The sequence below is a fragment of the Salvia splendens genome, chromosome 5 (genome assembly GCF_004379255.2).
Source record: "Salvia splendens isolate huo1 chromosome 5, SspV2, whole genome shotgun sequence".
NCBI lineage: Eukaryota > Viridiplantae > Streptophyta > Magnoliopsida > Lamiales > Lamiaceae > Salvia > Salvia splendens.
In genome coordinates this window covers 4,279,154-4,565,859 of record NC_056036.1, presented here as the reverse complement: position 1 = coordinate 4,565,859, position 286,706 = coordinate 4,279,154, and the positions used below count along the sequence as shown (strand labels likewise).

General features: G+C 36.3%; 27 protein-coding genes, 1 long non-coding RNA gene, 2 other non-coding genes and 3 pseudogenes across 56 annotated transcripts; 16 read left to right on the top strand and 17 right to left on the bottom strand.

The window, feature by feature from the left end:
• The first annotated feature begins 3,373 nt into the window (after positions 1–3,373).
• Positions 3,374–5,109, top strand: LOC121805587 (putative B3 domain-containing protein At5g66980). Its single transcript, XM_042205502.1, has 4 exons — positions 3,374–3,600; positions 3,894–4,287; positions 4,372–4,462; positions 4,674–5,109. Exons 2-4 carry the CDS (start codon positions 4,031–4,033, stop codon positions 4,929–4,931), a joined length of 606 nt encoding a protein of 201 aa, XP_042061436.1. The 5' UTR covers positions 3,374–3,600; positions 3,894–4,030; the 3' UTR covers positions 4,932–5,109.
• Positions 5,110–5,213: 104 nt separating this feature from the next.
• Positions 5,214–8,190, bottom strand: LOC121805586 (SUN domain-containing protein 1-like). Its single transcript, XM_042205501.1, has 2 exons — positions 6,999–8,190; positions 5,214–5,682 (listed from the first exon to the last, which is right to left on the bottom strand). Exons 1-2 carry the CDS (start codon positions 8,025–8,027, stop codon positions 5,389–5,391), a joined length of 1,323 nt encoding a protein of 440 aa, XP_042061435.1. The 5' UTR covers positions 8,028–8,190; the 3' UTR covers positions 5,214–5,388.
• Positions 8,191–29,704: 21,514 nt separating this feature from the next.
• Positions 29,705–34,916, top strand: LOC121804364 (protein ZINC INDUCED FACILITATOR-LIKE 1-like). The gene is made up of 16 exons (XM_042203859.1): positions 29,705–29,950; positions 30,349–30,389; positions 30,918–30,978; positions 31,047–31,149; positions 31,226–31,328; positions 31,429–31,482; positions 32,172–32,234; positions 32,610–32,659; positions 32,752–32,827; positions 33,192–33,392; positions 33,475–33,562; positions 33,790–33,875; positions 33,961–34,068; positions 34,280–34,324; positions 34,414–34,502; positions 34,590–34,916. Exons 1-16 carry the CDS (start codon positions 29,800–29,802, stop codon positions 34,726–34,728), a joined length of 1,458 nt encoding a protein of 485 aa, XP_042059793.1. The 5' UTR covers positions 29,705–29,799; the 3' UTR covers positions 34,729–34,916.
• Positions 34,917–38,884: 3,968 nt separating this feature from the next.
• On the top strand, positions 38,885–42,973 carry LOC121804366 (protein ZINC INDUCED FACILITATOR-LIKE 1-like). Its single transcript, XM_042203860.1, has 17 exons — positions 38,885–39,079; positions 39,240–39,280; positions 39,453–39,513; positions 39,582–39,684; positions 39,770–39,872; positions 39,972–40,025; positions 40,153–40,215; positions 40,593–40,642; positions 40,734–40,809; positions 41,095–41,295; positions 41,378–41,465; positions 41,732–41,817; positions 41,903–42,010; positions 42,226–42,270; positions 42,350–42,438; positions 42,532–42,575; positions 42,677–42,973. The coding sequence occupies exons 1-17, from the start codon at positions 38,929–38,931 to the stop codon at positions 42,769–42,771; spliced, it is 1,458 nt and encodes a 485-aa protein (XP_042059794.1). The 5' UTR covers positions 38,885–38,928; the 3' UTR covers positions 42,772–42,973.
• Positions 42,974–47,135: 4,162 nt separating this feature from the next.
• On the top strand, positions 47,136–53,612 carry LOC121805165 (probable protein S-acyltransferase 23). Of its 2 annotated transcripts, XM_042204952.1 has the most exons (13): positions 47,136–47,524; positions 47,608–47,748; positions 48,302–48,414; positions 48,551–48,630; positions 49,630–49,793; positions 50,340–50,478; positions 50,563–50,662; positions 51,251–51,302; positions 51,416–51,487; positions 51,619–51,717; positions 51,986–52,064; positions 52,631–52,779; positions 53,277–53,612. In XM_042204952.1, exons 1-13 carry the CDS (start codon positions 47,279–47,281, stop codon positions 53,463–53,465), a joined length of 1,623 nt encoding a protein of 540 aa, XP_042060886.1. In that variant the 5' UTR covers positions 47,136–47,278; the 3' UTR covers positions 53,466–53,612. The 2 variants fall into 2 exon arrangements, with proteins under 2 accessions (XP_042060886.1, XP_042060888.1); XM_042204954.1 differs by lacking the exon at positions 53,277–53,612 and having other exon boundaries at positions 52,606–52,742.
• A 957-nt stretch (positions 53,613–54,569) lies between these two features.
• LOC121802903 (inositol-pentakisphosphate 2-kinase-like) lies at positions 54,570–60,044 on the bottom strand. 6 transcript variants are annotated; one of them, XR_006050875.1, is made up of 10 exons: positions 59,733–60,044; positions 59,194–59,361; positions 58,259–58,462; positions 57,669–57,816; positions 57,180–57,226; positions 56,945–57,055; positions 56,190–56,789; positions 55,587–55,758; positions 55,067–55,272; positions 54,570–54,867 (listed from the first exon to the last, which is right to left on the bottom strand). XR_006050875.1 is itself a non-coding variant. In XM_042202596.1 (10 exons), the coding sequence occupies exons 2-9, from the start codon at positions 59,302–59,304 to the stop codon at positions 55,259–55,261; spliced, it is 1,407 nt and encodes a 468-aa protein (XP_042058530.1). In that variant the 5' UTR covers positions 59,305–59,361; positions 59,733–60,044; the 3' UTR covers positions 54,570–54,867; positions 55,254–55,258. The 6 variants fall into 6 exon arrangements, 4 of the variants coding, with proteins under 4 accessions (XP_042058530.1, XP_042058528.1, XP_042058527.1 ...); XM_042202596.1 differs by having other exon boundaries at positions 55,254–55,272; XR_006050876.1 differs by lacking the exon at positions 54,570–54,867 and adding an exon at positions 54,869–54,885.
• Positions 60,045–61,098: 1,054 nt separating this feature from the next.
• On the bottom strand, positions 61,099–61,872 carry LOC121802954 (transcriptional regulator SUPERMAN-like). The gene has a single exon (XM_042202651.1). It carries the CDS (start codon positions 61,870–61,872, stop codon positions 61,099–61,101), a length of 774 nt encoding a protein of 257 aa, XP_042058585.1.
• A 5,116-nt stretch (positions 61,873–66,988) lies between these two features.
• On the top strand, positions 66,989–67,855 carry LOC121802950 (zinc finger protein 1-like). Its single transcript, XM_042202646.1, has one exon. The coding sequence runs from the start codon at positions 66,989–66,991 to the stop codon at positions 67,853–67,855; it is 867 nt and encodes a 288-aa protein (XP_042058580.1).
• An 888-nt stretch (positions 67,856–68,743) lies between these two features.
• LOC121805425 (cytochrome P450 98A2-like) lies at positions 68,744–71,256 on the bottom strand. Its single transcript, XM_042205268.1, has 3 exons — positions 70,726–71,256; positions 69,804–70,201; positions 68,744–69,660 (listed from the first exon to the last, which is right to left on the bottom strand). Exons 1-3 carry the CDS (start codon positions 71,210–71,212, stop codon positions 69,016–69,018), a joined length of 1,530 nt encoding a protein of 509 aa, XP_042061202.1. The 5' UTR covers positions 71,213–71,256; the 3' UTR covers positions 68,744–69,015.
• Positions 71,257–75,442: 4,186 nt separating this feature from the next.
• LOC121805775 (cytochrome P450 98A2-like) lies at positions 75,443–77,472 on the bottom strand. Its single transcript, XM_042205769.1, has 3 exons — positions 76,886–77,472; positions 76,307–76,695; positions 75,443–76,217 (listed from the first exon to the last, which is right to left on the bottom strand). The coding sequence occupies exons 1-3, from the start codon at positions 77,367–77,369 to the stop codon at positions 75,570–75,572; spliced, it is 1,521 nt and encodes a 506-aa protein (XP_042061703.1). The 5' UTR covers positions 77,370–77,472; the 3' UTR covers positions 75,443–75,569.
• A 12,729-nt stretch (positions 77,473–90,201) lies between these two features.
• LOC121802252 (WAT1-related protein At5g07050-like) lies at positions 90,202–92,500 on the bottom strand. The gene is made up of 6 exons (XM_042201877.1): positions 92,167–92,500; positions 91,907–91,969; positions 91,712–91,828; positions 91,110–91,521; positions 90,679–90,830; positions 90,202–90,605 (listed from the first exon to the last, which is right to left on the bottom strand). The coding sequence occupies exons 1-6, from the start codon at positions 92,358–92,360 to the stop codon at positions 90,380–90,382; spliced, it is 1,164 nt and encodes a 387-aa protein (XP_042057811.1). The 5' UTR covers positions 92,361–92,500; the 3' UTR covers positions 90,202–90,379.
• An 8,794-nt stretch (positions 92,501–101,294) lies between these two features.
• On the top strand, positions 101,295–109,136 carry LOC121804363 (annotated as a pseudogene).
• A 290-nt stretch (positions 109,137–109,426) lies between these two features.
• Positions 109,427–111,200, bottom strand: LOC121803247 (mavicyanin-like). Its single transcript, XM_042202930.1, has 2 exons — positions 110,936–111,200; positions 109,427–110,017 (listed from the first exon to the last, which is right to left on the bottom strand). Exons 1-2 carry the CDS (start codon positions 111,117–111,119, stop codon positions 109,638–109,640), a joined length of 564 nt encoding a protein of 187 aa, XP_042058864.1. The 5' UTR covers positions 111,120–111,200; the 3' UTR covers positions 109,427–109,637.
• Positions 111,201–112,697: 1,497 nt separating this feature from the next.
• On the bottom strand, positions 112,698–116,480 carry LOC121804836 (vacuole membrane protein KMS1-like). Its single transcript, XM_042204530.1, has 8 exons — positions 116,127–116,480; positions 114,921–115,132; positions 114,637–114,715; positions 114,165–114,464; positions 113,851–114,008; positions 113,577–113,693; positions 113,299–113,478; positions 112,698–113,215 (listed from the first exon to the last, which is right to left on the bottom strand). The coding sequence occupies exons 1-8, from the start codon at positions 116,188–116,190 to the stop codon at positions 113,021–113,023; spliced, it is 1,305 nt and encodes a 434-aa protein (XP_042060464.1). The 5' UTR covers positions 116,191–116,480; the 3' UTR covers positions 112,698–113,020.
• Positions 116,481–119,007: 2,527 nt separating this feature from the next.
• LOC121805742 lies at positions 119,008–120,635 on the bottom strand. Its single transcript, XM_042205724.1, has 2 exons — positions 120,332–120,635; positions 119,008–120,220 (listed from the first exon to the last, which is right to left on the bottom strand). Exon 2 carries the CDS (start codon positions 120,193–120,195, stop codon positions 119,302–119,304), a length of 894 nt encoding a protein of 297 aa, XP_042061658.1. The 5' UTR covers positions 120,196–120,220; positions 120,332–120,635; the 3' UTR covers positions 119,008–119,301.
• Positions 120,636–127,171: 6,536 nt separating this feature from the next.
• Positions 127,172–130,397, bottom strand: LOC121802401 (phosphatidylinositol/phosphatidylcholine transfer protein SFH12-like). Of its 2 annotated transcripts, none has more exons than XM_042202066.1 (7): positions 130,243–130,397; positions 129,962–130,079; positions 129,672–129,760; positions 129,534–129,580; positions 129,365–129,453; positions 128,330–128,463; positions 127,172–127,830 (listed from the first exon to the last, which is right to left on the bottom strand). In XM_042202066.1, exons 1-7 carry the CDS (start codon positions 130,327–130,329, stop codon positions 127,360–127,362), a joined length of 1,035 nt encoding a protein of 344 aa, XP_042058000.1. In that variant the 5' UTR covers positions 130,330–130,397; the 3' UTR covers positions 127,172–127,359. The 2 variants fall into 2 exon arrangements, with proteins under 2 accessions (XP_042058000.1, XP_042058001.1); XM_042202067.1 differs by having other exon boundaries at positions 128,330–128,445.
• Positions 130,398–132,849: 2,452 nt separating this feature from the next.
• On the bottom strand, positions 132,850–137,016 carry LOC121805122 (5'-nucleotidase SurE-like). Of its 2 annotated transcripts, none has more exons than XM_042204912.1 (10): positions 136,776–137,016; positions 136,022–136,116; positions 135,792–135,856; positions 135,244–135,287; positions 134,718–134,795; positions 134,423–134,576; positions 133,998–134,171; positions 133,459–133,518; positions 133,288–133,384; positions 132,850–133,133 (listed from the first exon to the last, which is right to left on the bottom strand). In XM_042204912.1, exons 1-9 carry the CDS (start codon positions 136,910–136,912, stop codon positions 133,292–133,294), a joined length of 900 nt encoding a protein of 299 aa, XP_042060846.1. In that variant the 5' UTR covers positions 136,913–137,016; the 3' UTR covers positions 132,850–133,133; positions 133,288–133,291. The 2 variants fall into 2 exon arrangements, with proteins under 2 accessions (XP_042060846.1, XP_042060847.1); XM_042204913.1 differs by having other exon boundaries at positions 132,850–133,122.
• A 5,452-nt stretch (positions 137,017–142,468) lies between these two features.
• On the top strand, positions 142,469–145,135 carry LOC121805710 (annotated as a pseudogene).
• Positions 145,136–146,313: 1,178 nt separating this feature from the next.
• On the top strand, positions 146,314–153,536 carry LOC121804362. Its single transcript, XM_042203858.1, has 8 exons — positions 146,314–148,704; positions 148,997–149,129; positions 149,245–149,324; positions 150,098–150,333; positions 150,914–151,000; positions 151,380–151,479; positions 151,648–151,840; positions 151,978–153,536. Exons 1-8 carry the CDS (start codon positions 146,632–146,634, stop codon positions 153,150–153,152), a joined length of 4,077 nt encoding a protein of 1,358 aa, XP_042059792.1. The 5' UTR covers positions 146,314–146,631; the 3' UTR covers positions 153,153–153,536.
• Positions 153,537–154,736: 1,200 nt separating this feature from the next.
• LOC121805674 (imidazoleglycerol-phosphate dehydratase 2, chloroplastic-like) lies at positions 154,737–157,955 on the top strand. 2 transcript variants are annotated; one of them, XM_042205621.1, is made up of 9 exons: positions 154,737–154,833; positions 154,923–155,058; positions 155,129–155,253; positions 155,568–155,672; positions 155,885–155,977; positions 156,687–156,761; positions 156,960–157,022; positions 157,443–157,552; positions 157,688–157,955. In XM_042205621.1, the coding sequence occupies exons 2-9, from the start codon at positions 154,995–154,997 to the stop codon at positions 157,713–157,715; spliced, it is 663 nt and encodes a 220-aa protein (XP_042061555.1). In that variant the 5' UTR covers positions 154,737–154,833; positions 154,923–154,994; the 3' UTR covers positions 157,716–157,955. The 2 variants fall into 2 exon arrangements, with proteins under 2 accessions (XP_042061555.1, XP_042061554.1); XM_042205620.1 differs by having other exon boundaries at positions 154,752–155,058.
• A 17,860-nt stretch (positions 157,956–175,815) lies between these two features.
• On the top strand, positions 175,816–182,417 carry LOC121804360 (fanconi-associated nuclease 1 homolog). The gene is made up of 14 exons (XM_042203851.1): positions 175,816–175,914; positions 176,068–176,218; positions 176,310–176,791; positions 176,869–176,973; positions 177,893–178,154; positions 178,251–178,313; positions 178,583–178,657; positions 178,763–178,881; positions 180,255–180,325; positions 180,404–180,491; positions 180,579–180,719; positions 180,790–181,013; positions 181,195–181,468; positions 181,559–182,417. Exons 1-14 carry the CDS (start codon positions 175,816–175,818, stop codon positions 182,237–182,239), a joined length of 2,835 nt encoding a protein of 944 aa, XP_042059785.1. The 3' UTR covers positions 182,240–182,417.
• LOC121804361 lies at positions 182,400–187,106 on the top strand. Of its 13 annotated transcripts, none has more exons than XR_006051130.1 (6): positions 182,400–182,856; positions 182,926–183,064; positions 183,455–183,540; positions 183,676–183,822; positions 184,652–184,757; positions 186,630–187,106. XR_006051130.1 is itself a non-coding variant. In XM_042203857.1 (5 exons), exons 1-4 carry the CDS (start codon positions 182,533–182,535, stop codon positions 183,820–183,822), a joined length of 696 nt encoding a protein of 231 aa, XP_042059791.1. In that variant the 5' UTR covers positions 182,400–182,532; the 3' UTR covers positions 186,630–187,106. The 13 variants fall into 13 exon arrangements, 5 of the variants coding, with proteins under 5 accessions (XP_042059791.1, XP_042059789.1, XP_042059790.1 ...); XR_006051127.1 differs by having other exon boundaries at positions 186,472–187,106; XR_006051128.1 differs by having other exon boundaries at positions 186,461–187,106.
• A 1,695-nt stretch (positions 187,107–188,801) lies between these two features.
• Positions 188,802–189,421, bottom strand: LOC121802873 (preprotein translocase subunit SECE1-like). Its single transcript, XM_042202564.1, has one exon. It carries the CDS (start codon positions 189,384–189,386, stop codon positions 188,913–188,915), a length of 474 nt encoding a protein of 157 aa, XP_042058498.1. The 5' UTR covers positions 189,387–189,421; the 3' UTR covers positions 188,802–188,912.
• An 11,623-nt stretch (positions 189,422–201,044) lies between these two features.
• Positions 201,045–206,255, top strand: LOC121802237 (ethylene receptor 2-like). 2 transcript variants are annotated; one of them, XR_006050750.1, is made up of 4 exons: positions 201,045–201,622; positions 202,065–203,903; positions 204,041–204,753; positions 204,974–206,255. XR_006050750.1 is itself a non-coding variant. In XM_042201857.1 (3 exons), the coding sequence occupies exons 2-3, from the start codon at positions 202,164–202,166 to the stop codon at positions 204,584–204,586; spliced, it is 2,286 nt and encodes a 761-aa protein (XP_042057791.1). In that variant the 5' UTR covers positions 201,045–201,622; positions 202,065–202,163; the 3' UTR covers positions 204,587–204,851. The 2 variants fall into 2 exon arrangements, 1 of the variants encoding a protein (XP_042057791.1); XM_042201857.1 differs by lacking the exon at positions 204,974–206,255 and having other exon boundaries at positions 204,041–204,851.
• Positions 206,256–209,740: 3,485 nt separating this feature from the next.
• TRNAG-GCC lies at positions 209,741–209,811 on the top strand. The gene has a single exon. It is a non-coding gene; the product is annotated as a tRNA-Gly (tRNA).
• A 5,404-nt stretch (positions 209,812–215,215) lies between these two features.
• Positions 215,216–216,846, bottom strand: LOC121802411 (AT-hook motif nuclear-localized protein 20-like). The gene has a single exon (XM_042202081.1). The coding sequence runs from the start codon at positions 216,241–216,243 to the stop codon at positions 215,428–215,430; it is 816 nt and encodes a 271-aa protein (XP_042058015.1). The 5' UTR covers positions 216,244–216,846; the 3' UTR covers positions 215,216–215,427.
• Positions 216,847–222,104: 5,258 nt separating this feature from the next.
• On the bottom strand, positions 222,105–224,822 carry LOC121802449 (bet1-like SNARE 1-2). Its single transcript, XM_042202125.1, has 6 exons — positions 224,572–224,822; positions 223,671–223,827; positions 223,014–223,070; positions 222,860–222,919; positions 222,676–222,761; positions 222,105–222,455 (listed from the first exon to the last, which is right to left on the bottom strand). The coding sequence occupies exons 1-6, from the start codon at positions 224,583–224,585 to the stop codon at positions 222,428–222,430; spliced, it is 402 nt and encodes a 133-aa protein (XP_042058059.1). The 5' UTR covers positions 224,586–224,822; the 3' UTR covers positions 222,105–222,427.
• A 5,491-nt stretch (positions 224,823–230,313) lies between these two features.
• Positions 230,314–232,625, bottom strand: LOC121805609 (protein PSK SIMULATOR 3-like). The gene has a single exon (XM_042205529.1). It carries the CDS (start codon positions 232,235–232,237, stop codon positions 230,549–230,551), a length of 1,689 nt encoding a protein of 562 aa, XP_042061463.1. The 5' UTR covers positions 232,238–232,625; the 3' UTR covers positions 230,314–230,548.
• Positions 232,626–248,788: 16,163 nt separating this feature from the next.
• Positions 248,789–248,914, bottom strand: LOC121806049. The gene has a single exon (XR_006051587.1). It is a non-coding gene; the product is annotated as a U11 spliceosomal RNA (small nuclear RNA).
• LOC121804359 (TNF receptor-associated factor homolog 1b-like) lies at positions 248,913–258,401 on the top strand. 5 transcript variants are annotated; one of them, XM_042203848.1, is made up of 13 exons: positions 248,913–249,022; positions 249,785–250,014; positions 250,701–250,812; positions 251,495–251,583; positions 251,668–251,736; positions 251,815–251,944; positions 252,506–252,664; positions 253,613–253,961; positions 254,120–254,232; positions 254,903–255,023; positions 255,462–255,922; positions 256,006–256,213; positions 256,614–258,401. In XM_042203848.1, the coding sequence occupies exons 2-13, from the start codon at positions 249,828–249,830 to the stop codon at positions 258,180–258,182; spliced, it is 3,567 nt and encodes a 1,188-aa protein (XP_042059782.1). In that variant the 5' UTR covers positions 248,913–249,022; positions 249,785–249,827; the 3' UTR covers positions 258,183–258,401. The 5 variants fall into 5 exon arrangements, with proteins under 5 accessions (XP_042059782.1, XP_042059784.1, XP_042059779.1 ...); XM_042203850.1 differs by having other exon boundaries at positions 248,932–249,155; positions 256,006–256,177; XM_042203845.1 differs by having other exon boundaries at positions 248,932–249,155.
• Positions 258,402–266,172: 7,771 nt separating this feature from the next.
• LOC121803519 lies at positions 266,173–266,906 on the bottom strand. Its single transcript, XR_006051043.1, has 3 exons — positions 266,790–266,906; positions 266,654–266,710; positions 266,173–266,299 (listed from the first exon to the last, which is right to left on the bottom strand). It is a non-coding gene; the product is annotated as an uncharacterized LOC121803519 (long non-coding RNA).
• Positions 266,907–270,346: 3,440 nt separating this feature from the next.
• On the top strand, positions 270,347–279,496 carry LOC121802937 (annotated as a pseudogene).
• A 5,260-nt stretch (positions 279,497–284,756) lies between these two features.
• LOC121802933 (polygalacturonase inhibitor-like) lies at positions 284,757–285,556 on the top strand (the record flags this gene model as incomplete). The annotated part of the gene is made up of 2 exons (XM_042202629.1): positions 284,757–284,866; positions 285,040–285,556. Coding segments are annotated over 2 exons (627 nt in total), but the record flags the coding sequence as incomplete, so codon positions are not given.
• Positions 285,557–286,706: the final 1,150 nt, after the last annotated feature.

Here is a 286,706-nt window from a genome sequence, read left to right as displayed (position 1 = left end):
TCTCTTCGTCCATATAGCGACGTGTTTGGCGCAGCGGTTCAGGTGCTTCAACTTGCGATATGATGCCACCGGCCGACCCGGCTTGTCGACTTTCCAGAAGTGTACGATGGCAATTAGACAGCTTGCCTATGCCGGGCCCGCTGACATGTTCGATGAATACCTACAGATGGGCGAAACGACTGGACTACAGACGTTGAGGCAGTTTTGCAGGGGGATCAAGGATATCTTCAAAGGGGAGTATCTACGGAAGCCATCGGCCGATGATTGCCAGAGATTGATTGCTATGCACGGGACTGCACATCATTTTCCGGGGATGTTGGGGAGCATCGATTGCATGCACTAGGAGTGCAGGAACTGTCCAGTGGCTTGGAAGGGGCAGTTCACTTCTGGCTTCAAAGGCAGACATCCCACGATGATTTTGGAAGCCATTGCTGATTACCGCTTGGTAGGGGCAGTTCATTGCTGATTTTGGAAGCCATTGTTGGTTTCCGGCTTGTTGTTTTTAAATTATGTCACTTTCGTTGTATAATTTTCCTATTTCAATATAATACAACGAAGTTATTGTTACATGTTTTCTAGGTTGTGAATTTTCTAATTTACAATCCACATTATTTTACTTTAATTAAATTTATAAATATTATAAATTTAAAACTAATAAAATTTATTAGACTTAAATTAAAAAATAATATTAAAAAAAATAAACAAATTAATTTTTTTTAAAGAGGGCCACATTTGGTGGCCCTTGTTATTTTTGATAGTTTTGTTGACTTTACCATTACGGAAGCCACATGAGAGCCACAAATGGTGGCCTTCAAGGGCCACCATTGTGGACACTCTAAGCCAAGGGCCACCATTTCCTAATTAAAGCATCCAATTAAATGCTGATTCTATCGTCAAGTTAGTGTATCGAAATGTTTGCGAGGAAATTAGCCTTTGTAGTGTAAACAACTATATATTGGGATACTTGTTTCTTTAAAATAATGTACGTATATATTTCATGTGAAAATCAACTTTCACAAATCGTGACAAGTTACAAAGTCATGAATTTTCAAATTCGTAATTAAAATCTACCCATCTAAGTTACTACTTTTGAGATCTTATTTAATACTACTATAAACCTATTAACTTCAACACAATTTCAAAGCATAATATAGTAACTAATATCGTATCCTCGATTTTTAAAAAAGATATGTTTCCATATAAGTCGAAATAAGTCAGTCGGTCACGTTACACTCCCAACTATCGAAAAATTCAATAGTATCCAAATAAAAAAAAAATTGCATTTACCAACACGTCTATTGCTTACGAGTCTATGTTTATGTGGTGAATTTCATCATACGATGATTTCCAAATACTAAGAAAATTACATAAATACCATATGACACGAGTCCATATGTCTAATTTAGTACTTAAATATCTAAAAATGCAACATAATTTGAGTGCAACAATCCTGCATGGAAAGGAATATTGGTAGAAGGCAACCAAGCAAGTATCCCCCATTGTAAAATTAAGAGCTTGTGTAGCCAGGCCAATTGACTCTCATGCTTGTTCCGGACCCCGCTCCATAATTCTGATACTCGCCTGCCTGCAGTCGCTGATCAGCTCCAGGTACTCCGCGCTCAGGAGCAGCTTTCCGGCGACGAAATCGGCGATCCAATTGGATAATTTGCGAGAGTGATTGAGGCATTGGTTTATCAAGATTTTGGCGTAGGTTTGGGGATTGGGCGACGGCGAGAGGCGGAATGCGGAGAGGATGGAGAGGCAGAGGTTGCGGTGAGGGCTGGAATTGCAGGCGGCGGAGAGAGAGAGAGGGGGTGATGAGGAGGAGGAAGATGAATATGGGCTTTTTCGACATTTTGGTTTGTGAATTGAGAAGAGAATTTGAGACTATATCTCATTTGATTTGAAAATACAACTTTTGTAAATTCATGATGTTACTATATGCTTTCCTATGTATACATTGGTTCAAGACTTTAAGGGTATCACCACATCATGCTCAATACTTAGATCAGCAAAGCACGCTATTGTTAGAGCACTTTATGAAGTGCTCTCTCCGTCCCATAGTAGATGTCACACTTGGGAGATGACACAGAATTTTAGGAAATGTTATTTTGTGTGTTAAGTGGTGAAAGAAAATATAATTTTATAATCGATTTGAGATGTAACTTTTTCTAATAGAGGTGACATATATTGTGGGACGGAGGAAATACTACTTCGCATTTTATAGAGTGTAAAATTTATGAAATAATGTGAAGTCAAAGGACCAAATTAAATATTTTGTGAGTCACTCTTATCATCAATTGATTTTGAGTTTTACCCTAGTTTATTGCAAGGGTGAAATGTGGGAGGAGTAAATTAGGTAATAAAAAAATGTATGATGCAAAATATGCCACAAGAATGATCGAACTAATAAAGAAAACACAGGAACCGTAACTTCATGAATTTGAAATGTCTTAATAATGATAAAACCCGAATGTCAAACAATGAAAGAAAAGTGATCTGGAAATCCATGACAAAAGGAAATAAAGAAAAATTACAAAATTATAAAAAAGCCCAAATATCCATTATACACAATGCCAAAGGCAATGAATTTGACCCATTAGCCCGTTTTCGGCATCTGATAATGGGATTGCTTCAAGTTGCCTAATTTTTTTCTGAGATAATTCTACCAACCACAGTTCTTTCTTACTCACCTTTCGAAGGTGAAGCACCAAATATTTGTTTCGACTCCCATCAAAATATGATTATCTTTTTGTTTATTTTTGCTTCGAGGGATACTAATGATGATAATGATAAAATGCAAACTCTATATATTGTATAAATTCCAAACTCTTCAATATGGTGTCAATACAACGTCAATACGATGTCAACACAGTGTAAAATTTCAAGATTTTGATATCAACACAATGTCAATACGGCGCCAACCATTGTCACTTTATTAATATTTTCTAACGGTCCAGATCATAATTTGAAGTTTGTATAAAGCTTGCATTTGATTACGTCCCTATTGATAATAGTATATCCTAGTCTTACTACAAAATAGAGCAAGATTCGTTGTATTGTCTCAATAAATTTACTTAACGCTTTTGAGAATAAATAAAAGGGTAGGTTATTAAAAAAAATCATAAATATTGGTTTTATCCTCGAAATTCTAAAATTAATCAAGAAAACATGAAGTTTTGCTTATTTCAACATTAAATTCTGAAAAGATAGATGATGTCGTTTAACCATACAAAATAAATAATGATAAGTAGTAATTGCGAACAACTCCAAACCACTTAATTTTTTGAATATTTTTCAAAATTGTGGAGTACTCCATCAGAATTAAACCAAATTGTCAGTAATTTGGCCAAACTATAAAGATTACTACATTGAAATGGGAAGAGAATAGGCATCAAGACTGACTTTTCCTTTCCCATCATAGTCATTGTCAATTCTTCATCATCATAATTCATACACACAGTGACACTGTAGTTGTGGGTGGATTTGAAAAGAATGGCTCGGCGAGGAAGAGGAAGAGGAAGAGGAAGGAGTTTTGCTAGTGTAGAAGGTGCAGATTTCTTCAAAGTGTATCTTCCTAACCTCAGCTCTCACCAACTGGTACTACTCTCCTCTGCTTCCTTTGCATGTTTCTCTTTATGACTAAGGTCAATGATTATGATTTAGCCTCACCAAAATAATTCATCTGTTTACAATCTTCCAATTCTATACTCAACTTTTCATTTGATTTCAAATCTTGACATTTAAATTTAGTTTTTAATATCTTTGCATGTTCATATCTCCTTGCTCATGAAGAAGCCCCTTTCTGTCTAATTATTATGAATGTGAGTAAATTGAGTTTAATTGTGGATTTTGTAAATTAAAATGCTGCATTCATCTCTGTTCTTGGACAGCTGATACCACCAGATTTCACCAAGGGTTTTAGAAAGACACTGAATGAAAAAGTGATACTGAAAAACAATGATGGAAAACATGGTCTGTGGAAGTGAAAGAAACTCCTGATGGGATTTTCCTCAAGGATGGATGGCAGATGTTCGTTGAGTATCACGGGCTGAAGGTCGGGGAGTTCTTGGTGTTCTGCTATCGCGGGTCTTATTCGTTCCTTGTAAAGATATTTGGTATAAACGGTTGCAAGAAGGACGCTTTGGGTCCCGATAACATTGTTAAATCTGAAGAAGAAACTGATGAGGAGATGAAACCAAACCGGACTTCTAGAAAGCGTGCGTCCTCACAGGGCAGGGATCATTTGTCGAATGTTGGTAGAAGAACAAGTAAAGTTTCAAGGAGGTTAGGTGTTTTGTAGTGATAAGTGATATCTCTCCATGGGATTGTAGAGTAGTAGACTGTTTTTCATTTTTGGAGATATTGCAGGTTTAGAGAAGTAAACAAAGTTGAAGAACAATCTGAAGTCGTTCCAAAACGCCCATCTTTTGTTTCGCCTCCTAGTCGTTCCAAAACGCTGGTGAGTGTTTATTCTCATCTAGAGTTTGGGGTACACTAAGAAACATTTCAGTACTTTTCGAAATTATGATCAGAAATGGCTAGAAGTTTAGGTTAGTTGAGATGTACCAACTCACATTGACATATCCATCTTGATCTCTTCATTGATATGTCTTCATTATGTTTCCTTCTATTCCTACTTCAGTTTATGTGATGTTTTTGGTTGGTTACAGAGAATCCCAGATGAAGTGACGAATAACAAGAGTGTCCATTTGGAGGCAGAAATGAATATGCGCAATGTAAAAGGGAAGGAGTGGCCGGTAAAAATCTTCGAAATGCACAATGGTCCATCGTTTCTTGGCAAGGGGCTGTATGCATTCCAGACAGACAACAACATTGGTCCTAAAGATTGCTGCAAATTCACATTTGGGGCTCAAACAACAATTGATGTCAAGATCTTACGCAACTCGAAGAAATCAGCTCGTTCATAGCTTAGACACTGCCATCTTTTGGAGTCTGTTCATCTATCTTTTGTGCCTAGTGCAGAGACATTAGCTGTTTTCTTAGTTCTGGACCTTGACTGATTTCAGTGTACTAACAAGACATGTATGTTGAATGATTTAAATATAAATTAATCAGAATGTGTAACTCTACAATTAATTATAGTAAGACATTTAGATCGTGTCAGCTACTGATATAGTCATGTGTATACAATAAAAAAAATAAAGTAAAATAAATAAAACCAGTGAAATTATCACCAGAGAAACACAGCATAAGGGTCAGAATACAGATTCATAAACACATTAAATTATCACCAAAGAAATTTATACAACGTTTAGACATTGAAGGAAGTAAGAAACTCCTGCACAAACATTAACGAATACATATAGCAAGCCAAAGAAAGAGTCGGAACTTGTGCTTTGCACTTGAGGATAATAGATTGATGCATCAAGATTGTGTTTCCAGTGCTGGAACAGGGCTGGGTTCACGGCCATGTACCCTCAGCCGGTAGATGCACGTATGAGAAGCACTCCCATGGTTTGAAGTGAAATCAAGCCTAATAGTGTCGACAAGATTAGAGGCCGATGAATCCACCTTGTAAGTTTGAGCATTGCTCTTCTGAAGGTCATATGTGAATTCAGTCAAGAGGAACATCTTCTCAGTAACAATTTCAGGATCAGTCTGCAGCCATCCCGATACTCTACAGTGCTTGGGCGCACTGGACCTATCGTACGCCACATTCTGTTCATAGCAGACAAGGTCAAAATGTAAGTGGACATACTTTCTTCATCTCAGATTTTCCACAATGAGAAAATGAATTAACTTTGCAACCTAAAGGAAACAGATATGATAGCTGCTACTTTTCTGGAGCAACTTTTTTTTCCAAAAACTACACTACATACATTACAAAAATACTACATACAGCATTAGATACTGACTCTTGTCCTTAACAAGATTAGTTTCAGCATTACGCAAAACAAAAAACAAAAAAGGCAAAAAGCTTCAGTAAGTCTTTCTCCCAACAAACATGATGTTATCCACACAATAATATACTATATTTTAGTGGTTAAGAGACTGCACCAATCAAAGCTATTGAATCAGAACATATAGCATTAAATAAGGCACCGTTTCTATGTTTCAAAACAACCAAATAAAAGCCTATCAAGCACTTATTGGTTATTGTGGTTCCCAAAAGTATGAGATAACCACAATGTTTCAAACATTAGTTATGTATAGATGAATACACTCCAAAGTTGAGTTAGGCCAAAGAGAAGGCAGGTGCTTTGGAGTTCTCGGAGGATCTTGTATGCCTTAATTCCATAGATTCATGCAATCAAATTAAAATGATACTCTGAACAAGGTTCACATTTTTGGCGTGGGGAACATTTTCTGGGGTTGGGGGATGGGGTCATGAGGAGTTTTTTGGGTGATGTGTTATACCTTTGTTTCCGAATACCTACAATCATGGACTCATGGCATAAACTAAGCCAATAACTCTTCATCCCAAAAAACTATGAAAGGCACAAAACTACTAAGTTATAGCGTAGCCAATTGCAATTGCTACATCAAATGATATATCCTAGACGGCTATAATAGTGTTACATCGTCCAGCATAAAAAATTGGTACCACATAATATCAAAATGATGTATATGTAAGCCAAGTAGACAATCTCGGGAAGCTCTTCATTTCAAGGTTAATAAAGCATGGGTCTTGAGATAATTTTTCGTCTATTCTCATATTCTGTCTAAAACGTATATTACACGGACATTTTTTTCGTAATGCCTTCAGGTACAGTGAAGTCAACCATATAACAATAAAGTTCAAATTCTTTCACTCATCTCCACTCCTAATTTCTTTGAGAATCATGTATTTAGCAGTGAGGCAATATTATATATCCAACGTCCTAAAAAAACTTGACACCTTTTTCTTCAGCACTAATTACTGTCTTCAATCAGGCTAATGATAATGGCATGATATGGTCATACAGATCTAACGGATAACAAACTAAACTGCATAAACTGATGCTAATTCAAGTATGAGATGAGACAGTGATTACCTTAGCAACATGTTCGAGAGTCACGGCTTCAGGTATAATGGCAGTCCTAAGCCTGATCTCAACAAACCCACTCCCCCCTTTAAGAGCAAAGCATTGACCAGGCTCTCCAAAGCTTGGCTTAATCATCCTCTCAGCTTCAGCGCTGACCCTACTCCGCTGCAACAACCAACTTGCACTGCCACCAGCTTTCCCACCATATGGCTCCGAATGCTTCACTACCCTCGCACCACCAGACACCAGTGCATAGTCCACCATTCCCAGACCGTCAGCGGCGTGCTTCTCAATTTCCTTCAACACAACTTCCCTTGCATAATTTCTTATATCATCAACATTAACTTCAGTCTTATCGCCTTTCCTGGTCTTTTTGAATTCCTCAAAAAACTCACTGAACTCTTCCTTCGATAGCAAGCTTTTACTTCCAAACCCATCCATAAACTTCTCAAAAGCATCAGACCTAACATCCAACGCCTTCAACTTCAAATCAACTTCCGCCTCCTTCCTTTCAAATTTTTCGTCGAACTCCTTCCTCACCGAACTAATACCATCCTCGAGTTTGTGGTCTAGAGCATTCATCTGAACTTGCATCGCCTTCATCGTCTTTGTAACAAATTTCTCCACCTCTGACAACTTCCCTTCGAAATCCCCAGACATTATCGATAAATCTCCAACATCACCACCGGAATTCATCACTGTCCACCGAACCATCTGCACGAAACCAAGTAAAACCACCACCAACGCCAGATTCTTAGTGAGAATGCTGACCACAGTCAGCCAGCGTGGCTTCGTCGCCTTTTTGGCCGCGCCGGACTTTTTTGCCTGGATTTGGGCGGATGAAGTCTTCCTCGCATCCCTCAAAATCGCTGCTGCAGTGTCTCCAGCGTTGGTGGGTCGAGCGTCAGAATCGGTGATTACTGCGGCGGCGGCGGCGGCGGCGAAATCGGAGCCGCCGCTTGGAAGATTTTTTTCAACCGCTCGGCGGCGAGTGATGGGCCCTTGATGAGCGCTGACTGAAACGGTAGAGGCGGACATTTGGGCGATCTCGAATCCGATTGGAAGTGAATCGGACTTCCGAGTCGAATTTGTGAGGATTGATCGATGAATTTTGAGCAGTGCGTAGCGTAGAACCCTAGAGAGAAAAAAGAGGGAAAACGAAATTGAAAACACACTGTGCGTATATGTGTGTGTGAGAGAGAGAGGAATGTTTTTATATGTATAAACTCTGAGAGCGGTTTCAAAATTTGAATTATTCCTAGTATTTTCTAATTTTCTAAGTACATCCGCGGTCACTTATCCGTCCCTTAAATTACTATTCATGGGCACACAATATTTTTTTACTCCATCTCTTAACTAAGGAACGGAACCTGCAACCCTCCATCTCTTATCCGTCACTTAAATTACTATTCATTCAATTTTATTTTTTATTTTTATTTCCAACAACTTCAATTAATAAAAACATGTTTCATTAAAAATAAAATAAAATTACAACATAAAATAAAAAATACAACGTAGAATTCAAAAAAAAACAAAAAAAACACATAATTAAAATCCAAAAAAATAAAAATTAAATAATTTAAAATATAATTTTATAGAAAATAAAAAAAACTACTCCATCGGCGAATCATCCCCCGAATGCAGTGGAGGTGCACTGAAGCCACCTGGAGGCGGAATACCAAGTTGTCTTGCCATAAACTCAATTCCGGCAAGGTAGGCTTGGTATTGTGGAGGCGTCACGCGGAAAGTGTCCGCCCTTGTGGCGGTCATGTACATGGACATTAGGGAGTTCGAGGGTGCCCCCGAGCCCGAGCCCGCCTAGCTTGATTCTGCTCGGCCCCTCCTCCCTCTAGCCGCCTTCGCCGCATTTCTCGCTTGCGGCCGACGGCGCCCACGGGAGGACCCCTGGCATCGTCTGTGGTGCCCTCAACCTCCTGTGAGGCAAACTCTTGTGCGGCGCTGCCTGAACCGCCCTCACTAGACGAGTATTGGCCACCCGCCGTGTGCTTCGTGCGCTTTGAGGTCGAGCCCGAGCTGGACCGGACACCTCCGACCCACCTTTCCTCGTCTTTGACGACCTCCCAAACATCGACATATTTAAATTGTTTGGCGGTGTCGTCGTAGTAGACTCGCAAAGCCGACCTTAGAATGTCGGCTCCCGTGGTTCCGCTTTGGTAAAGAGTCGTTTCACTCTTGTAGATGGCGCATGATTTTTTGACCTATATGTCGACTCGGTCAAAGTGAGCGTGGAACATCTTATATGTGTGGCGGCAGGACCCCTTCGACTTAATCTCGTGGCAGGCCTCGGTGACCTTTTCTCAGAAGCACTTCCAGGGTTGTTGATTCCCGGCGATGGGATCGTACGAGACGCTGATACAGGCGTTGTACACCGCCAGCGTTTCTTTGGGGCTATACGGATGTCGGCCTAGATCCTCCTCCTCCTCGTCCACCTCCGCCTCCACCCTGGAGCTTCCCCCGCCTCGGCCTCCTCCCCCGCCTCGGCCTCCTCCACCGCCTCGGCTTCCTCCTCCGCCTCGGCCTTCTTCCGGAGTGGGTTCAACGGAATAATCCTCCCGAATCTGGTATAATCCCTGCGAATACCTCGGGGTCGAGGGACAGCCGTATGCATCTACATCAAAATGGGGTGGTTGGTACCCCCTCGGCGTCGACGAACCGGATCCACCACCAAGGACATTGTACATGCCCCTAGAGGTCCCCAATCCGAACCGAACCGGACGAACCGGCCCGGAACCGTCACCGGCGGTTCCAAACCGGAACCGTCGGCGGCGGTTCGAACCGGCACCGGAACCGCCGGTTCGGCCGGGCCGGTTCCGGTTCCAATTTTTCGCTAACCGTAACCGGCGGTTCGGAACCGCCGGTTTTGCCGGAACCGCCGGTTCGGCGGTTCCCGGCACAATTTCAGGCCTACTCCTAGCCTTTTCAGAAACCTGGCCCGCGGCCGCCGGATTTGACCAAAACCATGGGCGGAAACCGCCGGTTCCGCCGAAAACCGGCGGTTCCGGCGGCAAACCGGCGGTTCCCGCAGTTTTTTCCAAATTTTGAAAATTCAAACGGACGCCTAAACCGCCGGTTTCCGCCGAAAACCGGCGGTTCCGGCGGTAAACCGGCGGTTTCCGCCGTGTTTTTCAAAAAAAAATTTAAAATCACAATTTTCCCATATAAATACCTCCCAATCCTCTTCATTTCTACTCACCCCATTCTTGTGTAACTGTGTTAATAAGAATTTCTCTCTCAATCTCAATTTGTCTATTTTCCATTTGATAAGTATCTTATTGGTGAAAAAAGTGAGTATCTTTGGGGCAGATGGTACTGGAACACAAATTTATATATGGAATCTGGATGAATGGGGATCAGATTATAGTTTAAAATGGGAAGCTGGGTTCACTGGCGGGAGTTCGTTTCATTAGGCCATCAGGGTGGTATATTCATCTGAGTCCGACGATGAAACGAACTCCCGCCAGTGAACCCAGCTTCCCATTTTAAACTATAATCTGATCCTCATTCATCCAGATTCCATATATAAATTTGTGTTCCAGTACCATCTGCCCCAAAGATACCCACTTTTTCACCAATAAGATACTTATCAAATGAGGAATATCTTTTAATGATCTTCCAAGTCTTTTTTGTCAACACTTGTAAGTTGTAAATTTGTAATTGTTGTAACTTGTATTTAAATTTTTCGATTTGTAATTGTTGTAACTTGTAATTGTTATAACTTGTATTTAAATTTTTCGATTTGTAATTGTTGTAACTTGTATTTAAATTTTTCGATTTGTAATTGTTGTAACTTGTATTTAAATTTTTCGATTTGTAATTGTTGTAACTTGTAATTGTTGTAAGTAACTTGTATTTAAATTTTTCGATTTGTAATTGTTGTAATTTGTAATTTTAAAGTTGTAATTTGTAATGTTAAGTAATAAGTTGTAATTTGTAATTTTAAGTTGTAATTTGTAAATTTTAAGTTGTAATTTGTAATTTTAAAGTTGTTTGTAGTTTGCAATTTTAAAGTTTTAATGTGTAATTTTAAAGTTGTAATTTGTAATTTTAAAGTTGTAATTTGTAAATTTTAAGTTGTAATTTGTAATTTTAAAGTTGTAATTTGTAATTTTAAAGTTGTAATTTGTATCAATAAAATTGCATTTGAACATCGCTTTATTCTAATTTTATTTATGCAAATATATCTACATATTTTACTTGAATTACAAATTTAAAATGCAAAAAAAATAAAAATAAAAACCGCCGAACCGGATGAACCGGCCCGGAACCGGGCAAACCTAGGCGGTTCCGCGGTTCACGTGAACCGGTGGTTCACGGTTCCGGAACCGGAACCGCCGATCCTTGGCCGGTTCGGTTCCGGTTTCATTTTTTTTTGAACCGGAACCGGCGGTTCCGAACCGTGAACCGCCGGTTCCCGAACCGTGGTGACGTCTACATGCCCCCAGTCGCCGAACGAGTTGATGTCGAACCCGCCGGAGCCGCCACCACCAGAGTTTCCATCGCCGGACATTTTGCGATAAGGTTAGATGAAAATTGGAGAGGAAATGGAGATGATTTGGGAAGAATAGATGTGTATTTGTGTGTAAAATGAGGATGAATTAGGAGTATTTATAGAGCAAAAAAAAAAGAAAAAAACGGTAATATTACCGTTTTTCATTTTTTTTAAATTCAAATTTTTTTTAAAAAAATAATTTATTGTGTCAGCGTGACGATGCTTACTCGCGAGCCGGTGAGTGGGCGTCACACATGGGGCCGGAACGCGCCACGTCGCCTCGGCGCGTGGCGAGACATCTCGATATTCGTCACGGCGGGACGGAACGCGGAGCCGGCTGGGGACGAGACGGGGCGCTGCAACGCGTCACGCCGCCGTCTCGTCCCTTAGTGACGGAATACGGGCCACCCGCGTGACGCGTTGCGGGTGGCATAATAAACTCTCATTAATTGCCAAGAAATTGTCTGCGTGCTTACTTCAATATCAAAAAAATCAAATAGATTATCATTAGTATGATTTTTATTTTACACACATTGTCGTCTTTATTTATTGAAAACGACTAAACAATTTAAATGCAAGACGCGTATAGAATTATAAATTGGTTGAAAAAAATAATTTTCCAAGAAAATGTTGTACAGTACTAGAAAAATGTGTTGAAGATCTTCTTGATTGCACGACACCGGTATGTTTGGTATGCATAGAAATGGAGTCAAAACTGGGTTGTATGCATGTTCGTTTTAATTGATTCATTTCTGATATGTTCGAGAGTTGTCTCAAAGCTCGTACTATTAATCTAAAAAAATATGCATTTTCAAATCTGCAGTGCTTGGTGGTTTTTATTTCTGACCTCGAAAACCGCACCCAGAAATGAATTCGAAGTTACAAATTTGCCCCCCCCATAGCGAATGAGAGGTGTGTTTTAAGGCCACCCGCAACGCTGTCTCTTATCCGTCTCTCATCTGTCTCTTAATCGTCTCATCTCTTCACTATTCATGGGCCTCACTGTACTTTTCGTCCAATTTATTAACTAAGAAACAACACCTGCAACCCTCCATCTTTTAACCATCTCATCCCTTAACTATTCATTCCATTTCATTTTTTAATTTTATTTCCTACAAATTCAATTAATAAAAACACACTTCATCCAAAAAAATAAAATTACAACTTAAAATTCTAAAAAAATAAAAAAATCACATTAATAAAATCCTAAAAACTTAAAAATTACATAATTTAAAATCTTCCGCTCACTCTCTCTAAATTCAAAACCTTAAAACTCAAAGAAGCAGAAGAAAGAGTTGTCTAATGGCGATCATGTGAGTCTACTGGTTGCCAAATGTGCTCCATTAGATCCTCCTGGAGTTGGGCATGGGCGGTAGAATCACGCGTCCTTGCCCGAACGGACAACCGATCTTGCATAGACGGATGCACTCCACTGTTAGGCGGACTACTTGCGGTAGAGCTTCCCGGGGTTTCAGGGTCGAACCGATTTCCCGCCTCAGGTCCTTCATCGGCGACAATCATGTTGTGCAAGATTATGCACGTATACATGATGTCGACCATATTCTCCATAAACCACGTATGAGCCGGGGCTTTGATAATGTTGAAGCGAGCTTGGAGAACCCCGAACGTTCTCTCCACATCCTTGCGAGCAGCCTCTTGCTTCTGCATAAAAATTGAGACGTTCCCTATCTGTGCACTCCATAAAATCGAATATACGCTCGAGGGCGCGTATCCAAGCCTCTGCCTTTGGTGGCTCTCCTAGTCCATCAAACTGTGGGGGGTTTTGCTTCAAAAAGGTCTTGATGTATCCTTTTTCTTGAGGTGGGGGTGGGGGTGGGGGTGGTGGAGGTGGAGGTGGATGCCCAATTGACCCCTCGGACTGTCCCCCTTCATTGCGCCTTGGTTGTCTATTACGTCTTGGCGGCATTCTGATCCAACACACACAAGTTATCTCAATCGCTAATACTAACTGTCATGAAACCTAGTGTTGATGGTTCTTGTTTCTACCTTACCACTATGAAGTGCATCGTTTAAATCTAGTAGTAGCCTAAATATCTCAGATTATTAAACATGCAAAAACACATAACATCTCACGTCTCAACATCATACCATTCATACTTCAAGATAATCAAGTATAAACTCATAACACATTTGCATCTCATACAAAACACTCATGCACTTCACATATATGTTTGAAACAAACATTTTTAAATGACTCACTTTTTTCTCAAAAATTTCAAATTCACAAAACAACTCATCAATTTTCATCTTTCATGTAAAACACTCCATCATTCCTCTTAAAAATTCGCTCTTTTCTTAAACATCAGAAAATACTATTCTCAATTTAAAACCAATCCCTCGCGGAAAGATTTTACTTCCTCGTTCTTATAAAAATTTTCTCCTCTTTCATTCTCAAAATTCTCTCATTTTCCTTTCTCCAAAACTTTCTCATAAAAACATTCTAAAAAAACATGTTACCTTTTTCTCGGTTGAGTGTGACGAGTCGGGATGTTGAGCCTTCAATTCACAATTATCATTATCATTATCATTATCATTATTATTATCATTATTATTTTAGTCTAGCGAAACAAGTCTAGACTAAGACAGAAAAAGACTCTCCGGTCCAGAGCGGGAAGAAAAATTTGCTCTGATACCACTTTGTCACGCCCGCATTTTCTAAGGATAGAAAACATGGTTGATCGCGACTAGGGGAGGGTTAAAGAAGCGGGGAAGAAAGGGGAAAAACAACAAAAAGACCATAGCTCGAAACAAATCGGAATAGCTTGAATAAAATCCGAGTATCTCAACAATCAACAACTCATAAGAAACAATATTTAGCGGAAACATTTCGAGAGGAGAATAATGCTATGTATGAAGACACAACATATTCTTGACATTTGATAGACATTATTCACTTTTATGCTCAACACCCACCGCGCCCGTCACGCTCAACCTACAAATTTTTAAAAGAAATGCATGGCTGAGTACTTGATGTACCCAGTGAACACATGCCAAAATAATTTTCATAAAATATTGTGTCAGCATTTAAAAGTGAACTCGGGGTTTTATAAAAGACCAAGTCACCCAAAACATTTTCTCGCTCAAAAGTATGGCCGCGCAGCCTATTTTTCTCTCTACTCGTACCATATCTGAACCTCATATGTGAAACGAGAACGTGACCACATTCTCGATCACCGGACCGGCCAACTCGAAAGCTAGCGCACGATCCCCTCGGTGTACACTAGCTTGAATAGGGACTCGCTCCCTAGACAAACCCGAAGTCGATTAAACTCATAACTTCTAGTAGGGACTCGCTCCCCAACTCAGAACTTCTAGTAGGGACTCGCTCCCCACTAGGCGATCAGATAGGCACATCCTCAAAAACAAAATACGGCATGACACAATATATTTGGAATTTAATCACATAACTCGTACTTGAAATAAACTGCTTAGGACATAGTCCTTATTTAAAAAGAAAGCCCACAAAATACTTAGTTAGAAAGCCCACCTCGTTCGCTTAAATTTCTTAACTTGAAAATTCTCACTACGTCCTTAACTCGCTTGCGAAAGAAAACCCTTATGAAATAATATGATATGCTAAAATTAGACTTGCAAAATAAAACAATGCGTGCATCCTAGGTGTGTGTGCTCAAATTATTCTTCGTTCTTTCATAAAGAAAATATACATATAAAACAGATTCACCATTCAACATAGAAGTCCCCAACATGCTTAATATCTCGGTGAACACTAAAATTGGCCAAGTATGTAAATTTCCAAAACATATAAGTTTAAAAATTCTTAATAAACTAGACCAACTCAAAATTTATATACTCCCAAATACTACACGTAAATACTCCCTACCCAACACATATCTATTTACTAAAGGCCCAAAACTTGAAGGGAAAAATAAATGGCCCAAGCCATTAAATAAATGAACTAAAATTTATTAGAGGCCCAATCATAAAAGCTCAAAAAGAAAAAGGAAACAAATCATTAAAAGAGTAAAAAGTTATACTCCCTGCCACCAACACGGCTTCCTCACCAAAATCCTATCAGCAAAACTCTCTCTCTAGTTCGCAATTCTAATCTCTCTCTTCCGCCATCCTCCTACAAATTCACAACAAAAACAATTCCCCCAACCAGGCTCAAATTCTCGTCTCTAACTCTGCTTCACAAAATTGAGAATCTAGTTACTTCTCGTCCCTCTCACTCATCTGTAATTCGCGCACTCACTCTCTCCCCTTTTCCCATTCTTAACTTTTTATTAAATTCACATTGTCCGATTCCAATTATTAGTGGGTTTCCAAAATTTTGATGGAAGAGCAAACAAAAGGCAGTTTCTAACACCTTAAAGATCGAAACTTTGGGAGAAAAGTGTCATTCAACAAATTGCATAAATTCAATTGGTGGACTACCGTGAATGTATATACCATGGAAGATTTCATAAATAACAGGGGATATACCTTTTTGGAAGGGAGAAAGATTTTGCAACTGCAGGAAGGAATCAATAAAAGTGGGAGACGAGTGGGATGGTTGGATATATATATATATATAGGGATGTATTCATTTCCTTTTCCTATATTTCCTCCTTTTTCCTTCTTAATATCAGCCATTAGATTAGAGAAATGGACGGTCAAGATCAACATTGGGTAATTAATCCCGTGTTGCATTATTTGTCCTATTTTGTGCATTATGAGGGTACAATAGTAATCTAATAATGGCTGGAAACCGCTACGAATAATGCACCACATGGTCACGAGTAATGCATATAATTGCCTATATAATGCACAATATGTAAACTGCAATGCATACGAACAAGATGTGTTGTGTTATGATGTTTGACACACGTTTCTTGTTTCCCCTAAGGGTTTAATAAGCTTAGGGGCTAGGGTATAGTACGTACGCATTAATAACAAATTATAAAACGATACGAATAATTCACCAAATTGTCACGAGTAATGGATGTTATTAACTATATAATGCACAATATGTGAACTGCAATGCATACGAATAAGATGTACCATGTTATGATGTTTGACACACGTTTCTTGTTTCCCCTAAGGGTTTAATAAGCTTAGGGGCTAGGGTATAGTACGTAGACATTACTAACTGCACGTATGTAATCTTCAATCCGTTGATTAACCCATATACATAATACCTTTAATAATGCATAATATACTGAGATAATGACAATTAAGAGCTACATAATGCACTACCTAAACCAAATAATGCACATACGTATATTCCAATAACAACAATTTGTTAGTAATGTCTACGTACTATACCCTAGCCCCTAAGCTTATTAAACCCTTAGGGGAAACAAGAAACGTGTGTCAAACATCATAACATGGTACATCTTATTCGTATGCATTGCAGTTCACATATTGTGCATTATATAGTTAATAACATCCATTACTCGTGACAATTTGGTGAATTATTCGTATCGTTTTATAATTTGTTATTAATGCGTACGTACTATACCCTAGCCCCTAAGCTTATTAAACCCTTAGGGGAAACAAGAAACGTGTGTCAAACATCATAACACAACACATCTTGTTCGTATGCATTGCAGTTCACAAATTGTGCATTATATAGTCAATTATATCCATTACTCGTTACCATGTGAAGATTACATACGTGTCTACGTACTATACCCTAGCCCCTAAGCTTATTAAACCCTTAGGGGAAACAAGAAACGTGTGTCCAAACATCATAACATGGTACATCTTATTCGTATGCATTGCAGTTCACATATTGTGCATTATATAGTCAATTATATGCATTACTCGTGACCATGTGGTGCATTATTCGCAGATACCAAAATGTGGCAGTTACTTTTCCGTCTAATGTCAATAATAACCCTGTAATGCATACAACCACCTTCTATAATGCAACACGGAACCAGTTTTATAGAATCAATCTGATCCGTTGATGCCTTAGATCTAACGCGTAATATTAAGAAGGAAAAAGGATCTAAGATGTGAAAAGGAGAATAACGCTCCCCTATATATATATATATATAGGGAGATGATCAAAATAAGTATGTGTTTAAATCCAGAAATGCAGACCAAATCTTGGCCATAGGATTAGATGATCTAATGGTCAATAATTAACCAAAAACACGGAAGGTCATAATTAAGCAATTTTAGGTCATATTATAATATTTGGGTTTAATGTCATGCTAAGATCGTTTTAGGTCATGCTTTGTTAGCATGACCTAAAAATTACCTAATTATGACCTAAAAGTGACCTAATTATGATATTGTTCTGCGTTTCTGTATTTAAATCTAGTTTTGCATAGATCAAAACCCTATATATATATATATATATATATATAGGGGAGCGTTATTCTCCTTTTCACATCTTAGATCCTTTTTCCTTCTTAATATTACGCGTTAGATCTAAGACATCAACGGATCAGATGGATTCTATAAAACTGGTTCCGTGTTGCATTATAGAAGGTGGTTGTATGCATTACATGGTTATTATTGACATTTGACGGAAAAGTAACTGTCACATTTTGGTATCTGCGAATAATGCACCACATGGTCACGAGTAATGCATATAATTGACTATATAATGCACAATATGTGAACTGCAATGCATACGAATAAAATGTACCATGTTATGATGTTTGGACACACGTTTCTTGTTTCCCCTAAGGGTTTAATAAGCTTAGGGGCTAGGGTATAGTACGTAGACACGTATGTAATCTTCACATGGTAACGAGTAATGGATATAATTGACTATATAATGCACAATTTGTGAACTGCAATGCATACGAACAAGATGTGCTGTGTTATGATGTTTGACACACGTTTCTTGTTTCCCCTAAGGGTTTAATAAGCTTAGGGGCTAGGGTATAGTACGTACGCATTAATAACAAATTATAAAACGATATGAATAATTCACCAAATTGTCACGAGTAATGGATGTTATTAACTATATAATGCACAATATGTGAACTGCAATGCATACGAATAAGATGTACCATGTTATGATGTTTGACACACGTTTCTTGTTTCCCCTAAGGGTTTAATAAGCTTAGGGGCTAGGGTATAGTACGTAGACATTACTAACAAATTGTTGTTATTGGAATATACGTATGTGCATTATTTGGTTTAGGTAGTGCATTATGTAGCTGTTAATTGTCATTATCTCAGTATATTATGCATTATTAGAGGTATTGTGTATATGAGTTAATCAACGGATTGAAGATTACATACGTGCATTTAGTAATGTCTACGTACTATACCCTAGCCCCTAAACTTATTAAACCCTTAGGGTAAACAAGAAACGTGTGTCAAACATCATAACATGGTATATCTTATTCGTATGCATTGCAGTTCACATATTGTGCATTATATAGTTAATAACATCCATTACTCGTGACCATGTGGTGAATTATTCGTATCGTTTTATAATTTGTTATTAATGCATACGTACTATACCCTAGCCCCTAAGCTTATTAAACCCTTAGGGGAAACAAGAAACGTGTGTCAAACATCATAACACAGCACATCTTGTTCGTATACATTGCAGTTCACAAATTGTGCATTATATAGTCAATTATATCCATTACTCGTTACCATGTGAAGATTACATATGTGTCTACGTACTATACCCTAGCCCCTAAGCTTATTAAACCCTTAGGGGAAACAAGAAACGTGTGTCCAAACATCATAACATGGTACATCTTATTCGTATGCATTGCAGTTCACATATTGTGCATTATATAGTCAATTATATGCATTACTCGTGACCATGTGGTGCATTATTCGTAGCGGTTTCCAGCCATTATTAGATTACTATTGTACCCTCATAATGCACAAAATAGGACAAATAATGCAACACGGGATTAATTACCCAATGTTGATCTTGGCCGTCCATTTCTCTAATCTAATGACTGATATTAAGAAGGAAAAAGGAGGAAATATAGGAAAAGGAAATGAATACATCCATATATATATATATATATATATATATATATATATATATATATATATATATACCAAGCATACAAAAGTAATTTTTAGGTCATTGTAAGCTTATTTTTACGTCATTATAGTAAGGATGACATGAAATGATCTTAACATGACCTCAAATCCAAAGTTTATAATATGACCTAAAACTGCTTTACAATGACCCTCCGTGTTTTTGTTTAATTATTGACCATTGGATTGTCCAATCTCATGGTCAGGATTTGGTCTGGATTTTGTATTGAGATCAAGTTTTGTATTGATCATTTTCCTATATATATATATATATATATAGGGTTGTGATCAATTGAGATTTTTTAGCCTAATTGAGAATTGAGATGCATTATTAGCCACTCATTTTTATTAAATGAGTGGTCCAGAATTTACCACATGAAAAATATTTTTACATTAATTAATTGTGAAAGGGCAGAATGGTAATTTCATCATACATTTTATTTAATAAATATTTTTTTTATTTTTTTAAAAAAAATTAATTTTTTTTTTCGATTTTTTATTTTTTTTATTATTTTTATTTTTTTGTCAACTACATATACAATTCATGTCAACTACACACATATAATGTCAACTACATATACAATTCATGTCAACTGCACATATATAATGTCAACTACATATACGATTCATATCACCTATACACATATAATGTCAACTATAACCTGTTGACATTTGATGTGCAGGCTATTGACATTTGATGTGCAGGGCTATTGACATTTGATGTGCAGGCTACACATCGTAGTTGACATCGCGTGAAAATTAAAAAAATTAAAAAAAATTTAAATTTTTTTTAAAAAAATTTTAAAAAAATAAAAAAAAAATTAAAAAAATAAATCTTTTTTTTTTTAGTTGTTGACATTTTAATACGAGTTGTTGACATTTGATATTCTGGCTATTGAAATGAAATGACGATAATACCCTTAGTTGATATAATCTACTTGTAGTTGACATTTAAAAATGAGTGGCTGAAAATACATCTCAATTCTCAATTAAGCTAAAAAATCTCAACCTAACAAGACCCTATATATATATATATATATGGTTGAAGTTGTTACTTAATGTCTCCTAATTCTCATGGGAAAGATTTGAATGGAAGATTTGAGTAGATTTGCACATATCTACAGTTGGTCCAATATTGAGTTCTCCAAAAGTAGTTTCATATAACGAAAAAAAATTTGGGCTGGGTGCTTAAAAAAATACATGATAGGCTCTAAAAATAATAATAATTCTATAAACTCTCCAAAATAATTAAATGATATTCAACCTGATTGTCATCCAAAAACTAACTTAAAAGAAATAGGAAAAGTCGGGGCGCCACAAGAGGTATGCAGTTCCAACTAATATTCAAGAGGTATGCATCTATGCAACTAAATGGAGGATATCGCGTTCATCAAGTTCCGCGCGACCATTTCTCGACCACCCGTTGTGAACCTCGTTGAACTTAGCAATGTTGTGCAATACCATCTTTGGAGGTGCGTTATGGGCACTTGCGTTTATAATTGTTTTATATTTATATAAAAAAAATTATTATTGTTTCAGGTTTTTGTACACCACGTAGATAAGAATTAGAGACATTCAAAACATATATTACAGAAAACACAGATGAAACTATTTTTTCAATGTTTTATGCAAATTTTAAGCATTTTGAATATTAAACAAGTGTGAAACATTTTGTATAATAATGCAATTACTTTTAATGAATAAGTATTGACGGATCTACATACTAACAAGGGGTACAATTATACGCCAAAAAAATTATATTGTTATGCTATATTCTAATGCATGAAGAAATAAATGGTGGTTCTGCTAAAAATGAGGAGCGATTGAATGAGAACTTAGGGAGACAAATAGAGAACTCGTAAATGTGATGAAGAAAAGAAAATTGAAATAAATTGACATGTTAATCCTATTCTAATACAGAACAATATGCAGCTTCTTTGCATCACATTTCTAAATTAAAAATTCTGGATTCGCTTCCGTCTATAAAGGCAAATAAGTTTCTTTTTGTTTCATATGAAGGGATCTGGATAAACCAACAACTTCATTTAATTTTAACAATTAATGCATTAAATTTAAAATTTCAATGCAATACTTTTACATTTGTTCAATAAAAATACTTTTATTTTAATCAATATGTATAATATAATACTCTCTCCGTCCCATAATAAAAGTCTCATTTTGCCATTTTGATATGTCCCATAATAAGAATCATATTTCACTTTTACCATAAATGGTAAGTATGCTCAACATTCCACCAACTTATTCTACTTACATTTTATTATAAAACTAATATATATAAGTAGAATTCATATTTCACTAACTTATTCAATCCATTTTTTTACATTTCTTAAAATTCGTGTCATAACTAAATATGACTCTTATTGCCGGACGAATGGAGTATAATATAAAAAAAAAATCATTAAAATAATATAACAGGTATGATTGATCATGAATATCCCATGAGATTTTTTCTAAAAGAATAAGATTAAAGTCCAATATTCACCGCCATCATTGCACTTGCATTAAATTCCAATCACACAGACGTATTCAAATTGTTCCACGTGAAAGGGTATCAATAATCCAAATCCAACTTGACATTTTTGTACCAATCGGGTGTATTTGCCTTGAACGTGATCAACAGGCATGTTGTAACCATTTTTGGTTGAATTAACGTAAATATTGTAGCAAAATAGTACGAGTAGTAATTTAAATACAATTTCATTACACCTCCAAATATGCTGTCACTTATGCTATGTCCCAATCATACCCAACAATCACATGATCTAATTCGGATAATCCTTTTTAAAAAGGTAGTATACTATCGTCTAAAGGAAAAAAAAAACACACACAAACCTTTTTTCAAGACTATTTATAATAAACAGCGGTAAATAAAAAATAGAAGAGCAGTAAATCGAAAGTAGCAAGGGGTACGCAAACACGATCCAAACACTAAAGTTGAACAGATAACTGATAATCCTACGAAAAAATGAGTAACAAAAAACATGTTTTTAGTCTCCAATCAAATCTCTTATAACATTTCATTCTTTGATACTTTCTTCTCCAAATTTGAGTTAGGTTTGAATCCTTGAAGGATCATTATGTTGTGAATATTTCAGTATCAATCAAATAAGTCTGCTTCAACGGTAGGTTTACCAGTTTAGTATCGATATCTTCCGTGAACATTTAAGATAAAATATTTCTTAAAAATTAAAAAGTGAACTTCATAATTAGTTCCTAGAAAATGATGTTTGTTTGTACCTTTTAGATTCTAAAATAGTAGGAGTAGGAAAAATCGAGTCAATGGATCTAGAAAAGGAAAAATCACATTTGAAGTTTTTATGGTGACCAATGGCCATTTTACCCTTTTAGACCATAAAGGTTGTATGATTTTTTTTTATTTCGCATTATTGTATTATAATGAAACCATTATCACTGTAATTAATATAGTACTACTCCACATGTCAGATTTATTCATTATTGTTTTTACTCCTATTAATTTTTAAATTTTCAATAAATGACTCCCCTCTCAATATTTCAAGGATTCCAATGATACACATCATTTTCTAAAGAATTAATCATGAAGTTTTAATCATTATAGTGAGATAAAGTGAACGGGGTTGGAATTATCACGTGTGTAAAAATGTTTTGGTGATGCATTGAAAAATTCTTCAAGTTTGACTCGGTGGGCCATCTGTGCATGAAGAATCAAAATTGAATTTGAGATTCACCTAAAATCAAACCAACGGCTTGTTTGCAATATATTCCACACCTTACTATTTGCATAGTGTTTTTTTCTTGTTCTTGTCTACCGAATGAATTATGACAAATTAAAATTCGAGGGAATATTCCACTGTACGATTTTTTTTGCATAGACATAACAATTACTCCTATTAATGCAAGTTGATTACTATTACTTATATTCCAAAATGGTACTAGGGAACATCCACAATGGCGCCCGTCCCGGCAGACGTCCGGCCGGCGTGCCAGAGTTCCGCGCGGGATATCCGCCATTGTGCAGCGGTGACGCGGATACGGACGTCTGCTGCGGACATCAGAGTTCCGCGGTGTTACCGGGACGTCCGTCGCGACGTCCTTGCGGACGTCCGCTATTGCGTTGACTCCACGGACGTCCGTCGCGACGTTCTTGCGGACGTCCGCCATTGCATTGACTCCACGGACGTCCCGATTATTTTATTATTTCTTTTTTGAAAATTCTATAAATACGGCTCGTTAAACTTCATTTCATTCGCACCACTTGTATTAACGAGTATCTCTCTCTAAATACTTTTTTAACTATGTAATTTTTTTAATAATTATGTATGTTTTTTTTGTACTATGTATGCTTTTTTTTAAATAAAGTGGTTGCAATTCTCTGTATTTGTGTCTAAATTTTAATTCCATAAATTATTTAATTTGGTGAATTTGTAAATTTTTATTATTGTGGGAAGTCCGTCGAGATGTCTTTGGGGATGTCCGCCACTGTGCAGTGGGATGTCCTTATGACGTGGCAGTGTAGTGAGAAGTCCTTATGACGTGGCAGAAGGTGTTTTTGGGATGTCCACAGGATGTCCGCCGGGGCATCCACACCACCGTGGATGCTCTTAGGAGAGAATTAAATGCAATAGGTTAGAGCACGTATCATTATACGGACAAACACTTTTGTGTATTCAAAATAACTTTTTTGGAAATTCTGAAAATATTTTTTGACATGATTGAAAATGATGTTTAAGGATGATTTTATTGAGACTTAACTTGTGCACTAATAAATGTTTTGGGGGTATTTTAATTATTTTTAGTAGGTGACCTATTCCAGCGTGCGTATATAGTACTACGTCTCATCACAATATAAATACTACTACTATGAATGAGAAAGGAGTTAAACTTACAAAGGAATTTTCGCCACCCGCAACGCGTTGCACGGGTGACCCGTATTTCGTTCCTCCGTGACGGAACGGTAGCGGGACGCGTTGCAGGGTCTCGCCCCGTCACCATCCCACCGGATCGCCCGTCCCTCCGAGACCCGTTGCGAGACGTCTCGCCACGCCCTCCTGCGAAGTGGCTAGCTCCCATGCCATGCGTGACGCCCACTCGCCGGCCCGCGAGTGGGATTCATCCTCATTGGCAAACAGTAATATTAAAAATTAAAAATTGGCAAACAGTAATATTACCGTTTTATAGCTGTTTTCCTTTTTTTTTAATTTTTTTATTTTTTACTCTATAAATACTCCTAATTCATCCTCATTTCACACACAACTATAGATATATTCTTCTCAAATCATCTCCATTTCCTCTCCAATTTTCATCTCAAATCATATCTCTTTTATTCTTCCACCAAATTTAATCGATCTCATGGATCCGTATGAGCAAATGCGTCGAATAATGGAAGAATCACTTGAATAAGATCGACGTCGGGAGTCGGAGGAAGTCGCGCCGCCCCAAAGACGCTCCCGGACTTACATCCATCGTAACCGGGAGGAAGCCGCCTCAAGGTTAGTCCGCGACTATTTCTACGATAACCCGGTGTGGGGAGATACCTACTTCCGTCGCCGTTTCCGCATGCGGCGACCACTATTTCTCCACATCGCAAATACATTGGCGGCCCGGTGAAGAGTTCTTCCAAGAAAGGTTCGACGCCGTCGGCCGTCCCAGTCACACGACGCTGCAGAAATGTATTGCAGCAATCCGTCAGCTTGCGACTGGACAAACGACGGATGTGTTCGACGAATAACTCCACATTGGAGACAACACTAGGAGAATGTGCTTGCTCCAATTCTGCAAAGGCGTCCGGGCATCCTTCACCGATGAATTTCTCCGGAAGCCAAGCACGACAGATTGCCAGTTCCTGCTCCGCCTTCACGAAGAAGTGCACGGGTTCTCCGGGATGCTTGGCAGCGTCGATTGCATGCACTGGCAATGGAAGAATTGTCCGGTGGCGTGAAGGGGGTCGTACACGAGCGGCCACAAAGGCACCCACCCCACCGTTATACTCGAGGTCGTCGCCGACTACCGGCTATGGATCTGGCATGCGTACTTCGGGGTCTCCGGCTCGAACAATGACATAAACGTGCTCCACCAATCCGACCTCTTCGCCGATGTTTTGGATGGTAAAGCGCCGGCCATCAACTTCACCGCTAACAACCGGCGCTATAAAATGGGGTACTATCTTGCCGATGACATCTACCCGAAGTGGCCAACCTTCGTGAAGACGTGCACTAGGCCTGTGGAACAAAGCAGACGCTTTTTGCGCAGAAGCAGGGGGCTGCTCGGAAGGATGTGGAGCGGGCGTTCGGGGTTCTCCAAGCGCGCTTCAACATTATCAAAGCCTCGGCTCGTACGTGGTTCATGGAGAGCATGGTCGACATCATGTATACGTGCATAATCTTGCACAACATGATTGTCCAAGACGAAGGATCCGAGGCGGGAAATTGGTTCGACCCTGAAGCCCTCCGGAAGCTCAACCGCAACTAGTCCGTCTCGAAGTGGAGTGCATCCGTCTATACAAGAACGGTTGTCTATTCGGGCAAGGACACGTGACTCTACCGCCCACGCCCAACTCCAAGATGATCTAATGGAGCACATTTGGGCAAACTTTGGCGGATGAAATTAAATTATGTATTTTTAATTTTTTTAGGATTTTTAATTATGTTTTTTAATTTTTTTCGAATTTTATGTTGTAATGTTATTTCATTTTTAATGAAGCGTGTTTTTTATTAATTGAATATGTTGAAAAAAAATAAAAAAATGAAATTGAATGAATAGTAATTTAAGGGACGGTTAAAGGACGGATAAGTGACGGAGGGTTGCAGATTCCGTCCCTTAGTTAAAAGATGAAGTAAAAAAGTACAGTGAGACCTATGAATAGTGATTTAAGGGACGGCTAAGAGACGGATAAGTGATAGCGTTATGGATGGCCTTATTACTTATCTCTACAATATTTTATTTTAATTATGCGCCTATTGATGCAAATTAATTTCTTTTGGGGTGTGCTTTTCTGAACTATTTTTTCAATTTTTGGCATTTACTCTCCAAACATGAATACTCAACTCCAATTTTCAAATCATCACTATAATTAATAAAAAGTAGATATTCTAAGCATGTTGAGAAAAAACCAATACCGGTTAGGAATTTTTTTATACTTATCTAGAAATGAAAAATATAATTAATCTATAATTAGTACTCCCTCCGTTCCATAGTAAAAAGATGTTTCTTTTCAGCAGGGACGGAGATAGCATAGGCCAAGCCACCACTCTTGCAGGGCTTGGCCATTGCTTTCCTCCCAGAGACCGCGTATGGAGGAAGAAGATGAGAGAGAGGAATAGAAATGACTTGTATAATTACTCTATGACATAGTGGACAGAGCCAACTTTTATTTCCCTTTATTGATTTATGCGATTAAGAGCATTTGGTAATTTCATTTCTTATTTAGCGTGATTATTAGTTTAAAAATATATTACTATTTTTCCTATCTCTAAAATTGTTTAAAGAATCAATTACTACTAATAAAAATAATTATTTGTCTCATATTTATTTTCGATCTTTATGCCAATACATATTGATTTACTGATAAACTCACGGTACACTCATATTTTATTATAAAATTAATATATAAAACGATTCATTATCTACTAACTTTTCTATTCCTTCCGTCTGTCATTAGTGGAAAATAATGTTTACCTAGTACTTATTTATAGTAAAAGTGAACTAACACTCCTAATGACGGCCGAACTAAAATGGTAAATCGGGACTCCTAATGACGGACGGAGGAAGTACCATTTTGAATTTACATTTTTAATATTTGAAACGAGTAAAAGTAGGATAAGTAATCGCAGATGGTTGGAGTGCCATATTTAGGTCAAATTAATAATTTTACAACTCAATTTGCTAACTATTAGGATATCAAGATACACTATGATATATGAAGATATTAATATACTTGTATATACTAATATTTTCTTAGAATTCGCAAATCAAAAATCCTAGATACACCACTGCGGACCACTAGAAAAGGCAAGCAAGCCGCTATTGGAGATTCTAGGAGCATCGCGCGTCCTACCGTACTTATCGTTACATTTAAGCACCGGCTCAATTCAAGTTCTGGTTCCATCCCTGTTTTTCGGCATTAAGAAAAATTGTATTAAGTGAGGTAAGAAAAAGAAGAATAAAATAGGAAATGAAAATGGTAGATAGATAAAGAATGAATAATAAAGAGTAAAGTAATTGAGAAAAAATGTGTTGACTTTTACTAAAAAGAGAAATGACTATATAACTATGGAACGTACCAGAATGACAAAATGACTCCTTTACTATAGAACATACCAAAATGGTAAAATGACTCCACTGCTATGGTACGGAGGGAGGAAAGGGACAATCGAACGTGACAAACGGCGCCGTAAGGATATAATTAGGTGTGTGTTCGTGAACCGTGGAAATGAAAGAAAATAAATTATTATTTGACCCCGTCACGCCGTGTACTTACAATCTACAACCGCTGAATATCAAATATAAATATTCCTACATCCAAAAATAAACACTGGTTTAAATATAACAATTCCAAGTCATACATGAATCAAGAAAATATACTTATCATTGTTGTGTCGAATCCTACTACTTACATTAATTTAACACAATTTAAACCATGTGTCATTTAAAGGCAGTTAAGGTCGGCCATCCAAATAAGTCACATACCAGTTTTAGAAAAAACTCTCTTACATTAATATAAATATACTATTTTCTCTCTCCACCTAACACACAAAATAACATCTCCTAATGTGTTATTTCTCCAGTATGCAATCTATTATGAGACGGAGGAGTAGTAAATTTATTGAAATTCTGATACGTAAAAAATTAAATGTCATATTTATGTTCAAGCTAATGTTTTTTTGGAAATAAATGTAAAGAAAACCAAAATAATTATTTTAAATAATAACTATAACATTTTATTTTGAGCATTAGTACTAAAAATACTAATTTCATACACGGATAAATTAATTGATGAAAAATAAAACTTTGTGAAGTTATGTTCTGTCTTCAAATATGATCAAATTTCGCTATTTAAATTCCTAGTATTATTCTTATAGTGATAAAATGCAAACTCTATATATAGTACAAACTCAAAATGCAAACTCTATATATGGTACACGCTCTAAAATATGATTCGACAACTATAAAATGTCAATTAATTACAAAATAACAGTAACAAAAAATATCAATACAGTGTCAACACAGTATCAACCGTTGACACTGTGTTAACATTTTTTGTTGCTATTTTTTGTCATCCATTATCATTTTCTAATGATCAAGATCATAATTTAAAATTTATAAAATATTTAACTGATTGCATTTAATTACCTCCTTATTCTTATATCTAAATACCTTGTACTATGATTTATATTTAAAAACCAATGATCTATTACGTGGTAGCATCATCTATTCATCATTTATCTAAGATTATCATTGCATCGAATGTTAGCGATCAACAGTCGATGACAAAAATAAATAAATAAACGTCGTTATATAAGTATATGTATAATGCCATTGACTTCATCATAAGTCATAAATAAGGAGCTCAATTCCAATTTCGTTACGTACGTATATCAACCCCATAACCAAACAAATTATATGTCACATATCAATTCTAACTACATTTGTGTACGTTAGTTTATATTTTTTTCAAGCTTAAATAATTACTATAACTTTGATTTGAAGATGTTCGAATATGATAACTTTGACTTTGAGACAATAATCTACGAATTAATATTATTTCCCTTTTAAATTATTATTATTTGCTGACTAAAAGGCCATGAATGAAGTTAGGATTTTGTAGAATGATCATTTTTCTACCACAAATAGTATCGATGGTAAAAGATTCAAGTTTCAATATAAAATAGGTAAAATATAAAAAAAATAGAGAAAAAATATTATTGATGTATTACTAACTAAAACTTTACTAAAAACATAAAATGACTAATTTTGCCGACCACCAATAATGAAAAAAACATAAATATTGATTATAGCCTTTTTAACAAGTTTATCAGTTTTTAAATGTTTTTATTTCAAAGTACCTTTTTTTTAAAATAATATTATTGGTTGTAAAAGCATACAAGTATAAGGAGTAATAAAAACAAATAAAATTGGCCAATTTTTTCAGTATCGTTAACTTGAGGTGCTCGTCTTTTTGTAGGATCACACAAGATGGAATATCATTCATGTGCTTCGCATGTACGTATTTATGCGTGTATATATAGCTGGCGTGGCTCTCATTTTGAGCGAGCCCAATCAAACGCGCGAGAGAGATAGAGATAGAGAATGGCTGCGATTGATTATGCAGAGAGCTTACTGCAAAAAGATGAGTACGTGGAGGGTTGCCCAGGCTGTGCGGTCGATCGCCGCAAACAATTGCAGAGAGGCATGCCTCTCAAGCAAATTCTCACGGTCTGGATGATCGTGCTCGCCACGGGTAACTGAACCCTTCCTCTGCGTGTGTGTGCGTGCGCCGTATGGTTAATCGAAGAATCCAGAAACCTTCGCGATTGTTGTTTTTCTTAATTATCTGTTTCATTTTCTATTCTGCCGCTTCAATTTCCATATAAGAAGCACCTTTTTTGTGGTAATTCATCGGCATGAGTAGTAATAGTTTGAATCAAGGAGAGTGCGTGTGTGTGAATCATGACTACTCAAACATTTGCTGTTTGGTCGTGTCAGGGGTTATGTTTCACGAATTGCTTAAATTTCCGTCATGATTCCAGCGATGAACGAACTTAGTTTCATTTGATTGCTTTAGCATTTGCGAATTGCGACCTCCATCACTTCCTTGGTACTGAAGCTTCTTTTCTCTGTTCCATTGCTTGTCTACAGCTCTGACAATAGCATCTCTCTACCCGTTCCTCTATTTCATGGTAAGCATATGACTCTTTTCCATCATCTGTCTGTTTTAGGATGGTATGTGTTGTTTCCGAGTTGAACAGTACAATTTTGGTAGGTCTAAAGGGTCATTAACTGAAGAAAGTTGAAAATATGTGTTGAAATCAAATTCTGGTTTAATAGGTCTGAATAAGAAGAATGAAACTTACACTTGCTAAAAATACATATCTGCCGTCTAATTTGATGGAAATTCTTATGATTTTATCCGGTAACGAGTTACCAATATAAAATTACATACAGATCCTAGGAAATTTGAGGGCATCTTAATTTGTTTCATGGATGTGTACTTTCACTGTTTTGATGAATTTTGTATTCTTCTATACTGTTTACTAGCCTGTTTTTTATAGTATGAAACATGTTATCTGCATTTTCTCCTCCTATATCATGTTAAACTGTGAAGATTATCGGAATAATTTTTTGCCTAAAGTGGAAACATGTGGTCTGGGCTGATGGCAGAGTAGCAAACTTAATTGTGTATCATTTTTCCTTTGTCACTGTTCCAGATAAGGGATTTTCACGTTGCAGATAGAGAAGAGGATATTGGTTATTATGCTGGTTTTGTAGGTAGGCCAACCTCTTTTCTTCTTAATATTCTTAATTACCTTCCTCTACTTATTCTTCACTTTATGAAGGATGCTCATACATGATTGGAAGAGCTGTGAGTTCTACATTGTGGGGAGTAATTGCTGATAGATATGGTCGGAAACCTGTCATAATTATAGGCTGTGCCTCAGTGTCAGTAATCGATTTCTTTGTTTTAAGCTTCTTATCATTTTAGGCATCCAAATAATTAGGTGTTTGCTGTTTTCAGGGTTGTTTTCAACGCTCTGTTTGGCCTTAGTGTGAATTATTGGATGGCCATCATCACGAGGTTTCTTCTTGGTAGTATGAATGGCTTACTTGGACCAATAAAGGTATTAAGTGGTAATTTATATATCAACTAGTTGTTGTTTTTTTTACTTATTTTTCCCTGTTGGATTCCTCATTGTATTTATGGCTTCACTCTATGACCAGGCATATGCATGTGAAACGGTTCGTGATGAATACCAGTCGTATGGATTGTCAGCGGTAAGCCGTTGCTGTATGTTTTATAGTAATTTATTGTGTGTGCAGTGTGTGAATTGTGATACCAACAAATATGCTATCATATGGAGCAACTAACAGGATAATACATAATGGAAGAATACCTGCTGAGAGTGTGTGTGAAACCTCATAAAAATTTGAAGATCAACAATATCATCTACTCCATAAGATTGCATTGATTAAGAAAATAATGACAGGAATGATTTATACCTTAACAACTAAAATCTCTAGAATATAAATATACTCGTTTTTTTTTTTGTGACCACAATTTATTCATCTGCAGTAGTTGCAAAGACCACACTTCCACCATATTCCAATTAAAGATCTTCTCTCTTAAGCTTGTTTTAAAGAGCTTATATCTTCTACAGTGTATAAAATGTTACTGAAAAAACTGCAGTTACATCTATTAGATATGCATCGCTCATCTTCTTCCACACGGCCATTTGCGTTTTTGTAAAGGACTTATCAGATCCAAATGTTTTGTTTTAGCAGAAAACAGCAGCTTTGTTAGAAATATTGTCTGACACTTTGAAGGAACTTATAACCCTTAAAAACATCTTAGTAACTCTTCAGAAATATTTTTAAGAAGGCCTGAAGAGCTGACCTATTTTTGTTTCTCAAGTTACTCATTTTCAAATAGCGATTCCTGAGAATTCAAATTCAATTTTCCATAGGTTAGCACAGCATGGGGTACCGGATTAGTCATTGGACCAGCGCTGGGAGGCTTTCTCGCTCAGGTACTAATATATGGAGTATGAGTTTGTGTGTGAGCAAGTGAATTTGATCCTAAGTATGTTTTCATGTAGTGCAACAGCCAAATGTTAGATATGAATTTTCCATTCCGTAACCATTTTGAATTTATAAGGCCAAGGGGGAAGTTCTACCTATTCAACTACAGTTCATAAAATATACTGTAAGTAATAAAAAATACCGAAGGAACTTCAACCTGTAGTTTGTCTTTGGCAGTGATTGGTGACATATCTTTAAATTTTCAAAATTTTCTGAATGACAATATGTCTGAATATGTACATGTATGTGCGTGCGCGCACGCCTGTGCTTGTCATCACCAATTTAACAGTTCTTTTTTCCTTTGGTTCAATATTTGGACTAAGCCTGCAGAAAAATTCCCTGGAATATTCTCGTCAGATTCTTTTTGGGCGAGGTGCATATAGTGATAATCCATCGTATCTATTTCATAATCATTTCAGCTTTAGATTTCGTTTTATGTACTCTAATTCAATCACATTATGATAGATTCCCATATTTCCTGCCCTGCCTGATAACCTCAATATTTGCGGCAGTTGTGACTATCGCTTGTTTCTGGATCCCGGTACGTTTCTCCATCTCTCATGCTATTTACTTCTTGAAAGCTTAATGTGTTTTTTATGTTATAACAATATTAAGTTGATGACAAGATATATATCCATCTGTGAGCATTACCTGTTCTGGCAGTGCTCTGTGACTGCCAAATGTTTAGACAATGCAGTCAAGTAAAAGTTTAACTGAGCAGAGACCTGAGAGCCGTGTGAAAAGAAATCAATAGACGAATTAGGATGTTGTACTATGTGCATGTGATTCCAAAGAGTAATTGATATGTTGCATATCTCTTGTTTATATATAGTCATAATTATCTTCATCTAGAATGCTTAGATTTTCAATGTCAATTTGATCTAATGAATTTTTAAGAGATGCAGGAAACACTACACACACACATTTTAGTGAGTACATCTTCTGGAGGTTCTTATGATGCTTTGGAGGCTGCAACTGAACAGTCTGACATTAATGAGATGAAGGAAAATAAGGCTTCTAAGAAAAGCCTCTTTAAGAACTGGCCACTTATGTCATCCATCATAGTTTATTGCACTTTCTCACTCCATGATATGGCTTACTCCGAGGTAAGTACTAATATTTGATTTAACTTTTTAACTCCCTAACTTGCTTACCATCATGACAAGGTTCATTTTTATTCGTACGCAGATATTCTCATTATGGGCCGAGAGCCCCCGAAGACTCGGAGGGCTTGGTTACTCAACCGAGGATGTTGGATCAGTTCTTTCAGTCTCAGGTACGGTTGAACAGTTCCAGCTAGAGTATCATATATGGTATCCTTTGTGTAGTTATGAAGGTATTGAACTAGGTCAAAATATATTCTTTCATTATGTCAGCTTTTTCATAAGCCTATGGACAATCTATACTGTTCCACATGCTTACTTAGCTTCTGTGCAACAATATGTCATGCCTTAATAAGTATAGTTTTCCTCACTCGCTGTTGTCTATTTGTACAAATTTCAGGTTTAGGCCTTCTGATCTTCCAATCTTCCTTGTATCCGATTATGGAGAAACTCTTGGGTCCCATCATGATTTCTCGAGTTCTAGGAGTATGGCCTTGGAACTAGACATATGCTATATGATTTGAATATGATCTCCAGACATTATTTTGTTGAGGTTTCTTTTTGAATGCAGATTGTTTCAATTCCTCTGTTAACAAGTTACCACTACATAGCCATGCTATCAGGGATCACACTATCCATAGTGTTGAATATTGCATCTCTGTTGAAGAATGTCCTATCAGTAAGTGATTACACTCCTCCCTTTCCTCTTTGAAGGAATATAATACTACAAAACTATACCTTCTCTAGTTGTATATGCCCTTTTGCCACGTGAGTTCATTGCTTCATTATTTAGCAGACACAAAATTTACGTTGTGCAAGTAAGTAGATCTAGCGGAAGCATATTCATTAATACAATGCTGCACCTAATGGATTCTTTTTTGTTTGAGCAGATCTCCATAGTGACGGGGCTCTTCATATTACAAAATAGAGCTGTGGTAATTCTCCAATCGTTTCACACATAATAATTATCGAGCTTTCATGATTGTGCCTCTGATAAATGAGTGTATCGACTAAATGATCGCAGGACCAAGACCAAAGAGGTGCAGCAAATGGTCTGGCCATGACCTTTGTGTCACTTTTCAAAGCTGTTGGTCCTTTAGGAGGAGGAGCACTGTGAGTTTCTATTCATAGTCGTATTCTACGTTTGATCGGGTTTGCAGTAATGACTTCACAGTGTGCATATTGTCTCGATTTATGCAGGTTTTCTTGGGCAGAAACACGCCTAGGTGCGGATTTCCTTCCAGGAGATCAAATGGTGTTCTTCATCCTCAACATTATTGAGGCAATTGCAGTTTTGATGACATTCAAACCATTCTTGGTTGAACGACGAAATAGCTGATTCAACGCTTCACTGTAATTCTTTGTAAGCCATTAATCTTCGCAACCAAAGCAAATATTTGCACGAAGATTGTCATGTTGTAACCAAAACTCTAATTCTTTTTGTAATAGAAATATCATGGATAGAGTTTGTAACTATGTAAAAGTTGACGTCAAAATTCATATTTTACTGTTGCGAATGTTTATTTATTTAGCTTATTCATACTCTATTTTCATCAATAATCAATAATATTAACTATATATAAAACCATCCACAACACTCGTCTTAGCCGGGTCCAATTTTACACACACAATAGGATTGATTATACTTGTAAATTATTATCCTATTTATTTAATTTGAAAACCTAAATTGAGTCATTCTCAAATAAATGGTCACAGTCCTAATAAAATTTGAGACCATGAAAATTCATGCGGCTAGGTTAGTAACTAGGAAACTTATAGTACATCTTTGCATATTTTAATAATTAGATTATATGGAATACCAGTGAATGAAATATAAATAAACAACTAAAAAGTGAAATTAAGAAGAAATGGGTTCAGCGGTTTCAACTCGAGTTTTGCGTTTTTTTGACCTGCTTTATCTCCCAAACGATAAAAAACTGACTTGAAGTGGAGTCGATTGACAATGATTGCAGGAAGAGAAATCAACGTCTATTTAGTTGGTAAATATTGCACGCCCAAATGTTTATTAAATCAATTTAATTGCACCAAATTAGCAAATAAGTACAAAAACAGGCACTTGTAGCAAGATGTCGGACTAAATTGCGTAATTATACATTATTATTGTCTAAAGAATATATTGTCGAAATGATCACAAAATGATTTTGGCTAGTGAGCAACCCTAAACTCTTTGTTTCTCTTAATAAACAAAGAGTCAGGAGCAAGAGAAGGAGATTCAAACAACGATAGGATATCCTAAGTCAAACAACGATACGATATTCTAAATCATTCGTTCAAACATAGCAGCAATAGCCAGCAAACTAAGAGTCGGGAGTAAGAGATGGAGATTCAAACAACAATACGATATCCTAAATCAATCGTTGATCACCATCTTATATCATCAGCCCATTCCTCTGCTTATCGTTCGAATCGAACGATTACAACTAGAAAACATAATTTATAGTAACTCAACCTAAAGGGAAACAAAGCATATCCACCACAACTTTTTCATGAGCATTCTAAATCCAGCTTTCAGAAAATTAATCTTTATCCATATCGCCCAATTTCGACACAACTTCTTCTACTATGAGCAAATCACCAGTAGAGAAATTGAAAGAACAATGTACACAGTAGACTCACCATCCGAGTCAGCACCATCTTCATTCACCCCTCTAGGAGTAGTACCCTCCTTCACATCACCGTCAACACCCCTACTCTCTTCTATATTAAATTGTTTTAAATAAATAAAGCCAATTATGTACATTAAAAATAGACTTGTAGGAGATTGACAATGATTGCAGGCAGAATCAAAATTGAATTTGAGATTCATATAAATAATCAACGGCTAGTTTAGTTTGTCAAATATTGCACGCCCAGTGTTTATTAAATCAGTTTAATTAATCGCACCACATTAGCAAATACTAATACAAAATCAGGCACCGTAGCAAATGTCTGACTAAATTGCATAATTATCCATTATTCTTGTCTGAAGAATAAATTCTGAATTTCAAATAAAGGCGACAATGCAAGATGAAGCATATAAACGTATTACGTTTTATTCCCTTCTAAAAGAGCCGATTCTTAAGTTTTATTCTTTTGAATATCATCCAAGACATCATATTCTAAACGTATGAATCAAAGCACAAAAATTTGTAATTTAATATATTATTATTAAATTTTATACTACTATAATTGACCAAAAAATGTAATTAAATGTATATTATCCATATATTTAAATATATTAGATTGTTATTTGTACTATTATTTAATCGGTATGCCATTTAATATCTTATATTATCAACTTAAAATATTTATCATTATATATCTTATTTCAATTTTACTATTATTAGTAAATAAACATCATATTTCATTAACTCACTACTCACTCTTACTTATACTACTACTATTCAAACTTTTTTACTAAAATTAATATATAAAGTTGAATTTACATTTTACTTTTTTAATTCATTTTATAGTACTTTATTAAAGATATGTGCCGAAATAAGATAGAGATATTTATTTATGGTTTGAAGGAGTATAGGACTATTTTATAAAAATAGAAATGATTTGGAATTTTGGGGCAAGGGAGTACCATCGTATTTGTCATTTATCAAGTACTCCATATCCAAACAAATTTTACACGTCGATTTGTATGTATATTTCCATTTTCATTAAGTATACATCAACTCCATATCCAAACAAATTTTACATATTAACTCAAATGACGAGTTGAATTACAAACCACATAACAATTTTAAATTCAGTCAGTATATTGTTTTTTTTAAAGTTAATTAATTTGAAAGAGGGCATGAAGATGTTCGATTAAGAACACTTAGGTATGAGATATAAATCTTCAAATTAACTCTAACAGCATTTCCAATAAAGATGGCAAATTGAGAGATAAAAGAGAAATAATTACCATATTTTTTTATAAAAATTATTTTTTTAGTGGAAAGATAAGATATTAAAAAGATAGTACTACCTTTTATTTACACAAAAGTAAAATATAGGAGTAGTAGTTATTTTTTTATACATTTTTCAGTTGACCATATTCTATTCAGTTGGAATTCACTAATACATATATTTAACTTTTTGAAGACTTAAATAATGTTGGTTTTTCTTTGAAATCATATGTGATACAAAGATACACTAACCGAGCGTAATACAACCCAAATGAAGAATAGAGATAGAAGTACAATAAACTGAATTGAAATAACAAAACAATAATCGAAACTGTAAGCCGTAAATAAGTTGTAAGCCGAGTCGATGAGTCCTCTTTCCGCAAGACGAGATACGTCCCGGTAGTGCTCTCGGATTGGCGTGTCGTCCCCAAAGATAAAATGGTTTCGTCTTGTTCGCTGCAGCACCGCAGACGGAACAAGCTTCGGCGAACTGGATGATGGCGATGGCAAAACTTCGATGGAAGACTATGCAAAGAGAGGGAGAGAGCTATGCAAAATGATATGCAATATTATTGTGTAGAGAATGGAATGGATGCATGCCTTTTTATAGGCCAAGTCCACTTATTTGAATTGATGGAGTCAACACCCATTATGTGTGTCATGATGGCTTGATTGTAACCGCCGGTGCTTACAAGCCGTTACGGACGTTACAAATGTCAACCATGGAACATGAACCTGGACGGATGTACCTAGACACCTCTCACGTAGTTGTTCATTCCAGAAATGTATCTGGACTACCCAATCAATGTGCACGCATTCTACGAAGCTTTCTCCGTATGCCATTTGCCACATTATTTTATCTACGTGTCCAAAATAATATTAATTAATTAATTAATTACATATCTCCATATATCGTGACATATTTTAATATATTATTTCTCACTCACCGGAATCGGCTTAGAGAAAATGAATATATCACAATCATCTACTCGGAACGTAGATCGATTACAAAATATTTAATTATTTTTAAAATTAAATAATCCGTCACTTGTACGACCCGGTCTATTGCATTGACCGGACTAAGATTCCAACAAATAAAAAATATACATTTTCAATTTTTCTTGGAGAAGCTCTTAATAATGTTATTAGTATATCAATAACGAGGTGAATGATCAATATTAATATTGTTTGCTTGAAAGAGATTTTTGTAATTCGTATATTCCATGTGTCCACGGCCAATATAAGTCTTATCAATGAATGATGTGAATTTCAAAACAAAATTGGAAATTGTAAAACATTAATAAGAAAAAGGTAATGAAGCCATTATTAGTGAAAAGTGAGATGTATATAAAAGTATGGAGTATTGAAGTTAAATAGAAGCAGAAAATATAAAAAAAACATGAGAAATAGAATAAAATAAATAATTAAAAAAAAATTTAAAGTACTACTCCATATATGTAGATTTCTTATTATTGATTCAATTATAATAAAATGAATTAATAAATATTGACAGTTATTCGAAGCAATGCACTCATTCATTCATGTGCTTCGCATGTGTATGCATTTATGCGTGTATATATAGCTGGTTTGGCTCTGTTTTGACTTTTGAGCAATACAGATACAAACTCAACGTAGAGAGAATGGCTGCGGTTGAAAATTCGGAAAGCTTACTGCAAAAGGATGAGTTCGTGGAGGGTTGCCCAGGATGCGCGGTTGATCGCAGCAAACGATTGCAGAGAGCTGTGCCTCTCAAGCAAATTCTCACTGTCTGGATCATTGTGCTCGCCACTGGTAACTAAACCCTTACTCTCTCTCTGCTTAATCGCAGAAACCTTCGCGATTGTTGTTTTTCTTTATTATCTATTTCATTTTTTGTTATTTAATTTATTTGACGCATCTATTTGTGTTAATTCATCGGCATGAGCACTGAACCTTCTTTTTTCTGTTCCAGCTCTAACAATATCGTCTCTCTACCCCTTCCTTTATTTCATGGTAAGCATTTAACTCCTTTTCCATCATCTGTTTATTTTGGGATAATATACGTTGTTGTCGAAGTTGAACAGTTGAAAGTATATTACAGTTTTTTGGTAAGTCGAGAAACTGAAGAAAGTTACCAATATGGCATTTTAAATTGTGTATCGTTTCTCCTTTGTGTCTGTTGCAGATAAGGGATTTTCACATTGCAGATAGAGAAGAGGATATTGGTTATTATGCTGGTTTTGTGGGTAGGCCAACCTCTTTTCTTCTTAATATTCTTTGTAACCTTCCTCTACTTATTCCTCACTTTATGAAGGATCTGCATACATGTTTGGAAGAGCTTTAAGTTCTACCTTGTGGGGAGCAATTGCTGATAGATATGGTCGGAAACCGGTCATAATCATAGGCTGTGTGGCAGTGTCAGTGATTGATTTCTTTACTTTAACTCTTTAAGCTTTGTATCAATCTGGGCATCCAAGTAATAAGGAGGTCATCTGTTTTCAGGGTGGTATTCAATGGTCTGTTTGGCCTTAGTGTGAACTATTGGATGGCCATCATCACGAGGTTTCTTCTTGGAATTATGAATGGCTTACTTGGACCAATAAAGGTACTATTTAGTAGCAATTTATACATGCTAGTTTTTGTTGTTGTTCTTACTCATTTTCCCCGTTGGATTCCTCATTTTATGGCTCCACTCTATGACCAGGCATATGCATGTGAAACAGTTCGTGATGAATACCAGTCTTATGCATTGTCAGCGGTAAGCTTTTGTTGTATGTTTCTTTAGAAAGATCTTAAGAGGGTCTGATGTAATGACTTAATTTTGTTTCTCGATTTATTCATTTTCATAAAGCCATTCCTGAGAACTCAAATTCAATTTTCCATAGGTTAGCACAGCATGGGGTACCGGATTAATTGTTGGACCAGCGTTAGGAGGCTTTCTTGCTCAGGTACTAATATATACGTATGTGAATTTCATCCTAAGTATGTTTTCATATAGTGCGACGGCCAAAGGTTGGATATGATTTTACAATTCTGTAACCATCCTGAATTTGTAAACTGTATATAAGGCCAAGGGGGAAGTTCTACCTACTCCACTACAGATCATAAAATATAATCAAAATTACCTAAGGGCCTATAAACTGTAGTTTGTTTTGTATTTTCTTTTGGCAGTCATGGGGACATATCTATAATTCTTCAATATTTTTCTGAATGACTATAAGTCTAAGTGTGTATATGCATGTCTGTGTGTGCGTGTGCGTGTGCGTGTGCTTGTCATCACCAATTTAACAGTTTTTTTTTTCCTTTTGATTAAATATTGGACTAGCCTGCTGACAAATTCCCTGGAATATTCACGTCAGATTCTTTTTGGGCGAGGTGTGTTAGTTATACTCCATCTCATGTCTCTCTTAACCATTTCACCTTTAGATTCTGGTTTTATGAACTCTAACTCAATAACATTTTGAAGATTCCCATATTTCCTGCCCTGTCTGATGACCTCAATATTTGCGGCATTTGTAACTATCGCTTGTTTCTGGATCCCGGTATGTTTCTCCACCTCTCATGCTAGTTACTTCCTGAAAGCTTAATCCAACTTTTAAAGTGAGTATACTCTGAAAATCTATAAAAGTTTAACTGAATGGAGACAAGAGAGTCGTGTGAAGAAAAATCAATAGATGCATTAGGCTGTATGACTATGTGCATATGATTCCAAAGAGTAATTGATAGTATGTTGCATATCTCTTGTTTACATATAGTCATAATTATTTTTAAAAAATGTATTGATTTTCCAATGTCAATTTGATCTAATGAAGTTTTAAGAGATGCAGGAATCACTACACACACACATTTTAGAGAGTACATCTTCTGAAGGTTCTTATGATACTTTGGAGGCTGCAACTCAACAGTCTGACATTAACGAGATGGAGGAAAAGAAGGCTTCTAAGAAAAGCCTCTTTAAGAACTGGCCACTTATGTCATCCATAGTAGCATATTGCACTTTCTCACTCCATGATATGGCTTACTCTGAGGTAAGTAATGATAGTTGATTTAACTTCTTAAGTTCCTAACTTGCTTACAATCATGACAAGGTTCATTTTTATTCTTACGCAGATATTCTCATTATGGGCTGAGAGCCCCCAAAGACTTGGAGGGCTTGGTTACTCAACCGAGGATGTTGGAACAGTCCTTTCAATCTCAGGTATGGTTGAATGGTTTCCTGCTAATAATATAACATATATACATAGAAGTAGATTAAAGTATATTCTTTCATGACATATTTCACTGTCACTTTTTCATAAGCCTATGGACGAGATACTGTTCCACGTGATTACTTAGCTTTTGTGCAATAATATGTCATGTCTTACTATGTTTACGACCTTGGTAATGTTAGTTTTCCTCACTCACTCATGTCTGCTGGTAATATACTTCTCTCTCTAATACAATTCTCACTTATACAAATTTCAGGTTTTGGCCTTCTGGTCTTCCAATCTTCTTTGTATCCTATCGTGGAGAAAATCTTGGGCCCCATCATGGTTTCTCGAGTTCTAGGAGTATGGCCTTGGAACTAGACATATACTATATGATTTGAATATGATCTCCGGACATTCTTTTGTTGAGGTTTCTTTTTGGATGCAGATTGTTTCAATTCCTCTCTTAACAAGTTATCACTACATAGCCATGCTATCTGGGATCACACTATCCATAGTGTTAAATATTGCATCTCTGTTGAAGAATGTCCTATCGGTAAGTGATTACACGCCTTCTTTTCCTTTTTACACCACAATGAGGGAGTGTAAGTTTAATGTATTGAAGGTATAGAATATGGGACTTGTCTCCATAACATTATACCTTCTCTAGTTTTGCGACAGTCGTATATGTCTTATCGTTAATAGAATCTAGTGGAAGCATATTCATCAATACAATGGCTGCACCTAATAGAATCTTTTTTGTTTGAGCAGATCTCCATTGTGACAGGGCTCTTCATATTACAAAATAGAGCTGTGGTAATTCTCCAATCGTTTCATACGTAACAATGATTAAGCCTCCGATAAATAGTGTGTGTTGACCAAATAATGATCTCAGGACCAAGACCAAAGAGGTGCAGCAAATGGTATTGCCATGACCTTTATGTCACTTTTCAAAGCTGTTGGTCCTTTAGGCGGAGGAGCACTGTGAGTTTCTATTCCGAGTCTTATTCATATACCCTTTTTTTAAAACTACGTTTGACCCTGCTAACTTGCCTGTGTGTAACTTAATTTGTGCAGGTTTTCATGGGCAGAAACACGCCTAGGTGCCGATTTCCTTCCAGGTATGTGTGAATGAGTTTATATAAATAAGGTAGTTAACTGGTTGAAGGAAGGTTGAGTTGGTGTAAAAGTGAGTATATGGTTGTGTTGTGATGATATGCAGGGGATCAGATGGTGTTCTTCATCCTCAACATTATTGAGGCAATTGCAGTTTTGATGACATTCAAACCATTCTTGGTTGAACGACGAAATAGCTGATTCAACGCTTCACTGTAATTCTTTGTAAGCCATCATTAAATTAAAACTTTGCAACCAAAGCAAATAGTTGCATGAAGATATCTTATCATGTTGTTGTAACCAAAACTTTTAATTCATAGAACTCGCATGGATAGTGTATGTAAAAGTTGTAGGTTAAAAATCATATTTGAGTGTTGCGATTGCTTATTTATAAGCTTATTCATAGTTTGTATCTTGTAGATTAATATTGGTAGATTAATGTTGTACACACCACAAGACAAGACAAGAGGGGATAACTCTCATTTTAACGAGCCACCTAACCACTGACAATATAATGTGTATGCATTTTAAGGCATTTATGTAATTTGCACATGGGCATGCCCATTTTCGTGCGGGTCCTTCATCTGCTGGAATTTGCACATGGGCATGGCCATGGCCATTTTCGTGTGGCTGTGTGTGAAACACTTTATAACTCAACAGAAAGGAACACTTTGAAATGCTTTTCCACTAATATTATTATTGATTATATTTCACAGTGTCACTATATTCTGGACAATGAATGCTTTAGTTCAAGCTTGTTGAAGCAAGTGACTGACCATAGTCTATCGTTGCAGCATTTTATGTTGGGCATGTTAATTAAAATTATTCTGCTGCCTGTCCATTTCTATTGATTTTGATCTTTAATAATACCAGAACATCAAATATATTACTGAAATTAATTAGTTTTGGGGATTTTGAAAATCACCCCCCAAAATTTTGTTTTTGTAACAAAATAAGGGTAATTATTAAATATTCTAATAAATTAACTAATTAAATAGAAATAAATTAAAATATTAATTTTGTGAGTTTGATTAAAGGGCTGAAAATATTTTGCGGAATAAATAATGATGCAAATATAAGGCCCAAATTGTAGTCCAATTAGAAAACAAAATTAGAATTCATGATGAAATAATGAAGTCATGAAATAATGGCTAAATAGATTTTTCGTGATGAAATAATGAAGTCATGATTCAGCGTAAATACTTCCCCGTTCCCATAAAAGTAGTCTTCTTTTTCCATTTTGGTCCGTCCGACAAAAATAGCCCATTTCTATTTTTAATAAAGTATTTTCTCTCTTATAAGATGAGCCTCATTCTCAGCTAATAATACTTCAATCACTTTTTCTTTCCAGATCTCTCATACTTTACCAATTTCGCATTAAAACTCATACCGCCCCCAAAGTCCCTATTTTTATGAGACGGAAGGAGTAAGTATTATGGGTCACTATGATATTTTCCCTAATGAAATAAATTAAAGAAAAGTACTCCCTCCGTGATTTATAGTTACACTTTACCTTGACACTAGTTATAATAAACATAAAGAAAAGTGGTGAAAAAAGTTAGTAGAGTATAGGTCAACTTTTATATACTTTGTTTCTTTAAAATAGGAACTTTAAAAACAACACGAGTTTCAATGCAAAATTGATAAATTAAGAGAGATGAAGGAAAAAATAGATAAAGTAAGAGAGATGAATAGAAAAAATAGTAGAAATAGTGTTAGTGGACTGTGTGGTCCATTTCCTAATATGAAAAATTTCTATATTTAGTAAACGGATAAAAAAGGAAAGAATTTCTATTTTTAGGAAACACGGAGAATATTAGATTTATTGTGAAATATGAGTATAAGAATTTAGCAGAATGTGACGTTCAATTGCTAAAATAGAAAAAAAAATTAGTATGATTTTAAATTGTGGGCATCCCAAAATAGCACATTGTGACGTTATTTCATGGCCGGAGTGAGTTACAATTAAATACCATGATTCATGAAACATGGACATATATAAGGAGGTTGGTATTAAGATGACAACCACTTTTAAAATGACAATGTACCACCAATGAGAACTCTTAGATTTAGGAGTAGATTCAACCTTAGTCTGCCACCTGGCAAACTTGTTTGCCTATGTATCGCATATTGCTTTATTATCTCTGATTTCGTATTACGGATTGTTTGGAACCATATGCCAAATTGATTGCTTATATATTGGAGATTGTTTGCCTAGATTGTCATTTTAACTATGATGTCATTATAGTGCTTTTATTTCGAATTGCAGATTGTTTGCTTATGTATAACAAATTACTTGTCTATATATCGAAGGTTGTTTGCCTTGATTGTCATTTTAACTATAGTTTCACTATATATATAGTGCAACCCTATATGGGGATATACAAAAATGATTTGCATAAATTAAAGAACAAACAACAAACCAGTTGACAATACTTAGATTGAATTATTGGATCAAATTTGGCAGTGCCTATTGCCTAAATATGCATTTGATGAAAAAAAAAATATCAAAGTATGCATCCATTATTTGTAAATATGAATAATTGTAGTGTTAATTAATGAATAACCGAATTTCAAATTCAACGCATACATGTAAACAATACTACAAGATTGATTTAATTGCACTATAAATAATAGTGCATTCCCATAGATTGAAACACAGCAAATCAAAACAGAAACATAAAGATTTGCTCATAGCAAAGAAACAAGTAGCAATGGGTTACAAGCAATCCCCGGCCTTGATTGTGGCGGCTCTCCTCCTCTTGGCCACCGCGGCTCCTCTTGCCTACGGCCAATTACTACAGAACACTGGCTCCGTCACTGGTAGAATCTGTTGCACATCCAGCGGAAACTGCCCCCCTGGGTCGGTAGGGATCCCGGGAGTGGCGGTGAGGCTTAACTGCACCACTCTCTTGGGCAACGTGGTGACGCTCGCCCAAGGCGTCACCAACTCCACCGGTGTTTTTAACCTCACTTTGCCAAATTTAATTGGCTCGTTAGGCCCTGTCATCAGCACAGTGTTACCATGCAACGTCGTCGCTAACCTTCCTCTCAATTCCACAGTCTGCCCCATCCTCAGCGCTGTCAACGGCACCCTTACCGGCGTTCCTATTCTTGTGAACATCCTCCTTAGCTCGTTGCTCCGTCCGATTTTTTGTTTTGTTCTGCAGGTGTGGAGCATCGTGACCATCAGTTAGGGGGTGGTAATAGCATATCATCCTTAATAGTCTTCTCCATTTACTAATAAAATAAAATGTACGTAGATTTAAACAAGCACTAAGCATGCTTATATGCATGCATATATAATTAAGCTTGTTTTCATACCTCATTTTGTATCCGTTAAGTCCTATGATAAATAAATCATGGAGGAGATTATTTGTGCATTTTGATTTACAAACAACTACAATGATTGCATGCAACACTTATTATTTGGATGTGAGTAAAACGCAAAAGCATTGAAGACCATAATTCAAGAATCGAAATAAAAGTTGAAAGCTTAGGATTCAACGATTTTGTATAGTAATTTTCAACTACTATAAAATTTGACTTGTTTTTACCGGATTATAAACAATATTATGGATAACAAAAGATGAATATCATCATATTAGTATCATTTTAAACACACACTATATAATCACATCGATTAATGAAAATGATATTTTATAACATTGGGGCAAGAGCAGATCATCGGTGCAGAGGCACGGGCAAGGATCGACTCCTAATTTGGAAGCAGGGAGGATATGAATGAACCGAACCACGTATGAAAAGGAGGAATGTCGAAAATATGGAAATACATATTCGAGGAGGGATTAACAGATTTATAGGTGCTACTGTACCATCTAATTTTCCAGCATCGATCTCATAAGATGTCCAAGGTTAAAGCATGCATTGTCTGAGGAGATTTTGAGATGTGTGAGGCCAAGTAATTTTTTAAGAAGCATGTGAATGAGGAGACCACCACACATTCCAAAGACTTGTGTTTATATGTGGGATACTTAATTGCATCATGTTTTGGTGCAATTTGCTTATTGTACTCGCATAAAATTCACAACTACAATATGATGTGATTTATTTTAGTTAAATACTAATATTAGTATTCGAATTCGAATAATAAAATACTAGCATTAGATCGATTTTAAAAAGGTCTCATTGTAGTTAATTCTAAGGGTTCTATTCAAATAATAACAATAATAATAATTATAATAAAATAAAAATATTCTTTAGATATTTTACTACTAAAAGTTAAAATAAGATAAAAAAATACTCCCTCCGTCCCCGAATAAGAGTCGCTAATTTCCATTTTGGGCCGTCCCCCATTAAGAGTCACTCTTCATTTTTACCATAAATGGTAGTAGGCCCCACATTCCACTAACTCACTCCACTCACATTTTATTATAAAACCAATATAAAAATGTGGGTCCCACATTCCATTAACTTTTTCAACCAACTTTTCTTTACATTTCTTAAAACTTGTGTCCGGTCAAAGAGCGACTCCTATTAGGGGACGGAGGGAGTATAATTGTAGTTGATGCTCGTCAACTACAGTAGAATCAGATGCAGTTAAACTCTCAAGCCTCAAACCCTAAACCTCCATAAATAAAAAATAAAAAAAAACCCTAAACCTCCATAAAAAAATTTCGATCACAATTTATATTCATTTTGATGCGAAGAGAACACAGAAATTGAAGTAGAATTCGTTGATTCTCCAATGGCGTCTGAAATTGAAATCGAAATTGTTTCGGATTCAAGCCAACAGAAGCCTGCCAATGGGAACCCTAACGAAGTCCATATCGTCGACGTTTACTCGGCCGCAGCCTATGGAGACTTCGAGAAGCTGCGGAACTTCGTCGAAAACGAAGGCGTTTCTGTCTCCCATCCCGACGGCAACGGCTACTACCCTCTCCAGTGGGCCGCTCTCAACAACTTCGCCGACATTTGCCAATACATTATTGAAGTATTTTCTCAACTAATTGAGCTGCTTCCGGTTGAAATTGAGCTGCTTCCGGTTGAATTTATGCGAAATTTTCGGTTTGCCAGAGAGGTGGAGATGTGAATGCGAAGGATAATGTGGGACAGACGGCATTGCATTGGGCTGCAGTTCGTGGATCGATAGCAGCCGCAGATGTCCTGTTGCAGAATGGGGCTCGTGTTGAGGCTGATGATTTGAATGGTTATCGGGTAATGCAAGAATCTTGTTTTAAAGTAAAAATAAAAATTGGGGAATTATTTTGCTGATGCTCGAGAATCGATGGTTTTGGAGTTTTGTATTGTCTTATTATTATGTTAGAACTTAGAAGAGGAAGTGTAGAATGATGCTGGAAATGTAGGAGAGATTTCAATTGATGTCAATAGTTGTGATTTTCTCTTGGTCGGTGTATGTTAATCATGTGATAAAATTGAGTATATCATGTGATGAAATTGAGTATAACAAAAGTAGAAACTTGCCTTATATGCATGATGAGACCAGTTTTTAATTGTGGTTATGGCTGGAGGTATGAGCATAAATAAAGGGTTATTCATGTTGTTTACCTGCTTTGCACAACTCTCTTTCTCTCCGAAAGTTATGTTTTAATGTTAGTTTGTGACTTTTTTGGAAGTTCTGTTTCTATGCAATTCTCTTGGTCTATTTACATTGCATTCTCAGAATGTATAGTTAAAAAATGGAAACATTTTATTAATTGAGTTCATTCCTGTTCGTTGCTTTATGTTAATAATAAATATTTTAGAACAGGCAGTTCATGTTGCTGCTCAGTATGGCCAAACAGCCTTCCTCAATTACATTGTAGCTAAGTATCTAGCTAATTATGATGCACCGGACAGTCATGGAAGGAGCGCATTACACTGGTGTGTAAATAATCCTATGTCATTTATATAGTTACATTATTTGTTTCCCAAAATTCTCTTTTCAACCACTTTTGTTGCTTATTGGCTCTCCTCTTCGTGTAAAAGAGTGATCTTATCTTCTCTTGATTTTGAACAGGGCTGCCGTTAAAGGGTTTGCCGATACTATTAGATTGCTATTGTTTAGAGATGCTTCTCAAGGAAGACAGGATAAAGAAGGTAGGATGTAATGTATTCTAAGGTTCTCTGAGCTACATATGACGAAAACAGATTATATCATATAGTGATAACTAATAATTTCAGTTGACAAAATTGAATGATCCTTGGATAAAATTCACTGTTAATTTCGTCAATTATGCATTCTGTTGTTTATTCTTTATGATATGCACATGCAATCTGTTTTTTACCATCATGTGTTTGTTTTAGCCTTGTAGTTAAAGATTTTAGGATTCCAGACACACTTACAGTAGATAATTCATTTTCTCCATGCAACTTGGAATTGGGAGAAGGCTGCTTTTGTCTTTATATTTTCTTGTTTATGCGTCTCAGCGGCTGGGAATTTTTTTTATGGGGGAAAACTCAAGGAGGGTATTTTGTAGATGCCCCAAAGAGCTTTTTCGTGGAAAGTACAAGCTAATTGTTTCGAGGCATAGGAAAACATTTTGATTATGAAAAATATATTGATGTTCTGTTGTAAAACATCCTTCATGGACCTTAGGTGTCTAATCATTATTGCTTTGTTGTATTCAGTGGAAAACTAATGGTGTCTAGTAATTTTTTTGGATATTTAATTAGGGGAACCATGAACAAATGCTTGCTTGTTTTTTAATCTATGGAGAAAGAAAAAGAGTAGATGATAAAACCATACAGACAAGAAGTTTTTCCTCCATTTGATTTTCGAGGAAAATGTAAAGAAAATGTACATATAGTATACATTTTCTTATAAAACTCTGCTTTGTTTTATTTCAAAATATTAAGTAAAATGTATGATTTTCAGATAGATATATTGCTCGTTTCTCCTTTTTCTGTCTTCCATCATTGCCAACCAGTGGTAAAGTGTCTAAAATTTGCATTTAGTTTTGTGAGTAAGGGATCTATAGTATATTAGTAAAAAGTCACTATTTAATTTTCTCTCCTTTAAATTGTAATCCCCTTGTTTTGTGGCATTGGTAAATGGTCAATTGAGCAACTGAACCATCTACGTACTTTTTTGTCTAGGCTGTACGCCTTTGCACTGGGCTGCATTGAGAGGAAATGTTGAGGCCTGCAGTGTGCTTGCACATGCAGGTTCAAAGGAGGAATTATTGGTAAAAGATAAGGCGGGGAAAACTCCCCTGGAGCTTGCTTCTGATAAAGGTCATCGGCATATCGCTCTTTTCCTTGTATGTAACTCCATTGGTACTTGTAGTTGCAGTAATTTCTGATCACATTACTTGTGGAGAAAAATGAGTTGCCATATGGTATCTTTTTCAGAGATAGCATTAGAAATGAGTTTAACTTTCTGTATCGTTGCTGTTCTGAGATCTGTGCCATGTAGAGCAATGAGCTTGAGTGCTGTTCTGGTAGTGGCTACTGTGTTGACTTGGTCAAGCATATTCATATTGATCTTTGAGTTTAAAGATCAAGAAGTCATCAATCTATTGATATTTCTGTTTAGACTAGGCATGACAATAGTTTTGGAAATTAGTTCAGGTGGGGTTTGTAAATAACGATGAATTGGCTTGCTTTATTTCAATAATCATATTCAACTGAACGTTAGGTGAGTTTGTATAGACCTCTGGAGAGGAAACTGTATCCTCATCAGTAGCGACAAATACTGTTAACAAATGACAATCTCTTTTTGTAAAACATCGTGATGTTTCATCGTAATTTGTAGAACTTTTTCACACCATCATCAGGATGACAATAAATGATTTGTTCTGATGCAGTCAAATGCATTGAGGGCAAGAAGCAAGGATTGGAAACACAGGATATGCTCTAGACATGATGGAACAGTTGGTTATGCCCCAGTTCTTTTCTCATTAGTGGTTGTTAATGTGATACTGTTCATTAGCTGTGTCCTTTTTGGTAAGCCGACATGTGTTTTAATTTTTCCGAGAGCCATGTTAGCGTACCAGTTACCTAGCTGATCATTATTCTTTATTGTGGCAGCTCCTAATCTAACAAAAGTTACTGCAATTGTTGGACTTTGGGGATGGACAGGTGTATCTTTTGCTGTTGGCTCTTTAATCATGTTCGCCCGGTGCAGTAGGTTAGGCTTCTACTTTCATAGTATAATATAACTGATCTTGGAGAGTCCAAATGTATGTTATTGTTTGAAGTGAGGCAATGTACACTCGTATGCCATGAATAGAAGAGCCTATACTGCAAAGGAAGAGAAGTGTTACTTCTACCCGTGTTATGAATAGATTAAAAAAAATGGGGTTTTAGCAAAATTTTAGTGGAAGATGGGATGTTTCTGTTATACAGAATTGATATCTATTATCTATGAACACGGAAATAAGGGCTGAGTTCAAATCAAACAAAGGGAAAAAATATTTTCTGAGCTGTATTGTTTGGAAAAGTACATACTCTGAGTCTTGAAGTTTTTCTATAACTTTGAAACCTTGCATATTCTGAGTGCTGGACCCAACACTTTTTAGTGTAAATAAGAATACAAGGAAATTGCATTTATGAATGAGAGTAAATGGACCTTATCTAGTGTAACAAAATTACAAGGAAAGTTCATTCTTTCTTTTTATCCTCATCTTGTATGTTGATTGTTGAAACAATCTAACCTTGTTCCTATTGCTAAAGCTTTGATTGGACGTTAGTGATGATGTCTTACATTTTACTACAGTGAAGATCCAGGTTATATAAAAATTGGAACTGCTAACCATTCTGATGCTGAGGTACTGATCTCCTTTTGACAAGTCGGTTACAGTGTGATTTTTTAAGCTAAACCGCCCTTGTCATAGTGTTTGTTACTTTATTTGGAGCTGATTTGACTCTATATATCGCTCAGGATCCTTTATTGAATATTGATTTGAATAGCAACTGGAATGGAAATTGGTCTCAACTCTGCCCTACCTGCAAGGTTCCTCTATAATACCATACTTTGAAATCTGAATGGACTGTTAATTGCCGATCTCTTGGAATGATCTCTTGATGAATAGTGGCTTATATGTTCTGATAATTGGGTTATGTCTGATTGCATGTGCCTTCCAGATTATAAGACCAGTTCGCTCCAAGCATTGTGCCATATGTAGACGCTGTGTGGAGCAGTTTGACCACCACTGTCCCTGGATCTCAAATTGTGTGGGAAAGGTACATGATTTTAAATTTCTGAATAATGGGCTATTCAGCATCTTTGTTTTGTTTTAGTTTACTTATTTAACAGGATGTTGGATCTGATTTAACTAGTTTTCATTCTATCAATGTAGCAATTAAGACTTTCTGCCAACACATATACTCAAACCAAGATATCCCCATTCCCAAGCCTCTGTGGATGCATGAATTTCTATTGACTAGTTTTCTCTTTATTATTTGTCGTCTATGTGTTTTCATTCTTAGCACTTCATGTTTGGATTTGCAGATGAACAAGCGGGATTTTGTTGTTTTTCTCTGCTTCGGAACTATAACAGCATTGATTGGCGGGGCAGTTGCTTTACAGAGTATGTTCTACTAAATGCATATCTTCTAACTGTGAATTGTAGAGCTAGAGTTGATATTAAAATGTTCTGATGTTTGTTGTTTGAAATTTGAATTCAGCATTGGAGCATGAATAAGCCTTTCTTGATTTGGTTTTCTTATAAAATCTAAAAAATGTCAATTCTGGATGATAGGAGGATCACCCAGGACTTGTTTGAATAGGTTAGCTTCAATGAATATCAGATGTTTTAGCAGCCACTTTGAGTTACTTGCCCCATGATTGCGTTGGACCTCAAGTATGCTTAACACTTAAGTTCTGTGAAACCCTAGTTCCGTGGTTGCTTACCTCCAACACTCTCCATCCTCATGCACACTTATTGCATTGGTCAAAGTGCTTATTTGTAGCCATTTGATGTTCGTTTCCAGAACTTGTTTTAGCAAATACAAAGATGTTCGTCAAGTTAATGTCCAAAATCTTTTGCTTACACCTTGGGCTATGAGTATTTTCATGGTGATACCCTGACCATATTACAAATCGCAGAATTCTCATCCTGCTTCTTTCAGGAAATTAATTTATGTTTTGCAATAGGAATTCGGACATCTGTACTACCCGTGCCAACTGGTGAAAGCTGGAGCCATTTCATAGTATTTAACCATCCCGGTCTAATCGCGTTCCTGGTTATGGACACTGCTATCTTTATTGCTTCAGCAACTTTATTGTCAATGCAGGCTACCCAGGTGAAGGTTTTTTTATTGTCTCAGATTTTCATAAATCATAATGCATTTTATTTTTAGGAATTGCTTGCTGAATTTTTCAGTATGGCTGATTGTTCTACGTTTCTATCTTGACTAAATAACTTGCATTGGTCAAGAAGAATTGCAAAAATCACAAAATTCTTTTACCCGATACGGTTATCCTATTCATTCATTCATTCATCTACACTGCTACCAATCTGCTCAAACAGAAGGATGCCCCCTTGAACTAAGCCTTCAAATTCTCTTCCACATTACATATCTCTTTGAATTCTTTTTAGTGTATGATTAATAGCATGGTTGCCTACAAAAGTTGAATTTTGTTCGACCTAGATTTGTAATTGCCTGCAAAACATCCAATCTAATCCTCTTCCTTAAAAAAAGTAAATCATCTTTAGGTGTTGTTGCCGAAGTACATGAATTTATAATTTGTCAGCATTTGTTGCATTTGCTCTGTGGCTCTCAACCTTTCCTCTGTGTAGATTGCTCGAAATATCACCACAAACGAAGTGTCAAACGCAATACGCTATGGTTATCTTCGGGGGCCAGATGGGCGCTTCCGGAACCCATATAATCATGGCTGTTGGAAGAATTGCTCGGATTTTGTAATACACGGCTACACAGACGACAGCGAGATTTCTTGGCCTCCCCTGCAGCAGATGGCCAGATAGCATATGCGAATTATAGAGAAGCCCCATGTTGTCACATAATAGACTAATGTGTTTGATTGTTAATATCCTCTTGTATATTAAAAAAAAACAAGTTGATGTGAATAAAAATATGTTTTAAATAATTATAATGATGAATTGTTATCTGAATTACATTACTGAATTGTTTTAAATAAAAATATTTTTAAATAAAAATATTTTTAATTTATATTATTTTTTATCTATTTGAATTACATCAAAATCTAAATCAATACTACTTACTCCGTCCTATTAAATACTACTCCTATGAAATATTTGCTTTTCGGCATATGATTTTATGTAGTGTTATTTTATGAGTTAATGAAGAGAGAATAAAGTAAGAGAGTGGAGAAAGTAGAAATAAAGTTGTTTTCATTTTAGGAAACGTTTCATTTTAAATGAGACAATCTAAAAATGAGAAAAGTACGGCAGATTTAGATAATTAATCGGGCTGATTTGCATAAATAATGAAGTTGACTTGGGCTAAAAAAGAATAAGTGAAAGAATAAATGTAATATGCCCAAATGTGTATATTATTTTCCTTCTATTGAGTAAATGAAACAAAGGCAAAAATCGACTTAAATATTTGACATTCTTTTGGGAACAACTAGAAAGGATTCCAAGAACTAACTTCTTATATTTCTTCCTTCTATTGAGTAAATGAAACAAAGGCAAAAATCGACTTAAATATTTGACATTCTTTTGGGAACAACTAGAAAGGATTCCAAGAACTAACTTCTTATATTTCTTCCTTCTATTGAGTAAATGAAACAAAGGCAAAAATCGACTTAAATATTTGACATTCTTTTGGGAACAACTAGAAAGGATTCCAAGAACTAACTTCTTATATTTCTTCCTTGTGGCTGTGGTCACAAAATTGATAAAGTATTCCAAGAAGGCTGCAAAATATCCTGAAAAGAGAATGCTTCCGACAAAGCAGCCAACTAAGGAAACAACACAGAAAACAGAAGATAACGAATTGCTGCAAACCACATGCTGATTGCTGGCTGTTTACACAATTTAAGTTATGCATGAAAACTATTGAGTATAGCTTAGAAGTTAGAACTGAATTACAACAACAAAAATTGGTACACTTAATGTTGATGAGAATACTAAACTTTCATGAAGTCTACGAGTTAAATGTCGAATTACATTCCAGATTCAGTTAGAAGAAACTGGTTGGGGTTAACTTGTAGCCTAGAGAGCGCACGAGGAGTGGTCATCTTCCAGCGAGCCATATAATTAACTTCTTGGTCCAAATCGAGCTGCATAAATCCATGGCTGATGTTGACTGGAAGATACTGAAGTAGTAGTTGACACCCTTTCTTCGTAGAAAAGAAAGCTGATCTATATCTCTCTTCTGAGCTCCTCGATCAATTTGCCATTTCTGCAGAACCATGATACACTGCATGTTTACGTGCACCCAGAGATGAAAGAGAAAGCAAATGACAAATATGCAAAGCGAAAGCAGAAGTGTGATATAGCCCAAAATTGTTTTTTATAACCTGATGATTGGTCTCAAGCACATGCACCGTCACATTTTTCCAAAGTGTAAAGGTAGAGTAACCTAAGTGCAGTATACCAACCTTACTCTTATGTTTTGTGATGCTGAGTCACCTCTCAAAAGAGTGGCATTTGCAATGTTGAGGCACTGAGATTTGGAAATGGAAATGATGCTTTTTAAAAATGTTGAAACTGATTCAGTTGGAGACTTCTTTTCACTAACATAAATTTGGAGCTCTAGTCAAGGAGCAAATATGGGGCAGAATTCACCTTATTTATTGATGGGGTGCTGTATTTGACCCATGAATATCCACAAGCCAAAATCAGTTGCGCACGCACATAAGAGAGGGGGGAGGGAGAAGTATAAGCATGTTCAGCAACAGTATAAAAGTTAAAAATAGGGTGCATAATTTAAATTTTGAGTTTTGTAAATCTAGAAAAGGCAAAACATTTCAGTCTCTGTGCTTTTACTGTTTGTTTTAATAAGTTCTTGTACTAATTTTTCTGTTTTACTAGGGTCCTTGTTCTACTAAGAAAATGTTAATAGTATAGGGACCTCAAGATGTGTTTTTTCTTAGAAAAGAAGAAGAAGAAAGGACTTACCACCATTATTAATACCGGTACTTGTATTCAGTGACTCTTGGGTTGTCTCACCACAATCAAGCACATCTGTATCTTTTAACATTTGGACATAGTAGTTGACAATTTGTTGATCCAACTCGTAGTAATATTCCATTTTCTTCAATGGTTTCATGTCCAGGTCAATGAAAGATGCCTATGAGATTGTGGTCAGATTGCAAAAAGCAAATAGATAAGTTATCCAGAAGACAATATAATTCTCCTTGAAAACTTAACACAATCATGGATTTCCAGACAAGGTAGCAAAAGATAGAATTGTTAATAAGTGAATACTACAATGGACATGGAGATTTAATGCCAAAATGTTGTTTACATGCATCTGTGACTAACTTCACAAAGTGCAAGTGACTAACAGGAACTTCATACATAAAGCCAGATCCGGAAGCAAAGTCCGTGCTTCTAAATCACATAGCATGAAAGGCATCATGTTAGTAAATTTTGTTGCCAGAATTTAACAAGTTCATGCTTCTATATCACAAACAAACCTTTTCCTAAACTCCATACTGAAGACTATTGATTCCCAAAAATAATAATGCTAAAAGTACAGAAAGATCAATTGGTGTCCACCTTGTAATAAAAGGTTTGCTTGCTTGATTCCAGAAAGACAGCACGATGTAGAGATTCCTCATCCATATTTATTTTGGACTTGAAACTAATCATCATACTTAAGTCCTTTGCAGTGGCTGATATCAAGTAATCCCTCACAATTCTCACTTTATCATCCCTTAGCATTGAATGAATTGATGAATACCTTGCTGCGAATTTTTCCCCACCTATTTGCCGACATACCACACAAGGCTGAGAAATAATATCATAGTAGGAATGAATTGCACCTTCTATATCAATAGCATCAAGCTTCTGTACTTCAAGAAGCCGATTTAATAAGCCAGACTTAAAAATAGTTTCAGTGAGCAGATCTACAAAACCCTTGATGTGCATCCCATCTTTTGCTGAAATGACATGTTTAAGTCCGTCATGGAAAGATTGAGCAGCCGTAGAACTAGTGCTGTCTGCAGTACCACCCATGCCTCCAAAAATAATCGAACCATTTAAGAAAACCCGAAAATTATTCTGCGGTGTTAGAAAGAGGGCTTCAATTGCTTTTTGTATTCCATCCTTGGATCCAGAAAACAAATCTAGAGGATGATATTGACTTATTTGAGATATCTGCATATGAAGAATCCCATCAGTTATGCTCGAAGAAACACTTCTATAAGTAAAAATAGTCCATTAGAAGAGTCTAGTGTCATTTATAGAGTTTAAAAGCTGCAATGAGCATCAATCATAAAATTTTATTTCCAGGTTACATATCTAGGCATTACCTTTCCTCGATGCAATTTTAGAGCTTGATGCATCTTAAATTGAGTAATTCTCTTTTTGACTGCATTTCCCTCAGCTATAAATTCTGAAGTGGGAAGAAATCCGCCTTTGGGCTGTTTTGCAGAGTAAGAGAAAAAGAGAAAAACGTAATGAACTCCTATAAAAATTGTTAAGGAAGTGGGCATCTGTAGATGAGATATAGTGCATATAAGTAGGACAAAAGCACTAGGGAAGCACCTTTATCTCAACAGACACACAGAAATCCTCTCTGAGAGAATCTGAAACTGAAAGAAAAACCATAACCATGATCATCAATTCATCATGTTTTCGTCCAACAATTAGGGACTCACACGAAAGTACAATACCGTTAATCTATGCATCAATTAATGAACAGTGATCCTTGATAGATAGTCTATGATGGCTAGCATAAATTACAAATAAAATTAATGTGTCAAACTTAAAATTTTGCATTTCAAACAAATTATCCATGTCTGCCCTAATTTGACCCACTACCCTCTTACCATCAGAAATTCATAGCTCGACACCCAAATAACAATTCATTATGAAGAAAATTTTTAGCAACTACCAGTCTGCCACAATACATAGAAAATATGCTCCAGAATAGCTCAAGCAAGCATAAACTGAAATACATGTTCAATAATTCATCTTTAATCAGAGAACCATAGGAAAATATATATCCAAACAAACTTGAGATGCATCTCATACAATGAGGAAACACTGAATGATCAGAAATTAGAAGAACCGAGTCATGAAGGGGATTGATTCTGGCAGCATCAACACGCCATGATGGACGCTGACAAAGAACCTTATTGTCAACTGCCTCCAAAAATTCTCTTGACACAAGAACATGGATCTGCAGCAATTTGCATATAAATCCAATGTATCAGTTACACTAGAAACAAATATATGAGTCCTTAAAATGAAAATAAAATGCTTCACTTTTTCATGTGAAGCCAAGTCACCAACCCACTATTCTTCATTGTGTGCTGTGTTGAAAGTACTAAATATTGCATTTTAATAGTGTACATCCATTTAAAACGTCCAACTAAAAGAAATACACATCAACTAACCATTTATTTTGTTACAACATAAAAAAAATAGAATTGTAAACTAAGTACATGTACTCTGACATACAAGTGTTGGACAATGGGACGAACAAGCATAACATGCATGAAGATGTTATTAATAAAAACACTACTAGGATTCTTAGTAAGTAGAATCATATATCATGATCTTATAAACAAAGGGGGAAAATGATAATGCTCGCTCCAAACTTTTCTAGAAAAATATCTTACCCCTGCGTCAACATGCTCTGATCCCAAGAGTGGACACATTACTTTCTGTACATATATGTGCTCTGCAACTTCCCTTGTAGGTGCTGAAACTATGCCTTCAAATTTTCCCCACAAGAGGGATTCATGGTTGACTAGAGCTGAATGACCATTCTCACATTCAGGTCTATCATTTCGAACTTTTTGTATCCTTAAAACTTTTCCAACCTAGATGCATGAGAGAAAAGTGAACGCATTTAGACATTTTTACAAAATGTAGCATATACTAGTGCCATGGTACCATCTATGGATGTATTAAAAGTCTCTCTTTATATCTTAAGTGATAGAATTGTGTATCCCCTTCATAAGATTATTCTTTTAAGGTCTTCTACTTTCATCAAACAAGAGATTTACCCTTTTGATTCATAAAATAAGCCGTTGCCTCTTCATGCACATAAGTCCAATATCAATACTTCGATCACTCCAAACATGAATGTGTATGCATTAGTTATTTCATCCATTACAATTAATGATGATCCACCATAATATTTATGAAGGTAACTTACAGCAAGTCTAAGTTGAGGACCAACTTTCAAGAAATGTAAAAGCTAGGAAGGCATCAATAGTGACTTTATCATTTTTTTAAATAGTAAACCTAGAAGATCTTAATTCTTTGCACAAATAAAATCTACTTACAAGGGTGCAAAATTGAGTTTATTCCATTTCCCTCCTCAGCTAGTTTAAAAGGTTTAAAATAAAAAACACCAAAATCACACCAGGAGATGAGTTTTAATATCAATAAGTTGAATCTCAGATAAACAAGATAACAGCAAAAAATAAGCAATTGTCCTTATATTATTCACCTACAATTTTCTAGTTTCCAAAAAGAAAAAAAAATGTCAACTCTAGCAATCAACTTCAGAAGATCTAGCATAGTTGTAAGAGAGAGAAAATTGTACAAAATGAGGAGAGCTTCCACAATAAGCAAGAACTAGATTCAGAGCTCCTTCTCCTCTGTAAGTCCATTCCTCCGCATCTTTGTCTTGCAAAATTGCACCCATCCACTTCATTCAAAATAAAAACCACTTCTTTCCAGTTCCAATTTCGCACACAAGGAGGTCTAGAATCTGCAATAAAGCACTAATAACAGTAGTAGTATTTTAAACAATACCAAAGCCAACCTAGAAAATCAAATTGCCAAAAGAAAATGAACAGCATGCAAAACTATAATCCTAGTCAAGCTTCCTTCAATATGAAATGAATTGCATAAACTAAATACTGGACTCAGAGAGTCTAAGCAAAAAAAAAAACTGAAAACTCAATACGCAATTCAGTTGAACAATCATGTCATGATTCCACACATTGGCACATGCATTCATTCAACACATCAAAACATATATTATCTGCAGTAAATCAGAAATTATATCACACCATTCATTATTGGCATTTTTATAAGAGAACATCAAGGGAAAGGAGTGCAAATGCTATCAATACCAACCTCACTTATAAAGAACAGTGTAGCCCTTGAGTTTCCTCACACATGTGCATGGTAGAAAGATGGTGAGGACACGCTGCTCGCTGGAGGATGGAGAGGATTTAGGGGTTGTATTTTCTGATTTCAATGAAATTCAGGGAAAAGAGTTTGAGAGCGGAATTTATGAGCGAAGGGGAATGGGCGAAGAAGACGCGAAGCTGCTGTTCGGCAGTGTGGGAGAAGACGGACGGCGATGACATTCGCCGGAGGAGACAGTCGCCGAAATAGAGAGAGGATAGTTTAGAGAGAGAGAGAGAGAGAGAGAGAGAGAGGGCTGTTAATTTTGGGCCAAATTAATAAATCTTTGGGCTTTAATTAATTTAAAAGTTGGGCTAAATTAATAAAACTGGTTGGAAGAGGAGTATTTCTTTATGAAATAGCTACTACTTCTATTTCAAAATTCACAACATTAATTACATACAATATTTCAAATATATGAATTATAATTAGTAATAAAATGTTTGGCTTGATCCTAAAAAATCAATGATTGCAAGAGATAATCGACACAAGATTTTTTTTCAAGACAACCGATATACTTTAGAATCATGTACATTAGTGAAAGTATTATATTTCCACGTATTTCAGCTTAAAAGTGGATATTTAATCGTGAATATACATATTTTCATTAACTTCCCATCTACTATAGGTAATTTTGGTTCATTCGGACAATCCATTTTTCCTTATTTTGACTTCAATCCATTTTTCTCTTTTTTTTTCTATCTTTTCCACCTAATACAAACTGAGATAAAAAAAGATATGGGGAAAAGTAAAATGTGATAAATGTTTTCCATATTTTCTTATCCCTTTTAATGATAAATTTGTGCTACCACATTCTTAATATTTTAAAAACGTAAACATGCATATGATATGCCTAATTAAGTTCAAAATCAATACTTATGAATTCAAACCTTAATATACTTTTTTTAGGGCCAATCAATTTGCTACATTGAATTTGCGTCCGTATTTAAGCTATTATCCAAATTTAATTATTTCCGACTGCGAAGAGATTTTCATTGGTGACAAAATATATAAGCAATAAAAACTTGATCATGTCCATTAATAACGATATATTCGAATATGCAAAGTAATTAATACATGTTCGAATTTCAAAACTATGTACACTAAAATCATATTCTAATCATACGGCATAACAGCTATAACTCATCTCCTTCAATTTATTTATGGAATTACAATAGTAAAATTAAGTAGAAGAAGATGAAATTAAAAGTGCATAGACATATACCAACCATTGACACTTAAATCATGGAATTATAACTAATAGAGTACTTAACAAATCAGATCGAAATAAAAGATTCAGAAATGGAACTAATTAAAGCTTAAGATCCAAATCAAGTCCTAAATCATCCTTCCCATCATCAACATTTCCCAATCTGAGCCTATTATCATCACCCTCATTGGTCCTAGTAGAAGAATTAGGGTTAATAACTCCAAAATTAAACTTATAATCACGTGACGGAAAATTTTCCAACTTCAAAGCATAATCTGGTGTTGATGGTGATGGGTCAATTAGGTAGGGCCGGGGCATCTTCTCCCGAGGTACAGAGTAGGCGTACTGCGACGGCAACAGCGGCGGCGCGTGATGGTAGGGGTAGGGTTTAGGGTGAATCATATTAGATTGTGCCCTAAACCCATGTGACCTAAAGATAGGCATGTGTGTTGTTGACAAGGGGTAGTAGGAGTAGCCTTGCATTGGCGGGTGAGCGTCGGGGCCCAAATCAACCATGTTGTGGCGGTGTTTGGCCAGTGCCCTCTCTTGTTTGTGCGCGTTTTGGTGGCCTCCTAGTGCTTGAGAAGTCGAAAACTCCCTCCAGCAAAAACTGCAGGTGAAAGTTTTCGACCTTGATGGTTTAGGGTCGTCGCTAGGGTTGAAAAGATTAAGCTCGTGGAGCTTCGAATTTTTAGGGTTTCCTTTATCCCTCACCTCGTTGTTGGCCGGTCGGAGATCTAGCACGACACGCGACATGGTCTCGTGTTTCGTGCCGGATTCATCCTCCTCGTCCTCTTCTTCCTTGATCGTGTGATTATTTTTCGATGTCACGGAAATATTGGAGGCCTCCGAGTGACATGGCTCGAGGGATGCCATAGTGAATCAATATTCTTTTGTTTGGTGTTTGAAAGTTTGATTCAAGAGGAGTTATATATAGTGTTTGTTTGGATGATTAGAGAAATTAATTATGTATGGATCCTATGATTATGAAAAAAATATCCCAGTCTACCTTCAAAGCGCGGCGTTACCTTTTGACGAATTTGGAAAATAAAATAAAACTTTGTTATTTGCTAACTTCTTAATTAACAAAGCAATAAGTAGACATTACGACTAAGTTTTGAAATTGAAAATTTAATTATGATAGCTACCTACTTAAACATGCAAGTTTAGGCTTTGATACTCACACGGTTGAATCCTTTTATATTTATCCAGATTTTGTACAATTTCACTTAATATTTTTTATCTTAATTAGATTGCAAAACCTCTTTGATTGTTATTTATGAAAATTATCTTTCTCCATATAACATTAATATGGGTTAATTCCTCGAGGAGATATCAAACTTTGAAATTTCAAATTCGTGAAAATTTTCCAAAAATGCAATAGTGGAAAATAGGCACAATATAAGAGAGAAGTTGATATAATAAGTAAGAGTACAAGCTATGTTTGAACAATATACTAAACTAAAATGAACTAATTAATCTAGTTTGATCTAATCAAAACATCTTCGTTTTAATTGAAGTTCATGTATTTATCGACCAATATATTGTCTATGTTCAATTCATACTATTTTTTAAGTTTTATACTACAATCAAAACAAGTTTTTAATTGCCATGTACAAAATCAGAAGAATCTTATATTAATATATTTTTGTGGCTGCAAAAAAATGTGCAATCCCTCATAAGCTGACAAGTTATTAAATCCGGATATTTACACGCAATTATTTCTAATTTTGAAATATATTATTCAAAATCATCATTAATCTTAAAGGTTCAAATATTCGAAAGAATGGATGCATCATCCATATATACATTTCCTTCTTAATATCTTCATAAATTAAAGTACATATATAATATATTTACTATATAGGATATACTCCACTTTTTGGATAGTTAAAGCAAAATAAAAATAAAAATAGAATTTTCTAATGTTGGGAGTAAAAGTCTTTCTAATTTTGTGAAGGCTCATCCTCTCCAAGCCAATTAATCATGATATCCTTTTTCAAAATACAGAGAGAAATATATGTACTAATAAATGCATGAGCTACATTTTTCGATTGTGAAGCATGTAAACAAACTAAGACTTATTAACATGTTGCACGGTATTTGACTTCTTAAAGAATTAATTCAAGAATATAAAATAATTGATTTGATAGTTCCGAGTGAGGGAGACAAGATTAGGGATAGATGATCATTTGGTTTAATTAATTTTAATTTCCACTTTATTTGATTATATATTCATTAAGGATATTAATTATGTGAATAGTCATATTGTGGCTATAATTTCTATGTTTTAGTTTGTGTGAATGTATTTTCTCTTTTAGTTTTCAAAGTGGATAGAAACTACTGTTTCTATACGACTATATATTAGTAATACGGGGTGTGTAATATTGCTAACTACAATTAAATGATAGACATTAGATGTTCAAATCAAGATTCAAGATCATTTAGCCCTGAGTATACCATGCACAAAAATGTCTTAATATTAATATCAATTAACAATAAATTAGTTATAACTAATTTTTAAAAAATATCTCAAAACTTTAAATGCATATAACTATTTCGATTTAAATTATTTTTTTCGCACAACATATATCAAAGTAAAGATAATTTTATAAGGTATCCAACGAGATCCTACATACATATGTTTCGATGTCAAAATTTGATAAAATTTTCGTAAATATTTATAAATTTCGTAAAAAGCTTTATATGAATACATCTTACATAATATGTCAATACAATGTTTGTATAATGTCAATATGAAATTGTGTTGACATTGTCAAGTCTTCGTGTTAATATATTTTAATACACTATATTGACATTGTGTTTTAAAATATTAAATTAATAGTTATTAATTATTATCTTTTTTATATTAAAATAAAAATAAAAAAACAAAATACACATGGCAATTTATAGATCATTAGATCTCTAAAATTATATGGTCTTAAATTAGTTATAATTAGCAATTAAGGGATGAGTTAGCAATTGATCACGTCTCAATATAATTACATATCTGTAAGTCTCTGACTAAGTGTCTAACTAACCTTTTTTGTAATAGTAAAACTAGCCCACTTCTAGAACAATATAGTAAACATTTTAAAACTTAAATTAAACTTAAAAGGTTTGTTTGAATTCTACTAAATTTGAAGAAGCTCGTGAGCTTTGAAATATTGAGTAAATCAAGTTCGAAGCCCTAACTTAATAATAGTTGAATAAGTTTGAATACAATAATATTCGATTCGGATTGGTTCCTCCATAACAAGTGCTAATCATAAAAAGCAAAAGGAATATACTTTCTGGATAATAATTAATAACCAACAAAAATACAGTAATTGCAGCTGGAAAATAGTGTCATATTCAGGAAAGGAAAATTTTTAATCAAGGTCCATATTTATATGGAGAATTAAGAGATTGTATATATAGGTCTTATAAGTATAGTGTGTATGTGTTACCTAATCGGCTAATCTTATTCAATGAATCCAGTAATTTTTTTTATTTCTGACTAGTCACGTGATAAAGAATATCCAAATCTAGCATCTAATACATAGTAGTAGGATAAAATTGGTGTTTATCCATTGCATTCTAATTAATTTAATTGTCCCACATTTCTCATATCCTAACATCAAGACCCAATAGCAGATTTGGGCCACAAAGGGTGCGATACAAAGTCCAAATGAAGTTTATGAGAAAAATTAAAGTTTTTTACTTTTCAACTTGTCGCCCATGTCTTAATCAAAGTTCTTTCGTCAATTTAAAGTGTCAATTCCTTTAAGTTTCAGTCTTGCTTCCATACTTCTTCCAGAATTCAAATAATTCGATTTTTTCTTAGGTGTTGGCGTAGTCTTAAAAGCAACATTCGTCAATCACGGTTTGATACACTGCAAAAAAAAAAACTCGCCATTTAGAACGGATTTTTCCCGTCACTAAACAAGGTTAGTGACCGATTAGTGTCAATATAACCGTAATTAAAAAGGTAGTCACTAGAAATTTTTAGTGACGGACAGAAACATTTAATGAACTACAACAACTTAAATTCTCTCTTTGTCCCACAAGAATATGCACTTTCTAATTTTGGAAAATAAATTCTCTAATGGGGTGAGACTCATTCTCTACTAATGATACTTTAATTATATTTTCTTTCTACTTCTCTCTTATTTTATTAATTGTACATTAAAACTTGTGGCCAACACAAAGTGCATATTCTTATGGGACATAGGAAGTACTATATGTTATTCAAGCAGGAATAATCGCGGATACTGGCACCATATTTGTCCTCCAATATATACCCTTTAAGGGATTTTAATTGTACTCATTCCCAATTGTCAAACGTTCGATATTGTTATTTATTGATACTAAGGTCAAGATTGAGTCGTTTGTGTGTCTACCTTCCTTGGATATTGTGGCAGTCAGTTGAATTTCTCAAACTATAATTCTCCGAAATCGAACTGTAATTCTCCGGGATTGAACTCTAATTAATTAATTATAATTCTTAGACTTTGTTACCATGTGATGGGGTGCGTTATAATGCTAACTTTTCTTAAATTTGTAACTTGCTAACTCATCAATATAGTGTATTAAAAATGTCAATACGATCACATTAAAATATCAACACATATTCAATGACATTTAAATATTAATGTCAACACAATGTATTAAAATATCAACGTAAGTTTATGTTAACATTTCAGTATCATCGTGTTGACATTTTTAATACACTACGTTGATGAGTTAGTAAGTTAACAATTTAAGAAAAGTTAGCAACAGATCACAACCCATGTGATATAAATCTAAATATTTACTTCATCCGCCCCATAATAAATGTCACACTTTCTTTTTAATGTAGTCCCATAAAAAATGTCACATTCCTTTTTTGGAAAAAGATCCCTTTCACATTAATAAAAATATCTAGTACTATTTTATCTCTACACCTAACACACAAAACATCTCCTAAATTTCTGTGTCATTCCCCAAGTATGTCATCTATTATGGGACGGAGGAAGTACCCTTTATTGAAATATTAATAAATTAAAGTATTAAAATACCATAATTTAACCATGTTTTAAATTATGTATTCTAAAAAATAATATAAATTAATTGAACAAATTACTGTAAATATTAATACATTAAACTACCATACATTAGCAAATAATCTAGTAGTATAACCAAACAAAGTAATAATATCTTACATATTAATAGACATATAAATTAAACATATTATACCTTATCTTATAGTAGCATATTATATTATAATATACTATGGCGGTGTTCGGTTTCCTAGATAAATAATACTACTAAGATATAATATATAATTGAGTTATCTCTTGAACCAAACACATTACATACTTAATCCCAAGATACAATCTTGGAAACCGAACACCACTTATGAGATAAGGTATAATATGTTAGAATATACTATGAGATAAGGTATAATATGTTTAATTTATATGTCTATTATTATGTAAGATATTGATCTTTTGTTCAATACATCATTTCGACAGCATAGTTTTTTAAACATCGATTTCAAATTAGTTCAAAATCTCCGCCAAGAATAAACTAAAATAAACGAATAAGGATATTCTTCGTAAAAAAAAGAAAAGAGCAGTTGTTTCCATGGAGTTGAGAAAATTAAATAAAGATATTAAGTAAGTAGTAGTACGTACTATACTATTATAAAGAAGGAAATTGAATCTGCGTACATATAAAGTATATGAAATCATTAATTAAAATGAGAATATAATTATATATGAAAAACTGCAGCTATTTAGTTTGTTAATTAAAAACTTTCCTTTTAAAAATCCTTCCTGTCCAACTTAAAACTTTCCTTTCAAATAACCTTAATTTTACAAATCCGTTGTCGTGTAATAATATGGGAAGTTGTGATCCTGTCCATAATTACGACGTCGGTGACCACTATATATATATAACATACTTTGAAATTACAAACCAAACACAATACTCTCTACCTTTGAAACTACTTTGCTCATATTTTTCACCGATGGAATCCCTCGACATCAAGCCATATGATGTATTGCAAGCCCTCAGCATCGAGCCATGCCACTCGGATGGCTCGGTCACCTCGGTCGAATCTTCTACTAGAAGTTATTTGACCGAAGAAGAAGAAGGAACAGGACACGAGGCTCTCACGACTCGTGTGTTTCTAGATCTGAAACATGAAGGGCCGGAAAGGCCTACTTCAGAGGTAGAATGCACAAGATACGAGACTGACAATTCTTGTGTCTCGCTAGATCTCAAGCTAGCCAGTGATCAGGGCGAGGCGATGAGTCCTAGAGATCAATCCAACGACCTAGAGCCGTTGGCCAAAAAAACTCTCTCCTGCAAATTCTGCACGAGGGAGTTTTCTACCTCCCAGGCATTGGGAGGCCACCAAAACGCCCACAAGGTAGAGAGGGCGGCGGTCAAGCACCGCCACAAAATGGTGGACGCGGCCGTGGCGGGTCCCACGCGGCTACACCCATACTTACCCTACTTAGCATACCCTAACTTCAATAGATCGATTGGGGACTTCATTAGGGCAAAATCGATGATTCATAAACCCTACTCCCACTACCATCAAGCAATGGCGCGACGTCTCGCCCAGGAAAAGATGTCTAGGGCTTACTTGGTAAGGCCCTCACCATCAATGAAGGTTGATGGATCTCTGAATTTAAGAGGAAACCCTAATCAACGGTTGAGATTGAGGGATGGAGGATTTCTGAGTTTAGGAGGAAGTCATAATTCTGCCGCTATTAAGGATGTGGCAACTGACAACGGTCATCAATGGCTTGGATTGAGAGTTGGTGGCGGTGGCGGTGGCGATCAACATGAAGCTGCAGAAGGACTTGATTTGGAGCTTAAGCTATGATTTTCTGTTTTTTTAGTGTTATGACTTTTGATTTAATTTGATAGTACACTGTTGAATCTGGATTTAGTGTATATTATTACTTAATAATACACACTTTATCTTTTATGTTTTTTTTATTTACATGTTGAACATTGAAAAGTATGCAATATTCATACAAAAGTTATTTGTATATCACTTTATTTGTTTTTTTATTTACATATGGAACTATGCAATATTTACATGATATCGCCTTAACTATTTTAACCAAAATATATACACAATAAATCTAAATGAGGATAGACAACAATTTACGAAAATAACAATGTTGGGTGACTAAATATTTTAATCCAAATATATACAAGTACTTCTATGTGAACAGGCAATTAAATATTTTTAGTAGGACAATAATTTACGAAATTAACAGTATATTCAGAAGTCAAATATATTGAGAGGAAAAGTATATTATTAAATATAAATTTTTAAAATAAAAATAAATCTAAGACACAAATCTTACCAAATGAAAATAAAAGAGAATATAATGGCGATGGTACATTGCGCTATATCGGTTGTAACTTGTAACCCAAAATTTGCAAATGCACACTATAATTCTATATATTGTTAATAAATATTCTGATGCTCATAAAAAATTATGTGGTCAAACTATAAGCACACGTAAACACTTTAACATAAAAATCACCAACTCAAGCCCTACATTAAGATGGGAAAACTAGTAAAACCTGTCCTACTGATGGTGTGCATATATAATTTGAAAATACTAAATAGCTAGGACAGCAATTGTAAACTATGTGAACTCCATTTAACGTGTTACTCGAATTTCTATTTTAATGAAAATGCAAAGGAAAGAAACACTAAGGAGAGTGAGATAGAGAAAGTATTAAGTTTAGCAAATAATGAGAAACTACAAAAATATTGTAAATTCCAACAAAAGACAAATATAGTCATAAGTTTATAAGAAGTGGCAGAGAGAGACCTCTTTGAACCTACAAATCTATATTTCCGAGTTGAGATGAATAAACAAACTTCCCTCACACAACACACATCCAACCAAAACACATGGTTTGCCATTAATAATTGCTTTAGAGCTAAAATTCAATATGAAATATAACAAAATTTAATCGACACTTGTAACATAAGCTAAACCTTCATTCTCCATTCCAAAATCAAAAGTCCACTGCCACGCGTTGGTACAAGTTCGCCGGCAACCTCGGAGTAGCAGTAGCCTCCAACGGAGTGCCCATGAAGGTGACCACGCCAGGTCTCTCTGCAATGTTGATGTCTTCTGGGTTCACTCCTCTCGGAGGAGCCCAAGTGAAGTGGTGCAGAAGGCGGCCTAGCATTCCCGTCACCATATCGAGCCCCAGTTGCGCGCCCGGGCATATTCTCCTTCCAGCACCAAAGGGCAGAAGCCTAAAATCGTGTCCTTTTATGTCAACGTCATCCTCAAGGAACCTCTCGGGGCGAAACTCCAAGGGGTTCTTCCACACCTCAGGGTCACGTGCAACTGCCCACACGTTGACGTGCACGGTTGAGCCCTTGGGGATGTCGTAACCTCCGACCTTGACGTTGGTGCTGGCACGGTGAGGAAGCATGAGTGGGGTTGGAGGGTGTAATCGGAGTGATTCCTTGGCCACACACCGTAGGTAGGGAAGGTTCGCGAAGTCCAATTCTGTCATCACACGTTCAGTTCCAATGACGCGGTCGAGCTCCTCTTGAACCTTCTGTAGGACCCTTGGGTTTTTGATCAACTCTGCCATGGCCCATTCCACGGATATCGCAGTGGTGTCCATTCCAGCATGGATCATGTCCTGTAAGTTTATCAAAACAGAGCAATAAGTATAAAGGTTCAGCACCCACACAGGCACATTCCTTATATACTTAACTATGATCACTGTGTAAAAATATATCGTGCATCGGGACGTTTTGAGTACGAGGATGAATACGAACATACCCAGAGAAGGCCAATGATGGTGTCATCGGTTAGGTCATGTTTCTCCTTGAGTGTCAACAATGCATCACAAAAGTGCTGCTTGGCTCCTCCAGTTTTCTGGCGAGCAACGTTGTGGTCTTCCATGATTTCTCGTGTGAGGCGATCCCTGCGCGCTGCGTGTTTTGCAAAGTCCTCTTCATTCAGAGGGAACAACCACCGGAGCCATGGAACGTGCTCAGCAATGGGGCGGGAGGCACCGAGCCTCAACCTGTTGTCAGCAATGGACCTCATCTCCTCTCCTTGCTTGTGTATTCTCCCTTCGGTATCCACATATCTCTTCCCGAATGCAATTCTGGTAATGTTGTTGAATGAAACTGCTCCTAGATATTTTCTTAGCAGCAGGCTCTTAGCTGAGTTTCCTGCACAAATTGCACTTAACATTAAGCACTAGAGAAAACACTCAAAAGTTGAAGAAATCAATGCGTTCATCAATGTTGTTAGGATCAATATTAAATGTATCGCTCATCATATACTTGCCGATGGATCCATAATCTGAGACTAAGGTATGCTGCTGCTAAAACAATCAAAAGTAAAACGCGAAGTTCTCCTTTAATTTCTGCAAAATGTGATCTAAATCATACAGCTTCTATCTAACCAAGAGACTATGGTCGTCGAAGATTCAAACACCAGAAAGCAACTACTTAGATCAGCATACAATTAACGGTTCAGCATAATCAATGAACTGTGATGGTAAATCTAGAGCGAATTTAGCGATTAACTTCATATCAATCCAATCCAGATCCTAATCAGGTATTCACAATTAATTGATTCAGCATAGTCAAAATTGTTGACTTAGAACAGAACACTAACTAAATCTGGATCACCAATCCCAAAACAATGAAAATCGAAGGATCTAGGTTTACAAAGTCGAGCTGAGACATACCAGGGGCGGTGCAATCATTGTAGATAGACTCAACCATGGCGGAGACCTCATCCTCACGAATCGGCCGCAGCGACTCAAGGCTCTTAGCGGAGAAGAGCGCGACGGTGCAGACCTTGCGCACCTTGACGTAGTGAGGGCCATAGTCCGCCCAAATGAGGTCCTGGCCGTACTTGGTGAGCCTTGTGGCGGTGCGGCTGCGGTAGCGGTCGGCCAACTGCTGATCCTTCTCCTTGAGAACCTCCTTGGCGAGCTCGGTGCTGGAAACGACGATGTTGAGAGTGGAGCCGAACCAGACGGATATGATGGGGCCGTAGGACTGCGCCCAATCGGCGAAGCAGCGGAACTGGAGTGGCTTGACGTCGTAGAGGTTGCCGACGATCGGCCAGGGGCGGGGGCCCGGGGGGAGGCGGAAGCGGAGGCGGTAGTAGAGGGTGTGGAGGAGGAAGAAGAAGGGGAGGGAGAGGAGGAGGAGAGCGAGAGGCGCCATTGTTGAGGTTGGGGGAAATGATGAAGCGGCGGTGGATTTGTAATATAGTGGAAATATGTGACTATGTGAGCAGGTGTTGAAGGGTAGTTGGAAACTGTCATATAAATGCCCACGTTTTTGGTTTTTGCTGAACTAAAACTAAAGTAGTTGGGTAAAAGAAAGAAGCAAAATCAAATATGGATGTTGGGTTTGGGTCTTCTAATATAAATTAAATTGAATTGAATATTAATTAAATTGGTATTAAATATGCCGGTTATCATGATATAAAATGATCAACAAGAATCGGAGATTGTGATTAGGTGGAGCATGGCGAGTTAGATTTAGATCGACGAGTCAATTATATTTTTCATACTAGTATAAAATTAGATAAAGTACAACTATATTTGTAGTTACTCCATTTGTCCGTTGTTAGGACTTCCATTTCTTGACGACACTAATTTAAAAAAATATAAATAAAAGTGGATGGCAAAAAGTTAGTGAAATTGTATATATTAATTTTAAATATAATACTCCATATGAATTAAATAAGTTAGTGAAATGTGAAATCCTATTACCATTTATAGTAAAAATGAACCGGGATTTTTATTTGCGGACGGACTAAAATGGAAAAACGAGACTCCTATTTGCGGAAGGAGGAAGTTTATGTATTGTTCGGTTCCCATAATTTATTATTATATGATTATACATTTAAAATTAAATTATGAAATTATTTTAGTTGAAATACATACTATTATAATTTATTATTATATAATTATTTATTTATACTGTAGGATTTAATTTTATGAATTAAATATAATATTATATAATAATTTATTTAGAATTAAATTATACTGTAGGATTTAATTTGTAAGGGAGTGAGTTGCTTTTGACTGAGCAATGCTCATGCATATCAACTAGAATCTAAGAGCATGCGTAACGCAAGGGGCCGGGCCGCATCTCGCGAGTCCCGGCCCGTCCCATGCATTACACGGAAGGGCGGCACGGCTCAGGCCCGTCCCGGTGACGCGTGACCGGCCTGGGGAGCGTCCCGCGTCCCGCGTCCCGGCCCGGGACGGGGTTGCACGGTGACGGGCCGCTATTGTTCATCGATTTTAAATTTTTTTTTTTTTGCATTTTTAAGAAGAAGAAGAAGAGGGAGAGGGGGAAGAAGGAGGAAGAGGAAGAGGAAGAAGAAGGAGATGGAGAGGGGCGACGTTTTTTTCATCAATTTTAATTTTTTTTTATTTTTTGCATTTTTAAGAAGAAGAAGAAGGGGGAGAGGGGGAAGAAGAAGGAAGAGGAAGAAGGAGATGGAGAAGGGCAACGTGTATTGCAGAATTTTAATTTTTTTTTATTTTTTTTTTGCATTTTTTTTGTTACTCTAATTTTTTGTATATTTTTTAGTTTATAATTTATTATTTTTGTATTAAAAATGAATTGCTCGTGTTATAATTGCTCAACGTATTTTATTTTACGTTGAAAATAGGTTGGAGTTGTGAATAGTGTCATTTATTAGTTGCGGCCCGGGCCGCAACCTCCAGGGTTACAGCAGTTGGGGCCTGGGCCGCAACTGTAGAGGAATGATGACGTGGAGGGGACTTGGGGCCAGAAATGGGGACGGGGTTATTGATGCCCTAAACTCCTTGTAAAACACCATTGCAGTTGTTGTGGAAAGTTTAACCTCAAAAGTGAAGGCCTGGGAACTAGAGAGAGGAATGGCCTTCTTGTACAATAAGGTAAGGCAACCGTGTGTATTTTAATTAGTGTTGTATTAAACCTGGGTCACTTTTTCCTTATTTGTGTGTAAAAGGCTCCTTTATTACGGACATTGAAGCAAAAGAAGAAGATCTCGGGTATGTTTTTCCATTACCTTGTAGTACTTGAGAATTGGTCATTCAAATGTCTCTACAAAATCAAATAGCTACAGAACAAGAAGCCCTATTTGGTTCAAAGCCCAAAAAGGCTTTGGGTCAGAGCACAAACACTAATACAATGGCTTCCACGCCCAAAAGGGACTCCTGCTCGTTTTGGAGTCTCTGGCGGGAATGGCAGGCGAGACTGTGTTAAGGTGGGCGGCGTAAATCCCATCAACTACGTAGCCCTAGCTAAAGAGGAACGATAGAGGTCGTTGGAGTTGGACCTATCTTTCGCTTGTGCTCAACTGATGGGGCTTGGTATATAGATTCTGAGATGTCCATTTCTCTACTGATTGGTATAATTTCTATGGAAAATCGACCTTAATGGCTGGAATCCATCTTCATGGTTATGGCTATGGTTATGACTTGAGATTAATAAGTTAGTTGTGTAGCAGAAAAATGTGTATATCCTGCTTATATAACAACTAAATTTGACTGTAGTCAACATATTTCTTCGATTTACTTTTGCAGTGCTGATTTTTATGAGGAAGGGGTTTCACGCATCTCGGATACATGAAAATTAAGTGAAATCTGTTACATTTTCCTGAATATTAGAGCTCAATTCACTTTTGATTATTTTTACTTAAACATATGTTATTTAATTATAGTAGGACACGTTTTTCACACATTTAGGGCACCCGCAACGCTGTGCCGCCCCCGTTCCTATGCCGTTCCGGCGGAACGGTTCCGCGGCGGCACGCGTTGCAGCGTGCGTTCCGTCGCCATTCCGTGCCGCCCCCGTTCCTATGCCGTGCCACGTTCCGTTCCGGAGGAACGCGGAACGAAACGTTCCGCCACGCGCCTAGGCGACGTGGCGGCCTCCCATTCGACGCGTGAAGCCCACTCGCTGCCCCGCGAGTGGGCTTCGTCCCGGTGACGCAATAATTCAATTTTTTTTTAAATACGAATTTAATAAAAAAATTTTTTTTTGCAACTGTAATGTGACCGTTTTTTTATATCCGTTTTATATATTTTTTTATTTTTTATTTATTTATTTACTCTATAAATACTCATATTTCATACTCATTTCAATCACAAACACACATCTATTCCTCTCTATTTCAACCCCAATTTTCATCTCAAATCAATTCTCGTTTCCTTCTCCCAAATTTAATCAAACTAATGGATTCTTTTGAACAAATGCGTCAAATATTGCAACAATCACTTGAAGAAGATCGACGACGGGAGGCCGAAGAAGCCGCGCCGCCCCAACGACGCTCCCGTACGTACATCCATCGTAACCGGGAGGAAGCCGCTGCAAGGTTAGTACGCGACTACTTCTGCGATAACCCGGTTTGGGGAGATACGTACTTCCGTCGCCGTTTCCGCATGGGGAAACCTTTATTTCTCCACATCGCGAATACTTTGGCAGCCCGGGAAGAGTTCTTCCAGGAAGGGTACGACGCGGTCGGCCATCAACTTCGTCGCCAACAACCGGTTTTATAAAATGGGGTACTATCTTGCCGATGACATCTACCCGAAGTGGCCTACCTTCGTGAAGACGTGCAGTGGGTCTGCGAACCCAAAGCAGACTCTTTTTGCGCAGAAGCAGGAGGCTGCTCGCAAGGATGTGGAGAGGGCGTTCGGGGTTCTCCAAGCGCGCTTCAACATCATCAAAGCCCCGGCTAGTACGTGGTTCATGGAAAACATGGTCGACATCATGTATACGTGCATAATCTTGCACAACATGATTGTCCAAGATGAAGGACCCGATGCGGGAAATTGGTTCGACGACGAATCCCCCGGAAGCTCAACCGCAAGTAGTCCGCCTCGAAGTGGAGCGCATCCGTCTATACAAGAACGGTTATCTATTCGTGCAAGGACACGCGACTCTAGTGCCCACACCCAACTCCAACATGATCTAATTGAGCACATTTGGGCAAATTTTGGCGGATGAAATTATTAAAATTGTGTACTTTTATTTTTTTAGGATTTTAATTGTGTGCTTTTTATTTTTTTAAGTTTAAGTTGTAATTTTTTTTAATGTTGTGTGTTTTTTAATAAAGTGTGTTTGTTTTTTAAAGTGTGTTTATTTAAATTGAATTGGGTTTGAAATAAAAAAATTGAAATTGAAATTGAATGAATAGTAATTTAAGGAACGGTTAAGGAACGGAGGGTTGCAGGTTCCGTTCCTTAGTTAAGGAATGGAGTAAAAAAGTACAATGGGGCCCTCAAATAGTGGTTTAAGGAACGGTATAGGAACAACGTTGTGGATGGCCTTACCGTCAATGTCTAAGAGAGGACATTAAGCCAAATTTTCACTATTTCATAAAAGTATTTTTCAAGACTTATTTGGTGTTTCAATTAAGCTATAGAATAATAGCTAGCGATATAGTAGTAGTAGTAGTAGTACTATTATTCTGCAACAAGTGAAAAATTCAATAAATTACTCATAAACATAAAAACGTTTTGGAAAAAGCTAATGTAGAGTGGAAGGCAGCAACAAGCATGATGAAGAGACCTCAAATGGTGTCGACAGCAACGCGCCTGTACAAGTGAGGAGCTAATCTCGGCGTTGGAAGCGCTTCCACCGGATTCTTCATGTAGGTGACTGTACCGGGATTCTCCTCCAGGTTGATCTCCTCCGGCCTCATTCCGGTGGGAGGAGCCCAGCTGAATTGGTGCAACAGATGCCCGATCATCGAAGTTGTGAGGTCAATCCCTAGCTGCGCCCCCGGGCACACTCTTCTCCCTGCACCAAACGGCAGCACCCGGAAATCATGCCCCTTTATATCGATATCCTCCTCCACAAACCTCTCCGGCCTGAACTCCAACGGATTCTTCCACAGGGCCGGGTCACGCGCCACTGCCCACACATTGACATTGACGTTGGAGCCCTTGGGGATGTCGTAGCCACCAATCTTGACATTGGTGTTGGCTCGGTGAGGGAGCATGAGAGGCGTGGGAGGGTGCAACCTTAGTGACTCCTTCACCACACACTGCAGGTAGGGAAGGTTCGGGATGTCGAGCTCTGTCATGATGCGGTCGGGTCCAATGACGCGGTCCAGCTCCTCCTGCACCTTCTGCTGCACCCTCGGATTCCTGACCAGCTCCGCCATCGCCCACTCCACGGATATGGCTGGGGTGTCCATTCCTGCCGCGATCATGTCCTGTTTTTCGAAAGCACACATCAGTACCGGTGGTGATCACACAACCATACATTACAATAACATAATCAATCATTGATTCGAGGACTGACCCATAGGAGGGCGATGATGGTGTCCTCGCTGAGGTCGTACTCGTCCTTGAGGGTGAGGAGGGCGTCGAAGAAGTGGTTCTTGGTGTCCCCGGTCTTCTTGCGGAGAAGGGTGTGCTCTTGCATGATCTCCCGGGTGAGGCGTTCCATCCGAGCTCCGTGCTGGGTGAAGGCGTCCTCATCGAGGGGGAACGCCCACCGCAGCCACGGGATGTGCTCCGCCATCGCAAGAGACGCGCCGAGCTTCAGCCCATTGATGGCAATCGCCTTGAACTCCTGCCCTTGCTTGTCCACTGCTCCTTCAGCATTCACGAAACGTTTCCCAAACACCAGCCTTGTGATGTTGTGGAACGCCATTGATGCCAGGTATTTCTTAATCACCACACTCTTGCCTAAATCAATTTATATATATATACTCCACTAAATTAGGCTATCAAACTTCAATTAATTCACAGGCAAATTCAATTTGGGGGGAAATCTTCATTTTCATTGAATTGAAAAGACGAGAATTGAGAATTAACATGCAAATTCAATTTGGGGGAAAATCTGCAATCATGAGAATTTCGAAAAAGGAGTAAATACCAGAGGAAGCGGTGGAGTCGTGGTAGATGGATTCGACCATGGCGGTGATCTCATCTTCTCTAATAGGGCGGAGGAGCTCGAGGCGCTTGGGGGAGAAGAGGACGACGGTGCAGACCTTCCTGACTTTAACATAGTGCGGGCCATAGTCCGCCCAGATCAAATCCTGGCCGTCTCTGCTGAGCTTCCTAGCGGAGCGGCTGCGGTGGCGGTCGGCGAGCTGGCCGTCCTTCTCCTTGAGCACCTCCTTCGCCAGCTCGGAGCTCGAAACGACGACGTTGAGCGTGGATCCGAACCAGACCGAGAGGATCGGGCCGTAGGATTGGGCCCACTCGGCGAAGCAGCGGAAGCGGACGGGCTTGATGTCGTAGAGATTGCCGACGACCGGCCACGGGAAGGGGCCGGGCGGGAGGCGGAAGCGGAGGCGGTAGTAGATGAGGTAGAGAGCGACGGCGAGGGGGAGGGAGAGGAGGAGGAGAGCTGCCATGGCTGCTGCTGCTACTGATGAACTTGAGCTATTACATTAGTCACCGATAAATATACTCCACTTAAAATAATGATATCTAACCATCAAAATCATGACTACAAATGCAGATGGAGAAGGGTAGTTGGCGGTGGAGGAATGGTTGTTGAATCAACTTGGTTTACTAAGAGCATCCACTACGCGTCCCGTGACCGTCCCGCATTTCGTTCTGGAGGGACGGAACCGCAGCGGGACGCGTTGCAGCCAGGCGTCCGCGACCACGCGACGCGACGTCTCGCCACACGTCGAGGCGACGTGGCGAGCTCCCAGGGCATGCGTGACGCCACTCACCGGCTAGCGAGTGGGCGTCGTCACGCTGACGCAATAATTCATTTTTTTAAAATGAATTTTTAAAAAAATACTTTTATTTATAAAAATTATTTTTTATATTTAAAAATAACTTTTACAAATAAATGAATACAATAAATCCGTATTAACCCATATATATTTGATGGGCTTGCGAATTTATGAAACTCATTATTGGTTGTCTATCTTTTATAGAGACATCCTTGAATGTTTTATGTTCCACTTTCGATGTGGGACAAAGTCATTCTTGGTTGTCTCTCTTTATAGAGACATCCTTGAATATTTTATGTTCCACTTTCGATGTGGGACAAACTCATTCTTGGTTGTCTCTCTTTTATAGAGACATCCTTGAATGTTTTATGTTCTACTTTCGATGTGGGACAAACTCATTTTTGGTTGTCTCTAAATTATGTCATTTTTATTTTTTTAGGATTTTATTATGTCTTTTTCTATTTTTTTTTTAATTTTAAGTTGTAATGTTATTTTATTTTTAATGAAGTGTGGTTTTTATTAATTAAATTTGTTGGAGAAAAAAAATAAAAAAAAATGAAATTGAATGAATAGTAATTTAAGGGACGGTTAAAGGACGGAGCGTTGCAGGTTCCGTCCCTTAGTTAAGGGATGAAGTAAAAAAGTACAGTGTGGCTCTCAAATAGTAGTTTAAGGGACGGTTTAGAGACATAGCAGTGGATGGCCAAATTCAGTTATTCAAATTTTCAATTTCTCCATTCCCTCGTACTACCAAGAATCCTACTTTTCTAATGTTAAATATGGTGACATTAGATTTTTTTGAACTTTGTTTACACCTAATTAACGACTGTTCTGTTGGTGTCTCTCTTCTAATTATAAAATAAAATTAAGAGAGAATTGAAAATGAGCCGATAATATATTAGGAGTAGTAATCACTATTACAAATAAATCAATAATAGTAAGTGATTGGGACTTATGGGGTCATTTAATGTACTTCAATCCGTGTATCGTAGTAGATAGGATTCTATTGCATATTTTTTTTAGTTATTAATAGTAAATCATTAATGATAAATTTATTTCCTTATTGCTAGGAATGCTTAATGTAGCTGTACAGTTATTTTCACATTAATTTTGGAACTTCTCTTATATAGCTATATGTAGGGATGGCCAAGTGACATGGTTTTTTTTTTATTACACCAAATGTAACGTTTTATTCAACCAAATCCAAAGTCATTACATCACGAATAAAAAAGTGACATATTAACTAAATGATTAAGAGGCCGAATTCTACTTTCTAGTATAGAGCAGTTTTAAATATTTGAGTCAGTTATCTCATAATCATGACGTCACTAATAAATAACCTTTGTCTAATTAAAAAAACAGAAATGAAATCACTACTTTCTATTGAATCTAGCATACTTATATTTTATTCTTTCTCGGATAGTTTTATTATTTTTTAGTACTTATATTTTAAATTATTTATATTGCTAGCTGGTGACCTCGTCGTTGTTTTAGCTTGATAATTTAATATCATACTCCTATCAAATAAAATTTAGGTAGGTGGGCAAGGTAACTAAATTTATAGGTGTGATTAAACTTGTGAACAATGTGTTGGTAGGAATAGGACCATGACACGAATAACTGTCAATAAAATTATTACTGTTAGTCCATCTTTTTGGAATTCTTATTCACAAATGTATATGCGAAAATTAATGGAGAATTAAATACATTTAAACATCAGTACCAAATTGCCAAACGAAAGATGCATTATTTTTTAAAATTGCTCATTCTAGGTTCATGTGTATATTTCTGTTATAGTGTAAGTACTTCCTTCGCCCTAAAATAATTGTCACTGTTTAATTTGATGTAATAGAAAATAGATTTAAAAAGCTAATATTCCATCCGTTTCACCTTAAGTGATTGATTTTTTTGACATTGTTTTGTGAAGATATTAATAAATATAGTTAAGGTGAAGATAAAGTAATATTAGAGAGAGAATAATACACAAAAGAGTAGTACCTACATTATTCTCTTACTTACTTTACTTTTTCTCTATTTTAATTATTTATTGTTATTTTCTCAAATATGTGTTGTAAAACAGTCAATCACTTGAGATGGAACGAAGGAAGTAAGTCTTGCTTATATATTAACTTTATAATAAAATATGTAAGATCAACTACTTTATAATAAAATTTGTAAGATCCACTATTAATAACATGTGACAAATTTTGAAAATGAGTGAAAATAGAAATTGATGACAATTTTTTGGAGAAGGCCGCAATATATCTATACATATATAAAAAGCGAGTTTTGGCCTCTATTTTGAATATTGATAAGTTTTGGGCATGATTTTAAATATTTATGAGTTTTGGGCATGATTTTAAATATTTATGAGTTTTGAACTAAATTTCGAATATTTATGAGTTTTATACTAGATTGTGAATATTTATAAATTTTGGATAGTATTCTCAATAAATTTAAATATTTGTAGTAACTGCCAGGAATAAATATTTATATGTAAAAAACAGCACGGATCTTTAGATTTTAAACCCATTTTATTCATTTTTAATTGGCAACGAATTTTGATATAATATTTTTAATATTTTGATATTAAAAATATTTTGTGGGGAGAGAATCGTATGAGAGATGGTGAAAGGAAAACAACAATTTTTAATCCTATTTTGAGCATTCTCTATTTCGTTGGTGTTAGTTCATTTTAAGCTTTTTTAATATCAACTTGTTTTATTTTTGTTAGTTTTATTTAAATATTTTTTTGTCTTAGCTTATAGAAATTCTTTTTTCATAAGAAATCACGTAAGCTAACTAACTATCTATAATATTTTGAAGCTACAACTCTGCATATTTGTCGCCAACTTCATCACTTCCATATTTTTTCATGCAAAGAAAACACCCAAAGCCAACAAAATGGCAAAATGAAGCAAAGAAAACGAAGAACATAAAATTTCACGTTGTTGACCCACAAATTTATAAATCATCAATTTGGAGATAAAGGAGGAAAATAAGGTTAGGGCAGAGTAATTGTAGATTGAGATTTGTGCTTTACTATTTCTTTTTATTAATTTAGCTATTCTTATTATTGCACTCCTACTATTAAGGTTGTTTACAAATAAGTTTTTTCATAGTACGAATTATTGTTTTATTATTCCAATGTTTGTATATGCGTTTTTATTTGTTCTGTAGTTCATCATTTTATCTTTTAAGGTGATATCATTGCTCTCTTGATATTTTTTGTTGTATTTTTAATATTTCAGATTGATTTAATATTGATAGTATTTTAGTATGTATGTTATTAATAACAATATATTTATTTGTTGTAGAGACCTAATATCTATTTTAATTAACAAATATCTTCATGTTGGTTTAATTGAACACTTATTAATTTGATATTTATAAATTTTTAATATCTTGTCACTATAGTACATTATTTATTTTATGTAATAATGTTATTTTCATTTTATTTAATTTATTCATAATATCAAATTAATAGAATTTAGAGTCGTGCAAAGCTCGTGGGTTAACAATAGTTTATCATAAAAATTAAAGATTATAGTACAGGGGATAAAACTGACTTAAGAAGAAGAGTAGAAATTAATTGGGCCTATGATGAAGGGCAGCTGTAAATTGACAATCACCCGTGACAAGTAGGGGTGAGCAAAAAAACCAGAAACCGAATATCCGAACCGAACCAAACCGAAATTTTGAAATTCGGTTCGGTTTTTCGGTTCGGTTCGGTTTTAAAAATAAAAAAATTTCGGTTTTTCGGTTCGGTTCGGTTCGGGCGAAGAAAAAAACCGAAAAACCGAATTATATATATATTCTATTAATTTAATATATTATATTATATATAATATATATTCTTTTAATATATTCTACTATATAATATATATTATATGTATTATTAATTTTATATTATATATAAATATTCTATTAGTATATATAAAATAAAATAAAATACACATATATAAATATATATTTATATTATATTTATTTTTTTCAAGTATTTCGGTTTTTTTTCGGGTTTTTCGGTTTTGTTGGGGTTTTTCGGTTTTTTTAAGTTCGGTTTTCGGTTTTTCGGTTTTTCGGTTTCGATTTTTCGGGTTCGGTTCGGTTTAGATTTTGAACTAAATTCGGTTTTTCGGTTTTGGTTCGATTTTGGTAAAAAACCGAACCGAAACCCGAATGCACACCCCTAGTGACAAGTGACAACTCTCATCGCATGAGTTTTGAGAAATACCCAAAGGTTGATAAATATACCTTTCCTTCTTACAAAATGAATTCACGATTCACTTCAACAACGATCTCATAAAAAAAACACTCATCCTTCCTACTTTAGCAGCTTCCGGTTACTTTTCTATACTCATTTTATAAAAATAATAATAAATAATTAAAATAGATGAATGGTAAAAATAAGAAAGAGAATAGTACAAAACAAGTAATTTTTAGGTTGCTAACTCTGTTAATTCATCAACGCATTGTATTAAAAATGTCAATACGATAGACATTAAAATATCAACACAATATATTGAAAGCCAACAAAATTATGTGTTGACATTTTAATGTCACTATTTTGACATTTTTAATATACTGTTGTTGAGTTAGAAAAGTTAACGAGTTAAAGAAAGTTAACAATTGATCATACCTTACCAATTTAATGCCTAGACTAAAGAAGAAAGCCAAGTTAATTGGAACTGCATCGTCCCAATTCGGCAAATTTCAAAGGTGAAAAACTTCTCTTCACTAAGAATGAATCGCGATTCGCGATGGCTCCAACAAGATCTCATTGAAATTTAATGGACATGTTCAAATAACTTTAATTATGAAGTTTATAACAGTATTTTATTTTTAAGTATATGATTTTTGGACATTGGTATTTAAATTAGAGTGAAATATACTATTAATCCCTAATCTTGTCAAAAAATACACCAATGATCCATAAAATTTTTTTATAGTATTTTTGTCTCTAAAAATTACATTTTGAGTACCTGCGTATCTTTTATACCCTTGTGTATTTGAAAAATCCCCAAAATGCCATGGAGGGCATTATAGGGCTTTCAGAAAAGCGACTTTCAGTTTTGCAGGCTGTTCAGTGGAGGCGATGTGATGGGAGTTAGAGGATTTATTTTGTTTTTGTGTATTATTTTATTTTTTGTACTTGTTCCTTATTTTGAGTCAAAATATAGAAGTATATTCAACTAAGAGTTGGAATTAATGTATGAAATATTGTGAAAAGAGAATTAATTAAAATGATTTTAGATGATGTAATTAATTAGAAACGCAACTCCTAAACTGTTTGAATTTAATACATCTCTCTTGTATACTCTATAAAAGTGCCAATTAGTTTTATTTTTTATAATTATTTTTAAATTTGATGAAACTATATTTTAATGATAGGGTGAGGATCGAAATTATTAGTCATAAGAATAAGGTGTTATTATATGATTAAATGGTTGAAGTAGCTACAAATATATGTTCTAGGATTTGAATGGACATAAATTGCTTTAAATATTGTTTGAAAATCTAAATTTGGATTTGAAAATTGTGTTGGCCGAATTATGTGAATTTTATTTGAAATACTTGAGGTTGAATATATATTCTAGAATTGATTTAGTGCTTGTCATAACTTTTGCACAATACGTTTTTGATACAAAGAGAAAAAAGAGAACTACCTTCTAAAGATGAATGGTTATTTAAATGGAAGGAGAGAGATATAGGAAAGAAAGTGGTGAACTAAAGATTTTGCAAAAAGTAATGATTGTATAGATTAAAAGTCCAAAATATCCTTAAACCTTAAATTTTTACATTAGTGCTTCCTAGGGTTATTTTTGTATAGTAGTACTAAAAATGCTATAAAAGTTTCATTGGTATATTTTTTGACAAGATCAGTGATAAAAAAATGCAGTTCACTCTTTAAATTATTAATTTATTTCACTAGCTGTATTCCTTTTTCTATTATCTCATTATAATTGAATTATATTTTTAGGCAAAAGTAACACTAATATTTTTATTTCATTTTATGTAGTTTTCTTAAATGTATAATTTGTAATCAGTTTTTAAACTTGACAAGTATCACAATTTAAATAAATAATTATATAAAAATTGGAAAATAAGAATTAAAAAATTAGAGTTAGAGCATCCCCATCGGTGCTCTTTCGCAAGAGTACGGATGTGGGCCCGGACCCACTTTTATTACTTTTTTTACTTTATGCTCTTCCCAAGAGCACAACACCCACATTCATGCTCTTCCGCAAGGACATGCTCAAAGGTCCCACCATTCTATTATTCAATTTAAATAAAAACATTTTCACAATATTAAAATGCATTAAAAATACCCGGAATACTATTACAAATTACAAAAAAAATAAAAAATTACATAATTAAAATCTAAAAAATAAAAAATTACATAATTAAAATCCTAAAAAATAAAAATACATAATTAAAATCCTAAAAAATAAAAAATACATAATTAAAGGCTAAAAAATACCCCCGTGGAAGACTATTCCTCTGGCCCTATCCCCAATGTTCTTCGGAGACCCCGTATCATTGTCAAATGTGAATTTAGTTGCTCGAGGGTTATATTTGACCTATCGGCCATATTGAGTTGGGCCAAAAGGGTCCACAACGAGTTGGTGGGGGGTTGAGGTGGCACAAAGGATGCGGGGGCGGATGGAGTCGTGGCACGATGGTGGTTGGTCGTCGCCTTCTTCCTTCCTTGCAGCCGGCGTTGGAATTGCTCGGGCTGGCGTCGAGGCTATCAAGTTAGCTCCGGCAAGCTAGCTAGCCACCTCATCCTCGCCGGCGTCGGATGGGATACCGACCTCTACCGTTTGCTGGAGGAGCTGGAGGAGGATGATACGCCTCCCCTATACTTCGGATGCATACGCACCTCCTGCCAAACGCTGAGATACTTGAACGGTTTATAATTTAAAGATTGATAAGTCGCCAAGGCGGCACTGATGATGTCGAGCTCGCTCCTGCCGCTCCCCGCCGACCGCTATTCCTGGAGGTAATACCCCTGGAACTTTTGGATTTCTTCATTGGCTCTGAATATGGCATTGCGCACCATACTCTCATTGCGCTCGAAGGTTCCAGCCGGACGGTTTTCATTGTACCGGCGAGAGACGTGCCACCAAAACCTATCCCAGTTTTGGTTCGTGCCTATCTCCGGATCTTCGGAGATAATCAAATATGCTTTGAATAATTGATCCATCTCCACCAGAGTGTACGGGGTGCGGACACCACGAGGAGTAGGAAGAGGAGGAGATTGAGAGCCGCCGCTCCCTCCCGATCTGGGTTCGGGTGCCCACCCGTATCGCCCATCGGGGGCATCTTGGTCGTCCACCGGGTAAGGCCGGTAGCCACCCGGAACTTGAAAACCTTGGGTTTGAGGAGAGGCCGAAAATTGCTTTTCCGGACAAGGGAATGGTTGTGAGCCGAACCATTCGTGGTTCCAACCGCGGGAGTCGGAGGGGTGATCGCCAGAGCCGGACATTTTTTTTTGTAAGAGTGAAAGATTGAGAATTGATAAGAGAAGATGAGAGAATTTAGATGAGAATTGTGTAGTGTGGTGTGAAATTTTTGGTGTGAAATTGAGGGTATTTATAGATGAAAATGTGAGTTTTGGGAAAAAAATTGAAAAATAAATTAAAAGTTGGGAGAAAACGGATATAATTTATTGGGAGGTGGGAAAATATTTTTTTAATTTATAATTGATTTTTTAAATTAAATTCGATTTTTTTAAAAAAAACGAAAATGCCAACGACTTTGTTGTTGACCAATCAGAACGCGCCAGGTCAGCCTGCTCAGCGGCACGGACGTGCTCGATGTATCTAGCAGCGCCATGCCAGCGGCAAGAGCACAGCAGCGAGCAGCACACCGCCGTGACTGAAATGTGAAATGTTCATGTGGCAATTGAATAGTAAATTTATGATTGAAAATATGTGGTTAGCTAGAGATGGTGGAAAATGTACCGCGTTATATTGGAAGGGTGTGATGGAATCAAGAATATACTCTATACTAGAGCCCCAAACCAAATCCCAGTCACACGACATCCCCAAAAACATTAGTTGAATAACATACTGTATTAAAAAAAAGAGATAGATTTATTCCAAATGTAGAAGTGGTCAATCTTGGTTATGAACTTATGATTCCAAAAATGATAGACAACGTCTTATATGACATAGAGACTACAATATTTAATAGTTCTAGGATTGTATTCAATGTCGAACTAATTTTAAAGACCGAACTAGAGACCAAATCTCAGCCATCCGATTTTATAATCTTGTGGATATAATAAATCAACGAAATCTTATTATTTTAATTCCAAAAATCAGATGAAGGGTTAAATTGGAATACAAATACTGCAGCGGTTAGTTTTTTTCCTTAAATCATGCGACACAAATTTGGAATTTATCTTCAGAATCGATCGTCTTCAACCATTGCTTCACACCATCGCTCACACCTTCAATTACATCTCCATCACCAATTCACGCCTGCAAGTAGATGAACACGTTTCCATTATGCGGCTGCAATTAACGCACACCATGTCTTTAATTCAGCACCTGCAATTACATCTCCATCGACTGCAATTCAATATATGCAATTCAACACCTGCAATTACATTCACCATCTGTAATTTAATCTCCATTGATTTCACGCCTGCAACTACATCTCCGACTGACCTCGAGTCGGTTACCGCCCATAACTCGGCTCCCAACACCGCGCCTCGGTCCTCCCTACTCGCGGTTTAGCGTTGTTGTTCGGGCACCATCTCGAGGTCATTCCTAGGTTAAATTCACCCGCAACTCGCCCCCAATGTATTGTGCCACCGCCGCCGCTGCTACAATGTCGCCGTTCAATCACTTCATCTTATAATTACTGTACTTCATCTTATAATGAAATAACTTCATCCGAGAAATGGAAACATGTCGGTTAAATGAACCAAATTTTAACAGTCCAAAACAAATAACTTCATCTTATGATATAATTTCTTCATCTGTTTACGAAATGACTTCATCTTATAATGTAATTAATTCACGGTATATAGTTAAAATGAACCATCAAACAAATCGAAACTCAAATCTTGAAAATTAACTCACCACAAAATACACTAAAAATGAATCGAAATTAGAAATTAAGGTATGCAATCACTTCATCTTATAATCACATTATTTCATCTTATAATAAAATAACTTCACCTGAGAATAGAAACATTTCAGTTAAAATGAAACAAATTTCAACAATCCAAAATAAATAACTTTATCTTATTAGAAAATCATTTCATCCTATATTATAATCAATTCACCTTATACAGTTAAACTGAATCAGATTTGAACCATTGAAACAAATCAAAACTCATATATTGAAGATCACTAAGAAATCCCGAATTGAGAATTAGTTCCACAATACTAGCAATTTGATTCACCATAATACATAAACAATTCAAACCAATTGAAGTTTAGTAGAGCCAAATTGATAATCAGTGTGAACCGAATAAGATTTCAAATACATATAAAAAATCTTATTCGACTGAGTTAATATACAATGAAAATGGATAGTGTGTGCTTGAATTAATCTTCTTGTTTTGATTTTCGCCATCAATGCATCCGTTTTTTCCCTTCATATGCGGCTGTGCGCTTGGCCTTGACATTCCTCTTCGCAACAGGCTTCTTGGCATCACACTTCTGATTTAATACAATTGAAAATACACATATTAATCAAATATTCAAAATTTGAACCTCCCCAAAAAATAATATAATAACTTCATATTCTAATTTAAACCTTCCAAAAAATAACTTCATAACGTAACAATAATTTCATCTTATACTTTTTATTACTTCATCTTATTATTTAAAAACTTCATATTCTAATTTTAAATTTCCAAAAATTTAAAATTCGAACCAAATTTCCACACCTGTTAAATTTTTTGGAGAAATCCTATTGACAAAACTCATCAAACGGATAAATTAATCCATATTGTCCAGAAATCCCTTCATGTTATACAACAATCAATTCACATTACGAACTCATCAAACGGAAAAAATAATTCATACTATCTAGGAATCCCTTCATTTTAAGCAGGAATCAATTCACATTACAAACTTAGGATGAAGCATATTTACCAACTCATAGTTTCTAAGCAAAAAAAGTTGCAGAACACTCAGAAAATAAAAAATTGACAACTTAAACAGTACACTTTTTTTTTAAAATAAAAAACTTCTCTTGTGGATCAGTTCTAAATTCTTTTTTGTTACGATCAACACTAATCTCCTTAGGATGTGCCTATTTGTTTTCTCTATGTACAACAAGTTCAAAATAAAAAGTCATAAATCCATTAACAACACACATAAATCATAAATCAGAAATCAGAAAGAAATACATACCTCAGCTGATGTTGAACTAAATTACCATATGCAGTGAACTTTAAAACGAGAATCAGAAAATATAAAGGATGAACTAAATTACCATATGCACTAAACTTATTTGAAGAACTACGAGAATTCGAAAACACAAAATATAAACAAAATTAACAAATGCTTTGAACTCACTGACTCCAGATGAAGTTTTGGAGCGCAACATCCGCTCATCTAAAACCAAAATTTTCGAGGTTAGGTTGTAAGGTTTTCGTAGATTGTTGTTTTCTAGTTCTTGTCTCCACCATGTTGAAATTCCACAGATAAGCTGTGGTGGAGAATGCCGACAGAAGGAATTAATCGGTGAATGAGTGAAGAGAATGGGAGTAAGACACACCGCGTTGGGGGAGAAGAGAGTGGGAGGAAGATGAAACGTTGAGCAGGAAGATTGAAAGGGTGACTTTTGATTTTACCCTAATACAGTCTCCCTTGATTGACGCTAAATTCATTTTTACCTAATTACACTCATTTACAGAATGACTAAGATGCCCTTTGGCTGAACAATTTAATTCACAGGATGAATTACGAATTTAAGATGTAGGAGCTCTAATCTCAGCCACTAAATTAAAATCCATTGGCTAATATTTAGTCTCTAGTTCTACACTAAGAAAGTGTTGTGGGAATAAGGGGACCCTATATATATATTATAGTACTTGTTTCTCCTCTTCTAAAAAATAAAACTCTCCCTATTCAAACAAAAATTACTCATATCCTTTTTTTAGTCGGTCCAAATAAAAATGATGCATTTATAATTTAAACAAATTAAGAGAAATTAAATCTTAATCAATTAAACTAATTAATCACTAATTAACCTTACTAAAAAGGGTCTAATAAACAATCATTAAAAATACCCTACAATTTTTGTTTCTTCTTCATTAAAATATCCAATAACATTTATCTCTACTTAAACATTACTAAATAATAAAACTCCTAATTTATCATGTTATCCAAAGAAAAGGGTCATCTTAATTCAGAAGACGGAGTAGAGTAGGAGTATAATTTATTCTGATGATTAAAGCAATGCAAAGTTTTTCACAAAGCCTCTTATTAATTAAAGGGTTTCGTCGAGTTGGGCTTGATATTATAGGCCCAATTCGAACCGGGTCAAATGATAAAAAAATCACTACAATAATAAATTGACGGGTCATGCCCGGGTTTTGAGATATAGTCATATCGGGCCCGATCCAACCTTTTCTAATTTTCTTTTTAAGAATGATTTTTAATACAATAGTACGTCCTTAATTATTAAAATTTTAATTTAATAATTGAGACAATAGGCATGCTTGCTATCCTGTTTTAAAAATTGAATATAATTGAGACGCTAGGGGATTTTAAAAATAGGGGTGAAATCAAATATTTGTATTTAGGAATCCGAAACTACAATTTTATACATAAAAAAAAATCTAAAATACGACCTAAGGTAGAGTACTCGAAACTCATCAGCATTATGTTGTGTTGATTACATCAAATATTCCATCCCACTTGAATTGATTCCAATGCACAAATAGGTACACATAAAATTCCTCATAAAGATACAAGGAACCAAAAAATTCTAGGAATGTAAGAATAATAATCGAATTTTATAGATTTGGCAACCAAATAAAATAGTACTCCACTGTAATGCCCACTATTTATATAAGTAGTTGGCATATTTTACAAAGATTTGTCATATCTTCTATTCCAACTGCTTATTCATCTACAAAAGATTCTTATATATGCTTACATAATAAACTTGAGTATCCTATAAAGTGATCTTAATATAGTATCTAGATCGAGGTTGAGGTCGAGGTCGAGATCAAATATCATTTGGGGTATTCGGTTAGCAAGACTGTATTCCGAGATTACATTAGTAGTGTGTTTGGTTCATGAAATTTAATCCCCCAACTCAATCATAGATGGATAATAATTGGATAATTAGTCATAGCTAACCCCCTATAACTAAAATAATCTCACAACTTAATCCTATATTATATCTTAGTATTATTTTATGTAGGAAACCGAACACCACCTTTATAGTAAGATAATTACCAGTTCACGTGTTGTTTATTATTTTTTCGTGATTGTGTGTTACTCCATCTAAATTAAAATTGAAATAGGAAAAAGATGAGCCAACTCTAAAGGTTGCATAATATATCAAAAGTAGTACTTTACATAATCCAACCAAAATCGATATGTGTAAAACTCCAACAAATCAAAAAGAGTGAACCAAAAAGTAGAAAAAACTCCTCAAAAAGTTATAGATTAAAGAGGAGTAATTTGGTGTTCATTTCAAACTTGCTGAGTTGGTTTGACTGGTGAAGTAAATATGGGCAAATCAATTGCAACTGCTGCCTTCTCCTCTCCCACAATCCCATTATTATTGTTATTATTGTTATCTTTGACAATTTCTGGAATTTCTTGAATTATGAGTGTGTTTTTCTGTTCTTGATCTTCCTTGTACTTCCCCCACAGCACTGAGTAGAGCCCCACTACTATGATTGCTGATCCAATCACCCTGTTCATTCACCAGACAGTTAATATCGCGGACGAAGGGAGTAATAATTAATTAAGTAAACTAATTCACTCACCCTCCAAGATAGATCTTTTCCGCGAGGATAAAAGATCCCATGACCGCGACTATGATCATCATGAGTGGGCTAAAAGCCGTGGCGAAAACCGGGCCTTTGGACTTCATCACCAGCCCTTGCACGTAGTATGATATGCTCGATGTCACAATTCCCTGCTCATTCAAACCCGAACACTATTAGTATCTATAGAGATATACTCCATCCACTCCCCGTTAAATGTCTCATATTTCCTTATTGGGACATTCCCTAATAAATGTCTTATTTCATTTTTACTATTTTTAGTAAGTGGACCCCACATTCTGCTGACAATTATTATAAAACTATAGTACTATATAAAAGTAAGACTTATATTTCATAACCTTTTCCAACTATTTTCTTTCATAAAGTCAAATAGTCTCTTAAAACTCGGACCAGTCAAATATGAGACATACCGCATATGCAGCGGCGAGGAGGTTCATGTCCCAGCCGATTCTCCAGACGGAAGGGTCGTGTTCCATGACGAAGGTGACCGCGACGGCTTGAAGGGTGCCCATGAAGCAGACCATTGATGTGAGAGAAAGTTGGTGGTTCGAGTAGGTTTTGAGGGCGGCTTTCTGAAGGATGAAGAGGGACGCCCATGCTAGCGTCGCGATTATTAGGAGGATGCAGCCGATGAACCAGTCGCGGTCGCTGGTGTCCTTGCCTCCTCCTCCTCCTCCACCGATGGCGCGGCGGTGGGCCGTCCATGCCATTTCGACTAATGGGCCTTTGTATAATGTCATTAGCATCGCCCCTCCCACTGTTATCAATGTTCCCACCACTTTCGCTTGGTATATCACCTTCTTTATATTCACTTTCTCCATCCTTTAATTTTTTTTACGAGGATTAGGTACAGTCTCATTCATTAAAATATAAAGTAAAATTACCTAATTTAGAGTGAGGTTTCATTTTATAGTCAATTGGTGATAGAAGATGTAACTGATTTTTTACTTCACGATTTTGATGTTATGAACTACTCCATAATGGAGTAATTTAATTATTAGTATATATTTACCTGAATATTATGGCCATGACAAATGTCATGGCGGGTAGCATGTTGCTCATGGCACATGAAAATGTTGGTGAAGTCAATTTTAAACCAGCATAATAGAAGTTCTGATCAATCACGGGCCTAACACAAAAATAAAACAAAATACTATTAATTATTGCATGTATATATAATAATATGAGATAATTAATTACTAATTACCCGAGAAGGCCTAGAATAAAAATCTGCATGAACACCTGGAAGGATATCTTTGGCTGTGCTTTCCTGAAATAATTATCCAAACATTTATATTAATTAATTAATAATAAATCATAAAATTTCAAATTTCAAAATTTCTTTTATTGATATAAAAATTAGTGTTTAATCATAAGTGATACTAAAACAACATGTTTCATTAATACTATAAGAAAAATAATAATTATTATGGTAAAACAATGTTGTTTTTAGTGTTAACAAGATACCTCTCGAAGAAGAAAGCAAAGGGAGCAATGACAGCAGTGGCGATGGCGTGTCGATAAACGACAAGAACATAGTGACTCATCCCACCATTGAGAGATATCTTGGTGATGATGTTCATGCCTGCATATCCAAATTGCAGAGATATCATTGCAATATAGGGTTTGCAGATGCTGAAGAAGCTCCCATCACTCTTCATTTTCTTACAAATGAGAGAATTGAGTGAGTAGTTGCTTTCTGTTTAAGAGATGGATACCTAAGCATCCAACCTATTTATAGAGTGAAGAGGAATCATGGTGTGTTTGGTGTGTGGAATCTGATGGAATATTGGAAAAAGCAAATCTGTGTTATCCATGTTTTGGAGGGAATAATAAGATTATTTAGTTTGATTTTGGAAGCTGACGAGAAATATAAAGAGGTGGATGATGGATTACACGTAGTGAAAGAGAACAAGGTATCTGAGTCAGGAAACAAATGAAAAATAAGCAATAATTATTGTATTGCGTAAGACAATCCCATTATGAGAATAATCATTATTCTTGTCCCATTGTTTATATATAGTAAATATTTATTTAGTTTTTGTAAAACTACATTCTTGAACACAACCTATAAAGCAATTAATCATACACTCCAGTTACTTCATATAAAATGCAAAAGTTCCATAGTTTTTATGGAAAAACATATTGTTATATGCTTATTAAGAAAATTACAATTATGAACAAAATAATACGGCTATATCATACCGACTTACATGGTGTATCCAACTAATTATAATTACAGAAAGAGAGAGAGAAAAATGGAGAAGATAAGTGGTTTCATGCAATTATTATTAGTTAGAAACCGCACGTAATATATATAATTAGAAACCACACATAATATGTCTAGAGCACTGAATTTTTATGACTAAGTTAAGGGTATAAATGCCTCTTGCGTTACGTCCTATCGAAAAATATAGAATATTGATAAGATTTATTAATACTACGAGATTGGATTTATTACAGAAAAAGAAGAAAGATTCTAATTAAGTCTTCCTCTCATCATGTTAATTAATATATATACTACAGTATAAAGAAAAATAAATAAGTATAGTTCATGATCGAGAAGCAGAATCAAAACAGAGAAAATAAAGGTTTATATACGCATAAAAAAAGTGGTAAAGTGGAGCACCAAATACTAAAATGGACGTCTAATCATCTCCAATTTTCACATACATAAACATGTGACGCAGCCCTAAATATAATGATAGTTGATATTCGACCATTTATTTTACTACATCATGGGATCCTTGCAGCCCATTTGCACCACAATATATCTATCTTTTCTTTCTATTGCCAAATTGATCTACAACAACTTGATTTATCAATCAATCAATCTCTCCATATACTTGTGAATGGCTAAAGTGTAACACATAGCTAGCTTGGATTGAGTATCTTGGCATATGATTCATTAATTTTAAAGCATGCTTGCTGACATAGGTATATTCCTTATTATTATCTATATAGGGTAGCTAGGGGAAAATATTAAATCACAAAATCAGTAAAAAAAAATACTACTCCTACTTTGTTACTAGTAAAATGGGATTTCACATAGCTGAATAAAGAGAATTATCACAACTGATTTTGTATTAAAATAACTAAAATATGCTTCTAAGTTAAAAATTAATTTGTTGGAATGTTGGATAAGATTATCAAATGGAGTATCATGTACTAATATTATACAGTATATATTCATTAGATTGCCATATCATAGGATAGTTACTATACTTTTTTTTATTTTTATTTAAGATGTGATTTTCATTTGATCATACTTAATTACATATATATACACATCATTATATCATATATTCCTTGTTATGGTCTAGTTAAAGATTAGTATTAACTTGAATACCGACATACTATTACTAATAATGGCATGTTGGTGTATTTAATCACAATAAAATTTAATACGCTATATAATTGCAGAGCGTGTTTCACAAAAAAAGGCAATAACAACAGAAATTAGTGGAGAAAAAACAACTTCTTTAGGTGCAACGAGAATCTCATTATTTTCTTGATGTGTATTTTCTTGAATACCGTCGACCGACTTTTCCATCGATAATTCCGTTGGAAAATCGCTTTTTATTTTACTCGCCAATCTTACATGCACAATTTCCATTTTAATTTGAGATGATTTGAATGAGTTTTTTAAAAATATCATAAAATTTGAATATTGATATTTAATAGAATATTACGTGCGTAGATAGATGTTAGGCGATGCGACATTAATTTGGTGTGAATTTGTCGGTCTTGAGAATTTGTGTTTGGTGCAGAATCCACGTAACAAAAGAGTTCTATTATTGGATGGGTATGTTTTGTCACGTAATACATGCACCACTAAAATATTCATTTACTAATTATTCCAATCTTGATTTAGCGTAATCGTCTATAACACAATGTCTATGTATTGATCAAGATTTAATTAGTATATAGAAAAAATGAAAGATTCAAACACCAAATACTTGCACTATTAAATAAAGCACTCGAATAGTGGGGCTTCTTTAAGTTTATTTCCCAAAAGGAAAAGGAAATTCAGACAATTGTCATTGTTTAGTTATAAACTAGTACGAAATTGCAATATCTTTCTTTTGAGTTATTTAATTTCCTTTGACTGGAAAGTATAAAGGAGTTTGCATGATTGAATCTGTTAAAAATAATGACATAAAAATTCTCTAGCCGTGTACAGGCGGTACTCTAACTATTACAATTGAAAAGAAATTGACAATCATAAGTGGAATGAAAATTACAACGGAAATAATAAAACAAACCAACAATACCTTGTGCAATCATCTATAAACGTGATGAAATACTTTTTACCACCTCTTCTTTGTACAAATTTCAAATCACATACATCTATATGGATTTAACTCAAGAGGTTTTGTGTTTCGCTCTACCAAATGGAACGACAGCTTAGTCATTTTGGCTTCAGCACACACTTCACATCTTTTTTGTGAGTTAAACTTATCAACTTTTAGTAAATTAAGATTTACTAATCTTTTTATAGCATTTAAATTTACATGTCCCAATCTATTATGCCATAAATCAGAGCTCTCAAACAAATAAGAGGATGCATCATCTTTCTTATTGCTTATTCATTTTCCACGGTAAATGACCGTAACATTCAGCTTAAAAAGCTCATTCACTAGGTGACCTCCACATATGAACTTTTCATACTTGGTCAATATAACCTTTTCACACTCAAATTCTAGTGAAAACCCATGATTTACTAGAAGTGAGCCTGACACCAAATTATTTCGGATGTCTGAGACATGCAGCACATCCTTAAGGGTAAGAACCTTTCCATATCCTAATTTTAGGAAGAGGCTTGGTTTCCCACACCAACCACCTCAAAAGAGGCTTGGTTTCCCATGCGTACTTTTCTACCTTCAACAGATTTGTAAGTAGAAAAAAATGCTTCTCTCGGAGCACACATGACATGTGGCACCCGTATCAACAAACCATTCATTTGGATTATTACCATGGTCCACGTCGGAGACCATTGCGCCACCTCGTGATCTTTGTTGTTTATAAAACCACGTTCAAATAATTTGCACAATATCGTCTCCAATAATAAGTACACAATTATATTGAACCATATGTGCATTGGTATATTCAACACCACAAGCATCCCAATTATTACTACCAAGTCTAAATTGGTCCTGCTTGTCAAATGACAAACGATAAACACAATTCTCAAGAGAATAGATCTCAAGGAATTAACCACTTCATTGCGCATCAACATTGCGATTGTTCGTTGCTTCATTCCAACTTTTAATTTCATGTTTCCTCCAACTTCGATGGGCATAATCTTGTCTTAGAAGAGTACACTAGTTTGTCTTGCGATTGTTAAAAATAATGAGATAAAAATTTCCAAGTCGTGTACATGCGATACTCTAACTATTACAATCGAAAGGAAACTGACAACCATAAGTGGAATGAAAATTACAACGAAAATAATAAAACAAACCAACAATAAGTCGAGTCGAGGGAAGCCCTCTTTCTGCAAGACAAATTACTCCCCTGCTAGTGCTCACGGAATGACGTATTGCCCCCAAAGATAAAAATGACTTCCTCCTAGCGTGTAGAAGCACCTCAAACCCGCTAGGCACCGACGAACTTGATGGAGTTCCGAGAATTGAGCTAGACAATGCTCCTAGAATGCTCACTATGATGTAGAGAGGGTTGATGTATTTCATATCCCTCAAATCCACCTATTTATAGGATAAAGGATGGTGGTATGTGAAAAGCTTGGCATTCAAGATACAACATAAAGAAATTAGAGGTTACACAAGTTAAAAAAGCCTCCAAAATCCTCCATGTTTTACACGTTTCCAACATAATCTTAATTTTTGGAATCATTCATAAAGCTCAATGAGAGAATATTCAATTTTCTATGTAGGTCCTTAACAATTCCTCCATTCTAACAACTTTTTATAAGGAAAATCGATAACTATTACTTTTACAAAATTTATCAAAGATAATTAGATAAAAGAGTTGGAGTGAGATAAAAAAAATAGTCATCTTGATTAATTAAATAGTATTATTAGATTAATCTGAGAATAGCATATGCAATCAAAGACTTCCAATTCAGGAAGTATGAGATTATATATTATGAGATGTAACAAATCAAAAATTACGTACAAGTGGCTTTTGGTGAAATAAAAACTTACGTCAAACACTTTTTTGCAGAAAATGTTGGTATAATTTGGCCTTTTGTTCCTCTTTTTTTGAGGTTACGGGACTAGGGAGGGGAGATTTTTTGGAGATTTATTTTTCTCTTTCTTATTAAATTAATTACTAAATTTCAAAATTTTAAGATGATTTATATGGCTAAGAGTAAATTTTTCAAATTTTCGGTAAGAGTTTAAATCTAGTACTCGCTGAACCATTATAAAAATAGTGAATATTTTGATTTGCTATTTCGGAGCATCTCATAAAATAATTTGAACACTTTTTAATATGAAACAATGTTTGAGCATCGTCAAAAAATATTATTTTATAACTGATGAGAAATTTTGAAATTACGTAATGTAATACATTCTTCATCCAGAATTAAATATCTTATTTTGACTCTGTATAAATTTTAAAATAAGAGTTTATTGAGTCTGAATTCTACTTATATATATTAATTCTATAAATTTAATAATAAATATTAAAAAATAAGCCTCTGTGACAACCGATGAACACATTGATCAAATTCAATGATTTGTCACTTTTCCTTAACCAAAGCCCAAAACAGACGTCAATGATTGAATCCTTTTTCATATCATTTCATGCAAAAAGATTACTTATTAGTGGATGATTTTATATTATTTTATATTTAGAGTGCTCTTTTTTAGATCACCGCCCAATATTTCCAAAAATTAGTTACCAATATCTTTCGTTTTATTTATATTAAATCTCGACTTCAAGTAAATGCAATTGCCTTTTCGTACAAAGTAAAACTTTAATATCCCTTTAAAACATTTTATTGCATAAAAAACCATTTAATAATCTCTTCGATCATGAGGGGATCTCGGTTTTTAGTCTTCTATAGTTCTATTCTTTATTTTATTCTTTTGGCAAATTAAAGTAGTCGTATTTTATTTTATTTTATTGTATCGACATTGTATCTATGTTAATTATTGTGCAAATTAAATATATTTATATACAGAATGGTTGGTCTCCTCTGCGGCGGCGCATGCACGCTAACCCAACTACAATTAATTGGAGTTGGGTTAGATTTTCATTAATAATTTAATTAATATAATCACAACATAACTAATTTCAAATAAAATTCCATAATTTTAATTACTTTTATTCTAGAAGAGAGCTGCGAGTGACAGGCTAGGTGATTATTTAATTAGTATTGTAATAACATGTTTTACAAAGGAGGGATTATATAATTTGTTTCTATTAAAGAATCTTACGTTAGTACTATTTTTTATCGTCTTTAATTAATTGTTATTGTGAAAACGTGTTTTCTAACAAATTCTTATTAGGCATATATTTAATATTTAAGCCGAATAGCTTTAAGTATATGATGTATCGCATGTATCATTTGCTATCAAAGAGTATTAACCAATTTAGAACCTTCGATTTCGATAGTTTTTAAAATATATGACCTTATTTCTAATAAACTATACATGTTGAATTTCGCAAATTAAAAAAATTACTATATTGCATAAAAGAATGTCAAATATCTTAAAAGTTTCATCCATGTAACATGTTTTTACATTCAAGGTATCGATTATGATGCAAAAAATACATTATACAGATATTTATATTTATTTAGTACTACAACAAAATGAAACAAAAAAAGAACTAATAAAATTGAACTCAACAAATCAAATGGCAATGCACTAAGTGAGTGGAATACACATATCAAACCACCATATAATTAACTTAGCATTGAAGGATGAAACTGATTATCACTTTAATTAATCTCTAATTTGATGCTGACTAATTAATTGACTGTTCTATTTTGAAACCCCAGTTTAACAACACCCATCTCCACATGTAAACCAATCATAAGTTTAAAAATTCGTATAGAGAAGCTTTTTCTGCAAACAAATATCAAGGTGAGAAGATTCTCCACCATAGTTTTTTTTATTACTATTATTATTTGGATTATTACTTATGGTCACCTCTGTTTCTTCTACATTGGATAAATTCTTGTCACCAAAGACGACGTGCCAAAGTCAATCCCTGAATTATAAATTAAGGTTTCTATTTTTTTCATGCGAATTAAAAATTAAGGTTTCTATTTTTTTTCATGCGAATTAAACTAGGACATCGATATAGTTACTTGTTGCATATTTGGGTGCATCCATCTTAATTGAGTTCTAATTATGATTAATAAATTTAAAATTGGGCCTAGAATTAAGATTTGAAATGTGAAGACCAATAATCAACAAGCAATAAATATAACTTACTTGGGCCTTAAGAGTTTACGGACATAATAAGCCCATTGTTTTCAAAAATATTTCCAATCAACTCCGTTCTATAGTAGTAGAGAGTGAAGACGTTTCTTTTCGGCACGTGATTTAAGAAAAAATGTTTTAAGTGAGTTAAATAAATGAAAAATAAAGTATGAAATGAAAAAGGTAGGGAGATAAAGAGAGAATAAAGTACGAAAGAGTAAAGTAATGAGAAGAAATGTGTTGACTTTTACTGAAAAGAGAAATGACTCTACTACTATGAAACGTACCAAAATAGCAAAATAACTCCACTACTATGGAACGAAGGGAGTGGAAAATAATTGGGCAGAATGCAACCCAAAATTCGTGAATTGACTCGGATAGCCTATTACACGTAAAGAGTAAAAATTGCCTATTACATTTAGAGAGTAAAATGTAGAAATTTCTAACTGAATAAAATTTCAATTCGATTAATTTGCACTCGATTACCCTATAGAGTTGATCGACACCTGATAGGTTTACCCGATTGATATCTATAGTTTTAATATTGAATAATAAACACTAGGATAAACTAGAGCGCGCAACCTTTTGGCAATGTTTGGTTGTCAGGATTCTGTCTGGGAAAGTAATCTGATTCCTTAAGTGTTTGTTTCCGTTTTTAATCAAACTAGAAAAGTAATCAAAATCCTGAAACAAGGAAAGTTAGTACAACTTTCCAGGATTCTGAATTCTAACTTTTCTTAGGTATTCTTTTTCCCAATTTTAGGATTCTTACATATTTAATGCAATATATTACAGTTTATTATTATTATTATTATTATTATTATTATTATTATTATTATTATTATTATTATTATTATTATTATTATTATTATCATCATCATCATCATCATCATTGTTATTATTTATTACAATGTTTTAAAAATAATTGAAAAGTATAAACCATACTTAATTTCAGGATAATAAATAACTATAATTCAAATTATCATAATTATAACTATATTATTAATTTTTATTTTTATTTTTATTATCATAATAATAATAATAAATAATTAAATATAAATATAATTATAATTATATAATAATATAATAATTATTAATTTATAAAATTGTAGTGAAATTTTAAATTATAAAATTTATTCAATTAAAAATTAAGTAAATATAATGATAATAATAATAATCTTATTTATTATTATATTATTATATATTATGATGTATAATCCATATTTAAACTATCCATCGTAATAATAAATAAAATAATATAATTATTATCATTTGTAAGTAATAATTTATTAAATAATATGTATTATTATTTTTTATAAATAAAAAATGATAAGTATATTTTTAGTTTAGTGTTTAAATCAAATATATTCTTTCAAATCTTGATATTTTCCAAACACGGGAAAGTAAAGTTATTAGAAATCATATTCTCGGGATTCATTTTCCCTAGAATCATTTTCCTTGACAATTTTACTTTCCCGCCAACCAAACATGGCCTTTAGTGCATCATAAATTTTGTTATGGCTCTAAACTCACCTAAGCACTAAGAGTGTCCACAGTGGGGGAGCCGCGGCCCGTGGACACTCTAAATATCATGATTTTGCGTATGTTATTGTACTAAGTTGAATACCCCAACACGTTTTCCACGTTATACTTATTCCTATACGAATAATAAAATCTAAGTAATTTATTAGGCAATTTATCCAAATTGTTGGCAAATAACTTTCTCTAAATATGGCTTATGTATAAATTTGGTAGAGAACAAGTGATCAACCTAGTTTGAGATTCAAAGTTAGAAAATGAAAATATAAGCAAAAGAATTACAAAAAGCATGGAATATGCCCAATGTGGTGGAGAAGACATTTTTGTGCTCCTTTACCTAATACCAAAATCATTTTTTTTTCTGTTTTTAACTAAACAATTTATACCCACCGCGCCCTCATAAATTTGAAGTAACTCGAACTTAAAAAAACGTCCAACTAATTGAGGTATGCCTTTAAAGTAACTCGAACTTACAATAAACGTCTTACCAATTAAGGTGCAGATTGTCGTCGTCCAAAATCATTTTTATAACTAGCTAATCAATGTTTCTTAATGTAATGGAATAATTTGTATTATTATCCAAGATCGAACTATATTTTCCAATTTTAAAAATTAGGAATATATTTAAAACTCAGTATGCATTTAAGAAAGAAAAAGGGCAAACTCACGCAAATTATTAGCCTTCTTTTTAGCTCAAGAAAAAATATTTAATTCTCTCTCTATTCTTCCCTTTTCTTTCATCCTCTCTCACAATCTGCAGCCCAGATCTCAAGCAAGCTATCCGATAAATTTGATTTGTTTATAGCTTCAATTCAGCTGCGATTTTCGTTTAGATCCTTGCGTTACCTTTCTGTTCAGGTAAACTGAAATTGGTTGTATAATTATCTTCGATTTACGCTGTCAATTGTAACGGAACTTTTTCGTTTTCTGTTTGTGTTTTAATGGTGTAAATGAGCAGGTTTTGTGTATTTTTGGAAACTATTGCACGGAGTCTCATTGGAATCGGTTTGCGCGTTCACACCTTGCTGAATTTTCTGTTTATTTGATCAACTCGGAATCAGTTTTACTGAATTTCATGTTTTGATGAGCTAAATGGTAGTGTTAGATTTGTTTCAGAGTTTTGTTTATTTGCTTTGGTTAGGCAGCTTAGTTTTTCTCTTATGTTGTTTCGTTTAAAACTTGAATTTGTTTTTCGCTTTGGTTTATTTTTTCTGTGAGCTACTGTGATCATCTGCGTCGTATTCTGCATGTATATGATTGCCGTGCGTTTTCTTACTGAGTGAATTGGACAGGAATCATGTCTCTTGCACGGCCTCACTGGATGCGAGATGGTCATTTCCGAAGTGATGGTAGGTCGTCTTATGGCAGAATGAGAACAACAGCTGCTGCTAACTACGAGTGGAGCCACAATTGCCCCTCTGATTCAAACTTTTATACGAAGAATCACGGCTCGTCCAGTGACTTCTCTCGGGACTCAATGCAGTATAGACCAAAGTATGACCATGTCTGGCGTGAAGTCGTGCCACCTTCAAAGAGGTGGAAGGTCTCGGATTTCTCACATGAAAGCACTGGCAGGCCCTATCAACAATCCCTTATTCATGAAAATGTTTTGAAAACAATGCTGGCATTTGGCAACATGTACCTCCCTTATATGCCAATGCTTACCCTGGTGTTCCTTCAGTCTGCAACAATAGGTCAGCTACAATAGCTGGAACGAGGCCTGACGATGCCGGTGCTTATTCTTCAACTACCTCCAAGCGAGACCGCTCAAAATATGAGGATGGTGAAGAAGTGGTTTTTATGTCAAGAGATGAGATAGAGAGGCACTCTCCTTCAAGAAAAGATGGCATTGATTTGCTGCATGAGACACATCTGCGATATTCGTACTGTGCCTTCCTTCAGAATCTTGGAGTTCGGCTTGATCTGTGAGTTATAAACCACTAAGTTATCAATGGAGTTGGCTTTGAAGTACTGTTGTGCTATGATTAATTTTGTGTGTTACTTTGACACATTTTGAATTCTCATTTGCAGGCCACAGACCACTATAGGAACTGCTATGGTTGTGTGTCATCGTTTTTTTGCTCGTCGCTCTCATGCCTCTCAATTTGCCCTTTTGCTTATATCTTCTTTGAAGGTATTTATCATTCCATTGTATTACTAGTCCATTTTTGTTTTTTTGTTAAAAGAATGATTAGTGCAATTGTAGATAGACTGAAAATCAATGTTTCAGGAAATTGAATGGGGTTTAAGTTTGTTTTTTTGTGAATAAATTATTTGGGATTGGATGTATATGACTTTGGCACATTCTATTTTTTATTATCCTGATAGTTCAGTTTGTATTGTTAAATCACAGGCAAAAAGGGGTAAGGTTTATATGGCATATAGCGTGGTGGTAAAATGGCTTATGGCATTGCTTATTGGGATTGGTAAGTTTGCCACCTTCTTCTTTGTGTGATCTATTGGTTGATTAGACCTTCGTTTACGCGGAGTACATCTCCACCCAACAGATGGCCCAGAAATTAACTTCTTTCCTTGACTGTCCTGATATCTACCTTTAGGTACTGCACTAGCTGCCGTATTTATCAATATATCCGTTGAGAATTTCGCTGGATGGAAATATTCCTGGACATTCAATCTGATTCAGAAGTCATACTTTGCTGGATTTTTGGTCTATAGACTTATCAACTTGGCTTTAGTGTTATCCTCAGTTTATATAGTTACACAATTTTCACCAGAAGCTGCAGGATCAGGAATCCCTGAAATAAAGGGTTATTTAAACGGTAAGTTTAAATGATTTATTTTTCTGTTGATGGCTACTTTCTTGTTGAATCTCATGCCAGTCCTCCTACATGTACAGGAATCGACACACATGGTATACTTTTGTTCAGGACTTTAGTAGGCAAGGTAGGGCGCCTCGTCCCTGTTCTCTGCATGTTATTTGATAGTAAATGACTGTTGTGTCAATGCTTACATTGAATTACCCCATCTCTAGATTTTTGGCAGCATAGGATCTGTGGGAGGTGGCTTAGCACTTGGTAAAGAAGGTCCACTTGTCCATATTGGCGCTTGTATTGCTTCCATGCTTGGACAGGCAAGTGTTTGATTATTGTGTGAATTTCTTGAGGAAATTGTTTGCATGGCAAATTGAGGCCTTCAAATTTCACTCATTTCCTATGTATAGACCAGTAAAATAATGATCATGTGTTAAAAAAAAATTATCTATTGCTAAGAAACTGCTATGGGAAGATTAATTGCAGTGGCCACACCACATAAGAGCTCTCTTCTTTTTTTTTACAATGTGCTGAAGCTGACTAACTTTACTTTTTTTAACTTCCCTCTTGTTTGTTACTAAAGGGTGGATCCACAAAGTATCATCTGTGAGCAAGATGGCTAATGATCTTTACCAGTGAACGAGATCGACGGGATCTTGTGAGTAAGATTATAATGTGTTAGATATACTGGAAGCTGGATTTAATTTGGAACTTGTATTATTAGTTTGTGTTCTTTTTCCCCTTTGTTTGTGGATATTGGGTGAATCATAACCTTTTCTGCAACTTATGTGGCCAATTTAATGGCCTTTTTATTTTATTTTAGAAAGGGTATACTGTTATTGCGATTGAAGAGGTGACAAGGCTTCTCTGCTTTGCTCATTTGTACTGTTTTAATTTTTTTGAATAAGGTCACCTGTGGATGTGCAGCAGGCGTGGCTGCTGCATTTAGAGCTCCTGTTGGTGGTGTATTGTTTGCACTAGAAGAAGTAACATCATGGTAATATGCTCTCTTGATGCAAGCAACCGTTTTTAGTATGACCTTTCTTGTCTTCCTATGCTGGCGGCAATAATTATTATGGCTAATTTATTTCAATAATCTACTTGAATTTCCCAAGTCTTGACACTTTTCTGGATTGGCCAAGTATAATTGTTGCCTGAACCCAATGATTTTTTTTCTTATTCAAGGTGGAGGAGTCAGCTCATGTGGCGTGTCTTTTTCACATCTGCCATTGTGGGTGTGGTTGTACAGACAGCAATGGCATGGTGTAAGAGTGGAAAATGTGGACATTTTGGTTCTGGAGGCTTCATCATGTGGGACATCTCAGGGTGACAATCTATGAATCTAAAGCTTTACTTGATAATGAGTTTCTCTCTGATCCATCTATGTTGACATTCATTCTGACGAAAGGTTCTTTTTAGTGGTCAAGAAGATTACTCATTTCAGGAGTTGTTGCCAATGGCGGTCATAGGCGTTATTGGGGGACTTCTTGGTATGTATGAATAAGTAATTCATGACAAGTGCTAGAATGTTCCTTGGTGATATAGTCTTGCCTGAATGTTACCTTTGCAGGAGCATTATTCAATCAACTTACCTTTCACATAGCTTACTGGCACCGAAATTATTTGCATAAGAGAGGGAATCGTGTGAAGGTAAGTTCCTGAAATAAGATTACTACACTTTGGCAGTTGGCACTATTTTAATGAACTATAAATTGACTTTTCCCCTGCCCCCTCGTATTGTAGGTTATTGAAGTGTGCATTGTCTCTCTGATAACCTCTCTTATTTTGTTTGGATTACCGCTTTTTAGAAAATGCACTCCCTGCCCTGAATCAGATGCTGATTCTGGCATTGAATGTCCACGGCGCCCAGGGATGTATGGAAATTATGTTAATGTAAGATCTCTTCAGCTACATGCTTAATCTTCTTCTGGATGTAACCAATGTTGTTTCACTTGCTATAAAGTTGTGGCTTTTGCCATCATTTATCACAGATTGGTGGCATCTATGTGTCTGTGTGTTCTCCACTAGATAAACAAGCTACTGCTCCTTCATGGTTTTGTATGAACAATGGATTGATATTGAATCTTTAATGTTACAGTTTTATTGCGGTGACAAGGAATACAATGACCTTGCAACTATATTCTTCAACACTCAGGTCAATTACGATTTGCTGCAGTTCTATCTTTATGATGGTATAAATTTATAATATGATCTTTGCTAATGATTCAGTGATGCTTGCAGGATGATGCAATCAGAAATTTGTTCAGTGCTAAAACAATTCATGAATTTAGTGCACAGAGCCTCCTTACCTTTTTGGTATGCATTAGTACTTTTTTGAATGATACGTACTTCATTATGATCATACTGTATAGCATCTCTCTCTGTACTATTAATGCTATAATAACTATGTGATATTCTGACCATCACATGAATAATTCTATTTTTGGGTTCTTCAGGTCATGTTTTACTCTCTAGCAGTAGTTACTTTTGGCACGGCTGTTCCAACTGGTCAATTTGTTCCTGGCATAATGATTGGCTCTACTTATGGTCGGCTTGTTGGCATGTTTGTTGTAAACTTTTACCAGAAGCCCAATATCAAAGAAGGAACGTAAGAGCCCAATCCCACTCTTTGCTAGTTGACCAATTGTTTGATGTCGCTCTCAAAACTGAATGTATTAGAGCCATCAAGTTCAAGCTTCATAGTTTATGGTAACAAATATAAAGTAGAAACTACTGGATCCAAATATTAAAGTAATTGCATTTTTGGTGACTGGTATATGGGCCACATAAATTACATCGTTGATTACTGAAATATAAACAAGTGCTTGAGATGTTAGTTGAACAAGTAAAAGATGTTGGTATTATTTTCTGATCCTCAAAATTTTGATATATGCTCTGCATCACATTACTTTTCCTTATTTTGAGTTGAAGAGTTTAAAATTATTGTTATCATAATCAAGTTGAAGAGTATAAAATGACACAGTTGACACTAACATTATCATAGTTGAGTTTGAACATTAAGCGGCAATGATAGCTATAAAGTTTGGGGCGGTCAATGTAGGGATAAACCTTTGCATATGATTACAAATTTTCAGTCTCTTCAAAAAATCTAAGAAATTTTCATCTCTCTGGAATTTCAGGTATGCTCTTCTAGGTGCTGCATCTTTCCTTGGAGGCTCGATGAGAATGACTGTATCACTTTGTGTAATTATGGTTGAGATTTCCAATAACTTGAAGTTTCTACCTCTCATCATGTTGGTTCTCCTCATATCAAAGGTAAGATCTAAAAACCAATATACCTGAGAACTATCTGCTGCAATGAACAATACGTTTTTTGCTTCTTTCTTTTTTCAATTTGCTATCAATCATTCTCAGTCCCCTCATGTGTATATATGTATCTTTAGTGCAGTCCTAGAATCTTCTAGAACCTTACTTGTGCTTACATGTTTTCAAGAGAACATATGATGTGTAAAAGACAGTCTCTAGTTGCTTTCTTCCTTTCCATTCTTTAGATTTGGCACAGTTGTCTGAAGGCTGTTGGTGATGCTTTCAATGAAGGCCTGTATGAAGAGCAGGCTCGACTAAGGGCTATTCCTCTATTGGAATCAAGACCAAAATATCAAATGCGGAATATGACAGCGAAGGAGGCTTCAGGGAATCAACAGGTTGGTGGTATCATCCCCAGTTATCACTTATTATATGGGGTTCCTATCCCATTCCATTGCCTTGAAAGTGTTATTTCATTATTTTATTTATTTATTTGTAGGTTGTCTATTTCCCTCGTGTGGTGAAGGTTGTGGATGTACTTTCTATTTTAAGGAGCAACAATCACAATGGGTTTCCTGTAAGTTGGTGCCGTGTTTCAGTTCTCAGCCTCTACGAGCCGTATTTGATATATTTCCTTATGTGCCTTACAGGTCATTGATCACACGAGAAGTGGAGAGACGCTTGTCATAGGCCTCATCTTGAGAAGGTGGACTTTACAAATTTTTTTTTCAAAACTTGTACAATATCCTAAATATGTTGCTTATGAGCATACAAAATTACTTAATGTTCAACATCAAATCTTTTTCATTCTTGCAGTCATTTACTAGTACTTTTACAGTCAAAGGTCGACTTTCAACTTAGTCCGTTGCCCTTTAATTCAACAGACTGGCCTGTACCAATCAGGTGGTGGAAAAAAAGTTTCATTCTTCTTATCCATTTAGTTACACGAAGAATATGATAATTTTGTTGGTTGGTTGTCCACATAGCAGGCACAATCTAACAGAATTCGTCAAGCCTGTTTCCAGTAAGGGGATTACTATTGATGACATCCACCTAACCCCTGATGATCTGGAAATGTACATTGACCTTGCTCCATTTTTAAACTCGTCACCTTATGTTGTTCCAGAAGATATGTCATTAACGAAGGTGAAAAATCTATCACGGGTAATCTTACTCTTGTAGTCATTGTATTACTTCATTTGAAGAAGTGAGGTTGAAATAGTCGCCATGATGTCTCATGAAGACCGTGATGGTGATGGTGATGGTGATGATGATTTAGGTATATACTTTATTCCGGCAATTGGGGTTAAGGCATCTACTCGTCGTTCCACGTGCTTCTCGTGTTATTGGAATGATTTCGAGGAAGGATCTGTTGATAGAGGTATTTTAATACTGATATTCTCGTACTCAGTTGCATGTGATAACACTTTGTAGTAATCGGAAATATTTTCCCTCCTACTTTCCCAGGACCATGAAGATACAACGGCTGTAGAACTTCAATCCACTAGTGTTAAGGTCTCAAATCTGCTCTCTAACTTATTGCTCAAATCCACTGCATCGTACTCCATCCGTTCCCTCATAGTTAAGTCATTTTTCCATTTTGGGAAGATCCCTCATAGTTGAGTCATATCCTTAATAAACACTTTTTCTCACTATTACTTTACTCTCTCTTACTTTATTCTCTCTACTTTATTCACTCTCTACTCTATTCTCTCTACTTTTTTCTCTCGTACTTTTTATCTTGCTACTTAACACACTATATATCCATTTCTTAAACGCCGTGCCAAAAGGTTCCCCCTCAACTATGAGGGAACAGAGATAATGATTCTTTGATAATTGAGTGCTGGTTTTGAAACTACTATGTAAGTAAGGCCGATGCATTAGGACACGTTACCATCTTCTCTTAGTTTAGACCTTAGTCTGATCCTAATTGCTATCGATCTCTATACTTAAATCCTCCTTATGGTTCGGCAGGGATCATCAAGATGACAGAAGAGCGTTGAGGAAAGATGCCGAGCAACCTCTGCTTGATGGTCTTATCGTCTAAGTTGCAACAGGCTGCTCATAGTGGTTCGTTTGCATCTGTCGTTCAAAGAACAGGTTTTTTCTGCCTGCTCCAATTCTTTTTAACGAGAGATTAATTCCTTAGTATCTCTAGATTCATTATAGGATAGAACTGTGTGTTGTGTGTCTCTTGAGATCCTGATATATAGTATAAGATGAAACCAAGTGTTGGAGAATAGAAAGAGAAGACGACGAGAAGATGGTTGAGGTGATCCGCTCCGTAAGCTGTGTGGTATGTGATTCTAGATGGGGCAAGGCCCAAACTGTAATTTTTGTAATCTGGGAACTGTAGGAGTCATGAGTATAGGCCTTTGTATATTGAGATAGGAATGATTGCAGGTCACATTTCTCCTTTGATTTTTTCATTTCAATGTGAAATTTGAAAGTTTTGCTTCTACTTCGATAACCGTGTATTTTGATTATTGTGTTTAGACGATTCATGATGGGTAAATGCTTGATAGTGTTTTTTTAAGGGTGGATTTAGAATTAACTTATTTTTTAGATTCTAAATGTATAGAATTTTAAAAAAAACACTAAACTAAAACAACCTAAAAATTTCTACTTTGTATCTTTGAAATGGGATTTTTATCTATAGTTGTAAAGCAAAAATTTGTTTAGAACATATAAAAGTGATTTCTTGAAGAACAGCATATGCTATAAAGGGAACAATTATGAGCAACATAGAACTACTACCCACCCAAATTCAATATATTGAGAACACTAAAACTTGAAGTATCAAATTGAGCAAACATAATACGAAATTTTCTGTTACATTTAGGTGTTGCAAAACAGTAAATGTAAATAACACCAAAATGTAACAGATAAATCGAACACAAAAAAAAACACAAAGTCGATAGTAGAATTATTAGTAGATAATTAAAGATTGTAAGTAGCAAAGCTAAAACAATCCAACCACAATGCATGCTAGAAGCATACATCCCAATTTACCAAAAGGGATAGTTGGTGGTGCGGAGAGAGACACTCCGCTGCTCGGAGCCGGTGCTCCGGGTGCCAATGGAGGAGCCGGAGTGGCTGAGGCGGATCCCAATGGACTAGATGCTGCTACACGAGGTGCGCGGGGGGCGTTGATATCCACTTTCTGGCCGGCCTGGCAGTGCCCGGGCGCGCCACACACGAAGAAGTGGTGGCCGTTGGTGTCGATGACGATGGAGTCGTTGCCCGAAGTGTGAGTGGTGATCGGGGACGAGACGTTGCACGACTTGTACTCGGCGTGCGTCACTCGCATCACGTTGTGAAATTGAGAGTTGTACTCGAACACTGAGAGTTCGAAACATAAAACACAAAATCTCAAATTTTATGGTTAATTAACAATTCAATTTATATCACTAAAATGCCATTCAGTGTTTTTTTTTGCATTATTGAGTCTTTCCTTGAACTGTCATAAAATATTACTCCATCCGTCCAAAAAAGTCCAAAAAAATAGTGTCTATCCTTTTATTTTCATTAGTCTCGTAATACTATGTATAGTTATTCTCAATTTATTATTCACTTTTTATCTTTTTGTTTCCTACTTTATTTACATTTTTCTTTATTTCTCCCACTTTATCTATTTTTCTTGCGTAATTTACTAATTTTGCATTAAAATTTTTATCTTCGGTCAATAAGACTATTTTTGGTGGATGGATGGAGTAATAAAATTACAACTACTAAATTATTAAAGTAAATTTTGATTTTGCTCGAGTCACTATTCACTAGAAGACATTGATTATGCAATATGCATCGATTCAAAACAAGACATCATGGGCTAAACCAAAATGTAGGAGCTTTTATTTTCCAACAACCTCATTCTTCTCTGTGCTCCACTTCCTTGTCCTAGCTTCTTGAAAATAAAATTTACTTGTAGTAATATTTCAAAATTTTATATTAAAAAAAAGAAATATTTTTTAGGTAATTGCTACTAGTATTTAGAAACGGAGGGAGGGAGCTGTATAAACTAGTGGTCTGGTCTCTGCAACTACAAAGTGACATTAAGAATGGAAAACACCATCTTGACACAGAAAAACAAAAAAGGAGCCTTTTTCATAATAGAAACAACAAACTGCACAAACCAAGTGTTCAAAAATTTCATCTTTCAACCAAAACCAAATGTCTGAAAACAAAAATGATTATGCAAACATTACAACAACAAAAACTTGCATGCACACAGAGAGAGAGAGAGAGAGAGAGTATTTATACCTATAATATCACCAACTTGGAAAGATTTAGAAATAGCCCACTGTTTGTAATCAACATTGGCAATGGTGGTCCAACCAGCTGATTCTCCCACTTTGTGAACTGCTCCAAATGAAAACTGAGCCAAATTTGACACCAAAAACAAAAATACTACGACAAGAGATCTCTTTTCAAGAACTGAATCCATTTTCCCTCAAAGATAAAGACTCTTTCTTTGAGAACTCAAAAGGGACAATTTCAATGGCTATTGTTGTTCAAGTTTTGTGTCAGTTTTTATAGTGAAATATTTTGACATTTGGTGGTTTTGGAGGCTTCTCATAATGGGCCATTCTTAGGTGATGACTACTCTCTATCATAAATATAGTTAAAAACAATGAAAAAGTAGAATTATTACTATTATCTTCTTTTTTTGTACTCATTGGGTGGTGTAAATAAGGAAAAAAAGACAAATGAGGAAAACTCCATTTATTTTCCATAAAATTAGTACCTAAAAATGTACACATTGCATTGGATTCAAACTGAGAATTGTGTTTGCATGAAAGTAAGATTTTGAACATAAATATTATTCAAAGTTTAATAAAATTATCTTTTAAAGGTGATATGCCATTACAATTTACAATAATGATTATTTAGTGGCATGGTAAAATGCCATTGTTTATCAACTTGTAGTACACTCTAATTCTCAAGGAATTTCACCCCCAATTAATTATTAAACCGGGTTTTTATCAAACAACCAAGCTCCCTACTATAGGATTAATTAAATTGTGGAGTGTCAAGCATGAGATAGAGGCCAATCATTTTCTTGCAATTTCAAGAAACATACATTAACTATAACATAGTATATTGAAAACATATATTGGTAGGCATCATCAATATGCTACTTCATGGGCGTGGATAAAGAAGTTCAATTCGGAAGATGTCGAAATTCTAGTCATGAAGTCGTCACTCTATGAATAACGAAAACTAGATAAAAGCTAGGTAGTGATCAATATGGGTAGAGATCTCACATATTAGCTGTTGGCGTTAATTAACATGACAACAATACTTGAAAAACTTGTAAGCAAAGGATATATCTGAAATTATTTAGTAGGTTTGTTTGGTTTGGTGCAAAAATTATACTTTGTGGTGAAGAAGTCTTCAATTATGACATGTAGTTGTATATTTGCTTTATACTTTGACAATTGACATGATTTTGTTGCACTCAATCTCTGCAAAAGGATTTCAATTAATGAAACCTTATTATACAGTTTTTTACATATTTTTTTTCACCATTTACTATTTATAATCTTTCTACTTCATTTCACAGATAATAATATTTATCTAATTACAGGCATTTAACAACATAAATTATTGTTAATTACGGATAAGTTTTTCTCTTGATGTGTTAAAAATTGAAATAACTATCTCTTACTATTTTGTTAGATGATATTGCATTCTTGAACTAGTTTGATTGATTAAACTATAACAATCGATTTAATTATGTGCATACTGGTATTTTGTTGAAAGTGTTACCATTGACATTTTATTAGAAAAAATACTAATTCTTCACTATGATTTCTTTCGTAATTATTATCCTAAAACCATAATAATTGTATAGGAACTCATGATGCAGTATAATATCTTGCCCATTTAACCTAGCTATAAGTATAGAAAAAATCTTGGTTAAAAAATTGAAATTTCAATCGTACAACATTCTAGATCGAATTTGTTATACATAATTGAACTACTTACATTTAAAGCAACATCACACAATTTGGGGCACAAGTCATAAATCATGGTGTCATTGTCCTCGAATTCTGTTGTAAGAAAACATAAATCCATACAAGAACTAGAACATCAACTAGAATTATTCAAATTTCCAATTTTTCATGTTAAATCACTAGTATTGTATTCTGGACTTCCCACAATTCATCCCTTTCCCTAAACAGTTTCAAATTGATAACTTGCGGGTGCATTTGGTCGTTTACAGCGAATGCATACAGTCCTCACCTGGAATCCGAACCCCTATCCCTAATCCATATGAATCATGCGAATGCGAGGAAGTAGAGATATAGCTTAATGTAGGGTGAATAATCGAAAAAAAAAAGTTCATCTGGATGAAGAAGTATCAGAATCATCAGATTGTTTCGATGATTTATTCTTCATCGCAGCGATTTCCTTGTCGTGCTGCTTGTTCAGATACCGTTGTGCAGTTGCGTTCACAATCTTGACGAAGAAGTTCATCAGCATGAACCAAACCACTGTGTTCCAAATAAAAGCAGGAGAGAAGTCCCATTTCCTCCCCTGGGGTTGGAAAGAGAATTTGTGAGCAATGGGGTGATTATAGAAGGTGGACTATGGACTAGACAAGTTTGAACGACACGAACCTTGCTATCTGCTTGAGCGTGAGGTTTGGCAGCCATGTACTTGTCCTTCATCGAATGAAGCTTGGGGATGAGGTTGGATAGGATGGAGTCGAAGCCAGGTATGAAGCTGAGCACCCAAAGTAGTTCGTTTTCTACCCAGTGAAGAAGCTGGTTGTTGCAGATGGAGATGATGAAAAGTGACTGCAGATTATCGACATTTGTGAGAAAATATGTCGTGTGAATAAAGATTCGATTTTCATCTGTACAAGATGAGAGTGGAGTAAGCTCGAATCACAAACCTGAATGTGAGTCTTGATTATTGCTTTCCCAATCATCGTTGCTAGGAAGAACTTCCAGAAAGGAATTCCAAACTGTCCGCACATTATGCCCGCAAGATCAAACAGAGGATTGGGTATCTACAGAGCATATCGAGACAACTCATTAAAACAGACCCCAAAATGGACGCACTATGCAATAAACCGTAAGGGTTTAGCAATTTACTTCACATAGAGAAGATCATATCAAAATATTAACCAGGAAAAAAAAAACATCAAAGTAGACGAAGGAGCTAACCGAAGCAAGAACCAAAATGGTGAAGAAGTTCATATATTGGGCATGTGAAAGGAACCAACGCTTCATTCTATTCAGGAGGGAAGAAAGGAACCCTTCGTCTCCTGTCGAGGAAGCATCCAGTTCTTCCATGGCCGACACTGTACTTCCCGACAAGCTAGCTGTATAACGAATAGCATGTGTGAGGTCCTTCATATAATACATACCAACCACATAATTCCTGTTTTTATATGTCAATAGACAATAGATCTAAAATAACTAACAACTCCAACACAAATGCAAGGAATTCCAAAAAAAAACTTCGTGAATTTACATACCTGCCCTTGAAATGAAATACGGGGGCAGTTCGCCGAGTGCAGTACCAAGACCCCATAGTATTGCTTCTAACTGGACTTGGGGCAAGATGCTACTGATGGGAATTCGCACACCTTGTGAGGACGGAAATATAGGAGGCCCAAATTCGGAACAATCTTTGCCAAGCCATGAAGGAGTTCTCTTTAGTTGTATTGTGTCATAAATGGCACTTTTAATGTCTACTCGACCACACTGCACTGCTTTTAATGTGAAGAACGCAATATGGGGTCCTAAATAGAGGACGAAGGTGTGCAGCCCAGAACCTACGAAAATAAAGAACAACTTATGAAGCTTGGATAATAGGCTGCGAAGATATGCATGAGAAAGCATGTTTAACCGTTTGTTATCAAAATATTTTCCCAACAATCAATCATTAAATAAGTCATCAACATCAACATATCGAATAGAGGATCTTGTTAAGATAATTTTTCTTACCGAGTCCAATGGAAGATGCTACACCAAGAGCCACCCACCACAGTCCAAACCGCAAGTAACGTAAAACTTCCTCAACATGCTGAATTTCAATTAAGATACATGTGGAAAGACCCAAAATATGTCAAACTCTGACCAGAAAAATATAAAAAAGCATTCTCTCATTCCTAAAATCATAAATAGCGATATAAGAGAACTATCATTTTCTGAAGAATGCTTGGAGATCTGAATTTAAATGACGAGACGCTAACACCAAACTACCGATTTAGGATGACCAAATTAATTACCTTATCATGAGGACCATCAACTATAACTAGTAGTATCCCTGCAACCCCAACAAGGGCACCAAAAAGCATAAGCCAACCGCCATGTGACAAAACATATGTGAACGACCGTCTGAGGTAGAGTACAACAGCAAAAAGGAATAGCTTTAGTGTCTTGAACGGTTGGGTGGTTAAATTCAATTTTTCTAATTCTTGTTGGTGCTTCACTCGAAGTCCTACAAAAGCATATATTTTACAGTAAGAAATCAACATAAGATTCATAATTCATTAACCGGAAACTGAGATACGTAACCAAGTTATGGAATAGAAACATACTCCATGAGAATTTTCAGTATCATACACATGTCCATTTATCAAATAACTAGGTGTCTCCCGTTGCATACAAGTACTATAGCAAATATCAAGCACGGCCATCCCTCCCTCTCAATCCATACATAAGCAAAGTGGAAAACCTCCAACGTAAGAGGGGTACAAGTACAACACCAATTCAAATCTCTCTTCCCACAACACTATATTAAAGTTCCAACTCGACTTGCATCTTATACTTAGCAATAAGGGCACAGCTTGATTCCTCAAATTTTATTCGACAAACTTTTGGAACCAAGTTAAAAGACACTCGGACAAACTTGCATACGAGTTCTCACTGACCTAATGCATTGCAGAGACATCTCATCCCATTAGTCTTCAGAACATAGTATTATTTTTCTAAAAAAAAGCACACACTGCCATACATACATAGTAGTACTAACTAACTACACAGTGCACCTGGCTATTTGTGGCAGTGTCTTAGTTTCCTCCAAAAAAAAACATCTACTAAATCAGAAGAAAAATTAAAAATCCTAATAAAAGCAATGGCACCATTAATCATTAATCAAATAGTTAAAACCCCATGAATATAAATATAGCAGAAAGTTCAACACCATTTATGAATCTGCACATCACAAAAGCTTTCTCATCAACAAATCCTAAAATAAGCAAAACATAATAAAAAACGAGCATTCATCACACACAAAGCGTGGATACACAAAACTGAAGAATCATTAAATCAACTACAAAAATAAAGCTTTTCGCTCTTCCATTTAATGAAGCACATCCACAAAAACTGACGAATCATTAAATCAACTACAAAATAGATTTCTGCTCTTCCATTTAATGAAGCACATCTGTGAAATCCAACTCCCAAAAATCCGGGAAGAAGAAAAAACTTGCCTGAGAGTGATACGCCGCCGTTTCGACGACTACTGGTGGATTTCGATTTTTTCTTCGACCCCATTATTTAATTTTATACTCACATACACGCCATGTTAAACGGGCATTACACACACGCGTTTCTGTGCGTGTAATAGCTACTGTTGAATTGCAGGTTGAGACTAAAAGGGGATGCAATAACCTTGATTCAGCGCAAATCAAACGAGGAAAGATCGGATTTTGGAGAGAGATCTGAGTGTTTGTGGAGGCGATTGTGTTGGTTGAAAAATCACCTGATTTTGACGGAGGAGATGGATTTATCACGGTATCTCTCTCACACACACGCACTGGAAATTGGATAATTGAAAAGAGAATTACTATGCTTTACTCAATTGGACTACTATTTTGAATTCGAAGATATTTATTCATAATCATCAATATCCTTAATAGATTATGTTATATTTTAAATTTAATACTAATATTTCAAAATATATTATGTATATATATATATATATTGAATATTTGATGTCACTACAACAAGTAGAATATAACGTCAATGGGTCAATTGAGTATCCTGTAGTCTAAATTGTTTAATTTCTTATTTGTTGCGTAATTTTAGACGTTTGGCATCGATTTTATAGTGCAGGCATATTCCATGAAATTAGGAATATATTTGAAATTATTTTTGGAAAATTCAGTTAGGTGGAGTCACATTGAAGTATAGTGTCTACCTTATAAATGTTCATAACTACGTTCATATTTCATTTATATGTGCATAAGTGCAAATACATTTCAAACTATCATCATTTTATAAGAGGCACATATTTTTATATAATTGAGGCAGCGGTCAAGATCAATAATTCAATATCTCGTTGAAAACTGGTTATAATATATTTCAGAATTAAGTAATATTATGAAATTCTTTGGTATTTAATCAGTTTAAGCATGTATTAAGTCAAAAGAAAAGGAAAGAGTAAAGGGCCTCCACTTGTATTTAGGATTTATGAATAAATATAAAACATATTAATGAAAATGAATATTTGGATGAGAAACTGAAATCAATCTATTGCTCAAAATGGAATTTCATCTTAGATATTATCGTTATTATTTAATGTCATTAAATATTTGCTTCTTACTCGTGCCAACTTCACCATAAATGAATGAACTTGCTTATTTGAAGTTTGAACCATTCCATATATATGTTCGTATTTATACTATGCATTACATTTATTCATTTTGGAATAAATACTACTGTTAATAATAGCAACACTTGCAAAAAAAATCAATGTATCACGCTCTTGCTCCCCATCCCAACCTTTCGTATTTTATCACAACGAAGTGCAGTTCAATTGATAAAACTTTACTTCTTCAATTAATAGATCAGTCGTTCGAGTTATTTTGAGTTTATGTGAAGCTAGAGCGAACCAACAAAATGTAGTTTATACTTTTTATTTTTAATGTGGTTAATGGTCATGATCGTGAGGGTGTATTATATACATAAGCACAAAACTCCTATTTTTTTGTTATATTATATAAGAATATTGGCACCTAATATCATAGAACTTTCAAAAAGTTGGGTTTTTCCAACGAACTTTGAAATTGGCAAATAATATCACGAACTTTATCTTATGTTTGTTATTTCCCACCATTGAAAAAATTCCGACTATATTATTAGATTGAAAAACAAATTTGGAGGGTGTGCTTCAAGAAAAACTATTCTCAAATATTGAAAATCTTGAAACTCTCGAAGTTGTTGTCGAGAAATTACGAAAAAAGTCTGTATCATGATATTATTTACCGGAAATTTTTCAATGGTGGGAAATAACAAACTCGGAGTAAAGTTCGTGATATTATTTGTCAATTTCAAAGTTCGTAGGAAAAACCCAACTTTTTGAAAGTTTCATGATATTAGGTGTCAATATCTATATTATCTAATATGAGCTTGTAACACAAATAAAACCCAGTACTACTATTTGATGAAAAAAAAAATAAGGTGCTATATTTGTGTAGACTGTAGAGTTCTAATGAATATATAATAAAAAATACGCTCAAAAATCAAAATCACAAAGCGTCATCGGTTGAAACCCATATCTCCCAGTCCCAGATAACGATCACAAAATTCTCATCAAATAAATAGAATAAAAAACAATTTTACAATATTACTAAAATAAAAATAAAAAACCACGCGATCACACATTTCTCCTCAAATAACAAAAAATTAGTACATTTGTAATCACATATTACTAAAAACATGATGCTCAACTAATACTATATTTATAACCAAACTAGGACATGATTGAACAGACAGAATTTATAGTTCAACTACAAATTAACAATATCAGAATAGCTGTCAACTAACATAGTCAAGGCATTAATCAATTTCCTTCTTATAACTATCCATGTAAAAATTTCAACTTAGAAGACAAAACTAACATCACAATCACATTATATTCAAACCAGATGAAAATACAATTAAAATCCAAATCCAAACCAATGAAAATTTGCATATGAATATATATTTTACTCATACAACAAACCAAAACAAGGCAGACAGACAATCAAGAATCCCAATATCCTATGAAAAGCTCGTTTGAACGCGTTCTCGAAACGTAATAAATCATAGTTTTTCAGCTAGATGTGAACGACGACATACTGTATACTAGTGTTCATCTTTACCTCATGTTCGGATATGGAGAGAAGACAATATAGAGTTAATAGTGAACATGAAAATATTCAAGCAATAACAATACCACAAATGACACAATCTAAACCAACCAATTTTCCTTCTAATAAGGAAGAATAATAACTAATCTCCATCTAAGGTTATCATGTCTAGCAATGGAGTAGGTAGAACTATCAAGAAAATCGTTTGTTGAACAAGAAGATGTGATCTACAGACATGTGAAGCTCTTGTTTAATCTATCATCAACTAATGTATGGAAGAGAAATCACATTATATAAGGTTCTTATAAGTAAATTTACAACGTCGTTCTTTAAAAAAGACCGATGAATGAAGATGAAATTCTAAATGAAATAATTCAAAGACTCGAATTGAAGCATCATAATACCATTTTGCTAACACCCTATGGTGACAGAGTTATTAATTCTATGTAACAGAAGCAACCAAATTCGCCATCAAAGGAAAGCCGGTCAAATAACATCAAACGTTAGCAGCCAAGGAAGAATCAATAAATACCTATTCACTCTTCCAAGCATATAAAACTAGCGAAAATCCAAGGCTTTTCGATTTAGACTCCTTGAAACTATCCGAGCAGGCAGATGGATCAGAAACCGAAGGGCTGCTCCACAGTTTCTCTGCTGATAGACTCGAATGGAACATGAAAACCCCACTCCCCACACCCGAACCAAACAACCAGCTATGGACATCCCAAAACACCTCCACCGGCATCTCATCAACCAAGATTGTGCAGTTCCCACGGAATTTCCAACGCAAATGCTGCACTTGCATAACAGTTTTTGCATCAACACGAACCACAAGAAAAGGATCATCACTCCCCCTCGTGTCACATTCGATCTTGAGATCATGAACAGGGCCCTTATCGCAGAATCGGACCATGGCACCAAAAACCCTCTTCCCTGCAATATGTTCCCTCTTGGCAACAAGCATTGCATTAGAAACCGAAGCAGCTGCTCCGGTTTTCTTGAATGCCTCTTCTGCCAGATCCCCAATGAGCAAAACCATCTCCCCTCTACACACAACTCCTACATAATACGACTCCAACGGCTCCGGCCCTGATCCGAATTTCGCCACAGAGAGATCCCAAAACACTTCAATTTTACAAGAATTCAGCTCCAGACACTTGGAGCCTCTCCTCTTTGAGAACAAGGAGGGCTTCACATCCATTTTACATATAAGTTGATGATATGTGTCATCTATTTCAACACTAAGGCATTGCCCCATCAAATTCTTGTTCCAAACAATGCTAATCAAGCAAGATTTATCAAACACCCTACACCTATACATGCAAGTCACAGAATTCTGAGAGGCTTTACTCACAGCTACACTTGAACAAGAGGCATCAGCAACTTGAACTCCACTCTCGCCGAAGCAAGAAGGGAAATCCCTCATTTTCCCACCAAATTCAGAAGAAAACCTAGAAAAAAAAAACCCCTACCTTAATAAAAATCTAATCGTTATACTCCCTTTTGAAGAAGAGCAAGAAAGTAAAGTTGGAGAAATGGAAAAAGGTCAGGCGAAAACATACCAAATACTAATTGAATCTTTTTCAAGAAATTCAGCTTCTCGGTGTATTTCCGTGTGGGGGATTTGAATTCATGGAAAATGGAACTATTTTCACAAGTTGGGGCAGTGATGCAATGAACACTTGGACAAGCGAAGCGCTCTCTCTCTCTCTCTCTCTCTGAGTTTTATCTTGAAATACCAGAAATGGAAAAAGGGGAATAAATCTCTTCTGCTAACAGTGTGTAAGATAGATCCCTCTTGTCAATGCAAGTAAATCAAGGTTGAATATTTAACAGATCCATTTTTTTTGCAGTGGGTTTACCTTACCAAGATTGTTGACAATTTTTCAATTGTTTAATGATTACACAGTCTCTCATTGCTTTTATTACAAAAAAAATACATACGGCTAATTTAGACTTACTAAATTGTAGTTTAGTATTAGTTGTCGGAATCTCTTATGTAAGTAAAATATTTTTTCTCATTCCGGTAAATCATAGAGAGGTATATTGAGAATTTTATAAAATCACTATTTATTTTTTGATAATTGGCATATGATTTTGAAACTACATGTGTACTTTAATTAGGTGGAGTATAGTATAGACTGTGGACAAATATATAGATATCCACATTTTGGTCAAGCATTCATTTATGTGAAAAAGAAATATAATGAATGCTAGATGATGTGCCAACCGATACTAATAATTTTAGTTGTATTTATTGCACTGAATTTTATGTAAATATGAGTATATTATTTCAAAAAAAATTGTTAGGAGTATTATTTTTCATTAATGAATTGACAAAAAAAAGTGGAAAACGCGTGATATATTTTTACCTATTTAGTTTTCTTTTTATTTCACCGTCAATTCAAAAGTTGATTGAAAATGGAGAAAGAAAATTTAAATGTAGAGGAACCAACATTCTCGTTGATGATGATTACTACTACTATAAACTATAAAGCGTGTAACCAACACAAAGCAAAAGCGTGAAGGCAACAGAATAATGAACAAAAATATTGGCAATAACAACTTTATTGATAAAGTAGGATCCAAGGAAAAGTATTTGTTTTTGTTTAGGCCTTTGAGTAAAGATTGCACTTGTACAAATTTGAAGAATTAGCATCAATAACAATTACCCTCTTTTTTCTTTTTTAATTATATGGGTAAAATTCAAATAGTAATTTAAGATGTATACTAATTACTATACTAAGTATTTAGACAAAAAGTTGGGGGCGGTAGTGATCATTAAGGTCAAAAGGTAGATTTGTAACAGACAAAACATGCCCAAAATATGAAAATTATTTGATGGATTGTACCAGTAATTAACATCAATATATATTCGTCATGTATTATAGTAACAATTTTGATTAAATATTAATGCTTCATTGGCCAGCCAAGAAAAAAAAATGTTAAATGAAAGCAATAAAAAGTTGAAAGCTTTACAGCCATTCTGCCTTGTGATCTTCACCACTTTTAAATCTTTATATCAAAATTTTATTTTAAACTATATTCTGCACCGCCTCTGTTTAAATAAATGACTATAAATATTAATACTAGTATTTATTGTTCAATTTAGCATCCATTAGATTAATTATGATTATGCATGCCTTGATATCTTCAAATTATGAACTAAGGTGGTTGGATGAAGTTAAAGAAGCTTAATTAAAATTTGTGGGAAAAAAATTGAATCATTGTTGATTAATACTGATATGACGAGATATTGGGCTTTTAAACTGTCTCTGAGTTCTAATTCTCTTTAATCGTTTACTTATTACTTCTATTTATCTATTGATTAACCTATAATATTAATTATCATCAAATTAAATATGATCACATTAGGAAGTTTATTGTACTATACTTTTTTTCAATAATTATTTTTTAAAAAATTTCAGGATCCAATTGTCTTGGCCCAAGTAATTAGTTTATTTCAATGAGGCCCAACCAGAATATCTTTATTGGATCCAGGCCCGGCCACATGTTTGTAATTACTGGTAGTAGTACTTAATAGCCTACGCACTATTCTATGAATTACTTAATATATTCCACGTCAGCATTATTCCTTATTTTTCTCCTCATACATTAAAAATTGAGATAGAATTATCAAATTTACAATTGTATATAGAGGAAAAGAATATCAATTTATAAAATGAAATTCAAGTTTTGCACTACAAAAAAAGCGCATTATTTCACTTGGATCCAATAAAGCACATAATATATCTCAAATTTAGAGCATCCACAACCGTGCTCTTGCCAGCGGCACGGTTGTGGGCCCGGCCCCACTTTTTCTGTCTGCTCTCTGGCAAGAGCACAACACCCACAACTGTGATCTTATGCAAGGACGAGCACAATTAATTTAAAATTCAATTAAACAATAACATTTCCATAATAATAAAATTCATTAAAAAAAACTAAATAAAATTACAAATGACAAATAAAATAAAAACGACATAATTAAAATCCTAAAAATTAAAAATTACACAATTAAAATACTAAAAATTAAAAAAACAATACTCGTTGCCGAATTTCGCCCACATGTGGTTGATTAGGTCTTCTTGTAACTGAATGTGGGTTCGGGTATCGCGCATTGTGTGCTTTGTCTCGATCCTCTGGCCAACCGTCGTATGCTCACCTCGGCGTGGGGGAGACCTCGCTGTTGAGCTTCCGGCTTCATCCTCGTCGTAGAAGCTAGCCGCCCTCGGCCCTTCGTCGGCTATAATCATGTTGTGTAAGATAATACACGTGAACATGATGTCGGCGATATTATTCACGTACCACAGCCGAGCCGGGGCCTTCACTATGTTGAATCGGGCTTGAAGGACCCCGAAGGCTCTTTCGACGTCTTTCCGCGCGGACTCTTGACGCTGCGCAAAAAGAACCTGTCTCGGGTCGTGTGGGTTGTGGAGCGTCTTCACGAACGTCGATCACCTTGGGTAGATACCATCGGCGAGATAGTAACCCATGTGGTATGTATTTCCGTTGATGGTGAAGTCGATCGCCGGTGCAACACCATTCATCACATCATTGAAGAGTGGTGAAGAATAGAGCACGTTCAAGTCGTTGTTGGCTCCGGCAACGCCAAAATATGCATGCCAAATCCATAGGCGGTAGTCGGCGACCGCCTCAAGGATAAGTGTTGGGCCGCCGCCTTTGTGACCGCTTAAGTGTTGCCCCCTCCAAGCATTCGGGCAATTCTTCCACCTCCAATGCATGCAGCCAATGCTGCCAAACATTCCGGGGAAGCCATGGACTGATTCGTGAAGACGAAGCAACCGTTGGCAATCATCGGTGCTGGGTGCCCGAAGGAATTCATCCCCGAAAGCTGAACGAACGCCCTCGCAAAAATTCTTTAGACAAAGGATTCCAGTGGACTCACCGATATGCAAATACTCGTCGAAGATGTCGGCCGTTTGCCCAGTAGCGAGTTGTCGGATGGCACACGTACACTTCTGCAACGGCGTGATACTTTGCCGGCCGGCTGCATCTGGACCTGTTTGGAAGAATTCAACACGTGCAGACAATGTGTTGACAATTCGCATAAACAAGCGCTTTAACATGCGAAAACGGCGCCTAAAGTAATCTGCCGGAAACCGCGGCCGGTCGGCAAAGTAGTCGGCAACGAGCCTTTCGTGGGCTCCCTCCCGGTCACGATGGATGTAGCGGCGATTTGATCTAGTTCGTTGAGGAGGAGGAGCGGGGGTATTCGCCGCGACATATGCTTCGTAAGCGGCACGATGTTGTTCGTAGTATTCTTGTTCTTCGCGCTCCGCTTCCGCCATAATATGGGTGAAATTCATTTGAGGTTTTGAGTGAGGGATGAATGTGTTGATAGTTTGTATGAGAATTATGAATGAGAGATGATTTGATGTGATAAATGGATGATGAATGTGTGTATTTATAGATGATTTTGGGGGGAAAAAATAAAAAAATTCAAAAAAATAAGAAAAAACGGGAAAAAAACGGCCATATTTTTTGGATTTGGAAAATATTTTTTTTTATTTTTTATTATTATTTATAATTAAATACCGATTTTTAAGTAAAAAATTTTTTTTTGAAGGCAACGGCTATGCCGTTGCCCAATCCCGTGCCGCCACGTCAGCTGCTCGCTGGCGCGGCGCGAGCGCAGCGGCGGCGGTGCTTCGCCTTGCCAGCGGCGCGGACGGCGGTGGCGACCGTCGCCACCGTTGCGGTTGCTCTTATAGGGAGAAATGACTTTTTTTTACTAAGGTCACAAGTGAAATAAAGAAAATCTCAAAACATACAAAAATAATAGTCTTACCTATGTCCCTTAAAAATAGGAACTATTTTCATTTTGAACCGTTCTTTAAAAATAGAAACTTTCTATTTTAAGATATGGACCCTAAAATCAACTAACATTACTTCTACTATTTTTTTCTTCATCTCTCTTACTTTACCAGCTTTTCCCTTTTCTCTATTATTTTACCAATTATTTTCTCTAACTTTACTAATAGTTTATTAAAAATATGTGCAGTTTCAAAAGTTTTCCTTTTTCAAGCATGGAGGTAGTAATTTGATGTATTATTACAACCTGTGGGTGGGTGTATATGTGTGTAGTACTCACGTGGGGCAATTGTATAAAGTGTCATAAACAAGGCTCAATCAAAGGAATTTCAGAATTATTGTTGACAAGAGATCAAAGTAGTGAGTTTTCATTATCATGAAAACTCACACCAGATAATACATGGCTCCCACCAACCATCATAATATATGTATGAGTTTTCAAACGTCTTGATAACTCCTGACCATATATGTACACATTTGTTTTATATTGTTAGATGTGATAATACATCAATACATAACCAATCATACAAATCAAAATCAAAATCATATGATGCCATATTGATATATTGTGTGGGAAATATTAAAATTTAACTATAGACTATAGTGTACAAATTTATAGCCAATCTAGAACTAGAACTAGAACTAGAACTAGAACTAGAACTATTGAGATGGGTATTTGTGAAAAGATAGGTATACTGTAAGATATGCTTTATATATGTATGAAATCAAATAAGTTACACAAATTTATGACACATGCGAATGTCAATTTTGAAAATGAAAAGGCTGCAAAGTGAAGACTGAAGAGCAATGAACTCATAAACGACATTTGTAAAAGGCTGCTGCCAAAGTCATGGGACTGTGCCTTATAAAATTACAATCTACAAAATTCCAAGAGCCAAACAGTAGCTATCTATATACTAATGACCTACTATAATTTAATGAAATTTGAGTTCTCATAAGAGTATTCACAATAGGGTTCTTGTAAGAGTATCTATAAGAGTATCATAACAGGGAGGACACTTTCCTGGACAAGCCATTTTTTTTGTTCTCAGCCACTTCTGATTTGTCCATATCCACCAAAAAAAGTTTTCACGGCAATAGTGGACACTTTTTTTTGCCACATTTCACTTTATTTTATTTTTTGTATATTTTAATTCAATGAAGATTAAAATTATCAGACTGTAAATAATTAGAAAACGAGATAATAATAAAAAAAAGGAAAAAGTATTGGTGCCGGGGGAATCTTCGTCTTCACCGTGCATTTTTAGAGATAGAAAAATTAGAGAGTGAAAAGTGGATAGAGACTGAAATGGGTGTGAAGATGTGTGTGGAGTGAAAATGAAGATGGGAGGGGTATTTATAATAAAATTTATTCAGATTTCGAAATTAATAAAAATAAAAAATAAATTGGCTAATCCGCGGCGGCCTTAGCCGTGCAATAAGCAGCCGCGGGCACAGCCGCGGCTAAGCCACTTCCGTCGCGTCCTCGCCGAGTAGTCGGCGAAGGCCTTTCCGCCCCCTCCCGTCTGTCCTGGCCGCGCCGCCCGTGTCCTCCACTATGGATAGCCGCAGCTTAGGTGACTCCGGGGCGGCCGGCGCGCCGCCCCTATTGTGGATACCCTAATAGTCAGTTTGATGGAAGACGTGCACCTAATATTGACTTTTTTTTTTCGAAAAAAACGAAATAAGAAGAAAATGCACAACGGTAATTAACGCAAAGGATTTAACATAAAAAATTAATAATAATAATTCAAGCCACAACCCGCGAAATAAAAAAAATCTATATTCATAACATTACAAATACAGGCTTTTAAAATGAATTCACTCTTTCAATTTTACCATGGATAGATTATATGTTTGCACTTCTTGAATTAATTTTAGAGTTATAACAAAAATCCATATGGAGCTAATTTAATAATTTATTCTCTCTCCTCTTTTTTATACTATTGGCTAATTGTTAGCAAATGCATTAAAGCTTTTTAAGATTGAATTAAGTATATTTATCTATTTAAAAGAAAGAAACAAGTGCCAACCATTGATATTAAATACTTACTCAATAAAGATAAAAAATGACCGAATTAATAATAGAGTAAAACACTACAAAAATAACATACACGGATTTACCAATGCTCAGTTACTGGTGATTTTTTCGCTGGTAAATTCTCATACGGATGTTGGTGTGTATGCTTCCCACCAAATTTACCGTTGACTTTTATCAACAAACAAGTGTGTGTCTGTATTACCAACTACTACTAACATTTCAATTCCATCGACAAAACTATTTTAAATTAATACAATATTATTTAAAAATAGGAAAATAAAAATTATCAACGGAATATTCCGTTAGGAACTTTCACGACGAATTAATCTGCCATTTGCAAGATAAATTTTTCTGCATACACTTATAGTCAGTAGTCCATTGGTAAAATGTATCGACAAAGTTAACCACCGATAAATTTTTACCAACATTTTGATTCCCAATGTTTCCGATCCATTGCTAATCAACATAGTATTACATGTATATTTTCAGAGTTTACCGATACAAAAATTCGTTAAAAAGCTCCATATTTTTGTAGTTACGATTGACACATTTTATATAGTTCACTCTAATAACTAACGACATGATGGATTAGTACGTCACGTTAAATTAGTAACAAACCAATGATACCAAATTTTTTACTTTAACCAAGCTACCATATATATGAAATCAGAACCAAAACATGAAATCTGTATTGCTTATACAATTAATTAGAAATCAAATTTGCAACGAACAACGTTGAGAATGAGAGACTTGCTGTGAGCGCCTGATGATCTTTGACCTATAAATGATCTCGCAATAGGGCCGTCGGTAAAACCTGACAAACGGCGCAAACGATTCGCTGCTTCGCTCTGCTCGGCCCCGCCTCAAAAACAGTGACGACAGCATCGGCGTCGACGCGAACGAGAGGGACCCGGGAGAGATCGCGGGCGTTGATGCGAAGGAGAGAGACCTAGCGTTGAGGTGAGATATCCTCCGCCCGGCCGATGATTTTGACTCTGACGACAGCGAAAGATACCACGGTTTTCGCGCATCCAAATGATGGGAGACGGTGAAGGAGAATCTTGACGACGACGACCCTAGTCTTCTCGAGGGTGGTGGCGACGCGTCAAATCCGAGTGATTCTTCCCACTCTGCCGTTGATACCGTTATTGTGATTCCCGAAAGCTCCACGAAGGCCCTAACTCCCTGCAAAAGCCGCGTGTTAAGGTAAATATTCGATTTTGTACCATCGTTTTAGCATTTTACACGGAAATGCCACAATATTAGGTGACTGTAAAAATAACTAATAGTCAATTATGATTTAAAATATTTCCCGCCAAAAAAATTTTGGACCAAATTATCCCTGGAGCTTGAAGGGAAGTAGTTGAAATACTCCAAAAGCAATCACCTTAAAATTATAAACATTTTCGTTAAAACACTGTCGTTTTAGTGTTTTATGGCAACATATGTAATTACGAAAATATTAATGTTTCAAATTCCAATCATGGCTAACAAAATATCTTGTCCGGAAATTTTCGGACCAAACTGCCCCTAGAGGTGGAAGGAGGCGTTGAAATACTATAGAAACAGTTTTGAAAAAAGAAATTGGCGATATTTTTTCGACTGCTCTAAAATTAAATATATTCGTAGAAAAGCTAATATTACATGTCGAATATATGGAAAATAACATGATTTGAAGGTGTACCTTCCAAAAATACGAGAAGAGAGATGGGGGATCAATCACGAAAGCCTTGTGAAGCCTTCTTGGATAATAATCGGCTATGATTTTCAGACTTCCAACCAACATGTTCATAAACCCACCTGCTGATTTGAAAAAGCCTGTATGAAACAACTTATTCATCAATAAATTTTAATGATTAAATTTTTTAAAATAAAATATTTATGGAGTAATAAAAATGATTATTTAGGAATTTAAGTTGTTAAGTTATTAGGAAAAAGGTCAACAGAAAAATTCAAATTCGCTGTTGTGTCAGGTTGAAAAAAGGGGTATTATGGACACTTTTGCTTTTAAATAATTTTGGCCATGAAAATGACCTAATATACCCCTGCACCAACAAACTTGATCGCGAATTTTCATTTTTCCGGCACCTTTTCCGGTAGTAATTTTTTTAACTGATTTAGTTAGGTTGATATATTACTAGTAATTTATTGCAAAGGCGTGGCTTTGGAAAGATTAAATAGAGCATAATAAGATAAGACTAAAAATTTAGTGATCCGTGTGTGTAGCGTTCAACCAATCATAATTGCAGAAATAATCACTCTAGCATAAAGGCATTTTTTGAGGCGTGTTTGACTTTTAACACTAGTTTATAGTGATTTCCAGCTTGGAAAATTCTGTTACTTCACGAGAAATTCATGTGGTCTATAATTTTTTAATATTCGTACAGATACGAAAGACCCACAATATATATAAACATCTACGATCCAACGATGAACTATTTATTACTTTTTGTGGTATCGTAAAATATCTAGCACGGCCATTGGCATATGTAGTGTAGGTATATATGCATATTCATAATATATTAAGTGTGTATGTATAATTCATAAATTTTATGTGTATGTCTGAAAATAATATTCATGCACGAGCTAACATATTAAAGCAGTATGGGCTAGAATCGATGCAAGATTAAATTCAAAGTAGAGGCTCGTATACTTTTGCGATATCAAAGTATTAACTTTTAAAATTTTGTGACCTTAATACTATATTAGTAAAACTTACCTGCATCAAAGAGGATGACAAATTGCTCAACATTTTTTGCCATGGTTTGAATTGCCACTTCCAATGTAAACACTAGCAACCGATTAAATCTATAGAAAAATAAACATAAAATTCAAGTATATATAAAAAAAAGGTAAAATGAAATCCAGATATAGATAAATAGACGTACAGTTTCTGTGAATGGAATTTCTGGTAATCTTGCCTTATTCGGAAAATCTGCAAATAGGTTATAATAAGATTTAATATTACTTTTCTTGAAGAAATTAAAACTAAAAATAATATAATTTTTTTCTAAATAAATGTATACCATGACAGGTCTTAGTTCATGGTCATGACCAGCAACATAGGCCATTCCTTCAGCAAGCTCATGGGAGAATTCATCAGCCATCAAATGATCTTCAAATAATTCAAAAGTCAACAGTTTATATACTATTTCATATTTGTATTTACTTACCTAAATATTGGAGTACATCAGTTTCAAAATTTTTAAAAAAAAAAAGATTCCCAGCTGAAAACAAGAAAATTATGTTGCATGAAATAAAGGGAAAATAGAAAAAGTTTTAAATTATTAAATAGAAAGGAAAAGGGAGAATTTACCAGTGGCAAAGGAATCTCTCCAAGAAAGGCAATTTCTGAGATGTTTTGCTGCTTTCTTCACACTTTTGCCTTTGGCTTTGAGAAACCTCTCCACGCATGCAGTGTTGCAGAATTTCTCCTGCAAAAGAGAGACAGAGAGATGATGATGATGAAGAGAAGGAAATTAATAAGCGATACTGTATTATACACACACACACACACACACACACACACACATATATATATATATATATATATATATATATATATATATATATATATATATATATATATATATATACCTGTTTGAGAGAAAGTGGAGATTGTTTGTTGAGGAGTTGAAGAACACTTTGAACAGCTGTGTGATTATCTTCTCTGCCAAATCCCATTTTGTTGAAAGAGAATAGAAGAAATCAGTGTGTGTGGAGAGAGAGAGAGAGAGAGAAAGAGATTGGGATTGTGTGGGAAAAGAGGGGGGTTTTATAGGAGTGAATAAATGAAAGCTCAGGAATAAGGATGTTCAGCAAAACCGTTAAACAGTCTCAATCGCTACATTAAATTAAGTAATTAACACTCCTATTTAATAACCTGCATTAATGTTTTTTTAAAAGAGAAACATAATTTTATATCTCAATCTTTCCGTTTTTAGAAAATAAAGTGAATTGCAATAAGAAACAAAAATGGAATGAGAATACGACTAAACGGAAAAATGTTGGAAAAGATTGTTTTAAATATGTTGAATTGGATTTAAAAAATTAATACTAGTATAATTTGAATAACTAAAGAAAATTACAGTAAGGGGTTATTTTCGTAATAAACGAATTATATATGCATTTTAATAGTAAGGATTATGACTAAGCTTGTATAACTTCAGTATTTGTTGCATACAGTTAAAGAAAATTATTGCAACTATATATAGGAAACAAATTGAAATTCAAATTGTTAATGGGTCTATGTTAGTGGGAGGCATCGAGATTATTGGTGCAGTCCATTTAATGATGTTTCACACTCATGAGTGGATATGTAGAAGTAGTAAAACATTAATTATGCTCTTTTTTCTCAGAAAAAAATTTGTTGCTCATAGAGTAGATATAGAAAAAAAATTATCAATAGTATAATTCCAAAGCAGAAAAAAGGTTATTACTTACATTCCCCTATATATTAGTCACGGAATTATAGTAGTAAGTACTAACATACTTGGTGGAAGAGTGGAATCAGTAATTTCGTAATTTAGATTATAAATTTAAATTTGTCCATGTAAAGCCACAATTAATAAAGTCGTCGCTAGCGTTAGAAAGCATGTAGTTCAACTGCTGTCACTAGCAATAGATGTCTGATGAAGAATGGAACTGAAGTTAAGGCGGACCTGTCGTATACGGTAAAATTAGCGATAGCTCCAAAGATTGGATTTAATGTAGTTTTCTAACCCTAATGGGCCAATGGTGGGCTCGGTCGACTCCGGCCCACTAGATCCACCATTGGTCACAAGTCAAATAGTGTGTTTGTTCATATTCTTGCGTAATTATCCTATGTCACACGTACATATATAGTGATAGCTTTAATGTGTAAATATAGTACTGAATGATAGACAAAAACTGTGACGGGAAATTTGAGAGAATAGGAAAAAGAGAGAATTTGCGAAGAAATGGTAAAACTAAGGAGTTTTGACCTGCACACTATTTGTGTTATATTAAGATATGTATACTGTGTTTTTGTACACTTGTTCTTTGTAGTTATTTCATAAATAATGCATGAAATTGCGCAGCTTTTCTGCGTCAGTTCTATTGGTGTCTCTTTTTCTCTCTCAAAGCTATTTTCTACTACTTTAATAAAATATACAAAACATGACATACATAAAATAGTAGTAACGCATAATTTGATTTGATTTGAGCTGAGCTAGACAAGCAGCTTAATGATTACGTAATTTGGACTTATTTTTATTTTTGTTTAGATTTGATAATTTATGACGAACGGCCGAAATGAGAAATAAAAGGAAGTCCAGTGGTTTTAGATAAAAATGGGTGTGAAGTCCACATGCCCAAGGTTTTGCGAACCACCGGTGAACCAGAACCGGCTAATCCCTTGTCGGGCCGGTTATTGTTCCACCATTTTGGAAACCGGTGTGCATCTCTAGAGACTGACAAGTTCGGGAAAAAAAAGACATTTGGGAAGAGAAAATAGCTTTTGTTTATTTGTTAAAGGACTAAAACAAAAATAAGTGCTAAACTAAGTCTCATTTCCATAAACATGAGATTAATCATTCCTCCCAATACCTCACGGTATTCTCATTCTCATGTGCTTGTGTGTGCGCGCGCGCGATTGAAAAGAACTGCTTCTATTAAAAGAAAAGAGGTATGGCATAGACATTTCAGCTATCTAAGACTTGTGTGTGTTATTCTTGAGTTCTTAGGCGGAGGGATATATATATATCCTGTTCAAGGGCATAAAATCCTGCCCCGACGAAGATGTTCACGTACTAGGCTCCATACGACTGGAGTCTTGTGCACTGGCATTGCCAACACCAAAATGAGATCACTCCACATGCACATATATACAAACATACAAGAAGACAGCAAGAAACACAACAGCTACACACATCTACACTGTACATAAGATAGTTTTTTGTGACATTTTGGTTTCATGATCTATTTTCTCTTTCGAAGTCAAGAGCTTCTAATCTACCAAGATTATCTTGATTCTGTCTTATCAAGAAAGGTTCTTCAAAATATTCACAAGCTAGAACCTCGACTGGTGATAGCTACTAACGGGCTATAAAACTACGCCATTTCAATGTTCATCACCAGGAGTTTTAAATGTTAGCATAAATTTGACTGAGAAAATAACTAGTGACTTATTCCAGACAAAAAAAGGAGACCAAACTGATTTGTCAAGACATAATACACTTCTCAGGCAGAAACGAGCACTGAAATATTTATTAATCTCAATGAAAGTAAGATATTTTATAGTACATAGCTAATCAGATTTTGTCCCAACAGCAGAACTCATGAGAAGGATACCGTGATTAACTATTAAAGGTACTGTATAAAGGATGCGCTAGGCTGATAGGGAACAGTGATACGGTGATACCTCCAAACGGAGATTTCGTGATCGAAATGATGCTCAACTCTATGATAAGTGAACCATTTAGATCCTTCCAGATATCCCGAGACATGATTAGGAACCTTTAAGTAAACTGAATAGATTAGTTCAAGATTTGTTAATGTATGCAAGAAAAACTGTTGGGATGGAAGTACTAATATTGATAACATGAAACGACAAGTAAAATGCATCATGATTAAAAACTTTCATATCTTTATAAAAATTTTAAAAATGCGAAGAACTCTTACACTGTTATAGTGCCGAAACACCTGGCAACCACTGCTTATAAAAATCTCGGCTATCCATATCTGCAGGAGTTAAGGCTCCTAGAGGACTGACAGTTATCTGCAATAAACAAATGTCAAATTACACCAAACCAGTATTATTCTAACTATCTAGTAAGAGCAAAGGGGGCATACATATCCTTCTTTAAGGCAACTGTGGTCGGTATCACTATTGTCAACCTGTGATCCTTTCACCTGAAAAGGGATGCAAAGATAATTACCATTATAACATAAACAACTATTGGATAATCTTCATTGCATGTTCCACGATAGAAGGTGGACTGTAAACATGCCTGATAATAGAAGGAATTAATATTATAGAATGTACATAACCCAATGCAACTTCAAATTGCTCGAGATTTAATTCCGTTGTGCACATAAGCAGGTCCTTAAACCAGAATCAAATGTTCAGAAATAAGTACTAAATACCTTGCTAGTTAGAATATATTAATCTGATAATATAAACTTTATCATAAGATTCATAACACATTAGAACTTAAGAAAATATTGAAATCTTTATCAAGTAGTTGTATCGCCTAGATAGATGTCAAAGGAAAACTTAAACATAGCAAATTACTTGAGAAAATATGGCCATGCCACTGATCTTAATGAAAAGTTCGTGCAAAAGGCCATTCAGAAATACATTAGAGCATTTATAAGAGAACGAGACCTACTTCTCTTTTGAAAGCAAGGGCCTGCTTTAAATTCGGAGACTCTGATTCAGAACCCGATGATGAATTTGTCTCCATGGTCATAGTTGACAGAATTTTCCCTCCTTCAGATTCAGAAGTAACTTGTCTCCACCCCATTTTCACCATAGTCTTGCCCTGATTCGTTAGTCGATAACCCTGTTCAGGATCAGCAAACAAACATTTGATATACTTCTAATTATCACTGAAACAAGACAGAGAGTGAGACAGATAGGACCAGGGAGAATGACCACATATTTGTACCACCGTTCGTCAGAATACAATAAAATTAAAGGGATATGGCCATAACAGTTGCTCAGAAACCCAAGTTGGTCAGTATTATATGTATATAACGTTAACACCTTCTCATAGAAGTTCAAGTGACTTGCCAAAGCCTGTCCCAAAAATACCTTATGATTCACAACATCAGTTGGCACATCTACATTCAGAAAACAGTTTTGAGGGTATGTTTTCTTCTTGATTTCAGCCAACAGACTACAAATTATGGGCAAGCACACCTCTGCTGCAAGTTTAAAATCATTGACAGTACTTTTCCCTCCAACCCTGCAAATCTTGAACTAGTGTAAGTATCATTCTGAATCTCTATTATTAAGAGGAAGAAGCATTAAAGATTACAAAACTCAATAGAGATCCTTAGGAAACACTATAGACCAGGTTTTTTTAAGTAACATATTATATTCATACCAATCATATGATATTGAGATAGAAGGTACTCCATTAAAAAATTCTTCTCGAGCTCCTGCTACAGTCCCGGAATATGTTCTGCATTCGTCCAGATACAAGTGTCATTGAATTTAGTTTACCATGTAAACGTATTATTGCAGCAATATGTTTACATAGTAAACTAAATTCAATGACACATGTTTACCATGTAAACATATTATAATTACTTTGCTACAAGATCAAACTTTAAGTATAATAGAACTCAAAAATGTTGACATCTTTGTAATGGTTGGTCTCCTAACTTATTTGAAAGAATTACAATATCACTTGCATAAAGGCATCAAGGACAAGAATAAGGACACATACCAGTTAATTGACATTACTGCATTTCATATAGAAACAGATAAAATTACCGTGGTTCATTAGGTGCACTCTACTGAAGCTCAACATTGAAAAGTACATGGAATGAAGTTAGGAGCAAGCAATTTTACATCCACAACAACTTATCTAAAAGGATCGAGAAGTCAGATACAGAATTGTTACTAACATGTGATAGCCACAATTGCTACCCATATTGATCCCACTGATTACCTGCAGAAAAGAAGAAAAAGAATTGGAACTTGAAATTACATCTGCAAATCTTCTTACTGGAACATGCACACACCATGAACTGTAGAGAAGCCATTTTGTTCATATCAATTTTGAGCCACAATTCTACATGTGCTTGTTCATATCAATTTTGAGCCGCAATTCTACATGCACTTGGGCATTTTGTTCATATCAATTGTTGTACTTATTAAGTGATACACATATAGAGATATATAGATATATGTGTTAATGAATATAGTAGTACGGAGTATTATATATGAGTATATGTATTCAGACTGTGAATTTTCAAGTTAAAGTGGTGTAATGAAGTACACAGCACATGTTGCACAGCATAAAATTCTCCCTACAGTGTGAGAAGTGCAATTTGTACATAAGCTTGGTCATTTAGCAGGAGGGAACCTGATTGGAGTATAAGAGAACATGGTGCAACCAAAGCAAAATACACTAATCTATGAATGTCATTTCAAATACTGGGAAAGTAAGTACCAGATCAGGTACTAAGGGGAACAGAGCTTTGGAAACTCCTAATGATGTACAGTCAGCGGGAGTACCTGCAAGACATGGAATCAAGTGAAATGTGAACAAAATAACGAAAAGTGTTTAATTCATCCTTCCCACCTTCAAAGAAGAGAAAAATAAATAAAATAAAACTTCACACTGATATTTCACTCTTTTTCTATTTAATAGATATAGTTTCAAAGAACATTGCAACTTGCCAGAAACTGCAAAAGCAACTGTTCCGTCAATTTCCACTGGCCTGGCAACGAGAGCTTTTTGCCATGTGATGCTATGACTAACTGCAGACTTTTCTCTGAGAAGTATCAATGTAAGAATTATCAGATGAGACTTATTTTATCTACACAAAATAGGACGCAAATTAGTAGTACAAAGTCATAATCCTAAAATTTATATTCCTCAGCAAATTCAATCATAGTACTATAAAAATAGAAAAGCGACCATAAAATTCATGATCACAACCAAAAAAAGCAGAAACAGAGGCAAAAAAAACATGTTTCAAGTAAGCTGCATTTTATTTAACTAGACAGCAAACAACAATGTGCACAATTAAAGTGTGTGCTAATGTTCACAAACACACCTCCCTACAAAAATCTCTTCACCAATGGAACATGTAAAATCAAACACAATTGATGATTAGCAAGTTCTAATTACTTATCCAAGCAAGCATGTCGTATTTCTAGTTCGAGAACAATCTAGCTTACTAGTATTTCGACTTCCCACTGTCTACAGGCGTGTATCGCAAATTATCCTTCAGTCAGTTCGAACAATAATCCAAGATAAAGGAAATCAAAATATTGTGCATCACATACTGAATGAAGAGATAATTCTACTAAATTTAGCCTAGTTTGGTTCCTCTCTCTCTCTTTCTCTCACACACAGACACACATCGCTGATAACAGATAATTACACGCGGAGAAAACAAAGTGAAGCATATCTATGCTGAAAACATACGAATCAGGAGCGCAAACATAGACGTTAAATCGGTTGGAGGAGACGAGAACGTGAAGGAGAGCTCGAATTCCTGGAGCATCGATTCCGTCGTCATTCGTGACCATCACCGTCGGACGATCGCCCCCGCCGCTGCTCATTTTGGCTATTGATTTTACAGTTCACTACTTCACTCTCTTTGTCCTTTTCTTTTTCGGTAAAAGCAAAATAATTTGGATGAGAGCAATGAAATGGAATAATGGAATAATAAATTTTTTGTTCCATGGTTAAATAATGGATTGCATAATTCGCCGCAAAAAACATAGCGTATTTATTGGCGACCTAACTTTAGAGCATCCGCAAAAGGGCGCCCTAGTCCATCCTATAGGGCACCCTATGCTCCGTCGCATCAGTATTTTATCCTCCTATCCATTCACCTACAGTGGTATGCCCTATAGGCCGCCCTATAATCCGCCCTAAGCATTTTATTTATTTGAATATTTAAACCACTACAAAAATTGAAAAAAAAAAATTCATTGAAAGTTCAAAGGTTACAGTACGAAATAAAAAAACTACAAATTCTCAATAGCGATTACGATTCCAAACTTCTTCAATCATGTCGTTCATGAGCTGAGCATGGTCTTGTTGGTTGCGCATTGAGGCTTGTCTAGATAGAACCTCATTGAAGTCCATCGGTAATCCTCGAAAGTGGGGCGGGGTCGTCGTGCTGGAGCTAGATCCACCTTCATCATCGCCCCAATCGGTGACTCTTCCACCTTCGTGCTTCACTATCATGTTATGCAAGATGATGCACGCATACATGACATCGGCGATGACTTCCTTGTACTAGAAACGCGTCGGGCCTTTCACTATTGCCCACCGTGCTTGGAGCACACCAAATGCCCGCTCCACATCCTTCCGTGCAGCCTCCTGCTTTTGCGCAAATAAAACTCTCTTGTCACCCATTGGGCAGCTGATCGTCTTCAGAAAAACAGGCCACCTTGGGTATATGTCATCGGCCAAGTAGTAACCAATATGATATTGGCGTCTGTTGGCAGTGAACTAGATGGACGGGCCGTTGCCATTGCATTGCTCGGTGAAGAGGTTGGATGAGTTGAGGACGTTGATGTCGTTGTTCGACCCCGCTACACTGAAGTAAGCATGTCAGATCCAGAGCCGGTGGTCAGCGACAGCTTCGAGGGTCATCGTCGGGTGGCTGCCCTTGTATCTACTAGTAAATTGGCCTATCCACGTCGTCTGGCAATTCATTCACTCCCAATGCATACAATCGATGATCCCTAGCATTCCAGGAAAGCCGTGCGCCGCCTCGTGCATCTTCATCAAGGTCTGGCAATCCTCAGCAGTCGGCTTTCGCAAATATGTGTTCTTATAAGCCTCCACAACTCCCCTACAAAAATTCTTCAGGCACTCACGACCAGTTGTCTCCCCGACGTGAAGGTATTCGTCAAACATGTCCGCCGTGGTGCCGTAGGCAACTGCCGGAGCGCAACCGTGCACTTCTGCAACGGCGTAAGTCCGGGTCTGCCGATGCCATCTTCCCGATACTGGAAGTATTCATCACGTACCTCTAACGTTTGGACAATGTTGAGAAAAAGATCTCGCCGCATTCTAAAACGGCAGTGAAAACCGTCGGGCCCCACCGTGGTTGCTTGTCAAAATAGTCTGCGAACAGACGTTGGTGAGCTACGTCGTGCTCGCAGCAGACAAACATCCGATGTCGAATCGGCCTCGGGATCTGCACCACCTGGACCTGCTCCGATGCCTGGGCCTGCTCCACCTCTTCGCGCTCTATTTCGGCCAAGCATTCCGCCGCAGCCTCATGAACGCAATCGAATAAGGCCCGAGTCAAGGCCCGAGTAATGCCCTCCGAGGTATTCCAGTCGTCGCCGGGTCTCATTTTTTTAGTGAGAAAGATTGGGAGAGAAATATTGGTGTGTGGGGAAAGTGAGAGATGGGAGAGAAAATTTGGTGTGGAAAATGGAATGATAAATAGGGTTTAAATAGATAAAATTTCGGAAAAAAAAAGAAAACGCGTTGCATCGTCCGCGGTATCGTCCGCGTGACCCGTAGTGGGGCGGACGATGAGTGTTCCGACGCCATCGTCCGCTGACGATGTATAGGGCGCGGATGATGTATCGGGCATCGTCCACATGGCTACAGTGGCGGACGATAGTTCGCCCGATGCATCGGGCGGACGATAGATGCTCTTAAGGAAAACTAAATTAATTCACTAGACATATTCCTTTCTAGCTTTTGTGCAATTTTATTCACCTACAATAATTCTTTAAAAAAAGATATTCTTCCATTCGCCATTAAATATCTCATATTTTTTTGTCCGTCCCACAATAAATGTTTCATTTCACTTTTACTATATTTAGTAGGTGGACCCTACATTCCACTAATCCATTCCCCTCATATTTTATTATAAAACTAATATACTACTCTCCCGTCACTCTGTAGTAGAGACGTTTCTTTTCAGCACGGGATTTAAGAAAAGTTGTGTTAGGTGAGTTAAGTAATGAATAATAAAGTAGGAGAGGAAAAAAGTAGGGAGATGAAGAGAAAATAAAGTAAGAGAGAAGAAAAGTTGTTATTTTTTGCCAAAAAAAGAAACGACTCAGCTACAAAGGGACGAGGGGAGTATAAAAATTAGTCTCACCTTCCACTAACTTTTCTATCCAATTTACTCTATAAAGTCAAACAATTTCTTAAAATCTGTGATGATCAAATACGAGTTTTATACGTCTCAACCTAAGTGAGACGTGATAATTAACTCACTTTTTTCTCCTGATTTATTTTTTAATATCTCATACTTTATCATATCTTCTACTTTATTTTTTATTTCTCTTTCTTACTTTATCATCTCTCTTACTTTATTCTCTCTTTTTTTCTTTCATACTTTACTCTTTCTCTTACTTTACTACTTCTAATAATTTAATTCACTCAACACAACTACCTACATTCTTGTACCAAAATAGAAACGTCTCGCTTAAGCCGGAACGGATGGAGTATATATATGAATCAAGCATACTAATTCTTGAATTCGACATTGGATAATATGTGCCTAGCAGGATAAAATATGTCATGTATATGTGTCGAGTTTGAAAGATGATTCGCAGTGAAAAATTGACCATGGTCTTATAGTTCCATCCCGCTACAAGTGAGGCGCTCTAAATCGGACGTTGTTTTGCAAAAATGATAATAAATAGTTAGAGTAGAGATAAAGTAAAGTAAGTAAGATAATAATAAATATACAACCCTCTTCTATATTATTCTCTTTCTTACTTTACTTTCTCTTCACTTTAACTATTTATTATCATCTTCGCAAAACAACTGCCAAAAAGAAACGCCTCACTGGGACAGAGGGAGACCGGCTTTCGGAGTTCACATAAAATACCAAAATTCGCCCAAATTTATACGAGTAATTTTTTAGACTAATATCCCAATAAATGCCAGCAAAATAACTCTTGTTGTTCATAGAGAATACGGATGCTGATATATCAATAAGTTAGAAAGAAATTAACAAAATGATAAGTCGGGATTATATTTGTAAAGTTTTAAATACAGTATATTTGTTCGTTTTTCATGTACTAGCATGACTTGTCATTTAGATAAAAACACATACTACCTCGTTTTACTTCAATTCATAACATATTAACTTGTATTATCGCATGAATTATCAAACCAAGTTAATAGGTGTAGGGTTTTTTGAAAAATTAAAACATGTAAAATGTGTGAACTGTAAAATGAATGAATAAATTAATAAACATTAGATGTAGAACTATTTTAGAATAAAGTCCAATGACATGGCATTTTACAAATGAATTTAAAAGAACATATTATTGATGAGACGTATACATTCCTAGCATATATTAAAAATATTAAAATATAAGATCGCACATATTTTGAATTTAACCCAAAAAACAGTAGCTGTGTACAAGAAACAAACAAGCACTGGAGTATAAATTAGGTAAATGTCTATAAGTTTTTGGGATAAAATATCCAATTTTCAAGCGTCACGCTGTGTTCATGTTCACGCATGTGAGATTGCATGCGCGCAGACACGATATTTATTGAATAATTATGTAGTTGATAAATTAAATCAGATTCAAAATTTCACGTAACGAAAAAAATAAAGTACTACTACTACACTACGGTCATACTCGGTCAAATTCACGTCCAGTTATAAAAACACATGCTCGTCAAATAAATAAACTACTAAACGGGAAATTTTGTTATACATTTTAGTGTTAAAAATATTTAGTCGATTTCCATGTGTTTGCGGTTTTAGCACGCTATGTTTAACAACCAGGTCCAAAGACCGACGGTCAAGATCCAAGTCAAAAGCACCCAGGGCATGTGGTGGCCTCAGTGAGGCGGGGCATGCAGCGGTGTGTGTGAGGTCTACCGTTCATCTTAGTCCACTTTAGGGTCTCTCTATCAGTGTGGGAGGATTCAATCAACACTTGTTTAATTAATCAATAGGTATTTTTGTAGTTCTTTTTTGAACTAACTTTAATCTATTATTTCTCACTGATCGGATCGATTTAGAGAAAATTAATATGATCATCTATTCCGAACAGATTATATATCATTTAATTTCATAAATTAAATGTTCCTTCATGTTAATGATGCGGTGAAAATCCTTTGAGCGAACTCGATTCCAGTAAAAATACTACTCCAATATCAAGATGACGTTAATTAAGATAATTAGGTAGGATTTCTCAAGGCGAGAGAAATAATGTAAATTGACTCATTATGAAGGAAAAAAGTACTGTAGCTGGTAGCATGGTTGGGAGATTTAATTATAATAAACAAAAAATTTAAAATCCAAAAGCCCACCTTTCAGTTTCAACTTGATTTGCTAAAAATTTCTGCAGTGGTGGGATCCCAATATTAAAATGTTTACAACTATACATTCAAATATTTATATTTAAAAAAATTAGTAGTACTGTATTACTGATTTTGCTCATTTCACGAGTTGACTTGATGAAGGCACATTCCACATTGTCACGTAGATATTATTATTTTTTGTTTAAATTTTTTGAAAAATAATGAATAAGTCGATATTGTTTTTTAATTCAATCTTAGGAGTTTAATCGATCAATTCATTGAATAAATACAATTAAAAATGTCAAACAACAAAACATGATTATTTTATCTATTTTATTTAGGGAATCATCGATTGATATGATATACTTCTAGATAATTTATTATAATCATTCAAAAATTAAAAACGAATTGAGGCTCATAGCTGTATATAAGCATTCTTACTTTAAATCATTCTAATACTAGTAAATTGAATTTTAGTTTTTTACTATAATTTCCACTAGTAAATCAGCCTCCCCAATGCTTATCATTATCAATAACATCCAATAAGTACAAATTTATAGTTATAAACTTTCAAATTAATCAATGCATGAAATAATTAATGAAGCACAAAATAAATGGAAAATAATTCCATTCTGCACAAACACAATCTATAGATAGAGAGACAAAGGGACAAGCTGATAAGCTCAGTTACAGCAGCCTGCAATGATTTTACAAAGCATATTTCCATGGAGATGCGAAATTCATTTCCTTAATAAAATACACACAAAATCAGGAAAAAAATAGTTTTTGCAATAATTTATTGTGTCAGTGCCAGATGCCTCATAACCAATTAGATTAATTTAAATACACTGTTCCAATGTACGTTTTTGGTCCCTTTCTAGTAAGCTGTTTCACTCCATTCTGTCTTCGAACTATATATATACATGTATCTATCTATATATACACATTGGCAAGAAAAAGGTGAAGCTGTGGGTCATCCAGTGCGTGTTGTGCGTGTGTGGCTTGATAGAAAGTGATGAAGGAGGAAAGCTAGGAAAGGGAAAGAGAGAAAATAGGTGTCTTTTTGTGAGGATTTTGAGTGGAGGGATAGAGTTGGAAAAGGGGACTCTTTGTAAAGGTCTTATCTTTCTTAATAATCATTTGTTAAATCTTTTGATTTTTAGTAGCCATATGTGGTATATCCCCCTTGTGCTCGTGAGGAATGAATGGTGTTGTTGATCTTGATTCAGAAGATTCTGAGTTTGTAGAAGTTGATCCCACTGGGAGATATGGAAGGGTATGCTTTCAAACCCTTGATTTGGGATTTTCTTTATGATTGCAGTATAATGAGATTCTTGGAAAAGGGGCTTCAAAGACTGTGTATGATAGTATAAACTCATTAGCCCTTTTCTGCAGAAATTAGGAAATCATATTTACATTATTAGATTTACATCATTTGTTGCAGTTATAGAGCTTTTGATGAGTATGAAGGGATAGAAGTAGCTTGGAACCAAGTTAAGCTATATGATTTTCTGCAGAGCTCTGAAGATCTTGAGAGGCTGTATTGTGAAATACACCTTCTCAAGACTCTAAAACACAAGAACATCATGAAGCTATGCACTTCATGGGTCGATACGGCTAACAGAAACATCAATTTTGTGACTGAAACGTTCACTTCTGGCACCCTTAGACAGTGAGTGGTCTTGTCTTAGGTTGCTGTCCTTGATCTCTGTTAATTGAGTTGTTTAGTTAATGTTTCCTGTCGGTTTGGAATGAATAGGTATAGGTTGAAACATAAGAGGGTGAATATTCGAGCTATAAAGCATTGGTGCAGGCAGATTTTGCAAGGCCTTCTCTATCTTCATAGCCACGATCCGCCTGTGATCCACGGAGACCTCAAATGTGACAACATTTTCATCAACGGGAACCAAGACGAGGTCAAGATTGGCGACCTTGGCCTTGCTGCAATCCTAAGGAAATCGCACGCTGCTCGTTGTGTAGGTAAAAATATTTCCATGATTCTTGAAAATCTTTGTTGGTGGGCTTGATTTTTTAAATTTACAACGAACTAGTTGACATTTACTCGTTTGGAATGTGCATTCTGGAAATGGTGACATTCGAGTATCCATATAGCGAGTGTACTCACCCGGCTCAAATTTATAAGAAAGTGGTCTCTGTAAGGACTCAAAACCTTGTCGTTGTCGTGTTTGGAATGCTGTTTTCTGCATCGTGTAATGAAGTGCTATTTCTGTCAGGGTAAGAAACCGGATGCTCTGTACAAGGTTAAGGATGCTGAGGTTCGTAGATTTGTTGAGAAATGGCTAGCAACAGTCTTTGACAGGTTGTCTGCGTGGGAGCTTCTCAACGATCCCTTCCTCCAGATAGAGGACTACGTTTATGATCTGATGCCTCCGATAGGTTACCAGAAGGAGTACGATGAATTAGGCCTGATTTTGAGCCAGCAGAATCTGTTGAGTGCTCATCACAGCACCAACAGCTCTCTAGTCAATGGTTACAATAACTTTCTTGGCTATGAACCAGAGAATGACCTAGACTGCAACTCGGTGGAGTATGAGGGCAACGAGATTGATCTGTTCACCAGCCTGGAAGACGGCCATGTGGGAAACAACGTAGACGTGGTGATCAAAGGGAGGAGGACAGAGGACGACAGCATTTTTCTCCGACTTAGGATCGCAGACAAGGAAGGTACTGTAAAATAGTAGTAGTAAAAAGTATAGTTAACTTTGACGAATGTTTTAGTTATGGCCCGAGATTAAGATGAATAACCGCAGAATTCTTGTTTCTTTGGCCAAAATAGTACTCCAGTAGTTTGTGTTGTGATGATGTGTTGATGGTGAAAATGGATGCTGCATTGCAGGGCCCGTTCGCAACATCTACTTCCCGTTTGACACTGAGACGGACACAGCCCTGTGTGTGGCGACTGAGATGGTGGCGGAGCTGAACATCACGGACCAGGACGTGACTGAGATTGCCAAGATGATAGATGGTGAGACCGCCTCGTTGGTGCCCAAGTGGAGGAGTGGGGTTGGCTTTGAGGACAACAAGGCCATAAACTGCTGTCACATCTGCACCTCTAATGCTGAGGGTTGCTCCTTGCACGGCCCAAAGCACGGATGTGGGGCTGTGCACGGCCGTTTTGAGGAGATCACGTACCCGTTTGAAGGGGACGAGCAGCAGCAGCACAGCCTAGAAGTAAGCTCTGATGAGCACAATGACTTCGGAGATTAAATGTGAAAAAACAATGCAAGAAAGATCGCGGCTTGTCATTCGTCTCCACCAAGGCCGGAACAAGGGGAGGGTGGTTATGGGCCTGCGTAAGAAGTCTTGTAGTCTGTTGCAGCGCATGTCCTAGCCCGTTGCTCCCTCAGTCGAGGCAACGGGTATGTAAAGCTCGTCGTATACAGTGAGTTATGATAGTTTTTGTGCAGCTGTGTAGGTTGTGAAGGTGAGTTGAAGAAGATGAGTACATGTACATTTTACTAACAGATGGTATAGCAAAAAAAATTCATGCTTCAGATTTGATTTTGATATATTTATCTTGATTTTCTTGATATGAAATCTGATGTATTGTTTTTGGATATATTTGCAATTTTAATGATGCTTGGGCCTTGGGTTGTATTTGAAATTAATTAGTATAATTACTATAGGTGGGAGTTACTATAGAGAGAAAATGGAGATATATTTACCACACAAAAATAAACACTAACTGCAGCAGCTAATATATGAAAAAACAAATTAAATAATTACTAGTTCTTACTACACGGGCTATTGCGTACATAATTTTTATTCATGCAAACATTTTTAAAATTCTTATAAATTACACTAACATAAGTAGGTAGCAAAATAATGTCTAGTTCCTTTTTCAGGAAAAAACAAAACAATTTTAATATGACCATGGAAATTGTTTTTTTTTTACAGGAGTTTAAGGATTCTTTCCTATTTAGTTAACAATAGTAACTCAGTGAATCATAAGTCATGGTTTCCTTTTAGCTAATATTGACAAAAAAAAATCACTATTAAATCACTATTTCAGTCCACTCACTGAAACTGTACAACTCAAAATAAAAAAATAAAAACTACAATACAATTTATATTATTGTAAAAAAAGTAATTATTCAAACTCCTATGTATAGGGAGAATAATAGTACACATGCAAAATCATATGTGTAGACGTATATATAAACTGTAAACATAATTGAATTTTAAGGTAGCTTGTAATTAAAATTGGTTGATTAATATTAAATGATTACACACGAATTAGTATATTAGTTCGTCATTAAAATTATAATTTTTCGTTGGCTTCTAATCAATCTCACAACTTTCAAAACTGAAATTGAGTATAAAATTATAACTTTTTAATTACTCGTATTACCTCATAATGATCAAAATAAAAAATAATACATGACAAAATCAAACATGATGTATTAATAAAACGCCATTGTTTAGGATAGAAAGATGTCATTCGATTTTGAGTGTCAAAATAAATGTCATCAATTGATTTTATAATGTAATTTTGTGTAAGATCAATTTCGATTTTGACCATGAGATAATTACACAACGGTAAGTAGTAGTAGTATAGTATATTGGATTTGACCAAAAATCAAAGAAATTTATAAATTACTAAAAGATAATTAGTATTATACATTATGTACAGAGCATTTATTTTTAATTTTTTATTCAAATTACATATACAAACGGAATGCCAATTGCAAATTGTCTCTCAACGTTTATGTTTCCCAATTTCTAATTTCCTTTCGCTTTTGTATTGCTTTTGCCAGAAAATTACACAACGTAGTCAGAATTAATCTCGCCGCCGTCGGTCTCCGGATTTCCGGCGAGGTAAATTACCAGTTATTCTCGAGCGTGCTGCGTTCTTACTTTTGCTTCAGATCTGTCGAAGCTCCGCAGCATAATTGAGAAACCTGTTCAATTGAATTTGTTTCTTGAGAAATTCAGGTGAATTATTGTCCAGTTCAGCGCAATTTGCTTGGAATTGAAGGGGCTTGTTATGCATCTTATGTAGTTGATGAATGTAATGGAAGGGGGAGTAGGATCAGGAGTGTTGAAGAAGAAGAGCTCGTCTGGATGTTTGATTATTAAAAAGGCGAGCGCTAATAAGAGCTCTGGGGGAGGATTGGGGGGTTTTTGTGACAGCAGTAGTAAGGGAAAAAAGAGGGGTAGATTGGTTGCTAGTGGATCGGATTCGAGTTCGAGATCGAGTAGTGATGATGACGAGTCTTTGGAGCTTATGAGAAGAAAAATGAGTGAGAAGAGGTTGAAGGGCTCAGCGGGATGTAAGAGGAATGAGGAGGTTAGTGCTGAGAAAAAGAGAAGTAGGTTGGATTTGTTTGAGTTCGATGAGTATGATGAGTTTGAATTTGATGGGAAGAAGATGAGGAATGAGTATACGCAGGATAGATTCAAGAGGGTTGGGAGGAATGATGGCGGTGATGTGAAGGAGCGGAAACATGGTTCGTATTTCAATGGCTCCAGTAGTGGGAGGAGTAAGAATGCAGGGGGCAGTGGCGTGAGGAGTAAAGGATTTGGTTCGTCTGATGATGAAGCACACATGCCGATTTCTTTGTTGAAGACGAAATATCAGGAGACGGCTGGTGAGTCGATCAGACTGCAGGGGAAGAACGGGGTGCTGAAGGTTATGGTTAATAAGAAGAAAAGGATGGATGTTCCTTCTCAGCATAAGAATCTTGAACCTTTGGTGGCGGATTTACCTGTTTATTCGGATTCAAAGACATCAAAAAGTCGAGGCTTGATAGTTGGCAAGGAAAGAAGTGGTGGGAAGGGGAAAGAGGAGATAAAGTTGGAAAAGGTGAATCCTACTTCAAACAAAAAAAGGAAGGCTAGAGATTCAGGTGTCAATGAGACTGATGAAGTTTTGGCAACGCCCAGACCTCAAGCTTGTAGCTCAAAGAAAGCAGTGAAGAAGGAGGCAGAAAGGTCTCCTAGCACTGAAATTTCTCCTCCTGTTAAAGGCAAGGAAGGTAAAGAAAGCGGCGTAAAGCGTAGTGGAAATACTGAAAAGCAAATGTTGCGTGAGAAGATAAGAGGGATGTTGATCGATGCAGGATGGAGTATAGATTATAGACCAAGACGAAACAGAGATTACTTAGATGCTGTGTACATCAACCCTGGTGGAACGGCCTACTGGTCGATTATCAAGGCTTATGATGCGTTTAAGAAGCACTTGGGTGAAGACGGTGATAAAGTAAAAGCAAAGGTCGGTTCCCCCTCATTTGCTCCTCTGTCTGAAGATCTGATAAATAAACTTACGAGACAAACCAAAAAGAAAATTGCTGAAGAATTGAGAAGAAAGAGAAAGAAAGATAGCATGACTAAGAGTGCTAAGAAATCTGCTGTAAAAGAGGATGAAGACAGTTCAGACGATGATGATCAGAGTGAGGAGCGGTTAAGTTCTTATATGAAACAGAATCAGAAGTTGCACGGAAAGTCAGGTAAAGTGGATCAAGATAGTGACGATGATTTAAGTGATGATTCACTCGATAGGAAGCCAAGGAAGGTAAAATTTGGAAAACCTTCTGCTTCTTCCAAGTCTAATCCTGTACAGGGAAGAACAAGTAAAGTAATTGGGAGATGCACCCTCCTGGTCCGTGGCTCTGACCGGGGTGGTAACTCAGACTATGATGGATACGTTCCATATGGGGGAAAAAGGACAGTTTTGGCTTGGCTAATTGACTCTGGGACAGCAAAGTTAAGTGAAAAGGTGCAGTATATGAACCGCAGAAGGACAGAGGTTGTGTTAGAAGGTTGGATCACAAGAGAGGGAATCCACTGTGGCTGCTGCAGTAAAATCCTTACTGTCTCCAAATTTGAGCTGCATGCTGGCAGCAAGCTGCGTCAGCCGTTCCAGAATATATTTTTGGAGTCTGGATCCTCCCTTTTGCAGTGCCAAATTGATGCATGGAACAGTCAAGAGGAGTCCTTGCATCGGGATTTCTTCACTGTTGATGTGGATGGAGATGACCCAGATGACGATACTTGCGGCATTTGTGGTGATGGAGGGGACTTGATCTGTTGTGATAGTTGCCCATCAACTTTTCATCAAATCTGTTTAGGAATACAGGTACTTATTAGATATATCATGGTCTCATGGCACTTTAATTTAACATTGTCATGAAACTTGAATATTATAATTATTTCCTTTCCCTTTTATCTGTGAAATTAAATTATTCTTGTTCTCGTGCCTTCTGCTATGTAATATACTGGTACTATTGATGTTTCGCAATCTCCTTGTAAGGTATCAGTATTTCTTGAAACTTGAATATATCACCACTTCCTTGACCAGTATACAATCATCATCTCTAAAAATTGTTTTTCATTACTGTTCAGGTTCTTATTATCCTTCTTTATTGCAGATGCTTCCTTCAGGTGATTGGCACTGTCCAAACTGTATATGCAAATATTGCGGACTTGCCAATAAAAATATAGCTGGAGAAAATGATACTAGTTGCAGTGAACTTAATAGATGCAACGTTTGTGAGAAAAAATGTAATTTTGTTTCTCCTAGTATACAGCTCTAATTCATACCCCCCCCCCATCCCAACAATCATGTTCTCTAATATACCTATATGCGCAAGTTTCCTTTATATATTACTTTGTACAGATCACAACTCATGCATTGAGAGGCCACACCTGCAACCAAGTTCTTGCAGTGCATCTTTCTGTGGACCGAAGTGCCAGGAGGTATCAATAATTGTTTCTTTTTCACAATCAATAGTTAGAATCATGACATAGCGGTGTTCTATATTGCTGTTTCTGCATAAGTCTGAAAAATGCCAAGGGTTGCAAAAAGCTAACTATAGCTTACATCTGGAAGATGCAGTCTCGTCATTAGCCTGAAACATGAGGATGCCTGTACTATGATCTAATTTAATAGTATTTCATTCATTTTAGTATTATCATCATTATTGATGCACTTCTCGCTGTGGTTAAACTAAAAGGTTTATTTACCTTCTGCTTTGTAGTCCGAATTTGACTATTGTGAAATAGTTATCATATTTGATTCCTTATTTCTAAAATTATCAACTTAATCCTGACTAATTGGTATTGGGTAGAAATTTTACTGAAATTCCCATAATATCAACTTTATCCAATAAAGCTTCATTGTATACTCTATTTGTTTGTACTACTGACCTGTTTGGGAGAAAGATCTGCTGAAATACATCAACTTCTTTATCTCTCTTTCTTAATTATGTAATTCCACAAGTCATAAGGAGAACTGATGATCATTAATCAGTACCAGACTACCTGATATTCTTCACCTTTTGGCATATTTCATATTTTCATGGAATTTTGCAAGCATTATACTACTCTGTATTCATTATTTCAGTATATTGTTTTAATGTTTTATATATATAATGCTATATGCAATAAAGATCAGCTTCCTCTTATTTGCTCTTTTAATGACATGGAATAAATTATAAGCTTCCTCACATCTTGCCCTTTTGGTTTCCTAGATATATAGCCACATACAGAAGATTCTTGGAATCAAACATGAATTGGAAGCTGGAATAACATGGTCCATTATTCAACGATCAGATGTGTCAGATGCCTCGCAACGTGGATTTCCTTCAAGGGTCGAATGCAACTCTAAGTTAGCTGTTGCATTATCTGTTATGGATGAGTGTTTTTTGCCTATCATTGACAGGAGAAGTGGGATAAATATAATACATAATGTGGTCTACAATTGCGGGTAAGCAATTTGCAACCTTCTAATTTCAGATACACACAATACTATTTTCTTCATCATCCCATACTGTGACATCTGGATTTATTATATCTTACTAGTGTTTGAGAATAAAAATTTCAAAGGTTGTACGGGTATTTGTACAAACCTTGCAAATATTGCTATCATATATGGGAGCACATAAGTTTCTTAGTCAACTGCTACTTGTGGATAGTGTTGTGACTCTTGTCTGATTCAGTAATTCAGTAACCAAGTAGGATCAGGCTTGCATTTCTTAGTTCAGCCACTTTTTCTTGTTTGTATCAAATGAGAGCTTAAACTGAGCAAGCAAAACAACATGCAATTACTACGATTTTTATTTGTTTGCTCAAGCATTTAGATTTTTGCTTATAGATCTCTCACTTTAGTTTATATAAATCCAACTCTTCCTGTCTCCATCTTCAAATAGTTCATTCGCTTGCCTTCGTCCCTATTCTTTCATATTTTTCTCATTTCCACCTCCACCTGTAAAAATTACATATATCCTATACTTTGCCTTGGGCAGTCCGGCAGTGTAAATGATGATTATATGACTCTTATTCTGCAGATCAAATTTCAATCGTCTGAACTATCGTGGATTTTATACAGCAATATTGGAGCGAGGTGATGAAGTATTAGCCGCAGCATCAATCAGGTAAAGAAACAGCACATCAGATCTTGGCCCTGTGTATGATCTTCATAATGGAAGCATCCAACACTTAACCTTAATACTATTGTCTTCTTGATTATGTTTTGCGGACAGCTTTCGTTGTCCCTTGTGATAATTTGAAATCCACTATTATACAGCCAACTGGCTTGCAGAACTTAGCAACATCTGTAGTTGAGCAAGTACTTCTTTGTTTAGGATAAAATGAATAGATTTGTACATTATATGCAAGAATACAACATTGCACTATCTTACTTGGGTAATCAGAATCTTATGTTCAACATTGGGTTCCTTTGAATCTTTTCTAAACAATTCGTTGTCTATATCTATTTTGGCCCATCACTTGAAATTTTCATGTCACTGTTAGGCTCCATGGAGATCGTCTTGCTGAGATGCCATTTATTGGGACTCGTGAGATCTATAGGCGTCAAGGAATGTGTCGCCGACTTTTATCCTCAATTGAAACTGTAAGAATTTTAGACTCACCTTTGCAGTCTGCTATGCTCATGCCATCGAGTAAGGCTTCTCTTGGGTGTTAATATGAGATCTGCTAAAAATCACTTGGAAGAAACTTCAGTATCCACTGGGACTCTGTAATTGTTTCTGAATGCTTACATCAATTCTTGTAATTCTAGGAACTCAGTTCTCTCAAGATCGGGCAATTGATCATTCCTGCCATATCGGAGCATTTGAACACATGGACCGCTGTATTTGGTTTCGAGGAACTTGAGGGTTCCCTTAAGAAAGAAATCAAGTCCATGAATATGTTGGTGTTTCCGGGGACGGATATGCTGCAGAAACAGTTAGCAAAGCATAAAGGTTCCGATGGTAAAGCTTATCCTTCCTTTCTATCTGCAGCTAGAAGCGATTGAACTATTTTATTCACCTCAATATGTGTTTCGTTTCTGTATTACCTGGAATCTGTCACTTGGCCCGTGTTTTAACTATATTTTTCGTGTAAATAGGTGTCATGGTTTCTGAACCAACTACAAACCAACCTCCGTCGCCTGCTTTGGTTGAGAAATCTGAGGCTAGTTTGTCTGAGGAACAGAATAGACGGGCGAGCAGCGATTCTGGGGGATGCCCGACGTCCAAGAGCAGTGATGATGTTGATGCTTTGGTTTCAGAGTCTCCCATACCAGCCATTCCTTCAGATTATGCGTGTGAAAGCAAGCAGAAAGAGTGCTCTGATAATTTGAAATGCTCTCTCATCTCTGGAGATGGTAACGTCTCCAATGAGGGGCACAGATCGATAGAACCTCTTGAAGATAATGATTCCATCCCACCAGTGAAGGCTGTAGAAAAAGATGGGTGCAAAATCGAAGATTCTAGAACTCCAACTTGCTCGGAGAATGCTTCTGAAGATGCCCCCTTGTCAAAACCTGTCAAAAACTCCCCCCTGTCAAAAACTCTAAGTGGTGGTTGTGTTGGATCGTTTCCTTCCCCTATTTCGGATGTTTCTGCGGAAGTTAACAATGGAACTTCAAATGGCGACGACGAAGAAAGTGTTGTGCCATCAAATGCCAACTCGGATCATGAGGTGTTTGATGCAAAAACCGATGGTGTCGATCCAGGTGTCGTTCAGGACATCCCTGATCTCGCTGAAAGTGATAAACCCGATGCAGATGCCAAAACCGATGGTGTCTGTCCAAGTGCCGTCCAGGACACTCCTGATTGCACGGAAAGTGATAAACCCGAGGGAGATCCCAAAACCAATGGTGTTGATCCAATTGTCGTCCGGGACACTCCTGATTGCACGGAAAGTGATAAGCCCGACATTGATCCCAAAACCAATGGTGTAGATCCAAATGTCGTCCAGGACACTCCTGATTGCATGGAAAGTGATAAACCTGACGGAGATTGCAAAACCAATGGTGTTGATCCAAGTGGCGTCCAGGACACTCCTGATTGCACTGAAAGTGATAAACCCAACGGAGATGCAAAAACCGATGGCATTGATCCAGGCGCTAAACCCGACAGAGATGCAAAAACTGATGGGATCGATTCAGGTGTCGTCCAGGACACACCCGATCGTGCTGAAAGTGACCAACCGATCCAACCCGATGGTGATGCAAAAACTGATGGCGTCTTTGTCAAGGACACTCGTGATACCACTGATGAACCCAGCAGAGAAAGGTAGATGTCGCCTCAGGACGTTGCAGCAACGAAGAACCATGCCCGGTGATCATACCGTTGGAGCCACTCTGAAATCATAGAAGGTTTCAGGTCACATATGAAGATGATGATCGGAGCATGAGATTGAGGTTTGCAACATTTATATATAATGCCACTTAAAAAAGTGATGACAATAATAATAGGGGTTGAAGATTGTGGCCTTAACTATTTTTTGTGATAATTTTAGTAGTAGTGTGTGCATGTTGTAGATGATTTTTGGGGGAAAGCCATTTTTAAAGCAGCAACACCTAATTTTCGATACTGGGGGTCCTCTGTTGTTACATTTTGTGTTACGTATTGACTTTTTAAATAAACAAATACTAGTACTTGAAGATTTATTTTAGTGTTACATTACTTTGGTTATACTTATGATAAAAGTACATCAATTAATAATATTAATACGCATTCTTACAAATCATACAAAATTTCCATAATTATGTACGGCATAAAAGATATTTTATGTTTAATGTAATTTTATATATTTTTTAGGGGTATTTGATTGTAAATTTCAAAACTTTGTCAAGTTATGGATTTGTATACATATTTTAATATGTAAGCAAATTATTCAATTATTGATTTGTTCGCAGTATAAATATATTTTATTTTATCTAGGGGTATTTGATTGTAAAATTCCAAAATATTGTCAAATTCTGGTTTTGTATCGTACAATTTTATTCATTCAATAATTGATTTGTTCAACGAAATACAAATAATGAAATTTTTTAATTTAATATAACACCAATATAACACCATGTTGTTTTAGTGCCGTATGTGGCATTGTTTCAACTAATGTCACAAAGTAAGTTAGCAAAACATATCAATACCAGAATTTTAATTGGTTGCAAAATTAAAACAAACTACTAATAGTTCGATAATTTAAGAAACATTAATAATTTATCCAAAACTAAGATTAAATCTACACCCTTGGATTTTGAAATAAGTGGATGAGATTAAAGCTCACAAATTTCAATAAATAATAGACAAAATATCAATAAAAGGATAATATCGTCATTATGTTATCATATGATAAATTTCGTGAGAGATTTTTTATATCAACATAGTGTATTACAAATATCAACAATATGACATGAGAATATAACACAAGTACAAGAAAATATCAAGACAGTTTTATTGATATTTTACCTTGATAAAATCAGCTTATCAACATGTACGAAAATTGAAATATAATTTATCAAATTTTATCACCCGAACATCGTCGGAACATATGCAATTGAGATCTCGTTGGAATCTTTATAAAATTATCTTTAATTTGATATTTTTTTGCTAAAAAATAATTTAAATTGAGAGAGTTATGTAAATTTAAAGTTTTGAGATAATTTTGACGGGAGAGAATTGACAAGATTTAGTCTTAATTTATGATGGTTAATTAGTTAGTTAGCAATTGATTGATTCTCATACATTTAATTAGTTTATATTAATAAATTTACTAAAATAAAAAAATTATATATTATAAATCAAACTAATAAAACTCAAAATATAAATGCTTTTTATAACTATGAAATGAAATTACTAAACGCGACTCTAGTTTAAAAACATAAAATGTTGTACCTAACTCTATATCCCTCCCACCGCGCACCACCAGTCGTCGCCGCTCTCCGCCGTCCATTTCGCCCAGGTTCCTCCGCGTATGGAGCTCTCAATCCCTCACCGTTCCCTCATCCATTCCAATTTCTCTCACTCGCGTCTTCGTAACTCGCCACTTCATCCCTCGCAGCGTCTTCTCCTCCCCGTACACCTTCCGCAGCGGAAGGTACCCATCCTCTCCACTCACCTTCCATCATCTTCAATGGATCCCACGGTCACTCGCGCGGCCGACGATAACGGCTCGCCGGCGGTAACTACAGCTCAAGGTTAATTACTCCTAGTTTTTCAACTTGAATTTATGACTATTATTTGTGAATAATCGTTTGGGAACTGCAGGAGGAAGAATTGGAGAGGTTAAGAGGGTTACGAAGGAGACGAATGTGAGTGTGAAGATTAATCTGGATGGTGACGCCGTGGCTGAAAACAACACGGGCATTCCTTTCCTCGATCACATGTTAGATGTAAGTTTATAGTAATAATTATATGTTTGAGCTTTACGAGCAGAAACTGTTCAATTGTTGTTTAAAGTTGAATATGTTTAAGGAGCTGATTATCCTCTCCACTCATTGTTAGTTCAGTTTTGTAAAACATGAAGCTTCAGTAATGGAAGTAATTAGGGTGAATTGCTCCGGTTTTAATTTCAGACAATTTCTATGATTTTTTGTCAACTCCAGTGTTTGTTGAAGCATTTTTGATGATTTTCTTCCATATGTGATTATGGAATTGTTGATTAGTTTTGATGAAGGTTGACATTGTCTTTTCATATTCGTGTCAGCAACTTGCTTCACATGGATTATTTGATGTTCATGTGAAGGCTGTTGGGGATATTCATATTGATGATCATCACACAAACGAAGACGTAGCCCTTGCAATTGGGACAGTAAGCTTCCAATAACAGTTTCAAGTGTTTTAGTTGAATCATTATTGATCTTATGGCTTATGAGAGATACGTACACCGTGTTCTTTTGTTTCAGTTGCTACTATGATTTATTAACTCTTGCTTAGATTTTTAGAATCCTCTTATTGTTTGCCTGTTTATTTTGATTGTTTAGTTCTGAAAATTGACATCGGCCACACTGACTGTTCATGCAGGCTATGCTGCAGGCACTTGGTGATAGGAAAGGAATCAACCGGTTCGGGGACTTCTCAGCTCCTCTCGATGAAGCTCTAGTACATGTTTCACTGGTATGTTACTGCAATGGTTCTGACTCAGAAAGCACATGTAATAAAAGTAAATGCTATATATATAGGAATGTGATCAAATGCAAACTCTAAATATTGTACAAACTCTAAACTATGATCTGGACCGTTAAAAAATGTGAACATATGACAAAATGTTAGCAAAAAAAAAATGTCAACACAATGTCAACGGTTGATGTCAACGGTTGATGCTGTGTTGACATGGTGTTGAAATTGTGTTGACATTTTTTGTTGCTGTGATTTTGTTATCTGTTGACATTTTCTAACGATCGAGATCATAGTTTGGTGTTTGTACAATATTTAGAGTTTGCATTTTATCACTACCCTATATATATATATAGGTGCATAAACTTATCCATCCTATTTTCTAACATAAGTAGCAGACATTATGATTTGATTAAGGTCAGTAATGTCTTCTTAATTTTTTCATTGCATTAATCTCTTATGCATTCTACTATGCTCTTGCTACCAAAGTTTACAGAATTTGTAAGCATGCACCCCTTCGCCCCACGTCCTTGATTTTTACCTCATCGCCCGGAGCGCGCCGTGCTCCTGGAAATGGGTGTGGTTCATGAACACATCCTTTAGGCATTAAATTGTTTTAAGATTTACCATGTTGGAAATCTATTTTCATCTCAGTTAGAATATGATATTATATCGCCATTCTACAATTTTCATTCAAAATGTTTTGTAGGATCTCTCTGGAAGGCCACATTTGGGTTATGATCTGCATATACCAACAGAAAGAGTAGGAACTTATGACACACAGGTATTCTTTGCTCTGTATGTACTTGAATTCCCCTAGCATTCCATTACTCTGTTACGCAATCTGATCTTGCCTTAAACCGTTGCTTTGCACAAAATAATATGTTCTTGATGGCATAGCACTCCATTACTCTGCTACGCAATCTGATCTTGCCTTAAACTGTCAATTGATTCGAACATTTCGAACATTTTGCTTTTATAGCTGGTGGAGCACTTTTTTCAGTCCTTGGTCAATACCTCTGGAATGACACTACACATACGACAGGTAGATATTGTTCTTCGTATAGATTATCTTGAGTAACTGGTTTAGTGATTCAAATTGCCAGTGGTACGTTTCATGACACTCTTGACAGAAAACTGAATGCAATATAGTAGCTCCTAAGCAGGCTAATGCCTGCTTATCTTATGGAAACTGCTACATTGAAGAGCATACCTCTAGTTTGCTTGTATTGTATTTGCTTTCGTTTCAGCTACAAACTTTTGGTATTCTCACAAAATCTATTCCCCTGACATTGAAGATTATAAGTTTTATCTAAACCCATCTTATTATGAATTAATTCTTTGGACACTCCTCTATACGAAAGAATCAGACATGATGTGACCAAAACTTATTGAACCTTAGTAAAGGTGGTGTACAAAGTACACCTATTATTTCAGATTACTGAATTTGTTTGTTTGGTATTAGCTTGCTGGGAAAAATTCTCACCACATCATAGAGGCAACTTTCAAGGCCTTTGCAAGGGCTCTCCGGCAAGCAACAGAATATGATCCGCGTCGTCGTGGAAGTATTCCAAGGTCTGTTTTAACCCCCCCAAATTCAAACAAAAGTCTTCTGCAAAGTCTTATGAACCAGATATTGTAGCTCTGTTAGGTTCCCAATTATACAATACTTTGTGGGTCAATCTCAATGCTTCATTTCTCTGTTTGTAGCTCGAAAGGTGTTCTTTCACGCACGTGAATACTTCATCAATTGTGCCAAAAGCTTGACGAATGTCTAGGTACACACTCGAAACAATAATCCTCATTTTTTCAGAAAGGAAACTGCTTTAAGGTTTTGCTGTGTGTGCATCTCTATCTCATCTTTTGCAGCATTTTCTCATGCATTTTTGTAATATAAAGTCAAATGTTTTATAACAAAAATATTGAACCCTTGTGTTCTGATTGGTGTTTATATGTGGATTACTGTTTTTATTTCAAATGTTAGCCACTTATTGTTTTGTAAATGTGTGGGCCTAGAATTCCTTGAATAAATAAGAAAGATATAATTTGGAGTGAGGTCTTAGTAGAGTCAAATTCAAGTTTGATTTAGGATAAAATCAATGATGGTTATATAATGTGGAATCTTATACTACCAAGTAAAGAAAAAGTTGAATTTGAAAAGCAATAAACTTCACACTTGCCCAAATAGAGAAATTTTGTGTTTCTTTGTGTTATTTATAAATATGAGTACATAGAGAAATGATTGAAAAAAGAAAAATACAAACATTTTTAGCAGTTTATATTGTACCGTACGTGCATTTCAAATGCAAAAATACTAAAGTAGATGGAATGACAGACTTGCATTGACAAAGAATTTTGTATTTTTGTGTTCATTGTGACATTGATTTTGTGGAAGGCCTATTTCCTAGAAATGGACATAAAGGTAGAGCTAGGAAGGGTGGAGAGCATAAAATAATATTGCTACAAAACAAAATAGTCTCATAAGTTGGATATTTTAAGATTTGGGGTAGGATCAAATTTATGCAATGAGTATACTATCTTCCAAAACAATATGGCAATGCTAGTGACTCATCTTAAGATAAACTTTGCCATTAGTTTTCTTGCTTAATTGTACCTATAGCTTTAATATGTTTGAATTGGTTGATTAGGTTGGGTAATTCAATAATGGTACTCAATTTTGTAATTCTGTCTCGAACCTAAAGTTTTACCAGGACTGCCCATAGGCCTAATGTAAGTAGTTTTGATATAATTTTTTATGTGGGCCTGGTTTTGAGTTTTGCATGATTCCCAAAAAAAACAGCTTATGCATGTATTCCTTAGGTCGTTTTTTATTTAAAAAACACGCCGCTATCGAACTCAATAGGTACATGAATTATGATTCAAGTAATATCTAACTACTTGTACAAAAAAGGTGGCAAATGTCGTTACAAAGGCCCTAAAGCTACTAGGCTCATTATATATGCTATGTATGTGAGTTTGGTCATCTCTCCCCTCTATGGTCGTAATATGACCTAGTTGCATAATCATCTGCGTATGTAACTCGAGCCACTAGAAGTCTCAAAATTGTCGTAATGGTTTCGAACAATTGCTCAGATTTGAACACCCTGTGTTCATCTCATTTGGCCGTTGGAGAATATCATCCCAGACTATGGCTGATCGGCCATATGTTATGCACTCAAGCCCAGTGGTTGTGCATATGATTGTAATCATCTCAAGTGCCATTTCGGTTATAGCTTGTTGTATTCTGGTTTAGGATGATGTGTTGCTGTCGGTTTTGGTCCGTATTGGAAGTTGCCTTCTTCCCCTTTCCTACTGGCTACTGCAACCCAACCGCACCCGTCACACTGGGTCCAACCCCATGGTATTACACCAGAGGAGTAGATAATGGGAGTATCGATTTAGGAATTTAGGATGGCACGATCAAAGTATGCATAAGTGTTGGTCCATTTGTGACACCACCATTCACCCATATGTATATATAGATATAGATGTGCAAGTGGTGGCTCCTTGTGTGCTGGTTACCAGTGTAAGTTCCTCCCACCTAATGGGCCGCTGAGGTACTTTGTTTGAACCCCTCCATAGCGATGTCGGGCCGGGTTATGGGGGCGCCTGGGGTGAGCGAATCACCTTTTGTCCCTAAGATATAGATGTGCAAGTATAAGGCCGGCAGCGTCTTTACTTTATCTGACTGCAAGCATGTGGTCGTCCACCACCCTACCGCCACGCCCCCACCACCACTTTTCAACCTTTTATTACTTTTCTCGTCGATTTCCGCGAACTCTTTTATTTTAATTTTGTTTACCCTTTCATTTTCTTCATTTAAAATTCCATCTATTCAACAAAACTAGTACTCCCTTCTAATTAAGTTAGAAACAAAAGTTTTAGTTAGGAGATTAAAAAATGTTGTTGAGAAATAAGAGAGAAGAGCAAATTAGAAACGATACAGAGAGAATAAAGTAGATGATTGAATAAAGTATGAATGATTTGATATTTTATTTTTTTATTAAAAAAGATAATTACTTCATTTAGTTGGGACATCCTAAATGAATACGTACTCAACTTAGTTTGGATGGATGAACTATTTTTTTTTTCATTCCAAAACATTAGTTTAAATTCATTTTCCAATCATCAATTTTGCATTATCTAGTATTTTTTTTAGATGAAGAAAGTAAACTTATAATTGAACTCCTCATTTCGATAAAAACTTCTAACACAAGTTCATTATTTATAAAATGAAGCTCATGTCACTATCTTTAATTTGATATTAGTACACAGTAGTACTCCTATTTGACACTTCATGTTGAATTACATTCTTTTGTAAACATAAAGAGACAAAAAGAGGTAAAATGTGAACTTTCACCGATTATAATTAATACTCTCTATGTCCCATAAAAATATACACTATTTACTTTTTAGTCCATTCCATAAGAATATATATTTTCCAATGTTGGGAACTCTTTTCTCTTTAATGAGGTGGGGCTCATTCTCCACTAATAATACTTTAATTACTTGTTCTCTCTACCTCTCTCTTATTGTACCAATTTTACATTAAAATCCATGTCCAACTCAAAGTGCATATTCTTTAGGACGGAGAGAGTATGATAGCAATCTCGCGCTTGTTATCAGAGTTAGCGGGGGCACATTATATATAAAAAATTGGAATACATACTTATTTCTAAATCAATAAAATTTGAAATGCTGGCTATTTTAAGACGTAAATCTCTAAGTTATATTTCAAAATGGCAAATGCACATGTAAAGAACTATTAATAATAATTTTTGAAAAATAACTGTATAAACAACTACTCCAAAAATAGTAGGAGTACCATAAAATGTAGTACTCCCTCTGTTCCATTACAAGTGAAGTATTTCTTTTCGGTCGTTGTTTTGTGAAGATGGTAATAAATAGCTTAATTGGAGATAAAGTAAAGTAAGAGAGAAAATAATATAGAAGAGAGTCGTATCTACATTATTATCTTGCTTACTTTACTTTCTCCTCATTCTAATTATTTACTATTATTTTCGCAAAACAACGTCTGAAATGAAACGCCTCACTCGCAGTGAGACTGAAGGACTCACATGTTTCCTCCATGTAAAAACTTAAAATGTACACGTAAATGTTAGACTCGTTAAAAAAAGTTATTTGTCCTCGGCTGCTGATACTTGCTTTGATAATAATAACTAGACCCATGACCCATCCCACCTCATAGACCACCTTCAAAATAATGGTCTTATGATGTATTTGTATTTCTACAGAAAAAAAATCTATTTTATTATTAAATACTACTACTATATGCTTCAATTAGAGTCATCAATTCATTTGGAACCAGTCAACCAGATTAGTAGTTTCAATTTTCCGTATCGATTCTACTAGTGCAAATTTACTTTCAGAATGTTTTGGAACTACTACAATCAATGGTTGGCCAATCAAAAACTAGAAAATTTGTACTTATAAAAAATTGTGTGGATAAAATCTGTTAAAAAACCGGTGAAAATAGTTTTGTTATTTATTGTATTATATGTAGTAATAAAAAAGAAGTGATACAGAAATTTTATGTCTAATCGTAACAACATTTCGAACTTAGATTCGAAATATTTAGTAAGAAAATATTTTTGTTAAATATATAAATATTTAAATTAAAATTTCAATTTTTTTTGAAGTGTTATAAAATAATTAATATAAAATTTATTTTAAATTAATTAATGTTTATAAATCAATTTTGAACGTACAATGTTTAAAAAAGTTTAATTATGTAAGCACAGTTATATACATTGATGACTGCCCAAAAACAAAAATTGGAAATCATTCAACCAATGACATTTTAATATTTCTTTAGTAATTTATTTTATCCGACAAAGATAATTGTAGACTTAAGTCTACAATCTATTAACACATGTTACTGACATTCTTGTCAACGTCGAAGGTAGTAAATTATACCTCCACTAGAGTCGATTTTTTTTATGCTATTTAAAACCCTCCGTTCATTTAAAATAATTATTTTAATAAATTTTACGAAATTAGTACTTAACTTTATAAAGAAAAGTAAATAGTTGAATTGAAATTTGTGATACATTTTCAATACTAATTTTATAGCAGATTATAAGTATAAAAAGTTAGTTAAATGTGGAGTATGCTATATTAAAAATAAAATAAAATAAATAATTTTTGAATTATGAATAACTCAAAATGCTATAATAGCTTTTTTAAGGCTATCCGCAATGGGGCGGACGATGGCACGCCCGATGGCGCGCATCGTCCGCGCCCGCCATCGTCCGCCCCATTGCGGGTGCGTGAAATAGGCCGCGGACGATCTTCGCGCCCTATACTAAGGGCGCGGAGTATAGCGCGGACGATGTCCATCGTCCGCCCCATTGCGGCCTACGCGGACGATGGCCGCGGACGATAGGCCATCGTCCGCCCCACTGTGGGCTACGCGGACGATGGTCGCGGACGATGCACGCGTTTTTGATTTTCTATTTAAATCTCGTTTCTCATTCATTTGTACATACGAACATATCGACTATCTCTTTACATATTCTCTCTCAACATCCAACCAAAATGAATCTCGGCGACGACACCAATAGTTCTAGTTCGTCTGAGTCCGGTAGTTCGACGTCAGAAGCATTAGATGCAGCCGTTGAAGAGGCCAAGGCGGCATGCTATGCGGCAATGCAGCGCGAGGAGAAGGCGGCGGCAGCGGCGGCTGAGCAAGTCCATAGGCCTATTCGACATAGGACGTATGTCCGACGCGACCACCAGGAATCTCACAGACGTCTGGTCGAAGACTATTTTGCCGATCAACCACGATGGGGCCCGACTGTTTTCCGCCGCCGGTTTAGAATGTCGCGGTACCTTTTTTCTCAGCATTGTTCGGACATTGTCTTCACGTGATGAATACTTCACGTTTCGGGAGGACGACATCGGCAAACCCGGCCTTACACCATTGCAAAAGTGCACGACTGCTATTCGTCAGTTGGCATACGGCACCACGGCGGACCTTTTTGATCAGTACCTCCACTGCGGGGATTCTATAGGCCGCGAGTGTCTGAAGCGCTTTTGTCGGGGGATAGTAGAGGCCTATGGCGACACATATTTGCGCAAGCCGACTGCCACTGATTGCCAGGGTCTGATGCAGATGCACGAGACGGCGCACGGGTTTCCTGGGATGCTCGGGAGCATCGACTGTATGCACTGGCAGTGGAAGAATTGTCCGACGGCGTGGAGAGGCCAATTCACAAGTGGATACAAGGGCAGCCACCCGACGATGATCCTCGAAGCCGTCGCTGACCATCGACTCTGGATCTGGCATGCTTACTTCGGCGTAGCCGGGTCGAACAACGACATTAACGTCCTCAACTCATCCACCCTCTTCATCGAGCAATGTAACGGCAATGGCCCGACCATCGAGTTCACTGCCAACAGACGCCAATACCATATGGGGTACTACTTGGCCGATGGCATCTAACCACGGTGGCCAGTTTTCCTAAAGACGATCAGCTGCCCAATTGGTGAGAAGAGGGTTTTATTTGCGCAAAAGCAGGAGTCGGCGCGGAAGGATGTCGAGCGGGAATTTGGTGTGCTCCAATCACGGTGGGCAATTGTGAAAGGGCCGGCTCGTTCCTGGTACAAGGAAGTCATCGCCGATGTCATATATGTGTGCATAATCATGCACAACATGATAGTCGAGAATGAAGGCGGAAGCATCACCGATTGGAATGAAGATGACCGTGCATCTAGCTCATCCGGCACGTCGACCGAGACACCCGATATAGGGTTACTGTTATGCTTCAATGAGGTTCTATCTAGAAAGGCCTCAATGCGCAACCAACAGGATCATGCGCAGCTCATGAGCGACATGATTGAAGAAGTGTGGGTTCGTAACCGCCGTCGTTGAGTTTGCGTTTTTTTAAATTCGCATTGCAATGTATTAATTTTTATTAAATGAAATGAAGTTTTTGAAATTCGTATTTTAATTTATTAGTTTTTTTAAATTCGTATGGATTTTATAAATATTAAAAAAATGATGATGTGGCGCGCCATAGGGCGTCCCACTGCAGATGAGGAGGTATGAGGATAAAACTGATGATGTGGCGCGCCATAGGGCGCGCCACTGCTGATGCCCTAATGGACAAGAGAAAGAATATATTTGGAATAATTATGTTAAAAATGATATCTATACATATATAAAAGTTGAGTTTTGGGGGCATTTTAGGAATTAAAAATTTTGGTTTGAGATTATAATGTGTTATTATACATATTTAAATGAAATTATAATGTGTACGGTTTTTATTGTTGTTATAATAAATTAATAATTTAGGGGAGTGGAAGTGGAAAAGTTTTAGCCTTAATTGTAAATATATATAAGTTTCAATTCACCAATCATAATCATCATTTGAATCAATTCATCTCAATCTTACACTAATAATATTTCGTCCATAACAATAGAATAGGCGGTTACACTCTTGTAACAGCTATTGTTATTAGAGTGATAAATGTGGCATGCAATTTCTTCATAGAGGTTTAAAAAATTTTGGCTGTTGCAAATTTTTAATAATTATGATTTAATTTCAAAATTTCAATAATAAGCACCACATATCAATCCGCCATGGAATTGGGGTTACACGAACTAGAGATTAACTTTATAACAGCCACATTATTACACATTATTAGTAATTGTGTTAATAATAATTTAATGAAAATTATAACACACTATAAACTCCCTATATTTTTTGTCTATATATTTGTGTCATTGCTAGCTTATTATCCACTTTCATATTACCCTCACCTATAATCTATTGCATCACTGAATTTTCTACAAAAAATAATATTTCGGTATGGTTCTTCCTCTTTGTCAACAATATCTTTTTATCTTTAACCACTTTATGCATTATTTTTGTGTGATTATTATGTTACTAATATTTGTTGTTGTGTTCTTACCAAAGAGGATGGTTGAAACTATGGAAATGGAACTAATCTCTTTTAGTGATCTACAAACCACAACTTTATCAATCAAATGTTGAAATCATGGAAGCATTCCCCTTGCCAAATTTGGTTTTGAAATTGGTAAGTAATCTATAAAATTTTATAGTACAAAACGCAAAGTTGTATTTGCATTGTTCATGAATGAAATATTTATCGAATTGTAATATGGGGTATTTAGTTGACTTTTGTTTGAAGTTCTCATCTACATATGAGAGCATACTAACCTGATGGAGAAGATGGTGTCGACGCATGACGATAAAAGTGTTGGAGACGATGAGTGGAAAAGATGAAAGCTATTGGAGATAGATGGAGGCTAATGGGCGGTGGGCAAGAGCTGCATGAGCATAAATGATTCTGAACTCTAATATTTTTTATCGATTTCTTCATTTTTTGGTTGCATTCTGATATAGATCTTATTAATGAAGTTGATTAATTTTTTTATTGTCAATCGATTTTTTTCTATTAGTGAAATTATTGAATGTTAATAATTAAACGGATTGATGAACAATGTAATTAAATCAAACATAAGTATAAGATTAGAATTTCAACATTGTTAATAACATAATTAAGATTGCTTCGTAATTAATGTCATTGGTTTTTATTGACAAGATAATTAGTTTACGTGAATATTTTGAAAGATTCAATGGCCAATCAACATTTTTGAACAGTTATACACTAATTAAATTTATTTAATTCAGACAACCATTAAAAAGGAAGTCATTAATAAAAAATGTAACGATTATACAATAATTAAAAATTGTTTAATTTAGGATACGCCCTAAAATAGGGGGCGGTTGAAATTATGAGAACAAAATTAGAGAATTTAAATGGGAATCAAATAACGAAACTGAGAATTTAAATGGGAAAATAATGATACGCCCTAAAATAGGGGGCGGTTGAAATTATGAGAACAAAAACAAAGAATTCAAAATTAGTTAATTGAAAATCACCTCAAAATGCTAGAGTGGCAATAAGATCCCGACTAATTGGCGCAAAGTATAAATGTAAAGTAATTGTGATTAAAAAAAAAAGTAATTGCGATTAAAAGCTAAATAAATGTGTGACATTGTGATAACGCTTTTGTGCAAATAAAAATTATAAATATAATTGAAAAGATTGATTACATGCAAATGATGATTGCAAATAAAGTGTGGCAAATGATTACTATGAAATGATTCTTGGTAAGTGATGATGAAATGAAAATGGAATTTTCATGTGGACTCCAATTCAATATATGAGCCATAAATGAAACAGTGAAAGAAAAGGAGAAAAAAGTTGAGATGAATTGTATTGACTTGCCGGTATCGTTTTATGAGAGGAGTGGGTATTCGGTTAATTGCCTTGATATCTATTTACATGATAAATACTGATACACAAATTATAACCACTATTCTATTTATTTTATTAAGTAATTTAGAGATCATGATTTTTCCACAAACTCAATCTCACTCACTTGCAAATAAAACAATAAAGTGTACACTATATATGAGTTAGGGATCATGATTTTTCATGATCTTTTTAAAGTTGTAATAGAGATCCAAAAGTAGTATAGTCAAAATATATCGGAGTATGTATTTGCGTTATTTAAATGTCAAATTGATTGAGTTTTATGTTTTTTTTTTAAATTCTTATACATTTTCTTAGTTTTAGATTTTGTACAATTATATCATTTTCCATTTCAATTAATTAATCGATATACCAAAAAAATAAATGAGACACATATTTCTTATTAACGTTGTTTCACTATTGAAGTACACGTGTTCTTGATTATATATTGTTGTGTTTGTAGTTTTTGCATTAGATATAAAAAATATTTTAGTCACTGTTTATAGGTTATATTTAATGAATGATTATTTTTATATTCTTACTTTTCATAATAATTTCATAATATAATTTTGAAGGAAATACAATGGGTCGTGCATATAATTGCTATAAAATACTGCTATGTCTTAGTGAGGAAAGTCAAATGTTTTCCCAATTGTTATGATATATGTTTAGAGTTTAGGGTTTAGGATTTAAATTTTTAAAATGAAAAGGTTTTTAAATCAAATAACATAAATGGCTATTGAAATATCAAACGTTAAATATTAGAAGTGATAGTAAATTTATTTAAAAGATTTCTTCAGTTACAATATTATTAGTATTATTATTTAAAATATCAAACGTTAAATATTGAAATATCAAACGTTAAATATTATTTAAAATGACAAGCCAAAAGCTGATATGAGCATATAAACAAATTTACAGACAAGATTCAGGTAAAAAACCTCCACTATCAGTAAGGATTATCAAGTAGGCTGACCCAATGTAAGATATCACATACATATCTAAAACCCCCAAAATAGAATAAGTGATCAATAAAGTACAATTGAACTGGAACGGAGGGAGAATTTTATTGATATTTGACTCATTTGTTGGTCATGATGAGTATATTTTGAATAAGTGATCAACAAAGTAAAATTGAACTGAGGCAGAGGGAGAATTTTATTGATATCTGGCTCATTTGTTGGTCATGATGAGTATATTTTAAAGTTAAGGGTTTATGATTTAGGTTTCAAGGTTTGAGTTTTTAGTGTATAGGGTCACTATATTGCAATGAAATGAAGCTCGACTAGGAAGTGTCTCACCAGTGCAATATTAAATTATTGCAACGTAAACTTGCTCCTGCAGTTATAACTCAACGGTTAATTCATATTTTTCACAGAATTAAAATGCTTTTTAATTTTAAGTCTGATATTTAAATGTCAAGACAGTTTATTAAAATGTCAACACAAATATGTGCTGAAATTTTAATGTGATTGTATTGACATTTTAAAGAAAAGTTAGCATTTAAACGCACTCTTGTGGCCATGTGGGGTTAATGTGATTGGAAAAGTATAATCCGAAGTAAGAGGACGTCGAATATTCTTTTGTTTATCATTTCACAAATTTTATTTCGCATAATGAAATAAATATGAAGAAATTAAAATGACCCGTGCATCGCACGAGCGTGATACTAGTTCATATAAATAATCAATTTGCACCCCCTTCTTCATCAATATGACGTAAGCTTCGAGCAGCTCAACACATAAGTTACACCCGACAATTTACACCCGTCTCCCTCACAATCCGCCAGCTCATCACTCTCCTTACTCCCTCTCTTGAACTTTATCTTCCCTACCACCACCACCACCTTCTCACTCCACCCCCCCCCCTTCTCTCTACAATTTCCCTAGGGTTTTAATTTCGAACCGACTTCTCTGACTCAACCTCCAAATACGTTAATCACAATGGGCTCCATACCCGATCCAGGCGAGTTGACTAACCCGCCGCCGCCGCCGAGTTTCGACGATTTCCAGCGGCAGACCTCGCTGATGACTAGCTGCACTCTCCTCTGGAAGGAGCTCTCCGACCACTTCACCACCCTCGAGCAGGACCACGGTTTGCTGCTGAAATTGAGGGGATTCTGCCGCAGGATTGCGGCGAAGGAGTTTTGGATCTTCGTTACGTCGTGGAAGAAGGAGCTCGAGCTGTTCCGATCAGAGCGGCCGAAACCAGGGGCGGGCGCAGAAAATATTGACCGTAAAGACTGGACTTCACTATATATTTTTTCACGGTCATACATAATATATACTCCATATATATATATATATATATATAATTATACAATATAAAAATCACAAAAATTATAAAATGTATATATATTTAATATAAAGTAGTCTAAAATATATCTAATAAAAATAACATGTTATATGGCGGTTTAATAAAATATATCCAAAATATATCTAATAAATTTTTGGTTGTGACTGTAGCGAATCTTGGCAAAATTAGGTTAATGCACAAGAAAAAAAGCTCCTACAAATTTGTAAATGGCAGAAATTATCATTCCTAATTTATATTTTTCAAAATCAATCATGATAATTATGGGCATAGATCCCCGTTGTGCACCAAACGGTGTCGTTCCAAGTCCATTTGTACAAAAATTCTTTTAATTTACTTTAGCCAAGCATGCCGTTTTCATCACCCAAAACTTCTTTTCATAGTTTTTTTTATTCTTTTTTCCAGAAATACTTCCACAAAACTATAATAAAAGATGTACTTTTTCTTCTTAAACCTACAAGATGACTTTCGGAATTAATAATATTTCATTTTAGTGTAAAGAAGCATAGTGAAATATTAAAACTTTTTAATTACCTTTCTAGAGAGTATGAAAATAAAATAGTTTAAACACATAGTGAAAATGTAATCCACGAAATTTTAGTAGAGAGAATTAAAAATTTAAAATATAATAGTATTAAAAAATGTCCTAATCTATTTTAAGTTATAAAGCTTATTTAGACCATAAATTCTTATGAAAAGATAACTTTCATATTTAGATAATAACTAAATTTGAAAGAAATTACGTGAAATTGTATCATTAAAGGGGAAAAAAGAGAAAGAAACGAAGGGATGGGGTGACACTACTAAAGGAAAATGAATTTTAAAAGATACAGAAAAAAAAACATACCATAAAAATATTACAGTATCTCTCTATATATGCTGCGCGTATTCTCTTCTCCATATTTTCATTCATCTCTGCCGATTTCTCTTCACCATATCTTATCTTCATTAACAGGTAAGATTTTTTGTTTCTTGGTTCACATCAACAAATTTATGATTTGTTTATTTATGTAGTTTACGTTATTCTTTCTTCAACCGAAGTTCTTCATGGATTTTTTTTCCTTCTATTTTTCAATTCATGAAATTGATAAAATTATCCAGTTTTGGTTTTGGAGTATTTTTTTTCGTTGTCTACTTTTGATGATGTGATTTGTTAGTGTAATTTATAATCTCGTACATACTCATGCTAGCTTTTTCTTGTTTCCGAATGCTTTTTCTTTCGTTTTAAATCTTGTATAAAGAATGAGAAGAAGAATTAAGAAGTTAACTACATGTGCTTTACTTCCTTCAACTTAATTTGTCTTTTTTTAAGATACAAAATTTTCTGTGAATTCAAAATCAATTTTCATGTTTATCAGTTTAGGATGTATACCAAGTAGACTGTTGAGCTATATTACAAATATAATTAGAAGAATAATTTTATTTGATTTATTTTTGTTAATATGTATGTGTATAGCCTAATTTATTCTTTATTTTTGCTACGATATCATTTGATTTATTTTATTTTATTTTCATATATATGAAAAGTCTAGGTAAAAAAATGTAATTAACAATTCTCCTTGTTTTCTGTATTTTAATCCCATCTCTGCAGAATTCCACAACAAAACCATGCAGCCAGCAGGAAATAGGTGAAACTCTTTTACTTCCTCAACTTTGGCTTTTTTTTTTTCAGATACAAAATTTTATGCGAATTCAAATTTTGTTTTGAGTCAGGGATTATACATATACGGAGTTTGTGAGCAGATTGGAGAATAATTATCAGTTTAGGGACGTACACCAAATACCAGCCATGATGTTTGGAGGTTTTTGTAGATGGTTGTGCTTAAAAGCAATGCGAGTTTTCAAAGAAGAAGAAGAAGATTTTGTGGTAATTAGTCGATACACACACTGAAACACTCAGTTTCCAATTGTTACACAACTTGATTTGTTTTTGGGGGTTTGATTTAGGTTTTTTTTTGTTGTTGCAGAATTGTGTCCTACAAGTGGATCTTGAGGATGGACAATGGGAAAAGTCGTTAAGGAAACTACGCCTTAGTTGCAGAGCAGGTAGTGTTTTTCCTAATTCAAATGTCCCAAATTCATTTTCACAACAAAACCCTAATGAAACATATATTTGTGGGTGTGTAGTGAGGCAGTGGAATGTGTACCGGAATGGAAGGGTGGAAATAAGTGCATTTGCTAAACCGAATAATCTGATGCGGAGGATACGCAGATCCGAGCCGATAGAGCTTGTTTCGATGCAGGCCGGACAGTGCTCCAGCAACCTTTACTTGAAGGAAGCTCCAAAGCCTGTAACTAGCAATCAACCTCAATGTCCCTCTCCATATACCTATGGAGGAGGATATGGATATCCACAACCACCTCCGCTTCGTCGAGTTTATGGATATCCACAACCACCTCCGCTACATCAAGGTTATGGACATCCACCTGCACATCCGCTATCGGAGCCTTATGATTATGGATATGGATATCGAATTCCGCAGTCGCGTTTTGTGTTCGGGCAAGGGCAATTATCTCGCTACTAGCTAGACAGACTAGCCCTTGATCTATTGTTGCAGCATGTTTTATTTTTATCTATGACTATTATTAGGGTTTTTGATCAATTGTTTTGACTTGACTTGGCTGGATTGTGGTATTACATTTTCTTTCTTTTTTTATTTATTTTCTGTCGTTTCTGAATGTTATGCTAATTTATCTAGATTGGTTGGTTTTGTGCAATATATTGGCGAAATTCTTATTTGAATTTCTACAAGTTTGAGACGAGTGTAATATTCTTCTTGATGGTGGAAGACCGAATGAGCCAACTCCATGATGATATTCTTCTTCTTATCCTCGACAAAATCGACACATTTGAAGCGGTTAATACAACCAGTCTTCTCTCCCATAGATGGAAAAACCTGTGGCGTTCCGTCTCCGCCCTCCGCTTCCGCTTCCGCTTCAGCTTCGCCGCAAGTTTGCTTCCCGATTTCTCTCTCGTAGAAGAGTCTGATCGCCAATTGCAATCTCACCGCAAGCTGACCTGTCAGCTCGACCCCAGCTAGGGGCAGCCGCCCCTTGGACCCCGCTACTCGGGGGCGCTGCCCCCGAACTCCCGTCTAATAATAATGAATTCAAACTAGCGTGCACTTCGCACTTCCAAACTTATATGAGGTCTCGTTATGACAATATTGATCAATCAAGTTAATCCAATTACATTAAAATAACCAACAATATATACGGCTCGTTAAACTATGTATTTTTGTTAGAAATTATGTATGTTTTTTTAATATTTATGTAACTTTTTTTGAAATAAAGTGGTTGCATTTTCTCCGTATTCGTGACGAAATTTTAATTTCGGAAATTATTTAATTTGTGAATTTGTGAATTTTTTTTATTATGGAAAGTCCGTCGGGAATTCCGACACTGTGCAGTGGGAAAGTCCCTATGACGTGGCAGTGCTGTGGGAAGTCCGTATGACGTGGCAGGAGGTGTTTTTGGGAATTCTGTCGGGATGTCCGCGCCACTGCGGATGCCCTTACTAAAATTTAATAACAAAAACGTGTTTCACTTTAAAAAGTAACAACACTTTTAGAGTACAATCTTTTTTAATAAGTTACGCATTTAAAGTGGGGTGATTTTTACTTTTATATTAATTTATGTATGAAAGTACTCTTCTTCTTCCTTAGAGTGTCCACTATAATGTGGACGCGGCTATAGCCGCGAGCGGGGCGGAAGCGGGGCGGCTTATAGTGGGAAGGGTGTCCGCCGCGGGGGTGGACGCGGCGGGTGGGGGGAGGGGCGGCGGACGCGGAATCGCCGTGTGCGGGGCGGGACGCGGCGGGGGGGCTATAGCCGCGCCTATAGGCGCGGCGCCTATAGTGGCACGAAGATAAAGCCGCGGCGGTTGCATGCGAATTTAATTTTTTTTTTTTACACTTCAATTCACCTATAAATACACCCCACTCCATTCATTATTTTCACACCATTCAAACACAACATCTATACAAATTTCTCTCACTACAATTTGGGGTCGGAAATGAACAATTTGTGGAGAGACAACTAGAATGCTCTGATTCAACAGGTGCAACACCAGGCCGCCCAGGAGGTAGCGGTCCGTTTGGCGGAGGAGGCGGAGGATGAGGAGGATCCGATCCCTCGCACCATTACTCATCGGCGGACAATCCCACGAGATCACGTCGGTGCTCACCAACGTTTAATGGATGATTACTTCGAGGATAACCCCCGTTATCCACCCGAGATTTTCCGCCGGAGATTCAGGATGTCGCAGCGGCTGTTCAACTATATAGCGACGAATTTGGCGGAGCGTTACCGGTGCTTCACCCTCCGGCGCCGGAAAAGGGTGCAAGTACAAGTCACGGTGTCGCGTCCGCGCCGATCCAGATGGGCGTACCACGGAGCAATGAATATTTGATCCAACGCTTCGCTGATATGCGCATGACCACATCACATAACACACTGCAGGCCGATTTGATTGAAGAAGTGTGGGCACGTAGGGGAGGTAGTGGCGTTGTGTAAACTTGGTAGTGATTTGTACTAGATTCAATGTAGTGTGTGATTTTAATTTTAATTTAGTGTGTAATTCTAATTTTAATTTTAATTTGTATTTTATTTTTATTTTTATTTTTATTTTTAATTCGTATAGTCGGCTTCTTCTAATCCACTAAGAGCCCGATAAATTTGTTCATAATTACTTGAAATATTATAAAATGAAAGTTGATTATAAAATTTGGGGGCTATTGGAGGTGTTCACTATAGTGGCGGACACAAAATTTTGGGGCTATGGACAATAAAATTGGGGCTATGGACAAAAACTGGGGCGAGGCTATTGGGCGTGTCCGCCTTATAGTGGACACCCATATGATTCTCTAATCTCCAACGCCATTGTTATATTTCTTTCGTAAATTTTAAATTTTCCTTTCTTTAATTTTCAGCCCTATACAGTTATTCATCCAAAATAATTTGTTCTTAGTAGCATTATTTGGTAAGGGCTTAACATAATTTTTTAAAATTTTGAAAATTTTGAAAGTAGAAAAAAAAAAATTGGGTAAGGGCTTCAGCCCTACCCTCTTTGTACGTGTGTCCGCCCCCGAAAGCCCTCTCCAGCTGCATCGATCCGCCGCGGTTCGTGCTTGAGGCGATCTCGGAGGTTTTTCCGGTGGCAAACAGCGCTAGCAATGGCTACGATTTGGGGTGGGCTTGCGTGCTGCTGCTGGAGACGCTGATTCCGGTGTTGTGATGTATCCTAGCTTGAGCGTAAGGATCTTATTCATCAATTATTCTGCTCTTGGTATGCCTGGATTTGTATTTGCATCACATGTGTGATAGGGTTCCTTGATTTTCTTGAAAGTCTTGCCATCTGGTGTAGAAGTTGATGAGAGGAATTTTTCCTAGTTTTGCATCAGACAGTGGGCTCTATTTCTGTTCATTGGCTCATTACCAATAATCGATAATTAGTTTACATATGCTGAATTTGCATTAGAAGTTAGTTTGAGTCATGTTCACTTGTTTCATTTATCTTTGTTGATTATGCTTAGCAATAGATGGTTTGTGATCTTGCCCCAATACTGCTTTGTTGTTAACTTGGAAGTTCTGCGACTCCTTTTTGACGTTGTGCTTCATCTTAAGTCTTTTACCAAATTTCCAATCTTCATTGACCCCATTTCTCCTAAACAGCATATGGCAGCCAAGAAAGAGCAATCGGCCATTCGCGCTGTTCTCGATTAGAGAAGGTCAAGATCGAGAAGAAGAAGAAGCCAGCAGCCAAGAGAACCCGTGCCTGCCAGCCAAGGCCGGCCGTTCGACCAATGCCTACGTCTCCCCCCCACGTACATCAGGTCTTGATACGATGATATATCGTATCTGCGCGATCAGCGAGGGATTCCAAGGGGGAGGAACGTTCGCGGAGGTTTTCTCCTTCGAGCAGCCGCCGTCCACTAGGGTTTTAGATTGATGAATTTGTAGAGAAAGTAAATAGCTTAAAAGTAAAAGACAATAAAAAGATAAAATTGTATTTCTTTAATGATTAATTCAAAAGATAACAAAGACTTCTATCTATAATCCTCCCTAATAACCTAACTTAGTGATCAAGAAATGGGAAAAATATGGAAATCAATAATATATGGAATAATAGAGATATGGAGAAATTCTGTAGATATACTCGTATCAGGTCTCCTTCGTCACACACCCACTATTCTCCAACTGCAGTCCCGGCATACCCAGCAAGCTTCCCGTACGGAAGCAGAAGCCCCTCGTATGTATACTCCCCGGAGGGCCCCCCCTCGTGGGGTCGTATCTTGTCTCTCCGGTGAGCTTCCCGGCCTACGGCGGATACAGCAATGGGATGGCACCTGCTTACCAGCAAGCTTACTACTGATCGACATGACTGGGGGTTATTACTGATATGAAGATGACAACAATCCAAATCCAAATCCAAATCCAAATCCAAATCCAAATCCAAATCCAAATGTTTATTTTGCAAATGGGCTGTAATCACTAACCTTTAATGGTAGCTTTTTATGGTGTGTTAATCTTATAATTACTGACCTTGACGAAGGGCAGACTGTATTTTTCTGATTGTTGAAAAAACTTGGGTAGTTTAGGTGGTTGTGAAAAGTAATCAAGAAACCAAAGGTAACCAGGAACTACTAATACTAGGAACCATGTTTCTCCTTATCTAATGCAGCCTATTACATGCATTTAGATAACTTCTTCATTACTTAATCTTGCTAGTCTGAGCAATGCACATCTCCATTGTTGCAACTTGCAGTATCTCTATTAACATCAACAACTGAGATTTGCAAATACTCATTTTTTATGTGTAAATAATCCATCAAATAAATGGGTTAATTAATCTGTGTTGAAAATCAAATTTTGTTCAAATTGTTTGACTGCCCTTATACTTTTATTTTCCATTTTATTGAGATTTGCTAAAAGTATTTTTATCCAATTACAATTTAAACTAAAAATATAAATCAATATGTCCAAACAAACGTTTAAGTATGTATAGACTATAGTACTCGTACTATCTAGTATTCTAAACACTCTCGCCCAAATTAGCTTATTCTTAAGAGAATACTTATATATTTTTTAAATTGATTATATGTTGGGAATAATAAACGTTTTCCCAATAAAGAAATGGGATTTCCCGCTTGTTTGGTTGGTTGGGTTTATAAATAAAGTGCACATTTTAGGGCTTTCACCCAAACCAGTCTCCGCAAATGCTTACTGGGCGCGAAAGCTTGCTCAGAGTCATCGGCAAACGACGCCGTTTTCTCCCCAATCGCCGATCCCTGCTCCATGCCGCCTCTGCCTCTGCCGTAAATACATTCGCAACCGCATCTAATTTCATTGATTTTTCAAAATTTCTATTCAATCGTCGATCTATCTATCTATTTACCATGTGATATAAGGTGTACTCTCTGTGCTTTTTATCAATGCGTAAATATTGTTTTTTTTTGTGGAAACGGCAGAGTTCTTCGAGCATATTGGAGAGAAATGAAAATGTCGAGACAGATTCACATGAGCAAAGACCCGACGGCGATGCTGCAGAATCGGTGAATTGCCCTGTCTGTGGGGCCGCACTTCCCGGCGCGGATAATGCCCTTATCAATTCCCATGTAGGTGAGGTGTAAGTGTAGGCTTATCGAAATCTTGCGCCATATTTCTTTTCGTTTGAGCTATGATTTGAGTGATGTTGGTTTGATGGTTTCAGATGATTGCCTTGCTCCTAAAGGAAGTAAGCGGAAACTCAGCCAGGCCACCCTTTTTCAGTTGAACTTCTCAAGGTCCAAAGCTAAATTGCATTCTCCGCAGCTAGCCAATGAACTAGTTATTCCAAGCGCGCCTGATGAAATGAGCACTATAGAGTCTATCCATGACTCGAATGGGTTGGGCTGGTCTGAAGAGTATGCTAACAAGGGTTTGGAAAACGATTCGAATGCAAATCCTGAAGAAAAAGTTATCTGCAAAGGCACCGCTAGTGATAAATTTGCCTCGCCATCATTACCATGTGACATTGGTGATGGGCGTAAAGATGGTGTGGGTGAATTTTCAGATGATTATGACATATCTAAGGTTGTTATTCCAACTCTCATTGTTGGTCGTAGGTATGGAAGTAGAGAGTCAATAGATCCTCAATCAAGCATATGCCTCTCTAGAGACCATGAGAATGTTAATGATCCAAATGCTATCAAGGTTTAATTTTGTTGAACTTTTGTATTATTTCCTATTTTACTTAATTTATCAATAAAAGAGTGTTATATATTGACCAGGTACTTTGTGTAGATTGTGGATCTGATAGCATTTTAGGATACATACCGCGAGAATTAGCCCAGTACTTGTCTACTCTAATAGAGAAGTTCCACTTGAACTTTGAGGTATAACAGCTATATTGTGGTACATACTTTACATACTGATATCTGTTTTCTGTTTTTTTTTGTTGGCAATTCTTATTTGTGTAAAACATTTAACCTCTGTATAATTGAAATTTCTGATAGCCTCTGAGGGTCATTCTTTTTTTATGTTTCGCAAAGATAAAACTTTTGTTCCTCTGAACAGCTTCATAGTTATGGCCTCTATGACTGGGCCTGCACAAACTTGGTGCAGAAAAGTAGGCACATTTTAGATATGCTATATGGAAGTTCCAATTACATTAATAGAGGCAAAAGACACATAGTTACAGAGATTGGGGATGTACTTAAATTGACCTGTCTTGTTATAGAATACTGCATATACGCTACTGATGTGAAGTTTCTTTTTAATAGCCTTGGAGAGATCCTTATTTCATCTCTTGTCCCATGCTCCACACCTCCACCAAAGATGAAACCCACCAATTTCACCAATGAGATTGGAGAAGGCTCTTTATTTTCACTCTTTCTAGTGGTTCAAATGTCAAAGAAAGATATAAAATCACTCAATTATCATATTATACTTGGAGCTTATAGGGTACATGATAGTTGATAGAAAAGATGCGGTAGAAACAGGAAAACTAACTGAAACAGAACAGAAAATAGAGAAGAACAGAGAACAATTGACTAGATTGAAGATAATAGAAAATACAAAAGATAATCCTCAAAAGAGACCCTATGGTAGTATCGGTACTACCATCCTAAAACTAAACCCAAGACATTTTTCTCTTCTATTGAGCTATTACTAATAATAGACTCCCTATACTCGAACAAATAATTGATAAAGAATAATAAGCAAGTAAGCAACTAAAGAGAATGGAGGAAATGCAGAAAATCATATCTCCTGATTGTTGCTGGCTATTCTTTTGATTTAAATGAATATATGCAGGTCAGTATAACTTCTGTACCACAAGATCCTCGCACAGCTATTCCAATTCAGATTGTATGCTCAAATGTGGAATTATGCGACCAAAAATATTGCAATATGCAAGAATTTAAGACTATATGGAAACATGTTTTACGTGTCGCTGAACTTGCAAAATCAAATCCATCTGGAATGACCAGGTATCAGCGTAACCTGGAATTGCTTATACAAGAGGTGTTAAAGAGTAACCGACATCTCTTCACAGACAACGAGGTGTCTTTGTTAGGTACCTACTAGTGACTTGTTTCTTTGATGAAATATAGTAATTTCTCTACCTATCTGGCACCTTTTCATGGGGTCTTGATTATTTTATTTTCTACAGAAGCATTTGACTCACTTCCTGATGTTAGTAAAAGACTCTTTCCTCGGCTGTATACACGCAAAGGTTTTATGCCAATCTCACAACTTTCTTTTAGTCAGGTGTATGCTTCTTGGTTGTCTGTGAGTGATGTCAGATTGCTTTAGTGGGCGTGATAGATGCTGTAATTAGTTTTACAGTTGATGAGTGTTCACTTTCCTTCTGATATGTCCCTGTAATTGTTTTAACCTCCTCCCCATTATTTCCTTGTCCATCTATCTCTTTCTAAATGGGAACTTATAGGTTTTTCATTTTATCATACTACTTGATAATCTGAGATATGTTTATCCCCTCAGGGCCCTGGTTTCGGATGTCTAGTATGTCATATCCTGAGATAGCTGACCACAACCAAGCAATTAAGGGGCTTGTAGGTAAAAATTGGTTTAGTAGATATTGCATTGTTTACATGGTATTAACTGATCCAGTTATTTGATACCATTGTTCAAAAAACTCATTACAATTGTTGTTCTCAATAGAAGCTGGGTATCTGTGCTCATTTTTGCCAAGGAATGAACTAGAAGAGGATGACATAGAGGAAGCTTTGAACATACTAAATGTTGATGAGCTGCGGGAGGCTCTGTTACTGCTTAACAAGGTTTGTGCTTTGTCATGTCTTTTGAGCGGCATTAGTGTTTGCAATGTGTAGCAGCATTGAGACGAAGATGTTAACTAATCTTCTTTTCATCCACCAATGCTGATGTTTCACCTAAATCCTATTATCATATTTCAGTTTTTTGTATCTAAATTTCAGATAGACATGAAAACAAAAGCCTATGGTTTGCTTCTGTAATGGATGCACTATCTTTGAGTTTCAACTTTCAATTATAGCATGGAGTGAGTTCTAGTGGTTTGAGCTAATTCTTTTACTGTTAACTCTGTTTTTCTTACTCCTGATGGAAATGTTAAATTTATGACAGTATGCGCCTTTACTTGAGGCAGTGGTTTGTGGGTGACTCAATGATTAACAAAAACATTTATAATTGTGGCTATTATTTTGAGCATCCATCCACTAATTGCATTTTTCTGAATCTTCATAGTTATTTTTTGTTTTCTATACCATTTTCTGCATTTAGACTGAACTTTGCATGCTTAATGCTGGCACAGATTAGGAATGGGTGTATTCATGTCTTTGTAGGTTGTCTTGCTCTGTGTTTGGATGACATCTCATCTGCAGTTTGTTAACAATATGACATCATATGGCTTACTTTCCAGAAATCTTCCAGTTCATTAGTGCAATACATCATACATGAGGATCATAACAGATGGTTCATTCTAGATGTATTTGAACCATAGCTTATGCTCCAAAATTGATTTGGCTTCTGATGACTACACATAAAAAGAACTTTGTGTGGACAGATACGGGTCGTACATCTCATAATTAGGTCCAGCTACCTTATCTAGTTTATCAAGAAAAAAATTGTGAGCTTCAAAAAACATTTTGAGTGTAAAATCCATATGAAATTTAAATGTTTCCTTAATCTATTTCGGAAATGTGTTCATCTGGGTAAAAGTTTCACCTCTTTTTTATTTTCATTTCGTGTTCTAATACAAAGTTCTTCCCTTGTTAATCAGAACTCTGTATTTTGGATGGTGGTGGTACCATTAGTTTGATACATTTGATTTTTCTTAGTTCGTTTCACAAAAGGGTATTGCATCCTTTTGTTGGTTGCTTGGAAAGTATCCTTTTCCTCTCTAGTCTAGACCCTTCCACAATTATCTGTGATTGGTATCCAGCAGCTTCTAGGTCTTTCAAATTTGCCTTCTGAGCTTTCTATGACTTTCTTAAACTGTAGACTAATGAAATTTCTTCCCACATGATTTATACATGAAGGATAACACTCTGGTGATTAATGTGTCCGCTTGAACTTTTTCTTAATTGGAGAGTTATAGTTTTTCTTTAGTCGCCAGATGCATATGCATGATCTTTCCTGTTAATTGCTGATTTTCTTTGTTTCAACTGAAACTCAGAAATGCATTCATGGTACAAGGAAGCAAGACATCATTAAATTGCTGTTGTCATCAAATACAGGTGGTCCTTGGTAAGGTAACTTGATATACGTCATGAGTCTGTCAAATTTGGCTACATCTCTCACATGATTCTGCAATTTCTCATTCAGTTTTGACCTCCGAGGTTTTGTGCTAGCTAAAAGTGGTTCTTGTGTAAAAGTATCTCCACTTGCCGAACTTCTAGTATGGCGAGCTGAGGTGATTACTCTTGTCACTTCATGTTGTTTAGTTAGTCTAAGAGGCTCTTGAATGGTACATTTTAATCTAATATTGCTCCCCTTCCAGAGGCTTTTCTTCCTCAACGGAGAGCAGGATCTGTCAGCCTTTTTGCTAGTGGACTTAGGTATTGTAAAATATCCTGCTTATAGATGTATAATCTCAGAGCCGATTTTTCCAAATAGGAGCGGCGTGCTATCTTATGAAGAGGTATGCTTATTGCTTAATTAATGTCTCAGACTCCCATTTCCTTTTATTGAGGGCTACTTTATTATTATAGGCAATTGAAATTTCACAAATTATGGTTGAGTCTCTTGACGAGAACGACATGGAGTTGGTCTTAAGATGCACAGAAATATCTGTTTCGCGGATGTCAACTTTTTCGACAGAGAATACATCTTCAACTGGTGGATCAAAGGACTCCTTTTTATCTCATTTCTCAGCCTCATGGGTGTACTCGAAGGTGGTCTTATTGGGTGTGTCCTTTCTTGAACGCGAGAAGAGGTAATGGTGTATAAAATTTACGAACTCTTATGCCTGCCTGCTCCTTGGCATTTCTTTTCACTGAAGCTCTAAACTGAAAATTAAATTGGCATCTATTAATACAGATCTAATCAAATTAAATGCTGCTTTTGGGGAATCTTGCTTGCAATATGGCTTTTGAAGTTGCCTCGTGCTTTGACAGGTACACGGAGGCCATTGATTTACTCTGGCAACTACTAAATACATTCACTTCAGATAGAAGAAGGGGATATTGGACATTACGGCTCTCTGTTGATTTGGAACATCTTGGGCGTGTAGATGACAGCTTGCAAGTAGCTGAGGGTGGTTTACTTGATCCATGGGTTCGTGCTGGTTCACGAGTAGCGCTGCAAAGGAGAGTGCTGCGGTTGGGTAAACCACCCAGACGCTGGAAAATACCCAGTTATTCTAATTCAGTCAACCGGAAGATTGTTCAGGTACCAAGTCTAAACATATAGATGTTCTTACCATGGTATTAGTTCAATCCATCCCATTAATTTGTCTGCCTTTGGTCTAACGACAATCAGGTTCATGTTCAAGGAAGACCGTTGAATGGTAAAATAGGGGCGAAGAGCATCTTCTACGGTGAGGATGGAGAACGATGTGGAGTAGAAGAGCTTGCACTACAGTATTATGCCGGGGAAGGAGGTGGTTGGCAAGGCGTTCACTCAGAGAGTGGCATTTGGCTTACCATTTTCGGGATCTTGATGTGGGATGTCGTTTTTGCTGATGTACCAAATGTTTTCCGCACCAAATTTCAGACTGCACCCTTGGATCTCGGGACCGATAGCTTCTATGAGACCAGAAAGAGCCTTATAGAAGCTCACTTGGAGAAAATCCGAGATGGCATGGCAGAGGAGATGCTCATCACGACGTGGGAGTTGCATGTTGGAACTGCCTGTCGAGGGGTGAACTGGGAGAAGCACTCGCTGGCTGATCTTCGAGTTGCTGCAAAATGCATCGGAAGTGCGTGCCTTGCCTCCATCTGCAGACATCTGGCTCAGGGTTACCGGAGCTGGTCCAGTGGCATGCCTGACTTACTTCTGTGGCGTCTCCACGACTGCTACAGAGGCGAAGCAAAGCTCGTGGAGGTGAAGGGTCCCAGGGACCGACTCTCGGAACAGCAGCGCGCGTGGTTGCTTGTCCTCATGGACTGCGGCTTCCATGTCGAGGTTTGCAAGGTGACTCCAAATCCGGTAGCAACATAAATAGCTAAGGCATGGCTATAGATACATTATTTATTTGTATATACAGATACAAAAACACTTTTTTTCTTTTTTTCACTTGATTAGTGTTATATGAGGATCTGTAATTGGTAGTACTCCATGTATCACAAAAGCTAGGGACTAATGGTGTTAAAAAAAAATTATGAGTTTGATAATTTAATTATGTATTGATCTAGAAAAGCACTTACAATACTAATATTTTAATATTCGTAAAAACAAAATTGAATCTAATTATGCTTGATTGGGTCTGACCATACCAAACTATCAACGAGGGGATGGTCACAGAAGCAAACGATGCCGTTTCGCCCAACCTATCTACCACCGCCATTCTGTCACCGATCACCTCAACCGGCGGCAGCGGAGACCTTATTGTATCAACGACAGACGCGATGCGCTCCTTCCTCACCATATCTTCCACCGATTCACGCCTATCGGAGGATCTCAGGCATCTTTCTTCCTCGCTTAGCCTCCAGTCGACCGCATCATACCAATCCCTGAGAACGATCTGGTTCGGATCCGAATCTGGCTCCAGAGCCGATCTATCCTCTCTCCTGGCCGGCTCTAATTTCGTCTTCACCAGCCCTGCGCCTCGCCAGAAGGTAGTTTCAATGTGTTTTCATGGTAATGTATTTTGTTTTAATTTTGAGTTTTGGTGGTTTGGTTGATAGAGCGAGGAGCTGAAGGCGAGATTGAGAAATCTGGAGGAAGCAGCTGAGAGGAAGGCGTACCATAAATTGGTGAAGGATATCACTCCGAGGAAGCCTGTGAATGATCCTTTCTCTTCTTACAAGGATCAATTAGGCTTCGGTAATCCTTTTTTTTCTTCGCTTTTCATTTTTTTCAATTCAAATCAAAACTGCTGAGCTAGGCAACATGGTATTGATGATGATAGCTCTACTGAAGGATTTAGGATGTCTTAATTTTCAATCGCGGAAATGCGATTTACCTGAGAAGTAGCATAGAATTCTTATGGTTCAACTATGATATTTTCTTATTCGCCATTTGATTCCTTGATGTTTAGTTAAGAAAGTGAAACAGTTGGCCTAATCAGTCTTTCCAGATTTTGAAGCTGTGATTATTGTAAATATCCGTAGTTTTGCCTATTCTTCTGCATTTCTCTCCTTGCCTCTAATGATTCGAGATCATTTCCTGGATTCACTGGATTTTGATACTGTGATATTCTTGACAACCTTCCAGGATTACACGTTGTGGTTACGATGTTTACTGGATACTTGGTCGGGTATGCAGCATTCCGAGCCCTGTTTGGCCAAAGTCCTGCCACGGTAAGTTTCGTTCTGCACTTTCTTTATTGCTTGTTGAAATTAAAGAAAAATGAGTGGAATGTAGTTTACGCTTGTTCTATGACCATATGCATACTTTCTTGATGGAAATTGATGTTGCGGTTCTTTACTGTTTAGAGTGCTGCTGGAGGCATCCTTGGTCTGGTCGGGGCCATGCTAGTCGAGACACTTCTATTTATACTCAGATATTCTGACCTAGGTAGTGAATCCTCCTCAGCTTCTACTTCTCGTCCCTCCAATTTGAAGATTAAGAAGAATCAGTAGGTATGATTTCGGATATATTTTCTTGGAAGATTGTGTTCTGGGTAAATAGTTTTGAAATGCAGGCTTACTTATGTAGGATTTTCAGAGTTATTTGTATGTGAAATATAAGGCTGGTTTTTGGTATTTATTCAAAAAAATTTTGGCAATACGTGGTTGTTACAATCTCTCACATTTGAGAAGGTTTGTTCTGTGTATTGCTCTATTTTTCTGATTTATGTAGAATATTAGTACTAGAGTAGTGTAGTACTACTCATAAGCAATGCTTCCTGGTTCCTCCCATCCCAAGTCCCAACTTAAATCAATTCTTACTCCGTTTGTTCCTTAAATTTTGTCACATTTTTCTATTTCCGTTCATCCCACAAAATTTGTCACATTTCACTTTTTACCATTTTTTTTATAGTGGACCACATATTCCACTAACTCATTCCAACTCACATTTTATTATGCGTGTTCACTTTGAACTAATTCCATTTCTAAGATTTGAAAGAAGTAATTATTCCAAGAATTAAGCCATAATTGGCCACAATATAGGGTCATGATAATCTACAAACCCTCTATAATACAATCTATACAAACTTTAATCCTGCCCACTTATTGTAATTAATCAACGGTTAATATATGTTAGATTTGAGATGTCAATATTTCCTATGAATCTGTTAACAAAGGGTATTTTTGAGACAAAATTAATCAGTTGAAACTATTAATTATGGTGAGAGATTATGTAATCCCAATAACTGCGTCTCCCCACTATTCACGTTTCATATCCCCTCATTTCATCTCTCTTCTTCCCCTTCATTCCACGTTTTCGTCTTTTGCAATTCCTCCATAGTTAATCGACGGCGATCCTCTGCGGCGACGACGTCAGCGAATCCTCCTCGGCGGCTTCATGAGTTCTGTGCGACAAAGTGGGAAAGCTTCGGCGCAGTCATCTGAAGGTGAGATTTCCGGCGAAAAACCCTAGTTGTTGAGATTTCCATTGTTGTTGTGTTTTTTTTTGGTGAGCTTTCCAGCAACAAAACCCTAGTTGTTGAAATTTTGGTGAAATTTCTGGCTATTTCTTTGGTCTCGTCGAGTTCGTGATTCTTGGGTGTTTCTTTATGCTGCTTAAAGTGGTACTAATTTAGTTGTTGACATTGTACAAACTAAAATAGTGGTATGGTGAAATTTTGTTGATGTTGGTTTGTTGAAATTTTCGGCCATCATCATTGTTGACACTGTGCATTTCATTTGGAAAATTTAGTGAATTTCTTGGTTTGTTGAGTTGTGTTGCGATTCCAGTCCGATCCAGCTAAGATCACAATGCACAACCAATCGACACAACAACTAACCACACAATAAACACAACAAACAATTGAACGCAGCAATGGAACAAGATAAACACTGAATGTAGATTGATAATGAGATCAGAGAAACAATGCGATAAGTAAATGATAACGAAAGCAACACGATAAAGAGAATTGATAAAATGCTTCGGATCCACGATCCTCAGCCTAAGGTGCTCAAGCACACATTCACACAATTTTCATGAGTGAATTGAAGAAAGTTGCTACTTCTATTTATATTCTCCCTTCCTTCCCTTCTCTCTCTTAAGCTGACGTGGCATCATATCCTTGCTCTCCCCACATGACAAAATCGGCTTCACGATTCTTAAGTTGGCATGCTTCTTCTCTTCCACTCTTATTGAAACGACGTCACATGCAACCAACACATGGGTTATTTACTTAACGAAAAATACTTGCAACAAGTTGATATTGTGTTCTGCCATAGCATGGGTTACTGATACTTTATTTTTGGGTGAGTGATTTTGATGTTGACATTGTTCTAAGTCTCTGATCTATCGTTGTGTTTGTGGTGATAATAAACATGTCAGTGTGCCTCTGTGTTGTGTTTTGCGTGTGACCGTGGTGTTGTGTTTGTTATTGTATTGACATTGCTTGGTTTGGTTTTTTTTGGTGAGCTTTCCGGCAACAAAACCCTAGTTGTTGATATTTAGTGTGTTGTTTTGTTTTGCTTTTGTAATTGCTCGTATCGACGTTGCTCGGTTTGCTGTGTATGGTGACTGACATTACTTGTTGATGTTTTGGTATTTGATCAGGAAATACTCAATCAAAGGGTAAAAATTGGGTGCTGACATTCTGGAATGTATCTTATGTTGATGTTGTGTGTTTCTGACATTCTGAAATGTATATGAGAATTAAAGTGACATCTTGGCTGTGACTTTGATGATGGGTGTAGAAATTTGCTGTTGACATTGTTCTAAGCCTCTGATCTGTTGCATTTACATGCTGATAATTTATCTGGGAAGTGCTAATAACATGTCAGTGAGTTGTTTTGTTTTGCGTTTGTTATTGCTCATACTGAAATTGCTTGGTTTGGTGAGTATATGACATGGGAGGCCAACATTTAGCCGGTGGGTGATGAAATTTGCTTAGTAACTGAAATGGAATACTGACGCTTTTGAAAAAGGGTGTTGAAATTTGCGTAGAACAATTCCGTGGTGATAATTTATCTGGGAAGTGGAAACAACATGTTAGTGTGTTGTACTATTTTGCTTTTGTAATTGCTCGTATCGACGTTGCTCGGTTTGCTGTGTATAGTGACTGACATTTCTCATTGACATTATTTATTGATGTTTTAGTATTTGATCAGGAAAACGTCAATCAAAGGGTAAAGTTGTAGATGAGGGTGAGGGGAGTGGGAAGCGGACTAGAACAGTAGGAAAACAGTCAAAATCTGTGCAGTCCATGCGTATACAAGCCAACAGAACACAACTAAGGATCAAGAGAACAACGTGTTTTTTCTTGCAGATCCTGAAGTCTCTCAATGTAAAGCAGAAAACTGCAGTCAGGCAGCTCGGCTTTGGTGGTCTTCTCGAGTACGATGTGGCGTCTATTCCAACAACGTTAGCCTATTGGCTACTAGAGCATTTTGACCACCTACGGTGCAGTCTCAAGCTGCCTAATGGTGATGAGGTAGGGATTGATGCGAAAGATGTTGAGCTTATTTTTGGTTTCCCAAATGGGGGGATTAAATTTCATCGAAGTGACCGAATGACTGGCATCAAATACCTAGAAACCATACCACTTGAGGAGGATGTTGATATACATTCTATGCAGACGAAGGTCCTGGATGTTGATATACCTAGAAACCATACCACTTGTTGACATTCGTTTCAGAAAAAAAAATTGAAACTGCATCATTTTGTTGACATTTGTTGTAGACGTGTTGACATTTGTAGCTTAAAAAACTTGAAACAAAATTGAAACTGCATCGATTTGTATTTAGAAAAAATTTTGAATATTCGTTTCAAAATTGAGCAAAATGTGGATATTCACCAAATTGAAACTGCATCAATGACTCAAGCATCAAAAAATTCTTGACCAAAAAATCGTCACCAAATTCATCACAGGGACATCACCAAATTCGAAAGGTAAACTACTACTCAACCTCATTCATCAACGAACGTAAAAAAAATCCAACATAATCGTCATTGGTTTCATCATTATGATACCCCTATTTTTGCATATTAGCATGAAAAATACCTTGAGCTTCGTCAAACATCTCAATTCAACACAAACGTGGTCGTTAAGCTTACGTCGGATAAAAATTCCGCAGGAGAAGAACGCCAGAGAAGACCGCTGGAGATCAATTTCGTATGACAGAAATAGTATTATTCCAATGAGAATATACTGAATATTTGATATCGAAATTTAGAGAATTATTGAAGAACTATGTCAGAGAAGAAGTTTGATATTTCATGGCTGAATGGTTAATACAATTTTTTGGCTAAATGTAATCTCTTTCAAAAAAATGATAATAATAGTAGTTTGGGAGATTGGAGATAGATTAGGGACGCATAATTGACTTTTGCATAAACTGTTACATATTAATCTTGTTAGTAGTATGGCGTGAAATTAGGGAGTGTTATAACTAATGAAAAAATCAAATTCCATATACACCCTTGTTGACAGAATTAGTATTATCTGTTGACATCGAAAATGAGCCCCTATATTAACCGTTGATTAAGTGAAATTAATGGGTAGGATTAGAGTTTGTATAGTTTGTATTATAGAGGGTTTGCATTTGATCATACTCCATTGGCCACCTGTATAATTATGTTCCTCCTTTTTTAGTATACTAGAATTGGCCCTAGAATTGGCCCAAATATTATACTAAAATAAAGAATTTGACTTAATAGAATTATAGATTGACAAATTTATCCCTTCAAGTAGAAATGTGGAAAGGTGAAAAGATTGGGTAAATGTGTAAAACAAGTCCATTTCTTCATGCATTTTTCAATACACAAACAAATCTTACCTATTATGCAAGATTTCAATTCTTGCTCAATTGGCATGAATAGTGCAGACCTCACCTCAATTGTAAGGCCCCCAACAATTAAATTAGTGGTGAACACCATAATTGGCCTAATTAGACCAAGAATTGTCCAAATTCTTACAAACTGAACACGCCCTAAAACTTAAAAATAAGACTCACTCTCCACTAACTTTTTCAACTCACTATTCATTACATTTCTTAAAACATGTGCTTGGTCAAAGTGTGACAAAATTTAACTGACGGAGGGAGTATTTTTTTTTTAAAGCTCCAACAAAATTAATCCTTTCAAATTCTTAACTGACTAACACCACTTTTCTTAAATCTTTAGTACTACTACTATGTTAAAAAGAAACATTTCGATTAACTTTGGGAGTTGGACGGGAAATATTCGATAGATTGAAGCATTTATTGGGTGTGGATAACTCAAACAAAGAAAATACACTTTGACTGTTCTATTAGTAACTAAGTGAAGTAAAATTTGTAAAATATTTAACTAACTATTGTAAATATAAAGTAATCACATTAATAATCAAAGTTGACCTTCATTTAACTTTGAAGCTTTTCAGTGTGAATTGATTCTATGTTGTCTACCATATTTTTTAATCGTATATTGGTACTATATTTACAAATCACAACATTAGAAATTTGACATTCTAGTAAAATTTCATTATGCTAAACAAAAAATAATCACTCTTATAAGCTAAACAAAATAGGTTTAAAAAAAGAAAGGGGAAAAATAGCTCGAAATGAAGGGATTATCCAAAGAAATCCTGCACACCTTTTCCGGCGAAAACAGTATCAGAAATCTCAGCCAAAACGGCATTGACAGTGAGCAAAACGAGACTGGATCCAGCGATGACCCCCAGCACCACTCCCGTCGTACCCAACACTTTGCCGAAAGCAGGCCACTCGATTTCCCTAATTTCCTCAATCACTCCGCTCACGAATCCGGTCTCCTTCTCCTCCTCTCTCTCCTTCATCGCCTGTTGTATCTCCTTCCCCAATTCCGTCATTTCCTTGCTCTCCTCCGCCGATTCGGCAGCGGCGGCGGCGTTCTCGTCATCGGCGGAGGCTTTGGGGACGCTGGAGAACTGGCGGGGGCGATTGAATGCGAATTGAGGGAATTTAGGGGCGTGTTTGAGGAGGATTGTTGTGGATTTCGGTGAAACAGTGGTGATTGGAGAGGCGGAAGGAAACAAGGGTGGGAATTGGGCGATTGGAGTTGCCATTGCTTGGCTGTGAGGAAAGTGGGGTGATTTTATAATTTTGTATATAGCATTATTATATTAAGTTTTTCTTTAGTAAATGTGATGTCATATTGGTGATCAAGAAAATCGAGCAACATTTAGCATAGATTGTTTAATTAGGCCATAAGAGCATTTTCAATGGCGGCTAGCGGACCAGCTAGCCGATTCTCGGCGCTAGCCGGTTCGCTCGCCGAACCATTGGCGTTGGCTAGCTCCAAATCGGCGAGCGGACGCCGATTCTCGGGCGCTGGCTGATAAGCTCGCCGGTCGGCTGGCCGCCATTGTAGGCGGGCGATCGGCGAGCGATCAGCCAACACTTTTTTTTTTAATTTTCGAAACACTATATTTTGGGGTAGCCGGGTCGAACAACGACCTCAACGTCTTCAACTCGTCGCCCCTTTTCAACGAGCAATGCCAGGGGGTCGGTCCGGCCATCAGTTTTATCGCCAACGGAAACCAGCATGATATGGGCTACTACTTGGCGGATGGGATATACCCTAGGTGGCCCGTCTTTGTGAAGACGATCAGATGCGCATCAAATGAGAGGAAGGCCTACTTTGCGGAACGGCAGGAGTCGGCGCGCAAGGACGTGGAGCTGGCATTTGGTGTGCTCCAGTCTCGATGGGCGGCAATTAGGGGTCCAACGCGTTTGTGGCATGTCGACTACATTGCTGATATAATGTACGCATGTATTATCCTGCACAACATGATTGTCGAAGATGAATGTGTACAACTGACTAGTTGGGCCAATGACGATGCTAATGAGGCCGGCCCAAGCCACGGCGTGGCCGCCCCCAACGTACGAAGGGGGTACCTCACGATGAAGTCGGCCGCCTCAAGGCACATGCCGACATGCGCCAAGTGGATGCTCATATTCGACTCCAAAAGGATTTAATTGAAGAGTTGTGGGCGCGGAGGACTGCATGTCGTTAGATTTTTTTTAATTAATGTAATTTTTTTTAATTAATGTACTTTGTTTTAATTTAAATATTATTATTAAATTTTCCCGTATCTGTGTTGTAAATTTAATTTCGTATTTGGTGTGATTATTAATTATTTGTTTTTTATAATTTTATTTATTGTGGCTAGCCTATTGCTAACCTATTGTTTGTCTAGTTGCTCATCCTGATGATGTGGCAGGAGAAGTTTTTAGTGTTGATAATGTGGTAGGAGGAGTTGTGGCTAGCCTATGGCGGGCCTATGGCTAGCCTAAAACCATTAGACATGCTCTAGTAGGGTGGAAATACCACTTTGCAACCTCCTTTTACACCGTTTGGTAGCCAAAACACAAACCCAGCGACCCGGTAAACATAGTCGGGTTTTCGCTCTACACATACTGATACTGCTATCAGTGAGGGGGTATCAACACTATCACGGTGGTAAGCAGGTATATAAGGCAAGGCGTTTTCATGATTTGGCTGAAAAGATTGTGTGTGTCCAATTTCATCGATCTGTTCGATTTGCTTAATTGAAGTCGGGCGAGAGATTGGGGGAGGGGAGGTGGCGGAAGAAGCAGCGGCGGCGGAGGAAGGTGACAGAGAGGACGAAGACGGAGAAGGCAGGGTGGTGTTGGGGATGAAGAGTGCTTGCTAGGCATGTGAGGAGCCGAAGATGGGTAGTTTAGTAAGAGCATCCACAATAGCGCCTAGCGCACCGCTTAGCCGAGCGCCGGTACTAGGCGGTGCGCTAGGCGATCTATTGCAACCGCCTAGCGGTTTCCGGATTAAAAAATCGCCTAGCGCTCGGCGGTTCCGTGGCGCTAGGCAGTGCGCTGGGCGATCCGCTCGACGCTATTGCAGCGTCCGGATCGCCTAGTGCAAATTTTTTTTTCTGAAACACTATATATACGCGCCTTGCACGTCATTTTCATTCGCACCACTTGTTTTAACGAGTACTCTCTCTATCTAAATTTCTGTACAAGATCAACAACGGTAAATGGATCTCAACAACGAGCCTACTTCAGGGAGTAGCGGGTCTCAAGCTCAAACTCCCCCGGTCCCCGTGGGAAGTGGATGGAGTTAGATGCCACCATACTACAACATGTACCAGTGGCAGCAGATGATGTCCGGGATGCCAACCGGGGGGTTTCAAGCGATGCCGGGGTGGGCACCCGGGATGCAGATGATGCCCGGGGGGTACAGGCGACGCAGGGGACGCCGGGGGGGTACCGGCGACGGTGGATCCCCGGCGACACAGGGGACGCCGGGGGACGTCTATCGCTCCAGTTTCGATTTTTCGACTGGTTCGTCGCACACATCGACCCAACGGAGGCGCAGCCGTTGCCCCAATTTGACACTTTCTTCTTCGATGAATTGGGGTTAGATCTTCTCGGTGTTCCGGATGCTCCCGTTCAAACGGGAGGCGCAGGGCTGGGTCGTGGCGCCCCAAAGAAGAAAAACAAGGGGAAGAGGGTCGGCGAGTCCTCGCAGCCGGGTGAGGACGACAGCTCGGTACGGAGGAGGTGGACGGACGCGGAGAACGTCGCGCTGGCCAAGGCGTGGGTGAGTGTTTGCGACGATCCTCTCGTTTTGAACAACCAGAGGATCGTCAACTTGTGGGGCAAGATAGCAACAGCCTACCAGAGGTTTTGCCCGGAGGGAGGCGATGCACCGGGGAGGATTGCCGGAAGGGGTGGGACCGAATCAGGGTTGCGGTCTCCCGATTTTCGGGCTTGTACACCAACGCCCTCCGCATGATGAGCAGTGGCCAAACGGAGGAAGACTGCAGGAGGATAGCGGAGAAAGCCTTCCCCCTGAAGGGGGTGTATAAGGACTTCACCTACTGGAACTGCTATCTTGTGTTGAACGACTCCGAGAAGTTCCGAGTAGGTGTCGACACTGGCTGGCCGAAGAAGCAACGACTGAACTATACCGGTGATTTCAGCGGCAGCAGCGGTGGTTCCCACGACCTCCCCGAGACGGCCCAGGAGGTCCCGACCCCTCGTTTGTTCGCTCGTTGAACTCGCCCGGTTGGGCACAGGCGGGCTCAACGGGAGGCGAGGGGGGTCGCCGGGGGTTCCTAGGAGGTCCAGTCGGCATCCCCCTTGGCCAATCCACAGCGGATCTCAAATTCTTCGCGCGTCAACAAACGCGCGCTCAGATGGTCAAGACGATGGCCGAATGGCGGGCGGCGGTGGACCCCGTGGAGAAGAGTTTGCTTCAAATATTGCTCCTGAGCATGCAGGAGGATTTGGAGGCGGCACGGAGGGAAGCCGCCGGGAGTAGAGGCGGTGGCGGCGACGGAGGCGGAGGCGATGGTGCCGACAACGACGGAGGAGACGACGACGGAGACGATGACGGAGCAGAGGAGTGAATTATTGTACTTTTTTGTTAATTATTGTAATTTTTTTAAATTATTGTACTTTTTTTAAATTATTGTACTTTTTAAAATTTTAATAGCATTATTAATGTTTCTCGTATATGTCTCGTAAATTAAATTCCGTATATTGTGTGATTGTTAATTATTTCATTTTTATATAATTGTTATTAGTGATGTGGCTATTGATGTGGTTGGGCTATTTATGATGTGGCTAGGCTATTGCTGGGCTATTTGTGATGTGGCAGGTGGATTTTTAGTGTTGATGATGTGGCAGGAGGAGTTTGTGGCTAGGCTATGGCTGGGCTATTGCTGGGCTATTCCTATCGTGGATGGTCTAAGAAAAAATTGTTTTCAGCCCTACTTCCATTCAACCAAACTCTCCAAATTGGGCTATACTAATTTCTTGGGCTCAACCAAACAACTAACAACTCTACCCACCCACTCATGAAAAGCTCATTTACCACATACCCCTTAGTAGTTAAAATGTATAGGATCGATAAGCGAGTTATATCTTTCTATAATATGCATACTGATCTTTTCTTATTTAATCATTGCTTCATTGGAAAAAAAAAATCATTTACTTTATTCAATATGTATTGTGGGCTGCGGCGGCTTCAATTCCACTCTTATTCAGTCAAACCTTAACTACGAGTCTACGACAGTGAACTCAATTTTCTATTACCATTCCACTTGTGAAGGATTATTATAGATGCAATAGAAATTAATATAATGCAGAATGATACAATAAAATATTGGATTTGGTTGTTACCATGATTGAAGTTTTTATTTAATTTTCATAATTAATGAACAATAACTTATTTTTCATATTTAATGGATAATAATAAGTGTTCCAATAATATCATACTTCTCCATCTACAAAATTCGTGACATGTTTTAATTGTGGGTTAATAATATGTAAATCCAGAATAGACCCAAATCCATCTCAAAGCCCAATAAGACTTTGTGATAGATTTTATAAACGACCATTATCCATCAATGAAGAAAGAAAAGAAATGACACTCTTTTTTCAGAATATTGTTAAGAAAGAAATAAATATTACAAAAACATTGCGATTTTTTATGTGTTTCGAAAATGACTTTATTTAGTGATTTCTTCTGAAATTTTATTGAAACCAGCTTGAATTCACTTAATTCTTCATATTATGTCAAAGTACAGTTTTTTGTTTTATCAGCTGAAAATTCTCAATTAAAAATAGGTGCAATTTCTACTGTCAGTTAAAAAATTAGATACGCAGTAATTTTTTGTAGTTGACCTTTGAAATTACTTTAAACCCCTCGTCCACTTATTAAAAAACACCACGATTATCAAACTTTGGGGTTAGGATCCCCTGCTGTGGCTCCAAGCACAGCAGGGACTGCTGTTACACACAGTAATTTTTTAATAATAATAAAAATTATTAATTTATATATTATTTTAATATTATATTTTATTATTAAAAAATAAGGTGTGTGTGACAGCAGCCCCGGCTGTGCTTGGAGCAACAGCAGGGGATCCTAACCCCAAACTTTGACTAGTAAAATATGGGCCCAAATGTTACACTTTGAATTAACGTCACATCTAGAAGAAAATGACGAATTATTTAAAATTTAGAGATAATAATCCTGCTAATTCCGACTATAGAAAATGAATTGACAAATATGAATCATGCATGAAAGTTGTCTTTATTAAAAAACAAAAGTTTCAAATTCGCCTCATCTTTGGAAATTCTGCCTCCTATATTTGAACAAGATGACTACTTTATCTCCACATTAAAATTAACACCCCCTCCTTTTTTACCAAAACCAATTCTTTGATTTTTATTCAAAAAAGAGAAAACATATCATTTCCCTTTATATTGGATCAAAAAATGGTCATCATATATGAGCAATGTTACCTTTGCAACTATGATAAAATAAATTTATCATAGTTGATAAAACGCTTCTCCTCTAATTATAATTAATAAATCGAAGTTCAATTCAGCTAGTTCACTATTAATTTAATACAATTTCTAAATGACATCGAATGAAGTCTTCAAATATTATACTCCATTTTGCAGAAGGGGGGTTGTATCATTTAAAGCTGACCTTGAAGAAAATTAGGCCCTTCTGAAGGTACGAGGGTAGCCTAAAATAATTGGCCACGTGGACAATTTGATGGAAAATGAGTTCGATTCAGTGTATTTGAAACTAAATCTAGCGTGGAATAAATTATGGACCAAAATGAATTCCACTTTCAAATATAAAAGTAGTACCCTCTCCGTCCCGGACTACTTGCACTTATTTCTTTTCTAGGCGTCCCAAGTTATTTGCACTCTTTCCATTTTTGATAAAAATTATCACCTACAGCCGCAATTGTTGACTTTGCTATACACTCATTCCTTAATCTCCGTACCGAAAAGGAAATGTGCGAGTAGTCCGGGACGGAGGGAGTATTATAAATCTATGGATTATTAGAATTAATGATGATTTAGTGTGTGATATATTGGCATTGGCGTGTGATCAAAAGTAAAAACTACTATCAAATAATCGAGTGACTGAAATTAGACTCGTTCAACCTTAATTAATTGGTCAATGGATCGATCATTTGTTTTAAAAAAAAGTCAAAAACTATAGGAAGAATTTGAATCCAGCTGACAGATTTGATGACATATTTGGAAATAGCCGTCATGCCAACATGCATCACTATTTATGTAGTTGCTATTTTCGACCAATTTTAACTCTTTCAGAAGATATGCATATTTATTACTATTACTAGTAATTTAGTCATCTTTTCTTTATGACATGTTTGGTTATATGTTGCAAGGACGTGTTACATATTAGTACATGATATAAAATGGAATTAAATATTATACCATAGATGATAGAAATTTGATTATGAGTTATAAAATTACCTCCTACAATCGGATATGTATGCTCCTTCGTCTCATTATAATTAACTATATTATAAGATCAGTATTTTTATAAACAGTGGAGGGTATTACAAAAAAATGTTGATATGGATTTTGTTATAATCGAATAGATATAGTACGTATTAAAAATTATTATATATTACAAATAATCTATACCAATAATATACACCATTTGATATACTACGACTAGTAGTATTATATATATACCTTTAGTTAAGACATTTTTAACTTTTTCTTTCACTTTCTATTAATCATCTCAACATTTTCTTCCTCTTTTTATAGACATTTCTTGTCATCATTGCGTAAAAGATTTTTGCATCACATTATTTGCTGGATTACCATTCGAAGACGCTAATATCGACTTTCGTAATAATCTTTTTGACGATTCAGATAATTTTCCAATAAAATTAGGGTGCCAAACCCCATCTCAAGAAAATAGTAGTATAAAATAAAATAACAATACTACTAAATATTAAATTTTATTTATGTATGGGGCGAAAATGATATATATTGGTTAGACTTTAGTATTTTCTATAATGGGGTGGGGGATGGTTGTTGGTGGGGTGCAAACATTCCTAATATGTACCCCTCCATGGTCATATTCCCACATCAAACAATGGGTCACCATGTGCATCACAATTAGGAATCATTTTTGGCCCTTAGATCATGAAAATCTAACATGGATTCATCACTTATTGCATAAATTCATGCACATGTGTTCGAATTGTATAAGTGAAAAAATTTAAGTTTTTAAATTCATATATAATACTATTCAACAATTAATTCATGGTTTAAAACTGCGAACTATATTTGGCTATCAGATAGTGATCTAGGTAGATGCTACTCACTGGTTGAATGAATGTAGGCTCAAATACTAGAAGGGATAAAAGAATTTATCAATTAATTTATACGTTCCATGCAAGTGTTCTTACATTGTTACAATAACAAAAATCTCTTTTTCAACATGAGAGTGAGAGAATATATATATTTTTAGTTATTCGATCAATAAGATCCATCTTGGGTTCATCTTGTTGCATGGAACAAGATGTGTGTGTGCCATATTATGATTTGATCTCATGTGAAGCGAAATATTCATTTAATTTGATTTTTTAGTGCAGTTAATATTTTACTGTGAATGTAATGACTTTATACATTCAATGTCATGTCTCAATTCTAACTATAAATGGTAGTATTTCCTCTGTCCGGCAAAAAAAAGCCTTATTCTATGGAATTGGTAAGACCGTGAATAGAATATATTAAGTCATTGTATTTACAACAAAATCAACCACGTCACGTTCAAATAAAATAAAATAAAATAAAATAAAATAAAATAAAATAGAATAATTTTCAATGGAACTTTCATGTGAGACCATCTTGATTTGAGATGGGTTATATTAACAGACGCGTCAAAACTATTTTAGAACTAGCATTTAATGACATATTTATATATATAGTTATAAATTATTGTGAAACGTGCCAAAATACAAATTTAAATTTATCAATTAACGTATTTTTTTATATTATATATACGAGTATCTCACTTTGAGAATAATCACATTCAAACTCATATTCAGATAATTCAGTAGCATAAATATTTATAATCATAGAAACCTATAAAGTTACAAATATACCATGTCAATATAAATTCGAATCCGATCTCACGAGTTTCATAATGAAACAATCCCCTTTAAGCAAATATTATACCCCATATATCACAAATGATGTTGTATGTGACATTTTATTCGTAAATGCATGAATGTGATCACTCAAATACATTCAATAGTTACGTGAGCACCTAATATTACAAAGTTTGAAATCATGATTTGATCACATTAATATTATTCGGTGCAAAAATAAAATCTTCTTTTTTGCTGGTAAATGGCAGACATTTATATGACTATATAATTAACTATAATGCTTCATGATTCTACATATCAAAAGAAAATTGTACCCCTTTAGTGATGCTCAATGATTGATATGAATATTGTTCGATTAAGTGATGGATACTTAAACTAATCTCAACTTTCTCTTTGTAATAGTAAAAATTAGTTTTAAATAATTTTGGGCCGATTTAATTTTAAGCAATCTCGAGTCAATTTGAATTTAAGTTATCGAACGTGTAATGTTTACTAAATTACACAAATAATTGATTTTTCGATACAAAGTGTGTCAATTATTGATTGATTCAAGTTGAATAAAGGTGTGTGAAATAATGATTCTGGAATTTATAAAATAATATTTAACTATTTTGGAATAATTTCATGATATATCAATTCAAAGTGGATGAAGAGCTCGAAATGTTCCCTTGATCACTTGATGGAAATTTATGAATATAAGACCTACATTATATATGCCCATTATTTTCAGACCAGAAAAATAATGACACGTAAAAATCAATTCGAAATTGAAAATGACAGAAAAAATAGAAAATGACAGAGATCGAATGATGCACTAAATGCAATGAACTAAGTAGGAAAGAAACAAAAAATTAAAATCCTTAGCCGGAACGCTTGTAATGATGCATTGCCACGATATATTTTATAATAAAAGAATGATAATATATGATTTCCAAGCGATATTATTATTTTATTTTCTTATGTAATAGTATATACGTAGCCTAGAAGAATTTGGTCACAAAAGTTATTTTTTGGACCCCTCACGGTCGATATCGACACATATTTATTTACATACTTATATGTGTAAAATATCACTCTTATTATAAATAACTAAAATTGACGAAGTTTGGAAAAAAAGTGATGTGACAAAAATAGCTCAATTTTTTGAAAGAGGGAGAGTTTTTATTTAAATTAGGCATGCCAACTCGTTTTGAGAGTTGGGACTATATTGATATTCTAATTTTAATATACATTTAGTAGGTACAGTTGAAATTAATATAATTAGTAAGAAGAAGTCATAGCACCATTAGATTTTCATATAATTTTTTAGTATTATTTTTTTATTGGTGTATTGATCGTATTATTGATTCGTTAAAATCAGCCAAAACTATATAATATATGATTTAATATTTTTTAATGATCTTGTTGCATACTGTTTATCATAAAAATTATTCGTATCTTTATTTAAAAAGTAGCTACATTTCCACGCATTCATACAAATATAAGGAAATAAATCATTAAATGGTTGCCGGCCATTTATTTTGTCCACATGTATTTCAATTATACCAATGCTTTTATAAACCAAATATTAAAATATTGCTCCCGTTATGAATAAACCAAAAAAGAAAATCAACTACGTTTTCAGTATCGTAACAACACTGATCTCAAAAATAAAATAAAATTGTGTACTAGATAAATTTGCAAAAAAGATTAACAAAATAAAAAAAATATTGGAAGATCGATCGACACTATAGTATATTTTTATTACGAAACTATTTATTAATTAGTCTTCACTCTTCAGGTTGAAAATAAATAAAAATAGCATTTGATTAATAGCCATGCGTTAATCTCGTGTTATGACATTTTCGGTAACATTTGACAGTTGACTTACTCTATAGATTTTCATTAATTCTTTGACGCTGATATTAATTTATTTATTCGTGTGTGTTTTTTCTTACATTTCGTGTGTGTTTTTTCTTACTTTCTTCACAATTGAGTGGATCTCAGACCTTAATAAAGGAAAGATAAAAAAACTATTTTCAACTTGAATATTTACTATTATTAATGTCGTTAAGCATGTGCATTTTATATACATAATTATCCAGATAATTGCCAGATGCATAATAATATAACCAACACTCCTAATTTTAGCAAGGGTACTACACTTTTGCGATATACTAGCAATAATTTAAATCTTGCTATGTTCTTTGCTTAGTTTATAAAAGAAAAACAAGTAGTAAGAAATTTTAATGCATGAACCGAATCATCCACTGGTAATTGTATGAAAGCCTAAACAATATAAAAAACATTTCGAATTAAATGAATCTAAACAATAAAGCATTTGCAAGCGCAGTTAAATTCAGTTAAAATTGTTCATGGTAATTTAATGTGAAATATACACTAAATTCTGTTAAAATTCATGTGCGGCCATTTTAATTTTAGGACACACAAACATTTCAAATATGTTAATTTTAATTACTTCAATATAGAAAAATTTCCCACTTTTCCTTATGCCACTCTGCCTCTGTCCGATAGTAGTTTAGTCGTATTTATTTTTGGACCGTCTTAAGATGGTTGAATAGTTTTATTTTTTTGACAAAAACTTTTTTCTCTTTTGCTTTATTATTTTATTCTTCTTACTTAATTTTTTCCGTTAACATCTAAACATTCATTGTCTAACCTCCGTGACAAGGCAAAATAAAATATCACAACTAAGGTGGAATGGAAAAAGTACATTAAAATACTCTCTCATCTCTTATTAAATACTTTATTCATTCGCAAACATGTTTCCTATTTTTTCTTTTTGATCCGTTCACTATTAATGTTACATGTTTATATTCGTTTTATGAGTTGAGTTGAAAAAAAAAGATAAAAGAGAAGGTGATATTTTCATTTTAAGAATATACTTATAGTGAGACATTAATAAAATGAGTATCACTTAAAATAAGACAAACTGAGTATACTTCATTCTGTTAATTTATTTTATTTAAAGAATATACTTATAGTGAGACATTAATAAAAAGACTATCACTTAAAATAAGACGAACTGAGTATACTTCATTCTGTTAATTTATTTTACACTCCTTTCATTTTGCAGTGAACATATAAAAGCAAAATGTATTAACTTTTAGAACCTAGTTCTCTATTTTCAATCTCTAGTTAAGTCTAAGTAGAGTGGGTATTTACGAAGAACATTATAAATTTCGATTTTGATACGTTTATATTAATATTATTTTCACTATAATGTTTATCGTTAAATACTATGCATGTCTATTAAAAATTAAAACTATTTCTATTTTGGGATATCCCTTAAAGATATAAACTTTCTACTTAAACATTATTTCAGCACGTGGATCCATATTTCACTAACATTACTTTATCAATTTTTATGTCTTATTTTCACTATTTCACTATTTTTAAAAGATGAATTACACTCTAAGTAATTTACCTTTCTTAAAATCTCTCCCAAATAAAAGTCGATGATTTAATAAAGGGATATAGTACTCCCTCTGTCCCGCACTACTCGCACTTATTTCCTTTTTGGGCGTCCCAAGTTACTTGCACTCTTTCCATTTTTAGTAAAAAATTTCACCTACCGCCGTCATTTTTGACTTTCCTATACACTCATTCCTTAATCTCCGAGCCGAAAAGGAAATGAGCGAGTAGCTCGGGAAGGAGGGAGTATCAATTAGACTTGACTGATAGCGGAAGATTTTAATATTTTTGGCTATATTTTATTGTTTCATATAATTACCAATTTGAAAATCAAAAGTGCGTCCAAGTTCGCTTCATGTAACCCCCGCAGGCCCCACCTACGCCCTCAGATTTCCCCTCTCTCTACACTTCTTCTCTCTCTTCATTTTTTTCACCTGCCATTTTTGCACCAGCAGCGGAACACCGCCGCTCGCGAATCTCTCTCTCTCACTCCGCGGACTCCTGTCTCAACACTCGCCTCTCTCTGTCTCTCCACGAACCTTTTATTTTCATAATTTGCACGGATTGTGTGGGATTGGAGATGCAAAGAGTTTGAAGAAGCTAGATTGAAGTTAGCGGATCTCTGCCAGCCGCAATTAGTTTATCTCCCGCTGTTACAGACGCGGGAAATGCATATTCACCAGCTCCGGAGGTACTACTGTTTGTAGTTGTGAAGATTTTGATGGACTTGCGCTTTTGAATCTCCGTGGTTGAGTTCCGTGAGGGGATTTCTCTGTTTGTATGGTTTATCGAAGACGTCGAGGTGTTTGGAGGAGCGGTTTGGATTTTTGCATTGGTCGATAATATCAATGCAGTTTTAGATACGCAGATTGAGGAACCCAAATTTGCTGCATGAAACGGAGGGATAAGATCTGAAGGCTAGAGGTTCTGCATTTTATCAGGTATTCTCTTTTCCCGGCGGATTTCTAATTGTTTTCTAGGGTTTCCTGAAAACGTTTTGTTTTTTATTTTGTCGTGTTTTTTGGGGTTGATCGGTTTTTTATTAGTTAATTGTGGCAGTTGGTTAATTTATGTATTCCTTAATAGTATGAAAATGAATTTATCCATGTGATTAGTTCTATTTTCGTATATAGAGGAATGTATAGTTTGGCCTCTTTGTGAATTTTTGGCCGGTTGGTGGGTCAGATCCTTTTGGTTTTGAGAATATTGATTTAATTTAACATACATCGTAAGTATGGAGATTGGAGATGGCGTTTGGGTGTTGTTGCATTTATTTTGATGAGACGCATACACCATCAGTATGACGAGATATTTTTATTAATATTTTGTTTTTTTTCTGATTCCATTCATTTCTTTTTCTTCTTCTTAACATCGATTAATCAGAAAAAAAGGAAGACCTGGTTGTACTGCGTGTTGTGGCATTGAATAAGATAAGCAGCCTAGCCGGAAGAAATGGTTTGAAGATTTGATTGATTGGATGTAATGTCGAAGGCATTAGCATCATTGCTGTTAATTCTATCATTGTTTCTTTCCATATCGGCTGCTGATAATGGGTTTCCTCGCTGTAATTGTGATGATGAGGGATTTTGGAGCGTTGAAACTATCATGGAGTGCCAAAGAGTTAGTGATTTTTTGATTGCAGTGGCCTACTTCTCCATCCCTATTGAGCTGCTTTACTTTGTTAGCTGTTCCAATATACCATTTAAATGGGTTCTTTTTCAGTTCATTTCGTTCATTGTCCTCTGTGGAATGACTCATTTGCTAAATGGCTGGACCTACAGACCTCATACGTTTCAGCTGATGCTTGCTCTCACAATCTTCAAGTTCCTCACAGCATTAGTTTCTTTTGCCACTGCTATAACCCTTATTACGCTCATCCCTTTGCTGCTCAAAATCAAGGTGAGAGAGATTATGCTAAGGAAGAAGACTTGGGATCTTGATCGAGAGGTTGGAATTATAAAGAAGCAGGAAGAAGCTGGATGGCATGTTCGGATGCTGACACAAGAAATTCGTAAGTCACTGGATAGGCATACTATACTAGATACTACACTGGTTGAGCTATCAAAAGCATTAGAATTGCAGAACTGTGCTATTTGGATGCCAAATACGGGTAAAACGGAAATGAACTTGACTCATGAATTGAAAGGAAGGAATTTTGCCAATAATTTCACCTCATGTATCCCAACCAGTGACCCTGATGTAAGAGAGGTTAAGGGAAGTGACGGAGTTAAGATACTTGACCCCGAGTCGGCCCTTGCTATGGCAAGCAGTGGAGGATCTGGTGAGTCTGGAGCTGTGGCTGCAATCAGGATGCCAATGCTGAGAGTTTCCAATTTCAAAGGTGGTACACCTGAGATGGTTCCAGCTTGCTATGCTATCCTTGTTTTGGTACTCCCAGGTGGACCAGATAGATCTTGGAGCAATGAGGAACTTGAGATAGTGGAGGTGGTGGCTGACCAAGTTGCTGTGGCTCTCTCCCATGCTTCAGTGCTTGAAGAGTCTCAACTTATGAGAGAAAAGTTAGTGGAACAAAATCGAGCACTACAACAAGCAAGACAAGATGCACTTATGGCAAGTCAAGCTCGGAATGCATTTCAGATGGTCATGAGTAATGGGTTAAGAAGACCCATGCACTCAATTCTAGGCTTGCTATCTGTTTTACAGCATGATAAGTTAAATGATGAACAAAGGCTGCTTGTTGATACGATGGTTAAGACTAGTAATGTTCTTTCTACGTTAATAACAGATGTAATGGATACTTCATCTAAGGATGGCGGAAGGTTCCTTCTAGAGATGAAGCACTTTCAGTTGCATTCTTTGGTAAAGGAAGCTGCTTGCCTTTCCAAGTGTCTTTCTTCATATAAGGGCTATGATTTTGTGACTGAGGTTGAAAGGTCACTGCCAAATCATGTCATAGGTGATGAGCGAAGAGTTTTTCATGTTATTCTGCATATGGTTAGCAATTTGCTGAGTGGAAGCAAAGGAGGTGGGAGTTTGACTCTACAAGTATATTCAGCCAGTGGAAGTCAAGGGTGGAATCAGCAAAAATGGGGCCAGTGGAGATCGAACTTGTCCGAAGGATATATTTTTACCAGGATTGATGTTGGGATCTGTCATAATCAATCAGATGATATAATACCATTTAATCCGTATGACGGGAATAAATACCATGTACCAGTTGGGGAAAGCTTGAGCTTTAGTGCATGCAAAAAAATAGTACAGGTATGTTCATGATCACTATTCTCTTGTAATTGAAATCTTAAATATATATCTTCCTAATGTTGATGGTCTTATCAGTAGCTTATTTTCTGGTTGCAATTTTGATTTCTGTAATCTTGTATGCTATTGTCGATGGGCAGTTGATGCAAGGAGACATCTGGATGGTACCGAATCCCGAGGGTTTTGACCAAAGGATGGCTCTTGTTTTGCGTTTTCAAGTCCGGTCATCCATCAGTGCAGGCATTTCAGAACATGGAGAAACTTCTGAGCGTGTTCATTCGAATTCACTTTTCAGAGGTCTGAAAGTTATCTTAGCTGATGCAGATGACGTAAATAGAGCTGTAACTAGGAAGTTGCTTGAAAAGCTAGGGTGCATTGTGTCTGTTGTTTCATCTGGATTTGAATGCCTCAGTGCTATTGGTCCTGCTGCTTCTTCCTGTCAAATTGTGTTTCTGGATCTTCACTTGCCTGATTTGGATGGCTTTGAAGTCACCATGAAAATCCGGAAGTTTCGCAGCCACAGTTGGCCATTGATAATTGCCTTGACCTCAAACGACGATGGGGAAACAAGGGATAGATGTTTGCAGATTGGAATGAATGGTGTTATTAAAAAACCAGGCACATTTCAAGAGATCTCTGAGGAGCTTAAGCGGAGCCTGCTGCAGGCCAATAGGATCTTGCCTTGATGGCGGTAGCGCATCCTGTCGAGCAACATGCATATCTCTTTTCAGGCAGCAATATGCTTATTTACTACTCATTATTATTAACAAAGAGAACTGTATGCTGTAAGTAGCTCCTGGGATGAGTTATCCAACATAGAGATGTGACATACACTACATTGATAGTCAAAGTGGTATAGAAAATTTAGCTTCTTGCACCTTTGATATTCGTTTCGCTTTATATTATTCGATGAACTGTTGCATTGGTTTATTAATGTGGAGAGTTTTCGTGTTTCGTGACTAGTAAGACAACATCAAGTTCTTGTCTTACCAAAGAAATATGAGATGCTGGCACTACTTTTCTTGAATAGGCAAAAAGTAGAAATGCTTTACTAGATTTGTCTTTCTAAACAGCTTGTTAAGAGAGATGCAGAAGGCGTGTACGAATGGCTTAACTAGGAAGCCATCTCGCTTCATGGGTGTTAAAAGCTCGGTCGTCTGTATTTTCCAGGTATGAGTTTCAGCTTCAAATATTTCTGAGGAATATTCTGCTTTTTAGATGTATTGTGCTTTGCTTTTTGCTCTTGTTTTACTTGTGTTGTCTCATAACCTTTTTAGAGCTATAAAATCATGCATGAATGAATTTGGTGTACGTGTTTGGGTCACTGTTTCTTCTTTCATTTTCATTGCTTCTTGCGGCCCCAGTTGCAGTGAGGAGCTCCCACATGTTTTTTCTTTGTGGTCTTCGTTACTGCACTCATCGTTCTCGTTTCTCATTTATTGGTCGTGCAATCTAGTCGAATATAGGAAACGTCTAGTCTATTATCGAGTCGAGTTCAAGCTTCATTTACCGAGCATTTGAAGGTCTCGAGCTTTTCGAGACATGTATTTTATTTTCTTGTTGATTAGATCTAGTTCATTTAGTCAAATATAAACAATTACTACTATAAGTTTGAATCAAGCAAACTCAGTCACACTTCTTGATGATCATCCTTCAAATAAGACAAAGTACACACATCTTGTCATAGTTAAAAGATAATTGTGATTGTCATCAAATAAATAGTGCCATTAAGAAACTAGGTGGTGATGGAAACAAGAAATTGACAAAAGGTTGTAAAATGACATGCCTCTTGCAATTAAATAATTGAATGAACAAACTTTTAATCCAAGGGATCTGTATGGAAATTAAATATAATAAAGATGACTATCTTTTCAAGGCATAATATTACTTTGAGTAGTTTATGGATTATTTTACTACAAATAAAAGTGAGAAGTTCATCTATCTATTCCTTTTAACCTTTTCATTTCTTGCAAATGCATGGAGAAAAGGGATTATGTCTAGGAGCTCTGCATTTAACTTTTTAAATACTTTATTACAGAAATCTATTAAAAAGGTGGATATGATAAGTGCAAATTGGAAAGTTTCATTTGCAAGTTGGCATTCAGAGCATCTCCAATGGCGGCGTCGGCACCGGCACGCCGATTTTTTGCGGACGTCGGTGCTGACGCCGAACCATTGCAGCTGGCGTCGGTGAAATCGGCGTCAAAATCGGCGTGCCCACGCCGATTCTTGGGCTGACGCCGATTCTCACGCCGATACGCACGACGCCATTGTAGGTCCCGGATCGGCGTCAGATTTTTATTTTTTTTTTAATTTTTCGAAACACTATACATACGCGCTTTAGACGTCATTTTCATTCACACCACTTGTTTTAACGAGTACTCTCTCTATCTTAATTTCTGTACAAGATCAACAACGAGAAATGAGTAATGCCGGTGGTAGTGGTGGTGGTCGTGGTGGGGATGCTGATGAGTACGAGCGTATGATGAACGAAGAGCTAGATACCTATACGAGCCATGAGGTTGATCGATGGCTGCAGAGTTATATGTACGCCTGTATTATCATGCACAACATGATTGTCGAAGATGAAGGTGTACAACTGACTAATTGGGCCAACGACGATAATGAAGTAGGTCCAAGCCACGGCGTCGCCGCAGCCAACGTACGAGGTGGGGTACCTCACGATGAAGAAGCCCTCCTCCAAGCACATGCCGACATGCGTCAAACGGATGCTCATATTCGACTCTAAAATGATTTAATTGAAGAGTTGTGGGCGTGAATGATTGCAAGACGTTAGTTTTTATTTAAAATTATGTAAATTTTTTTATGTACTTTTTAATTTAAATGAAAATAGTATATTTTCGCGTATATGTGTCGTATATTTAATTCCGTATTTTGTGTGATTGTTAATTATTTGTTTTTCATAATTGAGTGATGTGGTTGGGCTATTGCATGTCCAGTTGCTTGTCCAGTTGCATGTCCAGATGATGTGGCAGGAGGATTTTAGTACTGATGATGTGGCAGTGCCAAGGCTATGAGAGGGCTATTGCATGTCCAGAACCACTGGAGATGCTCTCAGAAAATAATACTAGTGCCACTACTACTAATAAATGAACTGACAAACAAAATTATTGAGCATATTCATTTGAAGATGAATTTCTATAATGGATTGTTGGTTAGGCAACTATAGTCCTACATGGGTTTAATACTATAATAAATTTTAATCTTATAAAATGCAGATACCACTTACTATAAATACCGTGTTCCATGCCCACTATTTTTCATAATTTTATTTAGTGAGCGTCACCTTTATTGGAGAAAGTTAATTATACTTGAAAATGAATGCAAATGGAGTAGTTTTTCTTTTATTGATTCATACTATTAAACACCTATTTGGCTTGCATCGTGATCAAGACCCGAGACTTAGGTCAGAGAAATATTAAAATAAACCAAGAGGGAAATATATATTCTGAATAATACTATGGTGATGGTTACAATGCAATACAATTAAATACTGCTACTTGAAAATGAAATTAGGTACACGAACAAAAGCTACAAAGTTGTAAAGTGAACTCCATCATTACTATTTTTATGATTACTTAACTTAAATAAAATTTAATGGAGCCTAGATTCTACGAGGATTGAATAATTAACCCATTTTCAGAATATCTTTTTCCAGTCAAAAAGTTGACTGAACTACGTCACTTAGGGAGCCTGCATAAATATGCTTTTTTCTGCTTTATAATTCTATACTTATTTTATCTTGTGTACATCTTTGAAATCAAGATAAATACTACTCCTATTACTAAAATAAGTACTAGTATATCGTAAAAAAAATATAAATATAAATACGGTTGAACTCAATATAATTACTAGAACTTAGAGGAGTGAAGGAAAATGAGATCAACATATATAAATACCATTTTAATAGTTCGGAAAAAAGAAACCCGTGATAAAAATAATTGATGGAACTCAAAACAAACAAGTAAATAGACACTCTGATTTGGAATGGTATGATCGATCTGCTAACCTAATTTTTTTTAAATGTTTCCTAGATTTTCTTGAATTTTTGTGCAATTTTATATAACAATCAATTTTTACCACAAAAAGTTAGTAGTATCCATACAGAAAAAGAGACAATGGTATAAATTTTATTGGGCCTGGAATGTAATATAACCTCATTGGGTCCAATCTTCAATAATGGGCTATAATATTTGAAAATAAGAAAGTGTAATCCATATTCCAAAATAATGTACTACTCCTTAGTGAGCATGTACAAATATAATACAGTGCTGTTGGGCTAATGAGTTTCTCTCAAACAGAAATTGGGTACTGTAAATTTCACAATTTTCAAATTGTTAGAGACTATAATCTAATGAATCATGATCGATAGTCTTATTTAAATCTAGCACATTAGCAAAATGTTAGAATCACGTAAGTCTAATATGTCAAATTGGGGATACAAAAACTCTTTTAACCAAAGAGATGTAATGTGTTATACTACAAATTATCACACCATTTCTTAGATATAATATTATCTTTTATCCAAAAGAAAAATAGGCTGCCCGAAATTTATCATAACATGCCATAGTGCCATGGTATCATTTGTATTCGATTTTTAAATAAAATAAAAAAAACGTTACCTAAATGATCTATTTCATTGCTAGTCAATGTATAGTTGAGCAGTTTAAAACAGATACAGCAATAGAAAAAAAAATAGGAGTATATTTTTATTTATTAAACATAAAGCAAGAAGTAATTAGTTTTTATAAAACTACAAAATCAAAATTATTTACTTTGGTTCAATTATACAGTAATTTCCAAGAAACGATTCTTGGCGCACTCACATGTACTACATTATCCAAATGAAATTAGTTGTCAATTGTCATTATCTAATGAATAAGATGCCAAAAAACAATAAAAGATGCAGCGGCCATTAGTCAAACAACATCGAAAATAAATTAGTGGTTAATTGTTTTTTAATGACTATTACTAATCCCCAGCCACAAATTAGGATGTGACCCATTTTCCGTCTGCACCTTTCTGTATAGCACAAAAAGGAATCCAATCTGATTTGATTTGAATCATACATATGTGTGAGTCAAGATGTAGAGCACAGTCTTACATTTGTCGCCTCTACCATTCTTTATAAACTATCTTGATTTACTAATATAAATGAGTCTGGGTTCGAATCCCACTGCTGTCGTATAGTTGCTTAAATGAGTCTGGGTTCGAATCTCACTGCTGTCGTGTAGTTGCTTCCATCTTTCAGGCACAAGTGTGAGGCCTTGGGAGATGAGCTTCTGGCAGCCAGTGGGTTAAGGTCTCCCCCTTAACGGGCTACTGCGTACCCTGATTGAACCCCCTCACATGATGTCGGGCCGGAGTGTGGGGGCCGCCAAGGCGACAGAATCGCCTTTTTTGCTGCAATGAGTAATATTTAAGTGTGCTAGAAACGTGCACATGAACATTCCATGAACTTCGAGAGCATAGTAGAGCAGGTAATATTGTGATTGGGCATCACTCTATTGTTTTACAATAAATAGATCTCACAACTTAATCCTACATAGATAATTATGATATAGTTAGTCATAACCGTCCTCTCCAATTAAAATAATCTTCACAATTTAATTCTATATGGATTGTCACAGGATAATTAGTTATAGCAACGTAGCGGCACCTAAAACTTTGAATTTAATCTATTGAGACACGCATAAACTCACATGATTTAATGCATACGAAATAATTATACATTTCCTAAATCATACTGGTAGTACAAGAATTTAATGAACTTTTATAAATAGTGAATATAAATAGTCTATAAACTTGGTAAATATGTAGCACCAGTGGTCTAGTGGTAGAATAGTACCCTGCCACGGTACAGACCCGGGTTCGATTCCTGGCTGGTGCAATTATTTTCTAAAGTTTTTATTTAATGTCTCTTATTAAATACTCCCTCCGTCCCCTAATAGGAGTCGCTCTTTGACCGGGCACGAGTTTTAAGAAATATAGAGAAAAGTTGGTTGAAAAAAATAGTGGAATGTGAGACCCACATTTTTATATTGGTTTTATAATAAAATGTGAGTGGAGTGAGTTAGTGGAATGTGGGGCCTACTACCATTTATGGTAAAAATGAAGAGTGACTCTTAATGGGGGACGGCCAAAAATGGAAATTAGCGACTCTTATTCGGGGACGGAGGGAGTAAAAAAAACAGATACAGTGAAAAATAAATATAGCTGACAGTATTATATTTGATTAATTAAAATATTTACCAGTCATACCGATCAGACGAACTTTTCAGTTAGTAGCTAGTCTGCTTAATTTTTAATTACCACTAGACACCGTAATCACCTCAATTAGTGGACTATTACAATGAAACTGATTAATTATTGTGCAAAATTATTTATATAATCCTTTCTTTAAAACGAAACTAATGGTATGAACATAGTCTCGAAATTGACTTTTGAATTAAAACAGATAGAGTTTTATTAGTCTAACAACCAGTCAAAAATTTAATCTTGAAAATGTAAAACCCATATTTTAAATTCAACCAATTCTTTATCTTAAGCGCGTTTACACCGTACATCATCGATTAATTAATTAGTTAATCATGTATTTTATATCCATTACACAAGCAATATAACATACATATTGTAATCAAAATATGTAATTATATATGCTCAAAAGTTTCCGATAAAAAGTAATCCCTCTGACTAAGATGACACATTTTTTTCGCACTTGTAGAAGAGACCTCATCTATATTATTCTCTCTCTTAGTATATACTTTTTCTCTATTTAACTATTTATTACTATTATTTTCTCAAAATATGTACAATAATAAAAACATACTGCTATCATCTTAGATGGGATAGAGAGAGTAGTAATCAAAATTCGTAGTCACAATTTTTTTTTTATCATAATCGCTTCATTAACAAAATGTTCACCTCAAGGGCTAAAAAACTATTTAATGAAAACCCAAAAATAAATATTATACGAATTATTTTCAGTCAAAATCATCGATTACAATATATGATGAATATTATACTATGTAACAAATATATCACATTATATAATATTATATTGTAATGTCAAATCAAATGTACAGAAATTGTGATATGGGATGTAATAATAAAAAATTAGACACTTATAGATTCAACGATCAGTACTGGATTGAAGCAAACAAAAGTGAATCATCGGTAGGTTTAGGGTTTATATTCATTTGATTACATAAAATGACATGTACTCAACGATAAAGACATTGTACCTTTCCTATCATCACTAATATATTAATAAGGGTCGACCTAAAACAAATGCCAAAATTATATTTCTAGGGTTAATAATAAATAGTTGCAGAAACTAGTCCCCACAATTATATACTCCATCCGTTCCGCCCCAGAAAGATTGTCCCATTTCCTTTTTCACACTCGTTTTGCAAAACTAGTAATAAATAGTTAAAGTAGAGAGAGTAAAGTAAAAGAGAGAATTATGTAAAGAATAGTCTTGCCTATATTATTTTTTCTCTTATTTTATTCTCTTTCAACTTTACCTATTTATTATTATTTTTGCAAAACGAGTGTAAAAAAATGAACTGGGATAATCTTTCTGGGACGGAAGGAGTATAATTATAATATTTCACAAAACTAGCCCCCCAGATAAATTAAAGAATTGTATATATCTACTATACAAATAATTATTGTTACGGCGTTAATGGGTGGCCTATATTTCATTAAATTTTAAAATAAAAAAAGTGTAGTGCATCCTACTTTCTAAATGATGATGTTAGACTTCTTGGCTATTTAGTGTTTCAAAAGGTTGGAATTGCAAATTGTGACAATTGGAAAGCCATATGTGTGCAAAAGTGAGAATCAAACTTTATTTTTTATATGTGATTTGGTCCTATATTTTGATTAATTTAATCCGAAATTTGAGTAATTATTGACCCTAATTGGCCCATTTCACTGGACTTTAGTGAATCGGCGTATAGTGCCCAAGTTGCTAATCAATATTTTTTATTACAATTAATTAAGCACTAACACGTGAATTCATGTGAGGAGGGCCCTTCTCTGTCATCCTACTCACCTCTCTTTTAGTATTATATTAATCTTTTTGTTTATTTAAATAGTTGAACTAAGATAAAGTTTATTATAAATAAAATTATCAGAAAAATATGAAATTTGGTCAAATTTTAGTTTATCTTGCGTCTTTAAAAATCATCTGGAAAAAGATGAAGTTTGAATTTATTCGCAATCATATATTCTACGACGAAATAATTTGATCACATATGTGTAATACTAGTATATTGTTGATGTTTTTATTTTGTTTATGAACAGTTAACATCGTTTAACTCTTCTAGTAAGATTTCGATTTCTGATCATATACAATGTTACAAAAAAAATTGCAAACATATCTAAACTTCATGATTTTTGAACACCTGTTGAGACCTCCATCATTGAATACTTTAAAGTTAAAGAAGAATGTGTTCTTAGAGAGTGAGTCAAGTTGTGTCTTTGGGGAATGTCTAATTCAAGATGCTGAGAGAATTTGGAGGCATGGGTTTGCTCCCAATAATGGGGTATGTTCTATTTTGACTGTATCAATTAATTTGGTGTTTGTCTCACGCCTGCATTTGGTGAAGGCTTTAGATATCTGAAAGAAAGAGGTGGAAAGTGATAGTTTTGTTGAGATTAATTTGGTGTTTGTCTCACGCCTACATTTGGTGAAGGCTTTAGATATCTGAAAGAAAGATGTGGAAAGTGATAGTTTTGTTGAAGTCTTTATAATTACGAGCGTATTGAGGTTTCTATTAACCGTCGATCCATATAGTAGAGCATAGTTTACTATGCGAATATGATTATGCTATGGTTGAGCATGTACACAGGAACAACCTTTGATGTTTATTTCTTGCCACGCTGGGGCAAGAAATTTTGAGAATATTATATGTAAAGAAATTTTGAGAATTTTAGAAGGGGTGTATATGAGGAAATTGGAAGAAAATGTAGAATTAGAACATAAAATGGATACGTTTTCCTTTTCGAGTTGTTCCATTAAAAATGGAAAGTATCCTAAAATGGAAAGAACATCATTTCTACTTTTTCATCTCTCTTATTTTATTTTCTCCTTATTAACTCACAAAACACAATACATAAAATTTCATGCCGAAAAGTAAATGTTTCTTTTTAATGGGACAGAGGAAGTATTTATGAAGTAATTTGAGGAGTGGCATTTGCCTTCCTAGTGATAAAGTGGCTCTAACAATTGAGAGGCGCTTCAATTTATATGCAATAATAGTTGAATCTGCATAATAGATTAGGTGTTTTATATGTGTTAATCGACTTAATTTGCCCGCTTTCTTTACCAAAAAAATTGGTGCAAGTTTTGAGTGAGATAATGAATCCTATCATGAATATAATTACTAATAAAAATCGATTATTTTTTATAGACGAAACCAAACCAAGCTAACATTTTTTGTTTGATACGACCAAAGCTAAGATTTCACACACACATGCGCATTATATTCGACGAGTTTAGAATACAGAAATAGCCTTGCATGGAAAACTTTCGTTTTATAATGGATTAATCAGTGTTATTTCATGTATATAGTTGTATAGGGAGTAACAAAAAAAAGGATTGAAATCTTAACTAACTCTTTATGTTGGATTCAAGTGGCTTATATATTTGGCACTAATTGGATTTAAAAAATCACGATTTTGGATTATTTACTCATTGTTGAGAAAATGTATAAATGTGCCCTAAAAATGAAAAGATGTATTGAGCCATACAATAACGCAATATACATATAGATATGAACAGATAACAGATTAGTTTAACTTAATTTGTGATTAATTAGTGATAGGGGCTATGGCATAATTATCAGCCCTTATAACAATCTAAAAGTGTAAAGCACGTGGGAGTGATCAATTGTTAACTCATCATTTAATTGCTAACTACAACTAATATAAAACCATAGGATTTTAGAAAAACTTGTGGTCTACAATTTGCCACGTGTAATTTCATTTTTATTAATTAAATCGAAAAAGATAAAAAAAAACTACCAAATTAGAGTTTTGGAAATGTCAATATAGTGTTTCAAAAATATCAACGCAATGCTTTGAGAATGTTAACACATTGCTTATATTGACATTCTACATGTATCATATTGACATATTTTATATATCATGTTGACATTTGTTGCTGTACGAAAAAATAGAAAATTTTTTATTTTTTTTCAAATTTTGACATCGGAACATAGGCAAGTGAGATCTCGTTAGAATCCTTATGAAATTATCTTTAATTTGATATATGTTGTGCGAAAAATAATTTAAATCAAGAAAGTTATATGTGTTTTAAAGTTATGGGATATTTTTCAAAAGTTAGTTACAACTAATTTGTTGGTAAATTGACCTTAATACCCTTATTGACGTTTTTGTTGATCGTATTGACATTCCAAGGCTGATGATCTAGGCCCTTAATTTGAATATCTAATAGCTATTATTTAGTTGTAGTTAGCAATTAAGTATTGAGTTAGCAATATAACACTCCCCGTAAAGCAAATTGTGAATATTATATACTCATATACACATCATATTAGTACTATTATGTATGCGAGGCTTAGATATTTGAAGGCAAAGATTTTTATATGAATGATCTTCTTTTTTATATACAAATATTGTTCATGATGAGTAATTAATTCCTCAATTGAGGAGCCAAAGTTTCATAGTATAATATTATAATTACAACAACTATATCACAACGAATCCAGACACACATCACGGAGCAATAATGCAATATATATTAGTAATGCTCAAGATATTTCAAACCAAAAATTACTTGTTTAAGACATTCTTTTGTGTTTAGGGCAGCAAAAATTCAATTAAGGAAACATACAACAATCCAAGATCCATATGGTTCGTTAATAATTAATCAGAAACAATACTTCTCAATGTTGCAAAGTAAATTTCTGCAAAATTTCATGCATAGATTTAATTAATGTTTTCACTTCTGCAGTCAGGCCACTTGGTAATCGTCTGTGAAATGTAGGTCAAAAAAAGACAAAGCAAACAGGCAAAGAGCATTCAAGTTGCTCATCAATTCATTTAAAATAACTCATAGTATTATTTAAAGAGTGTCTCAACTATATTTCCCCATTATTTTATCACTTCTTTAGATCTTGAAATATATCTATTATTATTATACCAGTTACATACCACCAGAAACATATAATGGCAAATGCTTTCTTTTCAAAATCATCAAATGGATTATCTCAAAAAACTAATCATCAAATGGATAAATTATACTAATAACAGATCAAAAGCAATAAAAAAATTAACAACATTTCTTCTATTGCAAACATGATTTTGTTTATTATTCCAAACTGAAGTAGTCTAATATACAGAAATCAAAGGAAATATTTAACTACACAACCCTCTAATGCATCCATATTTATATATAATAATAATCCTCTTCAAACACTCATTCTTCATCAAAGGAAATTGGTTTGTTTTTCTTGAGAAAGTTTACCTCAATCTCTCAATATGAAGGTCTAGGATGAGCCCAATTTGCATATGCATCATGATTCAAATGCCCTCCATTTGCCAATAAATTTGGTGTCAAATTATAAATTGGCAAATTTGATGGATCAGCCATCCCATGGGGCTCCTGCCCCGTCCCCGGGGGCGAATCACCGCCCCCGGCTGCCCCCTGAGCGGCCAAGCCGCCCGCCTCCTCCTCCTCCTCGAGCGGCAGCCTCTCGTAGGTCGCGTTAGCAAACGTCGCCGCGACGACCATAACCGGTCCTGCGGCGACGAGGGGGCCCACCACGCTGCCCCCTACCACCTGCCCCTGCCCGCCCGCCAGATAAACCGTTAAACCGGTCGCCCCGGGTGGGGCCGGTCCGGGCAGGAAAGCCCCGGTTAGAGACAAGATCTCGAACCGGCCCTGCAGGACCACAGCCGCGCTCGGGGCGGCCGGCTGGCGGATGGTGACGTTGGCCACCGAGCCGCTGCCACTAAGCACACAGACGCCGCGCTGGCGTCTGCGCGCAAAGTGGGCGATGCTCTCCGCCACGTCGGTGCCGCTGGCCACCTCCATGACGTGGCTGCGGAGGGCGTTAGGGCTGTCCCGGGTCACGAAGATCGGCGGTTTCGGCTTGTTTTTCGAACCGGCCGGTCTTCCTCTCGGCCGGCGCGTGCCCACCTCCACGGCGCCCTCTTTAGGCTCGTCGCCGCCGTCTTTTTCGTCGTCGTCCTCGCCGCGGCTGCTGCTCCCACCGCCTCCGTCTTTGCTCATCAACGATGCCGGTTCGGGCAAACCGGCCTGAACGCCGTCCCACCACCGGTTCGCCATGATTTCTGGTTTAGGTGACAAAAAAGGGAAGATCGGTATTTTTTTGTTTCAAAACAATAGATCGATAGATCTTAATTTGATTAAATCGGAATCAAATCAAGATTAAATGACTATGAAATAAGTCAAGAAAATTAGGTACAAGTTTGTGGAATCACGCAAAGATTAAAAATACATAGTAGTATGAAATCCGAGGATTAAATTAAACTTGATAAAATTGAAAAGGAGAAAAAAGTTGCACAGAAGGAGAAGAAGTGAAAATAAAGAAGAGAGAGATTTGAGAAAACTAATGGTATAAAATAGTAGTACTACTTTTTTTTTAAGAGATGAAATACAAAGAGGTGCAAAACACTGAAAAATATAAAAACAAAGGGATGATGTCTTTTCCAATGTTTTGATATGTTGAATTATTGTTTAGGTTTGTTCCATATTTTATAGAGCTGTTTGTCTTTGTATACTCTGTATGTATATGTGTATGTAATGGTGTTTGTGAGTGAGTGAGTGTGTGTGTTTTGTATATAGAAATTAGGGTTTAGAATGGTGGGGTCACGTGCAAGTTGGCAGGTGGTAAGCACGTCGCTGTCTCATGTTCCAACATATTGGATGGAAGAAGGAACCTCAACATTTTGGTCGCATTTGGATTGATTCAATTATTTGAAAATGACTTTAATAAAATTTCCATAAAAATAAAAACTTAAATTAATAGAAAGATGGGTTTGTTCTTATCAATTTATCACAGCCATATGGGGAATGCAAGTTACACCTTATTGTAGTTGTATGAAATAGTTACTTATAAATGCAAACTAGATATTCTTGACTTAGAGAAACAATTATGATCAAATTTATACATGATACCTTTGCTAATTAGAAGGTTTGGTGTTTTGAGGTTGGTTTGTGATTGCCTTGAAAAGCATGGTACTCATAATCAAATGAAAACCTAAAAAAGATGAACAAAGATAGTATTTGTTAGAATCTGTGATGGCTTTTATTAATTACAGCGTTTAGTTGCTCGAGATTAACTTATTCTAAGACTTCACGAGATTAAATTGGTGTTAGGTCACTTGAGATTAATTTTTTCAAGAAGGAAATGCCAAAATGTATAAGTCTAGACTAACCCAACGTAACATTGTCCTCGGATAAATACTTAGTCTTATATACCCATGGAATCAAATGACACCCATAAGCAGTTAAACTCAAACCAAACCCAAAGCATTTAGCTTCGATTGAAATATGCCCGCTTCATCCTCAAACTGGAGATGGTGGTGTCGGAGACTATCCATGATACCATACGGTCTCACCCATTTTGAAAAGACCTAACGGATGGCTATCGAAGAGGATGTTTTTTTTTCTTAAATGGCTTGTGATTTGGTGTCTATCGGTGTTGACACTTCCGTAACCATATGATTTCTTGTTGGCTTATGTGATTGCTTCATTTGTTCATCTGTTGAACTTTGTTGTGATTGTCGTTGTTGTTCGATTTGAGCTTGGTTGTGATTATGTGATTGTTCCCTTTATTTGATATCTCGAGCTTGGTTGTGATTATGTGATTGTTCCATTTATTCGATATCTTGAGCTTTGGTTGTGATTGTTGCAATTGTTTGTTCTGTTGAACTTAGTTGTGATTATGTAATTGTGATGCATAATTGTACCAAAATCAAAGACTTGTGTATTGTCCAAATTTTTTGAACCCTCTCAACTAAAATTTTATTACATACATTTGCCAGTTTTACTTTAACATGACACTATTTAAAAATTTCCATGTCACAGAAAAATGTTGAATGTCTACATTAGATAATGTCTTAAATACACCACAACTCATTAACTAAATTCGGACAACATGAATATGTGCCTCTCTAATCAAGGTTGCCCTCTATACTTTTTATTTAATTTATTATATGATAAAAATACAGTAACTGTCTATTTAGTATTCACAGCTGTACCATATATGTCCATATTAATTTAAACTTGAATTTTGACATGGCACAAAAAATGAATTAGTGTTTGTGAATTTGTTGATCTAATTACTTTAGGTTGCATTTCAATCCTAATCTTGATTGGTCTAATGGATTTTGACCAGTAAAACAATATTCTCACACAAGTCATAACACCCTTTTTATAGTTATTATTTTATCATGTACTAATATATATAGTCTCTCAGGCTACGAAATTACTTGTCCATTTTGGCATTTTAGTCTATACAAAAAAAGTTATTTACTTTCAGTAAATTTACGTCGTAGGAGTACAATTTAATTACTTATAGCCCTCAATATTATTATTACCCCTTATATACAAATATTATCATTATTGGCCACCACATTTATAATTACTACAACGAAAATAAAACCCTTATCCCACCCCAACAAACTCAACTAAATCGATCACTTTAACTAAAAGTGCAGTAAATATATGAAACTTTTAAATCACCTGCAAGGCTACAAGTAAAACACACATACAAGTATTTATTAAAATGATAAGAATGATTTAAATTATGAAATTTGGATCAAATTTCGGATAGTCCCACAAAATTTGAGAACCAAATATTAAAAATCATGAAGTTTCTTTTTTTTCTTAATTATTTCATTTGTGTACAGAATGGCATGTTTTAATGACACTTAAAAAACATACACATAAAATAATTGAGAAAAAATTAACGATAATAGTCATTTAAGTCATAAAATTTGGATCAGATTCTAGTCAATTCCATAAAATTTGAAAATAACATAGTACTCCTACGACGTAAATTTATTAAGAATCATGAAGTTTGTTTTTTATTTTCTCTGCTATTTCATCTGTGTACTAAATAATGAGTTTTGATGATGCTCAAAAAACTACAACAATGAAATAACTGAGAAAATTTAAAATTTCATGATTTAATATTTCATTTTCAAATACGAAACTAATCACTACCAATTTTCGTAAATATTTAGTACTCCTTTATTAAAACATGTGCACTATCCAAATGGAAAACTAGCTAATAGTGACGGGAGGAGCATTATACATTGACTAATCACTACCAATTTTCATAAATATTTAGTACTCCTTTTTCTTTTTGTGGAAATAAATGTAATTTTCTTTGTTGTACTTCATTGAACTATCTGGGATTGCGTTTCCATCCTTCCTTCCATGTTTCCTTCCATGTTTCCTCGTAAAGTAAAGACTTTTTCATCAGGATTTTCGTTGTGGAAATTATAGTATAAGTTACAATTCAATGAATATTTAACATGTTATTCAATCCCTTTTCTGGACTTTTTAGAGCATCCACTACGCGGCGCGTCGGCGTCCCGCGTCCCGCGTCCCGTCCCGGAGAGACGGGTTCGTCGCGCGCCGCGTTGCAGCAAACGTCCCGTGCCGTCTCGTCCCTTGTCCCGTCCCGTGTCCCGTGTCGCCGAGCTACGCGACGGGCCGGCTCGCCACGCGCCAATGCGACGTGGCGCGACCCGGCGTCGTGCTTCACGTGGTGACGCAACAAATAATTTTTTTTAAAAAATTCGATTTTTAAAAAAATTAAAAAATCAATTAAAAAAATTTCTAACGGTAATAATATCGTTTTTTTGTTTTTTTTTTAATTTTTTTTATTTTTAAATTAGTTTTTTACTCTATAAATACTCCTACACTCATCCTCATTTCACACACAACTACACATCTATTCTTCTATCATCTCAATTTCCTCTCAAATTTCCTCTCATCACAAGATGTCCGGCGAAGGCAACTACGGCGGTTCCGGCTCCGGCGGGTGGGATCTCAACGCCTTCGGCGATTGGGAGACCATGATCAACACACTGGGCGGTTCCAGTGCGTCGACGCCGGGGGACCCGGGGTTCGGAGACACCGGGGGGTACCAACCACCCAACTTTGACGTTGATGCATATGCCCGTCCCTCTGCCCCGCAGTATTCGCAGGGATTATCCCAGATCCGGGAGGATTTTCCCGTTGATCCAACGCCGGGAGTAGGCCGAGGCGGTGGAGGTGGACGAGGCGATGTACAACCCCAGGCGGGCGAGGACGAGGAGGAGGAGGAAGAAGAGGAAGAGGAAGAGGAAGAGGAAGAGGAAGAGGATCTAGGCCGGCATCCGTACAGCAACCAGGAAACGCTGGCGGTGTACAACGCCTGGATCACCGTCTCGTACGATCCCATCGTCGTGAATCAACAACCCCGGAAGTGTTTTTGGGAAAAGGTCTGCGGGGTCTACCACCAGATAAAGCCGAAAGGCTCCCGGAAGCGCAAATACAAAATGCTCCGCTCTCACTTTGACCGAGTCGACCGACAGGTCAAAAAATTCTGCGGCCTCTACTCGGCCGAAGCAGCGCGCTACCAAAGCGACGCCACTGCAACCGACATTTTAACGTCCGCTTTGCGCGCCTACTACCAGGACACCCATCAACAATTCAGATATGTTGATGTTTGGCAGGCCGTGAAGGACGAGGAACGGTGGGCTGGCGGTTTCCGCTCCAGCTCGGGCTCAAACTCGAAGCGCACGAAGCATACGGCGAGTGGTCAATACTCGTCTGGTGGTGACACCGCTGAGGGCATCAGCCCACATGAGGCTGAATCGCAGGAGTTTGCAGGTACGGTCGGCGATGCTGGAGGATCCAGCCGTGGGCGCCGTCGGCCGCAAGGGACGAAGGCGGCGAAAGCGGCTAGAGCGAGGAAGGGCCGAGGCGAATCAAGCCAGGCGGCCTCGGGATCGGGCTCGCGGGAGGCTCGGACACACTTATGGTGGCGTACATGACCGCCACAATGACGGACACTTCCCGCTTCTCGCACGCCCAATTCGTGGCCTGGTGGAACGGAATTGTGCATATGGCAGCACAACTTGGCCTTCCGACTCCGCCTCAACCTCGACCGCCTCCGGAGGATGATTAGCCGGCGAAGTAGTTTTTTAATTTTCTTTAAATTTATATTTTAAATTATATTTTATATTTTTTTATGTTGTGTTTTTTTAATAAAGTGTGTTTTTTAATAAAGTGTGTTTGTTTTAATTGAATTGGGTTGGAAAAAAAAAATAAAAAATGAAATTGAATGAATAGTAATTTAAGGGACAGAATAAGGGACGGTTAAGGGACGGAGCGTTACAGATTCCGTCCCTTAGTTAAGGGATGGAGGAATAAAGTACAGTGGGGCCCTCAAATAGTAGTCAAATAGTAGTCAATGGACGGTATAGAGACAGCGTAGTGGATGACCTTACTTCATTATGTTTTGTGATTTCTGTATAATAATGCTATTTACTTATAGAAAAGAAGTCATCATTAAAACATCACTAAATTAATCGAACATAAAGTCAAGCATAGCGAAATATCTATTGAAAAGGCTAAAATCCAATGCAACGACAAAAACAGAAGCAAAATAGTTTTAAAAAAGACATATTTATTTTACAAAATATAATCACTAGATACTTTTGTGGTCCGTCATTATTTGATTATGTAAAAGTGGTGAAATGATCGAAATTTTAGAATTGAAAAACAACGCCCAAATACAATGGAGACAATGAGTGGAAACTCTCTCATCCATTAAATATGACTTTTCCATTAAATCCGACACCAGCCGCATTCCAACAACATAGAGCGCTACAATTCTACTTTCATCTTCCACTAATTTATAAAATACCACCTAAATTTAGCTTTTTATCCACCCAAAATTCTTCTCAGTCTTGTTACAAATAGTGAGACAAAATTCCTCTCAATCTTGTCACTGATAAAATTACAAATGTGCGAACAAAATATGATTTTCAATGGGATATTGACACGTCTCATAGTGAAACAGTATCTACAAGTTTTGGTGATAACCTTCACTATTGATATAGCAGGAATTACCAAGAAAAATCATATAATGTGCTAGCATTGGATCCTAAGATGGTAATAATATGTTTAACAGGAAATAGTAACGTTGTGTATTAGTTGTATATAGTAATGGAGAATAGGAACAAGGAGGGAGAAAAGAATATATTTACACGAGCCAGTGACTAAAATAGTAGCTATGATGCTGATGTACCAAAAAAGCTATGTTCTAAAATAGTATGCTAACGGTAACATGTAGTTCGGTGGATGGAGCTTCGAGATCAGAATTGCCAATACCTGTCCTTAGGCATGATTCCGTAGCTTCAGTAATTATGTACTCTGGATTCCTCGTTTGGAGTTTTATCACGAAAGAGAACACCGCAGAACATGTGTACGACATCACAATCCCGGATTAACCATACAGGTAATACAGGAGAATCCTGCAAAACAAAGGAGTGATTAGCATCAAGCAGCACCCATCTTGCCTAATCCTTTGATCTATCGTTTTTTATAGCATGTGGCAGAATCCAATGACTTATGAAGGTGTTTGAAGAAAGTGACAATGTGTACAGTACAACCTAAGGGAACTAAAGGAATTGTTTTCTTGAAAATTATACTACATGGTGAAAGAAATGGTAGATTCAAGAGATAGATGCTCACCTAATCCCATAATACAGCACAAAGAAAGAAATCACAAAATATCCTGCAAGTTTGCAGATTGTCTTATTCGATTTCTTTTCAAACACCTAGAGAAGATCATGAAACCAGACTTCAGGAAAGCTAAACATAAAGAGGAATGAATGATTAAGAAAAATAAACAACTACAAGGATCTATTAAGCCTACCATTTTAAAACGATCCATTGTTCCTGACATGATTCCTCTTGATGCATCCATCTCATTGCCCTTATTAGTTAAAAAAGGGAACCAATAAGATAAGAACAATTTTACAACAAGAAAGTGTTCAAAGCTTCCTTAATGCATCCATGAACTTACACACCATCCTATCTAGTACACGGTTGTGAGTCTCCACCTCCTCATGTATGTCTCCCGTCAACTGCCACAAGCGCCAGTAAAGAGATAATAATGTTAGTCAGATACCCCATACCAGATATACAACTCAAACATTCCATGTAACCCTTCTGCTAAGCTGGATTGTTACTTTAACTTTTATAGTTAGCAATAAGTGTTTATTAGCTGAAGAAACTTCAAGTAGCAATGTAGCATACAACATAACAAACATGTAGGTTATGAATAGAATGGCTTATAATTTTCGACAGTAGTACTAATTAAGAATCCCCATGGACGACCACAGGTACAGAGCATAGCTGGATAAATTAGATCTTTTCAACTGTTCAGCACATTTTCAGCTGGCTATAGAAGATTAACAATAGCATGTGATAAGATAATGCAATTAGAATACCATCAATTGATAATGGTCCAGTTTTCCAAGCAAAAATGCAACAGCTTTTACAAGATTTGATGCTCAACATGAAGATTGGATCCATAATCTCTTGAATTCAGTTCAATTTCCAACACATTGGTGTCAAAATGTGCACAATGAAAATGATGACAATATAGCACCACCACCACCACCACCACCGAGTAACATACATAAGCATACTAATAACAAGTCATTTAGGAAGGTGGTTCTCACTCGTTTCAGGAAGCTGACTCTATCGTGCAAACTATCCACAGTTTTCTCATTGTCATGATCATCCATGCCACTTGAATATGATGAAGAGGTCCTGAGTCCACCCGCTTCAAGGGCATCCATGTTATCAAAAAGTGCAGACCTCGAGCCTCTATGGTCCCTGTGCAATTATAATTTCATGAGAATTCAACAGTACCAAAAAATGCATCATATAAGTCAATCTTTTCGTTTGTTTTATTGCACAAGCATGCCTGACAGGCATCAAAACCACATTGCAAACAAAGATCCCATTGGATTGGATCTTCTGCTCCAAATTAGAGATTGAAGACCAGACAAGTAACGCGTGTGCCCATCCTCATGTCACGCCTACGGAATTAGCTCAGAAGCTAATCAATAATTATTCTATAAGATACTTACTGGCATCATCTAGGTCACACGATTACCAAATTCAGCCATGTTAGCTGTATTGTACTTATGTTAGCCTACCTCTTCCTACATAATTTCAGTTTCACATAAAACATGAGTTACTTGCATACATAGTAAATCATTTCAAAAGGCTTAATCCAACTGCTTTCATTTCTGATTTATTCAAATTCAAAAACGTCTAGCAATTACAGCACATTCACAGGCCTATCTTGGCAAAACAAATGGGAATCACAATGCATGGGTTAATGATTTGGAAATCAGGAATAGTCCAAAAACAACGCCTCACTCTTTTCAGATAAAACCTAAATAATCACAACCCCTAGATTCCAATTGCATCATGTCTAGTGGTTTAAAAACTGCACAATCAAATCTACGGATGTATTGAATTCTAGGTATTGGTATCCGAAAACTAGATTTAAATTGAATATGATTGTGAATGCATAACTAAACACAAATTGATGCAGATAATAACACTGACCTTCTGTAACTCATGATAACAGGATTGAAAACAGCAAATCGCGCTGCGTGAGAGCAAGGAATGGAGAAATTTAGCGTAATCTGCAGATCTAATGAAATTTAGCGTAATCTGCAGATCTAATGAAATTTAGCAGTGAAATCGACAATCCTCTGCTTCACAAAATTTTGAATCATGGAATGAGTTGTACGCTACGGAGCATTTCACCCAATAGTTTTGACTTCATTGCTTTTATTTGCGAGAGTACAATTCTCTATAGCGCACTCTCTACGGCTTATCCAACTGCAGTTACATACAGTTCCAGTTGAAGTTGTTTTCCTTTCTCCTTTTTAAGGTAAAAAACGCTAGTAATTCTTGCTCCCTCTGACCATCTCAAGTGAACTTTCTTTTTTCTAAGCATTACTATAAAGTTCTTTTTAATGAATTATTCGGGAAGAAAATAAAATAGTCACTGAATTGATTAGATCTTAAAATCTAGATAATTTCTATTCATTTGTACATCTAATAGTGTACTGCTCTAAGTCAGAGAGATATAAGATTCACCACTGAAGAAATAATAAAAATGAAAAAATGCTGAATGATGAAAAAAGACAGAGTGTAACGTCAGACATAAATGAGAAAAACGGTGTCAATATACGTTGAGTGTTTGACTTTATGTAACAAAAAAACCATTAAATCCTAACATTTACATTGTAGTACTAATATTCTAAGTTTATTCTCGTGAATAATACTCGTATGTTCTTAGTTATAAATAACCAAACTCCTTTTAATAAACCTTGTAAAGATAAAGAGGTATCAACAAGTAGAGATCAATTAATTTTGTGTTAGATTATTTGCACTCATTAGCAAGTTGTAATATCAGTCTAGTGAATTACTCCCTCCGCCCCGATTAATTGTCACTCTTTTCCATTTCGGTCCGTCCCTCAATAATTATCACACTTCATTTTTATCATAAATGGTAAGTAGGTCTCACATTCCACTAATTCACTTCACTCACATTTTATTATAAAATCAATATAAAAAAGTAGGTCTCACGTTCCACTAACTTTTTCAACCAAATTTTATATACATTTCTTGAAACCCGTGCCCGATCAAAGAGTGACAATTAATCGGGGACGGAGGGAGTAATTGATAAGTTCAGTGTCCAAAGACAATTTCGGGATTAGCTCCTAAATTGTTTGTGCTCTAGTGTATACTGGCAAATATTACTCACAGATAAAATAGAAAGATGCTTTATATTCCATATTCATGAAGATGTTCTGACTTGCCATGAGAAGGTTCATAATTTCATATTTTCATGGAGAGTGTGAGTTCACATGAGATGGCTTCAAGAATGTCCAACCCATCTATAAATACTTGAGAATTGGTTGCAAGAAAACACAAGAGTGAAGAAAGCAAACACTAAAGAAAGTGCGAAATTCAATTATTGATTGAAAAACACAAATTCGTCAGCAAGTTTTTGACTCGCGATCAAGTCATGATCGCATGGTCAACCTTCCTGTGTTTTGCAGAACAATGTAGTAATCAAAATACAAAATAATGAAGTGAAATTAAACTTGAGATATCTCTATCCAACAGTCATCACCAATTTCACAAAGTCATCATAATCAACCTGTCCTTCACCATCCAAATCAGCCTCTCTGATCATCTTGGATACCAAAAAGTATTAGGATCTAAAATTTGAAAAATGGGTTGATGATCATGAAGATGCACACACAAATACAAATGGCTCAATGGCCTCTCCATCAACAGATGAGGCTGCAATCTCACCAAAGGGAAACAGGAGGCGAAAGACGAGGTCTGAACTCTGAATCTTCACCGCCTGAGAGAAGCTCTTTGCTTGGTTCTTTTTCTTTTTCTTTTTCTTTTTCTTTTTTCTTTTCGAGAGAAGAAGATAAAACAGGCTCCTCCTGAGGGAGACCCCTAATTCTTACAATATTTTACTACTACTTGCTAAGGTTAGAAAACGGGTGGAAACAATATGATTGGTATAGAGTGGCACATGAATTATTTAGGTTTATCAAAATGGAAGGATCCACTTTCCTTACTACAGAATATGGACGTCAAATTAATGACGTGACAGGTGACTTTAGATTATGAAAGGACCATCCTGAATAATGAATATAGACTAAAGTAATCTATACTAATCTAAAGTGCAAGTTTGATGAAATTTTTTAATACCCTTTTTGAAAGGAAAATGGAAAGATGAGGTGTCTTCTATTCAAAAATAATTTTTAAGGCAAAAACAATTGGACAAATAATAGCCCAATAAAATGCTAACTTCTTGAAGAAGTGTTAAAACACATTTAAATAGTGCACTACCATTAAATTTTTTTATAATTAAGTTATTAAATTTATATATTAATTAGCCTTATATTTGAGTTAAATTGGAATTGTGCTAGAGAGTTTAGTTTGCCTTCCATTTATTTAGGTTAAAATTGAGATTTAATCATTTATTGCAATACTTTTTAATATAAAGAGTAGTGTAAATTCTCACATTATTCAAAACAAACAAGATGCATAAAATATTGTCGTTATTTTAAGTGATAGTAGTAATTTATTTTTTATACGTATATGTGGCGGGAAGTAAGAAATTTATTCTTTCTAATATAAAAAATTCATTTAGTATTTGGAAATGTATATCAAGTTATGCTATGGTCTGAAATTAAAAGAAAGAAATAAACAGTCAACTAAAATGTGATTATTGGATAATACAAATTTTCTAACTTGACTTCTCAAAAAAGTTTTAAATTTATATGATTTAAATTATTCATATATTTAATGTGGATATGTTTAATATTCCATATATTTTTTCAAATTATTTTTTCATAAATTAAGCTATTAAATTTATATATTAATTTACCTTTTATTTGGATTAATGACTTGCATAGCACTTTCAATAAACATCTTTACTCACACATATTTTTTTATTTGTATATCTTATTCTAATTAATTCATACTCTTTGATCATTAGTCACACATCTTATTTTTGTCATTAATTTTATTGTTTTTACTTCACTTAGATTATAAATTAAAATTGCATAAATGTTTCATTAACTGGGGAGTAGTAAATTCTTCATTTTGAGTGAGACAAGATAAGTACATTTCTGTTTTTTTAAATCTCCATATTTCTTTCAATTCTTATTTTCTATATATTTATTATATTTTATATTCATTATTTGAAACTCTTATGTCCCGTGCATAGCTCGGGTATTAATACTAGTAGATTCAATAAATGTTAAGAAACAAACAAATTGAGAAAACCTTATAAGAGTCATATTTCACTTTTAGAAGATATACAATAGTGATAAAAAAAAAAAAAAAACAAATTGAGAAAACCTTCTCACAATTGGGCCGGTCGAGCCCAAACTCAAAGGTCGTGGGCCTCTCTGTGATATATCCTGTATAAATGTAAATGTATGATACTACTAGTACTATATGCAATCAGAATTTTTCAATTTTGCAAATATATATAAATTTATAGAAAAAAAAACTCTTTTGTTTAATCGTCTCCTCACTCTATAAATACTATATACCTCACGTAATTATCTCATCATTTCGTTTGTTAGGGATATTAGTTCAGTCCCGAAATGAGTTGTGGTTATAAAATTACAATCCAAATATAAAAGTGAATTATTTGGGTCAGCTCATTCGGTTTGCGAGTTGCACATTTTTTAATTGAAAAAAATCTAAAGAATTTTTAGTTTTATTTTCCTTCCCTCTGCAAAACATTTGAGCCTTGTGTTTCGATCAGCAATAATCTAGTCATTTAGGGGGTTTTCGGTTTGTAGATTATATCCCGGATTAAATATGTAATGTGTTTAGTTCATGAAATTCAATCTCACAATTCAATTCTAGATGAATAATCATGAGATACTTAGTCATAGGCCCAGTGGCGGACGCAAGAATTTATTTTGGCAGGGGCTCCACGGTAAACTTCATTCATTCAGATTTTAAGTCTCGCCCTTTAAGTGGAAAAAGTAAATGTAGTATGTGTCTTACTTATATATATTAAGTTTATAATTAAATATGAATCTAGTGATTTAGAAAAGTGATGGGTTCACTTATCCAAAAAAAAGTGAATCAGGCCTTAAGTTGCAGACGTATTAAAAAGACAAAAATGTGATATATTTCTCGAGCAGCGTGAGTATTTTATCTAAATAAAGTTGCATTGAACCTACAAGATAAAAATCAAATAGGCAATCATCAATTTTAATAAATCACTAATTTTATACTCTTTCCATCCTATTTAAAGTGGAATATTTTTATTTGGTACAAGATTTTATATACTATATGAATTAAGTAGAGAAAAAATAATATAGAAATAATGATGTTACCATTTAATAATGTGATGATGAGTATAAATTTAAACGATGAACTCTAATTTTTATTATGAATTTTTTATAATAAAATAAATATAAAGAATTGTTAAAAACCATTTTTTTATATAATAGAGCTGAAAGAAAAATATACAATTAAAGTGAATCGTCAAAAATTTGTTGTGTTAAAATAATGAAGAAATGGTTTTTGTTAGCACGTTCGTTTCCAATTTCTTAAACTAATAAATTAAAATACTAGTAGTATTTCTAACAAAAATATTGTCACATTAACACAAAATTAGTACATAGTTGTATAAATTTTAAATATAATGGTTAACTTTAAAGTGTTCATACACGTCATATTTTAAAGGAGTATTTTATAGAAGCTAAATACAGAGCATTTATGAGCCTACAACTATTTATAATAATATTAATATTATATTCTTACTTAACTTTTTAGTCGTCTTCTTCAGGAAAGTTACGACGGCCATTTTTATCTTCTGCAACTTTCGATTTTCCAATTTTTTCAGCCCCTTCTGTTATTTAACATTCGACAATTTACTCTTCTGTGGTAAAATTTTAGGAAGGGCTATTGATAAGTTTTGAATTTTTTTTAAAATTTTAGAAGAAGAAAAACATAAAAAAAAACTTTTGGGAAGGGCTTAAGCCCCTCACCCCTCCTTACTGTGTCCGCCACTGGTCATAGCTAACCCCCTATGACTAAAATAATCTCATAACTCAATCTTAGATTGTATCTTAGTATTATTTTATCTAGTATTTTATTTAGGAAACCGAGCACCACCTTAGAGTTATGAGTTGAGCACATAGCCGTGTGCTTCTATGGTTAATGTCGCAGTTGTAATTAATTGTTTTGCTGTTGTAGTCAATTGTTTTGTTTAAAAAAAAAGGGAAATCCATCATATTATAGCGAAAAAAGGAAATAAAATTAACAAAAATAATTTAATAATACTAGTAAAACTCACAAAATAAAATTATTCCTTTCAAGTGAAGTCGCTATAACCCTCACTCCCCAATACGAGTTACGTCACTGCTAATGCCTAATGTTTGGTACTCACTCCGTTCCTTGTTAATAAAGGTATTTTTTTCGATAAGGAGTTTAAAAATAGCGTGTTAAATGAATGGTGAAAAATTAAGAGATATGAAGAAAGAATAAAGTAAAAAGGAATAATTAATTTTTGACTAAAATAGAAATGACTCAATTATCTTGTAACTCCCCAAAATAGAAAAATGACTTTATTAACGGGGGACGAAATGAATATATCATCTCCAAAAATGAAATGAATTCCTCTTATCGAATAGAAACATCTCAAACCCAAGGTGACACAGCAGAAGATTAAATTTACTTTTCAGCTTAAACCACATAAAAATTTTATACTACTCCACTATTCTAGTGCATTCATTCGCATAAGGAAACTTCATCTTGATAAATTAAAAAAAAAAAACTATGTACCCCCAAATTTGTTACAATCAAATCACATAACCATCAACAGATATTGCAAGGACACCTTCAATTTTATGTCCTGCTATTCACAAACTCCTACAAATATAATCATAAACATAATCTAAGCTTAAAGCTACCATAAACCACAAACAAATTTTCCAAAACTAACCACCATATCGTGTAAGAATCGAAAAAAGATTCAAGCCTGAAACGAAGCCCGAGCCTGCAGCTGCCACTCCACGCAGTCCTCGAAATCAAAGCTGCTCGCACAGTCCAACAGCGCGTTCTGCTGCTGCTCGTACCGGCATATGTAGTTCAGGCCAACGAGGAGATCGCAGATGGCCTCCTCGGTCCTGCCCCGGTCAGCATAGCACAATGTCTGCAGCAGCAGCACATTAGTCCTCGTCACAATCTGCTGCTGCTGCTCGAAGTTCCTCTCACTCTGCCACTTGATCGTGTTATGTGCCAGGGGGCCGAGCCATCTCAGCATCCCCTCCAGCCTCTCCCTCCAGTCGTGGGCTAATGGTGCGTCGTAGATGGCCAGGTTCTTCGAGTAGGACCTCAGTTTCGACTTGAGAGTCCTTCTCAGGCTCGTCGGAAGCATCTGGTATAGGTCGTCCCTGGCCTCCTCGCCCACCAGATGCGGGTAGCAGAGGAGTTTCTCGATGATGATGATCACGTTTGCGTAGTGCAGGCCTAGTGCTGAGCCCCCGACTGTGTTGGGAGGCGCCTCCACCAGCAGCCGCCTCTTTGGCTGTCCAATCACGCGCTCACTGTTGATGGGACGGAGCAAACTACTCAGAGGGACCGCGCTGTTTGCAACGCTTAAAGTGTTTGAAACCCGACTACATTGATCATTGTAGCTATCAGCATCAGCATCAACCTTGGATGCAGAACTGCTCAAGCTCAAACACTCCAAGAACATCCTCCCCGGCCTGATCCCACACACAGAGTTGAAGTCTTCGGCCCCAAACTCGTGTTCCCCCTTCTGCCCCCTCGATTTAGGACTAGCACCAACGGCCCTCTTCCCCGACTTCTCATTCACAAATGCCCTAGATTGACTTCTACCCGATGCGTGCTTTATCAAACTCGTGCTTACTACATCTAACTGCTGCAAACACTGTGAGCTCCCAACAGAGCCAGCTTGAGCAAGGCCATCTCCGAACACAAGATGTATCCGAGCATAAACTGTGCACACGGTCCGTGCCAAGAGCTCCACGGCCTTATCAAACGTCTGGTTCCACAACGAGACATCCTTCAAATGCTTGACATCCTGCCTCTGCCACACTAGCTTCTGCTCAAAGGCCTTCCTACTCTCCTCAAGCTGATTCTCCCGGAACTTCTTGGTGGCGGATTCCAGCTCGTTCATCACGTCCATCTCGCTATACAAGGTCACGGTCGTGCTCACGCACCTCTCCATCTTCCTCATCATCCCCTCCATGTCCTTCACCAAGAAACTCAGCTCCCCAACATTAATCACCCCAGAAACCACATCCCCATACACATGCTCAAACCCCTGCAACGCAGGGATGCTGCATTTCTTCCCTAACCTCGAAACTACACCAGCAATTCGATTCAAATCATCGAGTTTCTCCACAAGGGCTAGCTCTAGAAGCTGCTTTTCATCACTGGAAACTAGGGTTCTAATCCCTTCAGACCTCAAGATTTCATTTTTAAGCCTAGACACCTCACTCTCAGACAAAGACTTGTGCAAATTCATAATCTTGGACATCACATTAGCAACTTCAAACGACAGAATACCAATAACCTGCCTCTCTTGTAAAGGATTTTCTTTCTTCTTTGTGGAATTACTATCAGAATACAAAGCATGCTTTAAATTGCTACTCACCTGATTCCCCATTCTCAAAATCCAAGCCTCAGCCACCATCTCTGAATCCCTCTTTCACCAAATGAAGATCTCAGATCTGACTAGCAATTCTCCATTGCAACAATCAAATGAACTCCAAATGAAAAGGGGGGAGTCAAAAATATTGCTTCTTTAGCCCAATTTCCAACACAAAAGCATCAAAAAGAAAAGGGTTTCCAGGAATTACAAATTCTTGGATATGTGCAAACGGTGAAGGGCACATTCATTGATCGGTGAAAAAACAGAATGCAAAAAGGGAAAAGAATGGAGGGAAAAAGTATTAGGGAGTGGATTTGATTTCACGAGTTTCCCAATAGTGTGTGTGAGTGTGCGGGCAGATTTGTAATGCCATATTTTTTTTAAAAAGGTAAGAGCAGTTTGGAGAGAAGATGGCCTCAGTAGTTCAAAGTTTGAGGTCTGCAAGACTGCAACTTTCATTTTTTGTTGCATTAGGTTATTTAACTTTTTATTTTTGGAATTATTAACTTTTTTATTCTGACTAAGAATTTGTGTGGGGATACCCCTTGACTTATTTTTGCCTATTTTATTTCTTTTGGAAAAGTAAATTCAAAATTGAGTCAAAATAATAAATATCAATGAGTATTTGGTGAGCATTGATGAACACATGGAGAATTTGAATGTGAACGCCCTAGCCCAAAGGTTCATTATTTTAGTTTTTCTATTTATTTATGTTAACTTTCTCTCTATAAGTAAGTGAATTTCATTTTTTTTATTATTCGAAGGTAAGATGTATTTATTACTTCATACGTTATTTTTTATTTGAGAAACCACACGTGAGTTGTCAAAAATCTCACTCATGAAATATATTTAGGTTTAATAAAGTGCTATAAATGATTCATTACTTTCAGTTTCTTGTTTAAAGGAAAAAATTTGATGTAATCAGAATCGGATAGAGTAACTAATTGCTTTGACTTTATTTGAACATATATTTATGTGCAAAATCGTCGGTTATCAATTGAATTTTGTTTTGTCAAATAGATGAAGTAAGTATGTTTTTGCCAATACGAAATTTTGTCCAAAAAATTAAATAGACTATTTTATTCATATGTATCAAAAAAAATTAAAAAACAAAAATATGGGTGAGTGCTAGTTTTTGCGGCTTAGTATAAAATGCATGTGTTTGTAAACAATATAGGCGCAAATTTGTCTGGTCTTGTTTGTATAATTGTGTTGTATTTAGACTAAAATAGTGGTTTAGTGTTGTTACTTAATTGGGTCATTGTGAATTTGGAGTGGTTATATGGTGTCAATATTATTTTTCATTAAGATAAATTATATTAATGAATTCCAATGAATTTCCATCACCGCCATTTGTATTTCATTTTTTCCTTTTCATATAGACTGATTTATTACTATAAGTGCACTAGTGCAGTGGTGAGACATGAAATGGAGTACAAAGGACACATTTTTTGGTTGAAACATCCTTAAATAGATGTACTAACAAAGTAAGTTGGGAAGTCAAAATGCAATAATAACCTGGTAAAGTTCTGCACATTCAAAAACCCAGCAGATTCAAAAAAAAAAAAAAAAAAAAAAAAAAAACCAGCAGATTCATGATGACAAGTTTTTATTTTTATTTTTATTTTTATTTTTATTTTTATTTTTATTTAAATCTTCACTTTTTGTCTTTCTTTGCTCCTCCACGCCCACTTGCTAAATTAATGAGAACTCATATTTTTTGAGTAATTATTGATCATGATTTATATTTTGATGCATAATTATATGCCACGTACACAATTATAATTTCTTTTACACGTTATAGTGTGAAGAAGAAGAAGAAAACTTTGCAGATGGAAACTAATCCAAAATGTCAAAAAAAGTGACAAAATAGTTGGAGTTGGTGACTTTGTTGTGATAATTACAAGAACTAATGACAAATAGGATAAACGTGTTGGACCTAAATAGTTGGAGCTGCTGATCATGACTTTGTTCATGTGTGTGTTAGAGCATCCGCAATGGCGAACTTCCGTGCAGATGTCAGATCGGTGTGCGCAACGTCCGCGCGGGACGTCCGCCATTGTGCATCTGTTCAACGGATACGGACGTCCGATACGGGCACCGCATGTCCGCGCCTTTTTGCTGACGTCCGTCGCGACATCCGTCGGGACGTCCGCCATTGAGTTAACTCCCACGGACATCAGTGCGGAATTCCCGATTTTTGCATTAATTTTTTTTAAAAAAAACTATATAAATACGTCTCGTTGCACTTCTTTTCAATCGCATCACTTGTTTTAACAAGTTTCTCTCTATCTAACACACTTTTCTTTCGAAGAACATTGGAGCACCAAGATAGCGATTCCCCCGCTTCGAGCGACTCACCGTCCCCTTTTTTCCCGTCGGCGGGACGGCGCTGATGTCTGCCGCGATGCCCCAACTGCCGGTGATGATGCCCCAACCTCAAATGCCGGCGGGGATGATGCCCGGGTACTACAACATGTACCCGCAGTGGTATGGGATGATGAGCCAAATGCCGGGTATGGTGCCTGGAATGCCGGGGATGATGCCCCAGATGCCCGGTATGATGATGCAGAGGTCACCGGCGGGTGCGGGGGGAGTAAGCAGGGGGTCCCCCAATCACCGGTGGACAACGTCTACCGGCCCTACATGGATTTACTGTCGCCGGACAACCCGGATTCCTGTCGAGACCCAGTTCACTGGCCTCGACACGTTCTCGCTGGAGAAGTTGGGGCTGTCTCCGATCCGGGATTTTCCCACCAACGCGCCGACGCCCACGGGGAGAAGGGGGATGGGAAAGGGAAGGGGACGGGACACTACATCGTCTGCGGCGGTGTACGATGGTGGGTCGGGGGCCGCTAAGGTGGGAGAGGGGTCCAGCGGGAACAAGAGAACCATCTGGAGCATGGAGAAGTGCATTGCACTGGCGAAGGCGTGGATCAGTGTAGTGGATGATCCATACGTCGGGGCGAACCAGCACATCGACAGGATGTGGTGGCGCATTAGCCAAAGCTACCTCCAGTTCAAACCGGCAGGGGGAAGCCTCACAACGGCGAACAATGCCGGAAACAGTGGGAACGGCTGAGGAGGCAGCTCAGCCGCTTTGCCGGCCTTTATACGAACTGTCTCTGCATGGCGTCCAGCGGCATGTCCGCCGAGGACGTGAAGCTTGCCGCGCACCAGCAGTACATCGATCCTTCAAAGGGGTTCGGGGAATCAAGTATTGGGATGTCTATCTCGTGGTGCAGGATTCGGCCAAGTTCACTGCGGGCGTTGAATCTGGCTGGCCGAAGCGAACGAGGATCAGCGCCTCCGGGGAGTATAGTAGCAGTATTGGTTCCTACGAGCTCCCCCCGCCGAGGCAGAGTTCCCCACACCCACATCGTCGAACCGCCGCCGTCGCCCGGTTGGGCAAGCGACCGACCCCCATTACAAGCGGAAGCTTAAACCCCTCCTCAACAGTATGCGGCGCGATTTGGGGTTTGACGAGATGTCGGATAGCGACGGCGAAGGGGGTGGCGGCGGCGACGACGACGACGAGGGTACCGGCGGTGGGGAATCCGAGGAGAGGAGAAGGCGTTTTTTTTATATTTATGTAATTTTTTATGTATTTTTTTTAATTAAGTATGTTTTTTTTAAATAAAGTGTTCTCATTTTCTCCATATTTGTGTCGAAATTTTACTTCCTAAATTGCTTAATTCCATAAATTGTTAAATTTGTGAATTTTTTTAATATGAGAAGTCCGTCGGGATGTCCGCCACTGTACAGTGGGATGTCCGTATGACGTGGCATCCGCAGTGGGAAGTCCGTATGACATGGCAGGAGGTGTTTTTGGGATGTCCACCGGGACATCCGCACCACTGCGGATGCCCTTGCCAGCTACACCATGTAGAGCCTATTGTTCTATTCATTTAATTTTCTTTCATATTTGTGTGGATAGGGCCAACATCTCCAAAAAACCACCTGATAAAAAACAACCTAACAGTTTATTGATTAGTTTGTTTTGGTGTTTTATATCGTATTTTGGGGTAAGTAACAAATTAAAGTTGGAATTGAAGGGGACCAAGTACAATCAAAATACTTAGTTTATACGCTCTAATATTCACTCTGTCTACTTAATATCCTAAGTATTTTGCAACGAGTGAACGAAAAAAAATAGGCCAAATTACATGGTAAAATAAAATATACGCACTAATATTCTCTCTATCTACTATTAATAGTCTTGATAATTGTCTATACAGATTTTAATATAAATCGATAAGTATTAGATGGGGGAAAACATAGGCATTGTTAATTGAATGTGAATGTATTAGAGAGAGCATAAAAAATGAGAGAAAAAATGATGGGTCATGTTTACCAGAAAAGGAGCCGTGCCAGTCAACTAATTTTTGTTAATAGACTAAAATAAAAATTAGGGCTGTTGGAAACAGATTGAGTATAAAAGGAATGGTTAATTGTTTATAAAATCATGAAGTAAATTCTGATTAGTCCTGAGCTTTTTAATATTTGAACTATAAATCATGAAGTTTAATTGTCAAATGAAAACTTTTTTGGATGCAAATTCTGTGCTAAATTGGTGCGTGTATCAAATTTTGGTGCAGACAGTGAATATTGAATAGTGAGGTAAATATGTATTAATATAACGGATGTGGACGACTAAACATTTTGAACTTTAGAAACTAAGAATGAAAACATCATGATTTGTTATTCACACATTATAAACGTATGGGATAAATTGAAAATACGCAACGTGAAACATATAAATAACCACACAATTTTGGGGTGGATCTTCCATTCAATCTCCCTTACCATATTCGACTCAATACTCTATTTTGATTTTTTTCCCTATAATTTTACAATTGTATGTTTTTGGGGTGGATCTTCCATTCATTTCTCCCTTACCATATTCGACCCAATACTCTATTTTGATTTTTTTCCCTATAATTTTACAATTGTATGTTATTGGGGTGGATCTTCCATTCATTTCTCCCTTACCATATTCGACTCAATACTCTATTTTGATTTTTTTCCCTATAATTTTACAATTGTATGTTTTTGGGGTGGATCTTCCATTCATTTCTCCCTTACCATATTCGACCCAATACTCTATTTTGATTTTTTTCCCTATAATTTTACAATTGTATGTTTTTGGGGTGGATCTTCCATTCATTTCTCCCTTACCATATTCGACCCAATACTCTATTTTGATTTTTTTCCCTATAATTTTACAATTGTATGTTTTACAAAATTTTGAGCTGCTATATGAATATATTATGAAAATTCCCTTTTGACTACACTACAAAAACTTGTAAGAACACAAAAATTGAGATTCAATTACTAGCGTTTGAAATTTTTAAAAAAATAACCATAATTAAGGATGCAAAAGAAAGCGTTCATGAGTCAAGGATGAATTATCTTAATCTTTTGCTTTTGTATGACGCTTTTATTCGTGTCCCCTAATTTTAGTCAGGACACCAACAATAAAGACATTTTATGTTGAAAGTATACACACAAATTAGCGTCCTTAATAGTATTAAAAATGTTGCCATTTTTTGTTGTAGTGGGAGTTCTATGCGTGTTTAATTATTTGTTTATATAAATAATTAGACGTGCAATACGTGTTTTACTGTATTAATATAATCATATATGAACTGAATGATAAAATTTTAAAATAATAAGTTTTTTATGTGGTCTAAAACACTTGAGCTAAAAAAATGGTCAATCTGTACTAGAGAAACAAATTAAAATAGGAATAACAATAAAAATATCAGAAAATTACTTTATCTAAAACCATTACATAAATAAAATACTGAAACATAAGAGCAATTTAAAATCATATTCACAAAATTTCAGTTAAATCAATCGATTAATTCTCTTTGTAGAGCATCTCCAATGGTTCTGGACATGCGATAGCCCTCCTATAACTTTCCCATTGCCATATCATCAGCACTAAAATCCTCTTGCCACATCATCTGGACATGCAACTGGACATGCAATAGCCCTCCCATAGCCTATCCACATCACTAATAACAATTATATAATTTAATTTACAGACATAGCAACATACGGAATTTAATTTACGAGACAAATACGGGAAATTAAAAAATACTGTTAAAAATTTAAAAAGTATAATAATATAAAAAAAGTTCATTAATTTAAAAAAAAGTACAAAAATTTAAAAGTACATTTAAAAAAATTACATAATTTTAAATAAAATTAACGCCTTGCAATCCTCCGCGCCCACAACTCTTCAATTAAATCCTTTTGGAGTCGAATATGAGCATCGGTTTGACGCATGTCGGCATGTGCTTGGAGGAGGGCTTCTTCATCGTGAGTAGGGATGGCAACGGATGCCCATTACCCGCGACCCGACGGATTTTTCTCCTATTAGGAGGAGGATTTGGGTGAAAACTTGTATCCATGTGTCTACTAATGGGTGAAAAGTCTCACCCATCGGGTGGGCCGGGTCAGTATCCGGTTCAGCACAACCCGAACCCGTCACCCGTGGAGACCCGGTCCAAAATACACTGATAGCCCATTTTGCTTTAGGCCCAGCCCAACATAGCCCAACTTTACATTATATAAAATCCTCTCCAAACCCTAGCCCCATGCGTTCCAGTCCCAATCCCAGCCGCCTCACTCTCCCTCAGCTCGCTCTCTCGGTCTCCTATCGTCCGACACCGACGAGGCGACGACGAGAGAGGTAGGACCTAGGACTTCGGCATGGCGTTGCTCTCCGGATCCACCAGCGATAACGGCCGGTGATCCTTCTCCCTCCTCTAAATTTACTGTTGTTATGCTGCTGAAAATTTAAGATGGTTAGAGGGTATGGGTGCCCGACGGGTATATTTTACCCGGTGGGTCTGGATCTGGGTGAAAAACTCCACCCGTGACAGTTGTTGGGTTATCCAACGGGTGGAAATTTTTTCTAAAGGATCAGGGTCCGAAGAGGGTAAACCCGATGGATTATCCAAATGCGCGCTCCACGTCCTTTCGCGCCGACTCCTGCCGCGTCGCAAAGTAGGCCTTCTTCGCATCTGATGCGCACCGGATCGTCTTCACAAAGACAAGCCACCTAGGGTATATCCCATCCGCCAAGTAGTAGCTCACATCATGCTGGTTGCCTTTGGTGACAAAACTGATGGCCGGACCGACACCCTGGCACTGCTCGTTGAAAAGGGGCGACGAGTTGAGGACGTTTAGGTCGTTGTTCGAACCGGCTATCCCAAAATACGCATGCCAAATCCACAGCCGGTAATCAGCAACGGCCTCGAGGATCATCGTGGGATTCTTTCCCTTGTAGCCGGTCGTGGGCAGCGGGACAATTCTTCCACTCCCAATGCATACAATCTATGCTGCCTAACATTCCCGGGAACCCATGCTGATCCCGTGCATCCGCAGCAGATCCCGGCAATCTTCGGGGGTAGGCTTTCGGAGATACTGATCACCGAATACTTCAATCACGCCCTGACAGAAATACTTCATACAATCAATGGCAGTCGTCTCACCGATGTGGAGGTATTCGTCCCACATGCCTGATTGCCGCAGTGCACTTTTGAATAGGGGTGTGGCCGGGTCTGCCAGCCGCATCGTGCCTGAAGCGGAAATACAGATATCGATGCTCCAAAGCGTTGACAATACGCATAAACAAGTCCCGCCTCATCCTAAAACGACGCCTGAAATGGTTGGCGTTATAACGCGGCTCCTCTGCGAAGTAATTTGTGAACAGGCGCTGATGTGCAGCTACATGATCACGATCAACCACTTGTCGACGGTGGACAACTGGTCGTGGGCGAGGTACCGCCGGCTGCATATAACTATCCAACCATCGATCAACCTCACCGTTCGTATAGGCATCTAGCTCTTCGTTCATCATATGCTCGTACTCATCAGCATCCCCACCACTACCACCACCACTACCACCGGCATTACTCATTTCTCGTTATTGATCTTGTACAGAATTTAAGAGAGAGAGAGTACTCGTTAATACAAGTGGTGCGAATGAAAATGACGTCCAAAGCGCGTATATATAGTGTTTCGAAAAATTTAAAAAATAATAAATAAATAAATTCTGACGCCGGTCTGACGCCGATTCGGGGCCTACAAACGCCGCCATTGGAGATGCTCTTAAAAAGGCAAGTAAACATAGCTTCTTATAGAGGATAAGAAATTCAATTACGTTACATTAGGAGTTATAAAGGCAAATACATGACATAAGAGATATAAAGATATTTCGAATTTTGATGCCAATAAAAGTTAAAGCAACCGAAAATGACACTACAGCAACAAAATAACATGGCTTATATCACTATATGCCATTATTAAAATGACAAGACGAAAAAAACATTGTGTGCATTTTCAGAAGAAATAAAAGTGTGTATATTTACAAGAAATTATTGTAGATAAAAATACGGAAACAATAGCAATATTTTACAATTATGCCTTTACACACTTGCACGATTTACATAAAATTGTAATTTCATGTAAATAAAATTATTGCACAAAATTATTCATCGGCGAATTGAATCTGAATTTCTGATCTACAGGCATCGCCTTTTATATTTCGAATAAAGGAATAAATAAAAGCAAATATTCATATTTGACAAAAATGCCCCCTAAAAATAGAGGAAACAAAGAAAAAAGAAAATCAAATAAAAAATTTATCTTATGTCGGAGCTTCCTGTACAAACAAAGGGCAAAAACGGCGTCGGTTCATGACAAAAGGGCGCGGCGGGATGCTGCCACTTCTTCAACACCACCGCTGCCGGCTTCTCCGCGGCAGAGACCGCCGGCTCCTTGCCGCTACTGGAACAAGCCTTGATCTCAGCAGTCAGGTTGTTGGGCGACTGATGTGTAATTTTTGAGCTTTTATATTAATGGATTAAGAACACACAAGTTTAATAAAATAGCTCTATTATTACAATCTCTCTGCAAGAGTACAAAGTCGACTGTAGTACTTCGAGTGTCGAACCACAGGGAGGCATACGATTATTTAACAAGGTTTGACAAGGTTAATAAACAAAATTTACAAACTAAGGTACGAAAATGGAGAAACTCAAGAGATAAAGAACGTCGCTCCTAATATGCTCCAGATGTGAATTAACTTAACGGACCAATTAACCTATGGATTAAAGATTAATCTAATGAAAGTTGTAATAATCTCGTTCATTCTACTCACACTGAACATGTTCATAGATGCTTGAATTTAACCTTGCTGAACACTAAGATCAAATTCGTACTCATCAGATTATCACTCCTACAAACGCATAGTAAGCTCTAATCCAACTTCTAAGTTCCAACGTACATGATTCATTTACAAAATCAATTAAACATTCCTACAGGCGCATAGTAAATATCCAACAATTATTGTAACGACATATAAATTAACTTATCCAAGATTCATATGCTGAACACGATACAAATCTCAAACTATTTATCTACGTTTCCACCTTTTAACCAAGTTAAAGAGACATTGCTAAAAGATAAGATTGAATAATAAATCAGGCCGGAATTATCATTCAATGTAAAAAGCACCATAGAAAAAGATCATAGATTACAACCAATAAACAAGAATATTGAGCCCCCTACTGAAATGGTGAAATTGATGTGTAGATGGTAGCAAATCTCCTCCGGGATGATGAAGATTGGATCTCCCTTCCTTCCTCTGCAATTTTCGTCCAAGACGTCACCTTTTCTCTCTTCTCTTCTTTTTCTCACCTGCTCCCCCTACTCTATCTTTTTTCCCCTCATTTTTTCCTTTTTTTCAAAACTTCTGACACCCTTTTTCTTTTATCCCCTTCTTTTCGTCCTTTCTCTTGGGAAAGGAAACTGCCCGAGAAACTGCTGATTTGCAGTTGAACTTCCCAAACGCCCAGCCGGGCGTTTTGAAGCTTGAAATCGCCCGACCGGGCGAAGAATCCAACCTCTGAACGCTAAACATATTTCACCCGGCCGGGTGGGTTTTAACCCCACTAATTCACCCGGTCGGGTAACTCATTTTGTGAGCGATCTGGATTCCCGATGCCTTTTGCACCACCTTTTCATCATCCGAGCTTTCTTCCTACACCATAAACATACTTTTGCAAGCATCAAACTATATAAATCATGTAAAGTTAGGGGGATAAAAATGTATAATTTGATTCACATCAGCGACTGAACCAACGGCGATAAAAGTGGTATAGCGACGTTCCACTCCTTGACCGGATTGATCTGAATCGACGTTGGCGCCCTCCGCTGCAGTCGGCTGAGCTGCTTCCGCCGCCCGGAGAGATTTCTGTTCTCCATATCGGATTAGAAGTTGAGGAAAATTGGGGATTTGATTTTAATTGTAGACGTGAAAATTAGGGCTTTGATCTTTGGTTGGAAATTGAGCTGCGTGAATGTGAATTAGGGGAAATGGGGCGTAGGGTTATAAATAAGGGGCGCGTGGTGCACACACGCTTTACTGGCAACAGAAAGTGATAATCTCTAGGAAAAAAGATGATTCTAGTTAATTTGATTCGGCTTGGCTAGTCGGCTAGTTAGTTAGGCGGCGTGGCGGTGTAGTTTGGGTCATGAGGGCACCCGCAACGCTGTGCCGTTGCGGTTCCTATGCCGTTCCGGCGGAACGGTTCCGCGGCTGCACGCGTTGCAGGCTTCGTTCCGTCGCCATTCCGTGCCCATGCCGTTCCTATGCCGTGCCGCGTTCCGTTCCGGAGGAACGCGGAACGAAACGTTCCGCCATGCGCCGAGGCGACGTGGCAGCCTCCCATTCGACGCGTGAAGCCCACTCGCTGCCCCGCGAGTGGGCTTCGTCCCGGTGACGCAATAATTCAATTTTTTAAAAAAAATTCGAATTTAATAAAAAAAAAAAATTTGCAACGGTAATGTGACCGTTTTTTTATATCCGTTTTGTATTATTTTTTATTTATTTATTTACTCTATAAATACTCCTATTTCATACTCATTTCAATCACAAACACACATCTATTCCTCTCTATTTCCACCCCAATTTTCATCTCAAATCAACTCTGCTTTCCTTCTCCCAAATTTAATCAAACTAATGGATCCTTTTGAATAAATGCGTCAAATATTGCAACAATCACTTGAAGAAGATCGACGACGGGAGGCCGAAGAAGCCGCGCCGCCCCAACGACGCTCCCGTACGTACATCCATCGTAACCGGGAGGAAGCCGCTGCAAGGTTAGTACGCGACTACTTCTGCGATAACCCGGTTTGGGGAGATACGTACTTCCGTCGCCGTTTCCGCATGGGGAAACCTTTATTTCTCCACATCGCGAATACTTTGGCAGCCCGGGAAGAGTTCTTCCAGGAAGGGTACGATGCGGTCGGCCGTCCCAGCCTCACGCGCTGCAGAAATGTACTGCAGCAATCCGCCAGCTTGCGACTGGACAAACGGCCGACATGTTCGATGAATACCTCCACATCGGAGACAGCACTGGGCGAATGTGCTTGCTCAAATTCTGCAAAGGCGTCCGCGCAGCCTTCACCGACGAATTTCTCCGGAGGCCAAGCACGACCGATTGTCAATTCCTGCTCGACCTTCACGAAACAGTGCACGGATTCCCCGGGATGCTCGGCAGCGTCGATTGCATGCACTGGCAATGGAAGAATTGGTCGGTGGCGTGGAAGGGGTCCTACACGAGCGGCCACACCCGACTCCAACAGGATCTAATTGAGCACATTTGGGCAAATTTTGGCAGATGAAATTATTAAAATTGTGTACTTTTATTTTTTTAGGATTTTAATTGTGTTTTTTATTTTTTTAGGATTTTAATTGTGTGCTTTTTATTTTTCTAAAAGTTTAATTTTTTTTAATGTTGTGTGTTTTTTAATAAAGTGTGTTTATTTAAATTGAATTGGGTTGGAAATAAAAAAAAATGAAATTGAATGAATAGTAATTTAAGGAATGGTTAAGGAACGGTTAAGAAACGGAGGGTTGCAGGTTCCGTTCCTTAGTTAAGGAATGGAGTAAAAAAGTACAGTGGGGCCCTCAAATAGTGAATTAAGGAACGGTATAGGAACAACGTTGCGGATGGCCTGAATATTGAGCCGAAATAATATTGTTTATTTCGAATAATATTGAGCCGAGCCGAACCGAAATATCCAACTAAGCGCAGCTAGTACTTGTTTATAACTGAAACTCTGAAAGTCTGGAAATAGCTTTGACCAGAATAAAATCACTAAATTTGAGACGGTCTACTTTGTAACGGACTTTTCGCCGGGGTTAACGGCGCCGCATGTTTCTGACTCCGACAAGCACAGGGTATCGACACCGACGTTAAAATTTGACAGGAGCGTTCAGCTCATACAGTTGATCCAGATCAACGATCAGGCTTCTTCCACGTGCTAATTTCTCGTCCGATGCTTTATTAAAACTGATCAAAAACAATTTTTCATTTATGGCATAATAACTCGAAAATCTCGACATATTCTCCGCGCCCTTAGTATAGGGCGCGACGATCGTCCGCGGCCTATGGCACGCTCCCCCCATCGTCCGCTCTATTGTGGGCGACGCGGACGACTCCCCCCAGGCCCCATCGTCCGCTCCATTGGGCGACGCGGACGATGGGCGCGCCTGATGGCACGCATTTTACTTTAAAAAATGCGTTTACCGGGGTTTGAACCCAGGTCTATGCTTGGAAGGCAATAAACCTAACCATTGGACTACAAGCACTAGTTAAGATATCTTGAAAACTAAATTATTTTATACATTTATTAAGATGTTAATGCGATAAAAAATGATAATTTATGATTAAAAAGTAGAATTCGGTGAAACGAGAATTTGCTTCTTCGAGTTATAAGATGATTATGTTGTGTGATTGAAATGAAGGTTTTTTTATAAATGTATTAATTTTTATAAATGTAATAATTTTTATAAATGTATTAATTTTTAATTCGTATTGTAGTGTATTAATTTTTATAAATGAAATGAAGTTTTTCCCAATTTTTTGTTATTTAAATATTCAAATAAAATAAAATGCATAGGGCGCGCCATAGGGCGTGCCTTTAGGGCGCCCCATTGCAGGTGGGGATAGGAGGATAAAACTGATGACGTGGCGCGCCTTAGGGCGCGCCTTAGGGTGCCCCACTGCTGATGCCCTTACAATCCTTTTGTCGAATGTATTTTAAACTGTCGGTTATTTTACCGTAGTAATTTAAAGAAGAGAAATGTTGAAAGAGACGCTGAAAAAATTATCAATATAATTTATTGTTTTTAAATTATTCAAAGTTTTACGTACTACTTTTATTTCATTGCAAATGATTAGATGGTCTTAGGTTTAATATAACTCTCATAGCATGCAAAATATGACTTTTGAATAGGAGATCTTGTTCAGATTGCATTATTCTTTGTATAAAATTAATAGCACACGACATGTTAGTATAATATCACATATGTTTTTTAAGTAATGAGTTGTGACTTGTGAGATAAAATAAGAATTAAGTAGGGGGCGATTTGCCTAGCCCTAAAATTAAACTAAATCTTAATTCATACTCCTTTAATTTGCAATCATGAACATTTCTTTTTATATATTTTGCATAAAAAACTAAAAAATGGATAAAAATGCATAAGAGATCTTATTTTGATAAATATCGATATATTCAAATGATCATGATCAATATTTTGCTACAAATCAAATATCATATGTTCTCATTTTTCATTTTCAATAATATTATTGTACCAATTTTCAAAAGTTTAACGAATCGTGTCACGTCAATCTCTTATAACCATTGAAAATTGTATACAAATATGTATCAACATATTAATCCTTATCCTTAATCATCAATCGATCAAGATAGCAACAGTAAGCACCTTTGAAAACCAAATGTCAACTAATATATGATTATTACAAGAGAAAAGATGTTAATCACATGTTTCGACCGTTGAAAAAGAATCATATGGTACAAATTAAACGTGACCTAAGCGTAAAAATTGGTATTAAATTAAAACTTTTGAAATTTTCCAAAGACTAAAAAGACGAATATACCTTGTAAAAACGCAGAGAGGAAGTAGTCAAAAAAATAAAGCGCATACTCTAATATAATAGTATAGTATAAATGATGATTAAAACTAAGAAATCACATACGTATATATCAACGCTATATACCCCATCGTATAATAATTCTCTTAATACGGTTGAATTTTTTAATATACTACAATATTGTACTCCATATTTTTTGGCCTGTACTGTAAATTAATTATACGAAATGCCCAATTATTTTAAAAGCAAAATAACTCAGTCTAAAGACTCCTAGCAAAATTTTATAATTACAATTACTAAATTAAACTAACTAAATTTCTTCGAAGCAATGTTCTTGATTTATAAATTAACAAGCAAGTTGACAATACATCTCTGTCAAATGATAAGAAAAAGATACCAAAAAACCTTATAAATTCTAGATCAAAAACATCGATGAACTATTGAAATTACCGGACCAATTCTATGAGAAGATTTAGCCACAAAAACAAATTAAAGGTCCATGTCCCAAATTATTCATCGTATTATTCCCATCATATATAATTTAAGACGTTTAGAGCATCCACAATAGCGCCTAGCGCATCGCCCAGCCGAGCGCCGGCGTTAGGCCGTGCGCTAGGCGATCTATTGCAACCGCCCAGCCCATTGTCGGAGAGAGAAAACGCCTAGCGCTCGGCAGTTCCGTGGCGCTAGGCGATGCGCTGGGCGATCCGCTCGGCACTATTCCAGCGTCCAGATCGCCTAGCCGATTTTTTTTAATTTTCAAAAATATTTTTTTATTTAATTTTTGAAAATATTTTTTTATTTACTTTTCGAAAATATTTTTTCGGATGATTTTTCTGTACATCAACTTTAATGGAAATAAAAAATTTCCAAGCTCGACCCCAGCCAGGGGCTGCCGCCCCTTGAACCCCGCTACTCGGGGGCGCTGCCCCCGAACCCTCGTCTAGTCATAACGAATTCAAATAAGTGTACACTCCGCACTTCCAACTTATTTGATGTCTCGTTATGATCATGTTGATCAATCAAGTTAACCCACTTACACTAAAAATGTACTTTTTTTATTGTAATTTTTTAAAATTATAGTACTTTTTAAAATTTTAATAGTATTATTAATGTTTCCTGTATATGTCTCGTAAATTAAATTCCGTATATTGTGTGATTATTAATTATTTAATTTTTATATAATTGTTATTAGTGATGTGGCTGGGCTATTTATGATGTGGCTAGGCTATGGCTGGGCTATTTATGATGTGGCAGAAGGATTTTTAGTTTTGATGATGTGGCAGGAAGAGTTTGTGGCTAGGCTATGGCTAGGCTATTGCTGGGCTATTCCTATTGTGGATGCTCTTATATGCCATTATTTATTAGCAACTGGTTTGATCGTTTTCTACCTTACTTTTTTTTACAAAAACTTATTACGAATTGACGCATCGCCTCAAACAAATTGAATGATGGGAAATCATTACTATAGCATTTGAAATGATTTAGTAATGATCAACTTTATTTTAAGTAATTTAATTTTGTTGGATGCTTAGTGGAGTGTTGGCTTGCTGGGCCAATTCTAATAATTTGAGGTTATAAAAAGCCACAATATATTTGTCGATATAGATTAGCTATAGAACATTGGGTCAGTTCTGTAAAGGGCCTATCCTATCTAATCAGTTTTGATTTCATAGTTCATTTTTATCAATGTCGCGTGTACCCTATATTTAACCAGCTCCTATTATCTTCCCAAGTTATCTATCAAGAGACTTAGAGACCTGCAGTGAAAGGAAAGTTTAGGCACCATCCTTTAACGTCCGCGTGGTTGCGGTGTCTAGTGGACCGGAGTTGTGCATTGAAGTTTTTGTTTTAATGCTTGGAGTTTTGGCTATGCGCCTATGCCGTTGTTCTTGTTGTTAGCTTGATTGGTGCTTATTCTTGTGTCTCTTGTTTTTGTGGCTCTATTGTCTTAGTTTTTTTAAGGCTTTTTTGGGGTAGTAGTGGTTTTGCGTCGTTTAACGTTTGATTGTTAAAATGTCACTTAATATCGTGATATTTTCTTTTTGTTTCTTACTTTAAAACGATTTTAAAAGAGAGATTCATTGCTTTCATTGACCGGGGATTTTATCCCCTGTGCACTTGATTTGTGTCGTTATCCCCTGCGCACTTGATTTGTGTCGTGTCGTCCCTGTTCACCACTTTATATGAATTGATCATTTTATTCCTTTTTATCGAAAAATAGTTCATTTTTTTAACACATTGACATAAGCTAATACTTTCAAATGACTAACATTGATACAAATACTTTCAAATGACTCTAGCCTGAAGTTACTAACTGGAGGAGATAATTTTTAAATAGATGAACTATTCTTTGTTTAACTACAATCTATAGAGTTTAAAACTAACATTTTATCATTCGGAAAAATCTCAATATGAATGATTATAACCGCAATTCGAAAGAATTAACTCGAAAATGATTGAGTTCTCACTATTTCAATATTTTTAAAAATCTTTAAACGCTGGCATAAAATGATTAGCTGTAATAAAATTTGATTGCTAATCAGAAAACAAAATATCATTTATTTAAATTAAATCAAATAAACTGATTAATATAAAATGTAAGAACTAAAATAGAAGGGTCGGCCAAGGAGCCAACCCTAGCGGTTTCCAAAAATGATGTCGGCCATATGTCTTGATTTCCATACAGCACTAACCGAACTAGGGCTAGCGTGGCATATTTAGCCAACCGACCCTTTTAATTTTTCCACAATCCCAAACTTCGTATTTATATTGTGTGTTCCACTTCAACCCTTACTCCCTCTCTTCGATGTGGGATAGGAGGGATGTGGGATAGGAAGAAAAATTGGTAGAAATTCATTTCCTCCGCTTCTGTTCTAATTCAGCTGCTGCTTTTTTTTCTTTTACATGCGACCTCCCTAATCGCTATAGACTACTCATTCGCATAATTATTGAACAAAGCTTCGTTCTTCTTAATTAAGGTCTGTTTATGCCGCTCGATCCGAATTACATAAATATTTTATCCGCTTTCGCCTGTAATTTACTGTTTTTTTTCTGATTTCATTTTCTATTTTACATTTTGGGGATTTTGGATTAGGGTTTGGGGTACTGATATGGGTATAACCGGATGCTAATGGGTTTCTGAGGTGGTTTTTGAGCTCATCGGGTTCTCACTTTCAAGTCGAGGATTGCTGGATTTTGTCTTGATTGGTAAAAACCACTGTGGTCGTGAACAATGGATATCGTTTAAAACATTTTTGGACGATTCTCGCGTTTCTGGTTAATGTTTTTGGTCGGGTTTGGATTGTAGGGATTAGGGTTTATTGTAACTTGCATCATCTGATTTGCTTTTTTTGTTTTTTTGGACTTTGTAAGGATATTGCGGATTGGAATTTGTCGTGTCGCCAATCGTATAATTTTGCTTTGATTATTGTACTTCTGATGTGTCAGATTGATTGCATTATCAAAAGCTTTATTTGTCACCGTATTTCATATTTCTGTAATGAGTATTCAATCATGTATAATCACCATGTGACGACTTGCTAGTTTATATAATCTTATCTTGAGCTGTTATCGGTTCTGAAATGGAGTTTAACGTATATCGAAGCAGGTGACGTTTGAGGAAAGTGTGCTGGTTATTACGGAGTGGGAAAATGACTGGAGTTGCAACTGGTGAGGCTGGAGCTGGAAGATCATTTGAAGGGGTTTCAACTGGGCAACAGCAGCCACGATGTCAGTCTGGGGAAGCAATAGCTGAATGGAGGTCTTCAGAGCAGGTTGAAAATGGGAGTCCATCTACTTCGCCCCCGTACTGGGACAGTGATGACGATGATGATGGAGGTGTGCCCTTTTTTTCCCGTTGTAGATTTCACAGCTACCTGAATTCATCAAATTTGTCTTGTGCTCTTGGTTACCGATGCATTGCAAATGTGGGATATTGGTTGAAGATTGCACACTCTGTTTGATATCTATCGGCATCATCTATATTGTTTCCTGCTTCAGAAGCCTATTCATTTAATGAAAAGCTCTGGATTGAAGGAGACCATTAATGAATCATTCAGAGAAAATATATATAAACTAAAGTTACATGATAAATGTAAGGAAGAACTGAAGAAGAATCCAAAAGCTTATATAGCTTTTTGTACAAGAGAGATTCCAATATTTATATTTTTATCCACTCTTATTTCGACCCGTGGAGAAAAAGAGAGAAAAAAGAACAACAAAAATAACCTTTCTTGGACTTTGATGCGGCGATTACCATTGTGGATCTGGGGATAGACATATTTAGTGACTGATAGCATTATGTCCGAGTTAAGGTGGCAGATCTTTCTTCTATTGCTTTTGAAATGTTTGTTGTTTCTATGTTTAAGTCAACCATGTGTGGAGAAATCTCTTGCTAAAAGGCATGTCGCATTCACTTTGGATTTTGTATTTTGATTTATATGTACTGATATCATCATTATCATTTATTCATTCAATAAAATGTCTTAACATTACTACAATTATTTTGGCTCATTATGCTGCAGGACCAAAGCCATCTGATTTATTCGGAAAGTATACTTGGAAGATTGAGAAATTTTCTCAAATCAACAAAAGAGAACTTCGTAGCAATGCATTTGAAGTTGGAGGCTACAAATGGTATGGTTCCTATCAATTTTCCTTCTGCCATTGCAGTGCATAAAAGTTTCTCATTCAGCTGTATTTCTGACATGTTGACTTCAGAGTCGTTATTATGAGATTATTATTTAAGCTGATTTTCCAACCAGGTTAGATTTTAACCTTTAATGTGAGAGAAAATATTTTTTTTAATGTGAATTATAGTAATTCGTTGTGCCATCCGAACCATTAATTTATGTTAGTAAACTTCATTGGCGTCTCCTATAGACTTCCTTCTCTGGTCTAGTTCAGTGTATCAAAGTAAAAAGGGATCTAAAATTCTAAATATTTGGGTGCGTTGTGTGATTATTTTATTTCTTTAATTTTTGAACTCCTTTTTGAGAGTTTAAATGTGTTTCCAGAGGCTCTTCCGTTCTTCAAATATTAAATCAAGCAATTACATTGAATCAATTTGGTCCTAAATAAATATTCTTATATTTTGATTTATCGACTCATTTAGTTTGCACTAATCCTAATTTGCTGTTCATTTTTGGAATGTCAATCTGGCAAACTGATCTGTTATGCTTGTCCTCTGACACTACTTATTTTCTGTCAATTTCATGTAGTAGAATGGGCTTCTTGTGATGTGATATGCATATGTGAAACAATGAATTAGTCTACTTTGGAACCTGTTCACTTTTGTGACTTGGTTGATACTTGATAGGTATATTTTGATTTATCCACAAGGCTGCGATGTCTGCAATCATCTTTCTTTGTTTCTTTGTGTTGCAAATCATGACAAGCTTCTTCCAGGTATGACACATTGCATTTGTGATTTGGGTAGTACATTATTTTGTTGATTTGCAACTTGTATGCCTTGGTTTCATCTATGAACAGGGTGGAGTCACTTTGCGCAGTTCACAATTGCTGTTGTGAATAAAGATCCAAAAAAGTCCAAATATTCTGGTATTTATTCAATTATTATCATTGATTCGTCACAACCACATAACCCTGATATTGACACATTTTTATCAAAACTTGAAGATACATTACATCGTTTTTGGAAGAAGGAACATGACTGGGGATGGAAGAAATTTATGGAGCTATCGAAGGTGCTAGATGGATTTATTGATGCTGATAATTTGATAATTAAAGCTCAAGTTCAGGTTATTAGGTATAATTTATATAATCCATCTGTCAATCTATATTGCATTTTAGATTTTAGATTAATAAGAATTAGAGAGCTGAAAGCCAATCAGTTCATGTTCTGTGACTAAAAACTTTGTATGAATGTAATATGCCTGTCTCTTGAACTTTGCTTTTCTGAAAGCACAAGCATACAAGTGTCTTCAACAATCCAGGCTAAGTTGAAAATTATATAGTACTATGCGTAACTTACTATCCATGTGTGCATTTCCTTAGATAAATATGTCATTCCAAGCATGCCTGGATTCTCCGCTAAATTATGATGTCTATATATACTAAGTTGGATTTGCTTCATATTTGAAGACAAGCTAGCTAATCTACTTTGCTGCTTGGTTTAACTGTTAGTTAAATATTACCAGATATCCTTTTATCAATACTATACAAAACAATTCCAGGGGATAAGTTTGTTATTATTCAAAAAAGCTTTCAAATTAAACGTGAACTCATGCGTGCATCTATGAATGGCCTTAAACTTGTCTGCATGACTTGGTTAATAATTTCCACTCTAAACCTTAAATGTCGCTTGCAGGGAGAGAGCCGATCGACCTTTTCGTTGCCTTGACTGTCTGTATCGGAGGGAACTTGTAAGAGTGTATTTAACGAATGTCGAACAGATTTGTCGGCGTTTTGTGGAAGAACATAGGGAAAAACTCGGAAAGCTATTAAAGGATAAAGCTACATGGTCTAGGTATTGTGTGCATGTTTTTGACGCTATTTTTCTCCACTATCTTCTTTTTTCAGGAATATGGAGTATTTAAATGTTCTTAAATAAGCTTCCTTTTAGACTTTTAGTTCAGGAGCAGTACTTTGCATAATTTATTGATCATTCTGTATGGAATTGTATATTTGTAGAGACATTGCTGGTAACTTAAATTTGTCTTGTGTGTGTACACTTTGCCATTTTGGGGGTGGCACAAAATATTGCACACTTTCTAACTTTCCTTCTTTGGAAACCTATCTTTTGTATCTACCCTCATTTTGCACATTTTGCACACCTATTATCTACTTCAACTAACATATAGAACAACACAGTGGGGCCATTTTCCACTCACAAAACACTACCTAAATTTCATTAAAACCCATGCCATACTAGGATGTGCTTCTTATATCCCCTTCCTTGTTGAGTAGAGTTTATCTAGTAATGCTGAAAGTATAGGTTTAACTATTTTCTGGACAGATGGAGTGTTATTTTCATCAAATTGGGCTCAATATATTGTCATTTGTCGGACGCTTGCAGATTCTTAAAACTGTTGCATTCATTCTTTGAAGTAGATGTTTGAAAGGTGTATTCACCCAATATCATTGTCCTCTGTGCATGACAACTATCCTCATACGCAAATGAAAATTTCTCTGTTGAGAACAACTGGATATCCTTAGCTTCTTCTATAGGGAGAGATCACCTAAAGGACATTGATGTAGAACTACTGTATTACGATCAAAAGAAAATTCCATGTATTCCCCCCTTTAATATTTCCCCTAGAGTGGATGAAAGCTTCAATTGCAATAAAATTTTCTAAAACTGACATATCATGTTTTTTTCTTAACCTGATGATTTATTTAAGCTATGCTGTTCACATGATCACTTTCAGTGGTGCTATGCCAACTAAATATTTACATCGTTCAATTAATTTTTCAGTTTCTGTGCTTTCTGGTTGGGTATTGACCAAAGTTCCCGCCGCCGTATGTCCCGAGAGAAGTCAGAGTCCATTCTAAAAGTAGTTGTGAAACAATTTTTCATAGAAAAGGAGGTGACATCCACTCTTGTCATGGATTCTTTGTATAGTGGTTTGAAAGCCCTTGAAGGCCAGAATAAAGGTAAAAAGAGTAAGGGCAAGTATTTAGAGGCAGAAGAATTACCAGTTCCTATAGTTGGCATTGAGAAAGATACGTTCATTTTGGTGGATGATGTATTGCTACTGCTAGAGCGGGCAGCTATGGAACCTTTGCCTCCAAAGGATGAGAAGGGTCCCCAAAATCGTACTAAGGTTTGGTTTTTGCTGTCCAACTATCTGTGTTTTTCCCGATCTGTAGCCATTTGTTAATTTGTTTTGGCGAGTTGCTTGAATGAGCACTGCCACTATTCTGAGTGGTTTTGTTAATACATTTATTGTCATATTCTGATTTGTGATTCTTTTGTTAATAGGATGGGACTGTAGGAGAGGAGGTCAACAAAGATTCTATTGAACGTGACGAGAGGAGACTTACTGAATTGGGTAGACGAACTATTGAGATATTTGTATTGGCCCACATATACAGGTAATCGTTTTTTGATTATGCACTCATTCATAAGATTAGGCGCTTATGGCTCTCAAAATATCTGATATTTTGTTGATGCTATATAGCCTATATTATACTCCCTCTGTCCCATTAGAAATGAAACGTCTTCCTTTTTGGTTTGTCCCATTAAAAATGAAACGTTTCTAAAAATGGAAGCAATAGTCTCTCTACTTTTTCTTCTCTCTTACTTTACTCTGTCTTCATTAACTCACAAAACAGCACTACATAAAATCCCGTGCCGAAAAGCAAATGTTGCATATTTAATGGGACGGAGGGAGTAATAGATTTTAGCACACAATAATTTTATATTGTCAACTACAGAACTACTTGACTTGAGTGAAGCTGTGGTTTTGTTCATATTAATGGTGGTCTTTGAATTGTACATATCCATGCTCTTCTTTATAAGAAGAATGAGGGAGAGGAAAAATATTGAATATTTTTACCTAGGTACTTTACCATAAGGAACTTTTCTGCACCAAGTTGAAAGCGTTCACCATTTTTCTGCTAATTTTTACTTTTTTTTGCCAAATTAGATTGTTTGCTATTTCATTCATTACTTAAAACTTGCCAAATGGTTCGTTTGTGTTTGTGATTAAGCAATATTGTTATTTCATTTGATAATTGTTTGCTCTTCTTGTTGCTATAATAGTAAAATTGAGGTGGCATACCAAGAGGCCGTTGCCCTCAAGAAGCAAGAAGAACTCATCCGTGAAGAGGAGGAAAAATCCAGGCGAGGAGTTGATAAGGAAAAAAAGTCTAAAAAGAAACAGGTTTGTTAAAACTTAGACACTTATTTTTACATGGTGATATTGAGGAAGTCCCCTTTCAGGGATATTCAGGGCAAAATGCATGCGTATGGGGTGATTGTAGTTTTGTTGAAAACTTTGAATGTTAGATACGCTATGTTGACAATTGAAAAATGGTGATATATCTTCATAATGTGCCTCTCTAAGACTTTGCTTATCTACATGCCACGTTCACTTGTATTCACATTTTTGGTTAATTGTGTTTACATGATACTTCTTGACTTTCATTTCTGCCCGTTTCTGTTTCCCCTCTGAAATATAAGAAAACTTTCTTTTGGTTCTTGTTTTTGCTATAGCTGGTGGTAGATGATAAGGGATTGTAGGGATCTTGTGAAGTTATTTTAACTTAAGAATGGTGTTAGGAACTATAACATACATGGGGTGTCTTCAACACATTTTCAGGCAAAACAGAAAAAGAATAACCGAAAAGGGAAGGATAAAGTGAAGGATGACAAACCAGGCTGCACTGTCCATGACATGATTGAGCAAGATAGTTCTTCAGCTGAAAGAATAGAAATAGCTGCTGAGCCAGAAACTGTACTTGAAAAACCTGACGCAGTTGAAGATGCATCTGATGCATCTGATTCTGTAGATGGTGTTCCCGAAATACTCCTACCTGATTCTGACGATAGAGATGTCAGTCCTGTCAAATCGGATACAAATACTTCTGAAGTGTACCCCCCCACAGGAGCGCCGGGCAGTGTGATTAGAGGTCTTCCTACTGAGCAGAATGGCACAGAAGGAAGACCTCTATCTGCTGTAGATGATAGCTCTTCAAATTGTTCCTCTGACTCTGTGCTTTCTGTTAGAAGTGGGCCACAGAAAGGCAATTCATATGATAAAAACATAAAATCTCCTAGCAGGTAAATAGTTCTGCCTACTTGGTTTTCTGTATTTACTGTTTTACATTGTGGTAGATGCTACATCTTCCAATTTTAATTTCCAGAGGGAGGAACAACCATAGCAAGAAGACTTCTGGCACATGTGAGTGGGTTAATGAAGAACCTAGGCAACCATTTGAAGCTGTTCAAAATGCAAGGAACCCAAATGACACATCTCGAGTTCCGAATGGTGCTGAACAGCCATCTCAGGCTGCTGGCCAGTCTTTGCAGGAGAAGGTGAGAAATGGGAATGTGCAGAAAGCAGGGAAAAAGGTGCATTTCTTACATTACAGTGTTACATATAAGTGAAGTTTAAAGCAAATTTGGAGCTTAAACTGGAATCTTGTTGATCACATTTCCATCTTGATTTAAAATCCGTGCTTGATCATGCTTTACTAGAGCCAGCTCTCTGCTCTATCTAAGCGAGTAGATAATTGGTTTTGAAATATATTACTGTGCATTATTACATGCCTCTAGCTCCCTTACACGCATATCTCCATGCTTCAACACTTCTGGACCATCATGCTTCAGTCAGGTGATTGACGTGTCAATTTTACCCTCTAATAAGTGATTTTCAGTTACTCGGAAAATTGTTAGCGTCAGGGGGCTTGCTCAGTTGTTGTACTCTTCCACTTTTTTAAATTTATTTTTCTTTTGGTTTTGTTTGTTTTAGGTTGAAGAAACTGGTTCCCTGCATAACATTTCGAAGACTAAAGATGACGTTGAAGTTGAAGCACCTGGGGATAATGGTGCGCGTGTAACTTCCTCGCCCAAGAGCCCTTCAAATGGAACACTACTAGCTGCTCCAGTGAAGGTGGATACAAGGAGCAATGCTTCAGTTAGTCAAGTCCTGGTCAAGAAAACATCCTCAAATAGTCCTAAACAAGCTGTTAACCCTGTACTTTCAGTGAATTCATCTGAAAATACTCCCATATCAAAACCTGTATCTCAAAAGTTTGCTACCTTAAGACCTACTGACAAGCCTGCTGGATATCAAAGGCACACTGTGAATGAGAAGATTCTGACACAGGAAGTGATTGAAACTGCCCAGCAGAAGCCTGCAGCCTCAAAACCTGCCGAGAAACCCTCTGGAAATCAGAAACCCGTTGGAACTGAAAAGCTTTCCTCACATGAATTGCCTGTCACGTCCGACAAGCCCTCCATTCCGCCGATACCCGTTATGTCAAGACCCTTGAGTGCCCCTCTAGTAGCTGGTCCCAGGCCTACAGTTTCCTTGGTTTCGATGGTGCAAACAGCACCAGTGCTGGCGCGATCAGTTAGTGCTGCTGGTCGACTGGGCCCCGAAAGTACTGCATATGGATCACAGAATTATGTTCCTCAGTCCTATCGAAATGCTATGATGGGTGGTCCTAGTGCTGGAAGTTCATCTACCTATTCTCATAATCATTCTGCCAGTTCAGTGGTAAATACATCACATTCTTACTCACAAGCACCCACTCTTGTATCGGCGCCACTGCTTCCCTCCCACAGCTCCGATAGAATCGATACTAATCCGACAAAGCCGAGCCTCTCATTTGGGATGTTGAATAATCATGATAATATGTTGCAGAATGGGACTATGTGGATGGATCGCCCTCAGAGGGGAGTGGATGGTAACAGAAATCTACATCGTGATCATAATTCCCTGGCGAGTGAGCTTCATGGTCTTGAATTGAATGGTACAATTAATAGCAGATCTCAGGACCAACTCCCATCTGAGTACCCAGCCTGCACGTCGGGCCGCCTAAGCAACCATGTTCTTCCTGATGAGTTCCCACACCTCGACATCATCAACGACTTGCTTGATGACGGTCACGGAGTTGGAATGTCGTCCAGAATGAACTCTGACTATCAAATGTTCAGCAGCGCGCCCCATCACATCAACAGACAGTATACCTTCCCTGGCGACCCCAACATGTCAGGTGGGGCTGGTCCGTCAGCAAGCGCGTGCAGATTTGACAGAACAAGAAGTTATCACGACGACGGGTACCAACATAGTTATGGCACGCCCGGGAGAAGTTACGACACACTCAGGGATATGGTCCCACCGGGTAGTTCTCGGCCTTATGCAAATGGACAGGCTGATGGTTACATGGCGAGCCAGTGGCAGATGTCGGGTTCGGATCCACAGTTGTTGAGGAACACGGACAGTGATGGCTATTCCTATCATTTACCAGAGTATCAGAACCTCAGTGCTGGCATCAATGGCTACACAGTATTCAGACCTTCAAATCGACCTTGAAAAGCTTGAAATAGGCCTAAAACTCAGCTTGTACTACGAAATAATTTGTTCAAGGGGAAAAAAAGAAGTTATGATTTTTAGATTTGAAGTTGAGGTTGTCACCTTTATGCTAAAGATTACATCTTGTAAAGGTTTTTTTTTTCTGCCTTTTTCTTTTTCTCAAATGTTGAGGTTCCTGAATAATGTTGGTCTCAATTTTAGCACTTTTTGAAACTCTTCCATCGGTCTCTTTACAAATCGTGTTTTGATCTCGTGATGTTGGAATATGAGAGAGATTTTTTGGGGAGAATTTTGTAAATTAGGTCCTGTTTTTTGTGTTTAACTTTTAGTAGAGAAATGAGGAAATATGTTGATGTTTGAACTTTGAATAATAATAGAGATAGTTTTCCAAAGAGTGAAACTAGGGATGTCAATTGGGTCGGCCCTTCGGGTTTTGAGCCAACCCTATTCGGGTTACAGGTCAATCGGGTGCGGGTTAATCGGGTTGTGATTTCTTTCGGGTTATAAAAGTTCAACCCTGGCCCTGGAAGCTCGTGTTTCGGGCTAGCCCAGCGGATTAATCGGGTTGCTATCGATAAGATTAACATGCGATCAATCCTATAAATAATGATGAAAATTAGTTATGTTCATAAAATGTAAAATATTTAATTATGATAAATTTGAGATATATGTTTAAACTCAATCATAAACATGATCAAATACTAATATTTGAGATATTTCGTGAAATTTCAAAGCATGTTTTAGAAAATTAAATATTTTTTTAGTAAATTTGAAGTTTATAATTTATTTATTAATTATTATATTAATAAAAATTTAATATGTAATTTGTATATTTAATATAAAATTGAAAGATATTTTTTTAGTTATCTATATTATAAATTTAATCAATGAAGTGTCGAATTAAGAGTAAAAAAATAGAATAATAGAAATTTTATCGGATTTTCGGGTCTGGCCTTAACGGGTTGCGGGTTAATTAGGTGCGGGCTAATCGAGTTTTAATTTTATCGGGCTAGAAATTTTCAGTCATAACCCTATAAATTTGGCGAGGTATTCGGGTCAATCCACGGGTTGCGGGCTGCACTGACATCCCTGAGTGAAACTATGAAAGTCGTATGCAGTTGTCAAAATCGGCGTGGCATATGTATTAACTTAGTAAAATTGGTTATCCTCTAACAAGGGATTATAGTGGGGGGCGTGTATTAATTAACTTATTAGCAACATAATTAGCAGATATTAATCCTTAAGTTAGAAGATTGCTCATATACACGTCAGAAAGAATATGGAGTACAAGAAAATTCTACATTAAAAAATCTTTGAAATAAATTATCCCTAATAATATGATCCACCAACATGAAACTTGACTACCTAGTCAATTAAATCTGATTGGCTTGGAATTTCCTCTATTAAATAAATTTCTGTAGTCAATTAAATGCTAATTTCTCATTTCCTACGTCATGAAATCATTTGTTTAACTGAGAATGTGCTGATAGTTTATGAGTTAATTTGACCTACTATTCAAAGTTACACATAATTGACCTGACTGCTTCAAAAACCCCCACTTTTGTCTTGCTAGTTCAGATTTGATTTATTTATTTGAAATAAATGCAGCCAAAGTCCAATTTTGCATTAAAAATTAATTCTCCAATTGAGGCGACATAATATTAAAAAGGATAACAAATTTATTTATTTAGAATATCTGTACAAATTGAAGCAAGACAAAAAGAATATCCAACAACCTAACTTGAATGGCTGCTCCCATTAAGGAGAATATATAAAAAATAAAATAATGAAAAAACATAATCGAAACATTCTACTCTAACTCTTCTCGTCTCGGTATTCCATTTTCGTGTATATCACATGTATAGTATGAGCTGTAGGCTCGATTTCGCTATACACGTGACATCACACTAGTAAAATGATATACTATGAGATAAAGAAATAGGTAATCCCAACATAATTATTGAAATAGAAAATGAAAAATATGCTAATAAAAAACTCTACTCAAGAAGATGAGTCTTTGTCTATAACTATTATTCCATCACTTCCCACCGGAGGAGATGGTGGTGCGTGAACGGAGCTGCTGTGGAGCAGGGCCGGACCTGAGGGGGGGCAAGTGGAGCGGCCGCCCTGGGCCCCCAAATTTGCAGGGCCCCTCCCTAGCCTCAGCCTCAGGTATATATATATATATATATATATATATATATAGAGTCTTAATCCATTCAAAAACACCTCTTAGTACAAAAACCTAGGACAATTTCCTGCCATTGGATGTAGTAAATAACAGATATGATTGATTCTTATTGTAAACAATTTTGTGTCATAATTAAAAAGATTTCGGTCATTATAAGGGTATTTTGGGTACTAACACTAAACGAGTCATTTGAACAACTGGATTGCATTAATTATGATCAATTAACGGGATTTAATTAGACACACTTTCCAAAAACTCTCCGTATTCCCGCCTATAGACAGAAGCTTTTGACGGACGATTCATCTCCATCTCCGTGACACTAAACCCTACTTCGCCAACGCTATTCTCCAACGATTCACCAACGCTACTCTCCGACGATTTGAATCGGGACATCGTCAGCAACAATGGTTGAAACTCGGGGGTCTGCAACATCAAACAAAGAGGGGGAAGGTGAGTAATGATGTTGTTTGGGTGTTTTCTTTTTCCAGAATCGGTACAATGCTGAAAACTGATTTCTGGTTGCCACGATTTATACTAGTTTACGAAAGGTCTACAGCAAAAAGGAAGACCGAAGCAAAAACGGAGCCCGCAAAAGGTTTTATTTGGTTCATATTGTTGAACCCTTATGTCTACAAATTGCATGCTTTAAGCCAATGCGGATACAAACCAGTCATGATGCAATTGAATTGTTGGAAGTGTGGAATTGATTGAAATTGTGGGTCATTAGTTGTTTGGAGGAAGCTGGTGTTGTTAAATTAGAACATTCCAAATTACATACAAATGAGAAGAAATACTTTCTGCGTATATCATGTTGAATTATACTGTGGAGTGATGATAAGACAGAGCATCCCCTAATTTTTTTTTAATTCTTATTATTGTTCAAAGCTGTTATGCATCGAAAGCCACCTTTAAAGAGCAATGTTGAGGGACGCAATGTTATCAAACCTAACTCGTCAACAGCTGACAGTAATGCTTCTGCTGACAATCTGAACAAGGACAAAGGTATAACATTCTTAATGAATACTGTGCTCTGCAATGACATAATTGGCAACTTAGTATGCAACTGTATTTGCTAGTTGCACTGTAGTCCATCAAGAAAAAACCAATATGCTAGTATACGATCAAAATAAGATGGTTTACAGATTGGGCATTTGTTTGATTCTATTATATTATGTTGACATAAAAGGTCCCATCGAATGACATGTGTGGCATTTAACCATGACACATGACTAATCTAATCCAACTGATTGTGTAGCCGTTATCTTTTATTCTCCACTATATTTGCTCTTTAGTTTTGTTTTAACCTATCAATGTACTGAAGAAGCTGGCCGAGGTTGGGCCAACATTTGACACTGGGTTCTCTTTTGGAGAAAGTAATGTAAGTTGCTATTATATTTTGACTTATATGTTGCTATTATATGACGTTGATTTGTTTCTATTTTTGGTGAAGGTAATAGATTTAGTTTTGGAAAACATGACCTAAACAATGCTGTTGTATGACCTTTAATGTCTGTTAGTAGTATGTCTGGTAATATTATGATCTAAACGATGCTGTTGTATGACCTTTAATGTCTGTTAGTATTATGTCTGGTAATATTATGACCTAAACGATGCCGATGTATGACCTTTAATGTCTGTTAGTATTATGTCTGGTAATATTATGACCTAAACGATGCCGATGTATGACCTTTAATGTCTGTTAGTATTATTTGTGGTAATATTATGACCTAAACGATGTTGTTGTATGACCTTTAATGCCTGTTAATATTTTGTTTTGGAAAATACTATCGTCAAGACATATTTGATGTTCTAATATGATGTAAGATATGTGTCAGATTTTTTTACTAGCAAAATATGATGTCATCGCAGGATCAGACTAGAAATAATATTGGAATGTACCAAGCACACGATACTAATAAAGAAGCTAATATCATCGATCATGACGCTATTGGAATGAATAAAAACCTGGATGATACAAAATCATTTTTAAGTATTGGCTGCTCAACCTGTTGTGCGTTGATGTTGGCCGATAATAATCATAGTTCATTTTTTAATAAAACAACGGCATCCATACATTACGCAAATGACAACAAGACAATGAAGATAGATGTTGAGAAGATGATTGCGGACTACAAAGCTTCAGTTTTGGATTTGTCTTAGAATTTTAGATTCATAGACGGCTACATCGACATTTTTTATTTGTTTTGAAATTTCAGATTCTAGAATTTCCACGTATCTCATAGGTTTGTTGTTGGGATATGTCATTGGATTTTATGTCTCACATCTTGGGCTATGTAATTTACGAGAACTTGGTTTGCTTTTGAATTGATTTTTAAGTCCTGTCTTTACAATGCAGATGTGTTGCGACAATGTAGTATGGGTTATTCGAAGTGGTAAATATTGGACATAATGTTTGACACTTTGACATAATAAGATTTAAGAATAACATTGAATACATGTCATTCTGAAACATAAACGAGTCATTATAAGAAGTCAGGGCATTCTGATGATAAATAAGAGTCGGTATAAGAAAAAGACTGAATACATGTCATACTGATAACATATACGAGTCATTATAAGAAAAAGTATAAATACATGTCAGTCTAATACACTTTTGCCATGATGTGCCACATACACCATCTATGACGTGTGTTCACAAGGACCTCCTCGACAGCAACCTTCATTCCCAGGTCTTGGTCAGTAATGATCAATTTCGGAGCTACACCCATGCACTTCACAAACTACTGGAATAGCCAGGAGAAAGAGTCTGCACTCTCACTACAAAGTTGACCGGCACCAAATGTCATAGCTCTTCCATGATTGTCCTTACCAGTGAACGGAGCAAATATCATAGATTACCTGCATAAAAATAGTCTTTCTAAAATCAGGCATGGGAGCTGGAGTTTGACAAGATAGAATATCAAACAATAGGCAAGTACGAAAACAATGAATGTCATACCACGAAATGTAAACTAAATGTGAAAACAAATAAGCTTACAACATGTACTTGTTGGTTGAGTAAGTAGTGTCAAATGAAACAATGTCACCGAATAGCAAAAAATTCTTTTTCGACAGCGGATCACACCAGAATAAATGTGACATTCTATCACTAGAATCGACCTTATATTCATACGCGAAGGTATCACAACTTTCCTTCTTTCCTTAGCTCATCTAATATCATCTGAGCATCATGCCCTTCAGCATATCTCCTAATGTCTCGGGTGTAATTGAGAACGTCCAATACAGTACACCCGACTGACTCATATCCACCCATCAATTCAGTCAACAATTTAAATGTTAGTGATGGACCAATATTGACACCAGCACAATCGGTAATAAATTTTTGGTGGACATCGTCAAGAACGCGATTGAGTCTCATGAATTTCTGGTGGTTTGGAAGTACCATAGGATGATTATGTTCTTCATTCAAATTCTTGATTATGTAGCCTCTGTCGGAGTCAAACTTGAAGGCAACCCTAGCTTTACAGCCGCATTTCTTGGATTTACGTTCGCGTCTAGCTTGCTTGTCTTGCACTCTTTTTTCACCTTCTCTACTACACGCCATATAAAACCATATGGTGAGTTGACCAATATTTTTAGACCCGCACTTGAGGGTATCAAAACCAACATGTCGACCATAATTTTCATAAAACTGAATTGCCTTCTCCAATGTGGGAAAGTTACGACCAACAAAGGGTTTCACTTCGTTAGGGCAATCAGGGGTATGTAAATCTGAAATAAACAAAAATAGAGCATAAGAACATAGCATAATAACGAAAGGGAGATGTGAAATCCGTTATGTGAAAAAATGCAGCGAATGTATGCATAAAAATATATGCAACCAGTTAAACATGAAGACAGATTGCATACAACGAAGAGCATAACTACGGTATATTAAAGTCATAACATAAAAATAAAATATAAAACTTATGGCATAATCAAGAAACAAAAATGAAATTAAAACAAATCAATATATTTAACCTCCACAATTTGTATTATCCACACTTTCATCAGATGAAGAATGATTGTCACAGTTCGGCGGTGGGGGTGATCCAATTTCCATTAATGTGAGGCTCGATATAAACAAATCTGCAAACAATTTATGCATTCACAATCATAGATCAAATGATAAAAAAATCAACAAAAGAGAGAGAAGCTATGAAACGGGATATATAAGAATATTTCAACCTCTGGATGATAATTCCTAAAATTAAGATTTTAGGTGAATACAAATCTTACAATGAAGTGATGAAGGAGGAGATGTAAAACGGCAATCTGGTAGAGAAATTAAAAAGGATTATGAAGCAATCGCTGAAGATGATGAACACACATTCTGAGATCGAGAGTTAAAAAATATTCATATTTATGGAAGAAGGTGAAAAAATCGCTGAAGAAGAGGATGAATAACTTGACAGAATGATTCGAGAATATGGAATCAGCTGAAGAAATAAAAGTGAAGGAGTGAATCGTGGTTAGAAATTTCACGCAGATATGAAGTGAGAGAAAGAGATGATCATGGAGTAATCATACTGCATGATTAATGGAGATTCCATAACAACACAAATGTATAAGTTCCATACTAGCCTTATACGATTATTTTTATTTAAAAATGAGAAAGAAATGAAAATAGGACAGCCTTCAGATCTTGTCCTAAGATTAAAATAACGGCAAATCTCATGGACAATAATTAGCTTATGTTTGGTATTAGGATTGATTTTTGTATTGATCAAAATCCTATATATATATATATATATATATATAGGTATTTGATCAAAACAAAAATGGTGTTAAACCAAGAATTGCAGACGGGTTTTTGTTCATTGGATTAGACAATCTAATCTTTAGATTACATTAATTAACGGCTAGATTTATTAGGAAGATATTATTATTTTAATTACTTATAATCTAAAAAGGTTAATTAAGTAAATTGCATATTGTCGTTAGTTATAGTATTTCCTATGATTGTGCTCCTTCATCTCTCCACTAACTTCTCTCCACTAACTGCTCTTTAGCGTAGGTTATCAGCCCATAATTTCTTCTCCTTTAATCTTTCGTCGAATTTTCATACCCTATTCCATTTACTGTAGTTCTGCTAAGTCTTAACATTTGAAGATATGCAAAAATTCTCTGTCGATGTAGTTATTGTGGTGTAGTATATGATGCTATGACCCAAATATTCATTTATTATGACACAAATTAAGCATACGATGCTATGACCCAAATATTAATTTATTATGACCCAATGTATGAATTCTCATATACTATTAGTTTTTTGCCTAATTATGCTTATTATGACTCGTACATGCATATATTATGACATGAACTGCTAATTTACATAATCAATTTTTTCTCACAAGTTAGCTTGGTTATTGTACAAAATTCCCACAACAAATTAATGATTTTATTTTTATCTTTTTTGCTCAAAATGACTCTAACATGTACGAAGTATGACATAGAGTCATCTTATACTTTGTTTTTACTTTTCAGAAGAGATCAAACAACCATTATATTTTTACCTTGGTCATAGAGTCAGAAAAATAATTCATATTAAAGTCTAATTTGCAGAAACAATAAAATCCAAAGCCATTTTAAAGTATCACCCATTGATGAAATAAAATATTTGAAAACCCATATGTTAAATACACACATAATTATATCAATAAAACATACTTTAAATCCAAAATTTATGACATGGCCACTACAGAAGCTCTGTAGCTTGCTATCATCTTTTCAACGTCGATCATCATTTTCTTGTTGTCCGTTGCATAATGTTTGGATGTCGATGTTTTATTGAAAAGGGAGCTGTGATTATTTTCGGCCAACTTCAACACAATACTTTTTAGCTCTTAAATACTTAAGCGCACCCTTATATCTAGTCGATAGTCCACAATTCCAATGGCCTTCTCTCACCCATGTTGACTTCCATCTGAGAAAATAAACATTGCAGTCACTTATGACATAAAAGTGATACAAACATGACCTAATTCATATATTTCACTTATGACATAGAAGTGATATAAACATGACCTAATTCATATATTGCTACTACATAACCCATAAAACTATTCCAATGCTAATCAATGACCATACATTTATTTTAGGTGATTCCAAATTGAATGCAACCTATAGAAACAATAACAGTTTGTAAACATGACACAAAACTGTTACATATATGACCTAATACACTCATATTCTGATATGACATATATAATTGTTTAGTATGACCCAAAAGCATATCTATTTTTTTAATAATTGTTTTTGCATGATTCAATTGTATTACCTCTCGGAGCCTTTGGGATCTTTTGTAGCTTTGTCTTCGCGGATGTTCTCTCATACACTACGTGAACAACAGATTTAAATTACAAATCGGCCTGATTTTGTCAACTTTAAGTCATGGGTTACAACATCGTACTAACCTTTTCCGTCACGAGGTGCGGATCCAGAGGCTCTAGTGTTGACCATGGTTGTAGTAGCTTTTTTGTTATCCTTCTTCGTCAAGTTTTGAATTCTGCCAAGGTTTTGTGGTAGAGGAATCAGTTTGTCACGCCCGCATTTTCTAAGGATAGAAAACACGGTTGATCGCGACTAGGGGAGGGTTGAAGAAGCGGGGAAGAAAGGGGAAAACAACATAACTCGACCATAGTCCGAAACAAATGGGAATAGCTCGAATAAAAATCAGAGTATCATCTCAACAATTGACAACTCAAAGGGATTATATCTCAACAATACATAAACTCAAAAGAAACAACATTCAGCGGAAGCATTTCGAGAGAAGAATAATATTATGTATGAAGACACAATATATTCGGAACATTTAAAAGCAAACACAAATCTTCACCAGCTCTGCTCAACACCCACCGCGCTCGTCACAGCTCAACCTGCACATTTTTAAAAAGATATGCAGGGCTGAGTACTTGATGCACTCAGTGGACTCATGCCGAAAACATTTTCAATAAAAATATTTATCATGCCATTAACGAGCGACCTCGGGGTTTTAACTTTGAAAGGGCCCGAGTCACTAAAACATTTCACCAACATCATCATCAACATCAGCCTCAACATCATCAACATCACCGTACCATATCTGAACATACATGACAAGGAATGTGGCCACATTCCAAGCCACTAGACCGGCCAACTCAAAGAGATAGCGCACGATCTACGGGGTGTACACTAGCCTGAGTAGGGACTCACTCCCTAGTCAGACCCGAATTCGATTAACCATACATGGCAAAAGCCACTTCAGATAGGTCCCATAGCAACACAAAAATATGGCATGACAAACATATTTCGCAAGAATAAATATACTTAAGACATAGTCCTTATTTAAAAAGAAAGCCCACCTCGTTCTCTTAAATCCTTCACTTGTCAATCAGCTCCGTTCTCAAATAGAATGCAAAAATCATCCCTTTTTAAAAGAACATGATATGCAAAAATTAGACCGTAGGAAAATAATTTAATTTCAACTATGCATACATGTGTAAATCTTACCCTTCAGTCTCTCTTAGGAATTTCTAAAATATCTGTGATATTAGCACATTCTATTCATCTTTGTATTGACTCCGTCCGAGCTCTCGTCATCCTTGTATTCAAATTCCAGTCCAACTCAAAAAAAACAGGCGGCCTACGTCTCCTAATTAACTCATTGACATCTGTAAATATAACTCCATCCCATACTACTATTTATCAATATTGCTTGAAATCATATCTTATGGACAAATATACTATTAAATAGTAAAAGGGCCATACTTATCTCTTTTTTTCTCATTACGTCAATTCCAAAAATTGACATTTGAAATAAAGTCCAGTTCCTTCTTCTATCATCCGATTCCATTTGCCTTCTCACCCACCGTCTCCGTCGTTCAAGCCTACCAAGGCTGATGATTCCCTCGGCCTCTCGGTCTCTTATCTATCTTCGTCGCTCCAGCTCGGCTTTCGTCATCACCGAGCAGCCGCTGTCCGCCATACGCTGCTGCTGTCATCTCCCGAGCTGTCTGCTCGGTTTATCCAGCCTCAGCTGTTCACGGAGAGCGCCGCTGCTGTCCCTTATTCGCCTCCCCTTTCTCTCTTTCTGCCGTCACACATCGCCATCTCCCTTCCTCAGCTCGCAGCTCCACATCGGTTCAGCCCGGAGTGGATCCCGTTCTGCCGCTGCCTCACATCCTCTCTTTTTCTCTGAATTCATAATGATCAGCACTGCATCTTTCTCTCCCGCGGTTGTTGTTCGTACTCTAAATTGAGGGCTCGTCGTTGCTGCTCTGTTCCCATCTCTCTCTCGGGCTTCTCAACGTGTCAAAGGTTGCAGGGCTCCTCCTTTTTCTCGGTTCGGCAGCCCCGAAAAAATAGCATCGCTGCCCAACTTCTCCATCTCTCTTCCTTCGTCAAAACGCAGTGCCGCTGCTACTAACTTTCCTTTTGCTCGGGGTACTTCGCCGCCATGGACTCGTCGTCTCTGTCCACCGTTCGTCGTCAAGCAGCGCTTAACGCCGCTGCTGTTCGCAGTCGCTACTCCTCCCATCTTGTTCGCCGTATCTCCAAATATTGCCTCGATCGGACATTGGAGACCTCGGCTTCCCTCTTAATTTCGTCACTTCTATCTCTAAATCTCTCAAGCCTGAAACTAACTGATGAAAATAAAATGATGCTGACCTGAAGTTATGAACGTGGGATCATGGGGAACCGATTTCAAGGAATAGGGAGTAGAGACCGATTTGTTCTCTTCTTCCGGATTTTGTGGAACAGACACATGACAAAATTAGGGAATTAGTTGGGCTGATTTGCAGAAAATAATGAGGTTGAATTAGGCCTCAAAAAATAAATGGGCTTCCTCAAGAAAATCAATTGGACTTGTAAAAAAAAAAAAAAATTTAATAGGTTCAGATATGTATATATATTTTTTTTAATATGGAAACAAAGGCGAATTTTTTTTGGGTATACAAACGACGTCCTTTCAAGAATAAATAAAAAGGTAGAAAAAGTCGGGGTATTACACAGTTTTTATGGAAAACTCGATTTTTGGTGCAGACGAGGTTGAGATAGTGGAGGAGACGACTAATGTTTACAGATTTGTATGGTTTGGGCGATTGGGTAGAGATTTTGGTGATGGGGTTGAGATTTGGGTGTTTTGTCGTGTAGATTCTAGGGTTTGTTGGGATGGGGTTGAGATTTTGGTGAGAGAGATGCATTGAATGGCGAGGGAACCGAAGAATCAACTTAGAAAATGTGTGGAGTAATGATCCCAATTAATCTGGTCTTAATTAACGGAAGGGCGGTTGTTTATATTTTCTATACCTAAATTGCCCTTTCATGGCATAGATCAATCCTATTATGACCTACAGAAATTGTTGACAAATCCACATCGTGGCCATTCATTTCCATATCTTACGGTCCATAATTGGTCTGTATTTCTATACTTAAGGGCTTCTTTTGATAGATTAAGACCCTATATATATATATATATATATATATATATATATATATATATTATATATATGTAAATTTTTGAGCCATGGCCCACGTATTTTAATTGAGGTGGCCCTTATTCAATTAAATTGTGGCCCGTTTCAAATTTTAAAAGAGGAAGGCCCAAATTCAATGTACTCCCTCCCCACCATCGGCTTCTCCTCTCTCAAATCATTCCTCACTTTCCATCAAATTCACACAAGAACCCCAATTTGAAAAATAGAATCCCTATATCCCCAAATCCTAGGATACGGTGCATCCACCTCCCTCAACTATCCCTCTCGCTCGATCTCCAGCCACGCCGTCTTCACCGCCTCCGTCTCCGACGAGGGACGATCAAGCAGCAAGGAACACAAGAAGTCACCAAGCAACAAGGAACACAAGAAGTCAAGAAGGTATGTAGACAGTAGACATGTAGTACTAGTACGTTCATGTCTTTTGGCTTCAACACCGATTGATTGATTAATTGATCTTGATCAGTTCTTTTTTTCTTCTAAATTTTAGCAAGATCATGTCAACAAGGAAGTATGCATCAGGTAGTGAAAAAAGGAAAAAGAGGAAGCGAGTAGATGAATTGATAGAATCGCAAAGAGGAGCTATGGACAGATTTTTTTCAAACAGAACAAGTACAGGCACGTCCAGAAACCCAGATGAGTTGGCGCTTATTGTTGTGGAGGAGCAAGCTAATCCTAATTTAGAAGATGAGGTCCCGATGCAGGATAATGATGACAACTATGTAAGTGATCATGACCAACCTGCTACAGAACCTGCTAGTAGTCATGAACAATTTGTTTATACCACGGATATTTATGATCCAAGAAATTGGAATAGTCTTGATAACAAAGCTAGAGACATATTAGTGGAGAAGGGTCCTATTAGAGAAGAAAATATTGTGTTCCCCAATGATGGCAACGCAAGACATTTTTCATATGCCCACTACTCTAGGAAAATGAAAAATGGAGAGGTGCGTGACAGAAAATGGTTAGTTTATTCCAAGCATGTTGATAAAGTGTTCTGTTTTTGCTGTAAAATTTTCAACTCAAGAAGTTGCAAAAGTTCTTTGGCACATGATGGGTTTGGAGATTGGAAGCATATCATTGACAGACTGAAAGATCATGAAACTAGTGTGGAGCATATCACCAATATGAAACTTGGAATGAACTGAGAGCTAGAATGGGCAAAGATGAAACAATTGACAAAGAGATACAAAAAGAAATCAAGAGGGAGCAAGAACGCATAAGGCAAGTTTTATTAAGACTAGTTGCCATTGTGAAGTTTCTTGGTAAACGGAGCTTGGCTTTTAGATGATCTAATGAGCAGCTTTATAATGATCAAAATGGTAATTTCTACGCTTGTGTTGAGATGCTTGCAGAATTTGATCCTGTCATGCAGGACCACCTTAGACGTATTCAAAACAAAGAGACTCGTTATCATTATTTGAGTCATAAAATTCAAGATGAGTTGATTTATCTTATGACTTCTAGCATTACTGAAAGGAAGGGATTTCGCACGCGTGTCGTAGGCGCGTGTTCTTCCTATTAAACAATACTTATACGTTCCCACTTCCAAAATACTATTAATTAGTATGTGGTAAGTCGGATGTCGATCCCACGAGGAACGGTCGTATCCGTTATGTATTTCAACACTTAGAAAGGTTTGTTTTGGCGATGCCGCCACGCTCTAAATTGGGGGTGGGAACTAAACTACGAATTGCAAATAAAACCTAAGCTAAGATTGAGAACTAAAAGTGAAAATACCATGAAAGTAAAAGAAAGCATTTAAACTGGAATGCAGACTGGGCAAGTTAATAAACTGGGCAAGTTATCAGAAAAACAGAGCAGCAGCGAGAAATTTTTGCACTTGGCGAAAACAAGAACTAAGCAACAACATGCATGAATATTCCTGAGTTCCGAAAGCAAGAGGAACTAAGCTAAAAATCTAAGGAAGATAAACTAAGTGTTAACTCCTAAAGAAAGCTAGAAACTAGAAACTAGAAAAGTGACCTTAAAAGTGGCTAAACCAATTGATTCCTAAAATGCTTAGATAACTTAAATAAACAGAGAAATACACCTCAAGAAAGTAGCTTTACACAAACCTAAAATAGCAAACTTGAAAATAAGGTTTTTGAACCAAACAAGCAAGAACATCAACAACCAAACATAAATGCTAAACACTTAGAGAATTAAATATACCAAAAGCTCTTTAAGATCAGCCCAACAACCTTAACTAGAGAGTTAAGATGTTGGAAAATGAGTACAACAAGGAACTAGATCATTCAAAGCATTAAAACACTACATAACTACAAGCTTCACCCCATGGTGAGCAAAAGTGGCAATGGCTGCCTATGGTTCGAAATTTACTTCAAGGATGAGAGAAAACTAAGCTTAGAGAGAGAAAATAAAACTAACTAAGCTAGCTAAAGAGTGGGGTGGTTCCAAAGTGGTTGAAAAGTTGTTCAAAAGATAAGTTTTGTTGTTTTAGTTGCACTTCTTCCAACCAATCTGATGTGGAAATCTTATCCACTCCCCATGATGGTAGTTGGCTTCTTTTGCCTTCAAAAGTGTCACTTGTGGGCATTGGTAGCACAAAGACTCGTCAACTTTGCTTTGAAATGCGACTTTGAAGAGCTGTCAACATTGCTCGGACACTGGCCAATCCATCAAACTGGGCAGTTTGTGTCTTGTGGATTTCTTCCTTCCCAAATTACTGAATTTGCATCCAATTTGCCTCTACTTTTGCATGTAATCCATAATCCATTCCATTAGCATGCTAGTCGGACCATTCCATTCATTTCCTGCCAAAAAAGCATCTTTTTCATGCAAATATTCAACTAATAAGTACGAAAAAGTGATCAAATCCGAGTGACGAAAACTAGCCTATCAAACCTCCTCACACTTGGATCATACTTGTCCCAAGTATGTGGTTGGACTTTTCACTCAATTGCTAGTTTAAGTCACTCCCCTCTACTTCTACACACACACTAACTAAAACAAAACATAACACAAAGACATTTACTAAACACAAACACACACAACGACTCGAGAAACACATGAAAGACAAACCAATCAAGTTGTATGAAAAGCGTAATGATATCCCCAAGAACCAAGCTCAAAACAGATTTTTAATGCATAATTTTTTTTAAAACATAATTTTCTTCATCGAACAATGTGGTTCCAACCGTCGGTCTCATCAAGATAGTTAAGCACATATCAACAAGCAAAAGATTCACTCCCTGGCCCTCTCTAATTGTAAGGACAATTCTCTCAAGAATAATGATGAAAATGCAATCAAGGAGATATCACTTTATCACATGTAGCTCAAGAGGGTCTTTTACGGGATGTAATGGGGCTTTGGACCATTTAAATATTGTCGGTTAGATCCTAGGGGTCCTAAGCTATTGAGTGTATTCAACAAAAACTTGTGCTTATTCTCCAAAAGGGTACTTAGAAACTCCAAACACAATCACCTATTATCAAACCAAAACTAGAGAAGCACTTCATTTTCTTCTTTGTCTTCTTTTTTTTTTCTTTTTCTTCTTCGATCTACATCTACCTTTCCACACATTCATTGCCATTTTCTCTTTGTTTTGCTTCCTTCCTCTTTTTCTATTTTCTATTTTTTTTTTGCTGTTTCTTTTTCTTCTCTTCTTTTTTCTTTTTCTTCTTTTTTTGGGTAGCCACTGTTTCTTTTTCTTTTTTTGTTTGTGGGAGGTGGCAGATTTTTTTTTTTTGGAAGTTCACAACTACTTTCTCTTTCCCAAAAGGTGGTGATCATGTTGGAGCAACTAAGATCATTTATTTTACACAAAAGGGAAACCATTTTCTAACTTGGAAAAAAAATGTAGGCTCAAGGTTTCAAAGTGGCAACTAGGGGTAGCTCTTTTTGGTTGATGTAATCACAAAGAATAAGGCTCAATTTGGCTTTTCCTAGTGCCCTCTATCTATGCCATAGTGACCAAGCGATATCAACTATCATGCAATGCAATGTCATTCCACACTCGAAAACATGTAGAAAGTGTTCTACTTTGAGGCTTTAAACCTTACCATTTGTGGGTTTTTATGCAAGTGGTAGTGCTTCACATTTCCATCACACTCAACTTCATTCAATCAAAACCACAAGTTCTTGAATAGATTTTTCAAAACAAAGCAAGTCATGTTTTTTTTTGCTACGATTCAATAGGGGGATCATTACCAAATCATGCATCAAGGCTTGAAAAAAAGATAAAACACAACTCTTTACAAAAACGACACAACACCAACACGACCGAACAACAAAACAAACCCCCTCCTCATACTTAGACCTCGCTTGCCCTCAAGCAAGATTGGTTAAAATGTTGAAAAAGGAAACACATCACTTAAAACATAGAAAACCAAGAACAACACACAAGAATCTCGCCTCCTCACACTTGGGCATTGCTTGCTCGAGAGCTAGTAGACCAAGTGTTTAGAGAGAGGTTACTAACAACACAAAATACAATTACAAAGGCCGGCAAGGCCACAAAACATGCAAAACAAGGCCGACAAGGCCAACACCAAAAAACTTTAAGTAAACACATACATCACACACACAACATATATACACAACAAATAAAAGAGAGGGTTGGATAGAAATAACCTCCCCCGCCATTTGCGGGGGGTACGGGCTGTTGCGGCAGATGGTGGCGGAGCTGGTGCAGCTGCCTCCTTGGGTTTCGATCCCAGCCTCATGTGCTGGGTTGGCGGCTCCTTCAGATTCAGCTACTTTATCCACTTTGGCATCCAGACTGCCTTGTTCAACAAACTGGGCAGGATACATGTGTTCTTCCAAAAAAACATCATCAAATCTTGCTTTCCAATCCTTCCAAGTAGACGCATTCAACTTCCTTTTAGGGTCCCTATAGAGTTTAGAACCCTTCTCTGAACTCATGTAAACCACACAAACATCGGGGCTTATACACACGATGTCGTCGGTCGAAGTCCAACCGGTCACCTCCTTATGCCTCTTCAAAACCTTGATCGGCTCTTTTTCTTGACTCTTGTGTAAGATACTATTGATGATCATGGAAATGGTGTCATTTTTTCCCAAAGATTTGAGTTTGGAAGGAAATGCAATCGGCTCTAATTTAGGTGGATGAATCTCCAATGATCGCAACTCTTCTTCCACTCTTGGACTGGGCAGTTTATTCTGACTGGGCAGTTCCTTAGGATCAGACAATTTACATCTCACAGGTGGGTTTGTGTGATTCCTCTTCTTGCACCAAGTCATTATTTCAGCCTCTATCTCCTCATCACTAAGCCCTTGAGTGTTGAATAACTTGCATTCACTAAATTCTTTGAGCTCAACGTTTTCTTCAATAGAGGGCAATGGAGACATATCTTGCAAAAACTCGGCATCAAGAAAGTCGGGACCTTTCAACTCTTTTATCAACTTTTCACCTTGGCCATTTTCCATATCACTATTAATGCTAATGGGGAGAGTGTCATTTTCCCCAAAGCAGACATGCTTGAGGTTAGTAGGCAGCGACTTCAATTCCAATTTTGGAGGCCGAACTTCCGACGACACCAATTCCTCTTCTGCCCTAAGACTGGGCAGGTTGCACTGACTGGGCAGTTCGTCTGGATTGGGCAGGCTACTGGCAGACTTTGCATGCTCCAATTTGTTGCACCACTTCATGATAGCCTCTTCTGGTCTCACAGGTATGAGTGTAGGCCAATTGGGTTGAATGATGACATTCTCTTCAATCTCCTCATCACTATCCTCTTCATCTTCAAACCAAGCAGTCTGCTGACTTGGGCAGTGTGCTGCACTGGGCAATCTATGGCCCTGTTCCAATGTTTCACTTGGTCCGTTGTTTGAGTTATTGTCGAGTGAAGCTTTAAACTCTTTCCCGGACCTAAGGGTAATCTGATCAAGATTCTCATCTCTTGGTGGTTGCACTTGAGCCGGAATTCCTCCACCATTCCCACGCATATCATTGATGCAAGTCACCAATTGTGCCATTTGGCATGCAAGGTGATCAAGACTAATCATTTGCTCATATTGTTCGTCTTGCATCTCATGCACCACATTGTAATTGGATTGCAAATTGTTTTGCATGAGTTGTTGGGATGTGATTAGATCCTCCATCATTTCTTCTAAGCACTTGGGCGGCATTGGCGAATGATTTGATTGATATTGGCCGAATTCTTGTGGCTGGAAACACGAAGGGAATTTCTCTTGATCGGGAGGCCAATAAACATGATTTTCATCTGACCCTTGGAAAGCTTGGTGATGTACTTGTGGTGGTGGACCTTGATATTGTTGGTTCGGATTGGTCCATTCAAAATAGGAGTAATCACCCCATCCATGATCGTAAGGATCTGTGAAATGATCCATGATTCCCTTTAATGGCGCACCACTCTTGTCATTGCCTCTTGAATTGGTTTCCTCGTCGGTTCACTCCGAACCTTCTGACTCTTCACACTGGACAGTCTGGTCAACTGGGCAAGTAAATGGACTGCCCAGGCCAAAAAGCCTAGTTTCAGCTTGTTTTGTCAAACGTGCATCCTTGTGCAACCTCTTCACCGTTTTCTCGATTTCAATATCGAACAGCAGCCTTGGAGAAGAGGACCTGCTCATAAACTAAAAATAAAATAAAGAGAAAAAAGAAAAAAAACAACAAAAAACAAGTCAAAAACTATATACAATAAGTGTAGGAATACATAACAAGACAACAACACCGTTCCCCGGCAACTGCGCCATTTGAGAGGACGAGATTTTGCACGCGTGTCACAGGCGCGTGTCCCTTCCTATTCAACAATACTTATACGTTCCCACTTCCCAAAATACTATTAATTAGTATGTGGTAAGTCGGATGTCGATCCCACGAGGAACGGTCGTATCTGTTATGTATTTCAACACTTAAGAGTTTGGCGATGCCGCCACGCTTTAAATTAGGGGTGGGAATTGAACTACGAAATATAAATAACACTTAAACTAATGTGGGAACTAAGAGTGAGAATAAAATGCATTTAGAAGAAAGCATATAAACTGGAACATAAACTGGTCAAGCTAATAAACTGGGCAAGCTAGCAGCAAGATCAAAACAGTAGCAAGAGAATTACAACACTTGGCGAAAATAAGAACATTTGGAAATAAAAACAGAGCAGCAACCTGCATGAACATTCCTGAAATTAGAAAGAAAAAGAGACTAAGCTAAAAGGCTAAGGAAAATAAACTAAGCATGTAAAACCAAACCAGCAACAACCACTATTTTTTTTTTACTTCTTTTCTTCCATCAAATGCTTCAAGTGGAATCAGCCCCTGCAAGATCCTTTCAAAAGCATGACAAACTTCAAATAAACAAGCAAAGAAATCAACAAATACAAAGGCTAGCTAAGGAACGAAAAAAGTAAAGTCAATGCAAGGAATTTTAACTAAAAGCTCAAGAACACCAACAACCAAACATAAATGCTAAACACTTAGAGAATTAAATACACCAAAAGCTCTTTAAGATCAGCCCAACAACCTTAACTAGAGAGTTAAGATGTTGGAAAATGAGTACAACAAGGAACTAGATCATTCAAAGCATTGAAACACTACATAACTACAAGCTTCACCCCATGGTGAGCAAAAGTGGCAATGGCTGCCTATGGTTCGAAATTTACTTCAAGGATGAGAGAAAACTAAGCTTAGAGAGAGAAAATAAAACTAACTAAGCTAGCTAAAGAGTGGGGTGGTTCCAAAGTGGTTGAAAAGTTGTTCAAAAGATAAGTTTTGTTGTTTTAGTTGCACTTCTTCCAACCAATCTGATGTGGAAATCTTATCCACTCCCCATGATGGTAGTTGGCTTCTTTTGCCTTCAAAAGTGTCACTTGTGGGCATTGGTAGCACAAAGACTCGTCAACTTTGCTTTGAAATGCGACTTTGAAGAGCTATCAACATTGCTCGGACACTGACCAATCCATCAAACTGGGCAGTTTGTGTCTTGTGGATTTCTTCCTTCCCAAATTACTGAATTTGCATCCAATTTGCCTCTACTTTTGCATGTAATCCATAATCCATTCCATTAGCATGCTAGTCGGACCATTCCATTCATTTCCTGCCAAAAAAGCATCTTTTTCATGCAAATATTCAACTAATAAGTACGAAAAAGTGATCAAATCCGAGTGACGAAAACTAGCCTATCAATTACGGACTCTATCATAAAGGTTGTTAAAGATGCCAAATATTTCTCTATTATCCTTGATTGTACCCCAGATGTGAGTCATCAAGAGCAAATGACTTTATTGGTTCTATGTGTTGAGATGTGTGATGACAAAATAAAAATTCAAGAGTACTTTTTGGGTTTCATGAAGGTGGATGACACATATGGTTTAGGGCTGTTTAAAGTATTGGTTGATTCCATCAAGCTCTTTGGTCTTGATATTGATGATATTAGGGGTCAAGGATATGACAATGACTCTAATATGAAAGGAAAACATCAGGGAGTACAAAGGAGATTGCTTGATATTAATCCAAGAGCTTTATACATGCCATGTGCTTGTCATAGTCTTAACCTTACACTTTGTGATATGGCTAAATCTTGTGCTAAAGCAGCTAGCTTTTTTGGAATTGTGCAACGGATATATATACTATTTTCTGGTTCTACTAAAAGATGGAATGTTTTGCTTGATCATATTCTAGGTTTAACAGTGAAATCATTATCCAATACTCGTTGGGAGAGCAGGATAAAAAGTGTTCAAGCAATTAGATATCAAGCACCTCAGCTCAGGTCAGCTTTGTCTCAGTTACAACAAGCTAGTGATATAGAACTAAGTGATAAGACTGATGCAAACAACTTATTGAAGGCTCTTGGTAGCTTTGAGTTTATACTTGGCATGGTTATATGGTATGACATTTTATTTGCTGTAAATACTGTAAGCAAGAGGTTGCAATCACCGTCTATGTGCATTGATACTACCTTGCAGCAAATTGAAGACATGAGGAATTATTTCAACAATTACAGGAATGAAGGATTTGCTTCTAGTATGACCATTGCCAAAAGTATTGCATCTGAAATGGGTGTAGAGCCATCATTTTCAGTGAAGCGCAAGGCTCAAAGGAAGAAACATTTTGATGAAATTGACACCAATGAAGAAATTCTACAAGCTGAGAAGGATTTGAGGTCAATTACTTCTTGGTCGTGGTTGATATGGCAAACACCTCATTGAAAAGTAGATTTGAAGAACTACAAACATTCAAAAGTATATTTGGGTTTTTACTTAGCTCAACAACTTTGAAGTCACTAAATGATACTGAATTAGAAGATTGTTGCACCAAATTTGCGAAAACATTCTCTTCGCATGACACATCTGATGTGGAGGTAAATGATCTAATATCTGAGTTGAAGGTTTTGAAGCTAAGTTTGCCGGAAAGGCCAATGTCTTCTATGGACATTTTTGAGTATGTTAGAAAAATGGATTCTTATCCAAATATCTCAATTGCTTATCGCATATTATTTACTGTGCCTGTGACTGTGGCATCGGCAGAAAGAAGCTTTTCAAAGTTGAAACTGTTGAAGAATTATTTAAGATCTACGATGTCTCAACAACGGCTGAACGGGCTTGCCACTTTATGTATTGAGAAGAAATTATTAGACGAGGTTGACAACAACACCATCATCAACGACTTCGCATCAAGAAATGTTAGAAGAAATTTTTGAAGGTAATATGTAATAATTATTTGAAGTGAATTTCTTTTGATATGCTATTAGTTTTTTGCTGGATGAAACTTATTATAAAATGGAAGGAAAAAATATATAAATAGGGCCTCAACTTTTAGTCTCGCCCCGGGTCTTTGGAACCTCAGGACCGGCGCTGCTGTGGAGGCGGCCGGCAAAGTGCTTCTCGTTCAACGGGCATGGGGGGCCGCCTTGGCCGGGGATGTTAGTGCATGAAGAGGGGGCGGAGGGCGGCACTGGGCCACGTGGCAGAGATTCAAGCAATAGGAATTGGCTCTTTAGCCATTGTTCCATAGGTAGAATTCTTGCAGCATTCGCTTCATTCAAAGATATTGACAATATGCAAAGAATATGAAAAATGAGGAAAAAATTTAGTCTTAATGAACCCATTTTGACACAAATTTGTGATTATGAGATTGAGAAGAGGTGTGCTGTATTTATAGGCATATTTTCAAAGAAAGTTATTCATTGTTCCATACACATGATGTTGTGCCTTGCGACATTCATAATAAACATGGTTTAGTTTTGAATATGTGTGGTCTTGATTTTGATTTTTTCTTAAACAAGGATTTTGACTGGAATTGAAGTTTTAAAGAGTTAAAATAAATGTTGGCAGACGATCAAAATAATTATTTTCCAACTTATGTGTAGATTGCGTGGTCAAGAGGGTGGGTGTTATGGAAAATTATGAAAAAATAAATCATAAGCCATGTAATGACTTGTCGCAAATCAATAAATTTAATTAATATTCAAATTCTTGTGTATACTTACGTCTCTATTATTTTTCTTCATTCTTCTCATCGAAATTACATATAAATGCAAAAACTAAATTATTAGTATTTAATTGTATCAATAGTTTAAAATTAAGAAAATTAAATCTTGTTTGACAAAATGAAAACTGAAAATGAATCAAATATTTTAGATTTTAATTTATACTTTTGTTTTTAATGGTGTGTGGACAATCATAATGTAAGTTGTTTACCATTACTCATAATTAGTAAGTCTTGTAACTCATTCAAATAGTGATCTTATATTATGTTTCTAAATGTGTTAAAAATAAAACTAAAATTTGTCTATTAGATTGATACTTGCCGAATTTGACCGCCATTCATTTTTTTAGAGAAAGTATGACATTGATAAATTTAAGTTACCGTGGATTTCACGTCTGATAAATTTGATCCTGGAGTTGGTCATTGATTATTATGAGACTTGCTAGCTATATAGATTGTTGTGAATTGGCTGCTTTGATAAACTTAAAAAAGAGCCATCTTCACGGGGATTGGGCCTATTGGGCCCTCTATGATTAATATCAAAGCAGGCCGAAAGATAACAGGTGTTGGGTTATTTTTATTTGGGCCAGCGTTTTGGTAATGGAATTTATAGTCTCATATTGTTAACTCAAATATTAAATCTGATTCGGTATTTCTTAGTGCAATATCATAGTGATTCATGATGACAAATACTCCATATACATTGGAAGGGGCGTCGAACGAGAGGTTGCGTGAATGGATCAAGTTATATGGAAGATAATCGAACCGATTGGATCAGTTAGCAAATGTCGTTGGCACTTGATCAATGCAATCTCGCTCTCACTCGATTCTTACCAAAGTAATTTATAACTCCCAATTTTGCACTACTTTAACAGTAAAGCGGCAAGTTCGGGGTCGATCCCACAGAGAAGATGGTGTATCAAGTGTGTGAGTAGTGAACAGGGGGTTGGCTGCTGCCACGCTTTAACTTTGGGAGTTTTTAACTACTGTTTTACTCTAGGCAGAATTTAACTCACTAACTTGATCAAGGGAATTTTAACTACCGGGTCAAGTGCATTTCAGACAGGAATGAAAATTTAACTACGTAAGCAGTAAACACCATGATGAAATTGAAATAACTTCGATTAAATCTAAACTCAGTACAACGTGAAATTTAAACTAAGCTAACACTTCGGAAAATACGAAAGCAAGTAAAACCGAGGAGATCCTCGGCTGGAAACTTAAGAAAACGCCGACAGATATCAAGTATTCTGCAGCGCTCCTTCGATCGTCCTTTCTAACTAAGCATTACTTTATCTATGCTAAGCTAAGCTATTCTAGAGAACTGAACTAAGCTAGAGAACTAAACTAAACTAAGACGGAAAGTAAAAGATCTATTCTTTTCATGTGGTGGCACATCCTCTATTTATAGGCTCAGTATGACCTCCAGCTGGATAACGATCTTGGCAGGGAATATTCGCTCATGCTGAGAGTGAGCGATTCATCGATTGCTACGTGCTCTTCTTCTAGAACGACGACGCTTTTCAGTAACAAACTCATGACTCAGCTCCGTTCTTGCGTCTCATATATCAGCACGTGTCCCCTTCTAGAAGGTTGTCCTTGATAACAGAAAGCTGTGCACCATCCAGCTCATAGCCTCGCGTGTCCTTCTTCTGAATTCCAGTGGTCCCCTCCTTAACTGCTTGGTTGCTCCGCTTGATCAACTTCCCCCGATATCTGACCTTTTTCGTCTATTGTACTAGCTTGATCAGTTTGTCCTTGTTGCCTTGGTCAAGCGGCATTCCTGTACATTTAACACTTGTTTTGCGCAATAAAACCGATCAAGTAACGTACTTTTTTACCCTTAAAGCGATGCATGAAATGAGCCTTATCATACATATAATGTATTAGAGTTAATTATTGATTGATGATGACAAATGATTTCGATTAATTATCAGGTTGTTATTTGAACGAACATGGTCTAAATAAGTAGGGGAAAAGGATTGTGTGTTGAATGACACCAACAATGCTACTTTCAACTCTAATTTAGAAATAAAATAAAATAAAATAAAATCAAATAATAAAGTACCATATGCTAGAAGCTATAATAAAAATAGAAGCAATATGCTAGTGGGAGGGCATTCAATTCAAAACACTAGGATTAATATCTTGCCTTTTTTAGAAGAAAGGAAAAAACATAAATAGGTATTCCATTATTGCACTAAGAAGATGAGATCTGCCGCACATCACATGAACTTGGCAAAAAGGATTTGAATTTGTCTGAATTTCATGATTGAAGTCCAATTACTAGAACCAATGAATGAGTTGAGAGAAAAAGCGAATGATAAACACTTAATTCGTATTTAATGAACAATTAATTTATAATTACTGATCCAGAGCGGTCACCATCCATGCTCACTCTGGCTACGGTGAAACAAAGAGGTGGCCGCAAATCAAACCAAAACTGTAACGAGAATTGAAAGAAAATCGAACCCATTATCGGGCCATAATAGTGGTAGTAGTAGATTTGAGTTTTATAAACCTCAACTAAAATATGAAGTTTGTAAGTGCTACATCAATCCTTGAAAAATAAAAACTTTAGAAACAATGCGAATTTTAGTGCATTATTAGTAAAATAATAGAGAAAAAAATAGTAAAATAAGAGAGATTGTTAAAATTCTTAAATCTTGTCTCACATCGACTTGGTGATGATTCTAACTCCTCTATATAGGTGTGGCCCGCCTTTTAAGGGGTGAATGCCTATTTTTAAGAGCATCTCCAATAACCGGCGTCACCACTGTGACGCCGATTTTTCGCCGACGCCGGTTTGACGCCGAACCATTGGAACCGGCGTCGGCGAAATCGGCGTCGCCATGCCGATTCCCGCGCTGACGCCGGTTCCGACGCCGATCCTCACGGGCGCCATTGTGCGTCCCGGATCGGCGCCAAACCGGCGTCGGATTTAATTTTTTTTTTGTTTTTCGAAAACACTATATATACGCGCGTTGAACCCCCGAAGATTGCCGGAATCTGCTGCGGATGCACGGGGATCAGCACGGGTTCCCGGGAATGCTAGGCAGCATAGATTGTATGCATTGGGAATGGAAGAACTGTCCCGCTGCCTGGAAGGGGTTTTACACGACCGGCTACAAGGGAAAAAATCCCACGATGATCCTCGAGGCCGTGGCTGATTACCGGTTGTGGATTTGGCATGCGTATTTTGGGATAGCCGGTTCGAAGCCCTCCTCCAAGCACATGCCGACATGCGTCAGACGGAGGCTCATATTCGACTGCAAAAGGATTTAGTTGAAGAGTTGTGGGCGCGGAGGATTGCAAGGCGTTAGTTTTTATGCAAATTTATGTAATTTTTTAAATGTAATTTTTTTAATTATTGTACTTTTTTTTAAAAATTAATGTACTTTTTAAATTTTAATATTATTATTCGAATTTTCCGTATTTGTCTTGTAAATTAAATTCCGTATGTTGATACGAGTGTAAATTAAATTATATAATTGTTATTAGTGATGTGGATAGGTAGTGTGAATGCTATGTGAGGGCTATTTGATGTCCAGTTGATGTGGCAAGCTGATGTGGCAGGAGAATTGTAGTGCTGATGATGTGGCAGTGTGAAGGCTATTTGAGGGCTATTTGACGTCCTAACCTATTGGAGATGCTCTAATAGAGATGAAGAAGAAAATTGTTAAAGTAAGAGAGAAGAAGGAAAAAAATAGTTAAAATAGTGTTTGTGGATTGTGAGGTCCACTTCCTAAATAATTTTTTTTTTAAATTTCTATTTTAAAGGACGAATTAAAATGAAAATAATTTTTATTTTTAAGGGATAGAGTTAGAATATGATTACCTATTTACATGAATATAAGTTTATCTAACAAGTTAGATGAGAAGAGAAAATTGTTGAAATCAAAATTTGAATATAATTATAAACCTATGTCTTTTAATTGGATCGACTTATAATGTCAGTATGATAATCTCATAACTAAAAGCAAAATATCTTTTCTCGTGTTCAAAAACTTATTGAACACATCCCCAAATTGAAAACCGACATAACATAATTGCTGCCGTAGACCATTTGGCTTTTCTTATACTACTAGTACAAAAAAAGTAACATGAAGCTCGCACTAAGAGTGGTCTATTATTGAAATGTCTGAATTTCAAGATTGAAGTCAAAATAATAAATAATTTAAACACCCGAGCAAACACTTCAATAATCCAGTTGTCCTACTAGATCTCTACATAACTCTCCCTCTTCCTCATCAATAAATCCATTAAAATCAAGTTCCTATTCGACCACAAAGTCATACATACACTAAACCAAACCATGTGCCTTCTCATTGATACTATACCAAAATAAACAAACTATATATACATTACAACTTTGTATATAATGAACTGAGAGAAAAAAAAATTAGCTAGCATCATGACCAGCCTCACTCTCATCATCCTCTCTCTCCTAACCATCCTATCTCAACCCACACTCAGTTCGATGCAACCCTCAAGACAAGAAAGTCCTCCTCAAAATCAAACAACACTTCAACAACTCCTATGACTTCTCCTCGTGGAACCCTGACACCGACTGCTGCACTTGGTACTTGTATAGTCATTTCAGTTATTTGTATACACCGTTATGAAATATTCTTATATTTTTATTTTTTCTTTTATTTGCTAGTACGTTGTTGCATCTTCTATTTATATAGCGATTTCAGTTCTATTTACACATATATAATATCATGTACTGTTTTTATTTTAATTTGTCAAAAGGTACATAGTCAAGTGCGACCGCCTCACAAACCGCATCACCAGATTCAATCTCATCACCGCGGACGACGTCGCAGGCCCCATCCCGGACGCCATCGGCGACCTCCCCCACCTCACATCCCTAACCTTCCACAAACTCCCCAACCTCATCGACTCGATCCCACGTGGCATCACGAAGCTAACCAACCTCCAAAGCCTCACCATCACTTGTACCAACGTCTCCGGCCCCATCCCGCCCTTCCTCAGCCAGCTCAAGAACCTCACCGGCCTCTCCCTATCCTTCAACAACCTCACCAGCTCAATCCCACCCTCCCTGGCCCAGCTCAAGCTCCTGGCGGGCCTGAGCCTGGACAGGAACAGGCTCACTGGGAGCATCCCAGAAACATTCGAGGATATCCCAGCGAGCCTCATGTACATTGACCTGTCGCACAACCAGCTCTCGGGGAGCATCCCCAAGGGCTGGGGCAAGTTCAACTTCACGACACTCCAATGGGAAAAGGGTTGTGTGTTGAACACTTGAATGGCAGTGGCAACAACAACGCCACTTTCACTAATATAGAAATAAAGGAACATTTTAAATAAAACGATAGATAAAGGAACAACAAATAAAATGCATATCACTACAGAAAAGAAACACATGCATAAACACCTTATACACATGTCCATTTTCAAATAATAAAAATAGAAGCAATAGATATGTATGATAGAGGGAAGACATTCAATTCAAAACACTAGGATTTATATCTTGCTTTTTTTGAAGAAAGAAAAAAAAAAGCATAAATAGGTGATCCATTATTGCACTAAAAAGATGAGATCTGCCGCACATGAATTTGGCAAAATGGGATTTGAAATTCTATGAATTTCATGATTGAAGTCCAATTACTAAAACCAATAAATGAATTGAGAGAAAAGCGAGCAAGATGATAAACACTTAATGACCAATAAATTCATAGTTAATGAACAATTGATTAGAGTATTTTGGTCTCTAAAACCATTAACTTTCCCAAAATCTTTTATTTCTCATAAACTACAAAAGTGGTATGAAAAATCATAAATTTTGGGAGGGGTGTATATTTTTTCTAGCCCGACCTGATTTGTAAAATATTCCGGCTAAATACCATCTACGTGGACAATCGTAAAGTCTGCACTGCAAACCAAAAATTTAAAACCTTACGATGTTGTTTCCTTCCCTAACTTGTTCGATAAATCTAAGAATTTGACGACAAATTGTACTTTGAATCGACAACTATACTATTTTGTTCCTTAAATGTTTTAAAGTTAAACCCGATGCTTTTACACATCATACGTCACGTGAAGAGAAGTAGCGATAACTAGGATTAAAAATGTCATGTAATCCTTCCGGATCATGGGAAAAAACAACAAACGCCAAAGTTATGCCATTTTTATAGTTTATGGCGGATAGCAGATTTTTTAAAAAGTTAATTGTTTTAGGCACCAAAATCTCATTAATTAATACTCTCTCCGTCCCACAATATGAGTTACTTTTATCGTGGGCATGAGTTTTAAAAAATGTAAATAATAGTGGGTTGAAAAAGTTAGTGGAATATAAGACCTACTTTTTTCTATTGACTTTATAATAAAATGTGAGTGATGCGAGTTAGTGAAATGTAGGACCTACTTACCATTTATGGTAAAAAAGAAGTGTGAAT

Coding starts and splice junctions, on each gene's coding strand:
- LOC121805775 (XM_042205769.1), bottom strand. CDS start 77,369: ATGGCAGCTCTCCTCCTCCTCTCCCTCCCCCTCGCCGTCGCTCTCTAC. Junction 76,696..76,885: donor CGACTCCACCGCTTCCTCTG/GTATTTACTCCT, acceptor AAATTGATTTAG/GCAAGAGTGTGGTGATTAAG. Junction 76,218..76,306: donor CCATCATCGCCCTCCTATGG/GTCAGTCCTCGA, acceptor TTCGAAAAACAG/GACATGATCGCGGCAGGAAT.
- LOC121805674 (XM_042205620.1), top strand. CDS start 154,836: ATGGAGCTCTCAATCCCTCACCGTTCCCTCATCCATTCCAATTTCTCT. Junction 155,059..155,128: donor GGCGGTAACTACAGCTCAAG/GTTAATTACTCC, acceptor TGGGAACTGCAG/GAGGAAGAATTGGAGAGGTT. Junction 155,673..155,884: donor TAGCCCTTGCAATTGGGACA/GTAAGCTTCCAA, acceptor CTGTTCATGCAG/GCTATGCTGCAGGCACTTGG.
- LOC121804364 (XM_042203859.1), top strand. CDS start 29,800: ATGGCTGCGATTGATTATGCAGAGAGCTTACTGCAAAAAGATGAGTAC. Junction 33,393..33,474: donor ATGATATGGCTTACTCCGAG/GTAAGTACTAAT, acceptor ATTCGTACGCAG/ATATTCTCATTATGGGCCGA. Junction 33,876..33,960: donor TGATTTCTCGAGTTCTAGGA/GTATGGCCTTGG, acceptor TTTTGAATGCAG/ATTGTTTCAATTCCTCTGTT.
- LOC121805609 (XM_042205529.1), bottom strand. CDS start 232,237: ATGGTGGCTGAGGCTTGGATTTTGAGAATGGGGAATCAGGTGAGTAGC.
- LOC121804836 (XM_042204530.1), bottom strand. CDS start 116,190: ATGGGGTCGAAGAAAAAATCGAAATCCACCAGTAGTCGTCGAAACGGC. Junction 114,009..114,164: donor GTATTTCATTTCAAGGGCAG/GTATGTAAATTC, acceptor TTCGTTATACAG/CTAGCTTGTCGGGAAGTACA. Junction 113,479..113,576: donor TAATCAAGACTCACATTCAG/GTTTGTGATTCG, acceptor GATAATCTGCAG/TCACTTTTCATCATCTCCAT.
- LOC121805742 (XM_042205724.1), bottom strand. CDS start 120,195: ATGAGGGATTTCCCTTCTTGCTTCGGCGAGAGTGGAGTTCAAGTTGCT.
- LOC121804360 (XM_042203851.1), top strand. CDS start 175,816: ATGCTTACTGGGCGCGAAAGCTTGCTCAGAGTCATCGGCAAACGACGC. Junction 178,155..178,250: donor CAACGAGGTGTCTTTGTTAG/GTACCTACTAGT, acceptor TATTTTCTACAG/AAGCATTTGACTCACTTCCT. Junction 180,720..180,789: donor GCGTGCTATCTTATGAAGAG/GTATGCTTATTG, acceptor TTATTATTATAG/GCAATTGAAATTTCACAAAT.
- LOC121804359 (XM_042203848.1), top strand. CDS start 249,828: ATGACTGGAGTTGCAACTGGTGAGGCTGGAGCTGGAAGATCATTTGAA. Junction 250,015..250,700: donor TGATGACGATGATGATGGAG/GTGTGCCCTTTT, acceptor ATTATGCTGCAG/GACCAAAGCCATCTGATTTA. Junction 251,584..251,667: donor TCATGACAAGCTTCTTCCAG/GTATGACACATT, acceptor ATCTATGAACAG/GGTGGAGTCACTTTGCGCAG.
- LOC121802954 (XM_042202651.1), bottom strand. CDS start 61,872: ATGGCATCCCTCGAGCCATGTCACTCGGAGGCCTCCAATATTTCCGTG.
- LOC121802950 (XM_042202646.1), top strand. CDS start 66,989: ATGGAATCCCTCGACATCAAGCCATATGATGTATTGCAAGCCCTCAGC.
- LOC121802873 (XM_042202564.1), bottom strand. CDS start 189,386: ATGGCAACTCCAATCGCCCAATTCCCACCCTTGTTTCCTTCCGCCTCT.
- LOC121804361 (XM_042203857.1), top strand. CDS start 182,533: ATGGTCACAGAAGCAAACGATGCCGTTTCGCCCAACCTATCTACCACC. Junction 183,065..183,454: donor CAAGGATCAATTAGGCTTCG/GTAATCCTTTTT, acceptor ACAACCTTCCAG/GATTACACGTTGTGGTTACG. Junction 183,541..183,675: donor TTGGCCAAAGTCCTGCCACG/GTAAGTTTCGTT, acceptor TTTACTGTTTAG/AGTGCTGCTGGAGGCATCCT.
- LOC121804362 (XM_042203858.1), top strand. CDS start 146,632: ATGAATGTAATGGAAGGGGGAGTAGGATCAGGAGTGTTGAAGAAGAAG. Junction 150,334..150,913: donor AATGTGGTCTACAATTGCGG/GTAAGCAATTTG, acceptor CTTATTCTGCAG/ATCAAATTTCAATCGTCTGA. Junction 151,480..151,647: donor TTTTATCCTCAATTGAAACT/GTAAGAATTTTA, acceptor TTGTAATTCTAG/GAACTCAGTTCTCTCAAGAT.
- LOC121805122 (XM_042204912.1), bottom strand. CDS start 136,912: ATGAGCAGCGGCGGGGGCGATCGTCCGACGGTGATGGTCACGAATGAC. Junction 135,288..135,791: donor TCCCCTTAGTACCTGATCTG/GTACTTACTTTC, acceptor TCTTTTCTGCAG/GTAATCAGTGGGATCAATAT. Junction 134,577..134,717: donor ATCTCAATATCATATGATTG/GTATGAATATAA, acceptor CAAGATTTGCAG/GGTTGGAGGGAAAAGTACTG.
- LOC121804366 (XM_042203860.1), top strand. CDS start 38,929: ATGGCTGCGGTTGAAAATTCGGAAAGCTTACTGCAAAAGGATGAGTTC. Junction 39,514..39,581: donor TTATTATGCTGGTTTTGTGG/GTAGGCCAACCT, acceptor CACTTTATGAAG/GATCTGCATACATGTTTGGA. Junction 39,873..39,971: donor GCTTACTTGGACCAATAAAG/GTACTATTTAGT, acceptor CTCTATGACCAG/GCATATGCATGTGAAACAGT.
- LOC121805425 (XM_042205268.1), bottom strand. CDS start 71,212: ATGGCGCCTCTCGCTCTCCTCCTCCTCTCCCTCCCCTTCTTCTTCCTC. Junction 70,202..70,725: donor CAATGATTGCACCGCCCCTG/GTATGTCTCAGC, acceptor CAATTTGTGCAG/GAAACTCAGCTAAGAGCCTG. Junction 69,661..69,803: donor CCATCATTGGCCTTCTCTGG/GTATGTTCGTAT, acceptor ATAAACTTACAG/GACATGATCCATGCTGGAAT.
- LOC121805165 (XM_042204952.1), top strand. CDS start 47,279: ATGGCGTCTGAAATTGAAATCGAAATTGTTTCGGATTCAAGCCAACAG. Junction 51,488..51,618: donor AACTCTGCCCTACCTGCAAG/GTTCCTCTATAA, acceptor TGTGCCTTCCAG/ATTATAAGACCAGTTCGCTC. Junction 52,065..52,630: donor CGGGGCAGTTGCTTTACAGA/GTATGTTCTACT, acceptor GTTTTGCAATAG/GAATTCGGACATCTGTACTA.
- LOC121805586 (XM_042205501.1), bottom strand. CDS start 8,027: ATGTCCGCCTCTACCGTTTCAGTCAGCGCTCATCAAGGGCCCATCACT. Junction 5,683..6,998: donor CTCTCGAACATGTTGCTAAG/GTAATCACTGTC, acceptor TGCTATGAACAG/AATGTGGCGTACGATAGGTC.
- LOC121802903 (XM_042202594.1), bottom strand. CDS start 59,304: ATGAAGTGGATGGGTGCAATTTTGCAAGACAAAGATGCGGAGGAATGG. Junction 57,817..58,258: donor CAGAGCATGTTGACGCAGGG/GTAAGATATTTT, acceptor AAATTGCTGCAG/ATCCATGTTCTTGTGTCAAG. Junction 57,056..57,179: donor GTGTGTCTGTTGAGATAAAG/GTGCTTCCCTAG, acceptor TCTGCAAAACAG/CCCAAAGGCGGATTTCTTCC.
- LOC121802411 (XM_042202081.1), bottom strand. CDS start 216,243: ATGGCGAACCGGTGGTGGGACGGCGTTCAGGCCGGTTTGCCCGAACCG.
- LOC121803247 (XM_042202930.1), bottom strand. CDS start 111,119: ATGGATTCAGTTCTTGAAAAGAGATCTCTTGTCGTAGTATTTTTGTTT. Junction 110,018..110,935: donor CCAAGTTGGTGATATTATAG/GTATAAATACTC, acceptor TCGAACTCTCAG/TGTTCGAGTACAACTCTCAA.
- LOC121802237 (XM_042201857.1), top strand. CDS start 202,164: ATGTCGAAGGCATTAGCATCATTGCTGTTAATTCTATCATTGTTTCTT. Junction 203,904..204,040: donor CATGCAAAAAAATAGTACAG/GTATGTTCATGA, acceptor GTCGATGGGCAG/TTGATGCAAGGAGACATCTG.
- LOC121802449 (XM_042202125.1), bottom strand. Junction 223,071..223,670: donor GAGTCAGCTTCCTGAAACGA/GTGAGAACCACC, acceptor CGCTTGTGGCAG/TTGACGGGAGACATACATGA. Junction 222,456..222,675: donor GTGCTGTATTATGGGATTAG/GTGAGCATCTAT, acceptor TTTGTTTTGCAG/GATTCTCCTGTATTACCTGT.
- LOC121805587 (XM_042205502.1), top strand. CDS start 4,031: ATGTTCGTTGAGTATCACGGGCTGAAGGTCGGGGAGTTCTTGGTGTTC. Junction 4,288..4,371: donor ACAAGTAAAGTTTCAAGGAG/GTTAGGTGTTTT, acceptor GAGATATTGCAG/GTTTAGAGAAGTAAACAAAG. Junction 4,463..4,673: donor CTAGTCGTTCCAAAACGCTG/GTGAGTGTTTAT, acceptor GGTTGGTTACAG/AGAATCCCAGATGAAGTGAC.
- LOC121802252 (XM_042201877.1), bottom strand. CDS start 92,360: ATGAAGAGTGATGGGAGCTTCTTCAGCATCTGCAAACCCTATATTGCA. Junction 90,831..91,109: donor TCCTCGCCGCTGCATATGCG/GTATGTCTCATA, acceptor TTGAATGAGCAG/GGAATTGTGACATCGAGCAT. Junction 90,606..90,678: donor GAAAAGATCTATCTTGGAGG/GTGAGTGAATTA, acceptor GTGAATGAACAG/GGTGATTGGATCAGCAATCA.
- LOC121802401 (XM_042202066.1), bottom strand. CDS start 130,329: ATGGGATTTGGCAGAGAAGATAATCACACAGCTGTTCAAAGTGTTCTT. Junction 129,454..129,533: donor AAATTCCATTCACAGAAACT/GTACGTCTATTT, acceptor ATTTTTCTATAG/ATTTAATCGGTTGCTAGTGT. Junction 127,831..128,329: donor TCTTCTCGTATTTTTGGAAG/GTACACCTTCAA, acceptor CGGCTTTTGCAG/GGAGTTAGGGCCTTCGTGGA.